Genomic DNA, 288,358 nt, shown 5'->3' with positions numbered 1-288,358 from the left:
TAACACTGAAGTGTGTAGCCTACTTGAACAACAAGGGCTGTTGTATATCTTCTTGTAAAGGATGGGAAAAATTAACATATAATAATTTCTTGGTTCATAATCCAGCAGGCAAAGATAAGAAAGTATGGAAAGTGTGGGGTGAGTGGGAACAGCTGATCATCACATGCCAATTAAAAAAATGGGGGATGTCAGTAGCACTGAACTGGCTGCATTTGCACAGTAAGAATCATTTAATAGAAGTGAGTTGAACTGCAGTGATCAAGCTGTAACCCCTGGGCTGGTGGCAGCCCTCCTGCCAATGCAGGGCGTCATGGGCTGACACCATCAGGCCCTGACGAGTTTTGGAAGGGTAAAGTCAGTGCTACCACACACTGTGGGCTCTACAAGTGCTTTTGGAGAATAGTGAGACCAATGTGGCAAATGCTGGAACTTGATCACTTAAATGGAGTTTAGAGAGTTCAGTGCTTCAGCATGAGATGGTAAGGTCTGGCTGGGTGTGGCTGACACACAAGGAGCTCAGATACAGACTCAGACTTACCAGATTAGATGTTGAAGGCAAACGTTTCATGATTCCTCCTATTTAGCTAGGACACTGAATTTTTGTGAAATTCATTATGCTAGTAGGATGTGGGCTTAAAATAAAAACAAACTCCGTGGTGAGTGGTTGGACATAGGTAGAAAAACACCTAACTGACATCTGCTATATTTATTTTGGAGAGTGGTTCAAGAGCACCCTGCCAGATACTGGTGCTGGCTGGCACTCCACAGCAACAGTGCCAAAATGAATGGGGCCATTTTTTTCTTTCCTTTTCCTTTTCTTTTTAGTATTTGTTTTAATGTGAAGGAATCTTGGCAGTAATTGGAGAAAGACACCACAATAAATTGCCTTTTGAATTCAAATGATCAATCCCACTGATTGCTTTGTTGAACAATGATACACTTAGTATTTTGACCAGGTAATATGATGAGAGGAACTAATAGTGCTGTTGGGAATAAAAAATTATGGCTGTCTGCACTGAAACAGGTGGTATAAATATGTTTCCAGTAATTCCATGGCTGTATAAATTGTAATGTAATTACAGAGTTCTTTAGATGTCACAGCTCTATGAACTATCGCCTGTGGATTCATTTAAAACAATTGCCTCCCTCTAGTAAGGGCAAAATTTTCTGAAATAAGCAGCAAGAACATATGTCTGCTGGAATCTGCAGCAAATTAAGAGATTAGTAGGTTATGATTTCATAGGTGACCATTTTGACATAGCCATCAAGCTAAAGTTTTGACATTTCGTACCTGATAGCAGATTCTTTTGTCTCCTCATTGCCATGAAAAGCTGATGAGTGGTGACAACTCAAAGTTACCCCTGTGTCTTCTAAAGAAGTGGAAAAGGAGATGAGGCATCACTGGCAACTACTGTGTGGATACCAGAGCTTCCCCCTGCTTTTCATGGGGCTTTTGTCTCCACAAGCCGTATCTACATAATAATTACTTAAAACCCTTTCTCTTATGCAGTTATATTGTGAGAGCTGTACGAGTTGGACACATGCTAGTGGAGTGCACAAATGAGAGGAGTAGTAATTTAACTTAAATTAGGACCAAGGCTTCAGGGTCATGCTACGTGGCTGTAGCATACCTACACTTTATGCAGGAAAGTGTAGGTATGCTACACTTTTCCTCTCACTTTATGCAGGAAAAACTTGATTTTGCTAGGTTGTGCTGTGCTATCCTGGTATCATTGCCCCTCTGCCCTACACACAGCTGTAGAATCCCTCTTCATAGCTGCTCGTACAGCTGCTCTTCAGGATAGATTTTTATTTAAAAGAAGAAGTTGACCTCATGCTAACTCCTTGTACCACTGTGAACATGAAGTTTCTCCATCTCTGAAGTAACTATGAGTGCTGAGGGCTTTGTCAAGAGCCGATAAAATTAAAAGTGAGAGTTGTTCAGGAAAAGGAAATTGCATATTGTCTCAGGAAAGAGCCTTTGGTGGCCTGTGGGATCGTGTCTCCAATGTTATCTGCTTTTGTCAGAAAAGGTAAAATAAGGTCATCTCTCCCTGCTACTCTCGCATTCCTCTCTTCCCTCCCTTACTCCCTAACAGAGGAGCTTTTCTCAGCCTTAACACACTTTATTCAGTAAAATGGAAAGCTTCATCTGGGAAACAGACAAGTGACTTTGACCTCTTGTTCTCTTAAATGCTAAAATTAACCTTGAGTATCTCATTTAGTTTTCTAAACTATGTTTGCTTTATATTGATTTTGCAGTTTGGCTTGGGGGTTCTTTACACACGTAGATGTCATTAACTGCTTGACCGATATGGAAAGAGAGGGAAACACTCGCTGCTTTTGTGGTAGCCCTCCGACAGGTACACACAAGTTGCTGAACCCATCGATAAGGACACCAGAGCCAGGCTGGTCATCAGTGTTTGGCTTGTTTGTGTGGGATACCTTTCAATGATTCCAGGAGAAGAGGCTTTTATTATGCTGTCCCTTCTAAGATAATAAAGCAATGGGTATATTTTGCTAGGAGGAACTCATGCAACAGGAAGTGAAAAGCAGAGCAAGCATGATGCAACACTAGGGTCACCCATCCTCTCACCACGCCTTGCCTTGGGCAGCAAGTCCATTGGTTCAGTAACCCAAATGCTGTCAGCAGAGTCCTAACAAATGCTGCAATATGGATTTCACTGGATTACCAACTCAATAGCAAACCACTAATTACCAAGCGTTTGTTTTCACAGACATGAAGTACATGGGTGTATACTGCCTACGCTGCCCTACATATCTCAAAGCCACAAAGACAAATATCTAATGGATAGGCCAGAAAAGAGGTCAGAGAACAGGAGGTTACTGTAAAATTACCTTGAACCACACTGTGAGCCAAAGATTATGACAAATGCATATATTTGTCATTAGTAGAGTTTAAAGACCTGGACAAAGGACTAGAATGGGTAAAAGAGGCAAACTTTAAAAAAAATTACGGAGGGGGCAGCTAGTACCAGTTCTTGGTTTGGGCTAAGAGCCAGTATTTCTCCTCCATGGAATAGTAACTCTAGGGAGAAACTTACAGGCAACAAGAAGACTCCTGTAGGAACTGTGAGTCATGGGAGACTGAGGAAGGAGTTTGTCACACCAGTCAGATGGAAATGCCTGGCTGGAGCCATATATAACTTGTGATTTGCTTAGACACAAGTTATTGGGCTTAAAACAGGGTAACTAGGGAAAGTTAATGGCCTGTGACATACAGGAGATGAATCTAGATGATCTAATGGTCCCCTTTGGCCCCCAAGCACTATGAAAGAAAAAAGTGGAAAATTTTACATTTCTGTATAAACTTTTTATCTTGGAAGGATATCAGATTTTTTTATTAATCATAGGAACCATCATATTTAGCACTTATGGTGTTCTACGTGTTTTTAAAGAAGCACTGAAATGCGAGCTCTAAAGGCATCAGTGCATGTGTGTGCTTGCCTCTGGAAGGACCAGAGGTATGAGTTAACTGGCACATTGATTTTAATGCCCAGCACTTGGTTCTCTTTCAAAGATGGACCCTCAGTTACCCCCAGAGAAGACCAGAACTCAGTGTCGCACCTTATCCAGATGAGATCTGGTGCTTCCAGAGCACAATTGCAATGAGTGCTATAAGACATCACTGACACAGCTTCTCAAATCAAACATGAACAGCCCTATATGATACAGACTTGTATTTCATCACAGTTCCCATAGGCTAAGGGTGGGAATTTATCTTTTCCTTCAGGTGCAAATTGCACCCTGAGGTGGCAATTAGAGATATGAACTTGTGTGCAAAACTGAGAATTAGGACTGGAATGGAAATCTGTTTACTTGTTTTCATAAGGAAGTATACAAAAAAAATCTATGACCGAAAACTGAAAGATCAAATTATGTTGCTTGGGATTTCTCCTTTGTCTGAAGACAACACAAACCTCCATGTTTTGTTCAGTTCTGAATCCTCGGTATTAACAAAACAGGTGTTGAAGAACATTTGTAATCAGACCAATGTTCTATGTGCAGTTTCTGTAAAAGAGTGAAAAACACCTGCCTTTCCCTCATGACGTCAACAATACCCCACGGGCCATGAGCTGAAATACATATGTCAACCTGCACCTCTGTAATTGTGACATAAGATACCCAGCCACTTGAAATATAAGAAAAATCTCTGCGTTTCTGAATGTGAAGTTTAAAAGGTCTGCATCTAGGAACAAAGTCCTGGGATATTTTATCTATTATGCAGAAGCATGATGGAAAACCTTAAAGTTACCACAAGAAACTCTTAAAAAATGATTTTTTAGAAAAAGCTTTTACGTGTCTTCTTTATTGTGCCAAGCCTAATGCTGCAATTATTGGCTTGCTCTGAGTAGGGTGGAAATTCTGCTACTTTTAGCTAGTTGCACACAGTAAAGTATTCCTATACATAGCTCTTACACAATTCTACAAGTATGAGGAGAAAAGAAGCTGATCCAATCTATTACAATATTGTCCTGCATGTTTCTAGAAACCCTATGAAGAAACTTGGCCAAAGGACTCCACCATCATGTTAATTAATGGATATGAAAATGGGTATTTTATTTAAATAATTACTTAGAAGGTAATTTTTCTTGTATGTTATGTGTTCGAAAAGCAAAATATGTGTCATACAAAACAGATGTATGTCTCTGATAGACAGCAATCAGAAGTGACTGTTGAATATTTGTCTATTAGTTCCTAAGTCTGCTTGTACTGTTCATTTTACTGAAGTATACTAACCGGGTCCATACTAGGTATTTCCACTCCTAAGTTGTTATTTTCAGTTTAAAAGTTTATGAAGCATCTCTCTCTCTCTCTCTTTTTCTAATCTGTCTGGCCAAAACTGTTCAGTGCACTTGTAAGGGTAAGTATGTTAACCACTGAGCAAAGTGGTTCCGAGGTGATTCCTGACACGATTGATCATTTTATTTAGAGCACTCATTCTGAGATCAGGGGCAATGCATGCAGCTTACTGGGGACTTGAGGAAGGCTGCAGCTGCCCACAGCTGCAGTGTTTGTGGTCATGGAGGGAGGCACACAGGCTGTGGAAAGATTACCAAAAAGGACCTGCAGCTGGAACTGCTTCACAGATCTGCGGAGCTCAGGGCAGTCAGAGACCAGCACCAGCAAGACAAACGTACAGGAAGAATGCCTGGGGCTGGTCCATTTCCAGCTCACTCCTGTCTGCCCAGAAAAAAAAGGCTGGGTTTGGATGAGGACAGTTCATTCATGTCAAGGTTTTGTAATGTTCTGAGTGCAAGTGATTAGTGGTGTTCTTAATTAAGACTAAAGTAAATTAAAGTAATTAAATTAAGTAGTGAAAACCATTAAATATCAGACAAGTCTTACTGATCTTGTGTTGGTGCATTAAATTGAGCAGGATGCAGACTCATTTGGGAAGAGACCTCTTCCAAGGGCAGGCAATGGCTCAACATAAATTCAATTCTGAACTGTCTAGCATTCCCAGCTCATCAAGAACCTACTCCAGCTGTTCAGGACCTCCAAGTTTAAGCCACCCAGAATGTAATCCTGTGTCTATGCAGGTGACTGGACACAAATTACATAAATAGTTAATTAGGATGTTGGAAGGAAGAAAGGCATTACTATCCCATCACAACATGGTGGAAAAAAATGGCCTGTGGTGGAGGAGTAAAATCTACAGCATTGCCAAGAACAAGTTAACTCAGGTACAGACAATGCAGTACAAAGTTTAACTCAAATTAGCAGTAAATCGCTCTGTTATTGACTAATGAAGAGACAAAGTCAGGAGTGCTCAGAACTAATGGAGTGCTGATGGACAAACTTAAAAAGTCAAAATTTATTTAAAGAGACCCATGGCATAATTAGAGCTCTAAGGGATAGAAAACACAATAATGTCATTCATTCTGATCTTTCTGCTCTTCAGAGTGGACCATTTTGAAAGCAAAATTTTCCTATCATTTTGTGGAACAAAATCAAATGTTAGCAAATTGTGAGGGTCACCAGTCTTTACTTAGATGGCAACAGAGTGATTTTCAGTATTTTAGATAGAGCTTAAGAGTATCTGAGAGGAAAACGTATGGATGCATTTTACTTTTTCAAATAACATAATTCTTAGCTTACTTCTAATGTTTCAAAGATACTTGCACTAAAGTTCAGCACCTGCTTTGATGTGTGTGGCCTCCCACACTATTTCTTTGGATGTATTATGTTGCCCAATGTCTGCATCAATAACATCTTTCCAATTTGTCTTGGCAAACACTACCTTATTTATTATTATTAAGAAGAATTATTTTACTGTTTTTTAGGTCAAGTCCTCATGATTTTCTATCTTAAATACACCACCAGATTCCATCTTTATCATGTTTCTAAAGCACCTAGCATTGGATCTAGTCCAGTGCTTCACTGAAATAATATATTGGTTTCTACAGACTTCAGCAGAATATTGATTGTACCTAAAGGATGCAACAAATGATGATTTTTCTTTCACAACATGTGGAAAATTAAAGCAACATTTATTTCAGCTGGTATACCCATATTCTCTTAATATTCTGAGGCAACACCAAATCTATCAGATGTAGTGTGATGCACAATTTGCAGATGATATTTTAGGATTTTCACCTTCTATAAATATAAGCATAACATAGTTATTTTTCTTGTCACTTCATAATTATTATTCACTTGGTTTCATGTCGCACACAAAATTCTCTTGAGGAAAACCACTTTGGTGTTGTTATTTTTTTGTTCACAAGTAGTAGGAATGAAGGGATAGATTATTGGTAAGATAAAAATAACATTGCATTATTTTTGTTCAGAAAATTTCTTTTAGACCAAAATTGTTACTGTCTGGATGGCAGCATGCATCACTCCTCTGTTGTGGGGTTGTAGCAGAAATTGAGAAGTCACAGGAAAACTTGGTTATAAAATGCTGCATGCATTCATGCAGGAGATTAGGATTGTCTACATTCTGCCTGAATATAGGACAAAATTTGTTGTAGGACTGTTGTCCTCCATTTGAACAGATACTCCAAAAAAGGTTATATCTGGGCTTCTTCCTCCTAATTGCTATGGACTCAGATCTTAAATCCTTCTTTTCTTCCTTTAAAATGTAATTTGATATTGTGAAAATAACCTCAGAAGTAGTACCCAACACACATGCTGGAGAAAGGAAAGAGAGGGAAAAAGCTATTAAATGGACAACTTTGGCCAAAAAAACAGATGTGGCATCAAATAAATTTCAATAAACTACAGAAGAGAGTTTAAAAATTTTGTAATTCCTGTAATTTCTGTGTGCAAGTATGGTACTCCTCTCTAGCCTGTATTTAAAGTCTGTTCATTCTAACCTGAGATGATTTTTTTCTTTGCCTGGCCCTAGTAAAAAAGGCTATTTATGATTGAAACACAAAATAACTGCACAGCATTTGGGGTACATACTTTATAGTGGTGCTTACAGACCAAATTCAGTGCTAATGAGATCAAGGGCAACTCATTTCAAAGAGTTGTGTCTCCTTGGCTGCAATGAAAGCTTTTAAAATTACTTTCTCTTGCATAATTTTCATTCCATGTCTGAAATGAAATAGCAGAATACTTATTTTAACTCTTCTAAGGACATTATTATTGTATAAAGTTATATCAGAAGTTGCATGGACTTCATATAATGAATTCTGTTGCAGTTCTTGCCTTAATTGTGAATAGGATATTATTTATTGTAGGTAGCTCCAGCAGCATAATTGTATTTGTTGGGCTTGTTTTCTACTGAATAGAGCATTTCAATGTTTTTTAAAGCATTTATATAGTCGATATGATTTTTCTGGCTGTCATAGGTTTAAAAAATTTTGTTTCCTTTATAATAACTAATACTGGCAATTGTCTTTTCCTTGGCTCAACATGCTGACAGTGCAGTAATAGATCTATTGTGAAGTTCTAACACCCCTATTTTTTTCTAAGTTTTTATGCCTGAAACCAACAAATTCTAAAGAAAAAACCCCATCCAACTAGGATAACATATAACTTTATTTAAATTATTCAAAATAATTCTTTGGAAAGCTTCACCCCAGACATTCTTCATTTAAGCAGACAACTAGGAGAAAAAGGAAAAGAAAAAAAAAAAAAAGAAGCCTCTACATAAGGCTCTCCTGTTCTTAATTTTGGTTGAAACCATGCATTCCCCTTTGAAGTATTGGCTGTAGTAATACACACCTTATTCCTCTCTGTGCCAGCCATATGAACCTATTTACATTGTAAGATTCAGCCAGAGGCCAGGAAAGAGATATGTACAGTAATTCCAAACACAGTCTATAAGGAAGTGCCTCAAAGATTTTCATAAAAGTCAGTGACACCTATCAAATGGCATTAAAAACATGTAAGCAGGCATGGCCATGATTACCTCAAACTGACATGATAGTACCTGTCTCAAAGAAATTGCACTTTATTGAATTGTCTTTAAACATTTATATTAAGTAACAAAGCCAGCAAAGTAGTTTAAACTTCCACCAAAACAGATGTCTAAGAGTGACTGTGCTTTGAAATATAAATGAAGTCAAGGGTCTTCTGTTGCTTTTGAGTAAGACAAGCTGACTGAAAAGCAAAACAATTTAAATGAAAAACATTGTTTTTCTGTTTTGGTAGTTTTAGCCATAACTATCTGTCTGTATGTCTGTCTGCCTATGTAATAAAAGTAATCTGTGCTCTTAAAGGTAGAGAAAAAAGATTGAAAATGCACTGCAAAGACAGCCTTTAGTACTTTGGAATTACAGGAGTTATTATTTTCCATGTCTGTGTCCCTCTGTAGTACCAGGAACCACATACCCTTATAAGGAATTACATAAATTTCAGTAAAATTCATTTAGTACCATCAACACACATTCCAGGTATGATGCTAAATATTTTGCAGATTACTTCAGCTGCCTACCTAGGAAGAATGACAGTCTGGTGTATGTCATGAATCTACAGTAAATCATAAATCTGACACAAATTATCATAGTAGAAGGGGAACTGAGATAAAGCCATACACTTTCAGTGGTAACAGCTTTGGATCACCACAGAACATATGTGTATGCTTGACTTTGAGTACTGAAGCCATCTACATTCTTCAAGGGAAATATGTGCTTGAAGGACTTTTTGCTTATATCATCAAACCTTTGGAAGATCTGTGTTTTTCAGAATTTTCCAGGACAGAATTTTCCGGGACAGAATTTTCTGGTAGGATTTTTTTTTTCCCACATTATACAATATTGACAGCATTTGTCATTCTGTCATTGTCAACAACGGATAGGGCGTAGATCCCTGGATACTCACTCTGCAGCACTTTTTTATTGTGATCTCAGTCTGTGTACAAGCATGTGTTGAACACATTAAAATGAATCATCAAAAGGCACCAGGTGCATGGACTGAACAGAGACATATATAAAAGCACGAAAGTCATAAGTAAGTGCAATCATGTCTTGTTCTCCATGAAACAAACAAGGGAATGCTGCACCATTCCATATTTATTATGGTTAAGGGTTTATTTAGCTCCCATAGTAATCCAGACCATCCATAGGCCAAAGAGTTTCATGTACTTAGGTGGGGGAGATGATGGAATTAACTTCAAAAGTGCTAAATATCCGTCAAATAGTTTTGCTGTGGGCTATGTCCTCATGCACTTTGTAACACTTTTCCAAATGCCAGAATTATTTAATAGTGTTTTTGCTTTCACTATAATGCCTCGAACTGAGATGACAATTTTTCCTCTGAAGTTTGATCTCTGGTGTTTGGAGATATTTGTTTTCTCCAAGGTTGATGCCGCTACCCAAATTCTGGCATTCATGCACATTTATATGGAAATAAATTTGCTAGACTTCAAATTCCAACCAGAGCATCACTTGCTTTTGCTCTGTGTACTTTGCTGTATCACAGAGCAGTATACAGGACTCTTGGGTCCTTCTCTGGGTCCCCATCCTTGTCTGTTCAGCCTCACCTTTGAATTTAATCTGGGAAGTGATTGTGGTGAGAGTATGCTTTGTGGATTCTCTACAGTCCTGGCCAAACCTCTCTGCTTTCACAGAGGGAGATGACCTCCCTCTGGTACCTCACCTTGTCTAATGCTGGTGTCCCACATAGAAGTCAAAAAAATTCAGCATCTAAGATCATGGGAAAAAGCTGTTACACCATGCTCTGTGCTGGGACATAAGTTCCACTCTTTATGCCAGAAGCTCTGGAACTGGTTTTCAAATGGTTTCTTAATAATTTCCCTGTTTACTACTTCCAGCATTACTAAGAGGTCTCAAATGTCTAATCAAATGTCTGGAAGTGCAAGGTTAGTTGCTTTCTGAACTTGTGTGTAAATAGTAAAGCATCTGGGAGTGAACACAAATTGACCTTTCATTTGCATTATGTTGATATGCAAATCTGTTAAAGCAACCAAAGAAAATGTTCTAGCATTACTGCCAGAAGATTAGGTCATACCCTATTCACTTTGTTGAATTCTCTTTATCTTCACACTGAGCAGTGGTTCTGAGAATTCTGCCGGAAGAAATACTGTTCCTTAGTATATTACCACAAATTATTCCTATTGCCATCATTACTGTTCATGCAAGACGCTGTCATTGACAGCTGATACCATGGGCCTACCATCCAAGCTCAGAATATCAATTCCAGAATACAGAAATGGCCAACACACTTCTGGAAATTCCCTCAAATTTCTCTGTGGTATGTATGTGTCCCCTTTTCACATACACACCACAGAGAAACTTGTATTGGTGGTCTCCAGCCTGAAGTGAGCTGGATGATGTGCCACCCTTGCTGGAGAGTTGGGCAGCAAATACCAGATGGAAAATTCACGTCACCCACTCCTAGCAAGAGCTTTTCTGGAGAGTCTTGTCTACATCATTCCTTCCTTTCTTTCCAGCTTTATGCTGCCAGGTTATGCTGTTACTGAAATGTTGTCAGTGTGGTGGATTTGCTGGGGAGCGCTTTAAAAAAGTTAATCAAGTCATGCTCTCATAAAGTGGTACCTGAAATCCCAGAAGTTAGAAGTCTTGCCTTTCTGCTGGCAGGCAAGCGAAGATCCCAGCCCTGGGGCAGGAAGGGCAGCGACCATCATCCTAGTGTTGTGGTAGCACAGCCAGCTTCTTGCCAAGCTCCTTGCCAGCCTGTCAAGCTTTGTGTGCCTCATGCAATGGAGGGATTTGGCAGCCCTGTCTCATCTATCCACTCCTCCAGTGCCACATTGAGAGGATAACAAATAGCCTTGGGAATGAGGCACTAGCTGAAAATACAAGGTTTCTGTTTACCACTGCAAAGGGCTGACAACAATCCTGTGTGCATCACTAACCATATTTTTGACACTTCAATTTTTTTTATGTCCCTGCTGGCAGAAATCTATTGTTCTGACCCTTCTCCTTTGCTATGGATTGCACAAGACCATCCCACCCACTGTGGGGAGCAGGTCCCAAGTGTGACATATCTAGTCCTTAGTCCCATTGCTTCTCATAAGGAATCAGCCAAATTCAGAGCTCTGCTTGCTTCATGCACATTGGCAGACGGGGTCCAAATGGAAACATCCGGATAGAGATGTGACTGTGTCACAAACAGCTCTACAAACTAGCAGTATATTCTGGGTCCAAAACCTGAAAGTGGGAGGATGCTAAGGGAAAAAGCTTTCTTTCGCTGTCCTCTGTAGGGCTTATTGTATTCCGTGTGATGCATCTTCATATCTGGGATTTGAGGGAACAACATTTGTAATCTGATGAAAGAATAATAATAATAGACTGTGATTGTAATGGACCACTGTTGCACAGCAGTCTTTCCCCAGATCTGAACCAATTTTCTTAAAGCTTAAGCAAGTCAGCAATCATAAAAATTAGCTCATTAAAAAATGGCTTCAAAATCAGACAGGGAACAGCACAAATCTGTGGCCACTAGACACTATCTCTGCATGATCCCATCAGTTGTCAGGCAAGGCTGAAGCAAGCTTGCTACAGCCCAATATTGAACAAAAAAAGAATCAGTCTTGTTGCACTGGGGTGCACTTTGGAAAGAGAGAATGTGAAAAAGGAGTATTATTTGACATATTTCATTTAAACAGGCTTCAGTGGAAATTTAAAGAATTCCTTGCATGTCGGTGGCAGAAATATATGAGTGGTGTATTCAGTCATATACCTCTCATTACGTTTCTATTTCTGTTTCTATTCCTATCACTTCATTGTTTCTCAGACAAAGCATTAGCATTTCTTTCATTTGTGTAATAGGAAAATATGATATTTATTATTAAGAAGTAGAGACTAGAGACAGAAGGTGGGGAGCTTTCATCCAGGGAGACAAGTGCTCTGTATGAGTATTACTTAATGTGGAGCCATGACTCACACACAATGTCATTTTAACAACTTTCTGTGTTTAATTTCCTTTTCTTTAACCAGTAGCCTAACAGAACAGCATTCCAACTGTGGTCTGTGCACCACCAGTGGTTTGTAGGGCTCTCCCAGGTGGTCTCGGAAGTGCAACGTTTTGGGAACTACACTACACCCAACAGATCTCAGGGTTAAAGAACCAAGTGGTCCAAAAGGTGATTTCTTTCTTGCTGTGTGAATGGTCTCCAGAGGGGGAAAAAAAACTGGACAGCCATTGGAGGAGAGACCTCTTCAATTTTTTGGCGAAAATTGCTAACAGTTGAATTTTGGACACTGTTTTACATTGTTAGCGTCTATATCAGTCAGAAAGTTTTAGACCTCTGCAAGTGGAGACAAAACAGCTGCAGATGATGCAGAACAACATGACCAAATTGCTGCAGAGAGTCCTGAAAGCCAGGAAAGTTTAATGCACCTGACATTTCAGGGAGATTTTGAACAGTTGAGTCTCATTGCTTATGCACAATTTAACTTGGCTTGTATTTCCCAGGTCCTGCTGGGTCCCAGCGTCCTCAGGCGAGAACCACCCTGGGTTTCTTCTCCCCCAGTCCTTAAGAGGTTTGTTTGGCAGGTGGCAGGTAGGAGGTGATGGAGCAGTTGGTATTGTCATTTCCAAGGCCATGTGGTGTGTCTCTCCCAGAGGGATTGCATGGTATCATGTGTCAGGGAGGGCTGTCCTGGGGCTCAGCAGACATAAATGCTGACCTGTGAAATGCAGGGGACACTTGGCACTCTGCTCGTGACCTTCATGGACCTGTGGGGTGACTTGAACTTGGGTTGCACTTGTGGATCCATCCAGCCCATGGCAGTGTTATTTTGGGGTGAACTCCAAAGGAAAGGATGCCACCTGCTGAAATGCCACTCATGATTCCTGCACCACCCAACCTCTGCGTGGAGAACCTCTGCAGTACTCGCTGACCTAGACTAACCCTGCCACAGCTTATGAGATCCAGTGAGCTCATTGCCTGAGGGGGGAGGCTGCAGGCCAGATGGGAGAAATGTAATACTGCAGAGTGTGTGTGCTTCAGTGCTCAAAAATGCAACAATTTCCAGAGGGTAGAGAGAATGGGGGAAAACTGAAAAGCTCTTTGCATGTCCCAAATTAGACCTTGCACTGGAAGAAAGGGACAATATAACTAGTGTAGAGGGAAAGAACACTTCCAGTAAGTGTCATTTAGCCTATTTCTAGCAATGAAGTGGGTCTTGGGAAATTTCCATTGCATTATAATGGGCTTAATTAGAATTGTTATAATCAAATAACTACGTTTTGCAGAGGAGTGGGAAAGGAGAATGCTACCATTGCAAGGCTAACTGTGTTGCCTGTCATTTGCTCATTTTATCGAATGGTACCTGCTCAGATGCTAGGCTTCAATTTTCCTCAGGTACAATTGCAGTGGTTTCCCAGGCTCAGAATCAATTGGGGATGCTCAGTTCTAAGCATTAGTCCCGAATGGCCAACAATTCCAGGTAGACCTGGGGCACACAGGTGTTATATAGACTCATTAGAAAAGAAATATTAAATACAGAAATACATTCTGGTTAAATTATTAGGTTGTGGAAGCCTGTTATGTACAGTCTAAATATTTTTGCTGTCCCTAAATGCTAGATTGAATTCCATTAGTTTGGACCTTTAAGACTTTAGTGGGATTAAATTTAAACTTCATGCAGCAATTTCAAGTCTTGCAGTACTCATGGGAGTCTCATAACTGCTCAAAATTGCTAGATTAGATCCTGGTGAGATCCTGTCTGGCATCCTCACTCTTGGTTTCTCTCTTGCTTCAGAGATATTTGGGGAATGTTGGAGATCAGAGGGAAGATGTAATGGGAGCTGCAGGAGGATGCCATAAAAGGGTTTAGTATTTTTGAAAAGAAACCTTCATGCAACTATTATATAATACTATTTTGTCCTTCTATGTTATGTGAGGTTTGACAGGAGAACTAAGGCTTCTTTTGACTCTTAGTCAAGTCTTCACTCAGAAAATTATTTTAGAGCCACAGATCCTATCTATATTACTGGCATGTCTTACCTGGAAAAATGTAGTGAAATATTAACTCTGCTTTCACAAAACATTTTTTTGGTAACATCTAAGAAATTATTCAGAAATTATTCAGAATAATTTTCTGCTTCAAAGTGACTAAAGAATTGCACTCTGTGGGACATGAAAAGACCCCAAGGGCAAGAACCAAGGGCCAACATTAGAAAATATAAAAATAATAATGTATCAAAACAATCAGTTCTAAAAACCTCCCTAAAAATTATATTTTGATATTTCTTGTAACTTGGCACAGAAAAGTTCCAAAACTTAAGATAATTTTAGAGCAAAATTGGGCTAAAAAAAGACAGTTAGGAACACAATATACCCCAGGGACTAAGGAAGTTCCAGTTTACTTTCTATACAGTATTTCCATACTTGCACTCATACCAATGCCTTCAGAACTTCAGTCGTTAGCAGTAAACCATTTAAATACAGAAATTGCTTTAAAAAAGCTGTAACACAACATGAAAGCAAATTCATTCTTCTCTACAGTCAGGAGATTAGAAGATAACTAGCCAAGGAAACATAGATGTATATCACATTTGGCTTCTAGGCTGAGAACTAATACTTTTTTTGCCAAATTTTAAACAATTTTATTGTAGTTACTAAAACAATACACCAGTAAGCCACCAAAATGATATTTTTGGAATGAAATGAACATTCAGTAGAAATTTGATACTTCCAAAGTACTGTTTGTAATCACTTGAGAGAGAAAATTTTGCCTTTTTTTTTTTTAAATCTCCCTGTGAAGTGAAAGGAATGTGCAAACCAGTATGGGCTAGTAAAGCATATGACACAAAGCTTGGCTGTACTGAAGTCATAATTGGATGAGACTATGATCCACCCACAGAAATAATACAAATCCTTTAACAAGAGACTTAAGAACTGTTAACTAAATCCAACATAGCAACAAGCTTCCCCTGAAAACACACCTTGTCTCAGGAAGTGAAAACTATTCACTGCCTAAATGTTAATTAATTTGGTCATGCTTTTCAGAACCACAGCAGTTCAAGCTTGATTCACGTTATGATGACTGCTAATTGCTTTTACAGGTCTGATTTGGTGGAACTGTGGAAAATGTCTGCCAAGCTGTATTACATGGGTGAAAAGCATTAAATAGACAGCTAACATGTCTCATATCTTCCTCCACTCTTCTCTCTTTTTCTTCCCTATATTTTGTAACCTCCCATAGAGGTTTATATGTGTGCATCTGTGTGTGTCTTTGTGCCTGTGTCAGTAAAAGCCCAAACATTAGATCACAAGTTCTTGTTTATATAAGCTTCAATTTACCCTTCAGGCAGAAATTTAGAGATTTCCAAACACACAGATGCTTGCCACTATCCAAATTCAATTTGAAATGCTCTGCACAACATCTCCTTTAACTTAACTAACCTTGTATTGTTCAAATACTTCATAATGGGTTTTGATTGCCAAACATCATTACTAACTTTGCCATTGTTAACAAAGTTAATTGAAACACAAATAAATAGAATTCCATAAAATGTCAAATCATCTGAAAAAAATTGTATTCATTTTATTAAACACACAAATCTGATTTTACAAGTAATTTGTGTCCTAAGTTATTATGAAAAAAAATATCAAAAAAACCTCAAAAGAAATGTTTCTACCTAGTATGATCTAGACCCTAGAAAAGACCCTAGAGGACTTGAAGGAATGGGCCATTATCTGTCAAGAGTCTCAGGAGTATAACTCATACATATAAAGCAAAACCTAAGAAAGGGAGGCTGAAACACCAGGAAACAAAACAAGGTTTGTAGAGAATAGCTGAAGAATGCTCCCCTTAGGGGAAGATTTGGAAGTCTCTGGAAGACAGAGGGAGAAGGGCCAAACCTAGCATGCTCTGGTAAAGTTTTCAGACCACAACATACTGCAGTTTCTTTTGATGAGCATGCTGTGGAGGAAGCAGTTCTGCACTCTAGAAATTATAGAAATAGGAGAGATTCAGGAAGAGAGAATCAGTGTCACTAACCTCCAAAAAAGCTCATGCTGCAAATAACACACAGAAGTCTTCAAGTTCTCACTCTTTATGGATTAATTTCAAGAGAAAACACAAAATAATACACAAAGAAAATGTATCTTAGTTACAGATATCATTAATCTCCTCTTTGCCCATGTTGCTGGGAAGCAAGGCTACTTTTAACTGCACAGGTTTTTTTTCCCCAGACAAAACATGAATTAGAAAGTGGATGCATATAACTCCTAAATATCATGAAAATCCAGGTCTATAGCAATGTCACTGTCTGCTAGATTCATCCTATGTTGAATCAGGAAGTGGTACCCTCTGCTTCGGGAGGTTCTCCAGCTCCTGCTTCTCCCTAGTTGTCCTGTGTCTCCCAGAAAAGCAGTGAGGGATCCAAGTCTGCCATTTCCATCCTATGAAACAGACATAGATGAACTCTTAATGACAATTAACTGACCCAGTTTTACTGTTTGTACTTTTTCTCTAACGAGTGGGTTACTGCAGAGTAAATCTGAGGCAGAAGTGAGAGTGGCCTGTGACTCTGCAGTGTCTCCTCCCAGAGATATGATGCTGATTACATCTCAATGAAAGGGCAGACAGGATGCACTGGGCACAGGGCAAGGTACAGCAGGTAATAGTGTGTGCACGGGATGATGTCTCAAACGGCTGAAATGCTGAAAGTTAACTTCCCAATTCAGCCAATAGTTACTTGCTCATCTACCTATATGCATTTGATGTGCATTGAAAATATATTGCTCTTGCCCACAGGATATCCAAATACTGTCCTTTTCTGGCACAGAATGAATTTATTCCTGAAATTGTTGGACAGTTTGAAAAATGTAAGCACAGCATGTTCTCCAAGATTCATAGCAGCATATGTCTGTGCATCTTGTTCAGAGTTATGCCTGAAAAATGTTAATGTTCATGTATAAGTAACGGCATGTAAAAGGGTTTTTGTTTTAGGCATGTTTTACCCCTGGATTTATATGGGCATGAGGTAACACCTCCTTTTTTTTTTTTTCCTTCAAAGAGCTAATCCACATGCATAATTGAAACAAGTCCTTATTTTGCTCACTATAAATATGTACCATATGTATCTCCTATAAATGTTATATTTTGTAGCATGGTGGGATTTGCTAGTACCTGTGAGTTATGTCAACCTTCATCCAAAGGGAAATAAAAAATTAAGAACATTGCATTGTGTGATATTATGTGTCCTAGACATAGTCACAGGCAAGTCTATAAGCACAGTAAACAGCTACATTATCACCCTATTGATTTACTTTGTGTAATATGATGGTTTGATTGCTGTAAACAGGAATCATGCCACTAAAACAACAAACAAAATTGATTGTGCTGAAGCGCACACACATTGTAATTTCCACTGACTTTTAGGCTTGCTCTGCTGCGCACTCACTGATCACGAGGTTATGATTAGCTGTTCTTCATAATCTAAGAAAAGAGTAAAGATGTGAAAATGCTGGGAATCCACTGCATTGCACCCTTAAGAATTACCTTTATGTATTGGGCTATTCACAGTTTGAAGGCTGTGAGTTTCAAAGAACTAATCACATGACAGAGCCTTGGCTTTAGCTGAATAAACACTCTGGAACTTCCTTCAGAACCTTTCTGATACAATACAAGTCAACACTTTTAAAAACAGAGGTGAACCACAGAAGAAGGTGCTACTACTTTGGGTGCATTCTTATATCTTTGAAAAATTGCAATTACAGGATGCCATATATGGACCCCCTACTCACTGGGTCCAAGAGACCAAATAAAAAGCCTTTCACCCATGTTCACTAGCAGAAAACCCTGTGTGTAGCCCTAGAGATATAAAACAAACTAGAAAAAAAAAAAAAAACACAGCTTCAAAGCATTCTGAGATGTTTATCCTCTCATTTGTACATCTGCTTAAAGTCTCTGTTTTCACTTAATATATTAAAAAATACAACAAAAAAATAGAAATGCAGCTTGTGAACCAATTACTAATGAGTAAAAGTGTAACAGATGCAAACAAAGAACGGCAGTATTTTTCACCATATGTTTCAAATCAATCTTACTCCTTCATCAGTTGAAAACAAAGCATAATGTTGTGGTTCTAACAGTAACTAACCTTGATCTATCAAACCATAGAAAAACTAGCAGTACTTTGACAAACCACTTGTTCTATTTATTGCAAATAGTTAACAGGATTAACTAAGATTCACTATTCATTTAGAATTATGTTATCGAATTATTCCCATTTCAACTCCTTTTCTAATTGCCCTCTTTTGTTCAGATTCCTTTATTGCTCATTTACTAGTTTCTGCTCTATTCAGTTGGCATTTTGTTTAACAACCTCAAGTCTGGAATTTCAGGTACAGAGGTCTGGAGGCAAATGGGGTGGTGATGGAGAGGAGGACCTGGGGAAAGGGCTCTGCAGGACTGCAGCTGCTTCCCCCTCACACGCCACAGACGGTGCAGAGCACTGGGGAGCACCAATGCTGTGGCTACAGTCCCTGACATCCTCCTGAGAAATCCACCCACACATAGAGGCACCTGCACAACATGGTGGTTTTACTGTCTTTAAAACAAGCCATTCGTCTTGAGGTTAATGGCAAAAAAGCTCCACACATTCCAGTTGCAGCGGGACTACCCATGGACTTCGACATGTGTTGTAAAACTAGAGGCTCTTTCCTGACTTCTCTTCTCTCCTTCCCCCCCCAACCCCCGCCTTTTTTTTTCATTTAGGCTTTTATTTGATTTTTGCACTATAGAGCCCGAAATGCACTCCACATCTTTGAATCTGTCAGCACGCAAGGGGCCTGAGAAGACAGTGAGGCACTGAAAAGAACCCCACAGTTTCAAGCTTCAGGTGGGAGGCATGACTGAATAATCTCTAGAGATCCCTTCCCACTGCTGTTTCTGTCATTCTCACTTGCAACTTCCCTGTAAATGCACGGAGATATGTTAGTAAGGACTGCAGAACTGCAGATGCATTTTTGTGACCTGTCTCCAATGTGTGCTGCAGTGGCCAATATTGTGCAAAGGTGCTTTCAGCGTGGATGTCAGGTTCTCTTTTACCACCTGTAAGCAATCAGCCACAGTGCCAGGATATTACATGCTGTGCTCACAAACAACTTGCAGGCTTGTTAAGTGCAGCTCCCTGCGCTCCCTGTGCTTTAAGCAGTGCTAGCAGGGGGATCTCCACAATGTTACAGCACTTACAGGCACAATGGCACCAGATCAGACTCTCTGCTCTCTCCCAGCCTGCTGCACTGAGCTCTAGTGAGGCTGGTGCTTGGGAGGGTAAATTTAATCTCTCTTGCTCTGAGGATGCATGAACTGTAGAATCTGAGGGCTGTAGGTCTGCCAGATTCCCAGCTCTCTGAAGCACCTTTTCTTGTGTTTGCCAAACTTTCAAGATCACTGGCTTATATTCATGAACTCAGTGAACTTTGCACCTGAAAGTAAGGTGAGAAAGCAGTGATTTTTAATGTAAATGCTGTATTCAGATCCAAACAGGGCTTTGGGCCAGGTTCAAAAGAGGATTTAAGCACTTTATTTGGGATCTAGAAGTCCAAAACATTATCCTGAAAATGCCTGCCTATCCCTGAAGACGCCTGGGTTTAATAGGCAGTTGGCCTTTTTAGCTTAAATTTTCCTCCAGAGTTGTTTAATTTGTGTACCTAAATTTATCCACCTTGGCATAGTCAACCAAATTTAGTTCCCTCTTGTTTATGAGATGATTCAGAGTTATATGTCCTCCCTTTGAGAGACATGCCCTGCCACCAGACTAAACCAATTTGAGTAAACGTACAGTCCACTGACAAGGCTTCAAAGTTCATGGAGTGAAACACAGTTCAGTAGTTTAAGTGGGTAAGTAGCTTAGCTTGGTAGGAGTTCTGGTTTTTGCTCCCATGACAGTATCTGTATTTTAGGTGATATAGTTAAAATACAGGAATGACCATGGAAACTGGCTCCCAAACTGTGGCTCTCAGCTCTAAGCCACCACTAGACCAGGGATCCATGCTCTGCCTCCATCACTCAGTCTTTCAAATTTTGTGTGTAACAGCCCCATTTTCCCAAAGGGGTGAAAAGAATCCTCTTCTACTTCCCAAAAAGTCTAAGAGGAATAGGGGACCTCCTGGTGACCTCCATCTTCTGAAAAGCAGGAAAAGGGGGATTAAAATATTCTGAGATGAGGAAAGAGTTGAGCCTGTTTCCTCTTGAATGTTCTCACTACTTTTGAAGGGGGTGGAACAAGTGCTAACAATACTTTTAAAGAAACAAATGAGCTCTGCCAGCTCTTTAGAAATGTATACCTACCAGAAAGAGTCCTGGCTGTACATACCATGGGTGCAATTTTCTGCAGCCTGTAGCAAAGGCTAAGGTCTAAGACACATGATGTCCTTAGAATTTTTTTTTTCTAGCTCCTGGCAGCTGTGTGCTCACTGACATAGGGTAGCTCCTGGCTTAGCTTGCTCTTAGGTTTTAGATTTGAGCATTCTATTGTACATAACTATTCACTTGCCATTTATAGACAAGTAATTTTGGGGTCTAATTTTCATGTGGAGGTATCAGATTTCTGAATAGGTTTGAAAACTAGACTAGGTATGTATAATGAATTAAATCTATAGGATGGGAGTAGTAAAATTTCATGTGTTTTCAGCCTTTCCTGTCCCTCCCCTGCCACGAGGCAATGAGAGAGATACATAGGCAAGGCCATGGCTCCCGAACAAGTCCCTTGATCTCTGTCCCATTACTTTAGCCTTCATTTTCATGTTCATGCCCATGTAGGGCAGCTGGGATCACATCATCTGAGGAAAACCCCCTTTCTCTTCTCCTCATTTACCCTTCCCACTGATTAAAATACAGTGGTGCTGCAGTGATGTCACCCAGACGAGGTCTGACCCAGCCTCACTGGGTGCATGCATGGGCTGGTGCAGAGTCAGAGCCTTTGTTATATTAAAGATTCACAGACAGATGGATTTGCTGTGCCTGCCCTTGCAGGCAGCAGCAGCACCCATGCCTTGATTCTTGAGGCCAAGACTCACTAGAAAAGCCCTTTGCTCCTGTTCAGCTGAGTAGTGAAGGGGCAGAATCACAGATAGAGGGACACAATGTCCTGAACTGAAATGAAACTGGTCAATACATGTGTGGAGAGACTTTAAAAAATCCCTTTCTTTTCTGTTTGGTGTCAAGACAGTATTAGCTAAGCAAAGGTCCAGCAAGAGTGCCATAACTATCTAATTACTGATTATGAAATGGGGTTACAGAGCTTTTCTGACTCTATCTATTGGTATACTCCCTGAACTGAGGGCCAACATAATGTTTTACATAAAACAAATCCAGTAGCAGTAGTGTCTATGTCTGAGTTTCTTTTCTTATGAAAACATAAAGGAGAGGACATTACAATAATCCCACTGGTGACTGTAAATTACTGCTTGCTTAAGTTGAAAATGGGCACATGTTTATAATTTTTGCTCCTGCTAAATGCATGGACATTTTCTCCAAGAAGAGAATGCTGGAGCTTAACCCCATATGCTTACAGCCATGCTGCTCTTATCCAGTAGACTTATTACTTCAAATTCTCTTCTGATTCAGCAAGATGTAACCAGGTGTCCAATACTTTGTTTCCTTCATGGCTTTGGTTTTCCTGAAATAAAAATCCCAAATGTAATAATATGACTGGAGTTATTATCTCTTACACTAATTTTGACAGACAGTGTTATGGATAGCTGTCATGGTTTAACCCCATGACAGCTAAGCCCCACTCAGCCACTCACTCACTCCCCCCACGGTGGACTAAAACTAGGCTTTGATACAAGGAATTCATTCACTGCTTCCCATGGGCAGCCAGGTGTTCAGTCACCCACAGGAAAGCAGAGCTCCACCATGTGTAACAGTGGCTTGGGAAGACAAATGCCATTATCCATAAAAATTCTCCCCATTCCTCTTTCTTCCCCCAGCTTTACATGCTGGGCTTGATGCCATGTGGGATGGAATATCACTGTGGTCAGCTGAGGCCAGCTGTCCTGGCTGTGTCCCCTCACAACTCCTTGTGCCCTCACAGCTTCCTTGCTGTTGGGGTTCAGTGAGGAGCACGAGAGATGCCTTGATGCTGTGTGAGTGTTGCTCAGTGATAGCTAAAACATCCCCATGTTATCAGTATTGTTTCCAGCAAAAATTCAAAACCCATCCCCATATCATTTGCTATGAAGAAAACTTACTCTACCCCAGCTAAAACCAGTGCAACAGTTCACAGGGTAGTGTCACTACCTTTGAATGTCTAGTCTGCCTTGATTCTCCCACTGATTACTAATTACAGGCTGTGACACTGTTTTTAAGAAACAGAGATCTCCACAGTCAAAAGAAAGACAGTGCCAGGTCGAAAAGGTTCACTTTTCTCCCACATGAAATGATCTTACACACACAGAGGTTGTCCATCCTCAAAGCACTTCACTAGATTTTCTCTCTGATTTGATATTCCCATGTTTAGCAAAATTCCTGTGGTACAAAAAAGAGCATATGTGCTACAGTGTATTCAGACAAAAAGCATCCCAAGTGGCCTGCACCCCACCTCTGAGTGGCCAAATCCCGCAGAGAACGCTGGGAGTTGACCCTGGCTAGATGCCAGACATCCACAAAAGCATGTTTATCAGTCCACTCCACAGCTAGGCAAGGGAGAAAGAAGGATTCATGGGTTGAAATAAGGCCCAGGAGAAATCACTACCCAAGTACCAACTTGAATTAGAGATATTAATTGAATTCATTATCAACAAAATCAGAGCAGGATAATGACAAATAAAATAACACCATAAAAACCCCTTCCCCACCATCCTCCACCTTCCCAGCTCTACCTCATCCCCCACAGCAGTGCAGGGAGACAGGGAATGGGGATTACAGTCAGTTCATCACACGTTGCTCCTACCACTGCTCAGGGACAGTAGTTGCTCTCCCTGCTCCAGCACAGGCTCTCTCACACAGGAGAAAATTCTCTACGAACTTCTGCAATGTGAGTCTATCCCATGGACAACAGTTCTGCACAAACTGCTGCAAGGTAGAACACTTTTCCATGGGGTGCACTCCTTCAGGCACAGTGCGCTCCAGCGTGGGTCCCTCCAGGAAACCTGCTCCAGGCATGGGCTCCTCTTTGCACAGGTCTGCAGGTCCCTGCCTGGAGCCTGCTCCAGGTCAGACCTCCCATGGGTTTACAATCTTCTTTCAGGTAACCCCCTACTCCAGTGTGGGCTCCTCCCTGGGCTGCAGGTGGATCTCTGCATCCCTGTGGTCCTCCATGGGCCGCAGGGGCATTGCTGCCTCACCATGGACTCACCACAGGTTGTAGGAGAACCTGAGCTCCAGCCCCTGAAGCACCTCCTGCCCCTCACTCTCCATCGACCTTTGTGTCTGCAGAGCTGTTCCTGCGTCATATTCCCACCCCACTCTTCTGTGGCCACAACTGTGCAATAATTTTCTTCTTGAATATATTATCACAGAGGGGTTACCACTAATTCTGACTGGCCCTGCCTGGACCAGCAGCACATCCATCTTGGAGCCATCTGGAATTGGCTCTGTTCGACATGGGGGAGCTTCTGGCAGCCTCTCAAAGAAACCATCCCTGTAGCCCCATGGCTACCAAAGCTTGGTCGTGGAAACTGCAAATATACAAAGATCAGGGTGATGGCTCCAGGCAAAAATTTTATATAGATGAAGTAGTCATTTTCAAAAATGGGTTTGGAGTAAAATTAGTCTAATCTATCACCTTGCTATAGCATAGTAAAAGCCAGGCTATTGCTTTAATGGAAAAAGGAATAATTTTTGAACATAAATGACGTTGAAGGTACAAAATCATACAGTGTCCCAGAGTAATAGATAAGCAATTTCTCACTTAATTTAGAAGATATGCATTTGTATTGCTCTTTCTTTGTAGCCATACAGGGTATATTGTACTCATTAAATATGCTGCTCTCCTGACACCATACTGCCAGGAAGTTGTAGCTGTTGAGTACTGGTAAAGCCCACAAAAAGTGATCATAACACATCTTCCATGAAGCAACATAGCCACATATTAAAGCAACATGATACGGATGGTTTAAAGCAGAAATGGCTGTAGCCAATGCATGGTTTCACTTCTAGAACTTCACTTTTAGTGGTGGGAATTGATATTTTAGTGGTGGGAAGTGCCATTTTCAAATATTACCTACAAACAGCATGGCTCACAATGTCTGAAATCTTGCTTGTTGAATCTCATTTCCTTCTATAAAAAGGTAACCCACCCAGTTGATCAAGAGAAGCCAGTTGGTGTGATCTTTTTGGATTTCAGTAAAGCTTCTATTGCTCTCTCTCACTGTATTCTTCTGTACAAAATCAGCTCACAGCTGGACAAAAACAACATGGGATGCGTGAGACCAGGCTCATGGGCAGGTTTCTGTGAAGGGGGTGACATCAGACTGGTGACCTGTCACTAGCGGGGTTCCATAGAGCTCCATCCTTGGTCCGGTGCCCTTCAACACCTTCATTAACCACTTCAATGCAAACCCTAAGGAATGCTAAGTTCATTTGCCAACGACACTGAACTGGAAAGAGCTCTTGACTCCCCTGAAGACAGGAAGGCTCTGCAGAAAAACCTTAACAAATTAGAGGGCTGCAATCAACAACAGTATAAAGTTTAACATGGGCAAGTGCTGGATCCTGCACCTGGCATGGGGCAGCCCTGGATGTACAGACAGACTGGGGAATGAGAGGCTGGGCAGCAGTGCCATGGAAAGGGCCCTGGGGCTCTGGTCCATGGCAAGCTGAACATGAGCCAGCAGTGCCCTGGCAGCCAGGAGGGCCAAGCGTGTCCTGGGGGCATCAGGGACAGCATCAGCAGCCAGGCAAGGGAGGGGATTGTCCTGCTCTGCTCTGCCCTGGGGCGGCCTCACCTCCAGTGCTGGGGGCACTTTTAGGTGCCCCAGTATAAAAAAGGCATTTAACTCTAAGAGTCTGTCCAAAGGAAGGCCATGAGTGTGGTGAAAGTTCTGAAGGAAAGGCCTTATAAGGAGTAGCTGAGGTCACTTGGTCTGTCCAGCCTGGAGAACAGGAGCCTGAGGCGAGACCTCCTTCTGGCCTTCAACATCCTCATGAGGGGAAGACCAGCAACAGGACCCAAGAGAATGACCTAAACCTGTGTCAGGGAGGGTGTAGATCAGATATCAGAGGTTTTCACCCAGAGGTTGGTTGGGCAAAGTGGTCACAGCAGCAGACCTGACAGAGCTTGGACTGAGCTTGGACAACATTCCCAGACACATGGTGTGATTATTAGGGATGTCCTGTGCAGGGCCAGGAGTTGGACTTGATGATCCTGACTGGTTCCTCCCACTCAGCATATTTTATAATTCTATTATAGAAATCTCAAAATTACAAGGAAAAGTAAAGTACAAGAACAAGCCCAGATTTTCCCACTGCAGATGAGAAGACATTCATTTCCTGAAAACATAAAAATATTTTTCTTACTGTGTTTCCTTCTAGGTAAGGGTCTGTAGCTTTTGTATGCTTTGGACAAATCATGCTCCTTGGAGATACTTGTGCCTCAACTCAGCAAACAGTAGATGCACACTGGAATGACTATTCTTATTAGTAAACTCATTAATTTGAAAAACTGTGGAGGTTTAGGCATTAAAAAAAATTGCCCTAAGTTAATTTTCTCCATTTCAGCAGTCTAAGAAAAGTCTACCACTGCAAAGGTATGAAACAGTTAAATGGTGCTTCTCTATTATGAAAATTGATTTGTTAACTGTTAACACTACCACAATACAAAAATTTTAGTGAAGAAAAGGCAGATTATAGTTTTCACACATTTTGGGAGGCATGGCAGATAGGAGGAAAATGTGAAGCCATAAGTAAGCTACCTCACACTAGGAACAGAAGCAAAACTGTCTTCAGCAGGATTTTACCCCATGTTTTTCCCAGTTCTTGGCAGAGGAGCAAGTCACTGCAGGCATGGCATAGACATAGGACTGCTTGTGATAGCTATCCTGGTGTCTTTTTTTCATGGAATTGACTCCTTCATGGCAGCAGGAGTAGGATAGTTTGTACTTGCTACAGAATATGATTTGCAAGGAACAAATACAGAGCAACCAAGTTAATGCATGGCCATGTGGTAAAAAATTAATACAACAAAGTTCTAGCATAGCTGAACTCAGTGAATTTGTATCCTTCCTAATGAAGACAAAATAACTGCCTAAGTGCGCAGCAGGTCTATCCATTTTCCAGGATGACTTTCCTGCCACAAATCACTCCTGTGACTAAAGGACACGCCCACTAAGAAATCAGACACCACCTTTTACAAACAGTATCTCATTATGCCAATGCCTGCCATATGGCTTATCTTCCTTTTAACTGTTGAAACTGTAAACTTAAACTGTCCTTAGCCAGTGAAGTCTTCTTATTTTAGGAGATGTAGGAGAGCTCCTTTACAGCTGCTGAGGGTGAGGAGAAGGCGGCAGCTCCACCTCTTCTGCTATTGAGGTGTTCACTGAAATCCCACAAGCCTTACCTGATTTAGAGAAACTTGGATATTTCCCAGTGGCAGGAATAAGTACTTGCAGGTAACACTCAAACACTGTGACTACTGCTAATAATGTTTTTCCGAAATCTCTTCAGAAAATATCAGTCAATTTTCAAGTATACTTCCTGCTCCATAGTTCAATTTGTGTTGTTACTTGGAAAAGCTATGCTTTAAATTAATGTTTAAATTCTAAACTGAATCCAGTGGTGTTCTCAGTGTAATGTATTAATTGAATGCCAAAGCAAGAAGGATATTAACAATATGACTCAGAAACTACTAAGCCCTCTACCCCAAAGGAATGCTGCTTCTATGTTTCTGACCATGGTATGACATTGCAATATTTTAAATAGTTTGGTTCTTTCATTTCCAGAACCCAAAACTCAGGTGTAGTGACACTTGTCTCCTGCAGACAGGTGTTTTGAGGTTTTATAAATGTCCCATACTGAAAAAATATAAAGACTATAAAATGTAGGAAGATGAATTGTCAAACAGAGAAGATCAAATCAAACTGCCTGTTCTCTATTTGAGAATTAGGGATGCCAACAGCTACTGCAAACTAGAGTGCACCTGTAGCTCTTGTTGAAAATTAAGGGACTTCCAAAGTTAAGGCTGTTAACTCAGATTACAGTTTTCAAATTCATAGAGACTTGAAAATACAGAGGTTATATTCTCATTTTTTTATATAGATACACATTGTTATGCATAAATATTTAGATATAATCGTGATCCACAATTTGTGCATTTTGCACCTCCATGTCCATATTTCAAAAATTCTTTTTCATCCAGGAATACTTTGCAGGTGGATGCAGCCTGCTTGAGAGCACACAGTAACATTAATGCAAGCTCACTGCATGGTGGTTAGCTTGAAGCTGGACTGCTGTCCAGCCCTGAAGCTCAGTGTCCTTCTGCCCTTCCATCCTGTCATTACTTTTACAGGTCCCCTCCCTGGGCCCTTTCTAGGATCCTTTCCTGGTTTCAGCTTGTGCTAATGAGCTTTTTTATACAAAAGTTTACTTTACCACAGATGTTATTTGTCCACAGCCAGAAACACTTCCCAAGAAGTATCGCAGCTCAATAAATAAGTTCAAAAAACATCTTAGTGAAAATAAACAGTCCAATGAAATGTTGCTCATATCAAAACAGTGATTAGCAAGTATCAACCCCTATGAGCAACACAGATGATTCCTTTTCACGTCCCTCCTCTTAGTTTTAATAGTCCAATCTAGTACACTAGTATTGGAAATAGAAATTATATATATATATGTATTTATGATAGTATTAGTATTTTTATCTGCCAGCACCTGCACTGCATTAAAAACAAGATATTGTGTGCTTCTCTGAACCGTACCAGACAGAACTCTTCATTCAGAGTGTAGCATACTTTGCACTGCAGGAGTGTGGTAACCTTTTACCACAGAAAGTCCTGGACATGTTTTTTATCATATAGCTGGAATTTATTCTTTCTGTGCAGGCCATTAATTTTGTTTATTCTGTCTTCATTTTAATTTCCATGTAAAGAAAAAAGCAATCCTGACATACTGTTTATATTTCATTGTAAGCATAATTTCTGAGTGAAATGTCACACTTAAAAGAAACAATGGTAGGAAGAAAAAGGAACAGTTTTGTCATAGGTGAAAACTTACTATGAAACGTTAACGAACACTATTTTCTTCATATCAATACCTGTTTCTCTTAGTAAGATTTAAGATCGGGCATTTACCCCTTAGCATTGCAGACTTTATATAAAGATTTGGCTTCTGCACTTGACACATTTGAGAGGAGCAAATTTGAGATACAACCATAATGAATAACACATTATCATCCAAAAAGTGAGGCTAACGTGTGCTGCCACCAAATGGTCAACTAAATGAAAAGCACATTGCATTTATACACCAGGCGAAATTACTTTATAAATATACTCCAGAAATTACTTATGTTGTCTATTGAAAAAACATGGTTTTATTTATAAAATAATAAAATTGATACAGTACTTAGTATTTCAAGAACAGAAAATAGAAAGATAGATGTTTCAGATCTAAAGGGAAATTATTATTGTATCAAATAAAAGTACCTAACTTCTTGAAATCCCTTTAGTCTTCTTCATTCTCTCAGTTCCAGCCTTCATTACACCATTTCCTCACTGAGATCTGACCATCACCCATCTGTACTGAGATTTGTCCCTTCACTGCTGCATGAGGGAGGCTTTTTTCCCCTTCAGCACTTTTCTACAGCTTTTGTTCCACAAGCCTACCCAGCATTATCTTGTCAGGGATTTGCTGTCCCCTCATCGGGACAATAAAGAAAGAAAACCTAACCAAGACATATGCTCCCCCATCAGACTGCATGGTTTTGTCTACTAAATTCGTCTTATTGGCTTCACGTTCTGTTTCAGGACTTGCTCCTGACACCATCTGATGGCTGATGACAGAGCCACAGTGGGTCAGTGACCAGTGCTGTCCAGCACCGTAGAAGTGCCAGGGCATGATGTAAGACTGTTCTTTGGTGACCAGTACCAGCCTACAGCAACTAGTCACCCTGATGCCTATCTCACCTTGTTTACAATACTACATTTGTTTCCTAAATTAAATTTTATGTTTTCCAGAGAAAAGCCTGTTTCTTCTTATATGTTTCTATGGTGTTGAACACAGCAGGACCCTGATTGGGACATCTGGCTACTATTATAAAACAAAAAATGAATCATGCCAATAGTAGCTAGGATTTGAAGAAAAGGCAGCAAAACTTACGGTCAGATTTTGGTGTTTGCAGCACAGGAATGTAAAACAGGCATCTCCTTTCTCATGGTCTCATGCACAGACTGTCCTAATATTGGCACTTTGGATAAAAAAAATTAAAATCCACAAAAACCCAAGACTGACATATTTGGGGTGAGGACTACTCCAGTGCAGTACTCAGTGCATGGGAACTCAGGGGGACTTTCAGATATTGTCCTGGTATGCAAGTGCTACCCCAGCTTTAACTCCGTGATGAGATGGAAAGGTCAATCCTCATCCAAGACACCATTTTGCAACAGATGTTGAGGTGGGTGCTGAGCAGTGTGGAAGAGCAGCATGACCCAGCTAGAAAAAGAGCCAAAGCCTTTAGTCAGTGTAGTCCTTGGGGCAGCCCTGTGCCTTCCATCTGCCTAAGAGGTTTTATTTATTTACCAGCACCCACATTTGTGCTTGAGATAGAGCTGAGGGAGAAAGCTGCCTCTGGCATGAACCTCTCCCTCTGGCATGAACCTCTCCCTCTCCGAGTTTGGATGGGATGAGACAAAAAAGGGGAAGTAGAAGCTGTGAATTAATAAAATATGAAGGACAAGATAAAGTGCTGAAACCGGCGGTAGTTAGAGAAGGCACATGAGCAGCTTGGGATAAAATATTTTTTTATTTCCCAGCCCAAGTCTTTACAGAAATAAAGTTGTTTCTCTGGTCCAAGTTTCTTGGAGCCTGAGGGACCCAATGGTGAGGACAAACCAAGGCATAGCGGAGGAAAAGGTGCAGATGAATCTGAGACAGTGTGGAAAAGTGCATTTGTGAGATGAATGGGGCATTGAAGCTGTCACTGCAAGAATGATAGAGAGAAATAGAAATGCCAAAAGAGTAAATTTAAGTGCTCAACAGATTATTAAAATGGCAAGAATAGAAGAAAGTATCTATAAATCCCATTAGTCATTATGCACAAAATAATTTGTAAATATTAAGTTAATTTTTTCATTAAAGAGGTGCTGGAATATAAGCACCTGCAGCCAGGGGACATGCGCCAGTACACCAAACCAAGCTCTGGTATGCTTTTCTAGACAGTACAATCACAAAACTAGTCTGGGTTAACACAATGTTAATGCTTGCATTTAGGCATCTCAGCACACCTTATATTTTGTAGACTTATAAAAAAAAGTTAATTCAATTCAATTAAAGATAGTTAGGAAAAATTATATCCTGGAAGGCAAGACATAACAAATACTGAGATCTTATCCTATGCTTGTCTGTGGCAACGGCTTGGGCTCAAAAAAGAAATCAAGTAAAGGGAAGACATTAAAAAACCATGGAAAAATCAGTCTCAGTTCGCATATCCTCTGGAAAATGTGTCACTGTGATGGTTCAGGATTAATTAGAGCTCTGACTCTGCTTTAAGGATAGAAAGCCAAGTATCAGCCACAATAAAACAATACGCATTGTATATAATGTGATTACCTCAAATACTCACAACTACTGTAATGTTCTGAGAGGACTCTTCCAAACTTTTGGTAACTATCCTACTACACATATAATCCTTCTACAACTATAGCTAGAAACAGAGGCTTGAGCACCAGGACCTCCTCCATATTGATTTATGGGACAAAGAAGTGTTGCCTAAAAAGCTCGGGAAATAAAGCCTCCCAGAGAGGACAATAGGTTTTCTTTACAAAACATATGTGCTGAATTTCCATGTTTTTACTCTTCTCTGTGGGTCTACTCAAGATGTATTGAAAGTTAATCACTTTATCATTTTTCAGATATGAATATCAACTATCCTGGAAAATAATATCTTCTAGATTTCTTGGAATAACAATGTGCTTTTGCCCTAATTGAAAGGGAGGAGACAGGGGGTGGGGATGAGGAGAATAAAAAAAGAAGCCTGAAAATGAAAGACTTGTGCCAGACATGCTGGATCCGTATTTGCAATACCCTTGCTTCAGGGTATTTGGATGTATCCTGAATTTTGATTCAGACCATTAGAGAGACAGAATCCAACTGTAAAAGTCTGAGATCTGAGCTTAGGGTGTATTTGGATGTAGAGTTTTGGCTGACCTGTTTAAAGGACGATGTTGTGCAACACACAGATTACTCCATAATCTAGGCAAGTGCCAAGACATATTTAATAGTAAAAAAGTAGCCAAGACCTAAGAGTTTATTCCTTTTTATTTTTTAGAATGAAAACTGAAAAAAAGGAACTTTATATCATATTGTAGAGTTTCATAGATATTTTCCTGTAGAAGAAGTCAACATTCCTCCTAGAAGAAAACAGCATTCAAATTAAAAAGGGGCAATTTAGTCTTATTTCTGTAAAATAAGACAGATTTGCTGGGATTATGAAACAACTGTGAAGCTTCTTTTCCAGTAATCTGGAAGAGGTTAGTTAACCACCACCCAGTACCATCTGTTTGGGCAGCCTCACCTAACAAAGGTACAAAACCAAGCCCCATTCCCAGAGCTCTACTTTATTTCAGTTCTTCTCCTGGACTCTGCACAAAACCCAAGAGGGTTCAGGCACTATTACTGTCATTTCTATGTTCTTCTGAAACACTGGATCAAAATGTGAGTGTTCTAAGAAGCACTGTGTTGAGTTAGTGTGCTGAACAGCAGGGTAATTTAGCAAGGAAAAGGCATCATCTAAATAATGGACAAGGAGTCAGGATTATAATCTGTTTTCTGCTAATGATTTCTTTGTGGCCTGGAGGAATATTGTGTATTCCATCTGCCTTTGCTTCCACATGTGAGCAGCCCAGTAAAGGGATAATGATCTAAAAGCTTGCTTTAAGAATTAGTTAATAAGGGTGTTGACAATGTCAGCTAGCAGTTTTGTGTAACAAGAATGTGATCTTGAGCCTGAATGAGTCTTTTCCTGATGAAAAGCTAGTGTACAAAACCCAGATTTAATCAAGAAAAAAAAAAGTCATTTTGTTCAACCTGCGTGTTGAAAACATAGAAAGTCTACCATTGAAAAAACTATCTCCAGGTTAGAAATGCAGCCAGCAGAGTATTCACAGCTAAAAGGCAAGGCCTTGTTTGTAAATATTTGTAAATATTTACACCATACCCCAAATTTACTCAAATACAGATGCTGTATGGTCATAGAAAATAGGTCAAGTTTATAGATGTAGAAGCTAACATACAAATAAGCATGACCACACACAGAGTATTACTGATAAAATACATTAAGTGGGCTGGCTGATGCTGAGATTCTTCTTGTTGGGTGATGACATATTCACTAAAGTCCATCCATACTTCTGACAGCTTGATGGTAAAGGGCTCACTTTGGTTTCTCTTCTGAGAAAAACATCCCATCACTTCTGTTGGGGTATTCAACTCTCTGGTGAGCCTCAAAGCATACCTCAAAACATCAAAAAATTAAAAAAAAAAAAAAAAAAAGTGGAGGGTAAAACAATCAACTGAACAACACCTATCAAAACCCACTAACTGTGGAAGTCAGAGTTACACATATGGTAGAGACTTGGGAGGCTGGTCCTGGGGGAGGCTGTGTGCTACTCGCCCTGCTGCAGTGCCACAATGCCCGCCGTCTATTAAACTCTCGTCCTGATGGAGTGGGAATTCTTATGTTCCTAAACCACTTATGGACAATTCATAGGAATATTGGAAATTTAATTAATGGAATAAAATATGTGCTGTAAGTTAGGCAATTGTGTCTAGCACGTTCTCTGAAAGCTTTTTGCACTCAATTTCAAATTACTTCAAAGTCAGATACAAGGATAAAATTTTTGATTTCCTCTGGCTTTCAGGATTTTAATGTCCAAGTACTTTACCATCTCTGGCATATTTACTCTCACAAGACTCCTGTGATATATAGAGGGACTATTAAATCCATTTTAAGAATGCGAAATGAGAGCCAGAACAACTCTGGGATCAAACTGGTGACTCAGGCCTCAGTAGGGTATGAATTGAAGCCTTCCTTATCATCAACTAAAGCCTTAATTACTGCATACTTCACCCTCCTTATCTTTGCTGTGAGGTTTTTCAAGCTGGGGAATTCTGTAGAGTTGGCAAACATTGGATGAAAATAATTTATTTCCCTTTTATAAAATCTGGAATGATTTTCCTAGAATGGAGGATATTGGCATGAGAACGAAACCTGAGATAAGGGATATAGATTTACAATCATAACTTGAAGGTAAGTTTTGTGATATCAGTGAGATAGATATTCAAGTGAGGCCTGGAGGAGGGAGGGAATGGAAGAATTTCCTTGTTGAAGTGAGGAAAAAAAATACATAAAAGCAGTACCTTACAATTTCTAGAAGGGTACAAATCTTAAGAGCCCTACATGGCACTTTCCTAGTAGTGTTGGTCCACTTGTCAGAGCTGCAGATAAGTTTAGTTTTCCAAGCTGACTTCTAACTCCACCCCTGCTGCCCCTTACTGCCTTCTCCTATGTGTGTCGAGCCCTGAAACATACTTTTTATGCACTAGATGATGTTACAGATGTCTAAACCACTGTCCATCATTATTACCTTTCATTTTTGCTGATATCCATAAATTCTAGATTCTTTAGTTACATTAGGTTTCTTTTTTTCATACTGAATCACAGTATAATACTTCCAATTCATATTCCTTACCTTTAAGTGTGGACTTTTTTATTACTTCTGGCCTTCTTCATGTTTATTTCAGTTTCCAAACCTCATTACTGTAGTTTTGATATCCTTTTCCATTGAATCAATAATTACATGCAATGAGACTAATCCTTATGATACTGTATGGATAATTCATCACCAGCTTAACCTACTGTCATGAACTGTTATTTTCATTTTAACCCTTCAGCTCATTCTGTTCCAGTGAATTTATAATAATTTTTAAGCTTTTGAGAAGCATCAAACAAATTCCTCTCTCATATTTGGCTAGATTTCCTATATATACAATGTGATAAATGTCACTGATGCTGATTTACAGGCTGCAATGAGTATCAAGGATAAGAGGATGCTATATGATCCTTCTATCTCTCCCTATCTTGATATGATAATTTCCATTTTTCAGTAACTGTTTGTTGCAAAAACAATGATCAGGCTGCAAAATGCGCATGCAGCACATTAACTGAGCCCATTGATGGGGAGTGCTGTCAGCCTACAGCAAATAGACTTAATCTTCAAAGGAAAATGTTTGTTCTTTTCCATGACTTTTTAAATAGTAAAGGCTAAAAACCCCACGCAACTGCCACACATTGAATAACTTATGACACTTTTATTGCATTTTTAAATCAAGAGTCATAAATCTGCATTGTAAGTGCTTATGGTTTACAGTTACATTTCCTCTGATATTCCCAGTATCAATATACTCATGTTGTATCATGAACCATTGAGAGCAAACACAGCACCAGTATTGCCACTGCCAGTATTGTATTGCAGTGAATGGCACTGGAACTCAGAGTCACACCCTCTGGTGTGACAGGATTCTAGCTGGACATACCTGTGAGAGAGTGAATGGTTAAACGGTAACAACTCAAAGTATTTCCCTGATTTGTGGAGATGCCAGGTGCTTTGCTGAGGTGGAGGAGGTGAGCTTTTGGGTGGGCAGTGGCTAAACCTCTGATCTGAAAAGACAGAGGGTGAAGGATACTGGAGTCAGGCAGGTGCCTGTTGCCATGCTCAGTTGTCCTGCCTTCAACAAACCACTGCCATGGGGCTCCCTCCCCACCCCAGGGATGTACTGGGACATTGACTGTGGCCTGAGAGTGTTCATCTCTGTTAGCAGCCCTAATGGGCCATAATTGACTCAACTGTGCCGGTGTGATGGGCAGCTCTGCTGTCTTAGAAGGTGTCAGGGACTCCCAAAGTGTCCCCACCTCTGGGGAGGTACCTGGGCATTCCCACCTGAACCAGAGTGGATATACACCCAGTAGGTTTTGTGTTTCATGGATTTTCCTGTGGTTTTCTGCCCACCACTTCTTCGGGACTTCACCCATGATCAGATTCAGTTTGTGACCACACTTTGACCAAGACTGTGAAGCACCCAAGTCTTGTTGTGGAGCCTACAAGTGGTGAGATCTTCATTCTCTTGTCCTTTCTTTCTCTATCTGGGGAGATGTTGTACTTTCATATTGTGATGCTTTCAGATTGTTGTATTACCGATAGGAAAGATGGATGTCTAATGTCTTTACAAACAACTCAGCGGGTGAGGAGCTTTAGGAGAAGTGGGTATTAATGTCTTTGAAATGGGTCTTAATGTCTCTATCAACCTCAAGCCACACAAGGTTTTACAGAAACCAGGCAGTTTGACTACAGTTTGAACCACTGAACTTTAGGGCAATAGACAACCTGGTGTGCACTAAGTCTATTGCAGGACCCAGATAGCCCGGATTTCTGAATTTTGGAGGAAAATTATGTGTTCAAGGGGGAAATATGTGGTAGGTGGTTTGGGAAGGTTGTACCTTTCTAGAACCTCAGCCAATGGGGAAAGGAAGAGGGCAACGGGTGGCCAGGAGTTTAGGATTAAAGGAGGCTGTGTCCTCCAAAACATTGAGAAACTGCATGAGTGTATGTCCCAGTGGATGCTCCTTTTATTCAAATAAAGTTGCAGGACTCCTCTGTCTCCTTCATGGACACTGGCTTTTCATAGCGTGATTTTGTGCACATAACTATATGCAATAATAAACAAAATGCTGACATACCTGTTTTTCTTTGCAGCAAAATTTTTCCATAATAAACCCTACATGTGTATATTTACAAACAACAATTGTTCCGTGTTGCTCACTTTAATCTGCCCCAAGAGATCTATTAAAAAAACCTGGGTTACCCTTATGGTCTGCAGCAGCTCACAACAATATCCAAAATGGGTCTCTGTTGAATTACATCTCATGGAAGAGATTAGAACTGTCCAGTATTTGGTCCAAAAATATGAACATTTTAGAGCCAACTTTTCATGACTAATAGCCATTTCCTTCTAGAGTAAATTTTGAAACAATTCTTAAATATATGTGGCTTTTTCTTCTTTTTCTGCTGCTTAAGGTGTTGTTTCTAAGAAAAGACAAAATAAAGTCACAAGAATGTGTGGCAAATTAAATATTTATGGATACCCCTATTCCTATTACTGATTCATGTATTTACAAGAAGTCCTTTAAACACGTTGACCAAATGCAAATGCTAGTAATTAGATCCAGCGTCCCTAAGCATTCCCATTATTGTTTCATATGAAGACATTTTTCTTAATTTCCCTTACTCAAAAAAGCTGTTATTCCTGGCATGGTATGGTTACCCTATTCTTCTGTAACAGTAACTGCATTTCAGTGGTGGGTGAAGAATGATTTTTATATGTACAGTCTAAGTAAAACTCTTTGCGATCTGTCATGATGAAAGGTGCTCTGTGTACAGCACTATTATTAACTTATTGTATTTCATCAGGTTATTCTATTTCACATCATGCCACTCTACTGAAAAAGCCTTGACAAAAATAAATGTTGTGCAATGTCATCAACTGAGAAAACAGACTACTTCAAGAGGCAATGTAGCATGGAGATAGCAGGCATCCCCACCAGCTGAGACTGCCATTGCTGGAACATGCAGGGATGCCTGTGTTTTCAGTGTGTTTTAGATGTAAGATGTGGTGTTTTAAATGTGAAATGAGATGTAAAATAGGAATAGAATTAGATTTTGAAGAACGATTACTACATCAGCTTTTGAAGTAATACCTTTTCAGAGCTACTGAAAACAAATATTTTATTAGTTAATGCAGTTGGATGTAATTTGACAAATTATGCAACGGTTTTTAAAGCATTTTAGCAGTCCTAATAAAAAACATCTGAGTTCTAAAATAGAAGACTTCCATTAAATTATTAATTACTTCAAGAGATAAAGTAAAACTTGCAATACTTCCATTTATTTTACTGGAAAGTCAGTGCCTATTTCCTTGAATAATCCTCCTTTTTTTTTTTCCTAGGTAGCTCTTTGTAATATACAAATTTTATCATGGAGTTTTTATAAAATTTATAGATTACTATTGTAGCTAAAGAAGAAATATAACAAAGATTAAACTTAGGATCTGATGATTTTCAACTTGTGACTTTAACTCCTGAAATCCTAATCATATTCAACCAGCTCATGACTCCTATATGTATTCTAGAACAGCTCATTTTAATGAAAACTAGACTCAGAATAATATCTAATGGATTTTGAAGTAAAAAAAAAAAATCACATAAACACTTCATTACTTGTTTTGCAAACCTTTATAAAAAACAAACAAGCACTACTGTGATTAATTCATTGTATTCCCAAGGCCTCATAAATCTACAGGCATTCTGTGACAATATAATAACAAGTTTTGTTTTGAAGGTTGTAGCTAATATTCTAGTTAACAAACTTGCCTTTCCTTAAGGTTGAATAGCAGATTTGTTCCAGGCCTGGAGCAAGAGGCAGAGCATTATGCTCTGCCAAAAGCAAAGACCAGGGCTGTGCTCCAGTTTTGGGAGCCGCTCTCTGCTTTGGCCACCTCAGTGAGGTGAGGAGGCAGTGATTACACCAGGTCTCTGCCCTTTAAAGGCTGTGTTTCAAGAGAGACCAGCCAGCGCAGCATGCTTTGCACTTCTACACTTCCAAGATATCAGGTAACTCTAAATTATTTTTTCTTATTTTTTTGAAAAGAAAAACTGCCAAAGACAGATCAGGTTCTCTAGTAAACAACACTATTCTTAAAACAGGAGAGTTAAAAATGAACAAAGATGATTTTTCTCTTCACCTTTCTAATTCTGCACTATGCCTGAAAGTCTTTCCTTAGCACAAATTAAAACAGCTTGAACATTGCTCAGAATTAGACTAGACTGAAATAGATCTTCATAAGCTGCATTATGGTAAAAGAACTAACTGGTAAATGAACCATAGCAATGACTTCTGCAGCCAGGGACTCCATGGCCCCTCATCATCTGCACTGGAATAAGTGGTATGCAGGTTACAACCAACTTTGCAGTATGCTAAGGAATAGCCTGCACTACATTCACAGCCCTTCTTTGAATGAACAATGATGCAGTGTCAACACAGAAATAAAAACCTATGTCCAAATAGGTAGTATAGGTTAAAGTAAAAACTAAGGTTTCACATTTCAGAAAGACAGGCAGCTATACCAGAATATTTTTACCATACTTCTGGTAAAATCTCATAGGGTACTATTCTCAGCCCCCTGTGGCTGTAAGCACAATGGGTGGACTAAGCATTCGCCCTGCATATGCTGCTTGGCATTAAGTCAGACTTCTTAACAGTATCTCAGTGGCATTTTCCCCAGGCCAGTTTCCTTTGTTGGGGTTTATTTTCTTTTTTTTTTTTTTTCTTTTTAATAGGAAAAATTATATGTCACTGAAGAACCACATGAGAAACAGTCTTAAAATTCTGACATATCCTTCATCTCAATGGAAATGCCCCCAATGTTTCATCTTAATGAAATTATTGTAGGGTTGCATAAAAATGTAACTTCTTAATAGTAAATGCAAGCAAAACATAAAAAAAATATACTTGCTACCCTAGAGTGGAGTATATTAAACTCCATTGCATCACTTTGTTAGAAATGACTGATGAAAGAGAAGACTATCAGCCATGTAAAACATCAAGGATGAAGATGAGGAAGTTTCAGCAGTAGGGAGAAGGAAGTGCTGGCAGAGGTTGCTGAACAGCTGCCTGCCCAAAGGCCTTGGAATTAAAGGCTTTGGAATTAAATAAAGGTGGATTTAAGGTGTCTGTCTATTCAAGTCCAGTGAAAGAAAAATCATGTATGATACAATTCAGCAGCCTTATCTCTAACCCAAAAATGCGTGTTAAGCTAACACACCACAAGCTTTTGCAAATTGCCTTGACTGGGATTGTTTTGGCAAAAATTTGGGTTCCACAACATTGCAGAACTGCCATAAAAGTTAACAAACACTTTATCTTCAAATCAAATGAATCTGCAAGTAACTGTTACTTAGTAAATATAACTGGTTGGCTAAGAGAATGTGTATTGCAATAAATACCAAAGAAATTCCATACATTTCATATATATTCCATCTAAAGAGCCTTTCTCAGGCCTTGAATATACTCTTGGCTTAAGACTTTCATACTCCATCCACTTCCTACAACACTCTAATCTTCCATTAATGGTCAAAAGTTTATTTTTTGTTTATTACAATTACATGGTTTTTATGGGTCAAGCACGAGGCCTTAGGAAAAATGCTGGGATAGAAAGCAGTTCGAAGGCTGATGAAGAATTAATTTAGTTCTTCCAGGCTTTTAAGGATGTTTTCTTTCTGGAACGACATTAGAAGTATCTAATTCATGTGACCTCTATGTCATTTAGGACAATGCTTTGATTTTTTTTTTTTACTATGGTTTCTGTTTTATCTTTTATATTTTTTTAATTTAGAGGTCTTTCTTACTTATCAGATGTGATGTTTAAACTCTGCTGTAATTACTGGCTTTTCTTCTTTCTCACATTTAGTTTATTAATGTTCTTACTTAGAGCAGATTGTTAAAATATTTTGAGAACCCTTCAGGGATTGATAAAGGGCAATTAATATCAACTGTTGATATTGTCTTTTCTTTTTCCCGTGCTCCCTAGATCTTATCTTCAATTTAGATTAAAGGGGTGAGAGAAGGAAAGGAATTCTATTCATTTGGACCAGGATTTAGAATGCAAATGTCTTCAAAGTTGTGCTCAGCTGTTTTGGCTTAGCCTTCTGCAATGACAGGGACCATCTGAGGACTTTGGACTTGAATCCAGGTTTGGATTCCTTGGAAATGAACCTCATACACAGAGGCAAAGATAAACACACAAACATACACACAAATGTTCAGGCTGAACTGAGCCCACCTCTAATTGCATATTTATAAAATTATTCTGGTATCATAGCAAGGTTTGTAGTAGAATAATCATACATAAAGACAGATGGTCAGAGAAAAATTGGGAAACCCCTAAGACAAAAACTGAAACACTATGTGCTAGACACCCTTCCCTCTTCTGTTTGCCAGTCTGGCATATAAATCAGGATATTAATTCCTTGCATATTATGAAAGAAGTAAAATATTTTTTAGAAAACACTGAAATTTTAAATGCTAAAATACTCTATGTGTCTAATGAGATACAAAATGGCTCCAAATGTTGGCTCAGCATTGAAAAGGAGTGCACCAGATCAACTGCTCTTATTCATGCATACAAGCTTCAGTGAGAGAGAAGGAGTCCCAAACCACTGCAGGACATGCTTTGCAGCAGACAGAAGTCTTTTCCCAGAAAAAAAAATGTGGGTAACAACTGAGAAAACTGAGAGGAGGTAGAGAAAACTCTCAGATCCCAGAAGTGTGGGAGGCTAGCACCTGGTATTGACTAGTGGACAATTATTGGATATTTACAAAATGACAACTAGATATACAAACTGAAAATACTTAACCAATAGAGGAAAAAGAAATTCCTAAAGAATCTAAGCATATCAGCCGTAATTCACCTTTCTGATTTTAGCCCGCTTTGCATTTCTCCCTTAAGTTCTCATATTTTACTTTTTCTGTACTTCCAACCTACTTTATCACTTCATATTTGCAGGGCAGAATAAAATCCAAATCAGACTCTCAATCTCTTGGATGATTTTTGAGCTACAGCTGGATTCCATTCTGTAACAGGGTGGAAGGGCTGGAGTACAGGGTGATATGGAGATCACTTACTTGCAGCAAGGCAGACTTCACACAGCTCTGGACTTTGCCTGGAATAAGGGGCTCTACATCATTTCTCACAAAAACTCAGATGTATATTCTTGAAACTGAAGACTTTCTATCAGCCCTCATCTTCCTCTCTTCTTGCTGTCTTTCACCTCCTCAGTTCAGCATCTCTTTTTTTCTCTTCTCCGCCTGTTTGTTGTTCTGCCTCCAAAAACTGTTCCATGCATGTGCTCTTCTGTGGTCTGTGGTTCCTGCCTGTGGGCAGGTTTGGACCTTGAGACATGCCAGGTAGCTTGCTATTGGTAACTTCTCCACAAAAGAAAAATTAATTAGTATGGAGGAGGAACCCACATATTGCTAGTGAGGACAATGTCATTGACATATGAAAACTGAAGGACAGCACAGAAAAAAGGTTAAACAGGCTGGGTCTTTGTGACTCCTAGGAAAATTACATTGTGGATTCAGACTATTTGGATTAGGGCTGGCCTTGTTAGCATTTGTGCTCTGATTTCATCTCACCTAACTGGGTAGCTAGCCAGGAACCTTAATCAGGAATGTATTCATTGTTAACTCCCTCTTGAAAGAGAAGGGGATGCCTCTTATTCAGCTCAACCCTAACACTTGCTAAAAAAGCCTGTTTCCTAACAGACTACTAAGAGAGCCTAGTGCAAATACGATCTTAATTTCAGTCCCTCAAACCAAGAGAATTAGATGTTTGCATTCAGTTGTGCCCCACAAACTTTAACTCTGAATGCATCAAATTGAGGAAGAATGAAAATGTAGACCTGCAGGCAAGAAAGTGGTGCAGCTGAATCCTGTGTGACACTTCTATTCAGCCAGTAGCATGGTGCATGTCATTGCATCATCTGGCACCCCACAGTTGCTTTTTGGGACATACGGTAACCAGAGAAGCCACAGTGCCGTTCAGCGTTAAAGGCATAAAAACGTGCCGGTCCTTGTTTCTTACATCCCCAGAGACTCAGCCAGCAAGAAACAAATGTTGAGAGGTCTGAGAGAAACCCACAAAAATGAGTCAAATAATGGAACCAGGTCTCCTACTCTCCAAGGAATACACACAAACAATGACATTTTCTGCAATTTAGCAGTTTACAACCTTATGGGTTGAGAAAAAAATCTAGATGGGAAGAGTCCCACAGGTTGGGCTAGTTCTATCTGTGGATCAGCATTTTGTGGTCCAAACCACCACCTGGACAAAAAGAAAAATCCAGACCATGCTTCAACTAAAGAAAAAACATGAACTTGTTTGGGTGTTTTTCCGTATCAGGGCTGATTTCAAATTTCTGATACCTCTGACCATGTGAAACTGTAGTCAGAACAGTGAGTACACAAAAGTATTTTGGCATCCAAGCTATTAAGAGAAAATGTCCAGCTTTTCTTCTCATGAATATATAGATCAGAGCTAATCCCTTTCAAGAAACTTGTGTTAGGCTGCCATAAAAGTAGTTTTTGTAAAAATAAACTAATTTTTATTATTCATAACTAAGATTATTCAGTACTTACCTAAGGTCAAAAGAAAATTGCCGCACTTTTAAAATCACAATTATTTCATAAAAATCCTCATTTTCTCCTTCTCAGTCAGTTATTTTATTTTACTAATTAATAAAGGCCCAAGTCTGAGAAGACAATAAACATCCCTGAGCACAGGTATCTGCTGTCAACTGAAGTGCAAGAGTTGAAGAAGTTAGCACTTTCTGTGTAAGTCCTTGAAATAACAGGCTAAGAGAAGAACTGATTTTAGAATGGAGCATGGGATATCACCCAATCCAAGAACCTGCTCAGAGCAGGACTACCTGCAACATCAGCTCAGGCTACTTAATGCCTTGCTCAGACGAGCTGAATGGAGGCCACACATCCCTTTTGGCAACCTGTTCTAGTGTCTGCCTGATCCCACTTGGAAAATATTTTCCTTAGCATCTTGAAGGTGTAATTCCCAGAGTCACAGCAGGTATCCAATTATCTTGAACTGATTAAAAGGTAGAATGTTTGCATTACAAAAAACATTTCCTGGAAGGGATAAAAAAAGTACTTTCCCTCTGGAAACTTTGAAAATTCATGTTACAGATATATTGTTCATCCATTTATCTCCTAAGAAAATTGTTCTTGGAAGAATAGCCCCTGCAGAAACTGTTATAGCTGGAAACCCTGGAGATGCCGTAGAAAAATGAAAATAAATGGGGCAGATAATAGAGTTACTAAGATTTTTGTTTTCTTTTCATAAATCTCTCACAGAGGAACCTATACTTTTCTGTCTTATACGCAGCGGAATTAGAAAAACATTGAAAGAGATGTCATTGACATCTACAAATACACTCCTGGCAGTTCATTCTATTTCAATGCTGACAAAATTTCAGTGTCTCAAAAGCATCCAGGAAAACACCCGATTACTTTAATGGGCCCTGGCTGCAGAGCACTGTAATGAGACCACTTCATTGTCAGGGTCAGTTTAAATTAATTATGCCCTTGATCCCTGTTTTGAGAGACTGTTTACCACAATTTCTTTCTCCATGACTAAATGTAACACTGATGTAATGGCCATACTGTTGATAAACGCCAAGAGCTAAAGGCAAGTCATATGAGAATTATCTAATCACAAATTTTCCTTCAGGAAAGGTACTGAACATAGAAAAGTTGCAAAGTTTATAATATGTATAACTGCATATTATCAATATCTAACAGTTTCCTGTCACATACTCTGTAAATTTGTCTGTCCCACCAGAAGTATTCTAGCTGCCTGGGATTGCATGTGAAATAAAACTGAGGAGCTCCATAGTTGTGCCCCACTCTGGGGATGTGTACTGAATTCCCAGCACATCATTGACCCATCCTCCCTTACACAAACTGCCTCAGCTGTAAAATCTCCCACCCCAGGAAGGTCACATCCATGAGACATGCACATGAGGGGCACTGAGGAGGTGTCATAATCCATCAAAGACCCACAAAGCTCTCCCCAGCCTCATTGCTGAGGCCCTGCAGCAGAGCACTGCATGTCATACAAAGTGATCCAACAGATTCAGAGAGATCTGCAAGAGACCGTGTCAAAGTTATCCCCCTCCCCTGGGGAGGTACCTCGGCTTTCATACCCAGCCCAAGTGTATATCAATCCACTGAATTCAATGTTTCCTTTCACCACCAAGAAGCCCTCATGGAGACCATCAACAGGACACCATTGGGATCAACAGAGTGGTGATATTTTCTACTTAATCTGTTTCTAGCACTCTCTTTCTTGCCCTCATCTCTATTCTATTTCTTTGCCTTTCTTTATTTCTCTTTCTCTCTCTGTCTCCCTCTTGCTTACTGTTAAGTAAAACCCATCCTATTCACTTTGGCATATGGTGTCATTTGCACCTTAATTCAGGCACAGGCATTTCTGAAAACAGTAATAGCTGGAATTTTAATACTTATGAGGGGGCTAGAAACCCACAGTTCCAGCAAGTTTGGCCGTCAAAGAGGTGCTGGGTGTGGCTCTTTGTGACACAGGACACAGGTGTGTTGTGTCAGGACCCTCGGTGACACTGTGATGCCCAGAGGCTCTTGTGCCGTGGCAGAGCCCTGCCATGCCAGGGGGGTACTTAAGGGGCACAGAGCCAATCCCGTGCTGACTGATCCCATGAGAACCTCCATCTCAGGAGAAAGCAGCTCCCAGGATCCCCCTGCATCAAAGGACATCTGAGATGGAAGAGACCAAGGTAAACCCAGGCTCCCAGCCCCCCAGTCCCTTGACCAGGCTGGGAGCAGAGGGCAGCTCAGTCCTGCTCCCGTCAGAGACTGAGAAGGAGAGGGCCTTTGTCAACGTGGATGAAGAGCGGAAAGATGATGCAGGTCAAGAATGTTCCCCAAAGGGAAGTATTTGTGGCCGAGAGCTTTGCCTGTGGCAAGAAATGAGACTCCAAGACTTTTACCAATTTTTTCAAGAAGAAATGACATTGCCGTGTGAGGTAGGTGTGAGAGTCCAGTGGGGAGGTGGAACACAGCAAGAGCTGTGGCACTGTGAAGAAAACATGACAGTGCAGTACCCATGGCATGACAATGATGACAGATGCCAAAAGGGCTCCCAGTGGGAAGAAGATCCAATATACCAAGAGCTGTCCCAGTGGGAAGGGGAGGGATACCAGGATCTATCTCTTTTGCAAGATGTGGAAGGCCATCCACACATGCACCAGTTGGAAGTGGAGAAGAGAGACTCAGAGTTATCCCAAGTAGGAGACAAGAGCGACAAGGAGTTATCCCAAGGAAAAGGCAACTGTGTCAAAGAGCTGCCCCAATGGGAAAAAAACAAGAGTGACCAAAGGCAGTCCCAACAGGAAGAAAGTGTGAGCAACCAGAGGCTGTCCCAATGGGGAGAAGGAGTCAGCTACAAGACTTCGGACAAACCCTTGCACACAGAGAATGATGAGGATGCCCAAACTTCTGCCCAGCAGAGGCCAAGCTCTTCTGGCAGCATAGGCACCAAAGTATCAAGAGAGGCAGCCTGTGAGCTGCCCAACACCTCTCCTGGCTTGGGAAGTCCCATAGAGGCTGAGCCAGCAGCTGTTGCTGCAGTGGCTAGAGCTGCTAAGGAGAAGCCTCCTGAGACTCTGGCTCCCAAGGAGGAAAAAGCACCAGATTCTCCTGTACTCAGTGATGAGATGCCATTGCCAGGGACAAAGAGACCAGAGACAGAGACAGACAGCCCAGAGAGCCCAGACAGCCCAGGGACAGAGAGCCCTGCCTCACACACCTCAGGCTGCAGCCAGGCTCTGCTGGACTTATCAGGGCACATCAGCTCTGAGGTGATGTGCAAGGCTGAGCTTGAGCTCAAGGCATCTGGCCAGCAGCCAGAGGAACAGAGGGACCGGGACCAAAGCATGGCTGCAGAACCGGAAGCAGCAGCTCCAGCCGAAAGGAAAGAGAGACTAATCTCTGCCCCGCTCAGCCCCTCACCCAGCCCCTCAGCCAGATTGATGGGAGCCCAGACACTCAGTAAGCAGGAAGAGGAGACAGACAGGGAGTCACCCCAGTCAGGACAGGGATTGCACGGTGGAGAGGAGAGAGAGAAGGGCACCTTGGCTGGTGAGCTTGAGCCTGTCCAGTATGGTGATGAACAAGACCCAGAGCTCTCTCATCAAAAAGTGAACAAATACCAAGAAGTGTCCCAAGGGGAAGCCTGCACAGAGCAAGAGCTGTCCCCAGGAGAAGCTGGTAGCTACCAGGGATTGTCCCCAGAGGAAGCCTGCACAGAGCAAGAGCTGTCCCCAGGAGAAGCTGGTAGCTACCAGGAATTGTCCCCAGAGGAAGCCTGCACAGAGCAAGAGCTGTCCCCAGGAGAAGCTGGTAGCTACCAAGGATTGTCCCCAGGGGAAGCCTGCACAGACAAAGAGCTGTCCCCAGGAGAAGCTGGTAGCTACCAGGAATTGTGCCCAGGTGAAGCTTGCATAGAGCTAGAGCTGTCCCCAGGAGAAGCTGGTAGCTACCAGGAATTGTGCCCAGGGGAAGACTTCACAGAACAAGAGTTGTACCAAGAAGAATCCAGGAGCTATGTAGAATTTTCTGACTGGGAAGAATGTATGGAGAAAAGGCTTCCCCAAGAAGTCAGTAGCTCCCAAAAGCTGTCTAACTGGGAAGAATACAGCGAGCAAGAGCCGTCCCCCCAAGTCAGTAGCTACCAAGAACTCTCTGATAGGGAAGAGTCCATTGGCCAAGAACTTTCTGATAGGGAAGAGTCCATTGGCCAAGAACTTTCTGAAGAGGGAGATTCCATTGGCCAGAAGGTGTCCAAAGGGAATATTTACAGACCTTCCATGCAGTCTAGCTGGGAAAATCACAGTGATAAAGAGCTCATGCAGGACAGATGGGAACACATGGGTGTTCACCACACTGAGGTCAAGCCCTTGCTGCAGAACAAGGATGAGTGGGACAATCTGAGCGTCCTTGAGCTGTCTGAAGAAGAAGACAGAGACAAAAGACTGGCACACTTTGCAGAGGATGAGCTCCCAGCTCCTGTCCCTCAGGAGGCTTTGGTTGAGCCTCCCCATGTGAAAGTCCAAGTACCCAGAGGACCTGCGGTTTCTCCTGCCTTCAAGAAGCAGGTGCCAGAAGCAGGCCCTGCCCCGTGCAGCATCCCCAGCTGCTTAGGTCCCCAGCTGGGACTCCAAGCCTCCAGGTGGCAGCCAGCTCCCCACAAGACACCTCCCTCCTATATCAGACCAGCGCTGCGGGCGCTGTGCAGACAGTTGTGCTGCCCCTGCCCCTGCCTGGGGCCGGAGCCTGAGGATTAGGGCCCACTGCTGATGCCAGCCTGAGCCCTGAAGATGGTGGCTGGCATGCAACCTGCCCCACATCCTGAAGGAGCCACACGGGCTGCTGCTGCATCCCAAGATATAGAAGGGAGGCAGGGATGCCCTGGGAAGAGACAGCCCTTTAAGTTGGGGTGACACAAAGAAATGCTCTCCCATAGTTCTTTATGCCTTTATGTTAATAAGCCAAGTTACCTCATCTAGTTCCCCCCCCACATTTCTAGACTGTTCCTCGCTTCTGCTTTGCCTATTGGTCCTCATTCCTTACAGCTCCTCCCCAGAACCCCTATTGGTTGTTACCCTCTAACCCCGCCTCTGTACTGCCCCTATTCCCTCAACCCATTGACCCTCAGACCTGATGCTCCACCTCCCTTATCCCATATATGACCCTGGACCCTCCTTTGTTCTTGGTTCTTTGGCCCTGGTTCTCTTTAGTGTGCTGCTAATAAAGGCCCTTGGAATACCGTACAAAAAATCCCTCCCTTGTGCTTTTCTCTCTGTCGACCTTCTAGTAACAACGAGTAACAATGAGTAACAACGAGTAACAACATGTGGTGCGAGCACCTGGTGCAGAGAGATATCCCTTCTCGACGAGGACGCTCTTGGGCAGGTGGTAGTTTTGGCAGCTCCTGCCGCACTGCCGCAGGTGGCAGCCAGCTCCCCACGAGAAGCATCTCTCCTATCTCAGAGTGGCACTGTGGGCGCTGTGCAGACAGTTCTGCTAACCCTGCCTGGCACCGCAGCACGAGGATTAGGGCCCAGCCCGGGCCCCACAGGTGGTGGCTGGCGTGCAGCCTGCCCACGTCCTGAGGGAGCCACATGGGCTGCCTTTGCCTGGACATGGCCCTGCAGCCTCAGCACTGCCCGGCTGCTTTGGAGCATCCCAGGTGAGTGTTTTCAAGACCAAATATTACTCATATTACCCAAACCAGCATTCCTGGGGGACATTTGGTGGCAGGTGGCTCAGTGGTGAATAGCAGATAATCATCAAGACGGAAGAGATCTTGAAAGTCACTCAATCCCACCATCACCCTGGCACCACCATCATCACCCTGAAACCATGTCCCCAAGTGCCACATCTGGACAACCCTTGAACGCTTCCAGAAATAGTGACGCTACCATCTCCCTGAGAAAATTCTTCCAATGCCTGACAACTCTGTCAGGGAAAAATTGTTTCTGATATTTAATCTGAACCTTCCCTGGTGGAAAGGCCATTTCCTCTCATCTTGAAAGGATTACCAGCTGATCCTTTGGGATTTTATCCATGAAGAATGGGCACAGACAGGAGGTATTGCTCCTAGGGTCTCACTGCACACTGCAAGATTGCAATACACACAGTTCCTTCAAAACAAATGAAAGGTGGGTTTAAGAAATCATTGTAGTAAGAAAGGAAAACCCCCACAAAAAAACCCCACATGAAAAAAACACAGAGAAATAATAGCAATAGGAATAATGATAAAATAAGATGAAGAAGATGAAGAATTACTTGTAATAAATAGTAATAATAGTAATAATAATAATAATAATAATAATAATAATAATAATAAAACAAGAAGAAGAATAGGATGACGGAAAAGAAGAAATAGTAGTAGTAGTAAATAATAAGCAAAAGAAGAAAAATAATAAGAATGATAAAATTAAGAAATAGTAGAAGTAAATAATAACAATAATAATTATCATTGATGATAATATTATATTTATGATAACAATTATATTTATTATAATAATAATATTAAGTTAAAGTACAAATACACACATATTCTAGAATTACAGAATTCTTTCGATTGGGAAGGACCTTAAAGGTCCTTGAGTTCCATTCTTTCTCTTTCTGAGATCTCTTTCCTATTTCTTTCTATCTCTCTACTTCGCATTTCTATTTAAATAAAATCTGCATGTTGTTATCATCATATGGTCTCATTTGTATGCCTTGGTTCGGGCACAGGCATCTCTCCCTAACTGGATTGGAACATATTCTCTGCTTTGCCTGTCATTATAGCAGCAGTCCTCTAGCTCTCTGAGGACCTCCATCACTCTCCTCTGAACTCCTATTCTATTCTATTCTATTCTATTCTATTCTATTCTATTCTATTCTATTCTATTCTATTCTATTCTATTCTATTCTATTCTATTCTATTCTATTCTATTCTATTCTATTCTATTCTATTCTACATCCTTCTTATGCTTGGGCCCCGTGTTCTGGGTAGGGTCTCACAAAAATGGACTAGAGAACCACAATTACCTCCCTGGACCTGCTGCTCTTCACTCCTTTCCACGCACCCCAGCTGGCTTTCTGGGCTGTGAGCACAGACTGCTGAGCTTCTCCTCCATCTGCAACCCTAAGTTGTCCTCCTCAGCCTCTGCCCTGCTCAGCTGTCTGTCCCCTCCAAACCCTGTGCTAAGGGTAAGATCCATACAATCTCTGTGTCATTGGCAAAACTCTTGTGCCAAGGCAGAGCCCTGAGGGACACCTCTCATTCCTGGTCTCCACCTGGACATGGAGTCACTGACTAAAATTCCCTGGCTGCATCCATCTGCCCAACTTTTCATGCCCTGTATAGTCCACCCTGCAAAGCCAGGCCTCTGCACTGTGGGGCTGGGGGTGTCATGTGGCACTGTGTCCAAAGCCTCACAGGGGCTCTGGGCATACCAGCAATGTCAGAGACTGAAATGTTATGGGTAATGGCTTAAGCATTGCTATGAAGCAAGCCTTTTCCCATTATGGCAAAATTGTATAAAGAAGCTGTGACTAGCGAGGGCTGCCCATCCTTGATGTTTGTACTGGACCTTTGGACTGTGATTTAAGCTGCTCAACAGAACTTGAGATACATTAGTGACACTACTGTTTAATTACCTCAGGTTGAGGGAGGTAAACAAGACTTGAGGGAGAAGAATGCATCCACAAGAAAGCCAAATCCTGCACCTGTCCTGAAAATTAGCTCTGGCTGGGTTTGGCCAGGAGGAGGCCAGAGTCCACAGGGTCATCTGCTGAGGCCAAGTTTGCACACACTCCCTGTCAGAACTCAGGACATCCCTCTGGCTGTCCTGAGCAGCCAAGACCCCTGCCAGGGGGCTCAGAGACCCTGGCACAGAGCCCAAGATGCCCCTGTGCGTTTGATTATGACCCATGGAGCAAATTACCATCCTTAGATGAAGATCTGCAGGCCACAACAGTTAAGTAGAAAAATAGTGAATTTATCACTGGGAGAAAAAGTAGATTTTGGGGTTTTCTAGAATGGGGGTTCAGGGGGCAAGATGGAGGGATCTGGGCGCATCCAGCCTTTCTTCTTCTTCTTGGCCTCCATCATCTGCTGTGATGTTGGCCCTTTTAGATTGGTTTAGAGTAGAAGTTCACTGTCTAATATAGGTGATAGGTATTGGAAACATTGTATATATAATTTTTAGTATAAAAACATAACACCACCCCGGGGGCAGGCAGAATGCCTCGGACTGTCTTGCTGAGCGGACCTTGGCAGGACAGTAGAAAGAATTTTATAGATGAGATACAATAAACAACATTGAGACCAAGAAATGAAGAGCTCTGACTCCTTCTTCAACCACTGGGCTGAGAAAAGAGATTTTCTAACATTTCTCAGGGTCACAGTGACTACCGAGAGACCCCCACACCTGCCAACTAAAAAGGAAGGAGAAAAGTTTTGGGGGTGTGGCATAACCTCGGGTCTGAGGGAGTAACCAAGATGCACCACTTCTTGGAAACATACATGACAAGCATACATCAGTGAATATACATTCATATTTCTCATCTAGACGGAAAGCGGTGTTATGTTTCTCCCGTAAATATAATATGTATGTACGCATATGTAGTATCCCTTAGTATCACACCCTCCATGAATGGTAACAGATTCTGTTAGGATCTTTGTGCTGTTGTGCTCTCTTTCCATCTTGACATGTGTTTAAGATTATGGTGATCTAGGCTGCTCTAATCTGCATGACAGTGAAATTAAATAAACTGGTCTTAAAGAGGATACTGAGTTGCATCATTTTACTTGATGATATTTAAATTTTCCTGTTGGGGTAGCACCACTGTGAAAACCCCTGTAGCTTGAGAAATATCACAGTTTTAAAGGCTGTTACTGTACTTTAGTTCCTAAAGAATTATATACGATGTGTACTTCATAATTTACAATATTTTATCCCTATATATGCTTATAATTAAAGCAGTGACATTTTCCTCTGCATTTACTAAACTTTAGCAAAATCTCTGAAGCACCAGTAGTCTGATTTTAACAATAGCATGTCTTAGACAGTGGTCAAGCTAGAACTGAAGAACCTCCAAGATCAAAATGTAGAAACAGTCGTAATGTAAAGTAATGTAAAGTCTTTGAAAGAAAGATATTTTACTTTTCCTTTCCAGCACTTCTTGACAGTGTTGCTCTGTCTCATTCAGAGCTCTGAGATGGAAATATATGGCTCATCTATATACAGTCCTTTCAAATATTGGCCTTTGAATGTGGGGACATTAATTTTCCTTCATAGCTGCCAAAACCAACGTGCTATAATTTGCCTTATCCACATGAAAGAGCTGAAAAAAAAGGAAAAAAAGAAAGAAAAGAAAGATAAGAGGGGGGAAAAGTTAAAAAGAAAAAAAAGGAAAAGAAAGAAAATAAAAATAAGGAAAAAAAGTTTTAAAAAAAGAAAGAAAAGAAAATGAAGGAAAAAAGTTAAAAAGAAAAAAAAAAGAAAATACATCCTTTGTTGGAAGAGACAGAAGACAAATCTCAATCTGAAACATACAAATACAATACCAAGGTGAATATTTTTCACAGTTTTCCTGTGTATCTCAAGTGGTGCTGTGCTCTGCATAAAGTGTTACATTTTCTTTATCTGTGCTGTTATTTCTTTTTATTTCTTTTAAAGGGAATTGTGACAGGCTGAAACAGGTGCAGAAGGTATAAATAATATTGAGACTGATCAAAAATAACTTGAATTTAATTAATGCCCTGTTACTTTCGGTTTCTCAGTCTCTGACATGGCAAGAGAGTTTACAAGTCAGGATTATCACATATCAACAGAGTGAAAAATAGACAACACAGTAGAAGTGATTCACAAACCACCGCTGCTCATGTACACTATATGACTTGTCACATGTATGCTGGATTATAAACTCAAGTCTTTTAACTAACTACTCCTGCTTATCTTACTGCAAAGAAAAAGCATCACTAAACTGCGTAACAACTTTTTGAAAAAGAAAAACCAAACATCTCCATTCTATATGTATTTGAATGCAAAAGAAAGATCTACAGTAAAAAACATAGGCTTTAAGATACAGGTTTCCACTAAACATTTTTATTTATGTGTGCATAACTGTGCATTATTCAGTGTTAGTAATAAAGAGGCTACAACTGCTCATCACCAGTTTTAAATTGGTCTAATGCCAGTGCTGTGTGCAAATAAGATGGGAGCTAAGAAGGTGCTGTCTAAAAAGAGACATTTTACCCTCAGTCCTGAGAAGCATTCTCAAGATGTAGCAACAGAAGCACTGAGGAAAAGAATAATTACTTTGGGGTCTCTGGAGGAGGCTGCGTAGTATTTGAGCTCCTATTAGGTTTTCTACAGACCACATTTATTTCCCAGGTCTGACATCTGAGTACTTAGCCCAAAGGAAATTCCATATCATTTTCTACTTTGGAGAGTTTAATTTTACAGAGAAAGCTTTATTCCAGATTAGTTGAGTAATCCATAGGCCCTGGTGTAATGCTAGGAGCTTACTTAATACTCTAGCAATTTCTCATTGTAACTTCAAATAAAATATTTTTTAGTTTAGATAACCACTTGTGAGTCTTTAATTTGACAAACCAATCACAGAATCTAGATTTATTCTCAAAATATAGGGGCATTTTACTTTTCAGGAACCACTCCTAGGTCTGCACAAAACTATGTGTGTCTTGGAGCTACCAGCAGCCTGATTCCCGCTCACAGGGCAGCTGATGATGTGCATGGACAGCAAAATGAAAGGCATTCGACTTCATTAATTTAAACCTTCATTTCTTTGACAATAGCATGTCCATCTTCATGCACAAGTTTCTGACTGGTTTCTTCTTTGAATTTAATTTTGAAAGAATGATTACATTCTGGTATCAGACATCTAGAGTTCTTTTTAAATTTGGGTTCAGTTTTCTATTCGTAAATTTATGGATGACTAACATAAGACTGTATCAGTAGTGAGTTTCTACTTACATATCATTGTTATTTGGCAACCCTTAGTTAGCAGACCCATCAGCAGTTTATTTTGGCATATGCTGATGAAATAAATGATTCCACTTTCCAACTGCTAGTTCCTACCCATACCTTCTGTCCAGAGCTGGCATCAATGTTCATGCAGCTGCATGGTGAACTGATACACTTTCTCTGCAAAGTTTCTTTTGGCTAAACCTAGACATCTTTCAGCAGTTACCACATTTGATCATGACGCTGGCCGCTAACCAGAAGTACTCCCAAAATTAAAAATGCTACATGTGAAACAAATGCATTTGTTAGTCTTTTAATACAAGGCCAGCAACCATTAGCATCACGTTGAATGAATAGTATCAGTACATTATCAAAAAAAGGGGGTAATTACTAGCAGGTTATCTACAATACTTTCAGGGTATTATGAATTTTGAAAAGACTTGTAAGTGAAAATTCTTCAAAAGAGACATTAAATGTCCTCATTGCAGAAAGCATACAAAGGTGTGTGAAACTCAAGCCCACATATACCATTCTGCATACAACAAGCTGTATGTATGTTCTTGCTGTTTAGATGTGTAGGCTTAAGAGGAAGTGACAAAATTATTCTTAAGATTAGCTGTAAATTGTGGCCAGCCAGGAAAAAAATGAAATTCAGTAGTAGTTTTACCCTTGGACAGGCAGAGAGATATTCTTTTAATTTAATCAATATTTACTTGCCATTGCTGCTAGTCCTGCAGAATTTGACTGAGGGTCACCAGGTCTCTATAAAAGAGCAGGTTTTGCAGTTCCCAGAGCCCTGTAAAGCTGCTGTACATGAGTACAGAGTAAGCTTCTCTCAAGATGCTACAGGTACCATTTTTGGCACATTCTGGAAACATTCTGTAGCAGACCTACACTCACTGCAAAAGTGGGGGAAAAGGGCTACTGCCAGCTGTCCTTCAACAAAAACACCAGCCAAAGCAAGTATGTTCAGCTCCCACTGCTGCCTGGAAAAAGCGGTTGTAGGTCCCTGTCAGTGTATATGTAAAAATTTTGAGGTATCCAGGAGAAGTCTAGACTGAGGAAGTGGAGGCCAAAAGCCTGCCTTGAGGCTGTGCTAGGGAAAAAATGTGGGACATTCCCCTAACTGGGGAAAAAAAAAGAAAAAAGAAAAAAAAAAAAAAAAAAAAAAAAAAAAAAAAAAAAAAAGTTCACTGCAGTAGCTTTACCAATCATACCAGTACCTGATTTCCATGGTAGAGCTATCTGCATGGTAGAGCTATCTGGTAAATCAATCAGAGTTAACCCATGGAAAACATGTTAGTGCTTTTGCTCATGGAAAGATTACTCTTTTAATAAATGTATTTTGAGTTTGGGGATTTTCCTATTAATTTTAATACTAATAATTATTTCAAATATGACACTGGAAAATCAGGAGCCTTTTAGGAAACTTTAGGTCCTGTATCACAGAATCTTCATGTTGTTAGCACAGTTGGATTTAGTTTGGGAAATGATTCATTTGAACCCATTTACTGTTATTTGGGTATCAATATGCCAAGGAAGAGGTGGTCTTAAGTACACAGAAAGATCCATGCTCTCATTGAATACTTACTAGCAAAAGAGAAGAGTCGAGGAAAACACCACACATACTTCTAATTTTTTTCCAGAGTTGCCACTTCCCAGTACAAGGATGCTTGTGTCTTCAAAGCCTGCATGCATCTGAACTCCTGTCTACATCACTGCTTTCTCCTGTGCCACACTGGTGTCATTATTTGTGTGTTACTTTTAGCACCTGGGTCTTCACGTACCAAATATGAGACAGGTCAACTATTGTAAGTTTCTCATATAGAATTACAAGCCATGTAGCAGGCAGGTTCTGCTTGACTGACCTCTACAGCCTTCCCCTCATCCACAAGTGGGTCACCTTGTCAGAGAAGGAGATCAGGTTAACCATCCAATGTCTAGATATGGCACCTGGGGACATGGTTCAGTGCTGAAAATGTCACTATTATGTTGACAGTTGGACTCAATGTTTTGAGAGGTATCTTCCAATCTTAATGATTCCATGGTTCTGTGCAGAAGACACCATCACTCAGATGCTACTTATAAATGCACACCACCACTTAGAAATCAATGAGACTATTTCACTTTGGCTGTCTAAAAGTTTTGTGTCTAATCTCGTCTCAGATGATCCTTCTACAGTCAGTGAAACTGTACAGCTGCCTCTAGACAGCAGATATCTTACTCAGGATAAGTAAGTATTAGATTGGTATAAAAAACCTGAACCACTATCTGAAGATGTCTCTATCTCTTCATCAACTATAAGAAAAACCTAGGCAACAAATTAAGGTTCATTATACTGGACAGCTAAAAGTATATCACACTACTCCTATCCTTTCTGACAGATCCCCGCTCCGAAGCTTCCTACAGAAATCACTGCTACTCTAGCCAGAGTTGCTACAGTTTCAGTTTACAGTCTTTTGTTTTTCATCCTTTTCTTAGTTCTTCTTGTTCCTGCAATGACTTTGAAACTTTCTCCAAGTTGTTTGTACTACTTAGATGCTGTGAGTCACATGTGCCAAAAATCCTGGCACACAGAGTGTTACCAGCTTTACAATTCCCCTCAGGTATGAGCACTCCCATAGTGCTACTGACCCTCTCAGTGTTTTACTCAGCAACAAAGCTACATTTTCTGCCTTATTCCTGTTGGCTCAGTGTGCATGTTGAAATATCAGGTCCTCTCTTATGCATCATTAGATTTGTCTTCTTCTCTAGGGACATAGAATTTTTCTCCTGTATTATCAGCTACATTGAAATAAATTGAGGTCAGACTTCTGCTAAAAGTGGTCTAGAATCTTAAAAATCCTCTGGTGTTTCCAAGGCATCAGGCTTTCCAGATAGTGAATATATATTCAGCTAATCCAGACTTCTAGGTAGCGGATCAAATCTTTTATGGATCAAGCAGAACCTCTTCTATTGTAACATTTGAAACTCTTACTGGCTATTTTTTCCTTTTTGTTTTTTAGGAAAAAATGGAGTATTAAGTCAACATTTTGCATCAGGATTTTCAGTAGATTCAGATTTTGTCAATTTTTTAGTACCCGTTCCCATGCTCGGGTTACTTCTCATGCTACAAAACATGCTTGTGTCTGTATCTGTGCTTCAATAAAGACTGAGAGTAATTTAACACCTTTTCTGATTTTTCCAGCTCTATGGGCTTTCTACTGAGAAGAAATTTTCCTAGGCTTTTTCCACTCCACTCAGAGAGCTCTGTTCTACCATGATAACTTTAATATATAAAAAATGGCATTTTGTTTTTCTGGGGAGTATATGTATCAGGGGAGTATATTCCCCAAGACCAAGATCAGCCCCAGAATCCCCATTTCTCCAGTTCACACCAAAAGTCAATGGAGAAACAGGTTTGGGCAGGGGAAACCAAGAGAAATTAAAATCATTCTTTGGAAAAACTGTAGGTTTCCACTTCTTAGAGTCTAGAAAGATTAGCTTCATTGAGCTAAAACATTTAGTGAATGTACTCTGAAGCATTTTTGAAGTCCCTGACTTCAAAAGAAAAAGGAAATTTTTGTTAAAAAAGCTATCAAATTGTTTCCAAAGAAGCATAACCTTTACATCTCTTCATGTTGTGTGCACTTGTCTCTGTCAAATAACAGTGCAGTCTGCTTGGGTACCCTTCCCTAACTGATACCTCCTCCTTACAGCATGCAGTCTGCTGGTCCCTAAAGAAAGCATCAGGCCTTTGCAGTTTCGATTGCCTGAAACTTTAGGAGATAGAAGGGGAAATGAGATTGTTCCTGTAGTGCACATTGGTCAATGTTCTTAATATTCAGCAGGGAAAGGAAATGGACAAGCTTGGTCTTGAATCCTCAGCCTAACCCAGAGTACAGTCATTAGTACTCTGTACATGTACAGAGTACATCAATTACCCTTTGCATTTTTTAAAGATTGTATAACTTTTATTATATATAAAAGTAAAATAGTAAAAATAACCTGATTGTATGCTTGTCTACAAATGGAATGGGTGTTGACTGCATATTGTTGTGGGTTTAATAAGAACGAAACTAAAACCTCAGTATATTTGTTCTGTTTCCAAAGCTAAGAAATACTAAAGTTTACCAATTTAAATGAATGTCCCCTCAGATTCTATTATATAGCCAAATTAAAAAATAATTTTGATTTTATTTATTTTAAAAACTTAACATCCCCACATCTCTATGTGATTGAAGTATTTTTCAAGATTTCTATTGCATGTAGAATTTAGAGAAAGTGAAAATATTGCTGCCCTAAGAATTGAGAAAAATACCCTAAAATAGGAGAGCTCTAACATTTAACAGTTTAATCTTTACTCCAGCTCTGTAAAGATGGAAGAGCCATTGATAAACATGATCATTTCAGAAACAGGTTTCACACCGGTCTGAGAATAAGATGTCAGCTGGTGCCCTCATGTGGATAAGTGTGCCATTATATATAATAGAAAATGAAACTTTTGGTCAAAACAAAGCCATAGAAACTTTAACATCTCAGATTTGCACACAGAATTTGGACAGATGGTTTAAGAGTCTTTCATTATCCTCTTGCACTACAGGCAATGCCATTTACTTAGTTGTAAGCAGAATTTGCTACCTGGATGCCAGTATATAGCATAGCTCTTAATGTAAATTTTAAATATGAAAATGAACTCATTATCTGCAGAACCACAATATCTCTCGCTCAAAAAAGTATGGATTCATACTAAAATGTAAAAGTATCAAGTGACTGGCTTTCAGAACTAATCACACAATGTTTTTCCAGGGTTTGGAAAAAATTCAACAGACTATAACCTTTTTAAAGAAACACCTTTCCTATTTACAAAGGAAGCATTCCAGTTGTCAGCCATCACAGAGAGGAGCTGAATATGACCAGGGCATATGGGCTGGTGGAAATAATGCCTTTATGATCAGCCTCATTGGAAGACAGCATCAAGATCTAGGCGTGATTTTCTGGAAGTGTGCAAAACAGGTGAGTGAAAAGCATAGACTCCTTTCAATAAGAATATTCCTTTTCAATACTAATTCAGTTTAATACATACACCATGTGGTGATGAACATCTGCAGGGATCAGCAGGGATCCTGTGGATAGCAAGCAGGCAGGTATGAGGTAGGCAGGATGAGTAGGCAGGATGCAAGCTGCAGCCCACCCCCTGCAGCTGAGCAGAGCGGGTACACTTCTACTGTACAACTGTTCCTTTGGAGCGCTTATTAAAGTGTATGCATTTTTAACTCTATTACTTTAAAATATTAAACTCGAAGTGTAGAATTAATCAAGTTGTGCAACATTTTAGAGAACCAGCTATATAATATTTACATCTTAAATGTAAGGAAAAGATTGAAGGCAAACCTTCTACAATACGTTAACAGATATCAAAAGGATCACCATGTCGTATAGCCAGAATCTAAACCTAAGACAGACTGCCATTTGCAGAACATTCTATTACAATTGTGCTGTATGTGCCCCCAGTGGCAGCTGTTATGAAGATACTAAACCGAAATACTGATCTCAAATAATAGTAATTAAAAACTTCAGCAAAATTTCCCCATTCAAGCCGAGTAAAGCAGCTATAATGACTAGAAATAATGGAAAGGCAAGGTAACTGCAATCTGTAATTTGACATTACATATTATGAACTAGCAGAAGTTTTGTTCATTTTCATCTGTCACCTACAGATCTGACTAGTTCCTGGGAATTTCCACTGGCTCCAGAAAAACTGATATTCTGAAATGCTTCTTACTTTGTACAGTATTTCAAATTCTTACACATTATGATAATTAGAGTGCCAACAATCTGGGAATGCAAAGCAACAACTACTATCTATCTGCCAGCCTTTCATGTCTCCCTGTTTTAGGTGCTTTACAAAAGGACAGAATGGCATACAAACCTACTGAAATACAAGACCAATTTTATCTTTCTAAACATTATTTCAGATATCTAATTTGATAGCATTCCAACTTCCTTGCCCTATAACAACTTTTTTACAGAAATTCAAGACCTTTGCAGGAAGCAGTGCATTTTTGACAACACTTTTTTTTCCCCAAGACAAATGACACATTTAGTATTTTAAATATTTAGACAATCCAGATCAAATATTAGCCAGGCAGTTTAGTACAGGACAGTTTCAAATATGCAGTTCTATGGGTTAAAACCTGCACTTTCCTTTGGCATTGAAGTTTGCAGAAATAGTTTTTTATGCTAGCATCAATCCTGAATGCCCTAATACCCTTTCCCATCATTCTTCAGAGCATGTGTTGTATGACTTAATAATCATCAAAAACTCCATAACTGGTTTTACTCGAATGATGATGGTGTGCATTCTAGTTTAATACAACCTCGAGCTACCTTTTTGGGCAAGGACAGTATAAAAGGAAAGAAGTAATCTCTCTAAGAATACTGCAGTTACCAACAAAAAAGAAAAATACTTTATACAAACCCTGAAAATTTGTGGATTTTTAAAATCTCATTGAAGAAGTTACACATTTCACTTACAGTTGTTGCTCAATAAAAATAAATTCTTGTAGAAAAACTTTCCCATAAATGAGACAGTTGAACAGAAAGACTTATGTCCCTATGAATTATAGTTCCGGACTGCTTATACTCTGCCTTAAAGCTGTGTATTCTTTCTCTGTACTTGTGCAATGCAATTATATTAGAAGGCCCTCTTAAAACTGGGTGATCTATTGGTTTAGGGAGCTAAAGATTGATTCCAGATGTAGTCCTGCTCTTCTAGCCCTTCAAAAAGTAACTACTGCGCCATCTGTTTTGTAATAGACAATTTCAAAGAGTGCCAAGGGAAATGTTAAATACATTGGTCAAACGGCCACATATACCTCACACACAGGAATCCTAGAGGTCACAGTGTCTCAGACAGATTCATATTTTCAAGTTTTTCCCTCAAATGTTCCACTGTGGAAACTCAAGAAACAGCTCTCCTTCCTTCCAAAACAGGAAGATATTTTCCAGATTATTACCAGTGTTGACACGTATGATGCCAAATTCAGACCTGAATTCAGTGGAATTACTGGAATTCACAGTGACATCTCTTCTGTACCTGCTTGACTTCTGGATCCTTGTAGATTATTCCAAATTACTTTCAGGGTTGTTCGGGTTTGGGGTTTTTTTGGAGGGGTTGGGGTGTTTGTTTTTCCCTTCTTTTCCTTTGGTTTTGTTTTGGGGGGTTTGTTTTTTTGTTTTTCTCAAATGAACTCAGTAGCAAAAATGTAATACTAAAATGGTTTCAGATTTGGCTGGTTGTCCAAGGAATATGGAGGGTGTGTGAGGTAATGAAGGGTTATTCCATGTCATGAGCGATAATTTTTCTTTTCCCTAGTTATTTCAGGAAGCTTGAAGTAAAGGAATTTTCTTTGTTCTTCTAAATAACGTCTTATGCATCAACATCTCAAAAAAAAAGCACTCAAGTCTGACATCAACATGGCCTAAATTCTTCGCAACAACAAAACTGGAGTAAAAAATATTCTCTGAAGAATTCCCAAGTATAAATCTGAACTTCAGAGCAGCAACTCATGATTTATACCAAACAGTCCTGAGAAAATGTTTAAAATGAAAACAAAAGGAAACAGAAAATCTGCTAGAAATTAGAGAATCACAGTCTTGTGCAGTCCTAGAGAGACTTTTTTTTCCTGCAGCAACATTAGGTAAATCATTGGTGAAAAGAATTAAAGATTAACAACATGTCTCCAGTTCAATCCTCTTTGGTTTTCCCAGTGCATCCAGTCATATTTTATATCAATTCTTGTACTAAGTTGTTACAAAATTAACTTAGGACTAGCAGACAGAGTAGTGCACTTATTTAAGTATTGCTGACTTTGCTGTGGCTCTCTCTATTCAACATCACATGCAGAATTAGTGATTTAGACTGTAAGCAGAGTGTCTGGGCGTACCCTAGCCACATCTAAAAGTTCAAAGTTTCCTGATGGTAAGTAAAAAAGAAATTAGTAGGTAAAACATCCCTATCTAGAATATTCCTTAGAACTGAAGTTCTTTAAGCTGCTATTTGGGAAGTGTAAGGATATCCCACATATAGAGGAAAATTTGAATTTTCAGTATTAAACATTATTAAAACAAAGAAAGGTTATGAAGTGGAATAAGAAACACCTGTTTTGGAGGACATCATAACATAACTTTTTTGAAATTGAAGACATCTCAAAGAAATAAATTCTGAAAATGTACATACACTACATTCTGGCTAATGTACATATTGGCATGAGAGAATACATGCACACCTTTCTGCTACAGCAAAGGCCCCTTTACTTAGAACAAGATTTAATTGAAAATAATAGACTCAAGAAGTAACAGAACAAGATATTATAAATTGCAGATACTCATATTCCAACCCAAAAGGTCCAAGAAGAAAATGGTGCCTGAAAAAAGGACACAGAACAGGAAATATTTTAAGGGAATATGATATAGACCTAGTCTATATAATAATGGATAGTTTTGAATCCTGGTCTCTACAGAGCTAGCATATCTCCTGCAGAGCTATAAAATTATCTCTTATTTGATTTTAGGTACGTATCTATACTCTCCCCCCCAAAACACCAAACAAGCCAAAGGACCAAACAATCAAACAAGATCAATCTGGATAAAACTCATTCTTGCAAACCAAGCAGTGTAGTTGTCCCACCTCTTTCTGAGGCTGATGTTCCTGGAAGATAAGACTTCCAGAATAAAGAGGTATTTAGGGAGAAATTTGTTTTAGCCACTAATACTACAACTCATCTTAATTCCTGGTTTTGATTAAGAATTTTTAACTGTTTCTTAGCTGCTCCAGAACATAGATAAGGGACCATAAGAGTCACAAATCATACACTATTCCTCTGCTTCCTAGGCACATAATCTGGCTTTAACTAAATCATTACAATGCAGTGCTGAAGACTGATCCATCCTTTGAAAAATACTCAAGAATTGGTTTAGGTGAGTTATTTCTTCAACATCAAAGAAAAAAAATCCAGAAATTCACTGTCAGTAACCCATCTCTCCTTATTCCATAGTTGTCTTAACCCTAAATGTACAGATAAATCCTTCAAAGCTCACTGTTTTCTGGGCTGAGAGGCTAATTTTCTCCAGCTGAGGCCAGTACTCCTCCACTTCACTCTAAGAACACCTATTATGGTACACCTTTTGCTTGGGAAAAATGTGCCAGCCACTTGCTAGCTACTGGCTGGGTCACACACACCATGTCAAAGTGATCTATTCCATCTAAGACATATAGATCCAAAATTACTCAGCCCAGAGAAAAAAAGAAAGCAATTATTTTGTTCACTTGACACATGCTGTGTTTAGGAGAGTTCAATTTGTAACACTAGTTAATCATTCACAAAAGAACAGAGTTTTAAAAAGTAACTTATTTGTTCCTCGCAGCAGAGGATTAAGACACAATGTACTGAGTAACTGGTGCAATACAATTGCTCTGCAGAAATGATTGTATTTCTATCACACACTTTTTGGAAAACGTAATCACTTTAACTTTCATTGTTTTTGTAACTCAGAGGCAAGAATTATTACGCAGAAAAGTCTGCTTCCTTTCTTAGCCATCTTTTTAGTTCTTTGAGTTTCTTAGTTTTTTTGGTGGTGGTGGTTTCTTGGGGGTTTTGGTTTGTTTGTTAGGTTGGGAGGTTTTTGGGTTTTTTTGGTGTTTTTTTTTTGTTGTTTTTTTGTTTTGTTTTTTTGGTTTTTTTTTGTTTTTTTTTGTTTTTTTGTTTTTTTGTTTTTTTTTTTTTTTTTGTTTTGTTTTTTGTTTTTTGTTTTTTGCCTTTTTTTTACTAACAGTGTTGCATCCAGGAAGGACTGATGTTCTTGTCCAGAGAAGGGCAACAGAGCTGGTGATGAGTCTGGAGCACAAGTGCTGTGAGGAGCAGCTGAGGGAGCTGGGGGTGTTTATCCTGGAGAAAAGGAGGCTCAGAGGGGACCTTATCACTCTCCACCACTACCTGGAAGGAAGCTGTGGTCAGGTGGGGTCAGTCTATTCTCCCAAGTAACAAGCAACAGAACAAGAGCAGACGGCCTCAAGTTGCACCAGGGGAGATTTACTTTTCATATGAAGAGCAATTCATGAAAGGGTGATCAGGCATTGGAACAGGCTGCTTAGGAAAGTGGTAGAATCACTGGCCCCAGAAGGGTTAAAAAAACTTGTGGATATGGCACTCAGGGATATGGACTAGTGGTGAACACAGTGGTGCTGGGGTAACAACTGGACTCAATGATCTTAGAGGTCTTTTCCAGCCTTAAAAATTTAATGATCACCAGCACAAATCACAATTACTGCCCATAAACTCTATGGCACTGATGGTAGGAGAAATGGGTGTCCATGCCTTTACAAACAACTAGATAACATGAAAGAACCAATCAGGTTCTGGAAGAATGGGTGTGGGGGTACATGCTGGAGGGGAGATATGTAGAGTATGCGGATCTCTTAAAGGTTGTATCTTCCTAGTACCTCACCCTCCAAAAGCAGGAGTGTGCTTAGAATAAATGGAGGCTGTGTCTGCTAAAAACTGGAGAGATCCTAGATGGTTATGCCCCAGTGGGATCTCCCTAGTTTTCAGCAGAGTTTGTTACTGCAGGACTTCTCTGTCTCATGGTGGACCCTGGGCGTTGGCAGAATGATTTCCTCCACACTGCTAATGGCTGTGGACTTACCCCTCGTTTGTCTGCCTGGAGGAGGTCCTCCATTACTGCTGTGAGGTTACGAGTGTCACCAGACAAACACTACAGAAATAACCCTGGCCATCCACAAGGAGAACTTTTGGCACACAGTTATGCCGTGTGGAACAACTGCTGTGGGTCTCTCGGCAGCACTTTCTACACACCCCGTGTCACACTCCCCTCCCCGGTGAGAGCCAGCGCTCTCCCACCCTGCTCAGTTACTGCAGGTAGAGGTGAAACAGGCCCTAACCCTGAAATCCTGTGTCAGCCCTGAAACGGATCCGTGGCTTTTACACGCCAATTCTACCTGTCCTGCGCATTTAAGACATGTTTAACACGTCAGGCTGCGGACGCGTAATGTTTGCGAACATCTGCAATCCCGGTGCGCGCGGGGCTGCGAGTCCCCTTGAAAATCCGGCTTGTAAAGTGCCGTCCTCAACACTGTACTCTCAGGTGTTGGGCAAAGCCCCGGCATCTCCCGCCTTCGCCACCACCCGTGAGGTGAAGGAACCTGCGGTGCCCGGCCCGACAGGGGGAGCGGGCCCGCGGCGCTGCCGGCCAGGCCGCAGGGGGCGGTCCGGGCCCGGCGCCTCTCGCCCCGGCGCAGGCGCCGCCGTGGGCCCGCGGCGGAGGGCAGCTCGCCCCGGGACGGCGGCTCCATGCGCTGCCAGGTAGGTGCCACGAGCCGGCGACCCCGGGGCCGGTCCGGCCGGAGGCTCGGCCGGTGCCTGGCAGGGCGGCAGGGCTCCCGCTGCCCCTGGCCCCGATGGGCAGCGGGAGCGGCCTGGGCGGCGGACGCGGATCCGCGGTCACTCACCGCCCGCCGCCCTCTCCTCCTTCCCCACCCTGTCCTGACAGCCGGGGCAGGAGGGACGCGGCTGAGCCGATCGGCATCGAGATCTTGGCGCTCTGGTTCCGGTCGTGTGCTGGTATTTTGGGAGCGGTGTTCTGGGTAGGCCCCGCGGCCCTGAGCGCTGTCTGTTCCCCGGCCAGGTCTCGGTGCTGTATTTCGCCAGGAGCGCGGAGCTGGCGGGGCTGCGCTGCGAGACCCTCTCGGTGCCACGGGAGATCACCTCTCTGCAGCTCTGGGAGGAGATCGTCAAGGTCCACCCCAGGTATGCAGCAAGTTACCCTTGCGGTACACTTGAGGCACAAAGAAACGTGGATTTGTAAAATTTTTTTTGTAATGCAAATTCGGTATTTAGCATTGGACTGGAACACATAGCAGTACTTCAACAGCACAAAACCAGTGGTCTTACCTTCTTTTGGTAACCCTAAACACTAAATGTTTTGTACAGCTGGAAGTGCTGTAGCTTTTTGTATACACAAGGAAGGCCCAGGTGCAGGAGATGTACCCAAATCTGGGCCTGAGAGTACCCATGGTCCATTGTCCGGGAGGGCTGTGGTATGGTAACCTGAAAACTACCATGTTATTGGTCTGTGGAGAAGGTGAGATGTTGCAAGGAGAGATCATGCAGAGCCAGGACAATAAATAAGAAATAAATTATAATATGTGAATATTTCCAATTGCTTAGGTTAGACATTAGGAAGAAATTCTTCATTGAAAGGATGCAAAGATATTGGAATGAACTACCCAGGGACACGGTGGAGTCACTGTCCTTGAAGTTTTTTAAGGGAAGATTGGACTTTGTGCCATGGTCACAGAGTGCTTTTCAAACTTAATTGATTCTGTGATTAACTGTGCTGTGAGCCATTGGTCTGAGCCTATGGCACACTCTGCAAGGCAGGTCAGGAAGGGAACTGAAGCCCCCAGAGGCTTCCAGCCACTCAGCCTGACACAGCAATTATGGTCAGCCACTTCAATGCTCTGAAACACTGCTGTTTGCATTTCATAAGGAGTCTGGTCCTGAGAAAGTACTGTGTATGCTGTAAGGGTCTCAGCAGCATTGGTGCTCTTGGGGGTGTTAATAGAAATGTCCCCTGTGTTTAAAGCTGAGGGAAGGTGCTCAGTCCTGTCAAGAATGAGTCTGATGGACAAAGGTGGGACACCATTTTGGAGAGAGAGAAGGGGATAAAAAAAAGAGTAAATTATAAAAGAGGTTGTGGTCCTCAGGATTTAGTGCTTAGTACTCTGGACTTACCATAACTTTGGACTTAGATGTCCAAGTCTTTCTTTAGTAAAATGCTCTCAAACACTGTGAAAAAAAATGAACTGTTTAACATTGGTATCTGTTTCCAAGTGAGAAACTCTTCACAAAACACTGGACCAGGGACCTTTTCCTCAGAGAGAATTGAAATAAAGTGTGTTTGGGTGCTAGAGGCAGTAGGGAATGCATATATTTTACTTTGCAGCCTTTTTGTCTATGTCAGAAGCAGCAGCAGCACCGTTGGTCATTTTGCTGTAATTTGTCAACTTTGTCCTTTTATGAATGATGACTTGGGGCAGTAGAATTTTCTGGAAAAACTCAATGTAATTGTAGGGCATTGACCACAGACTTCTATTCACATTGCTAATGGATATTCAAATTACAGTTTGAGCGTACTTGACTGTGCTTGTCTGTTCGACACATTTTCCCTAACTAATTAGCTTGCAAGGGACTTTAATTAGAGCCTGCCCTTCTAATGGGCACTTCAGTTTCATGGTAGTGCAGAGTCCTTTAGTGGCTTGCTTTGCTTTCATACAGTCCCTCCCTTCAGTCTGTTCTCTGTGCTACTGTATTTTGCTCAGCCTGTGCCTTGACTACTTTTGTCTATCTAGCTGGTATGAAACAAGATGATTTTTACTTGTACTCTTTTGGTCTGCTTACTTGTTTCTAGGCAATACAGCTGAGCTGGTTATGCCAGATTTTGTAGTCTCAAAGAAGAACTGTTATCATGCCTGTGAAGCAAAGTGAAAATTTTCCAAGATAGAAATCCACTTTAATTTAAGTGAAATGCACATTTTTAAGTTAAGTCTGTAGTTAGAAAGCATAGTTATTTAGCCAGACTGCAAAGCCTAAGCTCAGTGAAGTTACTTCAGTGAAAGACAGAAATAAAGAGAAAGAGACAAAAGATGGTGGAAGGAGTCAGAGCCTGCTGTAAAGGCAAGTCAACCTGACCTCAAATTTTTTTCTGATAAAAAAGGACTAGTAGTAAAAGTCAAACGAAACCCATAAAAATGAATATGTATGAACCTATTATGAAACTGTATGCATATGTGTTTAAGAAAGAGATAAAAAGAGACCTGAAGTTCTCAAAAGTACGCATGCCTTTTTTGAAAAGAGCAATCTCCACATGCATCCAGCGCTATAATAAACATACCAACTTTACAACTTTGACAAAGTTGTAAAGTTCTCTTCTTTTTGCCGCAAAACATCTGAAGTAAAATGCAATTCTTTTTTCTCCTGTCTTACTGCTATGGCCCTCATGCTTGCTATCTAATTGTACTTAGTCATAGAAATGATTCCCTGCCTCATGATATCCAGAGCTATGGACTCTCACAGCAATATCTCACATAAAAAATATGTAGAAGATCTGCCAGAAGACACATCACATTTGCTCTCTTAGTTCTGTGGCCATTCCTTATCAATAGCAGGTTTCAGACCTGTAAGTACAAAAGACCCAAAGTCTCACAAAGTCTGAGCACGCACAAGAGCAACTCTCTGACTACTAAATCTTCATGAGATCTTATGAACACATACCACAATGCTTCTTGATGCATAAGAAAATTGCTCCAGTCCTGCCAGACTGCATCAAGACAGTATTTCCTTCTAAATCCAAATTGGATAGTTGCTGCCTCTTGAGTTACCAACTTTTTTATTGTAAGCTTCTGAAGTAGGTCTGGTATGGATTGGTTTTGTTCTAACATAGGCCTATGACAAATCCAATTCCTGATTTCTGAAAATTATACTGATCTAATTTCTTTTTAGCCATTACAAGAAAATCCAAGATTAGGAGGTGTGTGTTTGTTGTATTTTTGACAGTGTCTTGGAAGTGAAGTTGTGTAAGTCTCAGTGGTTTTTACCTCAGCTGCCCAATACTGGGCACCAGTTTGCTGTTTAATGAAATCTCATGGTTAGATGCAGACATTGTCTGGAAACGTATTTGTGCTCTTTCCAATCCCCCTCAGGCTTGCTCTCATCCGGGATCAAGTGGTGTTTGCTGTTCGGCAGGAGTACGTGCTTCTTGGAGACCAGCTCCTGGTCCTGCAGCCTGGAGACGAGGTTGCCATCATCCCACCAATTAGTGGAGGCTGAACCTGCCCAGGTTCTGTTAGGTAGGTGTCACTTACTGCCTAGTTTTCTGTGGAGTGTAATCTTGTGCTAAAATACCTCATGAATTCTGTGTGATGTTACAGGAACCTTTCCTTGTTTAGGTCTGAAGATGTGATTGCAATTCTCTCCCTCCACCCCAGTACTCTTTTGAGAAAACCCAACTTGTGTTTCCGTCTGGTGAGTGCAGTGGTGCTGAGCAGAAACTATAAGCCAGTGTACCAGTAAATGATTAACTTGTATGCAGTAAATGGAAGACATTTGCCAGAGAGGTCAGGCATTGCTTTGAATCTGGGTTTTAGGTCTTGTTACTCTTTCCTGGTTGTTTCTTCCTACCAGTGGAAACGTAGCTTGCTTAAACAAGATAATAATGAAAAATTTCCTGCTGCTTTTAAACAGAAAAGATAATAAAGTAAAAATAATTGACTGCTGCTTAGAAATTTTGTTAGTTTGTGGCTGTTAAAAAGGTGTCCTTAGAATAGCTTCATTTCTTTGCCCACTTTGAAGTGTCAGTCCATCTATTCACTGCAGCTTGTTCCATTGCTGCTGATCAAATTACTTCTCATTTCTAGGTGATCTAATGACTGGCTTCTACTCAGATAAGTTAGAAGTGTCTTCTGTGTGGCTGTAACAGACTCATAGTATGAGGACCTGAATGTCCTGGAGAGCATACTCAACTTTAGGATTAGAACTCTAATCCATGTTTATCAGAAATCTTTGTTTTAAACTGTTTGATTTGATGAGATAAATAGGAGGGACTGACAATATCACCACAGATTTACCAGCACTACACAGTGGTCTGTGCTGGTTGAATATACTGTTGAACCGGGGCCTTGGACTAATTATAGTTTTATCCCACTGTACTAGACTTTCCTATCAGAAAGAAATATGTATGCAATAAAACCAAGTAATTGCTTGTTATTTGCAGTTAATATTCTCTCAGTGAGGCTGCTGAGAAGTGAATTTCACATGTAGACTTGGGCAAACAGATAGTGCCTTGTGTTGTGCATAAATTGAGGCATGAGCACTGGATAAAAAGCAGTTCACTGATGCTAGTATCTTCAGAAACAACAACAGAGTCTGTTTGGTTTCAGTTTTTCTATTGTGATATGGAAGAAAACGAAGATGTGCCAAAAGATTTTATCAAGCTCAAGTCTGAAAAGCTCTCTGTAGATGAAGTGTCAGAGCTGGTTGTTTCACCATACTGTGGGGCAGTGTCTCTGTTCATTGGTGAGTTTAATATCTGTGAGCTAAGTCACTAGTTATGTTACTAGTCTAATAAATGTAACTTAGGTTGTCCACATCCCAGACTTGTAGTTCTCAAATAAATCAGTTCCGGGTCTGAGTCCATTATGTTTAGAAAACAGGTTCTGAATTAGTAGAGCAAGACCATGGCAGCTCTTAAACAGCTGCCATGGGCTAAAGTGGTGTGGAGCTTTCTGGCTGATATGGCTATCATAGGACTAAACAGAACAGTAGCTCTGGAGTAGAGAACTGCCTGGGAGTTGTTCCCCTGTCCCTTGGGATACAACTTGTTCAGGGTGGGAAATGGAGTACTGTGGCTCTGACAACCACATGTCCACACCTGTATGTGAGGTTCTGTAACTCAGGTCTTAGTTGAAAGTGGAGTACTATTCTACCAGTGAGCTGGTGAAGGTCAGGCTGATAGCTCTGTATAGGGCTTAATGTACGTGGCACACATGTGAAACTGCTTTGTGTTTAAACCTTAGTGCTACTAGGTTCCTAAATGGGAATTTAAAAATTATATGGGCAAATGCCATAATAACCTTATATAACCTTACCAGTTACCACAGAAGATGTCCCAGCCTTGGGTATTGTGGGCTGAAGATCTGTGTAATGTGTAAACTAAATTCTCCCTTTTATAGTAAAGATTTATCTTGTTCAAATAATCTCATTATGCAGCCATGATTAGGGAAGTTGTTTTTATTTGCACAGTGCTGACCTTGACCATAGCAAGAGATCCTGGACTTTTACTCTGTATTAATGTAGTATATAATGTGTATTATAAAGATACAATATGTATTCATTTGCCCACTGCTTTTAGCTGATAAATCATTTTTGTTTAGGTACTACAAGAAATAATTTTGAAGGAAAAAAAGTGATTCACTTAGAATATGAAGCATATACTTCAATGGCAGAGACTGAAATAAGGAAAATCTGCAGAGATGTTAGACAGAAATGGCCTTCAGTCAAACATATTGCAGTGCACCACAGGCTTGGGTACGTATGTCCAGACCCCATTCTTCTGCAACTGGAATATCAGTTCTTGTCTGTTGCATGGCTGTGCTTACATAGTTGCAGAACCTGCAAGAGTGTTTAGAAACCATAGTGCAGCAAAGCTGGCTGCAGGATCAAGCTCTTGCTCTGGAGCTAAGTTTCAAAAATTTTGTTTTCAAAAATGTGTTTATTGGTAGGGTTTACTGGAGTCCACACTTAGCCTGGAAGGATCTTTCATGCTGATGTGATATTTTGAAAGTGGGGAGATATTTCACTCCAGGGAAGGGGAGGCTGTTAGTTTATTTTGTTCTTTATTTTTTAAAGGTGTGAAGTTGGCAGCATTTTCTTTTTCTCTTCTCTCTCCTGTTGAGGGGCTGCAGAATGTTCTTATTGTCAGATTTTAGTCTATTTATGCTACAAAAAGTCTGGAAGCTAAGGCTGTGGGGCATGGTAATTGCCAGCCATGCTTGTGAGAGAGCCTCCTGTTGTTCCTTGAGTCTTGGATAAGCATTTTCCTTTTGATTCAAAATGTGTAATACTAGTGTCTGACATACTCTTAGGCCCTCCCAGTTCAGAGAAGATTTCTTGCTAAAACTAGCAGGATTTGCAGAAATCCTGAAGGAATTTGGAATGTGATTGTAAAGGGTAACTAAGATAAAAGGCCTGAGGGGTGGTTTCCCTAGATTTCCTCTATAGTCAGCAGAGGGGGTGGCTGTCATGAGGGCAGGTCAAAGCATTTAGGCTGAGATTTCTTCCTATAGACTGGGCTGAAGGAGTCTGACTGTAGAGGGAAGATTGGGGGGCAGATTTTGGGAGTGCTACAACTGCAAGGAGAAACACAGAACCTTGTGCTTCTCTTAAGTTTAACACAGCACACGAAGTAGGAAACTTGAGAATCTAAAATCAGAATTCATCAAAAATTTGGTTTCATTACAAAATCTGTATAGTGTGAGGCAATTAATTTCTTCTTTCACAAATTCTTATGCAAACTGAGATGATTTCTTAAGTTTTTAGGTAAGAACTGGCTGTTCTAATTTGTTATTGTTCATTATTAAGCCAGCTTCCAATGAGTTTCCTATGCATTGTTACAAGTTACCAATTTCCCCCTCTTAATTCCATAGGCTTAATTTTAAAAAAAGAAAGAATAGAAGAAAAAAGCCTCTGTCTGGTGGGTTTATTTATTCTAGAGTGTGGAATTCTAACATCTGGTACTGATTTTGGTTATGGTTTTCTTTCTTTTAAAAAGTGCATAATCTTTTGGATGTGGTTTGACACTTGCTCAGTATGAATGAGTCAGGAGAGCATGTGGCCAGAATACTGACGTGACATGGCTACAACTTTTGGGTGCTCTTGATGTTAAGTGTTAGCTAAAGCTGCTGTTGTTCCTCTTCTCTCCCTAGTGTGGTTCCAATAACTGAAGCAAGTGTAATTATTGCAGTCTCCTCTCCGCACAGAGCAGAATCCCTTGAAGCAGTGATGTACTGCATCAATACCTTAAAAGCATCTGTTCCTATATGGAAAAAGGTATGTTTAGGGACAAAATCAAATTTAGGCCTGTGCTAGTCTTAGACATCTGGGCTGCCTTAGCAGTGTTCCAGGCTGTAGCAGCTGCTCCTGATGGGTTGTCAGTGTCTAGCACCAGTGAGTTTCTTCTGCTGCAGCCAGGCCCATTTGTGGCAGGTAGAGCATCTGGAAGGTTCTCCTGGACCTGTACCATCTAGCTCCTCTTTATTTTGAAACCGTCCTAGGGTGAAAGCGAAGGAGACCTGAGCTGTCCTCTTTTGAGTAGCAAAACTCAGTTCTGCACAGACTTATGGAAGAATTTGAGTCAGCTTTGCTTTGGACAGCATTGCAGTTTGGAAGTAACAGGAGCATTTCTTGCCTGTCTGTTTGCCCCTCGTTGCTGTGGCCATGAGAAAGCACAAAGCACTAAGCAACAACACACAATGAGCAGAAGTCCCAAAGCTTTATAGGCACACAACAGTGTGTGGAGAAGCCCAGGTCTAGAAAGGGCCTCATTGTATAAATTCAGTGTTGCATGTGAGTAATGAGCATTATCTCTGCCTCCTCTCCCTGGCAGAACTTGGTATGTGGTTAACAGTGGTATTCCACACATTACTTCACTTTTTTGATACCTCCTGAGGAGATGGAAGTTCTCTCAGAATAAATAAGCAGGGACTCAGAATTTACTGCTTAGGACTGGACTGCTGCTGGTAATCCAGTCTGTCCTTAAGATCTATTAGTAGTGTATTTAGTGTATTAATGTAATTTATATTTTAATATTGACATTTTGTTACATCTAAATTTTTGTCTTAAAACAACGGTACAGTAGGTTAATATAGCAGCATGAATGCTGTGTACTCTACAGCTATTATATAATTTCTTCTAGATTTCTTTGTTGAATTGACTTCAGCTTAGGTGGGCTCTTTTAAATTCAGTGGGGATCAGCCTGGGGTTCAGCCATATGTTCTAAGGGTGCTGCCCTCTCTTCTGCTTGCCAGCCAAGTGCTGTGCAGTCCTGATGTGATCAGTAAATGATAGTGGGATGGCTATTCAGTTTGGCCTGGCTTGTAGCTGGATATAGCAGACTCACAACATTTCCCATTCTTTGTTTATATTTCAGGAGATTTATGAGGATGAATATTCTTGGAAAGAAAACAAGGAATGCTTTTGGGCAAATTCAGAAAAATAATTGTACTTCTTTGAAAATAAAGTGTTACTCTTCCTAATGAGCATATTTACCTTTGAGTTTTTACAGAGATTCTCTGTTTCTAAATGGTTCTAACAGATGTTTCAATTTCAATAATTTAGTTTGGACTGAGTGAAATGAATGAGGATTAATTAGGGGTTTTACTGTCCTTTGGAATTGCCTTTGTGTGCATTTTTAACATGGAGTCAGTTTTAAAAAGAATCTTCCCTAAAATTCTTTGTGGCAAGGTTTAGACTACTCTGTGATAAATACTGTTCTAATTCTTTTACCTTGGTAGTCTGTGTTCTCTGTCTGCATGACAGGTCACCACAGGACAATTGCATTTTTTTCAATCTTAAAATTCAGAGAGGTTTAATTTTATATGACTGCAGACAAATTTTGCAAACTTTATGCTATTTTGACATTCTTCTAACATGAAAGCTACTTGAAGTAGATAAACTATTTTAGTGCAGACAGAGGAGAAAATACAAACTATACCCCAGAGTTATTAAATTTTTAGTAGTGCTTATTTTCCAGTAGCTCTGTCTCACAGATTTTTACTGTGCAGCTGATACTTTGAGTCCATTGAATTAAACAGTATGGATAGGGATTGATACAAAGTTAAAGCTAGTACTCTACCAGCAAAAAGAATTGCATTAGCAATAACATGCCAATCTGTTACTACTTAATGATGTCTGGACAAAATTTTGAAGTGACTTTTTGGTTGTGTAGTTGTGTGGTGCTACAGGAGGAAAAACCCAAGCCAGCTATTACTACAAATACACAACTATAGTGTAATTATGTTCAGTAATTTGACTTAATATGTGTGGGGATTAAAAGTCATCAAATGGAATAGTTTTTCAAAGAAAAGGGAGTTTTTTGAACTTACTGCAATTCATATATGTATTAATATTCACATTTCAGATTTAATCTTATTACAGTTTTTCTCTTGTTACTGTTTCGAAAACTAGTTAAATGAACTGACATAATATGCCTGGGTTTCTCTGGAAATATTGGGTTATGTGTCTGAGCATGGTCATTTGATTTGTTATTCTACTGTGCCATGGTAGTATTTAGATGCTAATAGTTCAAACTCCCATTGTGTATGGCACTTCTGCTAATGCTGGGAGGCAGTGTTATCTAGTTGTCTTTATCAGTGTAGACAAGGTAGAAACAAGTGAAGGAAAATAAGGTAATGCAAAATTATTTGCTCAGTTGCTCATATATATGTTCCTATATCATATATAGTTATTTATAATTCAGGTGCAAGGTCGTACTCCTGAGTCAGGGCAATCCCAATCACAAGTACAAGCTGGAGGGAGAGTGGATCAAGACTAGCACTGTGGAGAAACACTTGAGGGTATTTGTGAACAAAAAGCTCAGTATGAGCTGGCAATGTGCACTTGCAGCCGAGATATCTGGCCCTGTCCTGGGCTGCACTGAAAGCAGCAGGGCCAGCAGGTCAAAGGGTTTGATTCTGCTCCTCTGCTGTGCCCTCAAGGGACCCTGCTGGAACACTGCATCTGGTTCTGGAGCCCCCAGTGCAAGAAGTTTTGTTGGAATGAGTCCAGAGGAGGACCACTAAGTTTATCAGAGGACTAGAACACCACTTCTATGAAGACAGGCTGAGAGCTGGGGTTTTTCAGCTTGCAGAAAGCTCCAGAGAAACCTTACATCACCTTTCAGTACCTAAACAGGGCTTACAATAAGTTTGGAGGGGGAATTTTCACAAGGACAAGGGGGAATGGCTTTAAGCTGAACTGAGGGTAGGCTTGGATCAGATAATAGGAATAAATTCTTTACTCTGAGGGTGGTGAGGCACTGGCACAGGTTGCCCAGATAAGCTGTGGATGCCCCATTCTTGGGAAGGTTCAAGGTCAGGCTGGACGGGGTTCTGAGTAACCTGGTCTAGTGGAAGGTGTCCCAGCCTATATCAGGATGGTTGCAACTTGATGATCTGTAAGGTCCCTTCCAACACAAACCAGTCTTTGATTCTGTAATCATTACATCACATACTAGTGAAGCTTCAGCTGTATATTGTATTTTATTGTGTCTGCAAAAATCTACTAACAACTTCTAACTGCACAAAGTAAAATGGGGAAAGTAGGTCATGATAGTTTTTTTTCCCCCGGGGATTTTAATCACTTTTAATACTTAGTTACTGTATCTGAATTAAGCAAATTTTAAGGAAACATACAGCTTCAGGCAGAAACATTGTTAAACTGTGCTTATTAAATTATTGGTGTACTTTCCTCAGTGGAAGTCAGGCCTTCATCTGCAGGACAGCAGCTGCTCTTTGCATGTTTACAGATAACACACTCTACAAACCATGTGGGCCCTATTATCTAGGCAGAGGTGGTCAAGTACAAGACTGAGTTTCCGGTTTTTTTGGAGATTGGAGAGAAGCCCTCTGCTGTTTGAATGTCATTTTTCCTGGGAATTGTACAGAATACTGAGCACAATCACTTGCCTTGTGAAAGAATTATTTTTCACTTTAGAAGAGAAAGAAATACATGAACTTTTTCATACTTGGTGTTCATTTTTCCAAGTTTATGTTTGCTGTTACCATGCAACTAATTAGTGTATTAATTTCACAAAAATAAATGTTAGCTTGTTTTTCAGTGGATATTTTATGAATTAAGTAAAACTTATGCAGTGGTTCCATACTAGTGTTGTGCTCTGATACAGAAAATCAATAGTATATCTTTGTTACCATTGTTAAATTCTATTTGGGACCCCATGATCAGGGGCAATTCCTGAGTTGCAGTAGTGTCTCTTTAGTGCCTTTCTAGCACTGCAGTCTCCTGGAAGATTTTTCCAGGGTGACCTTAAGTGCACCTTCCCCATCAGCAATGCAGCTGGGAAGGAGGGTGCAGAAGAGAGAATAATTGTGTACTTCCCCACAGTGACCAGGAACAATGAATGGAAGAGATGTTGTACTGAGTCACAGCTGAGTGTTACAATGTGTGTATGCTGCCATGGTAAAGACAATGAAATGTCATTTTTTGTCCCTAGCTGTGCATGAGGCAAGTACTGCTTTGTTCTGGAACAATGATATATCAGTCTTGTGTAACTTTGGGTTCTTCAGCTGGCATGTAAAAGCGAAATGGAAATGTTTCTGGGAGGGATGGTGTGCTAATTAGAGGTAAAATGTATCTCACTGAAATTTAAGTTCATGCTCTGAACTCAGTGTTCTGCCTCCCTCTGTAGGGCTACCCTCTCTGCTAGGGCAGTATTATCATAAGAGGGCAGATTACTGTATTCTAAGATAAATGCTTAAGCTGTGTCTGAAGTGTCCCAGAAGCATTTACAAATTGCCAGGCCAAGGGATGAATCCCAGCAGCGTCTCCATGTGTGTTAAGAAAAGATGTTGTTGCAATTCTTGCTGTCCACATGTGCAGAACTACAGTGCTGGATGAGGGCTACTCTGTGTTATGGTGAGGTCCATTGAGTGGGAGGATAGACAGCTGCAGATCTGTCTACAAGGAAGACCCAGCTTTCTGGGATGAGTCCAGCTGTTTCTCTTCCTTGTCCAGAGTAACGGCTAATCCCACCTCTTCATGAACCAGCTGTGTTGGGTTGGTGGCTCTGGTGCATAGAGCAATGTTCCCAGACACAAATGCTACAGACCCAGAGGGTCACCATGTGATTCCTGTAGATATCTGCCAGATGAGGGCTGTCTGTGGAAGTGCCTGTCTTCAGAGCGATAATTTGTCCTTCTGAAAAGATGCTTTAGTCTTGGCTGGCAAAATTTGAATACACTGATCCACCCCTTTGTCTGGCTGAACATCCATGTACCAGCACTGATTGATTTTAAGAGTTTCCTTTCCTGATTTTGAGCATTGTGCTCTGTTCTCAAGAGAAGCTCAGCCTGATGCATACGATGAAAACAGCAGCTGATGGATTGTCATGGAATAGTGGGGTGGGGGAGGAAGGGGTTGTTTTATAAGGGGCCTCCCCAGGAGATGGTAGCCAAGAGATGGCTGAGCTCAGGTGCTGCCCACGCTGGCAAATACAGGCCCTCACTTTGGCTGTTGCTCATGAAAGTGGCACTGCTGCACTCAGGAATGAAGCCTTTAGATGCTCAACTTTGAACTAGATTTTTGGCCTTTCTCTCTGCTCACTTTATGCACAGCTGTTCCAACTAAGTTGTAGTTTTATAGAGTAGCACATTCATTTGTTGCTTCAGAAGCATTAAAAGGAAGAACTGGTAAATCTAATTATTAACAAATTAGATGTTAAAGCAGACAGTGCTGCCCTTTCACTTTTAAAATGCTGTGAAAAACAGCCTTGAGCATTAAATGCCATTAAATACAATTAACTGTCCTGTGGAGGTGATTGAAAAGAGTTCAGAATAGACTGATGACTATAAATTACCAGTTTCTTTGAGCACCTTAGGCCAGTTTTTTGAAAAACAAACACACCATAAAGTTTGATTGTATCAACTTACCATAAATTAGCACCCTGATCTATCTTTGTAGCAGTTCTTTCTATAAAAGTTCCATTTTGACTATTTTAAGGGGCAAGTACATTTTAAAAACTGCTAGCATACTAAAACCTGTGATTGCATACAAATAATTGACTGATTAACTGAGAACAAAAAGGTTCACTTAAAATGTAGGACACTTTTTTAAAGCTATGAAAATGTACACTTCATTTACTTTCACAGGCAATAAAAAATTGAGGTAATTAGCTATAGATTTTGAGATGCATTTTCATACCTTAATTCTTTTAGTCTTTAATTTGCAATCTTTTGTTGTAGTTCTGTTTTGGATGGGCTTTAACCCCAGTCAGCAACTCAGCCCTACCCAGTCATTCACTCACACTGCCACTAGTGGAATGGGGGAGAGAATAGGAAGAGTAAAAGTGTGAAGTCACATGGGTTGAGATAGAACTTTAATAGGGAAAGTAAAAACTGCTCATGCAAGCAAAGCAAAACAAAAGAATGCATTCACCACTTCCCATTGGCAGGCAGGTTGAGTCAAACTCAGAAAAGCAGAGTTCCATTGCATGTGACAGTGGCTTGGGAAGACAAACACCAAACACTCCGACTGCCTGTGGTCAGCTGTGGGCAGTTGTCACATCTCTGTCCTTTTCCCACTTTCCTATGCACCCCCAGCCTCCTCGCTGGTGAGGTGGGGTGAAGAGCAGCAAAGGCCTTGAACCTGTGAGCACTGCTTACTGACAGATGAAACATCCCTGAGTTATCAACAGTTTCCAGCAGAAATCCAAAACACAGCCCCATACTAGCTACTGCACCTCTGCCCCAATCAAAACCAGCACATACATAAGTCAGTATATAAGGAATCTAGCTCATAATTCTGCAAACAGTTAAGACTTACTGAAAGACGGAACTTTGTGCCTTAAGATTTGGTTTATCTGATATTCTATGATGGAAGTGTCAAAATTGGTAGCCTGAAACCTAAGTGTTTATGTACCACTGGTAAAAGTATGGAGTAATTGGAAGTGGAAATTAAAAGCTATGTAAAAATGTGTACTTTTCAGGTGGTACTTTTTGACAATATTGTCTTCCTGTCATCTTTCTATTCATAGCCAAGTTCCTCCCTCTCTTCTTTTGCCACATTGTTCCTGCTGAAAAGTTGAATTCAGCTTTTCCAACATATGGTGGGGTATAGCCAGAGCCAGAGTTGTGAAAAGCTACTGCTGACCAATTCTGTAAATAGATAAAGTGCAGAGACTGGCAGAATGGGATGTGATTTTAGATAGCAGTGATAATAAGCCCATGTTTATAGGAAGGCCTGGCCATGGTAATGGTTTAACACCATCTACTCAGCTAGAGCTTTACAAATATTTTGCGCTTATGTGAGCTGGGTTACAGTACAGTACAGCTTACTGGTTATGTTTCACTCTGGACTGTGATCTGCAAGACTTCAGGTGCAGTGTCTTTGTCTACCTAGCAGAGTCAAACCCTCAGGTTCTCACTGTGTGCTACTGGGACAAAGCCATATCTGGCCCCATTTTATGCAGTGCTTTTTCAGTAGCATTGGTTCTCTTCAGGGTGCTGTCTAAAAATAAATGAGTCTGTGTTCAGCAGTAGTCTTGGGTTTTATTGCAGTAATGCTGTTAGGCCCTCAGACAGGCCACCACAGTGATACAGTCCCTGCTCCCACAGAGCTTACATGCTAGCTTTTAGAAGTCAACTTTATTATAAACTCTCTCGTATATTCCAATTTTATACATAGGCTCACGTGAAACCTACTCAGATTTTGGACTTGATTCTAGTACTTCAGGAAATCAGCAGCTAGATTTCAAGACCAGAATCAGATATAACTTGAGTTTGCTGAAGGTATTGCTGACTTTTTTTGCTGCAAGCACAAAGAGAAGTACATGCTGAAGCTGAAAATTTCAGGGTATTTAAAACATGCTGCTTTAAAAAAGTAAACTTAAAAGGAAAAAACAAACCAAACCCTTGCACACAATACAAAATATACATAATATTTCCAGTATTATTTGTGGTTGTGCCAACTTAAAAGTGCAATAGACTTAGCCATTACAAAAACTGAATATCCATTTAAGTATTAATTGTAAAAGAAAAATAAACTAGTAACTTGGAGTGGTTAGGTTAGAATACAAAAACCTTACCCATTGCTATGTCTCCCCTTTATTTTGGAAAAGCAGTATTGTGTCCAGGCTGGGAAGGAGAATTATATTGTCCATGTCAAAATATAACCCAATGAAGGCTAGTGAATTGAATCATTGCTACCTGACTGATAAACTGTTAAATCCCCAAAGAAGATGCATATTTGATATTGACCTGTACTTCCCACTGAATGCAGAAGAAGGAAATCTGGGTCAAGGCCTGAATTGCCTGGTAGGCAGCACCAGAAATTGAAAATTCTACCATCTGGTGTATTGTGAAATTCCCTCTCTGCTCTGGAGTGCATGACCCTGATTATGTAGGAACTTCCCACATACATGGCTGTAGGGGTTATTTTTTTCTGCACAAGTTTATATAAGAATTGAGGCAGACAAATTTTTTCTTTCTACTCTCAGAGCATTTGCCCTCAAAGTTTATAATTACAAGTCAGGAGCTTATTCTTTAGATTTATGCAATTGATATTTTTTCCCCGCTTTTTAAATATCTGTGTTGGTCGCAGACTTAGCTGATGGCAATAATCTTGCTTGATAATTGATATAAGAATCTGAATTGTTTTTCAGAATGTTAGAAAAACCGCAACAAAATGTCCCAAAACATAACATTTCATAGATACAAAATAAATTCAAAACACATATAAAACTACACTGAGCATAATCCAGCTGTTGCTGCAAATGAAGCTGTTATTTGCCAAGGAGATGGTTGGCTTTTGACTGATTAGCTATTAAAAAAGACTGAGTAAAACTTTCAAACGTGCTTAAGCCTAGTCCCTCAAAAAATAATGGAAAAGTGCCTAAGCATAATTACAAGCCAGCTTTGGGGGGAAGAAACCATGACTTCGTGTTCTCAATCAGGCACATTTGCATGTTTTACTCTTCAAGTAAATCACCTCAAGTTGCAGACAATCTCACTTGCATGGCAGCATGCATACAAAAAACACACACATCTTCTCTCACAATCAGTTTTAAGTGTAGCTGACAGGCATGAGAGAGAAAGGCAAGCAAAAGGCCAATTCCCCTGACTGTTACCAGTCTTACAGCATGGGCCTTGTATAAGACTGAGCTTTCATTATAACCAGGCAGCGTAACAGCATGTGATAAACTTGAGGTGTGTAACCAACACAAAGTCACTCAAGTGTTGTGCTCAGAGCTCATTCCAGAGCACTACAGTACTTCACTGTATAAAACATAAGTTAACTTCATCAAGACATGAACAGGTAGGACCAAAAAAAATGTGGTAGGTAAGGAGGTTGTACTGAACTTTGGTCTCCTGGAGGGCACTGAGATGCTAAAGAAGTAAGTGCAGTAAACATTTTACAGAGCTTAGATCTTCACTATCCCCTTTTGTAACGTGCATAAGTCCTCAGTCAGCTATCCCCTTTAGTTCACTCTATGCTCTTAGTCTTGCAAAATCTTTCAGTACAGAATTAAAGGCAAGATCTTGACTGTCTTTTCTATTTATGTCAAAGACCAAACTGATATCAGAGGGACCGAGAGTATAAAGGCCAGCATAACAGTAGTAGTGCTTCTCAAGATGAAAATGAGTAATAACATTGCAGAGAACATGCTGTAAGTGATTATGAAATTCGTATTTTCTTCTCAGGAAGAAAGTATGCAGAAGACAGTTATACATACTATTTGACAATACTTCCCCAAAACAATATCCTTCAGTAATTTAGTTGTGACCTTAGTGCAAGAAATAAGAACTTTTGGAAGACTTTGCCCAACCAGTTGTCCTGTAGCATCCAGACAGACATCTTCATACACAGTTCCCAGTTTATAGATTAGTTAAAGCAAAGGTTTGCTGGTGGAAATTATTTTTCTAAAACAATAAGGATGGAGCTAGTCAATGAAAAAATGACTTTTCTTCTCCCAGTCTGGAAGCAGTATTCACCACACATTCATCATCAGCTTAATAGAAAATGTCCATTAACACATGTGGTACTTGTCAACTGAATTACCAAGTGATGCTGTTCCACAATAATCTGAAATAAATTCTTCTGTTTCACTCTGCAGTGGATCAAGAGAAGGGCTGCTGGAACAGTATGTTACTGTATACTCCGGACCTGCCAGTTCTAAGGGTTAAGTTTGTTTGAAAGGCAAAAATTTACAAGAAAAGGCATTATAAATCATTTTTGAAAAAACCAAACTGTCCTGCAGTTACTCTTACAATAGAGTAGAATCTGTAAAATATTTCATCTATAAAGACACTTTCATTAAAAATGTTTAAATGTTACTAAGCTTTAAGGCACTCCAGCTGAAGAACTGACTGATCACAACTACTATTGGTTGCTCAGATCTCCTTTATCCATGTAACTCATCTTCAGTCTTTGTCCTTTGTGAGTTCTGCAATTTCATCGACATCTTCTATATCCTGTGTCATTTTCTCGTACTGTCTCTTGAAGAAGCCAAGCTGTGAGAAGTATTAAAATAACACCACATTGCAGTCAGTCATTGATAATTGCAGTCAGTCATTGATAATTCATTGCTCAGCAAAACTAAATACTGTGATGGTAAAAATGTACCTGTGTGCACGCATACAATATAGAGTTTGATTTGTAGACAATTCCTGCCTCTAAAATGAAAGGAGGTGGGCCCTAAACTCCTACCTGGTGCAACTGAATGCTAGAGCAGCAGTGCTGATTAGCCAGTTTTCTCCCTGCTGAGATATGGACATTTCCATGATGCCTTGGTGTGCCAAGAAGCACTTCAAACACCAATGCCCTGGCATGCAGAAAAACTTTCCCCTTTTTCTATGTAACCTTTGTAATTTACTTTTTGCCCCTGCCCTTTCTTTCCCTTTCTTTTGTCTGTTCTTTTGTCCAAAATATGTCCTCTCTCACCTTGTTCATAATCCCCACCCTTGTCCACTGGGAATATCATGGGTGTTCAGAGCCCAGATAGGATATTATGGAAGGAGGCAGACAGTGTTGAAAGGAAAAAAAGTAAATGTCACAGCCCCTGTTTTGAATGATTGGCAGGTGATTTAACATCTTCATCTTACCGCTTTCTATAAGGACTCATTTCATAAACCCTTCTAAAATATGTCAAGGGTGTAATGTCAACACAGTATTATTCATACCACCAAACTGCTGATGTGGTTTTGTTTCACACTAGAGAAGAGAGATTCCACAGAAAATAGCCCAAATATATTTATCCTTTTCCGGTTTTAAGATATAAGTACCAACTTACTTTCCACAAAACAGCAACCAGTACCAACAGCAAGAGGAGTCCAGCCAATATGCTGCCAATCACAACACCTACTGGTACCTCAGCTTTCTCATCCGGCTTCATTATTGTAACTGGGATCTGAAAGAGAGATTGTGTCTTAGGGGCTCATGTGAACTGCAAATAAGGTAGGATTTGTAAACCAATGATCAAGAATGCCTGGACTGCACCTATTCCAGGATCAGTGACTGGAATGCACCAAGCAATTGCAGCCCTTTCACTGGTGCCCATGGGTGTCTGGTTGCACTGTGGCACACGGCAATGCCAGCTAGGGACTAGAGGCCCTCATCACTCCTGGCCATGCTTAACAGGCCAATCTCTCTTGCCAGCTGCCTCTCCATTAACAGCAGGCCTTTCAAAGGCTCCACACACCATTGCTGTGTAAACCAGCCATGTTTACACAGCCCTAAAATCAGACTGCTGGAGGAGCACTCCTTTTCACCAAGCGTTGTCAGAGCCCGTTATCTGTGCTCAGCAGCTGTAGGAGGCAGCACTAATCACTGAGGCCAGACACCAGCACATCTGCTGAAATTCCAATCCTCCTGCTGGGCAGGTGCCTCAGTCTCCTTTGCCTGCTCTTCCTACCTTCTATGAAACCACTAATGACTTGACAGATCTCATGGTGATCTGTGTTCTCCTGGGTCAACTGCAGGGATTTGCTGCAAGATGTATAGGTCAAACAGGAGCACCTCTGGAACACCTACATCTCCTGAACCACAAGCAATACCAGAGAGCTCCCAGAGGAGCATAGAGTGTCTGGAAGCTAGTTTTCAGGTGATACCCTATCTAGCTGGATTAGGTATAGCCAAATATATAATTACATATAACAGAGTTTCTTGGAGAGACATTGCTGTAATATTTATGAACTGTCAAATTTTTGGAGTTAATGTTGGAACAACATGCAGTTAGCTGAAAGTTTTTTTTCCTTTCTGAAACATGATAAAACAAGTCACATTGGTTTATTTTCTCAGGCTGGTTGTTCAGTGCATTTGTCTGGAGTAATTTAATCTTAAGCTTTCTGGGAAACTTGCACTGGACTGACATTTCAGTGATTTAAGTAATTTCTGTTGGAAGGCTCCAGTGTTGTGCTAGGTGTGGTTATGTGTATTCATTTCACCAAGGCAGAATGGCTTTGTGTATTTTCTAACTGAATGGCCATAGCGATGATTCTAGCAGGTTAACATTCTGGCCTCCAGCTGGCAGTCCTTTCCAAATTGGAAAAAATGTGAAAGCTTTTACGTAAAAATACCTAAGCAGCTTCCCCATGTAGCATCAAAAGGCAATATTCATTTATTTGGCTAAACAACAACCCAGTTCATCCAATGTAAGAAGCCAATTTCATATATGCAGTTTGCCTAGTAATGCTTTCTGCATTAGATTAACAGTGAAGTGGCACTATTGGAAAGGAAAATTGATGCCTAACAACAAATTATCTTTCCTGCAGTTAAACTGTGGTCAGTAAGACACCATGAGACTGGGATTCAACTCATCTGGTGTTTATCTACAGCATGGTTCCTTGACTCCCAAAGGAGGACAGACTTTTTTAAGAGCCTAATTCACCCTAGTTATTTTCAAGATCAAATGTAGGATGAGATGAACTGCATTTCAGAAATACCTGTTCTTTCCAGGGACTAGGTATATAGAATATGGATGAGTAAGGCAGATATTAAATTGGATGTATCCTACTACATCCATTTAAATTAACAGGGTAAGAAGGGAAATAAGCTCTGTTTGCTTCTGTACTGCCTGTTCCCAAGGAAGTGTGAAGGGCAGACTGGGTATCCCTGTTGGCCTGACAAGAAGTACCGTGCTGGGTACTGACTACAAGTGTCAAAGTGTCTGCTCTAGGGAGAATGTACCTTCACAACCTGGCACATTTACCAAGACTTCTCACAGGGCACTAGATTGTTGAGTAAAGGTCAGGCTGGAAGTCCCCGAAAGCCACTTGGTTTCCAAGGAACCCTGTGGAAAACTTTCAGGGTCTGTTCCGCTATTGCCTCAAAGGTGTAGAAGTCCCAGTTGCACATGTTTCAATGGCTGGGGGAGGAACTGACTTTCATTTTTCAACTGTCATTTGAATAATTAAATTCTGGTTCTCCTGAAACTGCCAACAGAACTTCTGGTAATGTAGATTTGGCAGTACCATGCTTCAAATGTGGAAAAATACTTATTCATGAGTTACCTAAAAAACCTGTGCAATTACCTGGAATATTTGCATTGTATAGTAATGAGCTTCATCTCATAATAGAAATAATACCATGCCAAACTGAAGCACTCAGAACACTTCAAATACTGGCATGTAATTTTTCTGTGAAAACATACTTCCTTTGCTCTTCAGGCACTGGAGCTTTTACTGATTACAAAATGGCTTATTTAGAGGTTCTTCACAAAAAATAGAGTGACCCATGAGGAACCAGTGATTAAAAATGGTATTGGATGACGATCATACCACACAGTGAGAGAGACGAATCTGTAACTGCTTTGTGCACATTTAGTTGAATTCTCTATTGCCTGTGAATGAGCTATGCTGCACATTCTTACATATATTTGACTCATTTACTAATTTGCATTTTGCTTTTTAATAGCCTTGGTTATTTTATGGGTAAAATAGGCTATTAAGTCCTGTAAAAATAAATCTGAAATTAGTACTGCAAATGGAAGAGTGTTCCTCTCAAGACAGACTAAGAGAATAAGGCGTCCTCTTTTATTACAACAGTAATTACCACAGTACTACTATATTCTTCCAGAGTTTTTTATGTTTGTGTATAGAAAGCTTGGAAGAAGAATTCAGTACTAATAAAGCAGTGGTATGGAGACTTCTCTTGAGATTAACTGTGTCCACATAGTCCATATGACAGCTATTCCAAACGCTAAAAATATTCCACATTCCTTTACAAATGAGATTATTTTCTGGAGAACTTTGCCAAACATTTGTGTAGAAACCTCAAACCATACTCTTATAGAAGTAAGTAAAACTATAAGTCAGATTTGTGAGCAGGTTTCCCAGAGCTCATTTATCTATAAAAATTAATTCCATTGCAGCAAGAAAGCCAAATCTTGATCTTTTCATGAACAGAAAGCTCTCTGAATTTCAGAAGTTCCTAGCTGACTTTTTCTCAGAGTTCTACAATTTAAGACCTACAGGTTTTAACTATATCTGGTTTTTATAGCAGTGGGCTGAAATGAAAACATTTTAATAGCTTAAGGGATTTGTATATAGTCAAATGATACATTATTTCAAAATAATCAAGTTACTGTGTACTCCTAAAGGACGCTGAAAATGAAATACTATCACTTTAATACAGTCAAACATAGAGAAGTTGAAAAAATATACTTAACTATCACTTACAGTTAGGGTATTCTCTCCAATGATAAATAACTCAGGGTTATTTGTATCAATTTTTGCTTCTGCAGAGAGTTGTAATGTCTGGAAAATTAACTGAAAGGGAAGATTAAAACAGCTGTAAAGTTCTGTAATAGGGCAACTCAATTAAAATGAGGAGAGCACGCATGCACATTATTCTGAAAGTCCTTGAAGTCTGATGTCCTTGAAATGAGGACTTCACAGCCAGAAAAGAAAATCACAGTATTAAGAAAATTATTTTAATATTTTTCCCCAGCAAACATGTCAATCAAAGTAATAATATATCGGTAATCCACTTAGCAGTGACATTGAGGAACTGGTTTTTCTTTTTCTTTAATGTACAGTTCAAGCAAAACAGAAGGAAATATTTACGTAACCCTTTTTATAGTTATTTCAAAGCTGTCAGGCAAGAGATGGAGGGAAATAGCAGTGAGAAAAGGAGACACAGCAACAAAAGACAGATGGGAATATATCTCTGGCCTTTGAAAGAAATGGAAACTGGATGTTCTTTTACTTCTCCCCACCCTCACTTCTATCCAGAGCTTCTGTTTTTCCCCATTTATTTTTTCCTTTCACTATGTGTTCCTCTCCACGTCTCAAATTCTGACATAGCTCTCTCAGCTAAAACAGAGATGATGACAAAAATCCTAAGCCAATTCCTATTTGAAAAGGGACCTTGTGCCAGATCCCACTTCCCTCTGTGGATGTACTGGAGGAGAGGTGAATGGCTGTGCAGACACTGTGAGTTCACTGCTGCAGTTCCACAGCACCACAAGGAATGGCCTCAGCTCCGTGGGAGCACAGGACCACTCTCTCCAGCTGACCCAAAGGCAATGCCTGCTCTGCCATTTTGCCTCCTCAGCCATTCCTCTGTGGCAGGGCCAGGTACTGTGGGCAGCTGTGGGTCTGCAGTGGCCAACAGACCAAACTGACTGGCTCTGCAGTGAGTTATTGCATCCCTGCACTGTGGCCATCTGCCCAAGCAGTGTGTCCTGCACACCTAAAAGTTTAGAAAAACACCTGAGCACTTTTCAAAGCACCTCAATTCCTAAACATATCTTTCCTTTGCTTAGCAGGTACTGGCAAGCCTGCCATGTCCTTCTTGGACAATGGCCGATTGCCACTAAATAAAAAGGTTGATAATGTGCATGATTGAGAGAGTGCTTGCAAGACTATTTGTGCTGAATTTTTTACAACCAAATAGAAAATTACAAAATGGGAGATGTGAGGAGAACTGTCACAAATGAACTTTCCTTCCCATCAGCCAGTGATGGTAAACAAACCATTCCCACTCACTTGTTAGTGAGGGTAATAACCTTTTGTTCAGGTCTCCACCTTCTGCATACCTAACAGCACTAACAAATGGTCTTTACCCAGCTGATTAAGAAAATACAAACACTAAAGACAGACAGATGCTTTTTGTCGCACACTGCCATAACACATTTAACAATATCAACCTGACCTTTTCCTTTTAACAGTTGAATGCTGGAGCTGACAACAGCCCTGCTGTTAAATGTCAATACCTGCCACAACAATCACCAGACACACTAAGGAGACTGTGTCATGTTCCTGACGCATTAGGCAAACCCAGGGCTCCAAGATCATTTGGTTGGTTGCCCAGCTAAGAAGCAAACATAGTCTAACTTCAAAAGTCTGGTAACTCATGATGAGTTATATCCTGGAGGACACATGGTGATTGAAAATAGGCTGAGATATTGATGATTTTTTGAAGCATCCCGTAGGTCTCTAAGCAAGTACTGTTTCTTTAACACCCACTCTAATAAACACAAAAAATCAATTAAAGATGGTTTCCACACTTTCTCTATCAAATAGAGCAAATAGAACTGGCAGCACTAACAGGGCTTTGGTATTTTGATGTGATCTAAAATGACCACGATGTGTGCTGTGATGTTCAAAAGCTAAAAAGCATGATTATTTTACAGACTATGATGGTACTGTGCTCTGCTGTCCTATGATGAGTTTTGTGGAAACTGTAGTTCCCCAAGAATGATTCTAACAGATGTAGGAAACTTTTTTTTCAGCAGTGGAGGTTGCACTATCATAGCATTTTCTTAGATTCTGTGCTGGACTGAAGTTTTATCACCTCCGTTATGCAGCCTCACTACTTTCACGTTCAAGTTTTCAATCGGGAAAAAAAACACCAATACAAAGTAAAGGAAGGTCTTTCTAGACTGAGGTCTCTGTACTCCGTAAGTACTCTGAGAGTACTCTGTACTCTCTTAGTAAGGTCTCTGTACTGGACTTTGAAAAATATCAGGAGTTTGAAAATACTTGAATATTGTATTCTCTATAAAGATGCAGCTGATACTCACGGCAGCAAAAGTTCCATTCCAGATTTGGGTGGACACGTTCACAAAGTACTCTCCCTTCAGTGCAATGTGTTCCAGTTTGCATATGATGGTACTGCACTTCACGTTCTTACAGTTCTTCCAGGGGAAACAGCAAGAAGAAGCAACAGCATGCATTAAAAATACACTTTAAAAAATATACTTGCAACATCTAGAATTTTTGCCCTTGCCGTTCTGTGCATACAAATCAAGTGCTCACAGGATGTGCTAAAGCAGATGCAGTATCTGAAATAATGTCCATAGGCTGAGCTCCTGCTCTGTACATGAGGAATGCCACCCCATCACAGCCTTCATCACAAGCACAGCAGTGGGCTCAGAAGGTCAGCTCTGCTTCCCTCAGCTCAGAAGGTCCTGCTTACTGCAGCCCTGGGTTTTACTCACCAGTTCTTTGGAAGCTCTGAAGTTCTCTTTCATGAAAGATGGAGAATAAGGTCTTTTCCCTATTTGCAGTGGATTTATCTGAGCATCACAAGTAACACCTCTGACCTAGGAAAGATGGCAGGAATGAGAGTGGATGACATGCTACTTGGGAGTTTATACTTATTGTAGTAATATATATTTCCAGGCTTAGATGGTGGCTGTTAAAAGCTGAAGTGTGAACACTGAATTCTTTAGAAAACTAAAAGTATGTGGTTTTGGTCAGGAGTAAGTAATTCTTATGACACATATTTTTTGTTCCTAGATTGACCTGAAGGGCTTTTCCTCATCTAATAATTTCTTTTTTACAATAAATTTCTCAGGAACTTGGAGAAGGACCTAATTGAAGAGATCCAGATACTCCACATCTGCAAAGTAATAACCTAGTGTACTGCTGGCATTGTGGTTCCCTCTTTATGAGGAAGGGACAAGGAGAAAGAGTATGGATTCCCTTAAATTAAGCCATAATATTGGCAGATAATTAATGTTTGTAGTACTGATAAACTCCCAAAACAGAATTCAGTTCTATACCTCATCTGTGGTGACTGCAGTTAGGTACATCAGCGGGTTGCCTTTGCTGGTCATTTCGGGAAGATTGATTGTTACAGATGCCATCTTTACTGGAATACTTCCTGTTGTTACCTGCAAAGCAAGAAACGCAAGAGTTAATTCAGGTAGCTACACGTAAATTATTTGATACACCAAGAAAATTAGAAATAATGGATGAGTATGGAAGAACTGGACTCCTTTTATATAAGTTTTTTTTTACTAAGACACTGGAGTAGTAATTTTGTGAATAGTAAAGCAGAAAGTATATTGTATAGCTCCAGTTTCCTGTCTGTTTTCTTAGCAGAGTTCATATTAACTGCATGAAATATGTTTTGAAAAGCAAATCTTCTGCCACGGCCAATAGGCCTGTTTAGTCCTTTGGAGTAGCAGTTACAGGAATGGAAATGGAACATAATTTAACTTTCTTCCACGTTGCATATTTGGATCTATGTTTTTTTTTCTGTGTTATGTAATAAGCACTGTGATTTGGCAAGTTCTTGCATCAGGTTTGAGCTCTTAACCCTCGCCAAACTTCAAGTTTCAAAGTCCAAGCCTGCAAACACTTGTTTTTCTTTATCAAGTTGTCAGGAGACTCTGTGAAAAAACAGTCGAAGCTGGCCTAAAGTTAAGCATTAACCATCTTCTAAATATGTACACAGTGCAGGACCAATCCCTCCCCCATTCTACTGGTGCAAATGTCATCCTTAACCTTATGAAGACTCCAAGAACTTATGCTATTTGCAGTTTTTTTTTTTCTTATTTGACTTATTCAAAAGCTTCAAAATCAGACAATGAAAGCAGGAGTGTTTTTTTAAACAAGGTTTTGGGAGCAGACTACAGAGGGAGCTAAGGCAACTTCTTGAACCAGAACAAAACAGACTTACTAACCTTAACTGAGAAGTTGAACGTGGGGCCAATATCTTCAAAATTATTCACAGTGGAAGGAATTTTATGACCAGAGTATACTTCATAAAAGTTGATATTGGCAAGCCTGGTTAACAACCATAAAACAATACATTTCAATTTGGCAGCTGCTTTGAAAACATATGTTACTGGATATGCCTTTGTGAAACAGGTCAGAAGTACAGAGAGAGAAGTCAGTCACTTAGATTGTTGTTTGAATTTTACGAAGTTGGTTAAGAAAATGGTGTGCTGAAGCCCAGAGCTGGAACAAACATGTGAAATTAAGACAAGAGAATTGTACAGGATACAGGCTCTCTCAGGCTTCTAGACCCTGCATTGTTTCAGGGCCATAGTGCAAACTTCTTCTCTGTGCACAAACTGCAACATTCACCCTTGCAGTCACCTTTTCACTCAGGAAGGGCCTTCCTGACTGTCTCCCTTGGTACATGTGTAACTGGCTGGGGGTGGAAACACAGGCATCACCCTGTTTATGTAGGTGGCACATATCACATAGCCCTCACAGTCCTCTTTGGGTCATATTGTTCAGTAATTATGAGGTTTAAAATCCAGAATTTCCGAAGTAACACAAGGGTGGTTTCAGCTCACTGCAGCATGGAATCGCAGGTGTGTGATGGAAGGGAACGGTGCAAGGAACTGTGGGTGCTTGAGGAGCTCAGTTAGTCGGAACCATGCTCAAAGGCAAGGAAAACACCCCTGTGCAGTGCATCACACCCACTGCTTGCTACCTGTGAGCAGCTCCTCTGCTAAATCATGCCAGAACTGTATCTGCTCTTCATCATTATCTTTCATTAGAAGGCTAATTTGAGCAGTCAAAAAGCAAACTGGTGAGTTAACAATAAATAGAGGCTATTACAACTCCTACATCAGCTCTTCCTGTTCCACAAGGAATCTATCATCTTTATTGTTCTCTCCCTGTTTAATCTGGGTAACGTCCATGAGTACCATCCTAATTAAATGTGTGTACAGTCTCACAGATGTGCTTCCTGATCAATGGTGGTCCTCCATACTGCACTGTGGATCCTTTCTGAACCTCCTCTTTCTCCCACGGGCCCTTTCCTTGAAGGACTTGCTTACAAGGAGACTCCAGTGAAAACACACATGACATATTTTCTGCTTTCTCACTGCTGAAGACTCCAGTCCTTCCAAGATGCTTCCTAGTCCTTTCAGAAGTCTCTGGAAAGACATATTGCTACATCTTCTCCTAGAAACTCCAGAAATTATCCCTAGAAAGACTTAACTTCAGCAAAACAATACTTTTTTCTCAACTCTTGTATTTCAAGGGATTACTTCTTGGCTGCATCACCTGCCTCAGAATGAACTAATTCCAGGTAATTTCTAAGACAACTTATGCCATGGCTTAATATGCATTTTATTTAATTCTTTAAAATTTGTTGTCTGCAAAAATAACTAACTATTTTCTGGCAGTAGGTATTCCTTCATTCTTTGATGTGCATATGAAATTGAATTTTTTCATATTCAGGAGATGTAGCTGAATTCAAACTCTTGTTTTCCCTTGATTAACTTTTATAGATTCCATTAATCCTCACTTCTTCTGAAGCATTTCATTTCAATCCATATTTCTCAGCTAAGTAAACCCACTGATTCAAGTTTGCAGCACCTGAATTTACTAAGAAGCTAGCCCTCTGCACAGATGCTCCTGCAGTCTCTGCTGCTGCTGGACTCATGCAACCTTCTCAAGAAGCTGAAAGAACTTGAACCACTGACTTAAATGCTTTTCTGCATTTAAAATAATCTCAAAAATTCTGCATGACTCCAAGACTAGTGCACCTATTCATGATGCATGTCTCAAATATTTTGAAACTGCTTCTGCAAAGAAGGTTGTAACATAATCTTCTGTACTGTGGTCCCTATTCCAGCTCATCCTACACAGCAGCCAACAGTACTTGTAGCTATGGTAATCTCTGAATATTAATTTCCTGGATCCATAGTTGCTGTGCATTTTGAAGCAGCTCCCTCTTTTAAAAATTTTTGTTATTCTCTAAATAAAAGAGAATATCTACTGGGATTTTTAGATCTATTTATATTTACTAATATTTTAACACTTTGGGATGAAAAAGCATTTTTGATCAAGAATTGGTGACCAAGTGCATTAAGTGTAATTACATGTTGATCCTAGAAATTCAGTATTTGGGAGAGATAAATAAATCTATTCTTTGATGAAAATTCAAACATCCTACCTTGATCCAAGAGTGATACCCATGTATTTTTGTTTCAGTTGCAATCTATGTTAAACTGTAACTGAAATAATTCTTGTTTGGAACAGCAACAGACTAATTACTGTTTGAGTGCATCCCAAATCACCAAGTGTTTCCAGGGCTCAAGATAAGGACTATCAAGAGCACTACATGAAGATAAAAGGGCTTAAAAGGCTTCTTGTTGGTCTCTCTCCCCCTGCCTGCTCAGCTGCGTCTCCTTACCTTTCCAGGGTAAAGGATCTCTCTTGCAGCAGCCCTGACTTGCCTTCTACATGGGCTGGCACCAGGCAGAGGGGGTAGGTTTGAGCCAGAATCTGGATAGGTGCATGGGAAAGCAGGATGTCTGCTTCCAGTGCCAGTGCAGCTGCAGCAAGGGAGAATCTGCCAGGTGTACCTCAGGTTTTAGTTCAAACCATTATCTCAAACTGCTAAAAAATTTATATTCTTGCTCTAGGTTCAGCAGATACATCCATAATTTTTTTCATTTTTTTCTTTCCCTCCTTTACTGAGGGGAGCATAGTTTTCCTTTTGATATTCCTTTGTTTAGTTTTGATCACTGTAACTCCAGTTTTGATCCAATGTCATTACATTTGAGCCAAGAAGCCCAGTGTTATTATACAGTATATACTATTTATGTTATCAAAACCACATGCACTGTTTGACCTTTTTATCAATTCTGCTCACAGGAGCATCTGTAACAAGTGTTTGGAGGTAAATACGGGTCCACAACTTTCCTAATTTTTCACATCTAAATTTGGTTGGAAGGATGGACAAATCTGCAACTACTGGTGAAGAGGGAATTTCTTATGACTTCCAAAACAAAAGCAAAGCTTCATTATATTTTAGTGGCCTTTCAAGGCTGTTACTTCAAGTAGCTTGTCAAAATGCCCTTGTCTGTTTACATAAATCAGCATACCTTGTGAAGTGAATTTCTGCATCATATCGCAAAGGAATTGATAAGGCGACCTGGTTGTCCGAGTCTTGCTGTTCCTTACTTTCACTGTTCATCAAAACACATTTGAGTCAGGTGTAAAAATATTGTTTTATACAAATAAACTTTTAATACCTAACTTGCTTTCAGATCATTATGTACTTTACCTCCATGCACGAAAACTTAGAACTGCCACATTCTGAAGATTTTTAAGGTTGAAATCAAAGCTAATATCAAATGATACCTACAGAAGAGACAAGTGACACACAGTAAACAAGTTGGTACAACATCCCAAAAGACATTATTCATGTGTGTAACAATCTAGAACTGCCCTCTATATGTGAATTCTCTACAGATTTCCATGTAATATTTCAGTAATGTCTTAATAGTCAGAATTAATTTGTTCTTACATTCCCCTACAAGTTGGCATTCTTACATAAACATGAGTCATTTGCATTTTAAAATTGTGTACAACTAGCTGTAAGCTGCAACAAAAGGTGTTCACAATTTCTTCATTTTAAACTCTAGCATTGACACAAGCTTTGTATTCACTCTTTTCTTCCATTTGTTTCAGCAGGTCCACTTTGAGCAATTCCATTAACATTCAGAACAGGCTGAACTTTCTATATATGATTTTTTTTTCATTATTCCACATGTCCCACCACAGGACATCATGCTTCTGTTCTTTCAAGCAAGTTTCCTATTGCTCTAGCTGATTATGTTAGAGGCTAGAACCCAGTTTCTGCTCTGCCCTTGAGGAATAAGAGATTTCATGAAACTGTGGATATCCTGAGGTTTATGGTATATATGAAAAAAAAGATATGCACTTCATCTTAGGGCTGTGTGGGCCTCCCATCTCCTCCCAAAACAATACTGCTTTCTTGAAGAGATGAGTTTCACTGAGCAGGTGAGGGAATTACTCCAGGTTCACACTGCAGGGGGGAATTGATGGGAATTGTGCTCAGTTCTCAGGAGCCTGCACATGATGCTCTGTGCTTCTCTGTCCCCAGCTTTCACTCTCCAAAAGTTACATAACTGCAGCAGCATTTGGAAGCTGTGGGTTTTGACAAATGAGTTTTGAGAATCCTTTGTCCTTTAATCTGACAGGGAGTCACATATTTTAAGCCCTAGTCTGCTTATTATAATACCTCTGTTGTAAAATCTAAGAAACATTTATCAGCAATAAATGCAGACTTAGGAAAAAACAACAGCAGAGAAGGTTTTGGGTATCATTCAAGGTTATTTAAACATGCTAGCTGTACCTGTTGTCCTGTTCTGAAAACAGGATAGCTTATTTGGCAAATGACTGTACTTTGTGCTGTTCCTGTTTGACACGAGACTTCAGTCCCATCACTCTGCAGAGAAAACAGACAGAAACACCATCTTATGTCAGGTTTTGATAAGGCAGAGAGGTGTGTACCTTCAACAGCATATGTATTATGGTAAGGAGGAGTGAAAATAGGTGTTATGGCAGTAAATCCTAGAGATGCAGCAGATAGGTGGGGCATAGGCAGGGCCAGGAGGAAGTCACAAGGAAGGTGACAAGGACCATTCCCACTCAATTTCTTGTAGGTTGCAATCATCTTACTAGAACTTTGTGCTGAGCTTGGAAGGAGGAATACAGGCCAGAGAGTACAGGTCACCTCTACCACTAACTTCTGTAAGTCTTTTTTTTACAGAATTTTTACAGAACTTTTGCAGATATATTAACACAGTCTTAAAGCTGGAAGAAATGAAACTTTCTGTAAGAAAATCTGCCACACATAATAGTTTGTTTACTACTTTCCAGAATATTGGCTTGTCATCATCCTTGATTCAAAGACAAATTCACAGACCAGAGCCAATTATCAATCCTTAGAGAAGAATTTATTAAAAAGTACTGTCTTTTGTAAAAAAACATTCCTACTAGACATTTACCATTCATGAATTGTGCTACCAAAAAAAAAAAACCACAACAAACCCTCAAAACAAGACCTCCAAAAAGACCCATATATACTCAGTTTATGTTTTTCTTCCTGCCTTGAAGCAGGCACATTTTTGGTCCAAACTTCACTTGCAGGCTGAAGTGCTTCTAAGCAAAAGAGCTTCTAAAGCAAAAGAAAATTCTAGCTCCAGTGTGGTCTTTTGGCAGGACTGAAATGAACAATCTTGCTGCACAACAGGATGGGGAGGTAGAGGGGCACCCCCAGTGCTGTGTGCAGTACTTTTGCCAATTCATTGTTCAGAATAATGCTGTTGTTGGGCAGGAATGAATGCTATCCCTCCTCTCCCTTCAGTACAGGGATTGCTCTGGATTTCACCCCCAGGATTATCACGCACCTCTCCAGCAGGAGCCTGACCATATAAGCCAAGCACTGAAATCTGCATTTCATCCTTTGTGAATTGGGAGCAACAATTTGAATTATAGGTATACTGCATTCCCCAAAATAGTATGCATATTTCCTCTCTTTTGCTTTCTCTAAGATAAAATTTGTTGGAAGAAGAGCTTTTGGTATAGCCATCATGTCAATCTGATTAACTGTGTAGCTGGAACACATGGCCTTGGCAGTAACACTATTTCTAGATCCAAAGTCTGTGTTTTAAGGATTCATCATCAATACTGCACATCTGATTTATCAAATACAAATTCCCTGTGGCACAGCAACTGCTTCAGGCATGCTGCTGGGAGTTAAGCAGATGTAGGTGCCAAGGCCTAAAGTGAGGAAAAGATGTCTGAGGTGAGGTCAAACTCGAAAAGTTGCCAATTTTTATGCTGAGTTGGAAATATCTCTCCTTGACCTAAATAAACTGATCTGCTGGGGGAATAATTCTGGTATCCAAGAAAACAAATTGTGAGAGAGTTTTGTATGCACATTCTTTTCTGGAATAGGCACTGCTAGAAAGGAAAAAAGAAAATTCCTCTGAGAAGTTCAAAAATCAGGGGCAATTACAGAAACAGTGAAGCTGGGTATCACGCACCGGTAAAGAAGATGAAGCAAAAAACAAGTTGTCTGAAAATGTAGCCTGGATTCTGGTGTTATATGCATTTTCCTTTTTATTTCTCAATTTCACGTTGAATGTTAGTCTTCTGTTTTTGCTGCTGACAATAAACTGTTGTTTGCTGTTGGAAAATAAAGTCCATTGTTGTAAACAGAGGTACTAGAACAGCTGTGGATCAGGAAAATGTGTTGCCTGAAGCCAACAACAAATAACAAGCACAGCAAGACATTTCCTACATTGTACACACTTAAACACTCTGCTTTCTAAACCCTTTGGCATAAGAAATTCTGTGATGGTGTTTCCTGAAACCAGACAGATTTACTGTATTCTGTGCAGGACATTGATTATGTGTTGTCAAAGTGACTGCTGACTTTTCAAGGGGTCTTCCCTGGTGGGAAGGTGGACAGAGTGGGCAGCCCACATGGGCATATATATGCATATACATCTGACATGGACTTAGAATATGTGCTGCCCAGATAGCTGATCACAACTCCCCACTGGCACAGCTACTGCAGGATCCTCGCTGCTCCCTGTAGGAGGGATGAAAGCAGCTGCTGCAGCTGCTGCTGCTCTCCCATTGTGCTCCCTTTCCCAACAGCGGCCAGTCACATACAATTTGTCCAAATACTCACCATGTCCTCATCTCTAAGGTACCAAAACTTGGATTGGTCTAAGCTGACAAGAGTCCTAGAGTCCTACTTCTGTGTTTGTATCCCTATCCTACCTGTTTTTCCTTGATTAAATTTAGATTAAAATGCCATTGCTTTTTTTATCCATGCTGTTTCTAACTAGATGTTGAACTGGAAAGGCATTCCCCTCTAGAAATTAATCTAAAGCCCACAGACAAACCAACTGTTGAAAACACTGGACACTGAACCTTAACAGTTCCACTGATTCAGCTCTTACCCATCATCTGCCTTCTGCTGAACATTCAGAACAAGATCACAGACACAAAGTTCATCTTCACCACAGTCTTTAATAAAAGGAATCTAGGAAAAACAAAAACATTTCCTGAATGACAGGGCTCAACTTTTAACACGATCTGAAGACACTAGAGTGCAAGCACCTTCAAGTTGAAGCACATTCTTGTTTGCAGATAAGAAAATCCCTCTGAAGGACATTAAAAATCTTGACAAGTGAACGAGTTAACTGAATAATGTGTTGCAACATGTCAACTGATCCAAGAACGGTACAGACAGGTTACTCTTCAATGACAACAAAGGTGATGTAGTCAAATTAATTCCATCTCTCTTCTCTCTACCCCTTTACTGAAGAATAAACTGAAAGAATTCATCTTTGTCATCAACTAGAAGTTCACATCAACGGTGACATGGCTGAACTGACACGCTTGTTATGTGCTACGGTGGCTGACGTGTGTGTGTGTGTGTGTGTGTGTGTGTGTGTGTGTGTGTGTGTGTGTGTGTGCATGTGAGCAAGCTCACGTAACACAGGCAAAGGTATGAAAGGAACCAGGGGACACCCCTCCATGTGACTTACACAGAGCACCAGTTTTCACTTGCATGTGTTTCCCTTTGGTGTTTGTGGGGGCCACACATTATGGATGTGTATGGCCATGCAATTCTGAACAGTAAATCTGCCTACTTACACTATAGGCCACAGATGCTGGAGAAGATATGTCCAGGACAGGGCTGGAGCCAGGATTTGCAAGGCCAATGTCAATGCGCAAACTAAGTGAATTCACAGCATCTGAAGGCTCCTGTAAAACACAAAAGGTTCAGATGATGGCTGCCAGCACAGAAAACTGCATAAAATTGGTAATTTCTCTTGTGAATTGAGAGTGCGCAGTAAAATAATACTTGCTCTAAACAAGGAGAAGCAACAGTTCAAAGCTTCATTTCTTAAAGAAAATAATTTTGTGCGATTGACCAGTGTGGGCTCCTCTAGATTGACAGTTTTCAGTGCGATTTCCATGATAAAACTGATTTTTCTAGGATTCCTGGAGTCTGTGCACATCACAGCAACTACTAGGGCTACGGAACATGCAGATTGTCTGCAGCTGTAGGAGCTGGTCATCAAAGCCATCACCAGATAGCTTTCATTCTCATCTAACTGCAGAAGTCAAATTCCTATTCCACTCTGTATTACCATCACAAAGAGCATCTGGGCCTGAGTGACACTAAAACACAGTAAATGCCATGTTTCCTCTTTTTTTCAGTCCTGGATGAATCACCATCTAGCCCTGTGGCTCACTGCTCCACATGGCACTAAATGTGATCAATAGGTCACTGCAAACCACAGCAGGGACAGAAGTCCTCTACCTGACCTAGCATCATGCAACAGAGCTTAAGGCAAGCCTCAGGGCTCTGTTCAGTCTTTGGTTCTGGAGAAAAATGGAGACCTGCTTATTTCTATTTAATTCCTTGTTGTGTACCACGGGTTAGGATGCATGCAAGTTCTGCCTAAATGTTAGTCTGAAGAAAACATCTGCATGTATGTTTTAGTAGTTCTTACAAAACAGTCTACTCAGAGGGAAATTAAAATCTATTGAAACTATAGACCATGGGCTCTGTTTTACACCAAAGCTGAATAACACAATTAAGAACCCTCTTTCCTATCCTAAAAATCTGTACTGAATGTGACAGTTATTAGTTTCTATGAAATCATAATCTTATTAAGTATTTTTCAGCTCGGGGGATTTGGGAAATATAAATAATTCAGTATACCATCCATGAAATTCACATTACAGACAAAAATTCATCCACGCCTTCCTCTGATCTTTTGTTATGCAAGAGTACTTGCAATTGCACTTACTTGTACACTGAAGACATCATGAACACAATTCTCTTCATTATGCACCACAAGATCCCTCTGCATGTACCTTTCATTATTTTCTTTGAAAAATCCTCTAGAAGTCACTCTGGAGGACTGAAGATCTGCATCCAATGTTGCATTGTACTTTATAGCTACAAGAAGAATAACAGTACATTTTTGACTGAGCATGGTTGCTGTGATCTCATTACTATGCTCAGTATTACAGGGACCAGGCTTTCCTGACCACACTAAGTATTTAATGTTTTTCATAGCTAAACACAGAACAGTTTCAAAATGAAAATACTTTCTCTGGTGTTTTCCAAGAGAGTCAAACGGGTTTAGGTCCTGATTTGCAAGGGGCACATCAAATGGCAATCAATCCAGCCTCCACTGCAGATGTCTGAGCCTGCAGGTCAGGCAGGAAGCCAGTCAGCAGGGCCAGGGTTACCCTAGGTAAAGGGGCCTTGCAACAATGTCACTGAACTCAGAGGTGACTTTAAACAATCTGCATCTTCTCTTCAATCACATAATAATTTCTGCCACCTCCTCTTTGTTTTATGACTATTCTATTGTGAAAGTTCATTGTTATTTTATAGCTTAAAATCATGAGCTCCTAAAGGCACTTTATGTAGCACTGAAGCAGTCCAACTGGTGTTGTCTGTGAGACTGAACTTAAAAACTTCATGGGAGCCCACTGCTGGTCACAGAAATACTCACTATGCTCTGAAAAGAAGAGCTTCCTCCCACTGAAAACTGCTGTGACCCTCTGAAAAATATTTAATTTTCTTTTTATGAAGAGGAAAAGTATGCAGTCTGTTGTTGAAAAAGGGAAGGCTGGATGAACCTATCTCCTCATTAATTACATTTTTGGGGATTATTGAACAACAAGGACACAGCTGGCCTCTATTCTGTTAATTCCCCACTTTTCAAAGAGTATGGAGCCAGTGATGAACTAGGCCTAAAAACACTTTCTCAAGCACTTAAGTTTTACATTGATTTTGTGATTCTTGATATTCAATCTAATACATATTTAGACTTTCCCTTAAACAATGGACTTTTGCAGAAATTAATATAAGACAAATCATTGAAATATTCTTACCCACTTGATTATTTTTCTTAGCAGGTCTAAATGAAGCCTGAAAGCATATTTTGACAGTTATATCTGTATTCTTGTTCAGCAGACTGATTTTTTCAGGCTTAAATGAAGCAGTTATGGACACATTTGCAATGCCTCTTGACCTGAAAAATATATTTCAAAAGTTACATGGTGTTTTGAAGAACACTAGGTAATACAGAGGCTGTTATCCAATACTATCTGTAAATGTTAGTATTGATTTTTTTAGGTTCCCAATGTAAACTTCCTTTAATGGCACTGGTAAAATTATTTTTCCTTAGGTATACATGAATTTGTTGATATCATTGCTCACAGCAATAACAATACATATTTTCATGTCAAATTAATGGCTGCTTGATGGCTTGAGCCTGTGCCCCGATCAATCCCTCAAGGTATCAGAGAATAAAGCTCTTGGCCTATTTTCCAAACAGGTAACCTTCTGCTCCTTTAGAGCTCTTCTGGGAAGGTGACGATGGGTAATTCTTCATTTTATTTAATAATTTAACTTTTCTGAAAAACAACTTTAATGTAATTGAACAAGATTTTTTTAGAAGAGTTTCAAAGGAACCCTGCATGTAAAAACAAACACTTTAATCAAAATTAAATGCATTAATCAGCCCAAACGTCAGAGTGAAAGAAGAACAAGCATCTTCATTAATCAAATCTACATAAAGGCTGGTACTTCAAGGAGCATAATTTTCTTTAATGAAATTCCCAGCAGCAGCAGCAGTCAAAGGTCCAAACTGACCATTCATTTTTAATTATCTTGTTTCATTATGAAAGAAGTAGCAATTCACTGATATTTTTCTTACAATGGGGAGCCTCAGGCATGAAGACAGGCAAAGGAAAGGAAACAGCATTTGAATTTAGCTCCTCAAGCAAGGAGTGGAAATCACAGCCTACTTAGGCAGGCAGATGATTTGGGTTCTGTGAAACCTTTTTATATATTGTGAAAGTACTCTGACTTCTGTGGCAAAGGCAATTTGTCATTACAAATGTGTTTCTTGCCAAAACTACTGGTCAGCTCTCTATTACTGCTCTCTGTCCTTACCCTGCAGGACAAGGCTGCCCCCATACCAGCCTATCAGCCAGTAAAGGTCACACAGGTTGTGTGAGATGTGGTTTCACCTGGCTCAGGCTCAGCTATCAAAATTATACTCTGGCTACTGAGGTACACAGCCTGCTGTTACAAACACCCTCCATCAAGCCCCATTCCCTGCTGCTGCCCCTTCCCTCTGGACCATGTGACTGCACAGCAGGAGCAGGAAGATGTCTCCCGGCCCTCTTATTCCTGGTCAGGTCCTGCCCAGCAGGCTCTGCCACCTGGCTTCCTCCCACATACCCTGGCTCTGCCCTGTGTACTGCCTTGGCTTTCAGTGGTTTAATGATAAATGCTTGAAAGAGAGTCAGTCTAATGCTCTTTTTTTAGCTAGTTTTGATAGCAGTGATGAGGCAGTAAGTGTGCTAGCACTGAACACGTGGAACAAAAGAGCTTTTAAATTTGCTTATTTTTCGTGTTTAATTAACTTCATGTTCAACTGCTGCATCTGAAGCACTAACTGCTTCCTTTCTAAGAAAGAGTACACTAACCATAGCACGACCACATTTCCATCAGCACCAACTGATACGTCAGTAATGCCATCGTCATCTAAGTCTCTATGGCCATCTACTGATCTTCCAAAGAACTGGAGCTTTTGTCCAAAAGCAGGATCCGATCCTAAAATTTTCTGGGAAAGAGAGTTTGGTTACTGAGTATGCCAAAGCATGCTTAAGTCCGTAGATAGTAGCCTGGTTAATAGATTTTCACTGACACTCCTGTACATGCAATGTACAGTTTAAACAAAATGCATTTGTGGGTGTTTTCTCAGATGCTTTTGTAGCACCTCTTTCTCCTCTGCTGGAGTGGACAAAGGACTAGATTTTTCTGTCTTGGGAGCAGATCAACTCACTGACTGCTGTATGCCAGATACAGCTGGAAACTTTTTCCATCTCACATTGAGCAACCCAAAAAATACGAAGCTTAATAGGAGTTCTAACAAATACTTGCTGCAACCAGAAAATCTGCATAGAAAATGACAATAAGATTACCACTATAGTATATATGAAGGCCAGAGAAAGACCTTTAATATTAATGTATTTTTAATTTGCAGTGCTGGGATTTATCTAATCTTCATTGCTGTACATAAACACTAAAAACCTGAAAATAATAGGTGTCAGTTTTAGGATAGTAGTTGACTTCACACTCAGGCATCAAAAATGGCTCACAATGAGCATCTTGCACATGCTTTTCCTCTATATGGTTCATTTATAAACACCACAACATCAGTCTGGATATACTGACAGCTGAAAGGAGGAGAGGCACAAAATGTGAAATAAACCACGAGAATAACAGCATTCCTTTAAGAGGTTGAAACAATAGCTAATTAAAGCACAGAAAGCCTTCTGTTTTCCTCTAGCAGATTTAAAGGCATCGAGTACAGCATTACACAACACAGTTATTTACCTGAGAATATTTGGTACGAATAGTCTTTTGAAATCCATTATAAATGTAAATTGCTCCCGAGTTTTGGTTTTCCAGTGGTGCACCTATTACAACATCATTAGAACCATCCAAATCAATGTCTGCAAGTGCTGCAATTGCTGATCCAAAGCGTGCATTTTCTGACCCCTGTGGACCTTCCAAGAGTTCTTGTTGATCCAAGATTCTCTTAAAAAAATGACAAATAAGAAAAAGCAGAAATTCAGCTATCATTGCACCAGATTAGACCTACGAGCAAGTATCTATGTGCATTGTTTTTTGTTTCTGTTTTCCAGTACATTCCCCTCAGATAGCTCAACATTGAATTCCTTCCCCATTGTATTGCCCATTCAGTTTGCATTATGTCTCAAAGTCTTGGCAAGAATTACACAGCAAAATCAAAGCATGCTACGCAAAGTACTAACAGCAAATATAACCATATGTATGAAGCTTAAATGCCCCCTCTGTCCTCATCTGACTGTTCTGAAGTTTCACAATACATTGAAAAATACAGTTTCCAGTTTTGGATTACTGGTTTTTATGCAGAGGGAATGGAAATTATGTAACTGGACATAATTCTTTGAAACAGAAATGGAATTTCCTTACTAAACTAATGCAAAAAACATGTGTCCAAATGGTAAACTCCTGACCTCTCCAATGCCAATGAAGAATGAAAGATTGGAGATCTTCATAGTTAAATAATCCCATTTACACTAGATAAAATGCAGCTCTGGCAAATAGCATTCTCACCTTTAACTTCAGTTACCATATTGTGCTTAAAATTTTAGAAATAACAGCCAAGTTATTTATTAAAAATGACTAGAAAAGTATTACTTGCGCAACAGGACAACTTGCACAAATCCAGATAATTTTTAAAAAACACTAAAAGTACCTTTTGTTATTCTTTCTTATTTAAAATTTAAACCCAACGTTTGACAACTAAAAATTGTAAGATAGTCTTCCAATTTATTTGGTTTTCAAAAGCAAAGAAAAAAATTTTTTCATTTTTTTTCTTTCATATCTTATGTCTGATAGCATAGGCAAAAAGACCAATGTCATCTGCCAACTTTCAGCTCCTCCATCTATGTTGAAATTGTTTTAGGTTAGTTTCCTGTTGCATCAGGATACTCTGACTGAGGTCCTGCTGAAGGGACCTCTCTATTTATTTCATTGCCAATTTACCTAGTAAAGAGACCATTTTCTGTTTTCTCTGATGGATGTCATAAATTAATTTGCTTTGCAGACATCCAGTGAATGAAAGACTGTTCAAAAATGCCAGAGGGCTCAGTATGGTTAGTATATACATTCTGAAAACAACTACTATGGGTCTGAATAAAAAGCACTGTCAGTCAAGCATCAGACAAAGGATACTAATCTTTACTGAACAGAGGGGACAACAAGAGTTATGGTAACAATCCAGTATTAGAGTCTATGTAACAATGCAGAAAGCTCATAGAAGAGAATTTCTCAGAACTGCTTTGGGAATACTGTCAGGCATTGAATACATTCACCAAAAACAAATGGCAAATTACTTAGCAAAAGCCTTGAGCTAGGTTTTTCAGAGATACAGCCAACCCATGCTATATTAGCATGAATTACATTGCCTGACACCAGGACCAGGGAGACACAGAGAGCACCAGGCCCCTGGCCACTAACAGTGCTTATCTACTGCCTTGCTCATTGGCTCCATTTTGGTCTGTTCCAGCTGCCTAATTCCCAGATTACATGCACAAGCAGTTCTGGGGCAAGTTTGCAGCTGCTACTGAAAAGCAGAACATGTAAGGCAGCATTGGAAAGGCCTCCATAGGAAGGCCCTCTAACCAGGAAGGCTTGGCACCATTCATCCCTGCCCTTATGCCACATCCCAGGATAAGCACATGCTCTGTTTCTTGTAAAAAAGTCACTTTAAATATTAATAACACTTTGAAAAGATTCACTTCATAGTGACTTTGAGGATCTGGAGAAGCCAAAGGTCTTTCAGCATGCATGTGGCCAATCTGATTTGTAAGAAATTAGCCCTAAGCAGCGCTGGCTTGAGCCATTTTTACCTTTGTGATGGAAAACATGTACACTCTCCCTTCTTCCTTCTTCAGGTCATTCATAAACATTGGTGCACCCACAAGCAGCACATCTGTCACAGAATCCCTGTCGACATCCACTGAACACACCACACTGCCGAAGTAGGAGCCAATCTGAAATCATAATCAAATGGGTTGTTGCTGTATGTGGCTTTTGTAAATCATGTTTTAGCCCCTGATTCAGAAAACTTATATCCACCAATACTCTAATGCTACTGAATGCTGATGAGTTAAATTACTCTGTAGCATGCTCCATTGTTGGAAGAATCATATCCTTACAGATATTTCACTATTTCTGTCCCGTAGTCGCTGCTATGGCTTTACCACTCAGCAATACAAATGCCAACAGAAAGTAAGATACGGGAAGTATGTATTTTTTATAACTGCACAGGAAACTACCCTGCCTCTGATCTACTCTCAGATTTTTCTTACAGATGATACCAAAAACAGCTAAAACCATTCCTCTTTTCCAAAAGAGAAAATGAAATTGAGCTTCCATATCTGTCTTCTGATGTCATCTACTTCATAACTTGTCAGACAGAGCAGAATTTACTGAGTGTCTCCCGATTTGAATTGTTGACAGAAGGATACATTAGATTTGTATATTATCTTTTGCCACTAAGTGGATGACTTCCTAAAATACAGTTTAAGAGCAACAGCTAACCTCATTGAAATAGTCTAGCGACAGAGAAAAGTTCAACTGGATTCCAAATGCTTTGAGACAAAGAGGAATTTTCAAAACAAATTGCAATTTACTGCTGGGTCAATAAAAAAAGATTCCTGAAAGTCTGTATTCATGACCAAAATATACTTGCCTGCTCGCCTCTCCGTGACTGCACAATTGCAACATTACCATCACTGTCAACATTATAAACCACCACTCTGCCAGTGTAGTTGGATCTTGGTGCGCCAGCAACAAAATAGACAGAGCTCACAGTTGAGAGAACAGCAACAGAGTAACCTGGGTATAGAAGTTAACATTTAACATACATGAGAGATCTTTAATTACAATTTATCGGTTTGTTATCCATAAAAGCACAGAGGATGAGTCAATCCAGTATGTTAATTGAACAGAGTGACGATTCCAGATGGGAAGTTATGCTGTGACATATGCATAAAATTTGCAATATTCTCCTGGAGAGAACAATGACACACAGATCAAGCTGAAGCAGGTTTACAGACTAACACAATAGCTTGCCTATTCAGTAAAATGTAGACCACAAAAATGTGATGTTTGTGAAGGGGACGCTTGTGAAGGGAAAAAAACATGCAAAGAGTATCCTTGGAAAGAAAAATAAAGAGAAATATGAGATGAGCGTTTAAACCAGTTTTCAAACTAGGGAGGAACACCTAGCTTCTGCAAAGTTTGCAGTGCATTTTCCCACAGCTCACTAAACAACAGACCAGTGATTAGTCTGAATAACAGAGGCTACATGAACAGCTTGTCAGCTGGAAGGCTGATTGAACTTCTCTGAACATTTTAATCGTCATTACCATTATTCTAGCATTTATTTGCTTTCAGGAAATGTCATTTAATACCTGTAAAAATGTAAACATGTATTAGCAGTATAAATCTAGCATTAGTACATACTTTAGATTTCTGTGGTTTAGTTCCAGCAAATTTATTTTAAGCAAAGAAAACAAAGTAATCCTTTATAAAGTCTATAGTTAAACTCAATAACAAAATGCCAGTGATGGGACAGAATATGCAGACCTTTAGCAAGCTGCAGAACAATATGAGGAGCGCAGTCTAAAAGGATTATGCCTTGATCTTTGCATCACACCAGCCTAATTTTTGTTCAGACACAGGGTGAGAACAACTTTTTTGACTGCAGCTTCAGTGAGCAACAAGATTTTTTGTTCAGACACAGGGTGAGAACAACTTTTTTGACTGCAACTTCAATGAGCAACAAAACGAGATTTTGTTCTACAAGTACACACCTTCCTAATCAATACAGAATACAATCACTTGAAGTGAGTGGGTGCCATGCAGAGCAGGGTTGCAGAGCAATTGAGCAGCCTGTGATGTTCTAGCAGCTCTTTAACTTATGCTCTCCCAAGCTGGTGAGAGAGAGCTGGTATGGAGAGCTCCTACTGGAGGACAGAAAGTGGAAGGGAAATAAAGGGACAGAAAAGGCAACATTGTTTGCTCCAGAAAGATAAAAGTACCTACACTGAAACTGCCTTGCAGAGAAAGGGAACTATCTGAGCTTTTAAAAATTATTAAGAAAATTAAGTAAGAGAAAGTCTGAAGAGATCATACACGCAAAAGAGCTACTTCTCATTTGCTTGGGTTTAGATTTATTAATTTTGTTGGATGCAAGTACTGCTGAGCCATAAGGAAAAAAAGAGTATCTTAGTTGCAAAGAGAGCATATTGTTAAATACCTTTAAGAATGAGAAAGTCATAGATGCTTAATGTAGTAGCATTTTTCAAGGATGAAACAGCAGAGCAGGCATGTTGAAGATTTACAGAAAGCAGTTCAATGAACGGAGAATACAGACTGGCTTTATTGGGTCACAAAAGCATGTAAAAATACATATGGAGATTATAAGTAGCATCTCTATTAAGTAGTAGTAATATTCAAAATCTATAGACTGAACTGGAAAAGGCTAAGAAAACAGTGAGCACATATGAAACAACAGAAAGTCAATCAGCTTCTTATCCACATCGAAGTGGGGAAGGACACTCAAATGCTGTAACAGAAGCAACTCATAATGATCAGCATGATTCACTAAGCAGCCTTTTCAAATCACATGATTTATTATGTCTCTGTGACTGTGCTGGTTTTGGCTGGAATACAGTTAATTTTCTTCACAGCAGCTGGTGTGGAGCTGTGATTTGGATTTATGCTGGAAACAGTGTTGATAACACAGGGATGTTTTAGTTACTACTGAGCAGTGCTCACCCAGTGTCAAGGCCTTGTCTGCTCCTCAGTGTGTCCCACCAGCGAGGAGCCTGGGAGGGGTCACAGCTGGCAGGGGACACAGCCAGGGCAGCTGCCCACCAGTGACACAAACGACTATCCCATTCCATATGCTCAGTGTATAAAGGTGCAGGGGGAACGAGGAAGGAGGAAGGAGAAAGGAGGGGACATTCAGAAAGATGGCATTTGTCTACCTATGTCACAGCTGTGTCTGTTAGAGCCCTGCTGTCCTGGGGATGGCTGAACACACCTGTTTGCCCATGGAAAGGGATGAATAAATCCCCTGATTTGCTTTTCTTCCATGCTTGACTTTCATTTTGTCTGTATCTCAGCCCAGGAGTTCACTCACTTGAACTCTCCTGCATTCTCACTCCCCTTCAGGGACTGACTGAGTGGCTGCTTTGCTGCTAGGTCAGGTTAAACCACAGCAGTGACAAAGACTGATTTTTTTTTTCAGCTTACCACTTTGATATTAGTAGGATTTAAAAAAAATTCAAGTTTTTATTCAATGAACTATTGACTAGCACAAAATAATCTTTTTGACCAAAAATTTTTTTCACATTCTCAAATAATTTCTTAACACCATTTTGGGTAGGGGGGAACTTTCTAACTTCCTTAGTATCTTAATCAAGGTTTCATAGATTTCCAGATTTGCATTTCAGCCCCTTACCTAGATATGAGCTATGATTTCTGTCCTGTAGAATCTTCTCAAACACATGGCTTGGAAAGGTGGTGGCTCTGTCTGAAGACTCCTGAACTACTGTTCCACTCCAGTCATACGCCCCAACTGCACCCAGCAGCAGAACATCCTTTAAAAAATAAAAGTCTGCATTTTAGAGCTATCTGATTTAGGAGAAGTGCGAGCAAAGCTGACGGTCCCATGCATAATTTCACATCACTGGGTTTAAGGCCCTGACAAGGCTGAAGATCACAAAAATGCAGCTGTACAAGAAAACTAAAGCCCCTTTTATCAACAACAAAAGTGTCAATGAGAGCACAAAAAAGCTGATGTGAATAAATACAGTTTAATTCTTTACATAAGGAGATGCTCTTGAGAGAAGAGTTAAAACTAAAATCCAAATCAGCATGGCTCATTCTGCAGAATACTTCATACAGAAACACTTAATCTTATTCTTGCAAAGAGAAAACAAACACAGTTTAGTTTATTCAAGTTATTAAAATTCTTCACTAAACTGACATACTGTTACAGAAAATTGCAATAAAATTAAATGTGTAATTTTCCTCAAAAAATGCCCATATGTTTCTCTTTTTTTTTGCCATTTCTTAGCATCAACTGCTTCATAATTTAAAACTTCAAATTGTGAAAATAAATGGGATTTATAAAATATTATTTAATTCATCTTTAGGGTTATGAGAAAGAAACAACCTTCTTGTACTTTCAGTTGAAAGCTGATTGAACCACATTTGGATTTTGCAAGGAGAACTTACTTGATAATCTTAAAGTTGATTAGCACTGAAATATATCTGATTTTTGGTTCTAATTTTTAAGTGAAATATGCCTTAAACAAATATAATTAATTTTACAATTTATAGAGAAATTCTTTTCAGATTTGATTTATTTATATTTTGGTAGCTGTCTACCAGCTTTACAATATAGCTAGTCACAAACAAGTAGGAATTAATTTTTTCCAGCTACATGAACTCAGAAATCACTGAAAGCATTGTATTAACACATCTCAAAATTAGTACATGAAAAAAACTATAATACAATTATACTTATTAATACATATTTAAGTAAAAAAATTAAAAGGATAATTTGATATTCTGCTTGTAAAAAGTTCTTAAAATTGGACATTGTGTTTTTATTTCTCTTTTCTTACATTCATGTGTACATATGTATATCTATTTGTATCATTAAATAATTAGAGTGACATACCTTTTTTTGTGAGTAATATGCACTGAAGCCCACCTGTGACATTTCCATTTGGAAGGTATCACCTTGATCAGTACCTGGTAAAACAGATATGAATATATGGTTATCCCTATGTAACCACACAAAATCCAGTCTTGTTGCCTCTGAGTTTAGCTATAGAGGGACTGTGTATATCCATCAATTTGGCCAAAGCATTTACAAGAAATGAAAATCAGAGCCGGTAAAATGTAGAAAATTTGGAGGATTCAATTGAGGCAAATTATAAGACGGAGCCAAGAGCCATGTTATAAGTCTCTTCCAAAAAAAGGGCAGAAGATGATGGTCAAGATGGCTTGAATCAGTTTGCACAGTGTTGCTATTGTGGCTGGTCTCTTTTTGTGTTTCCTAGTAAGCATTAATACCCTGAAATTAACAACTTTAATGACTGCATATTCGTAACTTCCAAACAGAAATTTATATTTTCATATAGGACTCCTAAAAACTGTTGCAATTGTCTTGAAAAATACTGTGAGATCCATTTCCTAAGCTAGATGGATAGGAATTCAGTGGGATTGCTCAGTAAAAAGACCTATTCCCTTGCTTTGAGTAGCCGTATGGGCCTGGCAAAGATTAAATGAAGGAGAAAGAAACGGGAAGATTTCTTCCTGAGCACAGGAAAGGGGCAGACAGGCTTCTGAGGGAGCTGAGTGCAGGCTACACATCTCCAAGGCCAAGGTCTCAATTTAACTTAAATTTGAAAGCTGGCTTTTGGGACAGCCAAAGTATCTCAGTGCCACCTCTGCAACACCTTCCTCTGAGCAATACACAGGAGTGTCGGTGGTGCTGGGGAGGAGGCCCGCTAGGCACCACACAAATTGCATTCAGTTCTGTCATCAGTAACCCAGTCTTCTGGTTTGTCTTGTGGGTCTGGTTTTTTTGTTGGGTTTTTTGTTTGGTTTTGGGGGTTTTTTGGTGGTGTGTGTTGTTTTAGTTTGTTTTTGTTTTAATTTAAAAATAGCTTGGGTTTCACACAAGTGAAGCTCACAAGCATAAAGAGACCCTTATTTTTCTGGTGTTAACAAATACATTTGGTTGCAAATGGAAAAGCCCCCGTATCTGAGGCCTGTGACATGATAGACATTTTCATTAGCTGGAGAATGTTTTCCCCAAACTGCACAAATTAACTTAAACCTCAGGCTAATTAGGGGTGGAGTAGCTGGGGGCACACCTGTGAAAACCAGAGCCCACCTGAGCAGAGTGAAGCAGGGAGAAGCCTGCAGCTCCAGCTACCCCTCATTATCACAATACTGCACCAAACTGAAGCTGAACAAAATCCTAAGCTCATCAGCTGGGAGAATCTGATGTATTTTTTTTAAACGCATTGAGTATTTTACCTTCTATACTAAAAATGCGTTCTCCAAGTGTTCCTGCTTCTTCCAGTAGTGCAGCCTCAGATGACACATTGAAGAAATACTTCTCTGTTGGGTGACTTGCAATTCCCTTGATTTCTTTAATTAAGTTTTTAGTATCCAGTTCATGCCTTATTAAGTATCCCAAAACCTTGTGTAAAGAAACAAACAAACAGCAAAATAAGAAGAGAGAGAGATCATGCTGCTACTCCATTTCTTCCTGTATTATTTTAGCAAATATTCTACATAGTTTAAAAAAAGTTACCTTTGTTCATACTACTGAATTGCTTATTAGAGTTCTTTTCCTATGCAAGGGACCATTCATAGAGGAAAAGAACATAAGGCCTGGCAAGGGAGAAAACCACTGAAGTTGCTCAGGCAATTCTAGTCCTGCTTTTTCAGCCAGTGAAAAGACCAGTATTTCCCTCAGCTCAGAGGATTAATTTAGCTTTGCTTCAGTCTCAGCAGTTAACAATGTGCGCATTACATACCACTTTTGTATAGAACATGTATTTTGATACACACATAACAAAACAATCTTTCAAACATGCAGTAATGTATAATTTCAGTATTACTTACAGCAATGCCAAATCTGGTTATATTGTCTTCATTGCATTTACCTATCACTGTTTTCAGGTTGGAGCCATCATGTGATTCGCCGTCTGTCACAACAACCATGACTTTTGTGGCTGTCGGGCGTCCTCCCGACTCAGCTGAGAAGGCATACTGTCTGTGATAAAACATTGGTTTTATCACTCATCAATCCATCATGGATGGAACCAGAACACACACTGTGATGGATATGCCCATCACTGAATTAGAGCAAGTTGCTTCTGTAGTGCATAACGAATGTAACTAAAGAAGCAGGAAAAAAAATATGTAGGGCTGGAAGGACTGGATGGTGTTTCTGATAAAAATGTAAACTCCAGGAAAAACAATTTTTTTTGTACAAATATTTCTAAATGAAAAGAGGGTTGTATCAGAACTGTTAAAGTTTTATGACACCAGGAATTGGCATCATCAAGCTCATACAAAAATGGAACAGAATTAATAACAGACTTCTCAATACTTCTGCAAATATTGATTCCATTGATAGCTGAGCCTGTTCCTAAACCAAATTCTACAGTTCATTTGATTCAGCATGTACTTTGGCCTAGAGTTCTGTACTTGATAAAACTTCAAAACAGCATCTTCTTGCTGAGATGGACCTGGTTTATACATGTGTTCAGAGTCATAAAGCATTGTTTTAAATTTTCCCTATTTTTTCACACTCATGCTGCTGCAGTGGTAAACTGATAACAGACAAGAGGTTTTTATTTTCTCTGCAACCTACCAAAGCCTGATCTGCAAACACAAATGTTACTGAGCCCACTGAATCCCTGGATAAACTTTGCTTCTTTCAGTGGTTTTGCATGTTTCCTAAAACCTCGTCCACTCTGTTTGATGCACTGTCATGTTTAGAGATCTGTGACATAACAACTCTGCTGGGTGCCAGAATTCCTTTAGAGTAGACTTCAACCCAATAGTTAACAACATGCTTTTCAGCAATTCTAGTCTACCTATTCCTGTGCCAGTCTGCATGAGACACTGTAAATGTACCTGATGGATTCTGCCTAGTGCTGGGAACCTACTCCAGAGGCCCTGGGCACATGGACTTCCCAGCAGGAATGAAGCTCAAGATGTTCTCATTGCCATGTGAGAACTGTAAGTTACAACAGTTGCACGGTAGATCATCAATGCATCTCACCTTGCATAGTCAATGGCTTTGAAAGTATTAGTGAGATCTCCTCCCTTCTGAGATGTTTTCTCCATTGCTTTAACAACCTCATCCTTGGTTTGATATGTATTCAAGTTGAAGACTACTCGGGGATCATTAGCATACTGAATTAAACCCACCTATGCAATAAAGAAAAATGGTGTTAGATTATGATGCTTTACAATTAGTTACATAGAGTCATGATGCTTACTTATACGTCAGGTTGGTGTAAAAGGTCTGTAAATGCACAGCTCTCTTTCAACACATATAAAACCAATTAATATTAACACATTTGAAAAGCAAAGAAAGCTAAAATGCTCTTGCACTTTGCATCATTTGTTATGGACTACAGTATGTTACTGCAAATGATCTGAAACAGACATTAAATGTTTGCTTGGTTACTTCTGGAAGGGCTGATGGATAGCAATTATACTAGGAGCTCTGTGAAAAAAGAGAAAATAGCAATAGTTCTACACAAGCTGACAGCACCTCAGTCTGATCTCTTCTAAGGAAGTCCTAAAGGTTAGTTACTTCAGAGCACTTCAAACCCGCACTTCAAACCCTACTTGTTTTTAATACAAGCTAAAGATGTAAGATAAGATGTGCATTAAAAACAAAGGCAAAAAAAAAAAGATGCTAAAGGTGAGGTTCAGAAAGAGCTGAGCAGGAAGCCTAGCTTTTAAGCACCTCACTTCCAAAGTAGCCCAAGGAAGAAGGCAGCCTTTGGGAGAGATTTGCAGTACCCCAGTCTTTGTTCTCAGAACTGTTTAGGGAAAGTGGACAACTGTAAAGACAGAAGATGTTTAAAACAAAAAAAAAGGCAATAAAATTTTCCTTACCATCATTAAATCAAAAGGAAAAAAAAAAGAACCCTCAAAGATCAGTGAGTAAAATAGCAGGAAAAGTTCCTGTTTTAAAGATGCAGCAGTTGCAAAGTAAGAGGTGTATGAAAAGTCCATTAAAATCTGTTCTACTTTTATCACATCCCCAAATTTTCAACTACTTTTATGTCTAATGTGTGAAAGAGATCTGACTCTCCTAGATACAACATTGACTTCTATTTTAGTTAATTTATATTTTGGATCAAATTACTAATCCCTTTTGAAATATGATAACCATGAGATAAAATTCTCAACACTGAGTAGGATAACTGTGTAATCTGTGGCTTTGAGGTACTGTAGTTACACAGAATCAGACTTGGTTTTCTTAAAATTGGTTGGTTTAGGTTTTGTTTGGGTTTTTTTGGTCTTTCTCAAAATTGTCTTTGACTTACCTGGGTCTTGTTAAGGCCTATGTCTAAGCCTTGTACAAATTTTTTCAAAAATGCCCGCACTGCATCCCAGGGATAAATGCTGTTTGACTCATCACAAACCACTACAACATCTATAACAGAGGAACACTCTAAAAAGAAAATAAGAAGTGGACATTAAATGCATTTGCAGTCTCAATACACACCTCAGGTAAATACAGAGGTGTATATTTAGGTCTCACACAGGCAACACTTCAGCTCAGGAGGCTTTGCCAGTATGAGAACTCAATAAAAGCGTATGCAGGTTTTAAACCTGCACTGGCGCAATGCCTCTGAATACAGAGGATTAAGGCCATATTTACATCAGCATTAGATCACAATTTGTCAGCCTTTACATATAAGTCCCAGGACTTTCGTTTTGGCACATACTATTTTTTTTTTTTTTTTAAGAAATCAAAATTAACAGTCCCCCACCCAGTACCTCTTGATTTTTTTTTTTATATGTTTGGTTTTGTCGTTTTGGTTTTTTTTTAATTGAATGTGTTTTGTACACGTTGCCTTACTTTGGACAGCTGGAGAAAAGCTTCTTAAGATCTCAAAACTTGGACTGATTTCAGAACAAACTCCTGTTGCATAGTATTGTCTTCCACACTGCTGCGCCCACAAGGGACCACAAGTCTTTAAAAAATAACAACAAAAAGAAACGATAAAAATAACCAACACTTGTCTCACCACATCTACACACAAAACCACCACAAGCAGGACGACAGCAAAGCTCCCGGGGGTCATGGGGCCAGCCAGCGCCGCCCCTCTCACAGAGTTCCTCAGGGAGCGGAAGGAATTCCCGCCGCTGCGGCCCCCGCCCATCCCGCGCTGCAGCGCCAGCGCCGGCCGCCAGGTGGCGGCAGCGCCCCGCGCAGGCGGGCCCGGGGGACGCGCGGCATCGCCGTGAGGGGCGGGCGGGGAGCCGCGACCCGAGCCGGGAACCGGGACCCGAGCGGGGGACCGACAGCTGGGAGGCCTCCGAAAGGCTCGTCCCAACGGGAATTCACCTGGCATCTACAGGGTGCACTGCAGCAGCTCGCGGTGAGCGCTGTCTCACTGGGCTGCACCAGCCCCTGGCCGCGCATCCCCCCCGGGTTTCGTTGGCTTTGGGGGAAAATGACCCTGCTTCGCTGCTGGAAACAACCTCTGTAAACAGCAGTGTTTTCATCATCCTGCTATCATTTACATCTTCCAACATCTTTATATGTACCGATATCAACCATATATTAAGGCAGTATCTTGCCGTGAGAGTATAGGGGGAGTAGTGTGTGTGGGTTGAGGTGGCGAGTCGGTGGGTGTATTTCCTTCTTAAAAGAAAACATTATAAACTCGAGGAAATAAATGTAACCTCTACATAACCTCTCTCCAACTATTCTGTGAGAAATTGTAGTTTCCTTATATATACACTCTGGTTGCACCCACATTTATTTAGGAAAAGAGGGACTTTTCTCAAGAATAGTAGAGGGTAGAAAAAAGTAATTAAATTCAAAAGTTGAAAATGAGCTAAATCGCCCACTTGGTTTCCCACTGAGAGACAACATCAAACTATCCTAAGATATTTGACCAGATGGCGGATTTTGCAGATGAGAAAGGAAGTATATCCACATTATCTGATCTTGAGATAAGTGCTTTTTTTAGCTGCTACACGAAGCATGGTGCATGGTTAGTTCTTACTGAAAAGACAGATTTTTAGCAAGGTGAAAGGTACAAAATAAATCATCTATATGGAGCTGGAGGAGGGTTACTGGCCTTTAAAATTAATTTAAAGTTCTTTTTAGATTGTTCTTATTTGCCCATTTTCTAACTTTTTTTTCTGTATTGTTGGTAGTTGAAAACTGTGATGTTAACCTTGGAGCAAAAAGCAAAAGTGTTCTAATAATCTTTGTTGATCTTCAGAGGAATAAAAACGGGGAAATTAAAGTTCTAGCACTGCTTAAGTCAGAAATTTAAAATGCATCATTACTGAAGGGGAGATCACATATCAAGGACGGGGGGGGACACACATAATCAAGGATGAACTTGAAAGGCAGAAAGTTATAAAGGGGCAGAGACTTTTCCTTCAGGACTAACATTAAGAGATGTGGACATAAACTGGAAGGGAGAAAAGCAGATGGATTGGGCACTGGATGACTGCAGAGTGTCTGGAAGCATGCAGCCAGCATACAAAGCAAATATGGCTTAAAGATGCATGACGAGAACCTGCTGAGTTGGGGAAATACCAAGTACACTGTATAGTGCTTGGAAAAGACTCACAGCAGAGACCTGGTCAATGATGTTTGAGAGAGACTTATTTTAAAATAACATTTCAGCCAAAAAACTGTATTTGTTTAGCAAGGCAAAGGAGAAGGGTGGTTTGGGCTGTCAAATAGAGAAGGGAGATTTTACCTGCAGGGAGATGAGAGCTGCTTCTTTCAACTAAAGGCACAGCACTGCCCAGTAAACAAATTGATAAAAATTTACATGGGAAATCCAGAAAAACCTTGTTAACCATCAGTGAAATTCTTCAGCACCTCTCCAACAGGACTAAGCATGCCTCAGAAAAGTGTAATGAGCGTGTGGGAAATTACTGCCGTGCACTTGGAATACCTGTGGGAAGCAATGCCCTGGCATCAAACAGCATCCCAACAGGACTGGGAGCTGCAGCACAGATGTCCCAGCCTGGGTCACACTCCCAAGCCAAAGAGCCCAGGGATGGGGCATGCAGCACAGACTGGGACAGGCAGAGGGAGGCTGGGAGAGGCCTCAGGAGGAAGGGTAACAGTGAGCTGGGAGGAGGAAGGCCTGAAATAACCCACAGAGCCCATCACAGAGGCCAGCTGCCACAGACAGAGTCTTGGAGCAAAGTCCCAGCTGGAAGCAGCTTGCAAATAGGAGCAGGCTGTCCACGCACTCACTGGGTTCAATACCTGCCACAATTAAACCACGGGGCTTTTGGTATTTGTTGAGGCTGAGTCACCGATAAGCACCTGTCTCCAGAACCTCACTCTCCTTATGTTAAAAAAGAACTTCTGTTGGATGAAAACGTGACTGTTTATGTCTTAGAATTCAATCTGGCTTTTTGTGTTTTGTTTTTTTTTGGTTTTTTTTGTTTTTTTTTTTTTTTTTTTGTTTTTTTTTTTTTTTTTGTTGTTGTTGTTGTTTTTTGTTGTTGTTGTTGTTGTTGTTTTTATTTTAGGAGACTCAATCAATAACATGTGGATCAGGAAATACTTTTTAACTGAGAGTTCAAATATTATTAGAAAATTCAAATTTCCCTGCATTAGATATTTTAAAACACTCTAGTTACTCATACTGACTAAAAGTGGGTATGCATAGGACATTAAAGGTAATTGAAAGTATTATTCACGAGAGAGAGTAAGATATTTTAATCAAGGCCTTCTTCAAGTCAAGAAAATACTGTTCCTGTATTTTGAAGTTATGAATAACTTTACTAATTCCATGAGGACTGCTGAAAAGGTTGGAATCAGACATACTTCTAAGTACTTCATGTATTACATGTAACTACATGTTAGTGAATATAATAAATACTTGAATACTTTTGTGATTACTAGGAAGATGCAACAAAAAATACAAAGCTTAAGGACAGCCTAGAGCTCTTCTCTCTGTATTTTGTTGTTTTACTAATGCACTGCACAAGGCTACATCAAACTGAAATACACCTACACACTAAGAGTTTTCGTGCTTATGATTAGGATCATAAAAAAGCTTGTTAAACAGGCATGCACTTCCTTTCAAGTAAGAATTCTATTTTGCAGGCTCCAAGGACAGTGGTTTGTGAAATATACACAGAGAAAATGCCTCCTGTTCCAACCTCACTGACCAAATAAAAGGGGCTAGAAATACTGATATCTCAGGAGAACAGTGCCTGTGCAAGTGTGAATGATAGAGGAGAGGTTATATAAAGCCCATTGAAAGCACAATCAGAACTATACAAGATCACCTTAAATAATTTAATGGTGGAAATATTCTTGCCTATATTGTCTGACAGGAATCACTGAGACATTAAGTAGGATGTTTAGATAAACAACAAAGGAGAGACTTCACAATTTTTCCTGCATTAATGATACATTTTACAATTGATTTTGGACTCTAGGTAAGTGCAGTGGGATGTACTAATCCATGCTGCATAATAAAATACATTTAGCCTGCACTTATGAAAATATGTGGATAATTCTGGTTTCTTGATTCTCTTTTGAAGATTCTGTGTGCACTGCATATGATCTTGATACATACCAGAAATCCTCCAGTTTTTGAGTTCTGTATCAGAGTCAAGCCAAGGTTCATGTCCTTTTTAATTTCAGTCACATTTGGAATATTTATTAAAGCTGAAATAAAATTAAATTAAGTAATGACAGAATAATAGAAAAGGTGTAGAATCAATTTACTAAGTTAGAAGTAATTTCAAAAACTTGATTTTTCATAATCTAAGGTGCCTTTTCCAAATTTCTACATGCAATTCTGAGATAAACTGCATGTAGAAATTTGCAATTTGTAAAAGAATAAAAGAAACAAAAGCCAATCTTTGGGGAAAAAAAATTGCTAACTATCAAATATAGACATCAATTAAGTATGGCCATTTAGAGTACCTGCCCTGAAGACAGCTGAAGGCAAAAGAGAGGAAGAAAAAATCTACATATTGCATGTTTTTGGCTGGCTGAATAGATGCAGCTGAGTAGCTACAGTTACATTCCTGAGGACACCAGACTCCTCTGATCCAGTATCAGGCTTTAGACAAAAAACTGGAAGGGCCAGTGGAGGGCAGAAATTATCTGCACCACAAATAAACACAAAGGAGCAATCTCAACACACCCTGCTGCCTCATATTTTCACTGTATCCCAACCTGAGCTCCATTTTATAGCTAGTTTGCAAGCACAAACACACACCCCTACCTGGCTTAGGGAGGACAGGGGCAAGCACCTGCCAGCATGGAGCCCTGTGCCCACTAGCCACTGGCTCTGGGACCCACAGTGTTCCTGCCCCTTGGCTGGAGGGTAAGGACCCCAGGTGCTCCAGGGGGTGACACTGAGACCCCAGTGTCTCCAGCAGCTGGCACCACCTGGCCTGGGTCCAGTGGCAGGCACCAATTTTTGCTCAGACAGACACATGTCTCATCAGCACTGAGGCCTTGCAGCACACACACACCTTCACAGAGTCTGAGATTGCTAGCAGTCTAGATGCAGACTGCTAGTTAAGAGAAGTTTTAATAAGGTAGACTGGCCTCATAAGGGGAAAACTTAACAAGTGTAGCAAGACACCGTTAGTTAGAACATACCTTGTAAATTCAATTTTTTGCATGTGGTTTTGGAGACACCAACAGGACATGCATATATATCTCCAGTTCTGTTCGCAGGATAGCCACTCCAGGGTGAACCAACCAACAACCTAAAGGAAAAAGAACTTGATTATGTCCTAAATGATACTGAGAAAGTTCAGCAGCATTGCATAGCACACTATAGGTAACAGGTAGAGAGGCTCTCATGAGCACCCAAGGCATTCATATGTGGGAGTCCTCTCCAGAACTGTTCAGAAGCTTTACTTGCATGTCAATACACTGCACTGGATTCACTAGGGACAGCTTTGGTGGAGAAGAAGAATGGGAGAGCCTTTGGGGATTCATCTGCCTCCAACACGTGTAGCATTTTTAATGTGACATTATGTCATAGGTCAGAAGAAATACAGTGAAGGTTCTAATATATATAGACACATAAAAATGCAGAAATATATGTGTTGGGGATCGAGATACATATTACTTATTGTTCTATCAGTTAATGGTTAACTGATTCCTTTTGGGTTATTCTTTTAACTGATAAGAAGCATTTTCTACAGGATCTGCTTAGCAACAATAAAACACTTATGTCTGATCTTGAGCACTACCACACCTTGATAACACTAAGTCAGAAAGAAAGTACTGCAGGTGGTAACAATCTGCTGCATAAAGTCTGTAATCCTGTACAAGAAAGTTAATACTTATGATAATTCTGCCTGCAACACAAAGTGATTCATGTTCTCTGACTCATTTGTTCATATGCCATAAGATTTCCCCCCAACATCTGCCCCTCAAGACTCTTAATTTTTATTTGCAAGCCTTCACAAAACTACTTAGTTCACCTTCTTGGAATACTGCTTAAGAACACCTCTCTTTTATCAAAAGTCTCTAAATGATGAACTCAAGAGTTATTAAAAATAAAGCAGATTATTGAAAAGCAGGGACTATGGGTATTTGCTCCAGCAGCAACATGACTTTATTTTCAAACAGAACAATCCATGGTAGTAAGTAATGCATTTTGGAGACTGTAGGAAGACAAGCAATGGAGCCCCAATACAGAATATTGAATTCAATTAGAAATCATCTTTTTTTAGTCCATCAGTAGGTTGTTCAGAGAAAAATTGCTATTCTCTAAAATTTTATAGGTATCTAACCTATACCTTTATACCTGGTGCTATTAAAAAAAATTGTGAAATTTTTATATTTTAAATTTTTATATTTTAAAAATTTCTATATATATCGTTAACTTCCTAGGGATCATCTGATTTTACTGCTGTGATGTTAGTTAGAATAAAATGGTTATGACAAAAAAGAGTTTTAGATACACGAGTTTTTCTCTAGTTTGCTCAGAGAAAATACTGCTAAACTGCAGTTTCTTTTTAAGTTTATTTCACTTTCATCAAACACAAATAACATTATTTTGTCAGTTCAGCTGAGGGTTTGATTTCAGATTCTCTTTCTTGTGCGTCTGGATATTTTAACAATGCCTAACTCTTTCTCAATTACCTTGGTGGAAAAGGGTGATCATGCAGGCAGCAAGAACAGGACTTTGTGTACTTCTAGCATCTCTAAATATGCAACTTAGCTTCATACAAACACCTCTCTAAAATGAAAATATTGCACTAGCTGTGAGGAGGCCTCTGATTTTCTTGTTTTTTTAATGCGTGTGTTTCTGAGCCTTTTCAGCACAGTGGAAACCAGAACTGCTACAGCTCAGGACCAAACAAATAGACCTCATAAGCAGCTACTGCACTGGTCATGTGCCAACAGATAACATAATCTGCAAATACTTGCAGTGACACAGAGGGCTGGAGCTGGTCAATGGTGGGAGGAAGAAGGAGGAGGAAGACATGGTGTTAGCTTGCTAGGTACTACTGAGTTAGGTACAGCAATATAAAATGCTAACTGGGCTGAAGGGAGAGAAGTGTTAGGACTTTTTGTGGAAAGAGGAAACAGCTTTAAAATGGATGGCAACACTGTGTGTGCAATATCTGAAACGGGAACAGCTTTCCAGTATTAACTGTCAGGCTGAACATTGCACTGTGTACATTTATAAACACTTGCACTTTTTTTTTCTAAGTTTCCCAGAAGATAAACATATTTTGGAGTCCTTGCAGGATGACAGCTACTGTTCAGAGAATGGCCTTGTATCTTGGAAATACCCACTGAAACTACTCCCATCTAGTATGAAACTCACTGTGAATCTCTGTGTTGGGCTGGCACAGCTCTGCAGCCACAGGTTTTCCTGAGAGCCCAGAGCACACAGTTTCACTCACAAGAAAAGTGAGTGAGAGGGAGAAGAGGAACAGAAGCTTGAGCACTAGCTGACCCCAAATCCAAGCCTAAATCCAAGCTCACTCCAAGTTCCACCCCTGCTACTGGCATCGAGACAAACATCATCCCTGCTCTGGTGTTTACTAAAAGCTGTTCTCTGCTTTTCAAAGGCATGCATACTTTTGCTCATTCCATGGGCATTATTTGCCTCCCATTTTCTCTGCCCTCAACATTAACTGCAATCCAGACATGCACTTATACCAAGGAACTATCACTTCTAAAACTTGATATTCACAAGATAATTTTGCTATTGGTACCCCTGAAACCAACCTTGGCGTTGCTGCATGGTACAAACAGGAAAATGTAAGACAAAACAAGAAGAACTTTTCTCATTTTAAATCCAGATTTAAATCTATGCCAAATAAAGAAATTTAATTTTGTCTTTTATTTGCCTTGCACTCCTCACAGTTTAGTGAGACTTATTTTATTAATTAATTTTTCTGTATTCCTTGTAGATTTGCATAGTCTGTGAATCTCAATGACATACCTATATTGTAGGCCAAAAAATGCCACTACATACACAGAATTCACACTTAGAACTGACTGTTACTGATGGTGATTTTCAGAAGTGAACAGAGCTATTAAACCCATTGCATTATTTGACTTAACTAGTCTAACCTGTTGTCAATGCATGCCTGAGAAGAAATTATTAACTGACTTATGCCAAGCTTAGCCCCCTACTTTTGCCAGCCCCAAAGGCTCTAGGAAATAACAAAATTTCAATTTCTTTTGTATTCTTTGCCTTACTTAATATTTAATACCAGCCCTAATCTACGTAAGAAATCAGAAGTCCTACTTGACTTTCAAAATTAACATAAACCATTGCAGTAGGGAGTTACACAACACTGCTCTGGGAAAATGCATGTGTATCTTTCTGAAACATCAGAAGTGAAGACAGCAAGGGAGTATCTGGCTAGCATCCTGCTAACTACATTTTTTTTACTGTAATTAGACAGGATACATGAGACAAAGCGAAACAGAATATATCAAGAAAGAATGCAAGAAAGCAGTACTAAAATACTTGAAAATGCTTGTTTCCAAATAAACTGTATCATGTATAATGTATTAATTAAGGCTCTTTTTCAGCCATGAGTCAAATATTTATTTTTACAAAACCTCTTTATATGTCCTTGCAGACCATCTTTACAAAATACTATAGTGAGTATAATGTAATATTGCTACTGATGTTATTATTCATCTCCCTAATAATTCTCCAACACTGTATACAAAGCAATGGCACTAGGAAGTGATATGAAGTTCAGCAGCAAGGCCTTACCACACAAGCTGCAGGAGTGGCAGATCAAAGTGCAACAGGAATTATTTCTGGGAAATTACACCATGACAAAGTTAGTAATCAGCAAACTGTGATGTAGCAGAAAGCAAAATCCAAATTCATAGTAAAGGGCTGAATTCCCAGCTGTTGTCAGAGCATGTTTTGTATTTTCTGTTTTTTTTTAAATTTTTTTTCTCTCTTCTCATATATTTGCTTTTTATTGTGTTGCATTGTGTTTTGTTTTCTAAACATGAAGATGGTTAATAGGAAAATAAGAATAGAAAGAACCTCTTAGATCGTCTGGCATTTTCCTACAATTACAGGAAATGGTGAGTAGATATGGAGACCAGAAAACTCTTCATGCTCATAGGCGCTTCTCTGCGCATACTAAAGCACTTTCACCATCTAAAATTTTTGATCCTTTCAACAAGAATCAGAAGTTCAAAAACTACAGTGAGAATTTGAGTGACAAACTCAGAAGTCCTAGAAAAAAGAAGGCAGAGCTTTTCCAAGCAGGAAAAGGGCAAACTGTGGTGCATGCAGTCAGGGAAAACAAAACTGCGTAAAGAACTCAGCATTATCAGTGGTTCTGGCACTGAAAAGACAGAGCTGCAACAATGGCAGCTTCTGTTAGGAGGAAAAAAAAATCAAAAAATTACCATCCTCAAAAGAAATGGCCTTCCTCATTAAAATCAGAAAGCTTTGAAAATGTACTGATTTCAACAGAAGTTCATACAGAAATGTGTCTTTCTGGCAAAATATCTTATTGGTCTGAAAAGGCCGCACAGATCATCAGGAGAAAGGCCACTATATTTGGTGACCAGTGAGAATTAGGCAATGATTTTTAAAACTATATTTGGTAGTGCAATATTTATGACATACATCAGTAAGTGCACTGTATATTGTGTCATTACTGACATGTGAGATGAAACAAAATATTTTAATACAAAAATACCACAATATAAAGTCAAAACCAAAATAATTTTTAAAATTGCAAATTCTAAGCACGCAGACGCAGCTGAGCATGTGTCTGAAGACACATGGGTGTAAGAAAAAGCATTTCACAGCTATCTACAACTGCTTCAATCTTCCTCACCTGAGACAGCTATAAAACCAACTCTCAACATGGAGTAAATATGGTTATCTCTGAAGACTGTACTGTAAGCTGCTGTTAAGGGAATGCACATTCAAGATGAACTTTATAGGGTACAATCTGGCTTTCTAAAAGATTATAAAATAACAGAAATTTTAGTTTAAATTTAAGATTCAGATGCAGATGATCTCTTGACAGGGAGAACCACAGTATAAACTAAATTATGTTTCTGTGGTGGCTAATTACTTGTGTGGCCAACTGCTTTTCTAATTGATGAATTTCATTGGTATTCACAATTTTCCTCGAATTCATTAAAGAGTTCCTGTTTTAAAATTCCCATCAGAAACTGTGAAAAGCCTGAGCTGTGCTTGACTTGCAAGTTTGTGCTTATTTATGAGCATCACACACCATCAAGGCTCATCAATGCACAGTGAATTAGTGCCCAATTATCCTGGATCGTCTGCTCTAACACAAAGTCTTCCTTGGTGGTTTGTGCCACAGTGTCCCAACATGTGCCAGACTCCAATAGTCCTGCATTCCCTTTTGGACTGTCTTCCCTTTTCTCTCTGAACTCATCTCCAAGAAAAAGTGTAAGCCAGTAACAATTTGCAAAAATTCTCTCTTTATCATTTCTTTAGTTCTTACTGCCTCAGGAGATGCACCTCCCAGAAATACTGCTGAATAACATAACTGGCATATGCTATATTTCTGTAGCTCTCCTTTCTACTCTTTGAATACAGGAGGTTTTTTAAAGCTGTATTTCATATAGCACCCTGTGAACTTATTAAGCAAAATCTAGGAAGTGACAGAATTTCGGGTGGAGATCAGATTCTGGATAATCTCTTCTGGGGAGAGATGGCAACCCAGTAAGCACATGGTGTGGTGAGCAGCCCCATTCTCTGTGCCTGGACAGAGTTTTCTGATACATCACATTCTTGCTGCACAGTGACGATCTCTCCACAAAAGCATATGATGATAAATGCTCCCCTCAGACAGAAAAATCACCCTGATCTTATCTCAGACTGTTTATCTTGTTCCCAGTTCAGCCATGTCAACAAGAACTCTGCGCATGGATCGCAGCCTCCGCATGGCTCATAGGAGAAAACAACTCTACTGAACAACTTGAAAGAGATTGAATGTTCTGTTTGGGTTGGGGTTTATTTTTTGTCTGCTTGGTTGGGTTTTTTGTTTTGGGTTTTAATTTTTTTTGTTTGTTTGTTTTTTAATAATGCATACAAGATAAAGCTCTCTTGTCCCCAGAAAAATAAAATAGCCTAGAAATTAAGAGAACAAGACATTCGAACATGACTCACTCTTTTTTTTAAGCTTGCCTAATGATTTTTTGAGTGGAAGACTGAAAAGGGCTTTTCTTCACTGAAGAGTGTCTAACAAGTCCTTGTTACTTGAACACAAACTGATAAAATTTCCCTGATTTTTGGAGATACATCAGACACCATGCCGGGAAAGAACTAATGGTGAAGTGCCTACATACAGAAAAATTTACGATATTCAATATATTCGTATACTTAGGAGAAGATTTGTTGAACTCCACGGTCATAAGAGTGTTTTCCAACCTAACTGATTCCATGATTCTGTAAGGTAGGAAAAGTTAAAGCAAAGTTACTTTTTTTTTCCTTCTATCCAGCACACATTATCCGAGAAGAGGGTAGTGGAGGAGTTTTTATATTAGAAGCAAAACTAAAAGAGGGAAATATAAAACATAAATAGCTTGAATGGATCACGCAGCTATTGCTTCTTCTGCAGGCTTTCAGAAAAACTCGCTAGAAGTATAAAACACAACAACTTCTCCATGTATGAAACCAAGATGTTCAGTTCAGTACAGGAACACGTTCTCCTGTAAATGGCTTTATACAGAACTTGGGTGGGGAGGGGGGTTTGGTTGCCTTTTTTTTTTTTTTAAGAGATCTCTGATCTATGGGTGACTAAACATGTAATTAAAGCAGGCAGAAATGCAGCGAGAAGCCACCACAGCATCAGATGAAGAGTGGGGGTAGGTTGGAAGCCTACTCAGATGAGGGAGAGAAAATGCCAAGGTATTAATTCAGAGGCTACAGCTCCGCTCTGCTCTGGCTGTGTCTCCTGGTCCCTGGAAGCCAACACCTCTGGGAAGTCGGGGTTGTATGTGTGTGCGTGCAGCCGATGGCAGCGGCGCGGTCACAAACCTCTCAGCTGCCTCCGTCACTCTGTGCCACTTTTCCAAATTTTAATGGCAAAATACACTTTCTTGTGTGACACCTTTCTTTCTCTTTACTGAAAAAAAGTGCAGTTCCTGAGGGTGTTGTCACAAAAGCAGAACTTCCAGTTTGTGGCTATTTGGGTTCTGACACAGTTCCTGTCCATGGAGGATGACCGGTCCGAAGTGTCTCAGCATACCATAATATGTACAATCTGGTGGGCCTTTCTGCTCCAGACTTAAACCCATGTACACACAAACAGCCACTGAAGAGTTCAGTAGTTCTCAACACCTTTCTAAGACTTACAGTCCTTACACTTAAAGACACCTGAAGATTTGTGCCTGCTGAGGCTGCAGAAGAGGAAACACTATGTTTTCTACTAAATGCACTTACTCCCAATAATACGTTAAAGTTCTTCTTGAAACCAACATTACTAGAAAAAATATTTTACTAATTGCTCATCAAGCCCAATGTTGTGGCAACAGAGGACTTCAGGTCAAATTTTGTAGCTGAAGAGATGTTGCAAACAATACTTTGCTATGGTTGTGTTATAAACATCTAAATACACCATCCCTTGTGAGGCAAACAGTTAATACTGTATCAGACACAAAATTATATCCATTTAGTTTAATTTTAATACTAATAATTAGAACTCACTAGGCCTAATAATTTGTTTTGATCTTAAAAATGTTAAAATGGGGAAACACCCACATAGTAAAATAAAGAGTATAAAAGAGCAGAAAGAGCAACAGAGATGCTCTGGGTACACAAAGGAATGAAATGCAAGTTAAAATTCTAGAGAAACTGTAAGCCTAAGGAAATTAGAGTATTGGAGATGAAGAAAAAAATTACCATAAGAATGACCTCAGGTTAAGGAAAGACATGGTGTTAAGTAAAAAAGCATGAACCATCACATGCACGTACTTTTAGAATATCTCAACTTTTGGTTTAATAACATTAAGTATTTCTTTGTAAAAAGATAGCTGAAATATAAAGACAAATTAGCCAGAATCCCTTCAAATGAGATGTGGAATTATAAAAGAAATATTAAGAGTTGCAACATTTTTTTACTTAACCTTTTAGTTGGACCTAAACAAACCCATTCAAAATGCTTACCATTTGCCTTGTTCATTTATAAACTGTTGAACTGCATATCCAAACTGCTCTCTTGGTGGACCAGAAAATATTTTTGCTTCCAGGAGCCCAACATTGTAGGCTTCACAGCAGTTATGAAGAATGCCTGCTAACAGAAAGATTATGATTATAACCGAAGCAATTAAAGAAGAATTTTGATCCCTGTGAAAAAGGCTCTTCATCTGCGACAGCTCCCCCAACAGAAGAAAATAAACACAGTCTTTGACACATGCTTGAAAAAACAGTGATTTTGCCACAGTACCCTGGCCATGCCAAATGCCTCTTCTAGCACTCTTTATGTGTGTTGTATTACTGTGGGCAGAGATCAGTGATTCATTCACTGTTTGTCTTGACAAAAGTTGCAGCATTACTAATGGGAATGTTTTAGCTGAACAAAAAAAAAAAAAAAAAAGAGTGATTCATTTACCTTCAGGCATAAGTTAGGCTTATGGCACAGCAAACACATCAACAGCCTGCTGAGGTACACTAGAATTACAGGGTTGAAAGAACCTTACTCAACCACCAAATAAACCATGTCCCAAAGCCAAATCCACCAATAAACCATGTCCCTAAGGGCTACAACTACACATGTTTTGGAAAGTTCTAGGGATGGTGATTCCAGCACTTCCATGGGAAGAATGCTTCAATACTTGACAACCTTTTCCAGGACGAAATTTTTCCTAATGTTCAGTTTAAAACTTCCTGGTGCAACTTGATCTCATTTCTGCTTGCGCTATTGGTTGTTACCTGGGAAAAGACGCTGACCCCCACCTGGCCACAGCCTCCTTTCAGGCAGCTGTAGAGAGTGATAAGGTCCCCCCTGAGCCTCCTTTTCTCCAGGACAAACACCCCCAGCTCCCTCAGCTGCTCCTCACAGCACTTGTGCCTCAGACCCAGCTCCACTGCCCTTCTCTGGGCTCTCTCCAGCCCCTCAGGGCCTTTCCTGCAGTGAGGGCCCAGCCCTGGACACAGCACTGGAGGTGTGGCCTCAGCAGGGCCCAGCACAGGGGGACAATCCCTGCCCTGGCCCTGCTGGCCACAGCATTGCTGATCCAGGCCAGGATGCCATTGGCTTTCTTGGCCCCCTGGGCACAGCCTGGCTCATGTCCAGCTGCTGCCACCAGCACCCCCAGCTCCTTTCCAGCCACTCTGCCCCAGCCTGTGGAGCTGCCTGGGGCTGTTGTGACCCAAGGGCAGGACCTGGCACTGGGCCTTGTTGAACCTCACACCATTGGCCTCAGCCATGATCCAGCCTGCCCAGATCCCTCTGCAGAGCCTTCTTGCCCTCCAGCAGATGAACACTCTCACCATCCAACTTAATGTCACCCAAAATCTGACTGAGTGTGCACTGGATCCCCTCATCCAGGCAATGGAGATATCAAAGCAAAACTGAACCTTGGTACAGCACTTGTGACCATCTACCAGCTGGATGCAACTCCATTCACCTCAATTTTCTTGCTCAAACAAAATGGCCTCACTGTACCTGCTAACACTGTTTATAATTGAGTTTGTGGCACTGGAATAAAAATGAGATTATCTGCTGCATCAGAAAACCTAAATTTTTGAGTCATTTCATTATCATGCCAGAAGCCTTTGTTTTCAGTCCAAACAGTCTGAACAGTTGTCCAAACAGGAAAGCTTAGAGCTATAAACATGCAAGGTAGAACAGCATTAATAAATCGCGACATTTAACACTGCAATTCTACTTAGCTATGGTTTTGTTCTTAATTGCTTTTTCTTGGGCACTTACGTGCCTGGGAATAATGGCATGCCATTCCATGCCATTTTGGAAGGAGCCAGCTATGTGGACTAGGGACGAAGTCGATTTTGTGGGACAGGGGGGCCCACTCTTCATCCATAAAGGGCCTGTTTATTTTTCAAGATCAAGAACTGTAGGAGGATACCTAGGAGAATATGCACTGGGAGAGCTGCAGGAAAAAGACCAGACTCCCCTGAGGGACTCTGCTGGGAGTAGGTAACTGCTTCCCCAGAGTGGAGGTGGAAGGACTGAGACAGCAGTGGGATTCCAGGAACAAGCTACAGCCCACCTGAGAAACACCTTAGAGCTCCTGAAAAGCCTCCAAAAAGGGCAATGATGGAAGAAATCATGACCTCAGCTACTCCCTGAGGTTTCCAGATGAGGCAGGTTCACAGAGCTGCTCCTGGGTTAAACAATGTCCCTCATGTTTCCCCTCCCTTCCTGTGTGCCCAGACAGAATGAGTTTTATCTGCTTTACACACAAATATGCCTCACCACAATAATTTAGTATGAGTCACTGTGTAGTAAAGAAGCTTTTTCAATAATCCCTTACAACAAGGATACTTTTAAGGAGAGATGGCATCTTAAAAATATGATCTCAAATTCTAACCATTTCTCTAGTTTTGATGGGCAGAGAGCTTACTGTTGGTATCACCTTCTCCTAGGTCCCAGGAGCAGCTTTGGAAGAGAGGTTAGCAGGATTTATATCAGCATGAAACAGCCCATCACAGTAGCTGAATTGTAATAGTAATAATGATAATAAAATAATAGTGAAAATATTAAAATCACACAGGTTTGCAGAAAAAGTTCATGACCTGTAGAAAGTCTCAATGTATTTTGTATCCTTGCCCACAGAATTCAAAACAGGAATATCACTAGCAGAAGACTAAATACAACAGTAAAAGAGTTACTACTTTTTTTTTTTACCACAAATTCAAACAGGAAGTCATACATTAGTTATCTCAAACAACCACATCTACAGTCAGCCTCTGGAAAGCCAGAAGTCACCCACTGCTAGAAGTATAGCTTCTTGAGAAACATCCTTAGAGAGCAATATATTTCTTGAGTCAAGCTGTTTAAGACTGGAGAAGAGAATGTGTACAGACTCATTGCCCTGTATTTTGCAAGCCTTTTGACACTAAACACAACCTCATATAATCACAGTTTATGTCTGGGTTTTGAGGACAAGGAACGGTGTATTGAGATAGTAGTCGTCAATTGCCAGTAATTCCTTTGTCATCTAATATACTTATATTTTATATAAACATTTTTGCATGTCCTATCCTGAGGGGGTTTTTTTGTGTCTGTTGCTAAATTGTATTATTCTCAGTCAGAAATCAAGCATGATTTAGCAGTTTCCCTTTCTCAAGAGGCCAAAGGAGACTATAACACAGCAACATCCTACATGAAAATACTGAAGAAGAACTCTCCACATTATATGTTGCACATGAAAATAAACGCTGGCTTTCCAACAGATGAAAGCAATATAGAATGATGAACAGTTCCAGTCTGACCCAAAATCCAGTGACATTTAGAGAAAAACTCTTGACTGTCTGGACTGTTACTTATTAGCAAATCATACTGCAAGCCAAATGGTTACATTGCTGAGTGCATTGGACAACTTTGATGCAAATACATGGAAGATGTTTCTAATTTATGTCCAAGGTGAGTTTTGTTAAATGCTACAGGCAGGGCAAAAGTTTCCTCCAGAACTGGGTGAAAATACAGGGAGCAGGTATGACAGCCAGCAGCCTGAAGGAAAGTCCCCATGGTTCAAATTCCCCTGGGGTGCTGTGACAAGACAGGCGGGGTCAGCAAAATGTGTGGTAGGTTATGTGTTGCCTGTTCATCTCTTCCCTTGTCCTCAAAAACTCCCACCAGTGTGTAACATCCATCCCTGAACCTTCCAGGGCCACCCTCTGTGGTCCTATTTTCTCCAAGATGGGGGCTTATTCCAAGGAGCAAGGAATAATGCACCTGTCCATGCACTGGGAAGCTTCAACTCCTTGTAGCTTCCCTGGGCTTCACCCCAGCTTACAGAAGCAATGTGCTTTTTCTCTTCCCACGGCCTTCTTCTCACTGAACCATTTCACCCATCCTTCCCATTTACCACTGGGGCTTGATTTTCTTCTTTTAAATAATTTGCACTAGTGCAGCATCAGAGTGCTGCTCTTTGAGAGCAAAAATGCACAGCTGGAACAATGGAGAGGTGTCTGCCAGATCACAGGTCTCTTCAAATCTGACTCTATCATGTTCACTTTCTGGACAGGCAGCCAGTCAAGGACAGTGAAAAGAGAAGAACAAAAAAAAGCAATCATAAAACCCGCCTCTGAAGATACACTGTTGTCTGCAGTGCTCTTACAGATCAGCCTAGTTTCAGCATATTTCAGTCACATTTTAAATTCCACATTTTTATAATCATCAGCAGATTATTTTAGATCTACTCCAAACAAATCTTAGTTGGCTGGGCCTAGCAAGTATATACTGGCAATAATATAGTAGGCATTTTTCCTGTCATTTTCCTCCATCTGATATAATGCTTACACTATAAGGACAGCTTTTATACATTTTGTACATCTATCTTTATATAGTATCCATAAAAAGAAACTCAAGCATTTGCAGCCAAAAAAAGAGAAAATTCTAAGTTTCCTTTAGACCTATTTTAAGCCTGTGCAAAATAAGAGGGTCTCTCATAGATTAAAAGGGTGCCAATCATTGAAGCATCTAGGTTCAAAGTACTGTATATTCCAGGCTGGAACGATTCTGTATCTGTTGCTGCCTTCAGGCAATGAACTTTGATAATTTAAGAGTCTTGAAATAAAGAAAACTAATTCACTATCTGGATTTTAATAGCTTTTGGTGACAGACTTCTACTTTGTGACCTAATGATCATGATGAGAGATTGGTCGGGCAAGTAAAAATCCACTTCCTAACTTCTGTCTGTAAATGGCACTTTATTTACAGTCAAGTAAACAGACTCTGTGGAACAAAGGAAGCTAGATATGAGGCTAAAGCTTCTGAAAGCCCCTCTGCAGACTTCAAAAGCAGCAGTTCCTCTCCACTGGGAAAGTTGCTTGGGCAGTTCAGTTGAAAGGGAACACCTTCACTAAGTACAGTAGTCCCAACATCTAACTTGAGAAAGGAAGTGCAAGAAAAGAAATCCTAAAGGGATAAAAGAAACCCTAAGCTTTCTAATAAGCTTGAGTATCTCTCTGCATGGTATTTTTTTCCCCTAGGAATTCCCATATTTAAGCAACTGCATTATTGCAGTTTGAGCCATGGGAGCTGCAGTGTAGTTATATAGCTGGTTTTATAATTTAACACCAGGATTTATTTTTTTCTCCTAGCAGGATGAAAAATAATGCATGTTATGACTGGGCACCTTTAAGCCTCAACGTGTGGAAATTCCTTTGTAACTATAAATGACATATCTAATGATAGCTCTAATGCCTTGTTTGCTTCATTCTGTTTGCACTACAAGCTGAAGCAAGTTTTAATGAACTAAAAGCTCGTATTAGGTACACCCAGTTCATAATTGTTTTGATTTTGTAAGCAAAGTTCACAGCTTAAAGTGATCAAGCAAAAAATGTCTGTTTGATGCTGAGATTATAATAGCTGTTTTATTGAAGCCCCTTATTCAGATTAACATCAAGCATAAAAAAATCAACAGGATAAAAAATTATCTGATTTTTATATTTGATTATTTCATTTGGTGGAACAACTTTGTAAAACTCTAATAGAATGTATCCTAGGTATCATAATAAATGTGTCATTTTGTTTTCACTCTAAATAGTAAGGATTGACTTTTCAATCACATTTTACTACATTGCAAAGGTGATGTACCAAATTTAGATGGCAATAAATTACAAAATACCATAAGTAGAGTCTGTTATGCCAAGTCTCATCTCTTATTAAAATATCCAGTCAGAGGCATTCTCTGCTGTTGTTATTTATCTCTCTCCATCAAACAGATCTAGCAAAGACAGCATCAAGAAAAAAAAAGACAACGGACTTTGACCACTGAGTCTGTAAGGATCCACCACACACTAAGTTTTAAATTTATCTAATATTAACCTTGCCAGTAGGAAAGTTTGCCTTTTTAACTTAATGTCATAGTGTTCCGTTCCTTGAACAACTACTAGCTATAAACCAGAAAAAGTTTGTTATATAACCCAGCTAAGTGACCCTTTGTCTTTGTGAGGGAGCATTTGTGTCAGTCAGTGCCAGGAGAGCATCCTTGGCAGCTCCCCTCCGCTAGGGAGCCCAGCCACAGCTATAACCACTGCCCCCTCTGCCAGCTCCAGCAGGATAGCTGACCCCGCAAAACCCAAACTCAAGGTCAGCAGCATGCTGAGGGATTTGGGGCTGGAAGGGGTAAGCGTGTAGTCACCAAGGAAAAGCAAGGCCATGGCCTGGCATTATGCTAAAACCATGCACTACGGTTTTTCATTTATAAATTATTTTGTGTGGAAAAATGAATCAAGAATACCCCACTGGATTATTGGTTGCTTCCTGAATTAGTTTCTTAGATTGGCAGCCACTAAGATGTGTGCTGCTGACATCGCCTTAATTGCTCAGTCTGGCCTTTTAAAAAATATCTATTCATTACAGAAGAGGGCTTTGCTTTGCCCTGTTATGTTATACTGCTCGAAGAGAGCTGCTACAAATTCCACAAAGAAAATTTTTCTGTTGGTCTCAAAGATTTCTACCTCCAAAGAGCATGCATCAGCAGGGCCCTGAAGCCTGTCAGACCCTGCTGAGGACAGAGAAAAGAAAGGGATGGGAGGGATGAGAGAACTTGTAGCTGTTGTTTTCCACTGACTTCATCTCACAGTGGATGCACACTCTGGTTCAAGCTTTCTCCATGACTGAAATATTTCTAAGGGCTCTCTTTGGGGTAGATTTTCAGCTATTTTCTATTGTGCAAAGTCACACTGGATCTCCTTAGTTGTCAGGGAACTTTAAAAAGAGCTTTTGTTTCTGTCTGATACCCAGCTGGTTGATTTTTTCATCCCTCTGCAAAGGTTTGCTGAAATTGGCTCACAGATTCCAGAGTTAGAGAGGGAGTACAGGCACCTACAGACCACCTTCACACTATAATCACCTACTGTCCTTGCAATGTTAGCCAGAAGGTGGAATGAAGGCAGGAAGGGGAAGCAATAAAGTTATGAAAGAGGGTAGTCAAGTAGTATTTGCTTTATATTAAATATATTTAGTCTTACTTCACTATTTGAACAACATTTTGGTTTCAGAGTAATGTTACTCCCTTGTTATTCAGAACATATATTACCAGAGCAATAATCCAACTGGAATTAGTCAAGTATTCTTACAGAAAGAACTTACCCAGCTTTCATAATATGTTGTGCTTTGAATACTTTATTGACAAGACTGTGGAAACATTAAGGAAACAACAACAAGCTTGTAGTTACTTTAGTCTATTGAATTGCAATATGGATGTTCTTCACTGTGGCTTTCAGAAGCCACTAAGCAATCCTCACTGCAATGAGCAAAATCCTCACAAAAAAAGTAAATTTTTTCCTTTTGTAATGTACTATTCCAGGTATACTGGTTTCACTGTTTGGGACTTTCCTACAAATGAACATAAATATTAAATAACTTTTTTATCTGTCTTTAGAATACTCACAAATGGCTACACAGAATCCAATCCAACATGCCAACATGCAAGAAAAATAAAGGACTACTTATAATTCAATCTGGAAAGGTGTAGCCTTTACCTAGTATGGTCAACGTAACTGAAAAAAAAATCTCATTAGTTTTCTCTTTTATATTTACTTTTCTACTTTCTGTAATAATTTTTTCTTCAATATGCACACTCTCAGCAGTAGAGTGTCATATTCTCATATACTAAAAGAGCAGTTTTATAATCACATTAATCTGGTTTTATTTAAAACTGAACACACTTCTTATAGAGAACAACCTCCTAAATAGAGACAATGTGAACCTCTACAGGAATCAAAAAGGATAAAGAAAGTGATTGGCAAGACACTGTTTATACTGGCAGTTGAAATATTGTATAATCCTCACTTCAGTTTCTTTGTCACTATGTCATGCGTTTACAGAAGCTTGAAAAAGGCAAGTCTTCATTTTACTACTTCATCTAACTGTTTTACTTTCTGTTGTCTTGAGACCAACTTTTTCATCACAACAGCCACAATATTTCAGGCTTCTTAATAATTAATCGAAGTCAAAACATTTAGAGTAGAAATAAGTTATAGGCAAAAAAGCCTCCCCCAAATCCACCACTCGGAACAAAAGAGAAACAATGCCTCATTTAGTAACAATCCTCCCACCCTTCTTCCTCCCCTTCTTTTCAGCAAGTTTTCTTGGCTTAGTTGGCTGACTGCTTCTTCCTGGAAATAGGTCAGCTTCCAGCCTGAGAGCCTCTGTGTGTGTGAAAGCCTGAGACACTGCCTTTCCCTTGCAATGGTTCACAATGCAAAAGCTGCACTGAGGAGTTATCAATAGCCTCCTATAAAAGTAGCCCAAACCTCATAGGACACAAATTGTGGCTGTAAAGTTGGAGAGAGTGTGCTAACACGACTAGGAGCTATCTATTTTGCTGTTCTGACACTGCTGCAGAGTAAGAGATCTAATTAAATTTATCCACAATTTCATTAGTTAGTCCACATGACTTGTCTTTCTCCTGGTAACTCCCTACTTGTGGCCCAGATACTGCCCTCCTGGTTTCCAGAGCAGACAAATCAACTACTCTTCATCTGTAGTTAAGAAATCCAGACAACCGACTATACACACAAGGACTGATTCCAAATAAGTGTTTAGGAGAAGCTCCTGCAGGACTGACAACTTCCTATGAGTTTTTAATAAAGACAGCAAGTTTTCAAGCCTACTCAAATTTATTATCTTGGCATGTTTGCGTCCATTTTTGCAGTGGGGAAAAGCTTTATTTTGCAGAAAATTCACTTAAATTCTATCATTTTGTTATGACATGCAGTTTTTTTTTATCTTGGTACTAACAGGATTTTTCAACTTTGTTCTTAGAATACCAAATTTTTTTTCAACACCACAATGAGATTAAAAGTACGTGAGGGTAACAAGCTGTACCCATACATATGTTATTTAAGCAGTTGTCACTGGCCTTCACAAGTAATGATGATAAACACAAAAAACCTTGCATGCTTCCCTATGATAAAAACTGACTTTCCAAGTGGCATTTCACTCCAGCAGTTTCTCTTCCCTTGTGTCCACATTATCAGTGGTGTGTTTTCTCTTGTTTAAACCAGGAATATTTCCAAATATAGTCAGAGAACCATGAGCCACACTACAACTGTAAGAGAGGAAATGCATGTCACCATACTGAAAGCAATGTGACTGCCATCTATACACCCTGTATGTCACATTTGCTCATCTCAGCTGCTATGAAAACATGACTGTACAAAGCAAAAATGCAGGTTTTCACACAAGTATCAAGAAGGGAAAGCAAGCACAGGTATCTGTACTTCCCTACCCATATCACACTCTAGCCTATATGAAAATTACAGTGTATTGTAACATAGTATACTGTGTGTTATATCATATTATATCACTGTTAAATGTGACCTGAAAGGCTAGACTAGAAAAAAGCTGAGGTACTTGCCATCACCATCCATCCCTCTGCCACCCCGGTGTCACAGCCTAAAGCATGAGGACTGCAGTGGGTCCAGTGACCATTCCATCATACCATTTTTAGGGCAGCACGTTTAAGACCCCATTCCTCCCTCACAGCTTCTGAAGCTAACTGGAAGCTTAGCTCTGTACCCTGTACACAGACAGCCACAGAAATAAGAGCAGCTTCAGCTGCAAAAAGTTTGCTACATCAGCTTCCTGCAAGAAGAAAAACTCCAAAGCAGGATATATAACACAATACTTGGAAGAGCTATAATTATCAGAACATTTGTTCTCCTATGCCAGAAGTAATGACTACTTCTCGCTTTTGATTTTAATGGGAGCTCATGGCTGGGTATCCTGAAGGGTAGGCAGGTGGTCCCAATCACTCACCTGAAATTGCACCTTAATGCACCTTGAAATGATCAATTCTGGCACCAGATAGTGTCTAGGCAGGATTTAGGCACATTAAAATCAGGAAAACAATCCAGGAAGCCCAGACTTCAGCAGCTGGCTAGCCCACAATGAACCTAAAATTACCTGTCACTTAGGTGTCATTACACAAAGTTGCACAAAAGTTTAGAATATGAATCAGGTTTAGAAGCAGCGCTGTCTAAGAGCAAAGTATTCTACCCTACTGTTAACCCACTCTGATACAACAGTAAGAGGCAATGAAGGATTTTCAACTTAATTATTTTGACTTGTAATAATTAAATTATTTAACTGAATAGCTATGTAACTTTCTGTGCACAAATAAATTACCAGTTGTGAATTATATGAGTAGTTGGTCCCAAAAAGCCAACTCAGAACTCCTTCCAGCTAAGTGCCCAGACATTAGGCCACAGGCAAGATGTATCTTTGCCTGTCTGGAAACATGAATATACATCCTGGGAGGAGCTGAGACCTCGTTTCAATATATGGGGTAGAGACTGCTTGTCTGACTGCTTTGTTGCCAGGTAGCAAGGATGCTTCTGGAAAACACTGAGGGGTGAATCTACACCATGAAGCTCAAGGGGGAACTAGGTAACTATTTCCCATATTTCCTGGATGACTATTACCATTACTTCTGAAGCAGCTACCTCTCGAAAGAAAGCTGAATTGGATACTTGTCTCCCAGAATTCTTCCCCATCCTTGACCTCAGTAGCAGGAAGCACCTATGATGGTGCCTGAGAAGGATGGAGTTCAAACGCTCTTGATCCACCTGTTAGCTGCAGGAGTCTTCCTGCTTTGCAAGAAGCTGGTTTTTTGTGCATTTTAAAGTGCTGAGTCCAAGGCACTGAACCCTGCACTCTGGGGCAGGGGGACCATGTTTTAGGTGAACTGGGGCTGCAGAAGGCACTCCTCCAGCCCTCAGCCGACACACCACACAGGGTTTACCCAGATGCCAGGGCTCAGGTTGGTGACAGGTACTGTGGTTAGAGTTAAGAAGGAAGTTATCTTTTTCTCTTTTTTTTTTTTTTTTTTTTTTTTTAGTAAAATGAAGCCATTGTACATTTTGGGGTCAGAGAGAAGGGCCCATGTACATTTAAGAAGAGTTTTCTGGAGATAATTCTTGCTTCCACAAAAGCAGAACAGTTGCTTTTTTGTCTTCACAGAACCAAAGACTGTTGTAGCTCTCAGCTTCTCAGAAGGACAACTCCAGAGACTCAAGTACTTTTTTCTGTTCAATATGATCAACTGGCTTTTGGCAGCTTGGAAGGGAAAACAAAAAAGAAAAAAAAAATACGTACCAACCCTGACTCCCACCACCCAAAAAAAAAGCGAAAAAATAAAGAATGAGAGTAGATATAGTGAAACAAAAGGATATTTGGCTAGAGTTAAATGGATAACTATTATTAGCAGAAGAACTATGTGAATAGCACTGCTGGATTTTTTTCTCAGTTTATATTTGCCCATCTTACTAAGAGTTCCTTCTTCATAATTTCTGCTGTTTTATATATGACCTAAATATATGTTTAAATGGGAACTTTCTTTGGTGAACATGATTAAAGAAAGTGTTATGTCACTTAAATTTTTTCTATGCAGAAAAGGTTAGCTAAATTATCATTTGAGGAATTTCAATGAAAACTGAATTTAATATTTTAAATTAAATCTGTTCTATGTGCATCTAAAATACTGCATATAAAGACAACTGAATTTTATACTACACAATAGGAATACTGGATAAAATAGTTTTAAAATTCATTATTATAGACTGCTGTCATTGTCTTATTAGAATTTATTGGTAAGAAAATTGAATCACTGAAAAATTATTTCATAAAATGTTTTGGTATTGTTTAGGTAGCAATTAATATTCTCTTCAAACAGAAAATTCAAATAAGAATACAGGCACAGAGACATTTGAGTCACACACTCTCCTCTGCAGTGATATTTGGTAACTATCTAGGATGTACTAGTGGCCTTAGGACATAATAGTTCACTTGCTGCTGCTTTGAACAGGTCCCTCAAGGAGATTCTTTTGTGTCTTACTCTCCTTATTTAGCATGTTGCTATAAAGAAACCAGGACACAAATTCATTACTTGAGTTGCTCCGATTTGACACGTACGCAGACATCTACTCAGCTAAGAGAATAGGACCAGCCAAGAATAAATTTAGGCCTGAACTGCAGCAGTTTACTGAGGTTTACTGTTTACTGTTTACTGTTTTGTTCTTTAAGCTGAATATATAATGAAGTAGAATTTCTCAGCCAGTGTGCTCTCCTAGCTGAAAGGAAACTTGAACACAACAGTCACAGAAACTGAGGAATTATGAGAAGTGACTGCTGTGCATGTGGAAATTTAGACACACTGATAGCTAATGGTTTACCTCACTGCAGGCAGCACAGAGCATGGCACAGGCACATCCCCCAGGAAGTGCTGGTAACACTGACAGCTTCTAGTAACAGCATCCTTAGCTGCACTAGCACACAGACCTAGCGCAAGGCAGCTACTCCTCAGTCAGGTAAGAACACCAATCTTGCAGCTGGCGGAGGTAGTTGTTCACCAGGTAATCCAGTGGGTGAAGCAGCCTGGTCATCTGCACTCTTATCACACACAGCTTTGTATTGCAGTCCTAACAGAGCATCAACCACTGCCAGCTTTCCCTGCTTAAGGTCCCTTATGTTTGAGACAGATAGCTAGACAGGCAGATAGATTAGCTGTCATATAGATAAAAGGTAAAAATTTAGTTCAATCCTTCACACCTATCCACAGCCCCCCCTCCACCCTCAAACTCCACTACTTCCTTAGGTATTTCTACTGTGCACTAAGCTTCCTCCCTGAAGCCTGCTGTTGACAGTAATTTCCCCCAAGATTTCTTTATTGCCTGTCCTTTAGAAATAACCAACCTGTTATGCAAGAAGATTTGTGTGATTAAGAAAAAAATAAAGGGCATGCAAGCGTATGATATCAGGGAAGAATGATAAACTTGGAAGAAGGTAGCAAAGGGCAAAATAAATCAGGAATAAGGCAAGAGTTCCATCAGGGCTGTGCATAACTTCCAATCCCTTCACCCTGTCTAACAGCAACTTAAAAGGGACAAAAGAATCCGTGACATTCATCATGTGTGACATTCAACCATGCACATGCCATTCAGTTGCACACAAAATGTCTTTGCTCATCCTCCATTCAAAGAGTCTGTGTTGATCCTTCTTCTTTGCCTGCTCTTTTAAGTCCTGAATAATATGCAAGTCTTAATATATTTTTTATAGCATGTGCATCTCCAGGAGAAAATAAAAACTTCTCCTCTGAGGACCCTGAAATGCTACTCAGGGAATAATTCAAAATAATGATTACCAACACTCAGAATATTGGGTTTATTTGGCAATTCAGAAATCACAGCCTTATTTGGAAGTGATGGAAATGCTTATGTTGACACCACTTAATGCCTTTAGTACTTACCACCTCAGAAAACGATTACAATATGAGCAGGAAGAAGATTATTGCATATTGCTTAACAAAGACACATACTCACACTCGACCAATACAGACAGAAGACATAATTTATCCTGTGTAATTCACACTCACTTGCTTTTATTATCCTTTTATCAGTGCCTTAAGAAGGCGTATGTTCCCATAACTATTTAGCACACGTATATGTCAGTCTTCCACCTAAGGGTTTATAAATAAACATCCTTCTGTGTTATCACTTTTAAGAGAAAAGAAAACTAAGGCTCAGACAGTTCTCTATGTCCTTGAGTAATTTAAATTGGAATAGTAGAGCCAAAATATTTACACAAAAAAATAAGCTTATCAACTTGTTCTGTCTTGCTGCACAGGGTCTGAAATCCCAACACCGTGTAGTATCCAGACCACTATGTGGTCTAAAAGCTCCAGAGAAAAGAAGCTCTAAACATTAGAACTGCTAATGGAAATGTCCTAAGCCAAGCAGATAACATGTGTTGGTATGCAAGTGCATGGCTATACCGATGAGAAACCAGTCTGTGTCCTGTCTGCATTTCAGCACGGTCACCATGGAAATGGGAACCAGCCTGCACAGAGCCTAACAAAGGAAACCTTTAAATGAAAATAACAACACTGGATAGAGGCTGCACAAGATTTCTGCTGGGGAAAATGACTTGCTTTACTCATCTGGAGATGCAGAAATTCCCTTTTACCTGCATTAATCCTAAAGGAAAGTACTTTATTCACATTCAGCTGTTTTGACATTAAGACATTACACTGGTAGTTCCAGTTATTAGCCCTCATGAAAATACATCACAAGAAGGACATACAAACCCCACTTTCATTCATTCAAAATTACAATAGTGAAGAAAGACCACAATGAATAATATTTATATAGTGGCAAGGAAGCACAATGAAAAAAAGGAGTAGCTGTACTTTTACTTCTTTAACTTCTTAAACTAAAGTGCTGTGATACTGAATCAAAAAAAAGCAAAGAACAATTCACATGTTGTTCCAGAGAGAGGCAGCACACAGTTAAAACTTTTTGGTAGGATCTCATGTTGACTTTGACCAAATTATGCACAAATAAATATTAACTGTTAATGTGTTTAGGTGTCTGATGGCAATAGCCTGTATGCTTTCTAAAATAAACATAATACAAAATACAAGTCCTGTAATACAGTATGAATGAAGCCTTACTTCAATCTGCAACGCTGTGAGAGGCAAAACTCCAAAAATAATACATAGTAGTGCTGCTACTTCTTGCTATCTCAGAAAGAAGGAAAAACTAGAAACAGGTTTACTTTAAGAAGAGTTCATGTTTAGGTCCTTCTTTCAAGCCATCTCCAGATTACAGAATAATTTTAAACATTAACATTACTCACTAATATGATAATAAAACATCAAGGTATCAACAGATGATCACAAAGAGGGAGAAAGGCAGAAATCAAAATAGGCTGTACAGATTTAACATGGTGTTCATGATTGCACATTGGAAATATTTTCACCCCAATTTTTAGCTTCATTTATAGCACCAAATGTTTTGTTTCCATTTGTTATTCAGTTATCAGTTTAGTTCATTCTGCTTTGTACATTGCCATGTCCTTTAATGTATATGATATTAGTCTTAGCAGCTTCCTTGTTGATTATTGCCTACATACATTGAAAATAAACATTTAAGTATTTGCATGTGACAGAGGATTTATTTTTCAACACTCAAGTGAAATGAGAGAGCATCCTTACCTCCATAAAAAAAAAGGACTTACAACTTTTGGATATCTAGTGATACAGCTAAACCCTTATATTTTTTCTTATTTAAAATACAATTTCCATTTACTTCAGTCACAGCAGTGAATACAGAGCAGTTTTGCACATCAAGATGCACTTGCACAACTAGCTCAAGCCAGTGGAAGTGACAGCTACAAGTGAAAGAGACTTTTCCAGCTTTCCTCCCGCCTCTAGCCACGAGTTCTGACTCTACCCTATGCCAGCACTAACAAATAAATTGCTCAAGTGAGCAGGATCAATTTAGCTCATCTCCAAAACTAACCTGGCTCAAAAGGGGGAAAAAATTATTTAAGCAAATGGGTCCCTGACCTGTTCCCAAGACTAAGCCATAGTGATAGCACAGAGAAACCGGTGGAAACATGCAAACAGGAGTGGATGAAATGTCCTTGCAGCGTCAGCTCCACATTCAGGTCAGCTTAACCAGATCGTGAAAACGCAGCTTCAGTTTTGAGAACCCCTGGCTGAGCAAAGAGAAAGAGAAGAACACAAAAGCTCCAACCACATGTCAAAGATTTGATTTAAATGACTCGTCTGAAATTGTACTCAGCTTTTGCGGGGGAAAAAAAAGAGAGTGAGAAAGAATACACTTCTGTAAGGAAAAAAGCGAAATTTATTTCTTTTAATCCTACATGTAATTCTCATTCATTAGACCACTTTCTAATTTCAAAACTAAGCAAGACAGGAGTTCCAGCTCATTATCTGATCACACCCTCTTTCTCTGTTCATAGGTGGTGACAGCATGGTGTACTGACGTGCAAAAGAGACAAATCCAGGTGACCAACTTACTCGGGGCACTTTCCAGCTCTTGCATGTTAAATGCCATTATCACAACTTCCATCCCCATTTAAACAAAAGCATACTGAAGAAAAAGAGTCTGTAAGTAGGGTCTCCTATTCCTCTATAGGGCTTTACAGCCTATTACAAGAATTTCCATCACTGGAAGCTCTCTGTTCTACACAGACAGCCCAATTTCAAGTAGACATGTTTCCTCCTTTGGTCTGCCTGGGTCCCACAGAGAGACTTGAGAATCCATGGCACTCATGTGGTAGACCCATAGCCCAAAAGACAAAACCCTTGTGTCGCTGCAAGTTTTCATTTCAGAATTAAAGAGTTCAAGGGATGTGTACTTCACAGAGTGGAGATTTTATGAATGTGCTAAGAGTTGTATCGTTCACATCCTGGGTTGCTGGAGGAAGGTGCATGTTAGGCTTCAATATGAAGGCTTGCTGACAAAGTACAGGCGAGGTCACCTCAAATTTTACTTCCTCCCCTATGTATGGTCCTCCAACACTATCACATGATAATTCACTCCGAAGTTAATTATTCTTATAAAAAGGAAAACAAGTTCATTCATCTGAAGCCCAGGAAGCAGTTAAGAGTATGCAGTACAGACAGTCAGGAGACCACCATAGAAAAGCAAACTGGAAAGCAGTGTGATTTAAACAACAATGGATATTACTTTAAAAATAACAAGTAACATAAGATATCAAGAGAGAAATTTTTTATATTTGCAGGTGTACATCTAAGACCTCACACAGAAACATCTGACCAAGGTACACAACAATGTGGACATAAATTAACTTCGAATGTAGCCGATAAAAATGCATGTCTTTCCAGAGGAATACAGTTTTGCAGACTTGTTACTTGGCCAAATTTAGGTAGACAATGCAAATAGTGCCTTCCTGCCAAATTTCAAATATCTCCTCTGAAGCATGAGGGCACTAGAGCTTTCCAAAGAAAATGTTACCAGAATTGAGCCCAGGAAAGCTACTGTATTTTCCTCTGGCTTCACTCTCAGAGAGAGCTGGGCTGTTTTGGCTCTGACTTTTAAGAACAGGATAAGGAAAAAAATGCATACTTAAAATGTAAATTTAAAGAACTGGATGTGGCAAATATATCAGCAGCATGTAGCAACATAAAAGCTTCCGACTTTGTTGCATAGGTTGCCCTGTTAATGCCTCATTTATTATACATCATTATGTCCTCTTGACATAATCTACTTCGCTATGCTATACACTTTTTGGTCAACAATTAACCAGGTTGGTAGCAAATGCTATCAAAATGATAGTTCTGTTTCAGATCTCTTCTTCTTGTAGCATCTACAAAGTCTTAATTACTTTCCAGACACAAAAGTACACATCAGCAAAGAGTAACCCACTACTTCACTGTTGCAGTATTTTTAGTTGAATTTAGAGACACAGAAAAGCACCTCATGTGACCCATTTAATACAGCTGATAATTCAGAAGTTAATATACTGACATAAAATCAAGTTTTATGGAATAACTTGGAATATTTTCCGGAAGCAAAGACTAATTCAGCCAAGCTATCCCAATTAAATTTAAGAATATCACCTTTGAAAGTAAACCAGTTCACTAGGATTCAAACAACTTGAAAATTATTGTGGGAGGTGGTACAAGAGTACCACCACAGCAGAACTCTAAAAACACTTGAAAATTCTCCTGTCCTGAAACTTTTGTTGCTACTCCAATAAGATCAAAAAGGCCTTAGCAAGTATTAACCCAGTAATTGTATGCACTAACATCAAATGTCATGACACATCTGAAATCAAAATTATGACAGCTTTCAGATGTATAAATTGAGATAAATCATGGCTAGTGCCTGAACGAAGCAGACCTATCCCACTTCTGTCACTCAAAATGCCAGGGGAATTCTCCTCTCACAATCAGCCTTATCTGCTTTCAGCACTGCTCTACAACCTTTGCAAGTCTTAAGGCCCCATGAATTACAGTGAATGCTAAGGGTAGTTTTCAGTAGCTGTAACTAGGAGAATAAACGATAGATTAGGCAAAAGTACACGGTAAAATGTTTTGTGCACTAGTACTTTTCAGAATTGTTTCTTTAAAAAAAAAATTTGTCAGGTTGGTTTTGTTCTATATATCACATCACAGGTTAATATTTTTGTATTTTATTTCATACCCTGCAGCCACACATTCCTCTGTAGTGTTCGCTATAGTTACTGAAAGAACAAGTTAGAACAGCTCATCAGTGAAAACTCATTTTCATGCTGCCTCTTTGGTGACTTGCTAATTAAGGGGTTTTGAGAGTATACAGTAATATTAAAACTCTGAAACTGCCTGGGAATTTGCTCATGGCAAGTGAATATGACTGCTTATAGTTCCCAGGAAAATAGATGTAATGGTAATTAAGTTAGCCAAGAGAAGGAGGAGATGGTTCAAGTTTCCCTATCCTTGTCCAAGGAGCGACATCTGCCCAACAGTGTAGTAACAGACCTAGAGGACTCCTGCAAATAGGAGCAGCATTCACAAAGAGAACATCATCTTCGCGCCTAAAAAGGTAGAATCATCATATAATCCTAAATTCACACATCAGCCTGTCCCCGTTGCCTCCGCTCCAGCGCGCACACACACAGTCCATTCACGGCAAAGTGAAATCCACGCCACTTCAGGAGTTTAACCTGCTTTAAAATCGCCGCCGATGCAGGGCGCCCGTCCGCGCCCGCAGCCGCGCACCCTCCGCGCGTCTCCGCCCGGCCCGCTCCCGCTCCGCACCTCGCGCCCGCCGCTGGATCTCCCCTCCCTCCTTCCCTCCTTCCTCTCTTGCTTCCCGGAGCGGCGGGACGGACAGACAGACGTACCCAGCACCAGGAGCAGGGGAGGCAGCGCCGCGCCCGCAGAGCCCATGGCCGGCGCGCTGCGGGGTCGGGCCGGGGCCGCTCCGAGCTGGCCGCTTCCCAGGGCGACACTGAGCGCCACCTGCTCCGAGCCGCCCCCAAATACTCTTCCTCCTCCTCCTTCTTTTCCTCCTCCTCGTCCACGCCCCCTGCGATCCACGGCCGCAGAGGGGCCGGAGGCAGCTCCTCCCGTCCCCCGCCCCTCGCTCCGCGCCCGCGGCGCAGCCGGCGGTGCCGGCCCCTGCCAGGCTGTGCTGCCGGGTTGCCCCACTCTGCTCCCTCCTGGTTTGACTCCCTGGAGGAGAGACCCCCGCGCTCGGCCCGCCCGGCGCTGCCCAAGGCTGCGTGCCCAAGGGGGGCTCCGGGATCGGGACACCACCACCCCCGCCCTGGGTACCCCGGGCAACAGCGGTTTGGAGGGCTGGGGATGCCTCTTTTTCTTTTAAAATGCTCGTTTGATGACACTGAGTCTATATCTTCTTCTTTAAATGAAATTTTTGCAGAATACGCCCCCAGCTATGCAGGAGTGAAACAGGATCCAGAAGTCTTGCCACACAACTGTCTCGGACTTGGCAATGATGGTGAGGTATTGTCTAGGCAAAATAGCTGCCTCTGTTTCCTTAGATGCCAGGCCAATATCCAGGTAGACAAAGAGAATCAAAGCCAGCAAAAATAGGGAGATGAGGATTTTGACTTCCTAAGCAATCAGAAAGAGTTCTTATGCAAGGTGCTGTTAAGCTTTCAGTCTACCTAGCCTTGTCAGCACTGTTGGAATACTGCATGTGCAGAGTATTTGAGAAACATGCATTTTCTCCATCCCACAGTTCCAGTAAATACCAAAATTTATGGCACTACCTTTTCATATGGAATGTATTTCATTTTGTGCAATGAATTCTGCTGAATAATTTGAACTTCTTGGCATTAACATTGTGTAATGAAAAAGACAGTTGGCCTGGAAAATTGAAATAAAAAAGCTTCCTTCCTTCACCCTCCTTGCCATCTAGGTCATGGCCATGTAGGTGTGACACACTGTAGCTATTATTTAAGGAGTGCATGTATTCTCTCAGCTTATTTGTTTTTAACCTTTGGAAACTGAACTGTAAATTAAAATGAAGAAGTTTCTCAGCATTTGTCAGCAGGTAGTTTTCAACAGGATTTTTTGGACATGGGTTTTATGTGGACATCATGCGGTTAAAGAAATCTCCACCAGGATGTTAAAATCCACTTGATGGAAGTGCAGCAGGGACCTGTCTTTGTACAATTTACATTGGATTCTTTCATTGTATTAACTTTATAGGACACACAGGAGTATTACCCAACCTAATGAAAGAGCTTGTACATGGACTCACTGTGAACACTTCCCAAGACATCGAACTCCAACGCCCTTTTGAAGGCCCTTGGTCAGTCATCACCAGGGACACCTTTGCAGGTCTCTGGGAGCACTCTGTTTCCCTTGCACAGTGTCACAGGAGACCTGCAGACATCTCAGGCAGCAAAAGTGCAGATAATTGAAGCAGTAACATCAGCTTCAACACCCAGACTGGTCCAGGGACAAGTGAGAAAATTGTGATGGGAAGAGCAGCCATGGGAGCTTTTTTTTTCATCTGGGGAGTGTATACATGTATGTGCCACTCCAGGACAAAGGAAAGGAAAATCTATACTTCCACAAGGAATAAGAAGAACATAATTAGTAAATACTGATGAAAGGACAATAAAAAACAACAACAACAAAAAAATCCACATCATAGAGAAAAATGGTTTCTTAATAATGGAATAAACCTAGACTTGCCCTCTGCCCCACCCTAAAATAACCTCCGCAGACTAATGTCTCAGTTTCCTAAGAAACAATGTCTTTGATTCAGTTACATCATTCTAATTATAAATATATCCTTAGGATATGAAACTTTCTTTCTCATCCAGATGCAATGTTGAAGAATAATTTCTCACACACAAAGGCTGTCTCCCTGGGTGCTGCTTCCATGACCAGCATTCTTCAGTGTTTACAAAGAATAGACTGTAGATGAATAAATACTGTGACAATTACTGTATTCTTCAACAATACTCCCTTAAATTAATGCTTTTGTTTTAAATTATTATAAACCATTTGATAATAACCTCATATAATCCTGAACTGTACTTTGCATACATATTATAGGAAACAAGAGTTTTTCTATTGTGCGATATTTCACCTTTTTTGACTCACTTCAGAAATTTTATACATATATTACACATATTCAGGGAAATTATTATTTACTATTGTTCACCTACACTGATAATCAAATTACTCAGAGAACAGTTTGGTTAGTGCTCCTTATCTCTGCACTATAAAATGGGGTCTGATACACACCCTTTGCTGTACACGTGTTTGTTGTTTAATGATGTTTTATAGCGCCTTGTCATGTCTGCTAGTCACTGATCATAGGGACACTTGCCAAAACTACCATATCTGCCTGACCTTATTTGCAAAGTTTCAGGCTTGGTTCTATGCAAATACAGTGTGCACATTAGAATAAATGATTTTGTTATCAAGGGCCAAACAAACTTTCTTTTTCACGGTAAGGACTGTGTGAAGCAGGTTACTTGATCACTATGAAAAGATCACTACAGGTTTTACATTTTCAAGAAAAAAATAGAAGTTGCAGAGTGAAGATAATGAAGAAATCTTGCTTTTAAAAGTTATTCTGGTGAGCACATATTTAATGATCAATTTGACAATTTATGCATGTTATTCTAGCTTTTTAATGTGATGAAAAATGTTCAAATTAAAGCCAACCTTCTCAGAGAAATATGCAGGTATCTCCAATTTTTGTCATTTGCAAGGGCTGACCAGAGAATAAGAGTTTCTGTGGTATTCAAAACTTAGCAGTTATCTGTTAAGGTGTTTTGTGAAGGAAATCTTGGAAAAGTGATCAATTTACACACAGAAAGCCAAGATGAATTGCTCCAGGTCACTCTTTGATTTGTCTGGAGATGCTAGAGGAAAGGGCTACAAATATTAGTTATTGTTTGTAGCACAAAAAACCGTGTCTATAACAGAAATGTTACATTAAGGGCTCCACTGAAGGAAAAAGAACAAACTTCTTAAAAAAAGAAAACCCAAATCTATAAAGGAAATGTTAAAATTATACATGGGAGGATGTAGTTTAGACATTAGTAATAGTTCAGTTTTGAAATAAAACTGGAAAAGGTCAAAAATACACTAATGGCATTTTAGGTATCATGTAGGGAATAAGCAGAGGACAAACCAGCACTTTGCTATGCTAATGTGCAAACCACACATTTTTAATGCTTTTCGCACCTTTGGTTCAATCATTTCAAAGTGCTACACAGGAACTTTCCAGTCTTGGTCTTGCTGTACAGCACCACTCTGGAATTCCTGCTCTGGAACACCAGCATACACTTACCTGTCTCTTGCTGTATTGACTGAACTGTGTATTACCAGCACAGAATATATATGTATATAAAAAAAATACATAGTTTTACCAATTCTTTTTTCAGGTAAGAAAAGCTTAAATCTGTCACGGGGAAATAATATGAATGGGATGTAGTGAAGCCAGTGGAGAAGTGTTCCATTCACCTGTGATCTCAAAAGTGAAGTCCTGCAGCACAGCCCACTAACACAAGCTATGTAATTTCAGGGTCTCTGGAGCAGTTGTTGTGCTACTCCAATTACCAAAGCATTTAATCTTGATACAGCTCCAATAACCACATAAACTCTTACAAATAGTGTTTATCTTTAAAATATTTATCAGTCAGATTTAGAAGTACTGGATGAAAAGACAGGGGCCTCTCTTTCCTTAGAATATGCCTTTGTTTGTTTCTGATCATTTTCGTTTTGAAAAGTTCATAATTGTTTGGATTTTTTCCGAATTAAGATCTATAAATTATTCCTTTTTATTTGCCTGCCATCAAAGTTGCTCAAGAATTTGGTAGATAATTTTTAGTAGATAATTTTTAGCAAACCTGACTCCCTTAATTTCCACTGAATCCCTCTGAATTTTAACTAATTATGTGGGAAATATTTTAGTCTTACTGCATTATTTTGTGATGGATTTGTTTTCCCTCTTTTTTCCTTCTAAGATTGTTTGCAATTTGGGTGTGTCAAGCTAATGTAAAGTAATATTGAATATAAAAGAAACTGTTTAGTATATCTGTAACTGCTGAACTGGACCTATTCTTTCCTAGTTATTTGCTACATTTTGTAGGATTAGATACAGTTAAAGATGAAAACATCACAAAGGGGGTGGAAAATGTGGTAATGTGATTTAGTAGACTCTAAAAAAGCATTCACATTATCACAGAATTAATTAAATTGGAAAAGAATTCTGAGATCACCAAGCCTATTCCAATGTCTAATCACCCTTTCTGTGACAAAATACCTCCTGATGTCCAATTTCAACCTCTCCTGGTGCAGCTTGAGCTTATGTCCTCTCATCCTCTCACTGCTTGAATGGCAGAGGAGGTCAACGCCCTTCCAGCCACAGCCTCCTTGCAGGGAGTGATGAGGTCCCCCCTGAGCCTCCTTTTCTCCAGGACAAACACCCCCAGCTCCCTCAGCTGCTCCTCACAGCACTTGTGCCCCAGAGCCTGCCCCAGCTCCATTGCCCTTCTCTGGGCTCTCTCCAGCCCCTCAGGGCCTTTCCTGCAGTGAGGGCCCAGCCCTGGACACAGCACTGGAGGTGTGGCCTCAGCAGGGCCCAGCACAGGGGGACAATCCCTGCCCTGGCCCTGCTGGCCACAGCATTGCTGATCCAGGCCAGGATGCCATTGGCCTTCTTGGCCACCTGGGCACAGCCTGGCTCATGTCCAGCTGCTGCCACCAGCACCCCCAGCTCCTTTCCAGCCACTCTGCCCCAGCCTGTGGAGCTGCCTGGGGCTGTTGTGACCCAAGGGCAGGACCTGGCACTGGGCTTTGTTGAACCTCACACCACTGGCCTCAGCCATGATCCAGCCTGCCCAGATCCCTCTGCAGGGACTTCCTGCCCTCCAGCAGATCAACAATCCCACCCAAACTGGTGTCACCTGCAAACTGAGTGAGTGCCCCTGGTCACTTATCAAGGTCATTGATCAAGCAGAACTTGCCCCAGTATTGAGAGCTGGGGAATAGCACTAGTGACCAAATAAAATCTACAGAACATGCACACCTTTGCACATGGCTGATGGCACCATTTCAGTCATGTGCCACCAAACCTCAGAAGTGCATGTCCTGTCTTAGCACATGGCATCTCTTCCATGACCATCCCACCAGCCCTTCATGCAAAGAACTTTTCAGATTTTATTCCAGTTTTTGAGGGCTGTCCTGGTTCCTCCCAGGACAAATTTTCTTTGAAAATTAATAAGATTTTTGCAAGCTGGTAAGGAATACATTATAAAAACATTAATAATAAAAGGAAGACGAAGGAAAAACTTCATTCATTATTGAACTCAATGGGGGAAATGTTGTTTCAAAGATGAGGAAAAGGTTGATGCCCTTAATGCTTTCTTTGCTTCAGTCTTTAACTGTAAGACCAGTAATCATCAGGGCAAGCAGCCCCCTGAGCTGCTTGACAGGGATGGGGAGCAGAACAGACGCCTGCAATCCAGGAGGAAGTAGTCAGTGACCTGCTGTGCCACTCAGACAACGGGACCAGAAGGGACCCACCCAAGGGTACTGAGGGAACTGTCAGACATCACAGGTTTAGGAAAGGCAAACCCTGCCTGATCTTCTTTGATGGCCTGGTGACACACCTGATGGATGAGGGAAAGGCTGTTGATGTTGTCTACCTGGAGTTCAGTAGAGCCTTTGACAGTGTCTCCCACAGCATTGCCCCGGAAAAGGGGCTTGGACAGGAGCATCTTTGCTGGGTTAGGAACTGGCTGGATGGGCCCAGAGAGTGGTGGTGAATGGTGCTGCATCCAGCTGGTGGCCAGTTATTTTTGGGCTTCCACAAGTCTCGCTGTTAGGCAAGTGCTGTTCAATATGTTTATTATCCTGATCAATATCTTAAAGATTTGAACGAGGAGATTGACTATACCCTTACTAAATCCAGAGTCTATGCCAAGTTGGGCAGAAGTGCTGATCTGCTGGAGGGCAGGAAGTCCCTGCAGAGGGATCTGGGCAGGCTGGATCATGGCTGAGGCCAGTGGAGTGAGGTTCAACAAGGCCCAGTGCCAGGTCCTGCCCTTGGGTCACAACAGCCCCAGGCAGCTCCACCTCCACAGGCTGGGGCAGAGTGGCTGGAAAGGAGCTGGGGGTGCTGGTGACAGCAGCTGGACATGAGCCAGGCTGTGCCCAGGGGGCCAAGAAGGCCAATGGCATCCTGGCCTGGATCAGCAATGCTGTGGCCAGCAGGGCCAGGGCAGGGATTGTCCCCCTGTGCTGGGCCCTGCTGAGGCCACACCTCCAGTGCTGTGTCCAGGGCTGGGCCCTCACTGCAGGAAAGGCCCTGAGGGGCTGGAGAGAGCCCAGAGAAGGGCAATGGAGCTGGGGCAGGCTCTGGGGCACAAGTGCTGTGAGGAGCAGCTGAGGGAGCTGGGGGTGTTTGTCCTGGAGAAAAGGAGGCTCAGGGGGGACCTTATCACTCTCTACAGCTGCCTGAAAGGAGGCTGTGGCCGGGTGGGGTCAGTCTCTTTTCCCAGGAAACCAGCGAGAGGATTAGAGGATGTAAGTCCAAGCTTCTCCAGAGGAGACTTAGATTAGAAATCAGGGACAATTTTTTCACAAAATGGGTGGTTAAGCATTGCAGTGGGCTACCCAGGTAATAGCAGAATCACTGTCCCTGGTGGTGCTCAAGAAATGACTGGACATGGCAATTTGTGCTGTCGCTTGCTTGAATACTGTATTGTCAAAGGGTGAACTTGATGATTTTGAGGGCTTTTCCAAACTTAACAATTCTATGATTGTTAACTATGTTGTAGCAGAATGTTATGAAGCATATGTTATTCTCTAATATTTGTTGGCTGGGTTCTATAGGCAATTTTCCAAATACTGGGAATTCATGACACATGGGAGCCAGGACACTGAGTTAACTTTGGTACTTGCTCCAAATTAACAGCAAAAACCAATTCAGTAGTTTCTGAGATTCCTAAGATTTTCAAAACCTTCCTCACCAGAGCTCTTTTTTTTTTTTTTTTTTTTTTTTTTTTTTTTTTCTGGCTAACAGGGTCACTGGAAGTTTTACCTGAACCCTAAAGGTTTTGAGATGCAACAGCATCTATTCTGGCACAGTGAAAAATGGCTGAGGTTGGAGTCATAGGCTTCTGTCACTGGAATTTTATGAGCTGACATCTAAGAAAGTGAGCTATTAGTGGCTATTAGTTTAGACCATGAGAAAAGAAAAATGACAAAGATTTCTTGGTCTGTTTTCCAAAATGATAGAAAGTAATTTACATTTCTCAGACTATGTCTACTGTCACAGAATTGCTGTACTTTGAACACTCTTCAGGGAAAACTGAGGACATCCTCTTTTTCATCTTAATGATTCTGATCAAGTGAAAATATGTTGTAATGGAAAAATAATGTGAAGAAACTTTCACTAGAGAAAGAGATTCTATTCCTTTATCCCAGGAAGAATAACAATACCCAGAACATGAATAAATCTTAAGGACCATAGGTAATACTGAACTAGATAGGCGAAGCTTTGCAATAAGTATTAACTTCCAATATCAAATCAAACTGAACCATAACCAAGAAGTGTGATTTCACTACCACTGAAAAGCGAAAGAGTGGATGAAGGGGATGGACAGTGTGCCAAGACAGCTGGCTTGCTGGATCTGTAAGTCAATCTACTTTGAATACTTCTGCTCCCTATCTCATGTCTTTGAAAATCCCCAGGAGATGCAACATTCAGTGAGCCCTTGAGGAATGTCTGTCCTTTCTGAGAATGCTCAGAAACTGAGAAAAGAAGAAGGGCAGAAGGGTAAGAGCAAGCAGGGAAAAGCAGTAAGTAGCTCTATTACACCATTGTGCTAGAGTCAGAATCAAAATCTGCCTTTTAAGGTCTTTCACTCAATTTTTTTTTTTAAACTGAATGAACAAAATCAAGTATCTCTGAAGTGTCAGCCCTCAGTCTTTCTAACTAAAGCATGATTTCACAGATGATAGCTCATTTTATCTCCCACTTTTTAAAGCAGAATCCAATTGTGCTGTCTAAATTGTGGTATCAGCCATTTGTTACTAAAACTTCATCAGCACTTTAATCTGTACGACTCTCTATTGTTACAGGGCTCAAACCACACCCACTGCATGAAATTATATTATCTCTGAACTGTGAAGTGCTAAGTCCTGCTTCTGATAAACACAATGAATTATAATCCAATTCTGTGAAAATCACACATCACATTACAGTTCTTGCTGTGAGGAAGTAATTCTGGTGAATTCCACTGAAAAGTAATTTAGACCGACCAACCAACCAACCAACCAACCAACCAAAACTAGAAATGGATTCCCCCCCCCCCCCCCCCCCCCGATTTTCATTGAAATGCTCCCATTGGGCAAGGTCCAGCAAACTCTTAATGATCAGATACATACAGAGTAGTTAATTTGGTAAGCACTCCCCCATGACTAGACAGGATGTTGCTGTTAGAGAACTGTGATTCAGCATCAAAGCAGTCTTCTATGAGAGAACAGTTATTACATATTTTCCAATGTTTTCTAAAAGTTAATGGTGATATAAAATGTATAATCTTTGTCTTCTAGGAAGTTTTGATACAAACATTTTCTAGGTCTAAGGACATTAATGAGAATCATATATAATTATGCAAGACCATAAACTATTTGGGTTACAGGAATAAATTGTAAGAGGAATCTCTGGACAGGAAGAATGGTTAGATGAACAAATGAATGTGTCTCTCAACTTTTATTTAGTGTCATGGAAACAACTCTATGCCAGGAAGTCATATGATCTTCTAAAAAGGTTTCAAACATGGATATAAGCACAAAGTCCATGGAACTAATGACAATGTATTTCTGACAGCTTGACCGCATCAAGCTTTCCTGGATGTTATGCTGTACAAGAATGCTTGTTTCTGCAATGCCTTTCTATTGACAGGCAGATGAATCTGTTTTTAGGTGCTGAGATGAGTTAATAGTATTCTTATATCAATAACAAGTAAACAAACTACACAGGAGACTTTTTAAACTCTTAATTTCTTTTTTAATCAATAAAGCACATGGAATACTTATACAGGAAAAAGAAAATGCTGTGCAGAATGTTGTGGTTTTCTTAAAAAGTATGTAAATCCCCGTTTATTCCTGTTAAGTGGTATAGTTAAGAGCAGTAGATTCTGATTATCTTATCTGCCTCTATTTTTGAATGGGTCATCATCTATACAACAGGCAATTGAAGAAATTAACCAATTAGGTTATGCAGAATTCATTAGATGAATATGACCCTAACTCCAGCCTTTTGGTGTCAGGTGAGATGAAAACCCTTGGATTCAGTTTAGGGTGGATTCCCCTGACTCAAGCTCTGAAGAAGAGGAACACAATACTCAAAATGATTCAGCACAGGATATGTACTAAAGGGCTCAGGTAAGGGGTCAGGGTATGTGGGTTGTGTCTGTAGTAATGGCTCATAGTAATGACTTAGAGTGAAACCAGACAAGGAAAGGAACTGCCCACAGAGCACAAACAGCTGCTCAAGATTGCTCCAATGGAGATGCTGTTTCCTAAGACTTCTAAAATCATGTATGGGATCAGCAACCTCTAGAACAACCTGATATTGAGGCAGGAGAGTGCAGAGAATCCCAACCCTATAGAAAAGTAACTTGTCCATTTCCATTAAGTTACCTACTTCAGTGCTGAAGTTAGGAACTGAGCTGGGTGGGCCAGAATCCTTTAGTTGCCTAATTTCTATTTACACACCAAATTTATTATTAATTTTTACAGAAATTTGTTTCAATAAAAGATATTTATCTTCATAGTTATTAGAATCACATTACAACCCTATTGTGTCTATTTTTAGGAATAAAACTGGTTACATGCTGTAAAATTAGGTTCTGGTACCTTTAGTACCTGCCAAATTTAAGTGAGATGTTCCTGATGCTTGCAATATTGCTTTCAGTAGGTTTTTCTGTTGTATATCATGAAAAGCAGTAAAATACTGCTCTTCCAGTGCTGTGTGGAAAGGCTAGTATGGATAAAAATAACAAGTTTACTAATGGCTAAGAATAGTGTAAGAATAATGTGCTATAGTGCTATCCCCTTGACATACTTGTACGTATGTATGTATACTTATCTTTTAAATAGATATTATACATGATAATAGGACAAATGTGCAAAAAAGAGAAAGCATCATGAAAGAGAAAAGCGGTGTGATTATACAAAGCTTATTACTGTTTTTACAGTGCAAAGAAAGTCTAAAATGAAACACTGATCTTGATCTTAAACATACTCTACATTGATAAATACTATTGATTTATTTTTGCATAGTCTTCATCTAGGGAAATAGACTGTTCTTGACATGTATTTTTCAGTTAGGCTGATGCTTTAAAGTAAGATATGAAATGTCACGGGAAAAATGAAAAGCTCTGGTTATCAGCTTATCATAACTAAATAGTGAAAGACTTAAAAGTACGCTGCCTAAGAATTACGTGTGTCTTACACAACTTGTGAGTAATTTCATGAAGCCAGGAAAAATGACCTCATTGTTAACAAACGGAATGAATAATAATAAATACAAGTATTTCCTCATCTACCATAGATTTCCTATGTGTGCATAGGTGAGTCACAATTCCTTCAAAATTCTGTTCCTTTACAAACTTATTAGAGCTTGACAACACTGCTATGCCTTTTCAGAGATACTGTGAGAAAAAAAAAATTACAATGCCAACATGTTCAAATGCTATGACGACAGGTGCTATTTAATTCTTTCAAACAAATGGGCAAAATAATACATTTTCCTAAAGTAAAACCTACATCTTACATGGAACTGAAATCACTGCTGTATTAATTTGTCTTCACAGTTCAACTAGATTTTTGGTTTCTTTCACAATGAAAGAAGCAGGGTTTCTATCTACAATTCCCCTATGTCACTTTTTTGCTTCCATTCATGTGTTCTGTGCTCAGAGCCCTTTCAGGCAGGGGGCCCTTCCAGCTGTCCAGATGAGCACAGCAGCCACGTCCCACTGCCTCAGCAGATCTCCCAGGCTCTGCAAAGCACAACCACCCACAGTGTTCCCACGGAGGGCTCTGCCCTCTCCTCTGACTCATTCTGCTACCTTCAGCAGACTGCTGCTCTGAAATAACCACCTTTCCCACAGACTCATGAGAAACTGCCAGCACTTTCAAACTCAATCCCACTTGTTGTGTTCACATAAGCTAGCCTTTCCCAATAACTACTTTCTCTAACTTAGGAACTAAATAAAAGGCACTGAAAAGAGACAACACCTTTCAAGCAATGAAACACCTTCTGGCACACTGTGAGAGTTTTACTTGTCAGCATGTTCACCCCAATCTATATTCTCTTCTTGAAAAATAAGTGTTTGTAAAATTTTTTGCTCTTTTTTAAGCTATTACTATAAAGACAGTGATAAGCAAAAACCTTTTAGAAAACTGCCTTTTTTTTTTTTTTTTTTTTTTTTTTTCCCCCTCAGTGCTATTTGTCCCAAGAGGAGGAACAAATTTTCCTGGCTTCCTTAGCAAGGCAAAGCTTTTCTGCCAACAAATATGTCTTACAGAACTTAGAACACCTCCTCAGCATTTTCTGATCTACTGGCAATCAATACTGAGTCATGCTGAGGCAGCATTACAGTTTGCCAGCATGCATCCTTTTTCTCCTGTTAATTTCATGTGGCTCCAAGAAACACAGGAAGCGCTCAAGGTCATGGCACAGCCATGAGCCTCAAGGAGAGATCCTCATGGGAGGAAGACAAGTGCATGAAAGAAAGGAAGAAACTGAATGATCTAAATAGAAAGAAAAAAAATTCTTAAAGAAACCTTTTGCTATCTACATTTCAGTGTATTCTCATATAAACTTTTAATCTTTGACACAAAATAAACATCATTTTTAAGTGCTTATTCAGTATGCAAATTCTTCATCACTTCTTAAATTCCTAAGTAATAAAGATGAGCTGTGACTTATAATACTAGAAGAAGCTTGCCAGTGCTGAATTTCCTATCTGTGCTCTTTTGATAATTTTAATTTTGTACACTTTAAATTCATTGGATTAAATAGCTACACAAGAAATTTACAGTGACAGTTTATGAAGCACCCTGCTGGCTACTCCAAGATATACAGCAAGAGTCAAACTTTCAGGGTGCCTCTAAACATTTTCTGCATAAATATGGGCATTTCAATTTGCAGATAAAATTATGCCCCTGCTTATTTGAGTACAGTGTGCAATCAGATGGGCTTGAATGATTTGCATGTTTTTAGGCCTGCCAAAAATATATTTCAAGTTTAAACAGTTATGTGGTTTAATGGATCAACCCTTTATGGTGCTTGACCATAAAAGTCTCTTTCTTGGAGTATCCTTCATTCAGCTGGACGTGCTAAAATGAGCAGAAAGAGAAATCCATGGTATTTCAGTAATTTTCACCCAATATTTTGGAGGTGTTTCTGTCTTCTGAGTTGCCATTGCATCAGCTATCACAGAGGATTTGGTGCATTGTCAAAGTTCACATGTTCTGCCTTGTGAATTGAGAATCTGCTTCCACAGAACCGACATTAGGAGGGAATTTTGAAAAGTATGCATTTTCCTTTTGAAAATCATAAGGTGATAAAAAAGACCGGGATTGCTACATACGAGCTGACCTGTTGTGTAATTTGGAATGAAAAATGATTCAACATACATAGGTATATAAAAATATGATTACAAACTTGCCATATTCAAAAATCATTAGAATCTTTCAACTCAGTTATTCTCCAAAAATGAGCAATGCTTAAAGGCATATTCTGGAAGATCAAAAAATGCTGCAAGGTTGTTAATTCTTTTTTTGCATAATTTCTTTGCATGTGTTCTTGATTTTCTTCTTGTTTTTCTGCTTCTTGGTTTTTTTTCATGCACCAGCATTTGGAAAGCATTGTAACGACCGCATATAAGTTCATAATTTTACAGTAACATTTTGGAGGCAGACCTGAGCAAAATTTTCTCTGTTTTTTTAATTTTATTTTTTTTTTTTTTTTTTTTATTTCTCCATTTTCTTCTTTAATGGCCTTTTGAAAAATCCAGCCTGCAAAAAAGAAAAAAAGTTACTAAGAATTGCTCAAACCATATAAACCATAATGTCTACATTCATGTGTTGGTTCTTATTACTATTTTAATACTTGCCCTGCTATACAAAGTTAATGAATACTTTATCACATCACTGTTTTTCCTGGAATAGAAAAACTAAGTACCATTAATATATAGTAGAGTGCTGAATCATTGCTTTGCTCACATATTGTCAAGGATTAAAGTGCTTAATAGTAATCAGTTAATCAGTTGAATAAATAATATTTTATTTTATAATGTAAAAATTTTCAAGAGAATATGCATGTTGAAATTTTTTAAGCTGTAACCTTCTAACTTAATTTTGAGCAAAATATTTAGCCTGGAGAAGAGTGCCCACTTGTGGCAAGACATACACCACAGGGCCTAGCATCTCTTGCACAACAGAAAAAAACCTAGCTGACGGAGGTCACAGCCAAAGCTGATAGAAAAATTCCTTAAGAAACCCTTACTCATACTAAAATATATTCTTTTTTTTCTTTCCCTAACATAATGGCAATATAGGTTTGAATCAGGAAGCACCACTCACTCCACATTAGAAAAAGACAGTGTTATTTTGTAATTTTTTCAAGATTTCACAATACTACTTTATCTACAACTAGATAGAATTATTGTCTGTGAGGTTCTAGTTATGAGAAAGAAATGATGGAGAATTTGAGCATGTTTGTTCAGGCTCCTGAAGACAAGGAGGTGCAGCTTACCTTCCACAGAGCAAATATAAGCAATGCAAGAATCAAGAGTCCGGCGAAGATACTCAGGAGGATAACCCATAAGGGGACTGTACCCGGTGGGTGTTCTTTGGAAATCTTGATCATGGTCTGCAAAGTGTTTAGAACATAAGCAATAAATAATGTGTCCTTCCAAAATATCAAAACAGCAGCAGTGATTAATCCATTTGCAGTGATTTCCCAGGGTACCACTTCATTTTACCAACAGGAATTAGTAGGAGGGAATTAAGAAAATAATCTCCAGCATGAAAGGCTGGAGATTATTTACGCAATACTTTGCACTTTTGTAAGTGCACTCATTTATGAGAGTGGCACTGCTACAAGTCAATGATCATTGTGCTAAAGGATGCAGGACTGAAATAATGAGCAGTGGAAGAATAAGCTAAGGAGTTTCTTCAGTACACTCTTCCTCACTCAGTGCCAGCCTCCCTGAAAGATGGAGGTAAGCCTAAGTGCAAAAGTCTGTGTAGAAACTAACTTGATTTTAAACATGGCATATCTGGTGTAAACCCAACAGAAACAAGTAATCAGTTTTTAATAAATGTGACCATGCAGGAGTTTGAATTGACTAAAGAATTTATTAGAGACCAACTTTGTAGTTAAAAAGAACATTGAAGAACTGAACACTAAGCATGAAATTATGTCCCTGAAAAAGTTAAATCTGAAATTCCTTGTTTCTCATTATCTGCAAGCCTCTCAGCTGTGTTTTTACTCCTGGACTGAATTTTTATCTGTCACTTAAAAGAAATTTCTAGACACAAAACCAGCTAACAATGGACCACTGATTTTTGCATTTTCAAAAATATTTTGTGCAAGATGTATTTCACATTGAATATTACTTTTCTAAATGTTGGAATATTAACAATAAAAACTCATAATAAGATTTCTGCTTAAAAAATGGACACTGTAGTAAATAAGCTCCTCCATGTAAAAGTTATCATAAAAGACAATTGTTTAAGCACTATAAATGTTTGAAATTGAGAGTAGTTAAAGGATGAATAATACCTCTAACAAAATTTTAGACATTTCTCTTTATATCTGAAGCCACTATTATCATGTTATATATTTCCTTATCTACAAAAATCATAACAAAGTTCTGAAAAATAAAAGATCCTGTTTCAAATCTATATCCTGGGTTACAAAGTAAAAGGAAACAATAAATAAGGAAATAGTAAAGAAAATACCACGTATGATCAGTTTGAATTGACTCACAACAATTTCAATTGTTCAATTGTTCAATTGAATTGACTCAGAACAATTCAAATACTATTGATTCCTGAAAAGAATTTTAATTATATTTTTAATTTACATAGCTGCAGTAAGTATTTATATTATAGCAAGCAGAAAAAATTCAGATAGTACTTATCCTTGCCTAACTACATTGGAGGGTACTGGGCTTTTGGTATTATTTTCTGACTAATTCTCACATTTCTACTGCAATACAAAATCACTTCTGCTTAGAGTAGGATAATGCATTACTAAAAGTAGCGATCAGTTCATGAGTATTGGATGAAAATGAATGATTCCATAGCACAAAAAGTTCTATGAAGAACAAATACATCAATGATCCCATTCTTACCTCCAGTTTTTGATGGTCATTTCTCAAAATCAGTGATGAGTTCTCACTCCTAAGTAATGCTTTCACAACAAGGGTTAAGCTGTGAATACTGGCCTGAAAGAAGAGAGTAGTTCCTTTGGTTTACAGTTAGGTATTTTTAGTAGAAAGCTTTGTAGCAATGAGAGGAGTGAAGGAAAAACCTAATGCTTTGGGGGATGCTGAAAAACATAAAAGTCAGTGAAACTGCTCATGTATGTCACCTCCAGCACACATTATTGCTTGAAAGACAGCAATATTACTTTTAAAGGGTAGATAGCAGAGATTTCAAAAAAATATTAATTAATTCTGGAATACTAATGACTCTCTTCTGTTTTTTTTAAATCAAAAATATTCTTTCTAGAGTTGAGAAATCTTCATAGAGTAAGGCTTACTTAAAAATATGTGCTCCTTCTTCTATCTGCTGGATTAGATGTGGATGCATAAGTAGCAATTAGAAAAGGACCATCAATACAGAATAAGTAAGGGGTGCCCTCTCACCATGATTCTAAACTCAGGCTAAATTATAAGTACTTACTTTAGGGATAAGAAAGTGCATGAGACCCAGTTTTAAGAAAATTTTAAAATAGCAAAAGAAACTACTTCAAATACTAGAGGAGACATTTAAGAAATTGAAAGACACAATTTTAATAGACATTAGAAATATTGGCTTAAGTTTCTCAAACCCAAAAGTTTTCTGAATACAAACAGGATTTACTTACTTTTATGATGGTAGGTTTCCATACTCTCAAAGAAACATTCACTTGATATATGTCAGATGGGACCAGGGCACAATTAATAGAGGCACAGCTGTATGTATCACAGTCCTATTTAAAAGGGACCACCATGAGGAAATAGGAAGAGACTTTTCACATCATTAAAATGAAGCCATGTAAACTACTATATATACAGACCACTTGCTTTGACACCAATAATAAACTGGTATTAATTACTGTAGCTTTTTTTTGTAAAAATGACACTGCAATATATAAAAAAAGTTGAGATATTTGTGCTGTGCTAGAATAGACTCAGTTTTTGTAGGATGGCAAGCCCTGAGGAATCTCTCTTGCTGTAGCTATGGAGCGAAAGTCATCACAGAACTCCTAAGGGATGCACAGCTTGTGAAAGCAAGTGTTTTTCTACCAATACTGTTATGGCTCTTCTGAAGTGCTTTTCAAATCTTGCGACACCTGAATCTCTCAAGCAGGGAAATATATGTGTGTGAAAATTTGAGTAGCTTTACTTCCTAGCTGTAAGTATAGCAGGATTATGTTGCAAAAAGTTGGAAACCGTCACTTAGGCTAGACTTTTTTCACCTCTGTGAAGGACAATGATAAGCATGGCAAGATACTCTTCTCATGGTTTCATTGGCACCAGAAACTCCACTTGCATCTCTGTGCTGAGGACACCTTCCCCCCGACCTGCTAACATAACTACAGCATCAAAATCCCTTTGTAGCTCTTTCATCTAAATGTGAAGGGCTAGTCCTTTCCACTTGAAATCATCAATTACAGTTGCATGGAAAATCTGCCAGGTCTACTGGATGTCTAAAGAAGCTGAAAGGGACATAAGAAGCATTTAAAATATTCCTATTTATTAATTACAATGGAAAAATGGACAGTAATGATTTACTAAGCTGTCAAATGTGCTACTGCTATTTACATATTTTTTAAATTAAACCACAAATTACCTAAATTTAGTTCCACATTGAGTTTTGCTCTAGTTGACATAGAAAAGGTTTTCTAAGTTATTAAAACAAAGTCAGTTTCCAAATGATACAGTTTCAGAGCAGTTTTTACACATCTTTTTAAGAAGTACTCAGCTCCAAGACCTGGATTCATGTCTGCAGTGAATGTATATATGAATAGGCTTACCATAATTGTATCCCTTGTAGGTTCCTTTATTTTTGACAGCACAAATGGTTTCCCAGTGCCAATCTTTAAGGGATCTACAGGGTAACTACTTTGGCAGATGGCATTCTGTAAGCAGAAATACAAACAATATTCCTATTGTCTGGATATGCAATCTATTACAAAAAATGATCTGAAAGCAAGTCAACATTGATAATATTTAATTTAATAACATTTATAATGTTTAGTAGCCACTAAAATAAAATAGCATATTGCAAGAGTGCAGAATAGGAAATTCAGATGTCTATGTATTGAAGTATTATTATTCAAACAGCACATGAAATATTTATGAGATAATTTAACCTAAACTCTATGCAGCTACTTAAACATCTGTACAAGCAAACAAGAGCTTCCTGCAAGATGACCATTATGTGAACCAGCAAGAGTTGGCTATTAAATGAGCTAAACAGCTTTTGCATGGGAAACCACAGAGGTTCTGCCCTAGCAAGCAGACAGGCAGGTTAAGTGCAGGATGCAGAATCCTCACTGGCAATATCCAGGGAGGGGGAGTGGATGCTGGAGCACTGAGGGATCTCTGTGACTGCTAGGAAAGCCTTTGGTGTCTTCAGTGTTGGGGAATTGATTTTTTTCAGTCAGGTCGTTGACTTTCACACTGCTAGCATGAAAAGAATACAAATCCTCTGTAATGCACTTTGTCACTTTACTATCACTAGGTGTAGCTAGCAGGACATGAAATTTGTGTCTTAGAAAAAACAAGATTTACTGAGTTTATGTGCAAATGTGTCAAATGGGGTGATTGACTAGGAATGACAATAATGGGGAAAGGAAATCAAGGACAGACAGAACTTCATTTGTATTCCAAATATGGGAGTTTTTTGCTCATTTGATATTTGTTTTGTTTTAAAGTGAATCTCATTCATATATTTTGGTTTATTTTTCAGTTCGGCAACACCAGAAAACTAAGTGAAATTATTAGCAGGGAGGTTCATGCCTATATGTCTCTGGGTGAAAGAATAAAGAAAAGGTTTAGGTCACTACTTAGTGAAAGTTGGGTTTTTCAGCCATGTAGTTATTGATACAGCTCTAGCTATAATATCTACAGCTCTAGCATAATGGAATTTGTTGGAATTGTGATCTCTGCCAGTTGCACTGGAGAACTGAAATGGAAAAAATCAAATGAGGGCCGCAGTGAAGAGCATTTGAAACATATGACCTACCATCCCCTTCAAGAAGTCTCAGTGCCCCAGAGAAGGAAGAAGCCAGAGGACTGCTAGTGCTGGAGAGCAGACATGCATGAAAGTTAATTTCAGTTCCCGAAAGAAGAGAAGTGTCAGGAGGTTGGGCTCTAGATGGACACAGCAGAATTCGAGCATTTGCAATAAGCACTTCCAACAGCGAAGAGAATATGAGGCTCACGTCTGAGTCTGGACATCTCAGCACTTGCAATATAACAAACTAGCCTTGTAACAGTGCAGCTATTGTTCAACACCATATTAAATCTGCTTGTTTCCTTTTATGAACATTTGTCCCTCTGTCTTATGCACCTCTGCACATACTTTAAAAAAAACCAGTATCTTGTTATTTAGAGTAAAAGCAATGCGTAATCCCAAATGCCTGCAATTTGCAGTTCCTTAAACATAAATTTCAAATTTAAATTTATCATAAAAATAGAAATTCCTATCTTACCTGAGAATGTGACAATGCAGTAAGGTAGAGAAGAGTGTTTTTGGCAGCTGTTACATTGGGAAATAAGATCTGCAGTGTGAGGTTTGGCATTGGAAAGTGTTCACCTTTTTCAATCTATAAAAAAAGAAAAATATTTTGACTAGTACTTTCCTCATTTTGCTGGAATTTGCTTGTGAGTTTTTTTCCTTTCCTGTGTTTTTATTTTCTTCTGTTCATTTTTACATTTCCACAGTTAGTTATGCAAAAAGTGCTTTATAGGGGAGAGAAGCCACTGTATCAGTGGTGGCTCCTGCTGGTTCCTCCTCAGGTGTGCTTAGGTAATTGCTCTTGTGCTCACCTCTCTCCTGTTCCTCTCTCCTGTTCTCTCTGAGAGAACACATCTGTAAGCAGCAGCTTTTTCTGGAAAGACCTGCTATGGTGGAGGATTGGGTAACCACCTAGGTGGAATTGCTGGCAGGGGAATTGGTGATATCATCTCTGAAGTGGACAAACTTAATAAATGCTCAAGAACCTTTTAAACTTTTGCCATCCTGGCTACTTATTTGTGATTAGCTGCTTGCAAAGAGGAGTTTTACTTTACAAGATCATAAATGGTATGCTCTGCAATCCAGCAGCTTTTTGACTCAGAAAACATAGATTGGCAAATTAGATGAATAATGCCTTAGATGTCCACAATAGACAAAGAGAAAAGGTAGCTGGGAAAAAATACTGTAGTGGCTTAAAAGAAAAGGAAAAAAAACCCTTTGTCATTGCTATTTAGTGAGAACAAGAATTTTATCATATCCCATTTTTTACAGACGGAAGTTGATTTAGAGACTTCTATGCTTCTATATGGGACCCTTGATCAGTTTTGTATTTGATAGTGGGAAACAGGATGCTCTCAAGATAACACAATTCAGTTTTGCTGCAACTTTAGGTTGGACTTTTTGTCACAGAATCATAGCATTGTGGACTGGTTTAGGTTGGAAGAGACCTTAAAGATCATCTGAAGTTCCAAGCCCCTGCCATGGGTAGGTATACCTTCCTTCCACTAGAAGATGTTGCTCAAATATGGCCTTGAACACTTCTAGGGATGGGACATCCACAACTTCCCCAGTGCCTCACCCCATAATATCCAATCTTAACCTATCTCTCATTCAGTTAAAAGCCATTCCCTGTTGTCTTATAATTACCTGTCCTTGTCAAAACAACTTCTCCTGCACTCTTGAAGCCTCCCGTTAGGTACTGGAAGGCCCCAGTGAAGTCTCCACAGAGGCTTCTCTTCTACAAGTGGAATAGCCCTGACTGTTCCAGACTGTCCTCACAGGAGTGGTGCTCCAGCCCTGTGATCATCTTTAAGGGCCTCCTCTGGACCCACTTCAGAAGGTCCATGTCCTTACTTTGGACATGGATGAGCTGGATGTAGTAGTCCATCAGGGATCTCACAAGAGTGGAGTCCATTGGATATCTTTCCCATGTGATTTTAATTTGCAGTATCCATTCAACCAGGAAGACCACATTCTTGGAGCATGGCATTTACCTATTATAAACCTGACAGGATTTTGGAAATGGCTGCTCTAACTTGCAGCAGGGGTAGTCCAAGTTCTCATTTACCCAGGCATGGTCTCTTTTTCCAGCTGAGGATATAGGGTCTAAAACCCTCCTACTGTGCAGGAGACAGACCATCCGAGACCTTCTAACTCACGGTGTTCCAAAGGAAGGAAGGAAAAAAAGGGTTGTAAGCACAAAATATGCATGTAGAGGGTTTAATGTATTGTATACCTGCTATTTAAATGGAAAAAAAATAAGACAGTACCTATGTCATACATTTTTAATTGTTTCTTACCCTATAATGTAGAGTAACTTCATCCCCGATCTGCTCTGTTGTGTTAATAGCAGTAGGGACAGTATCATTTGCTGCAATTATAACATGGTGCTCTTTGAAAACACTGTGGGTTAAAAAAACACACATAAAAGTAAGCACACAAACATCATAAAAACCCCTAGGAGTCAATAATATAGGTTTTTTTATTATTTAATGGATTTTAGGACTGGTATTGCAATTTAGAGTGCACTGCTGCATCCACTGAAATTCAACTGCTCTGCTCCCTGACTAGGCCCCACTTTTTACCATGTATATTTAGAATGCTTTGTTCAGATTTAACTACTAAAAAAGAAAATACTATTCCCAAAATTAATACATTAGGGTCTGATTTTGCTGTCCTTATTCTAGGTTGCAGTCCCTTATCCTGGGCATTGACATGTGAAACAGGCAGGATCCTGTAAAAGACAGAATCAAGCAAAACCAGAACAAAGCCAGCATATTCTAAATTCAGCCTTATTCCCTATAGGACAAACAAAGTCTGAAAATACTTGCAAAATAAATTTGGCTTAATTATTTACATCTGCACACCACAAAATGTTGTTACCCAATAATATACAGGATACTTTTCAGGGATGGAATCTAACTGAATTCTGTCTGTTTCTGAAAACAAAAGATCTGCATTATAGTACAAGACCTGCATTAAAGTATACATCTGAACTCAGAAAAACCAAACTACCAAGAATCTATAATGAAGGCTAATTTTTGAAGATGGAAATCAAACACCACATCATGCAATACTATAGTGACACAAATCCATGGCCATCAGGAAGCTGGAAGTATTTGCTTTCTTTTCTATGTCATGCTTTCTTATGCTTCCTTCATTCCTGAAATGCTTTTGAATGAATATAACAAAGTACAGGAACCAAGCAAAACCTGCTGTTGTACTTGCAAACTGCGGATCAAATTTAAATGGATAAAATGGAATTTCATCAAGTTAGGGACAGTAACTGCTCCACTAATTCATGACTTATCTTTTCAGAGAAGCCTGTGCTTCCGCTTTATGAGCTTTGAAGCTGTGGCCCGTAGATACTGGGCAGATCAAAATCAAAACAACACAATGTTCTTTGAATACCTGCAATTTACTACACCAGGAAGTAAAGTTCAGAGAAGTGTCAATACCTTACAAATATTAATCCTACTTCATATTTTACTGGTATTGTAATGTGTCCTCTGTTGTCACTCAGGGTCTCAGGTGGTTCTTCACTGTCACTGAAACAAAACAACATACATCACTCAGATCAGACTGCTGAGTGGAAAGGGATCTCAGAAAACAAAATACCTACAGCTCTGGGTATGAAAGCATACTACTCATTTCCAGTTAAGTACTGTCTTCTAAAAATAAATTAAAATACCTTTTCCAAGAACAAATGATTTAAGTCCTGCACCAGCCCCAGCTCACAGACGTGTCTTTGTTAAAATTACAGATGTCAGGTGACTGAATGAAAACAGATCAGCTAGAAGCCACATCATCTCTGGGTTTTGTAGGGACAGCAAACACTGAGATCAAGTGCATTCCTTTACCCTATCAGGGACAACTTCTGCAATGCTCTTACTCTTTGAAGGCCAAGCTTTTTGTTAACTGTGATTCATGCTAAAGTGTGCAGTAATTCTCTAGGAGACTAAACCTTTGCTGAAGGTGAAATAACCGGAAATTATGACTCAGTTGTAACTCTAAGGCTGTAGAGAGTATCAACTATTTATTTAGTCCACTTAATCCACTTCTGGACTGAATGCCGTAAGGGTTCCAGCTCTACAGAAAATTTAACGGTACTTATACAGAAAATGTAACTGCTTGTGAGTTCAGAAGCCGCTCGTGTTTTACTACTGAACACAAAACTGTGGTGCTTTCAAAAAAAAAAAAAAAAAATCAGAAGGCAGAGACTACAACTAACCTTGTTGCATATACATGAATAGTAGCATTTTCCAGGAGATAGGATGCGTTGAATTGGAAGGATATTTTGAAGGAAATCTGTGTAGAGAAATACATTACACATTTTGAAAGGAAAAAGAAAAAGCCCACCCTAACAGGTGTGGTATAATGATTGATATAATGAAAAATGTACCAACTTTTGATTTTATCTAGGGAATCCTTATTAATATTTTAGCAGCTTTCTATGAATCTGAATGAATCTACTATTTGGAACTTGCCCCAACCAAGAAGGAAATCCAATAGTTTTCACTTATTAAACAGAAGCCTCAAATTTTCACAAGTCTCAAGAAAAAACATTATGTAGTACATTAGAAACACATGGCTAAATAATTCTTAACTGAAAGCAACTGGACTTACAAGCAATTTATCAAAATCTCTTTTTTCCTTCTAATGAGAAGGAAAAAAAGCTTCAAAGCCTGGCTATTGCAGTGGAGATAAGCTGCCTGTAGAAGGCTGCTAGATTATCACTTAATATACAGTAGAACCCCTAGAATGTCAAAATAAATGTTTACAATGTAAATAAAGGAGAGACCACTAGGTATCAAAAACATCTCATTTTTATAATAATCAGGACAAATCTATCACAACTTGGAATTACAAAAAATTTAGGAACACTGTCCTAAATATTCTTTCTCATATCTGACACTTAAGTAATTTTATAAGAAACAAAAGTTTTCTTATTTGTTACTGTATGGAATTTTCAGCTCAGATTTTTATCTTTCCTTTTATGTGTACAAAACTTTTTTTTTGTATTTACAAATTAATCCACAGGAAGTTGTCCTATATATAATATTTAAAAAAAAAAGCAGCTTTAGAAAAGAATACTAAAGGGGATGAAAAGAATATATTAGGGATGCATCAGTGAAATCAGTGAAACAGAGATGAATTGATTTCTGAATGCAAAGAAAAGTGTGAAATTTCTAAATTTAGGGCTTTACAGCTACAGACAAACTAACAAGCAAAACATGAAAGGAAAATATGAAAAATCTAGTGAAGCTGTGAATGGAACACTGTGGGCAGAGGCATTGGTCAATATACTTGTTTGGCTTCAAGAAGGTAACAGCTGACTTTATCCCTACAAATCCAAGTCCAAGTCCAAGCTGGAGTGTTTGTGTGGGAGGCAGTGTAAGAAGACATCGGTACTCCTGGAGCATGACAGAGGGACAAACAAGAAACTGCCAGGAAAGGTTGTCTTATTTGCATGAGAATTGGTATTTCCCAATTCAAGACCAAGACCTAAGCATGGCTTTTCGAAGCCTTAGTTTAACTAAAGCTCCCTCTCCATCCCAACAAGAGATACAGATATCACTGGAACTGCTCAAGATGGGAGCTTGATTTTAAGCTGACTACTTGCTGGAAAGGCCTCTCATTCTCCACTGAGCAGAGGTGAAGCCTTGATGCCTGATTTTGGCAGACCTGGGATTGCATTTTATTCTGTCTTCAATCAAGGGACTACATTTTATATACAAAATAACTAAACTCATAGGCTCCCAGCTGTGGAAAGCCTCGAGACAGACACTTCTGGCCAGGTGAGCCACTTGCGTGTCACTTGCATTCTGACAGTGTCAAGGATGGCAATATGCATCCTTTACACCCTCATATACCACATCTGACTGCCCAGCTACTGAAAATCTGATGGTTTTCCCGTCTGCCTTTGTGCAGCTGACGTGAAGGATAGCTTAGGAAACATGCATGGAAAGTTTCTGGGATGAACACAAGAGAAAAGAACTTCAGAGGTGATATGGACTGCCCTGCCTTTAGAATAACATGGGGCAAGCAGAACTTGCGTGCAGGGGACTTTTTACCTCTTCTTCAGGTTTTAGAAATGGATATCCCACTTTACAGGTGATGTTGTGATTAGATTCACAGCTATCTTTCTGTATATCCTGAAGGAAAAAAGACAGTGAAAGCATGGCTTTGTACAAACTCCTTTAAAATTTTGACTGACCATCACAGACCTGTTGAACACATATACCACTGCCACTTTTCACTGTCATTATATTGTGAGAGTCAAAGCCTTAGTCAAACTTAAACAAAAATATGAAGATACAAATTCTGCAAGACAATTTTCATCTATGGACACTTATACCAATTACTTGCCATTATGCCTTTCCAATGACAGTGTTTGGAACAGTCACAATTATATGCCTACCGGACATCATGCAAATTAGTCATGGGGTCTAGCAATCAACATATGGGTAATTACACAGTTTTCAAATTTTGTAAATATGTTCTTAAGGCAGCAATAAAAGTCACATTCACACTCCATCAATTATTGCCATAGGATCAGAAACAGTGCTATGGATCCCTGACTTCTCCTAATGTGTAGTATTGGGACTGCTGACAGAAAAGAAACTGCCCTAAATGCTTCCCATCTGAACTGAGGTGTACTTGTACCATATCTGCTGAGGCAGGAAGGAAAACAGCCACTTTTGGAAATGCTGTCTGAGTTAGGCTAGACACAGGCACTGATATATCCTGTCCTGCCATGACAGTGGTTTTTCTCCACATGTGCAAAAGGAGACTTTTAGAGGCTCAGGAGTTCTACTGATAAAAAACAAGGCATTTCTGGCTCTACAGATCTACATCTGATGTTTGTCTAAGAGGCAGGCACTTTTCCTAAGTGCCATTGTGAAATTTACATCTGTATTTTAGGAACAGGGCTAGGCAAGAGTCCACTCATGTAAAAAAAAAATACACTCCTTGAGAGGCATAAGCAAGAACAACAGCCCTGGGAAATCTCTTTCAAACAACTGAAATGATGCCAGAGCAGACAAATTAAGGTTTAATAAAAAGACTTCCTCATATCTCTCTAGCATTATATGTTATGATAATTGTGATAATGTAAGAAGAAATCCTACCTCAATGCCAGCAAAAATAATATTTGGAGAGTACTGAACCAAAACTCTGGTATTATAGGCGCTATCTTTTTTGTTCTTCACAGAGAGCTGGATGGTGAACTTATCATTGCGTGACTTTACAATGAATGGAGAAGAGCTGCAAAATAAAGTAAGAATGCTGAACATCTTAACTATTGAATCTGTTTTTAACATAAAGAGAAACTTTTTTCAGCCTCCAGACTATCTTGTTTCTTAATTAGAAAGGAAGCCCTGGCAGAATTTATAATTCATATAGAAACTTTGTACAGATATCAAGGAATGCATTAAACCCAGTGCAGTTACCTGTCTCCAGCTATGCTTGCTTTTACAATCAGAACAAGATCTGAAATGCATCTATTTTTGGCTCCACAATCTTTTGTGAAAGGAATCTGCAAAAATAATATGTTTATTTTTAATTTTATTACATCTATTATCAAATACTTGTATTTTAGTGCACTATCTAATTTTATGTAAGACCTTCTGTTAAATGATCAAAGAAGTCTTCCCTTATATTAACCAGTTAAACATGCTAAAATCTTGTAAAATGCATGGGTGAAATATAAGCTTTCTCATCACTCCCTTCTAAATGACGGCCCTGGATTCTGAAAAGAAGCATTAATAGAAATATGAATGATGGCAACCACCACAGAAGTAAACAGATAACACTCTGCTTCCCCTAGCTAAAACCCGACAATAAAATTCTTGGTAACTCTCTTCTATCTTCAGTCAGATATGGACAGTTTTGAAACCCCAGCATGGTTCACAAGCACATAGAATCAAACTTCTCATTCCAAAATACTCATTTGGAGGAAACATCTCCTGGACAGGCTCAATGACCTCCCCCCTCCAGCCAATTTGTGGGCAATAGTTTCAGCTCTTGTGTGGGCTATGATTTTAACCTTAAATACATTGGTTATTGATACAAAATCTTTCTGACTTACATATTCTGCTATTGAATTTGGCAGGTTGCTATCAAGAACAGGTCCACTCTCTGGATCAGAAAAATTGAATTCCAGCAAAACCTTTACAGAGTCCTGAAAATCAGGCTTATCCTAGAACATAAGGAAAACAAAACTGCTGTTATGGAAATTCACTTTAGTATCTAAGGAGGTTAAAAAGACCCAAAAAATGCTGAGGTAAAAAAAATTTTCCTGTCACACTGCTGCCATTCTCCTAGAGAAGCATCTGAATGCTTGCAGTTAATGATGAAACATTCAATGTGCCAGGCATTCTTTATAAATATTTACTAAGGTTTTCGTGTATCTTATCACCAATTTCAAATAGCCTGAGCATATCCCACAGACTTTCATTAAAGAATATCTCAACTATTGACTCACAGACTTTTCTCTTCTAGTTGTGCTCAAAGGATCAGTAAGATAAGCATCAGCAGCATCACCTTTTGTGAAGTCAAACTTACGCCTGCTGTTTGGTGAAGAAAATTCTAGGTATCATTTACCATTAGTTTTACAGTAAGATACAACTATGTCACAAAACATTTTAAATGTGGTTACAGTATGCAACTCCATTCACTCCACACACTAGCTACAATTTCAGCAAATTCATACTCACAGTTGCTAATTATGCTTCTGTTTTGCAGTGAATAAATATTCTCTATTCCAAATCTTAAAGTTTATTTACTGTATTTTATTAGGAGGAATTGCACCAAAATGCAAACTGAAATTCTCTCACATGCTCCTGCTGAGTTTTGAGTGCACCTGAACTGCTAACCATGACAGCTGCTTGGTTCCACCAAGTGAGGTATGTTCTTTCTTAAGACAGACACAGAGACATAGCTAAAAAGACTGCATATAAAAGTAAATTGTTAATACATGTATGAATAAATAGTTTTAAACAAATTTTATGTACACTTCTTAAGATAAATTCTGAGCACAGACTTTGTTGTCCAATTTGCAATTAATGGAAGACATACTTGGGTTACACTAGTGTGAACATGAGAAAAATACTTTAAATGATTTACTTGCCAACATGTAGAAGTTATGTTTCGTACATTCTGACCCTTTGACTGTTATATTTTTTTGCATTTTCCTCTCATGGCTTTCTGTGAACAAGCTTCGAGATATCTGTCTTTGTGCATCAAGGGTAATCCAATACTGCAGACCTGCAAAGGAGGTTGAGATCAATATTATGAAGCACTTTGCCTCTATGCATTATTTTTTCCCAAAATATCTTTGATGTGCTTTGAACACTGAATTTGGAAGAGCTGAATTCCATTTTTTAATTAATAAATACATGCAAGAATAGATGTTTTATAGTTTAAAGCTTCCATAGCTTAGTGCTTATCTACTTACTGGATTCAAATATATCTTCTTTTGACTTTAGTCTGGTCTTAAAACAAATTGTGGCGTCTATGCATATTGTTTTTCTTATATTTATCTGACAATTTTGTTGCTGAATATTGATGCTTTTAGGTATAAATTGCATGGAAACATTCACTTCAGCCACATCACGAGACCTTAGGAAAAAACACAAAGAAAACACTTGGAAATAAGATTAGCAACTTTTTAAAATTTAAGAATGAACTCACAAAATATGCAGCATTCAGCATTCAGATACAGACATAGAATCACATAGGAATCATTAAGGTTGGAAAAGGCTTTAAAATCATTTGAGTCCAACTGTCAAAAATTTTATAGATAAAAAGAAAAAATTCCTCAATGTTCTTTGGAAAATAACAGAAGCATAAAATCCATAATTGAAGTGAGATTCCTGTGGCACATGTTGATGGCACCATGCTGCGGTACAGTAGCTGACACAACGTTGGCCATGTTGTGCCAATTAAGAGGCCATCTATTATTTCATGTTTTCTGTCTTGGCTGTGTGATGCTATAAAAACAACTGGCAGTTGCAATTCACTTCTCTGGCACCTTTTCAGTCTGCATTTGCCTTTCTCCATTTAGGCAGATTATTGCATGCCTATTAACTGCCATTACAGAAAGAACTCATCATACAGAAAACCAAAAAGCAAGCAACAAAAAGAGGAGGCAAAGACATGTCCTCAGCAGCAAAAACCTATAAAGCACTACAGCATTTTTTAAAGCTCAACTACCACTCAGGAGGGAAAGTCTCTGAAGAGTTGGGCACAAGAACAACACGATGGTCTAGAAAAGTAATCAACAATAAATCCTCTACCTAAAACTGGTAAAAGAGGCATTATGGAGGAATGGAGGACAGTCACAGGATTTCTCCACAGAGCTGTGGAGAAAAGGATACCATGTGAAATACTTCAGAAAAGATACCATGTGAAATATTTCCAGAAGCATTTAAGCAACTCTACAGAGCCAGATCCATTTTAAGAAAGATTGAACTCTTATCTTTGAGAGTATCACAACATACTCTCAAGGATAAGATACTTGTACAAGAACAAGACTTATCCTTGAGAGCATCACAGATGAAAATAATATACATAAGTTGGAGGACAGCAAACCGTCTCTTAGGTTGTGGGTAGACAAACAGGCTAATATTTGTCCCCAGTTTGTTTCACTTTAAATGTCCTTTGTTCTTGCAATGCATTCCTGTCTCATCCCTTGGTCCGATTCAGCTCCCTTTTGGCCATGAGATGCAGCACATCAGTGCACTAAATCATCGAAAAATTTAGTTGGCAAAGTTATTATCTTTCTTAAGAATTGTGGTCTCAACAATGCAGTGAAGGACATCACACTGTGTTTACACATGGAACATTTAGAAAGAAACTACGAGGTGAAGTTCAGAAGAAGCTGGGAGCTTGAGGATGGTAGCAAGCCTCGACAAACTTGATCACCTACCAGGTGAGTTAGGTGAAACAGCAGGAAAGAGAAAGCAAGGGACTGGGTTAGCAATTTCCTTACCAGAAAAAGAAATAGTTTTAGTTGTGGCTTAGAAATGAGGGATTTAATGTCATACTGTTTATTTGTCATCTCCCTTAAAAATTATATTGCTCACTACTAGATCTGAATCATATTCATATAAAGGAAATGAACTGACTGTTAAGCAGAAGGCTGAGTTTAATTTTACAGATTTTCTGTAGGGCCTCAAACTGCAGTTTTCCTACTAAGAAATAAAGCCAGTTTTCTTTGTGATCCCTTAACATTTGAACCTGTTCTTGATATTGTTAATAAAATAATACGCAATATACTGTGAAAAAGAGAGAAATTCAGGTTTTTTCCTATTTTACTTTGTGCCACAAGTGGAATCAGTTTCTATTTTGAAGGTGGTCTAGGAGGACAAGTTCTTCTAGGCTAGCAAGAGTTCTATAGTATCCCTGTATTTATTACAGTATACATTAAGTTTAATGCTCATTCCTCTAGAGAGATGTAAAGAGATGAATATTTGCAGTCATCTGGGATAAAACATGGCATGGAACATGGGATGAAACCAGTAACCTTACAAAGTCCAAACAATCATGCATGCAAGTTACACTGGTATCCAAGCAGAAGTTTTTTTCCCTGTCCTGACAGTTGCTGTGATTCTCCGTACCAGAAGAGGGCAGCCCCGCCAAGGCCTCCGATGGTAACATCAATCAGCCCGTCATCGTTTAAATCCATTTCTCCGTGCACGGACTGGCCAAAAAATTTCACTTTTTCCCCATCTCCACCTGATGCAATACGCTGTAAAATGCATAAATAAGTTAATGCAGTGCACTTTGAAGGGTTTTTTAACAGTCAAGATGCATTTGACGGCAGTCAGATGGGGTTTAGGCTCTTTAACTACGTTAAATTTTCATTACAATACCCCTAAAATAGTTACCATGGTGATGAACCACTATAAATTTTTCGATTGCAAAATATCTGCTTTTCTGGCTGTCCAGAGCATGTCAGAAGGTTTCTAATAAACCCATGTGAGTATATTCTTTAACAATATTAAGACTCATATTCAGTTAAATCAGTATGAGTATAAAAGCATAGAGCAATTTAAAAAAAGCTGTTACAAGTGGCCAAGTCACAGCCTCATTCTGTGTTGGGAAGACAGGATTATAAACACTATATACATTAGAGCAGCTGTCAACCTGTGGAGTCTTACTTCATACCTGCGAATATTTTTTACTGATTGCTTTGCCACGGCCATGGTAAATATAAACAGCCCCCCGGTGGTCATCTTCCAAGGGAGAGCCTATCACAATGTCATTGTACCCGTCCAGGTTGAGGTCCTTCACGGCAGCGATCGCGGTCCCAAAGCGTGCCCCGCAAGGCTCGTTCTTAAGAACTTTGCAGGTATCCTGCTTTAATGCTGAGCAGCACGTTTGCTTTACGGGTTCAAGACTCATCTGATATTCAAACTTTGTCTGTGGAAGAACAGATTTAGAGTTTGTGAATTTGCGCCAACATCTCAGCCATGCAGACTTTTAAGAGCTCTGGTCCAGAAGACAAATGGATGAATTAAACAGAACAATTACAAACTATTCCCAGTCATTACGTGGACTGCAGAAACTGTGCTTCTACAACTATGATTCAAGTGTTCTTTCTGAGCAGAATGGGGCAATAACATTCTTGCTTCCTCTCCTTCTGCCTCTAGATGTTTCTGCATATTTCTTGAAATTAGAGGTTCACAGGAAAGCACAGTATCATAGCAATATTTGAATGCTATTGTAAGTAAACCACTTCATTCTTTAGGGGGTGTAAAGAGCTTTTCTAAAAGCATTCTCTTAATCTGAGAAGTTAGCCAAGTTTCTAATGAAACACAGATGGCAATACTGTTATTGCAGAACAAAAGATAGTATTTCTTTTACAAAGACTGAATTTTGCCCCCAGTAGACACTTACACTGTGGCCTAACACACGCATTCTGATCCAGTGTGTATACTGGACCAAAAACACACAGACACTAGGGCATGAAACCAATCTTTCCCATGAATTCCATGTCAGAAATAAGCAGTAGCAAGCAGTTACTGCATCTTCTTTATTTGGAGCTGGGTAACAGTAAACACAGGAAAAACAAATTTCAAACCCCACATTATTGGAGGACATGGAATTATTGTTTTCTCACCAATCCTATTCACCAGCAAGTTGTTGTTGGCAACATGCATGTAGAGACTGTAAGAATTCCTTGTCAAAAATATCCAGTCTCTTGAGGTCCTTTCCTTGAAATAGGATTTTAGGAAATCATCATCGCTAAGACATATTTTGATAATATGAGGAGAGGGAGAGGGAGAGGGAGTATGCACAGACAGTGAAAGAAAAGACTTAGCAAATTAATAAAGTGAAGAGTGTGTGGTATCACCCTCAATCTAGTCAGACATTTAAAAGCTGCTGGATGTATGGGGTTTAGCTCTAGGTTGCTCAGCAAATCACAAGGATACTGGAGATTACACTTTTAGGATGAATGAGCTTTCCCTAATCCATGCAAGTAAAAAAAAATGATGAAAAAGTAGTCCTATAAATTTGTATCATTACCAAACTTCAGTTTATAAGATATAGTATTTATATATTACTTATCTATAGTACGTAACTCTTAAGAAGAGTTTGAGAATGGAGTTTAAAATGAAGTCACATTATAATCTCATTTGCCAAAACTATTTTCCCCTATTTTCAACAAGTCATCTTCCCTAGTTCAAATTACTGTGTTTCTTTAAAATAAGGATAACAAGGCAATAAAGAGCTTGCTCTATTCCTGTTCAATAAAAATCATCATCTTACCTTGTTCAGACTGTAAACATACACTTTCCCTTGCTCCTCTTTCTCAGTTCCCATGTACATGGGAGCTCCAACAAGAAGAAGGTCTGTAAATGAGTCCCTATCGATGTCAACAGTGGTAATAACACCCCCAAAGTATGACCCAATCTGTAGGAAAACACAAAGTATACATCAGAGACAGAGTTAGCAACATCATGCTGCTTTTCCTTTTCAGAGACCTACTTCTTGCTTGCAACATATTAACCACTAGGTATAAATTTTCTTTGCTAGCTAGATTTTTTTTGGTCTGTCTTCGAAGCTTGTTTTCTGTTTTAGCATTTGTTGTCTGATTTTTTTATTAACAAGTAGGCCATTCAACTTTCAACTCTTCTGAGTTTGAAAGAATAAAAGGGTGCTTTCTACCTGTTATGGGGAGTATGACCTCTTAAAACAGCACTGGAATAAGAGTATCTTGGGGATGCTAGTTTTCTCTTCAATAAACAAGTAAAAAAGCTTGGGCAAAAGTTCTGAGATAGCTCAGTGTAGACAGCCACTCAAGTTATTATTTTCAGAGGAAAAAAAATTACATGAAGAGATAGATACATTCGTAGATCAGGAGCAAGCCATAAGATTCATCTGATTATATTCACAGATAAGCAAAATACCCTGCACTTCATTTACACTTAACAGGAGATACAGCCTCCTCTTGTCCAAGATACATCTCTCACAGAGATGCTTCGAGTTGTCCAGATGTCTCAAACCTTAAAAATCACAGAATGGGTCAGGCTGGAAGGGACCACAGTGAGACATCTGGTCCAACCTCCCCAGAGCACACAGCACAGGATTGTGTCAAGATGATTCTTGAATATCTCCAGAAAGGGAGACTCAAAATCTCTCTGGACAATCCATTCCAGTGGTCACCCACGAAGTAAAGCATTTCTTCCTTATGTTCAGGTGGAATTTCCTGTGCATCACCCTGTTGCCTCTTGTCCTTTTGCTCAAGAGCACTGAGCAGGGCCCGGTCCCAGCTCTGACCCCTCCCTGCAGACACTGGCAGACACTGATGGGGTCCCCTCTCAGCTGTCTCTTCTCAAGGCTGAACAGGCCCATACCTACTTTAGTTCATTGACTCTAAAATGTTTGTTTGATTGAGTGATTGATTAGCTGAGTTGCCAATATCAGCTATAGATGAAAATTAGGTAATCTGAATGCTCCTGAGAGAAGGTGATTCTGCAGCCTGGGGAGATGAGAATAGGCAGGTCTCTTAATTCTCATAAGCATAATATTATCTTAATAATACCATCCTTTATTATGCAATCACATGGGGATTTTTCCTCCTACAGCAACAGGTCTCAGTGAGCTGCTACCCAGTGTAACCAGCAGCCATTCAATACTTCAGTATATCCAAGAAGATATCCTTGAACAGAACTGTGCTTGTCAAAACTCTTTCCTGCCAGTGACATGCTCTTCCATTCAGCATACAGAAAAAATTGCACTACAGTGATAGCAACAACCACTTTGACACTAGTGAAGATTCAACCCTCAAAGACAAAATTCCCAAGTATCTACTGTACAATCCAATTTGCATTGCTAATTATGCCAGAGGATCTGCCTAACTTTTCCTTCTCTTCTTGCTTACAACTCTCATTTTCATGTGTTCTTCTAATGTGTTCTCATTTGCAATACTTACTGTTTCTTCTGCTTACTTCTTTGTGTGCTAATTGTGAATGTGTACTTACTTGTTCTCCATTTAATCTCTGAATCACTTGCACCTCTTTTCCTTCCATCTTATAAATGATAACTTGGCCAGTGTGATTGTATCGTGGCTGTCCTGCTATGTACAGCACACCTCCAGGTGTCAGTGCTGAATTCACAGTATATCCTAGGGAGCAAAAAGAAATCAAGATACAATACACACAGAAGGCATCAGAAATACTTGCTGTGATTCAGAGCCTTTTTAAGGTTTATTCCACAACAAGATATTTACCTCTATTCATGATAGAGAGCAGCAGATAATGAAAAGGCCTTTTTTTTTTGTTTACAGTCTCAGAGTGAGGAGCACCCTTGGGTTATTAAACCTGTTCCCAGGCTGGTGATCCATGTTCACTTTGCCATTCTCACACAGTGTAAGAAATAAGTCATGAATAGCTGGTTGAAAAGCTGCTTTCAAAGAACAGTTGTCACTGGCCCACTGGCAAACTCATGGAGTCTTCAAAAAGGGATTCTGGGGGCATTTTGAATCTACCTCTGCTCTGTTTATTCTTAACAACATTTTAACAACTTTGGTGAAGGAAGACCTGAAAAATTTGCAGTGAAATTAAAACTGAAAGAGTTTCAAGTTTCATGGGAGTTTACAATCTTAATTTGAAGATTACATCACCATATTGGAGTTGTAATAAAAGGCATTTGGCAATAAAGAAAGTACTTAGGGAAAAACATTAAAGTATTGTAGCATTGATTCTTTGTCAATGGAAGTATGGCTTCAATGAGATAACAGAGCAAACAGAAACATGAGGTACAGAGGTATAGAAAGCAAGATCTAGGGGAGAGAGCACTGAAGCTTTTTGGTAGAAAAATAACCTGCCAATATGCAAAATATTATTATAGAAAAAAATATGTTGGTCTTGCTGGTTTTGTCCATTGATTGACAATTTGCTTAATTTTAAGCAAATATTTGGACTTAATATTGTATAAGACTTTTTAACTATCAAGGCATAGAAAAACTTGATAACAATACTAGAGGAATCTGTGAAATCTTTGAACAGATTAAACATTTCTGTTGAGAAAGTCTAGATATACTTAGGTCTGTGTTTGGACTTGTTTTCTAGTTGTAGGAGTTGTTATTTAGTTTTTTTTAAAGAACATGAAAATCAGAGAGTAGACATGCTCCCTGGCTCCTGGCAGATAAAATATTCTGTATCATAATCCTTTTGAATGAGCTTTGAGAGACGTTTTGTAGCATTTGTTGAAAGGTGTTGCAAGGTGGGCTATTTCTCTTACCTAGGTAGGCTGCAAGAGGTTCGTTTCTCTCGGAACGCCTGTCACGGAAGGTGTCATTAGTTGGCATGGAAATACCAGTGTCTTTCACCATCAGCACTGTGCCATTCCAGTCATAGGCTCCAACTGCTCCAAGCATGATCCAATCCTTAAGGAGAGCAAAACAAAAAGCCTGTTCTCTACGTGAATCATCTTTTCTCTATGTGAATCATCTTTAGACATCCATGGTTCAGGATGCTCACATTTGGGTAATGCTTCCTGCGTGCTTACAAAGTTAGCTTTGCTTTTCCTATTATGGTATGGATCCTAAGATTATAGGGTCATAGAAAGGCTTGGGTAGAAATGTCCTGAAATGCTTGGGTAGAAATGCCCAGTTCCATCCATCCATTGCCATGGCAGGGATGCCGTCAGCTAGACCAGTTTGTTCAGAGCCCCATTCATCCTGTCTTTGAACACCTCCAGGGGTGGGGCATCCACAACTGCTCTGCACAATCTGTTCCAGTGACTTTGCTCCAAGTAAAGAATTTCTTTCTAACACCTAATCTAAACTCTGCTCCTTTAGTTTAAAACTGTTCCCCCTTGTCCTATTGCCAGCTACCCATGTAGCTGTACCCATGTGCCCTTTCTCCCTCCTTTTTATAAGCCCCTTTTAAATACTAGAATGCTGCTCTAAGGTGTCCCTGAAGCCTTCTCCTCTCCAAGATAAATAACCCTGTCTTTCTCAGCCTGTTTTAACAGGATATGTGCATCAGCCCTCTGGTCATCTTTGTGGCCCTGCTCTGGAACTGTCTTTCAAGTTAAAACATTGCCCCTTTTTCTGTCACTAAGGGCTCTAGTAAAAAGTTTTTACCCAATCTTCTTAACATATTTTTAGGCTATTTTCCTGATAGAAAGTGCCATGGGAACACTAAGTTTAGAGTTCATATGAAGTATATACGTACTCTCTCATGCTTTTGCTTTTCATAAATGTTTTTTGTGTACATTTCACAAAAAAGGTAACTGGATTACAGGACACTACAAAACTTCCAACAGCAAACAGGACTATACAAAGAAATCCGAAACACTTATTCCAAATTCATAGAACCACCAGCAAAAATCTACTTTGTAAAATAACTTCCATTTTCAAACAGTCTGTTTACCTGAGAATAATGAGCACTGAAACCAGCTTGAGACATTTCCATTTCAAAAGAGGAAGCCTGCTGGTCTGTTGTTGCTATTAAACAGAAAAAAATAAGTTTAAAAAATAAATTTGTTCCAATCTGAAAAAGTAACTGAGGAGTGTTATGAAAATGATCATATGATTTTAAAGGATAGCATAATTAATGAATCTATCCAGTGACTATAGTTTACCGTACAGTTTTACAATAAACACAGAAATAAAGACCCATGTTGAATGCTACTATTAAGTACGGGAATTTCCATTTTAAGATCATGTCTCAGAACTTGTCCAACAAAGTTTCTGGGCTAAAACTGACCAGATTTGAACTCAGACTGATGGCAAGTATGTTTGGAATGTTTGATTAATATGGTTAAGCCATTTTCCACTTGAGCTAAGTGAACAATAAAACATCAGCCATGTAACCCTGGCCTTGTATTCAAGCAACTCAAGTTTTGTAGGCAGCTGGAGGAACTTTAAATGAAAAACACTTGATGTTTGTATGAACCTTTGCAAAAACAACATAGGAAAATCTCTGCTGTCCAAGATTCATAAGTCTTAGTGAAGTGCTCGGGAATGATAACCCTGCCCAGACAATTACATGAAGATCTGATTCTCTTAAATTACTTTGGATAAAAAAGTTATCAGGTGATTTTGTACTAGATTCAGTATCTTGACAAGTTGCTAATTATTAAACTTTGATGGGATGTTTTTCTTCCAGGTAAACTTGAAATATCATCAGAGAAGAAAAAGTTCTGCCTTTTCCTCTACTTAAAAGAAAGATAAGCAGCCCTTAATAGTCAAGGACTATTTTGCCACTATAAGTGTCCAAGTAAGGGAACTATATTCTGCATGTTGATTCTTCCTTGAGAGCAAGACATGCTAACAAGCAGTGGAGGTAAGCTATGAAATCTGCTCTGGTACTGGTCCAGGAAGTGTTCACAGTTTGCTACCAGCCGAGTGTTGCAGCAAGCCTTCAACTGTGGGAATGAAACGGAGCCATAGCAAGCCATGGTTGCATGAATTTCAGGCATCTGGACTATTAAATAATACTGAACTTTTCCTACTCAGCAACTAAACCCCAGCAGTTGCTCCCAGGGACATGATGGCTTTCCTAATTTTTGCAATTTACAGCCAGTCGTAGGAAGGAGACATGATCTCAAGTACAAAGTGTTTGACATACAAATGAAGACTATCATGTTTCACAAGATGTAGATGCTTTGCTAAGTCTGAACAAGTCATTTTTAGGCAAAAAACTCTTAAGCTGCACATCTGCTGATAAACAATATTTTCATGCAGTAAAGGATGCTCCTTAATGAGCTGAGAAAGACGGGATTCTCACAGCCTGAGACAGAGGACAAAGCTGGTACTGTTGGAGTGTGCAGCTCAAAATACTACTTAGATAATGGCCCTTAGCCTAACTTTCCATTCAGTTTTAAACTGCCAAGCATCTTACAAAGGATATTTTGTGAAAAAACATTTGTGCCTGCCTACGGGTTGGATAAAACATAAAACTGCTGTTAAAAGCAATGTCCATGCCATGAGACACAGAGGGATATGAAAAAGATTATGTGTAAAAACTCTCTGGCTGTCAAGCAGGGGTTTTTGTTGGATTTGATTTTTCAAATCTCTCTCAATTTTTCTTTGTATTTAAAGAACCAAAATGAAGTTAAGAAATCCAAGAAAAAAATATCAAATATACTACTATACTAGCAAGAAGCAATTTAGATTGAGAATTTAAACAGATTCAGATATCAAATTTCAACAAACAAGGTTCTTGTGATGCACAGAAGCTACTATGTACAGAGCTGATTAATCTCCAATTAAACACATGCAATAAACTGGCTTGTCAAAAGCTGCAGGGCACAGAATTAACCTGCTTGCTTCCACCACCAGAAAAAATGCATGCATGGACATGGTTGTGAATCCAGAAAACTGAAAGGTTTTGGGATAGGACAGGAAACTATGCCTCAAGAATCAGGATAAATTGATTTAGTCAGTATTATCTAATTAGCAGTATTAACTAACAGCTGGAGCAGCTTGACCTTGCTATGCTTTGACAAAAAGCTAAAATCCCATTTTCATTTGTATTCTGATTCTCTTGCAGACAGATTGCATGACTTCTGGGACTTAGGTTGAGGAGGAGACATTTCATGTCTTATATTGCAGGTGTCTTGTGTAGAAATCTTAGCACATCTCTGAGTTCCTAGAGAAAATCTGCAAACCAAGATGCCTTTAGGCAATAATGAAATTAATTAGATTTTCAAAAACTCAGTCATGCTAGGTCTTACATCCTTCATCTGTTGTAACATTATTTAACTTCTTATTCTATATTCATTATAGCTAATAGATGCAAATAACATTTTATTCTGACAATGAAACACAAATGTTTTTCTCACTTTTTTAAAAGTACAAAGGACAACTTGAAGACCAAGTTTTCAACTCCTGTTTTAACAACTATATTCTCATTTAAAGTGCATAATTCTTAGTACACACTGACTTACAAAAAGAGCACCCTATTTAATTAACTTTGAAGTACTCATTGGTCCTAAGCAGGCTAAACTTTGAGCTTTAGCAAATCAGATTCTTCTCAAATTAATCTGTTGCAAAGCTGAGGAAACCAAATTTTCCAGAAGGTAAAAAAGAACGTATAAATAATATTCTAACAAACTTTTTATTGCTGAAAATTTTAGTAATAGCTGAAATCATTAACATTTGACCAAACTTAATAATACACTAGAAGAATATAAATATGTCTGAGAACTACAACTCTAATGTAAAAAAATTGAAAATACTCTCTCAATTTTGTACTTTCAAGTCAATATCTTCTTTTGTTCCAGCTATAAACTACACTATTCTAGCTACTTGGAAAGTTGAAGTGTTGAAAAAAGTAGTCCAAATAGATGGATGTTTTCTTTGTACTACATGAATCCCTTCAGAGTTGGCAGGTATAATTTATAACTAATAAACTCTGTCTCCTGTTACCAGCAGTCCTTGAAACAAACAGTGGTTTGGGCAGTGTTGTCTCATTTGGATGGAGAATGTAAGCAGACATTATGAGAGAATGACTTTCCTGTGCTGCACTCTGAATACTGTGAACCTTCCCAAAGGAAAATCATATCTTGTCAACTCTATGCAGTAAGTCCATGCTAATTTGTGTAGCAAACTAATACAGTATAATTAATAATTAACTAAAAAGAGACCCTAAACATTTAGGCAGAAAACCAGATGATCACGGGGTAACTGGGGTACGATCTGGCAATGTTTTTTACCTAAAAGAGGGCAACTTTCTAAATATGGCATTACACCAGTTCTGGTTACTTACCCTTTTAGGCTATTGTCTCCACATGCTCTAACTCCTATGCATATAGTCACATCTATATCTACTATTTTGATGCCTTTTATAAATTATTTTTAAAACTAGCGCAGAAGAAATAATTGCATAATAAATTTCACACAGCAGAATGCATTTCAAAGGAAGGTAAAAACAGGTGTTCTTCTATTTGTTTCAGTTGTAATGCAGGCATAAAGTAAAATTTTAAATAATGTCATACCTTCCAGGGCAAATATTCTCTCTCCAAGTGCTTCAACAATGGTTAAAAGAGCTAATTCATCTGAGACATTGAAAAAATGCTTTTCAGTAGGCTTACTGGCAATTGATTTTATTTCCTCTACAAATTTCTCAGTACTTAAATTTCCTCTGCTGTAGCTGCCAAGAATCTAAAGAAAAAAAAAAACCCAAAGAAACACACAAAAAAAGGTCAAACATATATTTTATAAGCTGTTTAAAAAGATATCATTGAGGTAAGTTGTCAGAGAATGGTGGAAAATCATATCTAACCTTAATTAGTGTTGTTAAAATCTCTCTCAAACTGATTTGAAGCCATTCTTTCTCAAGTAGAAGAGAACTCTATGATGGCTCAGTTGATTTTTTGAAAATATAATTTGACAGGAAACAAAGCAACAGTGTGGTGTGATGTCTGCTATCCTCAACTGTACTTTTCACCCCTTCTTAACAAAATTCATGTAATAATTCATTCTCTGATTTTTGAAGCAGGCCATAACTTAGGGAAAAACCAACAAAACACTTCCCAACCGAGAGTACAATTACTCTGGTTTCTGCATAACCACCGGTTCTTATCACAACATGCTATACATGCAATTTATGACAAGTGGATTAGGCATAGAATAGTTCTTTATTCTGTGAAGATTTGCCCTACAAATACACATAAGAACAACACTTCTATTCAGTGCTAACAACTTCAACACAATACAAGACTTTAGATTTGGGTTGCAGTTTTAACAACACTGTGGTAACAATTCAGGATACCTCAGAAAAAAACACCTCACTTCTCTTAATTCCCAGACAAACAGACATTTTTCATATGAAAAAGGGCACCATAGACTAAACTTGATTCGAGTGGGAGACATAAACCAAATTCCTATGCTCTAGCATCTCAGCCCACTGGAGAAATTCATATTTGGTTCTAGACAGGAATTTTATTGCTAAAATTGTTGCAGTGTCAAGGACAACTTTTTCTTTAGTTATCTCTAATTTTATGAAGAAAACCACTGAAAATCTGTGTGCTGCTGGACTCAACTTTGTTTTATTTCTTTCCTTAAAAAAAGTATAACATCTTTCTTTAAATTTCATGGTTTCATACCACCTTATTTTACCAAAAAATAAGATAGCAAAACAAAGAAAGATAGCAATGGAGAGGCAACAATCCAATGTCCCTTCAAAATTAACACCAGAAAACAGAAGATTCGTGTATAAAATACACGTGTATATATATACACATATATATATATACACATATATATATATACATATATATATATATATAAAGATTCGTGTATAAAATAAAATATGGTGCAGTATTAATACCAAATCCATAACTAATACTTTCATATTTCTTTGTATGGGTTAACTACTATTCTCATTCAGCTACTGTTTGGCATGCTTGGCATGAAAATGACAGCTTTAGAGTGCAAGCATACAACACAGACATAATGAACAAGTATTTTTTGATGGCTTACATTTGCTTTTTTTAAAAATAGGTATTGTTTCTGTAGAAGTTGCCTAGAATTGTATTACTCCCTTTGCTCAGTGTTGCTTTTACAAAAAGAATTTGACTTAACACTGTCCCTCAAACTCTTCCTCCTTTTTCCTCACACAGACACACACATCATCACAAGGAAGACAGCCAAATTGCTTTTCTTATATGCTATAAAATCAGAAAGCAAATTTTTAATGTTTTTTTTAGCTTTTTCCCCTCTGAAATAATTATATTTCCATAAAGATTCTGTGAAATGAACTTCTAAAACTGAAATTACATTTAGAAGATGAAACATGCTTTTAACATTTTGAATTTTCCCATTAAATTTCACTTACAGCAATAGCAAATCTCTGAATGTTTTCATCTTCACAATCATCAATCACTTTTTGTAATCTGTAGTTGTCATGTGATTCCCCATCAGTCACAATAACCATTACTTTTTGTACTCCTCTTCGTGCACCGTGAGCCTCAGTAAAAGCTTCTTCCCTAAAGGGACCATAAAGTGTTTTGGAGAAAGGCAATGTCAGCATTTAGCACATGCATCATATTTGCATAGCCAACCATAAACTACAAGATTTTATATTAACTAGGAAGCAGGAAATGGAGATTAATGCTAACCATGAACAAATACAAACAACTGCAATTGGAACTTACATGACAGTTCACAGCCAAAGTTTCACAAGCATTCATTCATCATGCACTCACTTGAGAGCAATAGCAGAAAATACAAATCTGGATAGTGAAAAATTCTTCCCCTTTACAAATAAACTTCTGGCACTTGAAAACAGCTTTTGGCATCTTAAAAAAAGACTCAGCAAACACCCTACCTTTCCAAAACCCATGCAGAAAAACCCCCACCTAATTCCACCCTACAGCAGCACTTCAAGTGGTCAAACTATTTACTTAGCTATCAGCACATGTCTGCGCAAGTATGTTAATTAACACTGTGTGTTGGGGACGTGGCAGAAATAGGTTGGAGGTAAATGGAGGCAGATTGGGGCCCAATCTGGTTGCAGATGGGCAAACAGGCTCTGAGGTTTTGGGCAGCTGTTCCCACAGACTCTAGACCTAACAAGGCAAGGCTGGATTAGGGTTTGGGAGGAGAAGGAAGGAAGCAGGGCTTCCTCTTTTCAGAAAAATACCACAGAATTCTAGGAGTGGCCACATGAGTGAAAGCTGAAATTTACCACTGAAAATGGCCAAGGGGGGATGACTGTGAGAACAGAGGAAGCTTTTCATGACAGTTTCTGTATATACAAGCTTGCTGTAGTTTGTGGTACACAGGGGCTTTCTGAACTAGATGTGGTTTCTGAAAACTTGGCAATTCTCAACCGGCTCTGCTTTCGTGAACTTGTTTGGACACCTCAAGCTTCTACTCATATCTCAGGAAAGCCTTAATATAGAGGAATTCAATTGTACACCACATCAAGAAAACTTTGGTTAGATAATGCAATTGTTCATCAGAAATATGCTGCATATTTCATTAAATGGTTGTTTGTAAAGAGTGAATGCAATCTTCTGTAGAATAAAAGCAGGCTTTTGTGATGGAAGAAACAGACCCAGAGAAGGAAAAAGTTACCAGGACAACATTGTACAGTTTGGAATTTTCTGAGAGATTTATATTTACTGTCTCTTCTATGAAAGTCAGATTTCATTTTTCTCATAAAAGAAGCATTTCCAAATATTGCTATTACTACAACAGGTATTTAATCTCCCAGTGATTGAGAAACTTTACAGACTTAGGATAGAAGATTTTTAGGCCTTCTGACAAGAGTGGGCCCAAACATTGTAATATTCAACAATATTCAGAATGAAAACAAATTAACATTAAAAATTCTAATTTTTTTTTCCTCTGAAAAACTTGATTTTCTTCATCCCTCTACATACACAGTTCCTATCTGCTCTATGTGGACATCAGATATTGTCAGCCCTTTGCTTAGGCCTACAATATTGCTCCACATCTATTATATTTTCCTAATTCCCCTGCTCAGGGGACAGCTCCCTTTGACACTCAATTGATTTATGTGCTGGATAGAGTCTGCTTATTCACCTTCCTCACAAATGATGCTTGCTTAGCTGAAATGAAGTCAGACATTAGCTGCGCCATGTTTTTAGCACATGAAATCAGAAGCACCACCCTGCCCTGTTTGTTTGTCCCCGCCAGGTGCAGGCAGCGCCCTGTGTGCATACCTGGCTGTGTCTATTCCCAAGGCTGTCATGGTTTGCGTGCCGCCCCGCTGGCGGATTCTCAAGGCTGCAGCCATCACATCTTCTGTTGTTGAGTATGTATTCAGGTAAAACTCATGGACTACTGTCTGTCCATACTGAACAATTCCAACCTAAAACACAGAGTTCATGTTTAAAATCAATGGCCCTTAAAGAAAACATCCCTGCCTCTTGCAGTAGGGTCAATGTCTGTTTGTACTTACAGCCAGGAGAAGGATTGAACTCTTCTTGTTTCCCTCAGGATGAAACACCTATATGAGTTTGAGCAAGACTAGCTAGATGACAGTCTCATGAAACATTTTGAAGTTTCTAAATTGCTTTTATTTAAAACTGGAATAAAGCCAAAAGCTGTCTCTAGTCCTTGGTTTTCCTGGCTTGAGGCCATCTGGATGGGAGCTCTGCTTTCCTCTAGGCCAAGCAGACCAATGCCCAACCACCAGTCACAACTCCTCAAAAGTGTTTTCCTTATGGCATACAAAGTCATGGCTCACTCACAACTCTCTGAATTCCACTCAAATATAATGTTTCTATATCCAATAGTTTATTTACTCTAAATTTAGCCTGGAAACAGGAAGACCCAACTATTCTTATCTTGATGAAGACAGCAGGGACATCCATGACATGCATGTTCTCCCAGCAGAAGGTAAGTCAAAGTACCACCTGACAAGTACCAGAGGGTAAAACATGAAGGAAATGGTGATTTTGGGACGAGGGAGGGTAACGTAAAGCCTGTAGATGACCCCAGCAGAATACATCTTTGTCTGGAAGATTAACACATGGGATTGTGCAATAACCACAAAATGTTTGAGGAAACCTGCTGCAAAACCAAGAATGGAATAAAAAGATGAGCTATATTCTTAAATATTAATTATTTTCTCCCATTCATCTCTGTCAGTTTTAATATTTTGGCAGGTTCCTGACAGCTTTTACTGGGAAGAAGCCCCACAATGTTCCATTAGCATATTTCAATTTTATGTTACACATGGCAATTTATAGGTGTTATTTAGAAAAATGCAGTATTGTGTGGCATTTATATCTCACTCATCTATTATTAAAAGCACTCTAGCATTAAGTTATTGAAGATCAATAAGACCTCTAGGATGTTTCTGCCATCATTATTTTAGAAGTGGCATAGTATGTATTTTACAATTGCTTTACAGGGTTTTTTTAAGGTATTTTCATAGCCTCTCAGCTTCTGCAAAGCATTTGCTTGCTTGTAGCAGAAGGGTTAGAATTGGATAAATATTTCACAGTAAACATCAGTAACATGATCATTATAAAATGCTAGTTGCAAATGATTATGGGACTATAATTATATTGGCATGTGATAGCAAAATCTATTCCACTGACTTTCCGTATCCTTTTGGAAACACAGTCAAATCTGTAAGAATTAATGTAGGCTCAAACTTATTACAAGTTGCTGCCTTTGAGATATTTGTCTCTTGGAGGTATGCCCTCTTCCACCGGCAGCAGAGGGAATGCAGAGGCTGCAGTGTTCCTGTGAGCAGAGGGCTATTAACCCTGCCCAGTGTTTACAGAACCAGCCAGGGCACACTCTGTCTCATCACTCAGAACACTCATGTGGCACTGAATAAACTACAACCTGAAGATCAAATTTTTAACCCCTTCCCTCCAACGCAACTACTCTGTGGCATGCACCTAAAGTGACACGCCACATTATGTGAATAGGATATTGTTAATCTTTTAAAAAGACATCTGTGAACTGGTGATGAACAAGAGATTTGCATCATGCTTGATTTTCTGGAGGAGGAGCAATGGCCTAAAAATTCCAGTGTCATGCACCAATTGGAGCCAGAGACCACAGTATGCTGGGAAGCTGTTTGGTATGGATTCATGGCTCCTTCTCTGCAGCTTTTTAGGTACCAATAATGAAATAATCTATTGACTACTGCCAGTGTGAAAAGCATCTGCCAGTCCTTCATGATTCTAGAGACCCATGCTGGTGTTGTCATTTTCCTAAAATAAGATTACAGGCTGACATTGGGTAGTATCATTTCCTGTTTGAAAGGAAACGTCCATGATCACAGCAAGTACACATTTTGAGCATTTCCTTCTCAGGAAGTGAATGGGAAGAACATCTGAGTCTGAAAACTGCACTGTGCAGCATAGCTTGTAAATCAGGAAGGAAGGGGGGCTTATCTTATGGGATACAACTGTCATGTGCGACCCTTCCTTAGCACTAGCTTTGAAAACACTGATCACCATCTTCTACATATTCCATGGTATCAAAGATGAACCATTCCTCAATAAAAGGTAACAAAAAGCCTCTGAGAAAATGCTGCTAGGCTTCATGTTCTAGTCTCCTACAGGATCATAGGATGATCACCTTGCAAAATTAGAGTTATATTTTATTAGACACCAATGAAGGTTTGAACTTATATAGCCTTTTCATCTTATGAAAAACTGAAAGTGACACATCTACATGATGCATATGTGCCTTTATGGGACTCCAGCAAGGCCCTAGGATTGATGCTTACGGGCATTGTATGTTTTGATTTGCTTATTTAATTTACATTTGGAAAATGCAATAGTGCTACACAGAAAGACATAATTCTGCTCTACTCCAGAGAACCTATTATTTTTCCCAGCATTACTGACCATAATCTATTGAACATTCCTGTAATTCTTAACTTTATGTTCCCTTCCCTAGCATTCCATGGCTTTTACATTACACAAGGGAATAATTCTTTAATTGTCCCCAGTTCCTGTGAAAAGTGCTGTACAAGAGAACAGGCAAGTGATGGACTGTTCTACTTTGGAACAAAGCAGTTCTCAGGGCTATGATTTATTGTTGTCCTATAAATGAATACAGACCCTTATTTGGAAAGCACATTCTGGCTTTCCCAATAAATTATTAAGCTAATCAATTTGGCAAAAACCAACAACTAAAAAAACAAAATGAAAGGAAAACCATTTGGTACATGAAAGCATATGTCAGCGTTTTCAGCATTGGGATGTGGAGAGAAATCAGGAATATTTTTGGATGTACTGATACTTAAGGTAAGAGAAAAGCAGAGATGCCTTGGGAAGCATTAATGGATAATATCTTTTTTTCATAAGGAGATCTTTTTAAAGGCATCTGAACAACAACAATAAATTAATTCTCCTACATTTTGTTTACTTCAAGACACAAGTTACTTGTAAACTCTCATAAGACCTTTCCTCATCCTTAAGCTTTGTAATATCTCTTAAATACAGTTCCGTTCTTGTGAAGACAAAACTAATCATAAGATATGACTTATTAGTGTACTGATACAGTCCCTTTGGAGACACAGTAAAGCACAGGCCAAAGATATATAACAGCCTATGCCATATAATAATGTAAAAATAGAAATGGTCTAAAGATTTCTGAAGGCCTTTCCAACATAGCTTTAAAGCTAGAAGTGAACTTATTCAAGTATTCTGCTTGCTTTTTTGAAAGAAAGAAAAGAAAGAAAGAAAATTGAAAGAAAAAAAATTACTTTTGAAAGAAAGAAAATTACTCATATGTAAATGGTTAAAAAACCTACCCCTCCATAGTAAAAAGATAATTATCTCCAAAACAGTTAAAAATGAGGCAAAAAAAGGCCAAGAGAAATATCTTGATTTTGTTCCTACTTCTATTATTTCTACACAGTTCCTCCTTTTTCTACTTTTTTATCATTGCTTTCCATTTGCTTTTTTTATCCCAAAACTCAAGATATGCATTTTAATCATCAGAAGGGAGCTTTAGATTATCTGGAGAAGAGAAAGAGGAAGAGAAGGAAAAAAAATACCATAAACTTTGACTTTCTGCATGTGAAAATTCAGACTTTAATTTTTAAATTTGCCAAACATGGGACACTGAGCAATTTCTCTCAACTTGCTACAAGAGTAATGACCATTCTTCATTAAGGAGGTACTGGGGGAAAAAAATCTCAAAAGCCTCTAATCAAAACACAGTTTTGAACAAGTCACACCCAATCTGCTAAGGAGGTATTCTGTAATCACCTCATTCCTTTCCTGTGCAAAACAATCTTAAGTCAGTGAAAGTCCACTGATTTCTACATACAAAGTAATAAAAAAATTAAATTGGAAAAGTCAATTTGAAAAGACAAAAAGCAAATTATTCTTCCTATGCTTGTCTTCTGGGCTCCCAGAGGAGAGGGAATAAATAAGTCTGCTCTGTTGTTTCTCCTGTTCCCTATTGTATAGTTATTTAAACATTTTTTCTGAAAAAGCAGACCGAGTGGGTGGGGGACAGAGTATAAACTCATTACTAACTTCAGATGCAGCCGGTCCCTGAGCAGGGGGCTCAGAGGAGAGGAGAGAGATGAGATGTGTTCTGGGGAAGGAGGAAGATAAGAGGGATTGAGAAAACTCCGCCAAGCTTCTGTCGTCCATTTCCAGTCCTTCAGCCTCTCTCCTCCTTATCCCATTCTTATCTCCCTCTCAAATGTTTCTGCTCTGTAGCAGCCAGATGCCAAAGCTGACGTCCTCAAGTGAATATGTGTACGTGTGAGAAGAGGGGTAGCTATGCCAAGCTGTGGGCACAAGGGATTTTGTAGGTGGAGATGGGAGGCTGCAGGAGTGCAGGCCAGAGCGGGACCTATTGTGCGCCAGCTGAGCCACACAGAGGAGGCAGTATTCCAAAAGTGAACATAACAGAGGTGTGGCATTGTAAAAATTTAGGAGTTGCTGGGTAAGGAAGAGGAGTGAGGGTGCAGTGGAGTTGATTGCCCTGCTTACCACTCCCATGAAGACCTTTGGGCAGGAGAAAGTGATGATTTCCATGCAGCCAATGCCCCATACAGGGAAGTTCAGATTTAAGTATTTCAAAATGATACATGTTTGAGTAATCATCTGTTTAAGGGAACAGAAAGAATTTTGTCCTTTCTGCTGAATTTGACGAAGGGTTTTTCCTTCTTCCTCACAATATTTGAAGAAGAATGCGTTTAAAATAACAGGATATGATTGCAACATTGAGAGTTTATAAGTTATTTTATCGGCCAGTGTTAGGCATAGACAGCAGAGGACCTGGGTGGTAACTTGAAAACCTCAATTAACATGGAAAATTATGGATAACTCTCTGCAGACAGAGATATCCTTTATATCTTCTCACAGTCTCCTTTGTGAAGGCAGGACCTGAATGTTAGCAGCTAACCCAAAGTTGCAAAACTGCCTGTAGCTTATAATTTATTACAGGAGGCCCTGGAAAACCCTTGATTTTGGGAGGCGGAAAATAGAGAAAGGGAAGGAAGAAACAGTTTCTTCTGTTTCTGTCAATAAAGCTTTTTGTGTTAATATGTATCCCAGACTCAATTGTTTCCCCCTTCCCAGAGTTCTTTTAGAACTGATATTTACATAATCTGTTAAGCAGCGTGTGGGACAAATGCCAGATCCTCAGGGGGTAATTGGTCATAGCTCCATTAATTCTGATGGAACCGCATTGATTTATAGCAGCTGGGAATTTGGCCCTCTCCACTTATTATATAAATGCAGCTTCTGCCATTAATAACATGCAACTAAACAGCCACTCGTTAATTAGGATCTCAAGGTTTAAAAGCTGCATGCCCAATGTTCCACAGTACCAAGACCGCTGCTCCAAAAAGCTTACAATCAAAAGCTGTCCAAACCACGCATGTGTGCCTCAGAAGAGCAGAAATGACCTTTGTGCAATGAAGTACAAAGGAAGACAAGAAGGGGCTGTGGAGAGGAAGGAAGTGGAAAAGGACAGTGTTCAAGCAGCCTTACTTAATGCACTTAACTTTTGTCTCTAGGTTAGAAAGTTGGTTTCTCCAGACTGCCTGAGCACTGGGGGGAGGGATAGTCTTCCTGACATTGCTGCTTGATGGCTGAGTACTGACTTATTTGTGGTTTCAGCTATTTTGCTTTAGTATCCTGCTGCTCTAAGTTCTTGGAATTGAAGAGGTCCATAGATGAAACTATTACACCATTTCCTGTAAATTGTTTTTTCTTCTCAAAATTAACCATAGAATATCTACCAAGTTACCTGTGTTTGCTGAGGACCTATATCCATGTTTCTCAGGAGGCTGTTCAGAAAGCCTGTGACGCTCTCCCACGGATAGATGCTGTTGGACCCATCAAGGACTATGACAATGTCCAACTGGGTTTTACACTCTGCAATACAAATTGCCACGTAAGAATTTACAGTAACAAGGATCAGATTTATCTCATAGCTCCAGCTGTGACTTCTGTCATTAGTAACAAATGTATATGGTTCTGCAGTGTGGCTGAACAGACATGCTTGATGACAACTATCATTCTTCAACTTCTGCATTGTATTTCACATGGCTTGTGTTCCCTTTGTGAGGAAGGAGTTTTCTTGTAAGCAGAAATTTAAGAAAGGAAGAAGATCATATCACCGGAGCATTTACCAGTGACCCCCTACTTTAGCCAATGTCAATCTATTCCTCTACAATTTTTTCAAAGGACCAGTTCTTTAAGATTTTTATGTATATTACTAAATTGTCTCAGTATGCTGTCATTATTTAAAAGGAGTCTTTTGGCCATAAGTTAAAAACATAAGCAACTATTTTTAGCAATTGTGTTTGGATGTTACATAGCACTGTAATGATTGTTTATACTGAGACAAATTCCAAAAGTGGGAAGAATTTAGGTTATATACAGACAATGAAAACATTTACTTAACTTGGTAATGCTGGTAGCTAAGTTAAGCAATTCATTTTTTTCAGTATGCCTATGTGTATACATTTGTCTTGTTTGGCACTCTTTATTTTTGGACACACGGGAAAATTCCTGCAGCATGCATACCTTGCACAGACGGAGCAATGGCCCCAACGGTTTCAAAAGTGGAGCTGACATTAGAACAAACTCCAGTTGTGTAATGCAGACGTCCACATTTATAAGCATAAAGTGGTCCACATGCCTTTAAAAAATGAAAAAGGGTGAAATGTTTTTGTTACGCTATCCGAGAAAAAAACAGACTTTCAAAATTAGCAAAAAGTCCTTTCTTACCAGAAACCCTCCTTTTGGGTTAGTCACTAAGGTTGTTCCAAGAGTCATGTTTTCTTTTACTTCCACGACATTAGGAACTGAAGTAGAAGCTATAAATAGATTAAAATGTTAAGTATTTGGGAACATGAAAACAAAATGCTAAATTATATATCCCCTAGTATGGAGCTTCCAGCTTCTAAAATAAAACCCAGACTGACACTGGTTTCATCAAATATTTTAGCACCCTTCCCCCTCCTACTTCAACTGCAACAATCAAGAAAAATTTCTGAGACTGGCTTTTATCCCAGAAAATTTGTCTGGGTTGCTGTCTCAAATAGTTTTCTTGAACCGCAAGAAAAGGAAAAAAAGTAAAAATAACAGCACAATGAAAACAAGATACTACTACGCACAGAGTTTTGTCAAATAGGAAAAAAGAAATTAATTTTTTACCTTGTCTTGCTATGACTGAGTTAATAGCTTTTCTATTTGTTACTATTACGTAACTATTTGTTACTATTATGTTGCATTACTGACATTTAGGTTTTCCAGGAACACAAGGAGATAAAAAAATATCACTACAGATACATTTAGTGAAGTTCATATTAAACAGGAATTTTCTTCCAGTCTACATCAGGTATCTCTTGACTTGACCAAGAAAATTATTAATATTTACCTTTGGCATATTAAGCTGCGTCAGCCTAGTTACATTTTCATCAAAAGCTTACTGATGGCATTATAAAGGCTCTTGGCTTCAAAGAGCTTTGGAAAGGGTAATCCATGAAATTATGATCCAAGACCTTCCTGGCTCAATGGCCAGGCCTGCCAACCACAGTCAATTAATGTCAGTCATAACAAAGTTTTGATAACACAACCACAAACCTATTCTAAAAGTATGAGCATGTTTTCCACAGGACAGTGAGAAGTCTTAAAATAGAATTATTTTTAATGCTACAAACACAACTTCCTTCACATTTAGCTCTGGAGCTCCAAGCAAATTTTCACTAGGAAGGCTGTGACACAGCTTTATTTCCTTTCATACCTGGTAAGTTCAGTTTTGTGCAGGGTGATGGGCTGTCCCTTCCTACAGGGCATTTGTAGACATCGCCTGTTCTTTTCTCAGGTTGGCCAACTAGTGGTGAACCAATAAGTACCCTGCAAATTAAATAAGTTACCTGAATGTCTTCTTTCTAACAAGGCACAAAAGTGAGCAAATAAAATTTACAGACAGAGGACAGCTGCAGCAAGCTCTACACTAGCAGTATAGGATGGAGAAAAAGAAAAGTATCTATTTTTACCAGTCCAGATGCCAGAGAAATAAAAAGGACATGAAATGTGTCTATAAACCAAATTACAGCATAGAATAACACTTTTAAAAATTCCAGAGGAAAATAAAAGCAATAAAGGTGGGTAGACAACAAGTCTTAGAAGTAATACAGAAGGAAAGATACGCTTTATTTAATATGTCCTAGATCTTCACAAGATCTTTGATGAAAAATTTTTGCCATGCTCAGAGGCCAAATGCCAGAGGAGAGTCTCACAAGCACTCAGAGGAAGAATTTAGTCTTATGTAATGTGGAGCAGCACTGTAAAAGAGATGTTCTTCCCTATCACTAATAAAGCAAAGGGTTATAAAAAGAAATTTCAAAATTGTAAAATGCAGAGAAGCTGAGTGTGCCTGACATCCCCTGGGAGATGATCAATGGTCATCAAGTTCATGCTCGTGTGCTGTTCCTTTCTCAGAAAGAAAGAGCCCCATGAAGACTGTTAAGTGGTCTGAAAGGCTATTTCATTTTGTCTTTTTGCATGAGAGAATCCACAGGTTATTGAGAAAAAGCTGCAGTCAGGTTCAGAGACCATTTGCTGCTGGAAAGCTCTATCGGTGCCCTACAGGTTGCAGCAGAAAAATCCTCAAGGCTGGTTTGTATATTTTTAACTATTAGCTAACATATTTTCTGCTCTAAATACTGATGTGCTGAAAGCTTGACAATTTACAGGAGCTCTGAATTTCAATTTAAGAGATGTCCAGATCTAGCACACTACTTTATATTGCTGTCTGGCTACTGGGAGATCCCGTATTTCCAGTTCATATTATTGTTTGCTTTTGAAAGGTTTCAGGACTGCTTACAACAATACAACTTACTTTGCAAAATCCCAGCTCCTCAAATGGATTCCATTTCCTGAAGGTCTAAACTAGCTCACAGAAGGTCATTATTCTTATTCTCTCACGACCCTCATACAAATGTCTATTTAAATGTCCTACAATTGCAGCAGTCAAGAACTAGCACATTCAAAAGCAGGCTCTTTGGTTTTATTTCTCTGAGCACTGTGTTGCAGTGGTGATCAGACTTTCAGAGTCTGGCAGACCCAGCACTTGCAGTGGTGATTGCTCACCGCAGAACAGTCTGGTCCATCTGTCACACAGTCTCATGCTGCCTGTCATTCCTGCATGCCTGCAGAAGTCCCTGCATTTACCAAGAATTGTCAAAAAAGCTCTGGAAAAACCAGAGCCAGCTGCAAAGAATGATAGAGATCTCTACCCCAAACCTTTTACCACGCAATTGTTATTTCAGTCCTCCTGCCCAGTCATCAGCCTCTGGGGTTTAACAAGGGAAAAGCATAGGCAGGTGTTTATCAAATGACCAAGAAGCAATGATACGAGTGAGCATGCCAAAATACAGCCTCTACTTAGAACAAGAGGAAGGAAAAGAGAGGTTAAGATAAAGGCTCCAGGTCCCCAGTGCAAATATATACCAGTTGCAAGACATACTTAGCTCTCCAAAAGGGAAGGCAGAGGGAGTACTGTACTAATTAATATTTTGACAGGTAAATCTTCCGACCAACAGAGTTAAAAAATTCAGTTTAGACAACCCCTGACAGAAAACTTCAGAAAAAAAACCCCAAAACTTAATACAGAAGTAATTTCATTTTAAATACATTAACAGACGGAAAAGGTAAAGATTTCGTTTGGTGAATGGAAAAAACAGAGCTCAGGCAAAACACAGTGCTTTCTCAGTTCCATCAATGAGGGAATCTACCCATATTTGTGAAGTCATTTATGTCTCTGAGGAGAAAATTGGAGGTATACATGTGGATCTTCTTCTCTCCCAATCTTTCCAGATTTCCTAAGGGCTGTGCATAAGTTTAAGAAATATGTCTGACCCTAACTTGATAGTAAAAGTACAGCACCTGAGTCACTGCATACCTGATATTTTGGAGTGTTCAGTTAAAAAAAAAAAAAAAAAAAAGAGAAAGAGCTTACCATTTCCCTTCCTCGTTTTCATACTGTTGGACTGTGTACCCAAACATGTCTTCCAGAGGCCCACTGAAGGTCAGTGCATTTTTCACATCAACATTTGAAGTGCAAACAAGATGAAAGAAAGCTTTAAAAAAAAGGTATTTAAAAAAAAATTAGTATGTAGCAGTACAAATAAACCCAAATACTTCTAAGAAACAAACATTCAATTATGACTTAATGAAAGGCACAAGACGTTGAAAGTGGCATTTGGGGCACACATATCTCAGCTTGTAAGAGACTTAAAACATATTTCTTCATACATAGGTACATAAGTAAATTCAGAGTTGTTAGCAACTGGACTTCTGTAGTTCAAACATATCTTTCAAACTCCCACCACTCATTTTAAAATCAATTCCAGCTGCAGGAAGTAAAACATTATCACCTTTAAGAATAAATAACTTTTTAGTTATTGATTTAGTTCAGTTTAGTTATTCTTTTACCTCCATTTATTTCTAAAGCAAGAATTTAATACAAAATGTTCCCTATTCAAGTAATTAGTTCTAAAGGTTACTTAAATAGAGAAATAACTAATTTTTAACAGAAAATTTTTGAAGAAAAACCACATAGGAAAAGAATGAGGAAAAGTTTTCAGATGTATTTAATTTTAATCTATATTAGAGAAAAAGAAGTATATGGTTTTCTCTTAATTCCTGTAAACCATTTATATTTGGAAAAGAATAAAATTAATTTTCTATGCAATCTTTTGCTGATCTCCATAGTATCTATATGTGATTATTGGCAGAACTCTGATAATCGTGCATTTAAGAAAAGTTGCTATACAATGGTGATCTTGTACTACGAGGAGATCAATCAAAAGAGTGAATGCTTCTTCTGACTGATTTCCCATACCCTAAGGTTCAATGATCATCACCAAGGAATATACTGCAAAAGTTTGACTGTATAGCAAGTTTCAGGAAAATTTGAGATATAGGGTAAAAATCCAGCTTGAAGGGATACCTATAACTGCAAGGCCCATTAAGAAGTAAAACCCACTATTGTATATAAAAATAAGGCTATTTATCTCTTCTGTGTTTACTATTTCTTATAGTGCTCTCTTCCGTCTTTGTCCTGTAAATCAGTTTCAAAAGTAATCACTGACTCTGCTGCTGCAGAGCTGCATATTTAATTCACAAGAGTCAAAAATTAGGTGAATTTGTAGAACATTAAAACTGCTTAACCACAAATATACAAAAATTTCATTTAATTTTCAAGAAGCATTTCATGAGCATTTGCTCACACTTAACCGTTACATAAAAAAACCCAAATACCCAATACTTGCTACAAGTCAAAACATCTAAATAATTTCCAGTTGCTAAATCACATCTGTGTTATTTACTATTGAGCTGACAAAATTCTCATGGAAGGCTTGTTTCTATAATTAAGCTCCCAAGTGGTCAATGCTAATCTGTCTCTCTCAGCATCTTATTTCCTGCTTAATGCAGTACAATTATCACAGTAGACCATTTGTCATTTGGTAAGTATTTCCAGTTTCACTGGACAGCAAAAAAAGGAAAAGTTTAATTTGTGTTATTTTAGTTTCTCTTCCTCCAGTCAGAGTCAGGAAATATAAAGAAGTGGAAAAAAAACTAAAACAGAGATTAGTTCTTCAGAAAATATTCACTGCAAATGATAAGAAAAAATTAATCATTGACAGCCTGATGGGAAATAATTAGTTGGAAAAGAATTTTGTCTCCCTTAAACATTTATGCTTAAGAAATTCTGCTATGCCTGTCCATGTGCAATAGGCATTTTCCTCCCATATTCTCAGTCATTTCAGTATAATTAAAATGAACAAACCAAATTTTTAGGAATTCAGTCAAGTTATTGTTAGTTCAAGTCTTCTTTTGTTAAGTTTCAGTAAGAACTGAGATTTACTACTAAAAGAGTAATACTAATTGCCATTATTACTTTCACAGCATATGAGGGATTGGAACTGTGTCATTTACACCCACAATCTACCTCCTAGACAATGAAACAGTACTAATGAGTCACCTGCTAAAGTAACTACGTTCATCATTTACTTCAAGAAGAAATGTAGAAGCAAAATATACCCATGTCAACTGCTCTCTCAATGATCTCCAGATCACTTTAAGATCACTTTAAGATCACTTTAAGAAGGACAGAACATCCTTCTAGAGGTCCTTAGAAGCATGCTTTTCCCCTTTCTCACCTTATGATGATGTTCAACATATATCATGATATAAAATAACCCAGTCCTTTGGAATTTGATTTCTCCTGAAGCAGCCCAAGGTTACAAGGGCACCCTATAATCTGTTCACTTCACCATGATATCCTCCACCATCATTTTATCATCTGCTGATAGATGAGGAGTTTCATCACAGTGATGTAGTATTGACAACTATGGATTTTTACTCTGTGTAGTCACTACAGGAATTTTTGGTTTTGAAGTTTCCTGAATTGGTTATGTAACATTCACAAATGTCTTAATTTTAATGCAAGTGTTTCTAATCCTCATGACAGCTGAAAATACGACATGCTAGTAAGTAAATGAGTAAAAAATGCCAGCTATTTACTACCAACCACCCAAATCCTCATGCTTAGTAGTAAGGCCAAATTATAACCAACAATAATAATGCTTTCTTTTAAAAAAATAAAGCTATATGAACTAAAAGAAGCTAGATGGGCCAGACTGGTCAGAAATAAAACTGAGGTGGTGACTCCACACAGCAGAACAAACCTGTAGACCTTGTTGGCAGCCTTGTTTAGCCTTGGAGGCTAAATGTAATGAGCTTAATGGAGATCTGAATAACTCAATGGAAAACAAAACCATTGCAGCTTACAACCCACACAGAATGCACATCTGGTTCAGGAAATCCCTTTAGCTGAAGATACTTGGAAACTGGAAGAGGAACATAACATTTGACTACGTGGTTACTTTTTGTCTGTAGCTATCTGCTTACATGTACTCCTGCAGACACGACACTGGACCAAACACGACCTTGATGGCTGCGCCCTTACTCTCTCATATTTCCCTTCTATCTTAGCCAGAAACCAGATGCTTTGAAGTTTGACTTCACTCACAAACTTTTTGGCATATTTTAATATCCAAATGTACTGCATGGCCTTCTTTGTGCTCTATGTGCTTTGAAACATTACAAGCATAATGTTTTTGCATTAAAGTAATGGTCATGATAAACAGTATAAAATCAGCTTACAAATAATTAATGTATTTAAAGGTAGCTTGCTGCATTTTCCAAAGATCCTGCAAAAGAAATCTTACAAGTCAAAGAGATGTTCAAATCTGCAGATGGTAAATGGAGAAGTGGAGTTTACGGTGACCTACATAGCTAACAATTATCTACTGATTTATGGCAACTTGGCTTTCATGCTTTACTTGATTTTTTAGTAGAGAAAACACTGTATACAGGAGCTAATGATTCAGAACATATAAAAATATTACTGATTGTGACTGTGAAAATTATATTATTAATAATATCTAGCTTGAACTCTTTCAAACTTCCAGTTTCTGTCTAAGATGGCATGCATTCTCTACTGTTTCTGGCTAACTTGTATATGTATTAAGAAGAGTATTGGCAGAGGCACTGGAAAAAGGAGAACTACAGGGAAGCTGGAGAGGATTCTCTTCAGAACTGTGGGAATTAAGGGGTAAAAAAAAATTCATAAGGTACATAGTATTTGACTTAATCACAAATAATGTAGGTAAATTAAGATTTTGAACTATTCCATGTTGTGTCAACAGAATGACTGCGAACAGACCAAAATCGACTGACACAGTTCAGAAACGCAAAGTATAAAAGTTTCTTAAATGTTAAAACTGAAGTTCCAGTTTCATCTTCATGTTCTGCAAGAAATGAGGCATTGCAGAAAAACCCGGGACAATGTCCCTCTCACTGCTGACTTACACCGAGCGGAACATGAGCTGATGCGTGTGCCATTCTTTGCCTAGCACAGCTTGTACCTATACGTGAAAAGTTAACACTCAGTCACCAAGACGACAACACAAATATTATTTCTATTACAAACCTGGAGTAGTAGCTCATACTTGTCCAGTAGCCACTAATAAATTCTTTTCTGTTTTACTTAATGAGTTCTTTTAACTAAACGTTTGTGCTGTCTGGATAGTTACTCTGCTTCCAAACCATGCAAAACCAGATTTTTCTGGGACTTGTTCACAAGCATATTGCCTGGCTGGCCACTCTAACCTTACAAACACAGAATTGGCACCCTTATTTTCCTAAAAAGATGGATATAAACATAAGCCAAAATGTAGAACAAAGCCTAACACCTGGTTCTTTACTGATGAAAAATAGATCACCACAAATCATCCCCAATAAATGGCACCATAAAGACCAACTTAGACAAGAGAAGTGAATAAATTGAGTTAGGATACTTTAACGGTGTATGGTCTGTAGCAAATAACAACTGCATCCTCTATAAATAGAGACAACACCAAGAAATACAAATGTTTTCTTTCAAAAACAGGAAAGGATGAATTTACACTTAGCATTGGACAAGCCTACCACATTGGCTGTGCACTACTTCTCCCTGCCAGCATGTGGTTAAAAAGTTATTTTTTGCTTCACTTCACACTTACTGCTATAGCACTTGTTTTTATCAATTCATCTGCATTTTGCAGGAGACTGAAACAAAGCAGCTCTAGGTGCACCAAGGAACACACCAAAACAAGTAGAAATGTTTTTTATAAGCATGTGCTATTGGAAAACATTGGGAAATTAAAAAAAAGAAAGTTAAAAGATAAGACTGTCGCCATCTTTTGATATATCAGAGAGAATGCAGAAATTTAAGCTGAAGACTAAAATAAGATTAAAGTGTCCTATGGAGTTCTCATATCCTTAGATATCTTGGAAAATAAATTAAAAGAAAAATTGCCTTAATGCTTGCACAGCATATTACAATCAGCGGTGTTGTAAAGATACTTTAAAAACTTGCAAACAGAACAGGTGCACAATATAGCAACAGGGAACTGTGCATGTGATCACAGTGTACTGAAAACTAGGTGTTATTAGGGAAGATATCCTAATTGTAAGATAGTAACTGACTGCCTTCAACAGTGTTTTACATTGATGTTGCAAAGACTACCTGCCTCATCCTCTTAGAAAACCTCTGAAACAAATGAGCATAAAAGGATGCAGGTGGGATGCTGGTAAGTGTGACTCACTGAGGGAAGCATTATTGTGGCCTCCCACAAAAATGTGTTTTCAAAATGGTGACAGACAGCATCATGCCCTGCAATTTGAAAACTCTTACACTTGAGGAAATTGATCCCACTGTGTGCTGGCACCTGCAAGCCTGAGCTGCAGCTCTCAGCTAGCTGCAATCAAGCCAGCTGCAGAGAACACTCTGTGTCCTCCAGTGCACACTGAGCCTCGGGAAACAAAACCTCCTCAAAGCTGGATCCCTTAGCTGCACCAACACAACCCCGTGCACTTGGGTCAGGCCTGGCCTGCACCTGGCTGGTAGCAAGGAAGATTAAACGCGTTTCTGCTTGCAAAGTGATAACTACAGATTTCTCTAAAATCATGGCTCAAACACGTGAAAGTGGATTATTTGCTGGACCAGGAAATTTATACACTCTATTTTTTGCTTCACTCGTGATAATGTCACTGCGGAATTACACAGCCTTTTCCTATGAGAAAGAGATTTAGCCACTGACATGCCAAGTGGAAGAAAATACGACAGCGTCATACAATTGCTGTCTGTGAGTTCGGGGGCCACAGTGCTCTGGTCTTACTGCGGAAGGCCAAGAAGGTTGAGGCAGGAGCTCTTGTTGCATTCAATTCTGCCTGGCTAAATATCAACATATTTCAAATAAAGCTGTATATATATTAAAAAAAGAATCAACTTCAGACACTTTTTTAGGAGTGCTTAAATTGAGCCTTTTATTTTTCAGGGCTACAAAAGAACTTTTGTATGATTTTGCCTCTGGCATTTTTTCTTTAATCTTTAACCTTTGAAGAGCAAAAGACTGACTTTCTGGAAAGAGACTGAATAATTAATAAAACACTTCTTATTAAAAGTAGATAAATACCACAGAAGACCAAGAAATATATATTTGAAAGTAATTCCAGATGCAGTAGCCAAATGGTTTTCAAAACCAATTAAATGCTTTGTTCAACCCATTAAATAAAGCTCTCTTTACTGGTTTTGTACTAAGTATTTTGTGCTGGAAAATAGCTTTATAATGCAGTATCAAGTCTTAAAATATACTGAATCAATGCTTTGTAATGCAGTACCAAATGAATAACACAATGCAACAGGCAAAACTTTAGGAAATATAATGGCAGAGACCAAGAATATGTCCCCTACTCAGTTAGCAGTAATCACAATAAAACTATTTTGTGCAAAATTTGGAAAGTGGCCCTCTCATCATCACAATGCTTAGCACTTTGCAGTTTCTCACAAAAGAAAGAAAAAAAACCTTAGAAACATGCAGTCACATACAAAGAACTTTATGAGGTCTGCTTCTCAATTTGTGCAGATGTACAAAGTCTTTGCAAATTTATCAGCTTGATGGAAGTGAAACAACTCCTACAAAATGTTTTATCTTGTTTCCGATCATTTCCAGTCCATCTTTTGGATGTAGTTCTTCCATCAACACTTAACTCCACACAAGTTTCTACATTTTTTGTATTCCCACGATGTCCATCCTCCTTTGCTGACAAAGACCATTCCTCATGAGCCCCCCACTGGAACTTTCAATTCCTACCATACAGCTTTATGTGCAAGCCCCATATTCCAGGCAGAAACCGTAGCTAAAATGAACATGTATGTTGTTTTCTGAAATAAAACACAGCAGTAAGAGTCAAATAGGACATTTAGTTTGGTTTTCTACAACCACTTGTTCAGTTACGATGAATCCTAGCTTTTCTGGCAGATGTTCTGTAAGCTTTCCATTATGCAGCCTTCTTGAAACGAGCATGTAGGTCAAGTACACCTTGTGCTGCAGGAAACACAAGATAGCAAGTCCCAAAGCCACTTCTTCCACAGTCATTTTTCATTTGACTTCACACTGCTAGTTAGGCTGTTTTTCCACACAAGCATAATTTATGTATTACAGGTCAATTTTGTTGCTCTTAGCCTAAAAAAACCCCACCTAAGTAGATCCAGTATGAACCTTACTGCTTCTTTTGAACAAGTATGATGGTAACTGAGCATCAAGAGTGCTATTTTTCATATAATGTGAAATAGTTAATGAATATTTCTAAGTTTTCATTTCATGTTTCCTACAAAATTAAATTCTGTGACACTTGCTAATGAGGGGAAGCAAAACTAATTTTTTTTTTCATTCTTAAGCAAATACCTGCCATACCTTTTCTACCTTACCAAATCATATATATAATGTCACTTTGAACAACAGTTCCTCTAACTTTCTGTCTATGATTAAATTCAAAGATATACTGGCTTGTGCAATAGGTAGCACAAACGATTGAGAAGGTCAACCTATCACTGTCAGGTTAAAAAAAATGATACGACCATCCTTACGTAATGCCACTTTATTATGTTAGGAATTGGTTATAATTGTTGTAAATGTATTTTGAATCACAGGTGCATTTTTCAACACAGAGTTTTCAAAACTGAATTTACTTCAGAGTTGTAAAACAACACATGCAAGGCTATAGAATTATTTCAAGAAATTTCAAGGCAGAAAATGAAATACGTGTCCAACAGTACGAGTCATTCCGTGATTCAATGGAGGTTTATTTTGAGAAGATGCAGACTGGCGACTTTGAACATCATGCAACATGGCCTACATCTTTCACAATTTTGGTATGCTAATATAGGAACTAAGGAAAAAGAAAGTCCTGAATACTCATGACACTGGTGAATGCTTTGATTCAAGGAAATCACTACTTGTCAGTGTTCAAATTTGAATTGAAAATTACATTGACTACATATTTTTAAGTTTCTTTTGCATGCCTTGTACTTGTTTCTTTTTTCCTTAGCGACTTGCACGTTATCTTTGAAAAAAACACCTGCCAAAACAGAGAAAAAATTGCTAAACACTGGAGGCAAATCAATGCACTTCTGAAGGTAGATAAATTCCCTCCATGCTGTTACTTATGTATAAAAAAATCTAAATAGGCTTTAAGAGAATGTGAACCATTGCACCAGAAAGGGCTCCCAAAAAAGTTACTCTGTTTGATAAATCCACACTTCACCAGTCTACTCCATCAAATTTAAAACCAGCTATCTATAAAATGCCCCGGGACAGAAATTCCATTCAAACTTTGTGGGAAATATGATAATCTGAGAACTGATGCAAAAAATAATGCCTAACTGAAAACTCATGCAACTATCTCCCTGCCAGGACTGCTCCTTTCTCTCCCTGAGAAGGGACCTCTCAAGATTACTCCTTGAGGAATTGAAAGACTCCTTGCAGCAGCATATTCTCAGCAAGTGATTAACAGCATGCTAAACTCTGACATCTTAGCTAAGTGCTACAGAGGATTGATTGTGCACGTACAATCCTCTGGACATAAGCATTGACCAAGTCTAGAACCAGGAGAGGATCTTGCTGGACCTGGATTGATTCCTCTCTGAGAGGAGTTCAGAAAGCAAGGGAGACCTTTCTGATCCTGATGACAGAACAGCAAAGTCTCCCTAACAGATTTATCTGTCTCTGCCCTCTACGCTGTTAGTCTAGTGTACTTTGCCATCAAACCTTGCTAAATCACCATCACATTTAACACTGAATTTTGTCAATTCACTGTTTTATATCAATAATATATTTTGGAGTTTCACTCCTATAAGTCTATCACTCCATTTGTGACATGGATGGAGAAAAATTATTTTTTTACCTACCTGACTTGATTCTTCTACCCTTTCATTTCCTCCCCCAATTGTTTTCAGAGATTTTCAGGTAATTTTTCTCAAAGTCTTAAGCGAGTAAAATTTTTTCCCTTCCTTTACTTCACAATGACTACTAACTCCTGTCTTTCATCGCCTTAGGCTCAGCATAATCATTGACTTGCTCCCAATCAAATCACTCAAAGCTTCAGGAGGAGAAGAAATCCTCCAAAAGGAAGTGCAAATACCCTGATATGACCCTTTCACATTCAGCTACCTAGAGCATCAAATCTAAGCCAGTTTTTACATAGTACAACAAAAACAGACTATCTCTATATAATGCATCAATATCAATTTCACAGTGATCTGTGAACTTTCTTTTGGAGTGCAATGGAAGGGAAAAGATGGAAGCTTATAAATACCTAGTTTTTCCTTTAGTCTTAAACAATTTTGATATACAGTGATGTGGGGGGGAAATCCAAATGCAAGAAGAAAGCTTGACCAAACAAAAATGACAGAGACAAATAGGGCAGACACAAACTTCAGAATTAAATCTCAGATATGTATATTAGAATAAAAAATCAACTTGCAAAGTACAGTCAAGATGTATAGAGGCAACTTACCTATTCTTTCCCGTAATAAAACAGCTATCATAATTTTCATTGTAACACAACAGTTCATTTTTAGCTGAACCACATCTAGTACAGAGATACCTGAACACTCCTAAACTTTAAAGTGCTTCTTAGCACTAAGACTTTATTATTCAGACAAACTTGTTACATAAAGCTAACAGGTTCCAGAAAAAAACATAAATCAAAATAATATTCACTAAACTGAATTCCATTTAAAAGTCACAGGGAAATACTACAACAGTCTTACACAAAAAACTCCTTTACTTATGTTAAGTACCGTAGTAAAGTTGAAAGAATTAAAAAGATAATTAAATAATTGTATACACAGCTTTTTGAGAGAAGAACTGGAAAGTAAGAGATAAACATACTGCTGCTAAAGGAAAATTTTGAAGTATAAAAATGCTTGACATGGAGCTTGGACTGAAAATATGAACCATCATCTGAATAATTCCTTTTTTCTATTGCTTATGTTAATAGTTTGTGATGCATCAAACGCACTATAGATAAAATTGCTCAAGATTTATTTTTTTAAAAACTTTTTCTCCTGTTGGTAACCAAAAAATTGCTACAGTGAGAATGTAGTTGATAAGAGATTGCTACAGGCAATAATGGAAAATAAGTCACATATTTGTTGAAATGCTGGAATTTCTCCATGAATGGTCCCCAGATGGTAGTGCTCTCACACAAGGTCAGATGGAAATGCCTCTCCAACTGCACAGAACTGAAATGCCCACAGGGAGAACCAGCCTGTCCTGCATAAGCATGAGGGAGCAGGCACTGTCTGTTCGCACAAATCTGGTCTGACCTGGTCATTGCAAAATCCTGAGCCTGTTCCAAGCATGTGCCAGCACGAGTGATCATAGTAGCAACTTTCTACTACAACATACAGAGCACTCCTTGTTTGAAATCTATGATTTTTCACTGCTAAAAGAGAAGATAATCCTTAGCCAGTTTGTTTCCTTAGTCGTTCCTACCTATGAATTAACTCTGACGAGAAATCTTTTATTGTACTGGACAATTTAAAGAACATTGCTCTGTGATAACACAAAGTTTACACTTGGAATCGAGAAGTCCAAGCAGATAAGAATGTGAAACTGCAAATTACCACAGTGATCATTAAATCAAATTTTCCATGTACTTAACCATAAAAATAGCTGCCTAATCTAGTAAAGGCTACAACAAACCACATGCATATAATGAAAAACACTGCACCCTAAGGAAAAAAGTTTACTCATTTGGTCAAAGAAGACCAAAAGAACACCTGGTATTGCATTAGTCAGTTCATAAGGCTGCTGCAGAAGGTATTTTGCAGGTTAGCTTATCTTATGATCCAAGATAATCACAAGGACTTTCACATCTTGATGTGTCTTATGCTAGTATTTCATCTTTGGTCTACCTGTGAGGTGAGCATAATTTACAGGCAACAGATACAACTGAACTTTCTGTAAATGGATTCCTATACCATACAGTGTTCATCTGTGACCATGAGAAAAAAAGACAAAACCAAAATGCCAACTTTCCATCAGTATCACTCTTGAAATAAGAAGATGCACATCTAACAAGAAACTTATTCCCTGCAATAATTCTGGGAGATATGTGTGGAATGGAATATGGTCAAGATTGGTGACTATTTCATTGTCATTTCACAGTGCAGTTGGAAAACAAAACAATTTTTAAAACTGCAGCAAAATTGTACGGGCTTTTAATCTCATCTATTATGTGGTACATTTTTATGGTCAAGATAATTTTTCTTGAATTCTCCAAAAGTCACTCAATCATATATTATCGATACCGACTGGCAACGTACTGACAACTTTAGCATAATATGCATCACCAACAATATCTACTTATTTTTAAAGACTCTGGCACTCAAGTATCAGTAACAGCATGAACATCTCTTTTGTTGTATCATTGCTGTAGGGATAAACCAGTTGAAAGCACTGCAAAATTAATCTAAGGTCTTTTTACTGCAAATGTTCATTTTTATTCGCCAATAAACAATTCAGGGAAATTTGGAACTAGCCATGAAGAGATTATAAAAGGAAGGTTTGTTTCCCCCCCAAAAATTAGAGCTGGATTCTAGAGGTAGAAAAACATCCTGTTTTTTAGATGCAGTTCAAGATAGAGTTTTCTACATGAATTACTGGCACTAATAACTTTCATTTCCCACCCACAGGACTGAAGTACACCCATGATTTTAATGATATCTATCTGGACCAGGCCTATTCAGAAAGTATCCTCGTGACACCAGGAGTTCCATAAAGAACCTGCTACTCTTTGTTTCAAACATCTGCATCACCCTCACAGAACTACTATGCAAGTTTAATAGTGAGGAAATTGTCCAAGCTGTATCCAAGTTTGCAAAACTAGGATCAGTTTTGGGGTCATTTAAAAGTGACTCAGTCTTCCTAAAGTGAATGGGATCTGCAAGTATTAAAAAAAGGAACTCCTAAAAAGGTACAAATGAAACTTGTGCCACCAACTTAAATCCCACAACACTACTGTTGCATGACCTTAGCATAGATTTAACATCAGTCTTATGCAAGTAGCACCTCAGCTATAGTTTCAGCAGCAGAGTCTGGCAGATCACTTCCAGCTTTTCCTTCCTGCCCAGCCATGAGGCAGCACAGCAGTTCTGACGCTGAGGTCTTTTTGTTCTTTTTGGTCTACAGCCCTTTGGATACCACAGTTGCCTTTGTAAGAAACAGACTTTACCAAGCTGTGCTGATAGATACAGAGGACCAACGCATAGCTGCTCTCTTAAAAATTACTGGAGAAAACATGCTTTCAAAAGAAAACACACTTAATGATCGCTGATTTCAGTCTAATGCCTGTTTACAAATAAAACTCCCAAAAAATATTTTTAATGGCCTTTACAGCTCCTGGCAGACATCTAGCTGGCAGAGATGGAAAGGAAAGTACTCATTAAGCATTCATCAGGTACATAATCTAAGCATTTTTGCATCATTAGCTCAAACAGCTAATGCCTGTCTCACAGGAGGTCAGTGTTGTGGTGAAATCTGGTGCGATTGCTGAGATGCAGTGTGAACATATGTGCTAAGAATTGAACAGATATAAACAGGGCAACACAACGCTCTGATCAAATAAAACCAGCAAGTGCTCTGCTTCTGTTCCAAGCATGGGTGCAGGACTGATGAATTGATTCCTATCTGTTACTGTTAACTATATCACATTTCTCAGGGTAAACAAATTCCATAAAAAAGTGACCTTTTGCTCTGATTTTTTCTGACTGGAAGGCTGTTCCAATTTCTCATTTTTCAGTAGTAGGAACGTTCTGATCTCTAACATACATTTATTTCTTGCCAGTCCTTATGTCAAAATAAAAGTGCTTAAAGTAGGGAAACAAAATAGTTTTAAAAATGTTCTAGAAATAAGCAAAAAAGCTCAAGTTCAAATTACGTCTGCCTAAAGCCCTAAGCATTTTTTCAGTGACAATTTCCACACTTTTTCCAAAAACACCCCACATCACTTATAAATTTCTATTACATATTTAGAAAAGAAAGACCAGTCTTCAAAATTATGAAAGGCTGGACTCACAGTTGTCAGCATTAATTTTGTTTTTTCTAAACACTCATCTTTGTTCATAACAAAATACTTTATCCCATAAGAGCAATAAACAGGACCATGGAAATCTACACTTGGATAAAACAAATGCAGACAGCTTGAAACAGTTTAGGCGGTCATAATTTACTAAGAACACAACACTTAACTCTGTACTAATAGAGTTTTAACAACTGGTTTCTGGGGTTTTCTTGAGAAAAGGTTTAAAAGCCTGTCATTTGACTGATTTGACTTACCAGTCTTTTTATCTCAGCTGAAATGACCTGAAAACTGTTAAAAAACACCAACAAACCTTGTTACATGTGGTTTCATCGTTCTTTCTCTTTTTCTTCTCACAAGGTACACTCTCAAAAAGCCTTTAAGATTTATTTCAATCAGCTTCTCTTGGTTTGAGTATTTTTTAATGTCTGACTAGAAATTTTTCCTTTGCTTAGCATACAGACTGCCAACACAACACAGTGAGGCGTTTGTTTCACAAAGCAGTATTTTTGAAAACGAAGGTGGTTTTCAGACAGGTATGAAAGGAAAACAAAGCCAGTCTTTCACAAGCCTCAGATACAGCAATAGCAGGGTGGCCGGAAATTACTCCATAGTGAGAGGATTAGCAAGGTCTCAATATCTCTAGAGTATGTCTCAGGCTCAAAGCTCCTCTCCCTCAGACACACAGCAGAGCTTAATCACATCAGCTGGCATCTTACTCTCAGCCTAGCATGAGTTGTTAGAACTGAGTTCAGACATTTCAAACATTCACTGCGTCTCCCTTTGGGGAAGAAGTCACATACCCAAAACAGCATCTCATGTTTTCCATTAAGCCACAGCTTTTCATCTTTCCTCACAGCTCTGGAACTTGGAACAGCTCTCTCAGGAGACAGCTGCTCTTTTTCTGCCTCTCACCACTGCTGTCCCAGTAGCTCCTACATAGAGCTTTTCAGCGAGGGCAGCCAGTGTCCCAGGAGACTTGACTGTCCTGGCAGAGCGCCAGTGTTCACCCAGCACTGTTTCTGCAAAGTCCATTTCAGCTTCTCTTAGACAACCTATTTCAGAACAAGAATTTCCACACAGGGGAGGAATAAATTATATGGGATACACCAGTTCTCTTTACCAAATGGAAGTGGTCTTATGGTACCTGTTTGGGCAAGATAAACAAATGCAATGAATTAACATCTCTCACACCTTAACTAAACTATTTATCTAAAACACTTGAACAATGCAGGTCAAAGAAAAGGCAATTTTCTTCAGCAAAACCTGCTGTAGCTTTCAGGGCTTCAGAAACCGTTAAAGGAAATGTCCATGAGCATTTAAAAACTGTCAGACTTCCTGAATTTATCACTTGCTACCAAGTTCCTTCTACAGTAAACAAATCTTCCAGTCTTGAAGATAATTATCAACCGCGCATCCTGAGCCAATCCTGCAGCTATCAAAGCAACAAGTCGAGAGTCAAGTTAGCTGTTTCTGTTACTGAACACACACATCTTCACATACAAAATTCAGTAAAACACGTGCTAAAAGTATTTGTTCTAATCAAACAAAAGTACTGCATGGGAAAGAATCTGCCCATCTTCAAAAGCAGATTTGCTGGTAGACATCAGGTCCAAAATCTTTTTGAAACATGGAACACTATTCAGGGTTTTTTTTTCTGAAAAACTACAGATAGAAATGTTTTTGGTAGGAACGGTTCTAGTTTTCAATTATTTTCGTTTCACATTCAGACCAGAAATCTGAAAATTGCCTCCCTCATCCCTTCAGACATCATGCCTGAGCCAGCTGTAATTTAGATATCTCAAACAAGATATAACATAATCTATTTGCTCAATGTGGAAGTTGTACTTATTAATGACAGTGACAGCAAAGGGATCACCTTTAGCTAGTGTTAGCTAGCACCTTAGCCTTGTGTTTACTATAAGAGAAAATGGCTTTAAGCTTTGTATCTTCTGTTCCATTTGACTTCTTAAACCCCTTACACTCTTTCTTTGCTATTCCAGGCTTGGCTTTGACTAGAAATTCCATTTTGGACCAGAGAAAACACTTCCCATCATGTCTGGTATGTACATTCCTAAAAAGGAGGACTTGTTTCAACTAATTAACATTCTTTAATGGAATAGCTGCTTTGCCAGAGGATTCATGATCAGCTCTGATTTGACTTCTAAGTAATTATTAGAGTAGCATGACAGCAATTACATTAGCTGTAAATGTGGCATTTCCCAAAAAGAGGGCAATAAATTAAAGACTGATACAGCAAAAAACTGACAAGACCTGGCAGGGCTTGAAAGTTGCTGCTTCATGTTGCATTTCCCAGAAGACACTGACTTGGAAAGAAGGGCCACTCTGATACCACTCCCCTCTCTGTTTCTTATACAGCTCTCAAGTGGGACAAAAGGAAGAGTTATTTTCAGACAACAGAAAAAACAACCATGATTTCAGAAACCTTTTCCTCACACTTTATTGCAGATTAAGACACCTTAGGAGTCATTTTTTTTTCCCACAGGAAAGCTACAGAGCATATCTAAAACAGTCAAGTTTACAAGTTGACAGGGGATACGCAGTTTGGCTGTTAGACTGAAGACAGAATCTTTCCTTTAGATTCTGTATCATGCAAGCAGTTACCCTCAAATCCAAGTCAATGCCCTATTTGAGTCAAGTGTGAAATATGTGGCAGGACTAAACATTACACTTATTCAGCAAGTCTTTGGGCAACTGTCACACAAGAGGCTTCACAGCCTGTGTTTACTCTTTCCACTGCTGAAAAAGCCCAGGCTCAATCCCTGTCAGAGCCTGAATTAAGAATCATAATTATCACAAGACCAAATGGTTAGGCATTTGCTTAACCCTAAATTTGCAGAATAATGAAACATCAAAATACTTCTTTTCCACACAAAATCTGAATGAACCCTAAAAGCAATTTGTGGCCATTACAAAAGAAAGACAGATACTGGAAAATTATCTAAATTATCTACCACCACTCTCTCCCCACTATCTGCTGAATCAAGTCAGAACTGAGAAATCTTCAGATTAAAGCAACCAATGCAAGGAAAAAAAATCAAGTCTTAAATTCTGCCTATCTAAAAAGTACATAAGTACTTTTCTGAAGTCATTCCTTCTTTTTCTTTTTTTTTTTTTTTTTTTTTTTTTTTTTTTTTTTTTGTGGTTGTTGTTGTTTTTATTATGTCTCCTGTAGGGATTCTGATTTTAGGTTATAAAAAAGAATTCCTAATTGCAGACTTTCTAATTGCTGCTTCATATTTTAAAAATTGCTTTCTTAGGTCTTTTGTAGAATCAATAGACTACTTGCTGTAGAAATATGGCTTCAAGTAACACATTCTGACATTATGGGGTTTTTTTCCTGCAAAACAGTGTCTATTTATTTATGAAACAGGGTTTTTTTCCTTAAAAAGAGAGCTATGAAAGTCTCAGAGAAAAGTGGACCGGGTGATCTAAAATATGCATGCCTATGAGTACAGTTTTCTAGACCTATAATGCAGCTTCCAGAAAGAAATTTGAGAGGCTCAAGTGATCTATCAGTCCAATAAGAACTGAGCTATAATATACCTTCACTGAACAAGGCAAACCAAGGTCAGCAGCTCAGAAGTTGTAAGAAATCTTCAGAGGATAAGTTAGTTTTAAAATTCAGCGCTACTTAACTTGTGAGAGAACAGTTGCAAATGAAAATTTACACAGCTTTAAAAACATAATGTCTAATCTCATCACAAATTAAACTGAAGAGCTTTGGGCTCTTGTTACATTGGTGGTCCAAGATCATTTATTACTAGCATTTTACTTATATAAGGGTAAAGACAGGAGGAGGAAGATGAGGAATTCCCTAGTCAAATAATATTGTTAAATACTTTATAATTTTACTGAAGGATTTATCTTTTATTTTGACTTGTAATTAGTAGGATTATCTTGGTCTCTAGCTGGTGGTGACCTTGCATTTTGCACCAAGCTTTAGCTGATTAACAACCACAAAAAGCATATATGCTAAGTGGTTTTAAATGCCAAAGGTGACAAAACTAACAGACTGGGGCCTGTTCCAAAATATAAATTTGCAAGAGAGGCAAAAGAATAACTGAATAAATTTATTTGAATCACTGTCTAGCACAGCAGGGTTCATGATCAATCTAATTTCATGATTTTTAAAGCTTTCTTCCTACCAAATGTAACAAGCTTCAGGAAGTCCTACAATGTGCCTTCATTCACTTTGAACACAGAAAAACTGGAAGCTAAACTACACTACTCACAGAATCGTGCCAGAATATAATCCTAAACTGGAGATAGTTCAAAACAGAGACACTTCAAAACGCAGTTTTTAGTTTAGTTCCAAACAATAGACACAAAAAATATTTTCCAATGGCTCTAGCACTCACTCATTTGATATGCTGATAGCATGCCTCTTCTGCAAGTCTTTTCTATACCCACAACCTAAGGTCTGCACTGAGCAAGCAACTTTGTCCGTATGGACTTTTCAACTATTCAAAATTCCTTGACACATGGAAGATACTAGCAACCCTGGAAATTGGCCAGGTCAAGCACTGAACACAGCCCACTTTCAATACCAGCCCTTAAGCTGTTTCCTGAAACAGGATGCATTTGTATACATAGTGATTGTATATTTATTTTACAACAAAAATGCTTACCAAAAAAAGAAAAACCCCAAAAAAACAAACAAAAAAATCCCACCCTTCCATACTTCTTTGGGCAATTCCATGAGTATTTCTTTCAGAGACATAACAACATGATAGCAATAGGTAAAAAAAAAAGAAAATGACACAAAATATAGTCAAGGCAGAATTTTAATTCTGAGTGTAAATAATTCAAAGAATCACTATCGTCACATTTGCTTATCAGATGAAAAAAAAAAATGCAACAAAATGGCCACTTCTTTTCCTTGATGGTAACTACAGGCACAAAACACAAAATCGCCATTGTAATCATGCAGTACTCAGCAAACACTCTTCACAACTTCTGGTTTACAATGGAATAATTGGAACTAATCTGGTCTGATAAAATAGCAATCCATCCCACAACCAAAGAACAGTGATTTGTCTCTCAGGGAGTTTGTTGAGAAAAACTAAGAATTTCTGATGCACTACAAATTAGAATATGTCATTTGTGTACAGCTGCAACAAACTGGCATTACTTAGAAAAAGGGAATAGGGAATATACTACTAAACCATCCTAGGCTATAAAAGCTTGGAGAAATGAATGACTTGTTTTGATACAAGTTTATTTAAGGCCTGAATTGGCTGCCTATAATTAATATTTTCTGGTCAATTTCTTCTGCTCCCTGTTTTTAACATCAAACCAGATATAACAGGAACCAAAGTGCTTTCTTGCTAAAAAGTGTACAATAAACTTAGGCAAATTAAAAAAAAAAAAATTACACAGTTTGGCCATTGCCAAACAAAGCCCACCCGAGCATCCTATGACTGGTGGCACCCAACACCATTCAAGACAAAAATGTAAAGCTCAAACAACATAATTCATGTGCAAGCTGACTTTAAACAAGTGTCTCAATGGGCTTGTTCGTCTTCAACAAAAGAAGAATTGAGGTGTTACAGCCTCTTATACAAGTTGTTTTCAAGAATTTCTTAGACTGTGTGCATGATGTAGAAGAGGGGAGATGGCTTTAATTCAAAAGTACTTCTCTATCAAGAAGTTTAGAATGGTGCTTCAGCTACCAATAGACAGTATTAAATTTAGAGGATTAGCACCTTTGGACATAGGGGACTATACTTAAAAATTATTTTCCTAAAACTATTCTACCCAGACTAGAAGTTTTGGTGGTTTTATTTTTTAATCTTCCACTCTTACAACACTTTCCATATCACAGAATTCTTCTGTGGTTCCTGTTCTCACCTTCCATCACATTTTTCTCACCTTCCATCACATTTAAATAAGGAATGCCTATTTATACACACAAGCCATATCATCAAACCTGGGTTTGAAACAATACAACTACTGGTTATGTCTGAATCTGAACGCAGTTTTTGCTTCCTCAACCTAAGATTTACGGCCCAGTGAAGAAAGAAAACTCCTTCGGGCTCTCAGTACTTTCAGCTGATCAAATAATTGAAAAGGCAATTTTCACTTTTACAGTTTCCACTATCTTAAGCTGAAATTTGATTTATACTTTTGTCATCTGTATTTCTGTATCACCATTTATAAAAGTTTTTAAAGAGATACGCAAATAGAATACCAGATTATGAAGTCCCCTAAACTATTTGCTATCAAAAGATTCCTTGTGGAAACTGAAGTCCTGATTTTCTAAGTTTTTTCTTATGCTTTCTCAGAACTGGGTGCTAAATAATGCCAATTTAGCAGAATACAGCCAATGACATCTTATTAGTCTTCAATTTCCCAAGATAATAGCATTCTAAAAGATAACTAAATGGTTACACTGAGAGTCACCATTTGTCCTGCATCTACTATTGTGTTAGCAAAGAAATGGTTAACTTAAAGGGTCTCATTGCTGAAAGACTGCTTCAAGCGTTTCACAGAAAAATTGAAGTAGTTAGACTTACATCACCCCACAAAGCCCAAAGAGCTGATATTGACCCAATTCCTATGACACACCTTAGGAAGAACAGGGAGCTCCTGTGAAGATCAAGCACAGTTTTGACAGTTTTTCCAAGAAGTTTACCTTTGTTTCATAATACTCTTTCCAAGCATTTGAACAGAAATAGTCTAACGTGAATTTTCCTCTGTTAGTTTACTATTTTTTCCTACATATTTCACTAAGTTGGCAGTCTGCCTTAACATGCGGACTAAGCAGCACTGGGGAGCCAAATTAGTTTCTTGTACTGCTGGTGGTCAGGAACTGCAAAAACAGTCAGCTCAGCACAACATACCAATAATTATTACCATACATCGGATATGTATGGTAGGGTGCATCAGTAGTGTGCTGAGTAAAGCTACATATATGCGTGTATATGTTCACTATTAAAACTTTTTAATTACATGTCATTGTACATCTGCACGCTGTATTCAGGTCAGGAGGACCTTAAATGTCATTTTAGCGTGACGCAGAAAAGAAACTGAAATGAAGTCACTGTTATCAATCGTCTTCAGAGCTAGATTCATCTTCCTGGTCAGAGAGCTCAGCCACAGGAAAGCGCAGGATAGCTGCCACCCCCGTCAGCTGGCCCAGCTGCTCTCCAGACACATGGAGGCTGGAGAAAATGCGAACTGTGCCCATGTTCTCCCGCACGCTATCTACCAACTTAACATATCGGGCACGGGTAGCCACGTCCTGGTGCCGAAAAAGCTCATCACTGATCAGCAGGGTGTCAATGGCCATGGCTTCGTTGGCCTTCTCCACATGCTTCAGACCATAAAAAGCTCGGTCAGGCTCATGCTGCAGCATTTTATAGAAGTCATCTAAGGCTTTGACCTCACCAGCTGCCTTAGTGTCAGAAAGACGGCTAGCTACAGCTGGGTCGCAGAGGGCTTCCTTCAGTGCGTACTTATGTCCCGAGGAAGAGTGGACCTGGAGTGCAAACAAAGTCAAAGATTTGGTGTTTTTGAAGAAAAAGGACCATCTTCTTGATTAACCAATCACAAATATTCTCTATGATATGCAGTATTAATCTTGATGATTATTTGGGGAACTTATCTCCTTCTTGAAAAATACATGATTTTTTTCTGAATCTCTCCTGCAACCCAAAGCCTATACCAAATCCCTTAAACTGCCTTTCAAGCAGCACAAGAAAACAGCCTCTCTTATTCAAAGGCTGGATTAAATACATGAGCTCCTAAAATAAGGCTACTTGAAACTACCAAGAAACTGAAATCTAAGCCTAAGCCTCTTTTATACAGCATTCAAGATAAGGAAAGACCCTCAACACTGCAGGCATATGGTGTAAAAGCACCAAATCTGTGCAATTATTATGGCTGCAAAGCCGTGAATTACATCAAAACTTCTTTCTGTTATCACTTTGCTACACATGGAAAAGGAGGGTTCTTGGTGCACTGGGTCTCCCAAGTACTAGGACCATTAAGCACCGGGACTCACTTCACTATCCCTGCTCCCAGATCACCCCAGGTCTACTCCAACTGAAAAATAATATAAGCATCCTTATGAAAACCACTTTTAGGCTTTGAATATGACTATTTCAGTATAAGACTAAAGCCCCACCCACTCAACCAGACATGACTAAGAAACAAGCAAAAAACAACAGCCTGTAACTATGTAGTACAAAACTAACAACAAAATTCTAGTTAATTTTGGTAACATAAAATTAACTAACCTATACCGCGTCCAGGTACTTTTAAAAAAACATCTTTAGAAAGTTGTTATTAAACATGCATGCTATACAGGGTGACAAAGGAACAGTGCAAAGTATTTTCCAACTTGCACTTCACACTTAATGGAAGAGTAAACATGCCTTTATAGGGAGTTTGAAATTTTTCTACTCCACGTTAAGGTATGCTAGGTGGGAAGCATCCCTGTATTATGTGTAACTCCTTTACGCTTTGGAAGGCATGAGAACAATTTCCTCATGATGCTCAGTCAGAAATTTATTTTTTAATAACTTATTTCCCATGTAACTACCTTTTATTATCACACACAACTCTCAAGCCTCTTTTTACCCACTCTGGAAACTGCACAGATCCTTACCTGTAGGAACTTGGACCTGTTCTCCAGCAGAAGCTTGTTGTCAGTCTTGACTGCCTGCTGGAACATGTAGTCACAAAACTGCTCCCGCACGAAGCCTGGGCTCGCCACCAGTACACACTTCACCACCTCAAAGTTGATATGCCTCTGGATGGCTTGCACCACCTGCTCGTAAAACCTCTCTAGGGCCCGGTCGTGCTGACTGCAGTTCCCTTTCCGCTTGCGGGGGATGTTCACCTCCACCTTGGCACGAGTTAGCGTCATGCTCGGGGTGACCAGGCAGACGTGGGCCAAGCCCTCCTGCATGACCACAGCCGCCACATCGGCGCTCCAGGCCGGGTCGCAGGCCTGCTCGATGCGCTCCAGCACCACGCTGTCCCACTGCTTCTTGGCCAGCGTGAACTGGCGGTTGGGCTCCAGCTCGATAGTGTGGTAGGCGCCCATCTTCACATACTCGTTCTCCTGGATGTTCGTGCCCTTGACCCGCAGCTGGCAGGCCTGTGAGTCGAAGTCGATGGTCTCCACGCAGAGGGTCAGCGTGGTGCGGATGCGGTTGCTGCCCACGCTGCCCGTGGACGACTCGGTCTGAACCTTGCGGATGGTGGAGGCGCGCAGGCTGTCACCCACCTGCAGCAGGTTGTAGGTGTGCCACATGTCCTCAGGCTCCTCGGGGATCAGCGTCACCTGCCCCGCATTATCCTTCTCCAGGTCCTTCCTCACCAGCTTCATCCTGGCGGCTCCTCGCGTCCCTCGCCCTGTGCCGCGGCGGCAGCGGGCGTCAGGCGTGCCGCGGCAGGGAAGGCCGAGGGCCGGAGCCGGCGGGACCGCGCACTCCCGGACGGACTGACGGACACACGGGCGGCCTTCCCGGAGCCCCCTCTACCCGCGCTCCTCCGCGCGCCCGTCGCCGACCCCAACGCGCACGCGCAGCGCCCCCGGCGCACGCGCACAGAGCCCTCTCCCTCCCGAGGCGCCGCCGGGGCGCGCCCCGCCCCGCCCGATTACCGCAAGCACGGCGCATGCGCGGGGCGCCGCGCGCGGGTAACCTGGCGGCGCGTCCCGAGGCTCCCTCGTCCTGCGGAAGGAAAAGTGCCGGGGCAGTGTGAGGAGGGAGGGGGAACGGGAGCAGTCGCGCTGCTGTGAGCGCTGGAACTCGGCTACTGCCTCGCCGGGAGGGGGGCGCCCCCGCGTTCGTCATTCCCCTCCAGCGCTTCACAGCGGCGGTCCAAACTCCTGAAGTCTCTTCACAGCGTGCCGCGCGTTTCAAAACACGAGAGGAAAAAGCCAAACCAAAACCGAGCGGCCAAAGCTAAGCGGTTGTAGAAACTCAGGGGCACAGATAGCAGAAGAGGCGAGAGGTGCAGTCCCGTGCTTCAGCGAGCGCCAAGGAGCCCCGGGACCGCGGTGCCGCCCCCAGCCGCCGCCGCCTGCCTGAGGAGGGGCGAGGCGGCCCCCACCCATGGAAAGGGAAACCTGACCTGTTGCTTGCACGCTGCTCTTAAACTGAATTCCGGTTTAAAAGGGTTTGGTTAAATTTGCAAGTTGCACTTCAGCCAGTACTGAACCTTGACCGGCTTCCTTCCAGATCTGACGCAGATAAGCGCTTTTCAAACGAAGCTGGATGTTCGCATGGGGAAATAAGATGCCTTGCTAAAACACATGATATTGCAAAGAAAATGGACCTGAACCATCACTACACAGCTGAATTTGCAGCCCAAACGAATTTAGCAAGCCAGAAATAATGAAAAATTGTATCACTATACAAGAAGGGAGGAATATTGGAGAAGAAGAGAAGGTTATGTGAGACCTCATAGCAACCTTCCAGTATCTGACAGGGAAGAGGGGAGCCGGAGAGGGATTCTTCATCAGGAACTGAAGTGACAGGACAATAAGTAATGGGTACAAATTGAAAGAGGGGAAATTTAAGTTACATAACAGGAAGAAATTTTTCTTTGAGAGTGGTTACACACTAGAATAGTGCCTAACCTCTGGTTGCCCAGCGAGGTTGTGGTTTCCCAATGCTGGTACTCATTGGACAAGGCCTTGAGAAAGCGGGAAGATGTCTAGTGGGAATTGTCCCTGTCCATGGCAAGGTGGGTTGGGACTAGATGATTTTTAATATCCATTCCAACCACTTAAAACTCTATAATTCTATGATTCTGAGTTCTGGAGCTTATTTTTGAAACAGCATACAACGCTAAAAGCTCTATTTAAGAATGAATGTTGCAAATTTAGAACAAGGGAAAGAATGAAGAGTAGAAAAAAAAATGCTTGCATGAGAAATGATTAAATAAAAATAGGTTGAGAAGATGGGCACACTAATGTGCCATGCTAAGTGTGTCAAGGCAATTGCGACAGATAAGTTTGGAGTGATTACACACTTGATCTAGTAACAGAAAAGTGTGAAGGCATCTTCTTACAGATGAGAAGGTGGTCACAAGAAAGTTTCTGGTTTCTATTAGCCATTTTTTTAAATGAAAAAACAACTCACTGTGATTATGGAATTTGCTGACTTGGAAAGGATTTGGAGTCAAGAATTTGATGAGATACAAGGCTACTGTGAGCAAAAATAATCCCATATCTCCCGTTGTGGTATAAATTTCTCTGAAGCATCTAGCTGTAGTCAGTTGTGACAGGACAGTGAACTCAGATCTGGCCAGTAATGTGCGTTCCTTTTCCCTAAGCTTGATACTGGTGTAAAAACAACTTTATCAGATATTACATAATAGGATTTATTTTTCAGACCTCAGACTCTCTTCCTGTGAGTACACATGCTTAACTCTGTTAGCATGAATAGTTTCACAGGATCAAGCAGGACCACCCAAGGGAATATAACATAAGCACATGTGTAAGTAACTGTTTAACTTGTACATACTAATAATTTTGCATTACCATTTTAATGCAAAAGCAGAGGCAGAGAACTTCTGCATTCAGGTTTTCTTTAGGAGAGAGTGTGCATTCAGCTTTACTTTCAGTTCCTTTCACTTATCTATATAAATGGTAAATGGTGAACTGATGGCAAATTTTCTTCTTTTTGTTCTTTGCAACTATGAAATTCCAAAGGTTGACCTCATGCTATTCTTTCAAGAAAAAATAGCTGTGGTGCATATTTAACTTCCACATTAAATGTATTTTACTTTTTATTCTTTTACAGTGGTGTATTTACAAACTTTTCTGTGCTTATTCATTCCTGTCAACTTTTTACAAGCAGCCTCACATCTCTGGTATTCTAGATAAAGGTTGCAAGTTGGCATCCAGTATTATCCAGTAGAAAAGAAACATTCAATTCAGGAAAATAACTTACTGCATTAAAATAACCCCACAAAAATGCACATGCATGCATACATACACACCCCACCTAACACACCCCAAAAGCAAAACTCACAACAAACAAACAAACCCAACCAAAGAAGAAAAACCAACTTTGAAACAAAGTTGCCACTCAAAATACTCAACTGACTGTTGTAGAAAGAGACATTTTGATATGGGCCTTTTCTCAAACAGCAAGGTGTAAGATTTATAGAGTTGTGAATAGTGATCCACAAATATTTAGTGGCAAATGTAAACTTCAATGGATTTACCCACTATCATCAGGACTATTGTCAACATATAAAGGAAAGTACCTACTAGAGATGATGTTTTGTCTACTCTGGTAAAAAAGTAAATATAGGATATTATTATTTGTTTGAGTATGTCAAAGTATGAGCAGTAGAAGCAAAACATCTCAAAAAAATTAAGAACCATAGAAGTTTCTAAGTTCATTCTAATTTTGCTAATGACAGGGAGAGAGATGACTTTGATCATGGTAGAGCCAAAACAAGTGTGTACTTTTAACTCTTCATACAGTTTTAACATAAGAGTTCAAAATTGCATAGCCTGTTCCTGCCTTGGAAAGATTGAGACTCTATGTAAGACCTAAGAGTTCTTGTAACAAATCACTCTGTAAATGCAATTTTATTGGTATTAATAATTGTAGCAATTTGACATCCATTTTTGGACCTTTTTAAGTACAATGCAAGATAAAAGGAAAATGGTGATAGCATATATTCTTAGGGATTTTAGAGCTGTGCTGGTTATCTAAGGTTATTACTCTGCAAATGTTTGAGACATACTTCCTTATACCTTCAATTCTTGGTCAGCTACTTTATGAAGGTGGGTTATGTACAGATTCTAGACAAGAAGAGGTCGTTTTCATAGGAAATCCCATCCCCTCCATATTATAGCCACTTCAGCTAGAATTCATGCAAACATGCTTACATTCTGGATAAGAAAAACTAATGGGAAAGAATCTCTGATGCAGGGGGGGAAAGTCTGCTAAGAAATGTTGGGCGTTATTGTTGCAAGAGCAGAGGAAGATAAAAGAGAGAGATGGAGAGGGAAACTTGGGAAAACATGTCTTTTCATGCTTTGCCTTTGTCCTGTGGCTGTCCTGCCTCTACAGAACAAAGACCATTTCATTTGCTGCATACAGTTCTGTCTTCATCTATTTACCTTTATCTTTTCTGTTACAAAGCTGAGTACAGCAAGACCATTATCAATAAAGACACAAGTCCAGGAGGGAACAGGCTTTGCCTAACACTGTTAAGTGAAGAAGTTTTCAAAAGTAATGGAAGCCTTTAAACTAACTTCTTCGTTCCTTCCTGTTGAAATGTAGGGCTGGAGAAAACTTCAGCAGATCCCTAGTCAAACCACTTCCATAGAGGCCAGCTGAAGTAAACTCAGCCATCCCTTATAGCTGTTCATCCAACTTCATCGAAAGTCCTGGTGAAAGAGAAAGGGGTGGGCTTCTTTTGGTAGCCTAGCAATTCTTTACCCAAAGAGTAAGAATATTCTTCTGAATATTCCCTAAGATTTATGCATAGCCAGTTACATTTATTTTCTTTTGTCATTTGTTGGATTTGGAGAACCAAGTATTCAATATCTTTGGAAACCAGCATATGTGATCTGGAAAGTCATGACTGAGTGCTCTCACAAAACAAAGAAACATTGAAATCTGGAATAATATCCTCAGCAATAATATTTGGATAAACAGATATATCTGAAATGTTCAACATTTGCCCAAAATGTTCAACATTTTGCCATTTTTTTTTCTGGTAGATAGACAAGCCTAACTAATTCAGTGTTTTGCCATAGATCATTTTACTCAGACCCTTATCAGGCTTCTCAATTATCTATGCACTTCAGTCTGTTTGCATGTCAGACTTTCTGTGGTCAAGATTCTCAGAGGTCTCATCAAAACAAGCCAAAATTTCCCTTATTTACCAGAGACAACTTGAATCCTTTACCTGGTAATGCCTTCTCTTATTTCTAAGTCTATTCTTTTTCCCACCAATCTTTTAAAAAATAAACCCCCATGACACCACCACCAAAAAATTAATCACCTGGAAAATCCAGATGAGACTTGAAATGTTTTCCTATCTGACAGTAAACATTTTTTTTTATTACTGATAAGTTCATTATCTGTCAGCATTACCAGTGGTAACTCTGCAGCTCTGAAAGGAGGTTGTGGCACACTAAACTTTTGCTGTTTTACAAAGTGTCCTTCTTTGAAGGTACACAGAAGCATGTTTTGGAATATGTCACTAATAATAATGAAGACAGTTAAGAACAACAACTAAATATGGCATGCCAAAATACTATATTCAGATTTTCACAGTTTCCAGTATCTGTTCTGTCTTGCACAATAAGCACAGAGGGAAGAGGGGAAAACTCTACTTTTACCTTTCCCCCACTTGCTGCTGCCTGCATTTGGACAATTCTTATGAAATTGATTTATTCCCCTGTTTCAGGGGGGAACTGCTTCAGGTTCACTGTGTGCTTCTTGCCTGCGCAAGAGCTGCTGTGCAGTTCAATGTCCACATTTCCAAGCACATGAATCCCAGCATTGCCTTAGCTTCTTTCCCACTTCTAGGAATCCCCTGATTTCAGATCCAGAATGTGACTACAGATTGACTAGCTAGGGACATTGTTACTTGCTGCATTCTATTTTCTAGGAAAGCAAGTAAGTCACTAACAATCAATGAACCCCTAAAAGGAAATATTACATATTCCATCTCCGGATGAACTCATCTTTATGAAGTGAGTGAGTGCTTCCTCACTTCCCTTTTACCAGTCAGAAGTCTGAAAGCCAAACAGAGGAAAGCAAAAAATCTACCCTAATTAAAAAAAGCCTCCAAAACCAACCAAAAACCAAACCAACAAAAATCAAATAAATTTGTTTCTTCCAAGCCAGCTTCAATTTCAGTATGCCTTCTTAGCCATTCATCCTCATCTAGCAGTCACCCCTTCCTTGCCAGCAGATTCTAAAATCGGTTTAGGAATTAAAGTTCCCAGAGACAAGCAAACCGAGGAGGTTCCTCACCGCCTGCGGCCGGAGGGCAGCTTCGGGAAGGGCAATCCCGGGGCAGGGATCTGGGCGGGAGGGCGCCGTCCCTTGGGTGCCAGACCCTGCCAGCCTCACCTTCCTCCCACCGGGAGCAGGGCTGCTTTAGGGACCCGAATCTTCGAAGCAAGGCAGAAACAAGGCTTTACTCACCTGTCAGCATCCAGCAGGAGGCAGCCATGCCTGGGCTCCTGCGAGCCGGGGCCGGGAGCCCGGGCGGAGGGCAGCGGTGGCGGGAGCGGTTCTGCCGCCGGCGCGCCCGGCTGAGCTGCGCTGCCGGTGGAGCTCAGCGCTCTGCACCGCCCGTCCGCCTCGCAGCCGAGTTAGGCATTTCCTGTTTGTTATCCAGTCTTTACGTTGCTTCTTCGCGTTTAAGAAGAGTTTAGCTTCCTCCCACCCGCACACAGTTTCCCCCCCCACCCACCGCCTAAAGGTCTCTGAGTTTTGGAAACCTCCCCGTTGAATTAGCCCAGCGTTAGGATGTACAAATAAAGCCAAATCTCCCCCACTAAACACTCTCGGAGAGCGCAGCAGACCTTAAAGGGACATCTCCCGGTTCATAATTAATAAGTGTCTGCCGCCGGCCAGCCCCTGTCCCAGTAGGGCAGGAGTGAGCTGGGTGTGCTACACAGCCACCTCTCTCGCCTTAAGAACAGAAGAAACACGTCGTTGAGGTAGGGGGGTGTGTTGGACTGCTCGAGTTTAATTTCTCTGACATCACCCCTGAAAAACGCACTCTTACGGCCGGTCATTTGCCCGCAAGAGGAAGCCAGCCACCCCCTCCCCATTCTCGGCGGCTCTGGAGACACAGTAACTCTTCAGACAGTGGGCGATTCTCTCGAGTCTCTGCGTCCTCCTGTGCTTCGCTGCATAAATACCAGACAGCTGCCTTTGCCCTCCTCTATCGAACGTTTGCATGGCATGCCTTCCCACTCTCCCTGCCCCCAAAACGACTTCCCTAGTAAATAACTGAATAAATAGCAAAGGTAATAATCAGCCAGATTCAAGCCCTTGAGCGGAGATTTTCAGGGTTTGTTGCACACTCAGGAAAGGAGTAGTTTTGCAGGACTTTTTGAGTTTTTGCAGGACTTTTGAGCACCAGACTGATGCTCAAGTGAAGTCACACCCCTTCAGCAGTGTATGAGATGCCACACTGGACCTGGTGAAAAATCATTTTATTGTTTATAAAACAAGGGAATTCACAGTCCCTCAAGAAAGAAAAAGAAAAACCAAATACAAGGATTTGGAAAATTGGTGCTTCTAGAAAAATCCTGTATCATTTCCTTGACTTGGAGCAAAGGATTTGGTGAGTTAGTGGAAGTTAGTGGAATTTTGGTAAGTTCCTTTGAGACTAATAAACTGCAGCTTTTAATAAGCACTATAATAGCTTATTTCATCTTCCACCTTCTGTCTTAATTTCATGAGAACACTTAGGGTGCACCTTGTAGATCGGTGGAAATTTTAGAAAACTGCACAATTGTAAAGCTGGTTTAAGAGCAAAGATGCTCAATGGGTCTACTCAAAGTTGATGAAATTACGTACATGTGTAACTTCTGCTGAATGAGAATTTTAGCTTGGTTGGTGTCAGTTTAAAAGACAAGACACATTTTTTTCCAGTCAAAGGTTTTATGCATAAAATTGAAGGAAATGGCATCCAAACGAAAAGAAGACTGAGTTTATGGAAAAACTGTCATTTCATTTTTGCCAGTCAGTTGTGTTACTACTACTGTTATTCCAAAACAGAGTTCGTAACCCGGTGTACTGGAGCCAACAGCACACAGAGTTGATGTTGCGGTTTATTACAGAATTACAAGTCTGGGTGCTGGGTGGTAATCCACAGAAGTCAGCGCCCTCTGGGTTATAAAGCTGGGAGTTTTTTTATACCCTTTTTTAGTATATATTCCACCTACCAAATATAGATGGACTGCTGTATTTTCTTAAAAAAAAAATCTAAACCAAACAACCAGACCAAACAACCAAACCTTTGTATTCCCTATGTCAGTATACTTCAGCTAAATGAAGGAATTGAGCTTGCCTTCAAATCATAATGAAGGACTATTTATTTATTTATTTATTCAGATTAAATGTATTACATCAGAGGAAGAAGCAGGGAAACTAAGGACCTTCTCTTGGACTAAAATTAATTCAAGCCCATATGAAATTTATTTACTTTTGGTAAATATGTGGAGACTGTATATCATGTTGGAGAATAGCACTTCTTGAGAGTAAAAATGATGAAGAATTATTCCTAATATTTACCAAATTATTCTTAATATTATGATTCATTAATTTGTTTTTCTGGTGGTGTCATATGTCTTGCATAGGCAATGTCAAAAGGAAAACATTAGAAATGATTAATTGCTGGGCTGAGCTAGTATTTCTTATTTATTTGAACACATTCAAGTAACTAAAATACACTACAGACTTATAGGCAGCTATCTGTTTTGGAGTGTCAGACCAGAAAAAACCTCAAACCCACTGTTTCACAGTTCATGTTGCTGTATGTACAGTAGTTCAAGCTAAGTTAGTAACATGTTGTCAAATTCTCAGAGTTCAGAGCTTCATATATTAGTAGTAAGGAGCAAATCTATTTTAAGCAGGAATCCCTAGATGAAGCTCACTGAGGCCCACAAGTAGATAAGATACTATGTTATTTTAATGTGAGAAAAACAAGTATTACTAGCTTCAGTGGATTGTAATAGTATACAAAATCATTACCCGTAGTTATGGATAAAAGAAAAAGGTCAATTTAGTTAAAAGAATATAGTTGGCTTGCATAATTTATGTCTTTCTTAGATGTCACCAAATGCTGAGGAAGGATTTTTTCCTTAGTGCTATAAATTAAACATAATTGGTAACTTTTGAACTGTGCCTCCTAACTCAGTTTCAGCAATTGTTGTTGTTTTTAGAATATGAGATCTAGAATAAGTCCACCAGTAGTTCCATAGAATCTGATTAAGTATTTGTGATTAAAGATTAACGACTTTGACAAACTGGACTTTGAAAAAGTAGCAAAACCTAAAAACATCAGAGCGACACAATTCTTCTCCCCTCTAGGAGGTGTTATTCCTGCAGAAAAAAACCCAACCTGTGGAAATGCTTTTTGTCCCAAAGGTCAGGGCTGAAGAAAGAGGAACCAAAGTTTTTCAAATAGTTTCAAAGTCAGGCAGTCTTATATGGTGTCACTGCAATTTACGTAGAACTCGTTTTTTCATGGATTTTTTTCTTCCTCTCTTAAAGAAGGTATGAGCAATTTTAATTTATTTTACTTGTTGGGTGAGAAAGATCTCTAATCTGTAACACAAGAGAGGAATGCATAATGCAAGACTGACTTCAAATAGCCAGAAGCGTTTCTAATTTTCTTCTATTAAAGGAATAGTATGACAGCGCTGATATTGTAAGAGAGATGTTACACGCTTCTGCAGTGTTCACTGTTGTTATAACACATCGCTGTGCACTGCATGTGTTCATATAGGTTCTAAGTGAATATTTATCATTGACATCACAGATTATAATCTTGGATAGTTTACATTGCACTGTGGATTAATGGTAATTTACGTTTATGTTTTTTTTCTTACACTTGCTTATCCTCGGTCTCCAGCATGTCTTTCACCTTGATGACTTTGTTGTTCATTTTCATAATCTCCATTTTTTCCTATCTGATTCTAGGACTGTACTAGAATTCACCACGCATGACTTGGGGGTCTGTAGTCTGATTTTTATTATGTCTGAAATACTTGAGGGTTTCTTCTTCAAGTACCAGAACTAAGATTTGGCATAAAGTACTCTATGCATAAATCTTTTCATGTTTTACAGCTCAGCTTTTAACTGATACTTGATATTCTTGGAGAATGCTCATGCTTCAGCTCCATCTGTATTAACCAGAGGTACATATGTGCCAAAAATCCTTTTTGCTATACAATAGGATCTTTATAAAATTTTTGTTTTGCAGATTGTGTCAGTTTAAATAATGTTGGTAGGAAATGTTATGGAAAATGCCCTTTGTGTTCTGTGTTACATCTATTCCCTATAATATCTTTTATTTCTTGTTATTTTTTGGATTATGTATCAAATATCATGTGTAACTGTGAATCAAATAATATACAAATGAATATAATCAAATTAATATACAAATTAATATAATATATGTGTTCTTACTGAAATTTCTGATTTTCCTCCTTAACAGTTCTCCAGTGTCTCACACCCTCAGTCATGCTGCTTTTCTTTATGCATTTTCTCCAGGTGCAAGTTTTTAAATATTCGTTTTAAATTTGTAGAGATCAAAATTAGGCATACCACAAAAATACAGGAAGATCAGAAAGAGATGAGTTTGCACAGTATCATTTACTGCTATACATCTTCCACCAATCTCTTTAATTTTTGGGAGATTTCTGCTTGCTTATTTACTTACCTATGTATCTGTTTGTAAGTTATCTTTGAGCTCCATAGTACACTGCCAAACTTTAACATGAATATATAGTTCTTCAGACTATGCACTACAGAATGCAGTCTATTCCATGTGAATGAGGTACTGACTTCTCTGGCCTGTCAATTTTTTTTTTTGTGTTGGAGTGCTGTTTCTGCAGCACTGAAGTCACTGCAGCTATGGCATTGAGTCTGAGGGGAATGGAACTGGTATTTTCAAGTGTGGGGGGTTGAAAACCAGAAATTAATATTGTGTTATACAAAACCAAGAATCTAGAAATTGCAATGTGTTTATAGTTTTTTTGACTAAAGGTAGGTATAATAACTCAGTTATTAACATCAGTGCACTAATTCTACTGCAATATACAAAGAATCACAGATTCACAGAATCACAGAAGTTCAAGGCTGGAAGAGACCTATAAGATCATCAAGTCCAGCTCATGTTCTAACTGTTCAACTAGATCATGGCAGCAAGTGCCACATCCAGTCTTTTTTTGAATTCTTCAAGGGATGATGACTCCACCACCTCACTGGGTAAATGATTCCAGTATCTGACCACTCTTTCTGTGAAATATTTCCTTCTTAATTCTAACTTACATCTCGCTTGACGCAGCTTGAGACTGTGTCCTCTTGTTCTATCTGTTGTCACCCGGAGAAAGAGACCGACCCTCAGCTCACCACAGCCACCCTTCAGGAAGTTGAAGAGAGAGATAAGGTCACCCCTGAGTCTCCTTTTCTCCAGGCTAAACAACCCCAGCTCCCTCAGTCGTTCTTCATATGGCTTGTGCTCCAAGCCCCTTACTAGTCTCGTTGCCCTCCTCTGGACACGCTCAAGCATCTCAACGTCCCTCCTAAAGTGAGGGGCCCAGAACTGGACGCAATACTCCAGGTGAGGCCTCACCAGTGCTGAGTACAGGGGAAGAATGACCTCCCTGCTCCTGCTGGCCACTCCATTCCTGATACTGGCCAGGATGGCATTGGCCCTCTTGGCCACCTGGGCACACTGCTGGCTCATGCTCAGCCGACTGTCAGCCAGCACCCCCAGGTCCCTTTCCACCTGAGCACTGTCCAGCCACACCGTCCCCAGCTTATATCGGTGCAGGGGGTTATTGTGGCCAAAGTGCAGGGCTCGGCACTTGGACTTCTTGAACTTCATCCCATTAGATTCTGCCCATCCATCCAACCGTTCCAAGTCCCTCTGCAAAGCCCTCTGTCCCTCTAACAGATCAACACACGTTCCCAGCTTAGTGTCATCAGCAAATTTACTAATAAAAGACTCTAAGCCCTCATCCATGTCATCAATAAAAATATTGAACAGAACTGGCCCCAACACAGACCCCTGAGGGACACCACTGGTGACTGGTCGCCAGCTGGATGCAGCACCATTCACCACCACTCTCTGGGCCCGGCCATGCAGCCAGTTCTAAACCCAGCGAAGGGTATTCCTGTCCAGACCACGGCCGGCGAGTTTGTCTAGGAGTAAGCTATGGGAGACAGTGTCAAAGGCCTTGCTGAAATCCAGAAAAACAACATCTACAGCCTTCCCTGCATCCACTAGCCGGGTTACCTGGTCATAAAAGGTGACCAGGTTAGTCAGACATGATCTACCCCTCCTAAATCCATGCTGGCTGGGTCTGATACCCTGGCCATCCTGCAAATTTTGCATGATGGCGCGTAATATAAACTGTTCCATTATTTTGCCAGGTACTGAGGTCAGGCTGACTGGTCTATAATTACCAGGATCTTCCTTTGCACCTTTTTTGTAAATGGGTATCACACTGGCCAGCTTCCAGTCATCCGGAACCTCACCAGTGAGCCATGACTGTTGGTAAATGATGGAGAGTGGCTTTGCAAACTCATTTGCCAGCTCTCTCATTACCCTGGGGTGGATCCCGTCTGGTCCCATAGATTTATGAATATCCAAGCATTTCAATAGTTCTATGACTGCCTCCTCTTGGATAATGTGGGGACCATTCTGCTCCCTGTCACCATCAACCAGCCCAGACGGACGGGAGTCTTGAGAGCAAGTCATCTTCCCATTAAAAACTGAGGCAAAATAGGCATTAAACACTTCTGCCTTCTCCTCGTCTGCAAATACTAACTTCCCACCTTTGTCCAGTAAAGAACAAAGGCTGGTCCTACCTTTCTTCCTACCATTAATATATTTATAAAAACATTTTTTATTATCCTTAACAGTAGTTGCCATCCTGAGTTCAAACTGAGCTTTGGCCTCCTTAATTTTTTTCCTGCATACTCTAGCAGCCTTCTTGAATACTTCCTTGGAGACCTGACCCTTCTTCCAACTCTGGTACGTCCTCTTTTTATTCTTAAGTTCCTCCAAGATCTCCTTTCCCAGCCAGGCTGGACGTTTACCCCGTTGACTGATCTTTCGGGATACAGGGATGGTCTGTTCCTGCACCCTCAAGATCTCTGCCTTGAAGTAAGCCCACCCTTCCTGAACTCCTTTATTTTTAAGGGCTGCTTCCCAAGGGACGCTCTGAATTAATCTCTTAAACAGGCCAGATTTACAATGAGGCCAGAATTTAGGTGTAGAGGGTTAATTATTTTCATTAATGCCTTGGGCTTTCTGCAGTTCTGCACACAAATTTCCTTTTTTCTTTATTACTGCTTCTTAACAATTAAGTTTTGTTTTGTTTTGTTTTTAACATGATGCTTGTGGTATGTTGTATAACCAATATTATTTATTGTTCAGATAGATTTCATTTATGAAGCTGTATAAAAGAATAATTTACTGAGAGCATGCTGTGAAGGGAGGCTAATTGATGTCACTAATTTCTCAAAATAATTACATAGTCTGTAGAGTCTTACATTGTATTGCATTGCACAGTATTCATTACCTTCACAGCTGGTCTGCATAATATAATTACTTATTACTGTTTGGTCTGTTTGGTTACAGAAAAAAGGTAGCTATGATTATAATAACACTGTGAAAACTAATTATATTATTTTTTTCCTTTCCTAATAGATAGGAACATTGTCTCTCTCCTTTTTCCTTGATGCACACATTCTTCTTCCATGTCTATTGTATTGCTTTTACTGCAAAAGCAATGTTTAAGTTTAGATCACTGCCCAAGCTTTCCTTTAATCTTCTTAATCATGAAGAAAAAAATCTTGCTTTTTTTAAAGGAACACAAACGTGGTCATGATGATAGCCTATGTTTTACGGCCTGCATTAAAATAGCAAAATAAAACAACAAAAATCTAGCAACCAACTAAAATGCCCCCAGTTTTTAGTGAAACTGAAAAGAAGAGCTTCTGATCTGGAGGTTTAATCCAGACACCAAAGTGCTTTGGAAGCAGAGTCCTAGCCATGCAAAAACCAAAATGCTACCCAGAGAACCCCATGGATAGACCAGCATCCAAACAGAGTAATTAAGTTTGGAGAAGAGGTGAAAGCAGAATTTTTAGATCAAATTTTTGAATTTAAAGATGCAATTTAAGTTACTAATTGCTTTACAATATCAGTAGATCTATATCATGAGGCAATCATAGCTTTGGGTTTATTTTTTAACTTAAAAAGAGAGATTTCTTAGACTATTTTAATCAAATGGTGGTAATATTTGCTAATTAAAAACCCCAAGAAGGAAAACCTCATTTCCCATTTCTGCAAAATGATCCTTGAGTGTAACAAATATAACTTTAACAATTCAAATTGCATAAATTGTGTAGTCATAATGAAAGAGGAAGTTTTGTTGTCATATAAGATGTTTATGATTAGTAGCTGATGTTTATGATTAGTAGCTTTTGGTTAGTTTGAAAATTCATTCTCTGTTGAGAATGAAAAAAAACTGTTGCTCATACTGTATTATTCTCCTTTTCAGCTGCTTAGCTACTGAGTTAGAAATCAATAGAAATGATACTGAAGTTCTGTCATAATGATGCCATTTTGCATGTCTAAATATTTGCATATCTAAAGATTTTCAATATGTTGTAGAAGTATAATCTGAAAAAATAAACATATACATGTTTCCTCCAGCTCATACGATATTCTGAAATTTCAGGGACCAGAATGAACTCAAAATTCAAGGGGCAAGTTGTTTGTTACAGAGAAATTTTCAGAATTCATGTTTAACACTGCATAAACCAAGAATCCCAATGACAGATGTGCAGTGTTTTACTATGTGTTCTATTGTGGAATAGCATTTATTCAGAGGCTAGTGATTCATTAATAGTGGAAGAATCAGAGTGACCTGAGAGTGGATTTATATCCAGATAGAGGAAAAAAAAAATTCATAAATGTCTTATTTCATAGCATCTAAAGGAAGAAATTTTCTTCATCTTCAAGATATTTTTCAGTGTAATAAGCATGAACAATTTAATGTGTTTTTGTGGTCTATATAACTTTTATGTTTTCTCTCTAAAGAAATTGTGTTTCCTTCATCAGAGTTGTTTTATTGCAGTATATCAGTGTCCAAGTACCCAGTGACCACATTGGAGTTATTAAAATAAACAACATATAAGCCAGAGGCAGAGTTAAATTTATTAATAGTCTGCTTATTGATGAAGCAGTGGATGTGAATGTTGTGCCTGGATTAATTTGAATTCACTGCTATGGAAATCTTATTTCTTCAATAGGACCTGGCTCAGAGGCAAGACCTCGGTTCAGGTCAGCACATTTTGCAGAGGCTTTAAAGTTAGGTCAGCAATCCAAATAACTTCCTGTGGAGCAATTCAGGACAATATTTTCCCCAGATTCTGCAGCCAAACTAGCCTTTTTGACCTTTTCTAGAACCCATAGGTTGCACCTTCTCAATAAAGTCATTCTGGCACCATTATCAAATACCTACCAAATACCTGTCAAAATACCTACCAAATACCTGTGCACCTAACATATGTTTAGCTGCCCGACATCTTGAACCTCTTTAGAAGTTTTCCAGGCTCTGCTGGAAGGTCTTGTGTCACCAGGAGAGAACTGGAAGGTCTTGTGTCACTAGGACAGTTTTGACTGCTTAAAGAACCAGACTTTTTGCTTTCAAGAGTGCTCTTTGAGTGCTCTTTTGAAAATAAAATGAATGGTCATATAACTGACCATGTTTTTCTCAGAACTATTTCATCTGATTTTAGAGTCTTTTCTGAAAAGTCTTTTCTTACGAGCTTTTCTAAAAGTATCTTACTCAGTCAAGGAGGAATACATATCTCAGATATCAAAATGTAATGTCTTCTATTAATCTCTTTCTTCAGTACTCAGCTAAGTCATTATCACTCCTTTAAAGCTGCTAAAAAAATAGAATATTTTCCTCAAAAATATTTTTGAGGGTTTTCCCTGAGATTTTGAAGTATTCTTCAGACTACTTTTGTTCAGGAACCATCTGAAGTTGGTATCTCACCAGCTGGTCCATTTGACATTTGTTGCCCATTCTATAAGCTGATTTGGGGGCAGTAATCACAAACCTCCAGGAACAGTATTTTGTAGATTAGCAGCACCTTATTGAATGTATTTCCTAGGCCCCTGAATTAAGGGTCTGGCAGGGAGCTAATGATTTCAATCCCAGTTTCCATGTTTAAAATTACTTGGATGACATGAATGCTGGTGTTTGTGGATGCATGGAGGCTGCTAGATACAGTATAACAATTAAGAAAACAAGAACCTGTAGTGGTGTGATGGTAGGAGCTGGTCTCCCTGAAGTATTCCTCTTGTTTTGGAGAGAATAAGAATTGGGTGGTGAACTGGAACAGGAAGAAATTGTACTTCACATCCATCTGAGAAGATTCCACTGTTAACATTTACCTCACAAGAGAGCTCCTAGCAAGGAGTAGACAAGAAATGTACATCAAATCCTTCAGGCACTGCCAGGCTGACAATGAAACATGCTTCCATATAATTGAAAACTGCCCAATCATACAGAATGCAGGCATGATTACATCTGTGAAATGTTATCAGAGGAAGCTAAAAAGAAAGATTGGGCAATGCTTCAGGAACCAAATAGAAGAGATGACAGCAATGAGTTATAGAAACTGGACGTAAGTTTTGTGGAGAACCAAGCATTCATGGTGGCTGTGACTGTGTGACATGAGTATCCTGACACATCTTTAGAAGTGATTGTGATGGAAAAAGTGGAAAAATACTGACATCTTCACAAACTCATTCAGGAACTAACAAATATGGTAGGCCTTGAATTTATGGGCTTTTCCCTTGAAACATGGGGAAAGAGTTACCATAGGAATTGTGAACTTTTGAGGACCTTGAGTCTCTGCAGATCAAGGCAAGGGAAAACAGCCTGGGCGTCCAGAAATCTCCTTGTTTCTGTAGATTTTTTACATATGTTTGCAAGTAAAGAATGTACTGTTGTATCACTTTAATTCAAAAAAATTGCCAGTGAATGCTGTGAGTGCAGGGCAGCCAAAATCCAGCTAACATCAGGCCAGGATAATATGTGGGGACACCAATGGACTCATATCATGACATGTCACGTACCATCAATCTGAGACAAAATTCTCTTGGTTGTAACCAGGGTTGATGGGCCATCTGTACTTAACCCAGAAAAGGAACATGTATCAATTATATGTGTTAGATAAATAGCTATTCCAATAAGTCATGTAAAAACATTTGGAATTATTTTATAGCTAGTTTTATACTTACATTTATACTAGTTCTAATTGTGTGTTTGGGTCATGTAGCCAGCTGGTGGTATATAGAGCAGCATGAAGACCTTTCTAACTAGCAAGATAAGCAAAGGGCTACAGAAATAGGGAAGTTTAGACCACAGTCATAAGTGTCTTATAGTCAAAATATCTAATTTAAGATAAGCAGCAATCTTGGCTACAGCACTGACAGCAAGATTTCCAGTAGTGATTACAATGCTGAATCAGAATTGAGTATTTCACATGGGAAATAGCAAGACTGGGGAGAAGTGAGCTTTGAAAAGTCACAGGATTTCTGCTTTTCAAAACAGTCACTCAGGTTAATACAGAAAGAAGCTGTGACATCCAGTTTTTTACTGTGTTTAGTCATGTTTAGAATGCAAAAGGAATTTATGGAGGAAATTATGTAGCAGTGTAGGTACACATTATAATTTTCTACAAAGCATGAGCATTCAAGACAGTGAAACCCAATTTACTATTTGAGATTTTGCACATGGCATCAGTGTGTGATATTTTGTAAACAAAGGAAATCTATGAATGTATGTCAAGAATACTCTGAACTTGATCTTTTTTAAGGTATTGTCATTTCTGAAATTTGTCTGCATAGACAGTTTGATTGACAGATTTGCAAGGGATTGTTTTGTGAATGAGATTGCTTGTAAATAAAATTAGAGTAATTAGAATACTGATGTAAGAAATATAATGATACAAGCATTGTGATGAAAATCTTACAGAACTGACTTCTTATAACTTAATTTATCTCTTCTTGATAAATTATATTAGAATAATTGTTTTACATTGTTTTAGCATCATTTGGACTATTTTGGAGGGGCAAAGAAACTAACAAATTCAGATAATTATTCAGCTTTGTATTTTCTTTAATCAATTCACAGTAAAAAATAGTATCATTTTAAAATAGCCCAAGCTGTTAAATCAATCAGTTTGATTAAATACTTTGCATATAATGTTGTCCTTGGTCCTCACATTTTATATTAAAAAAGGTAAGTTTCTTCATGTGTTTCAAGATATATTCTACTGACTTTCTTCAAGTCTTTCGGCCTGCAAAATATAGAAGGTGGCCTGTCATAGCGAAGGAATTTCCTGAGCTATGGCCATAAATTTGTTTTACAATGAACAGACATTAAGGTCAAGGGAATTATTATGGTTATTATGTTTGTTTAGTCCAACATACTGTAGCATGCAAAGTTCTCAACTTCTCAAAGTTCTCTTTAGGTCAGATAAAAACATATACACTTATATAATATTCAAAATATACCATTCCACCAGTTTTAGAAAGAAATTTTAATTCTGTTAATCTATCTAAGCTATCAATTACTGCATTTTTTAAACAGTATTTAAAATCTTCAGATGGGTCTTCAAGTCAGTAAGGTTGAGGGAGAAGTTAAACAAGAAAAGGAATGGCATTAGAACTGATACCCTTTTATGGTAAATCAAAGATTTTCCTTACTTTAAACAGTGGCAATACCTTTTGTGTAAGCAGACAGTAGGTCTGTTTTTCAGCTTTTTAAAGGATTTAATTAGACAAGCATCAGCTACTTTATGAGAGAGAATAAGTGCTTAAAAGTATAAAAAACCATAGTATGTCATTAATGAAATGCAGATTCTTGCAAGAAAATATTGCAACCTGACCTTAAACTAGTTCAGCATGATTCATGCTATTAAAAACTGAGTTCTGTCATGGATGTATTTTGACTAAGTTTAGGAGATGTGATGCAAAAGCAGATTTTATATTTATATTTATATTTATATTTATATTTATATTTATATTTATATTTATATTTATATTTATATTTATATTTATATTTATATTTATATTTATATTTATATTTATATTTATATTTATATTTACACACACAAATAGAATGCCCACATTATATTTTGGTTTAAAAATGAAAATTGATTTGATTTGAGTAGATCTTCGGAATTTCAAGGGGGAAAGTGAGAGGGGTTTAGAAGATAAGTTTTATAATCTCTTCCAAAGATGAGGAATGTTGTGAATAAAAGGAGAAAGGAGTGCAGCCTTTCACAGCAGGAGGTAAAGTATTAAGCTGTAAGTCTGTCTATTATGAACTCAAACTAGTTTCCTGTTAACAAACTGTTTTCCACTCTCCAGTATATTTAAAAAAAAACAAAAACAAAAGAAACCAAAACCACCTACCATATCTATAATCATTAACTTAAGCTCTGTTACTGTTTGTCAGAATTCCACATGTAAATGAGTAATATTAAAGCAGTTGAGGCCGTAGCGTAGCAGACATACATAGGACAGTATATAATTTTGACATTTTTTCCTGTCATGACCACACAAAATGGGTTCCTAAACATTGGAATCTGAGCATTTACATAGTCATAGCAACCAACAGAAAGGATTCTTCTCAATACCTGTGAATTAGAATTCTATTTATTTATTGGTTTATTGGTTTGTTTGCATGATGAATTTTTCTTGGGAATAACAGTTAAAATTTCAAGCAGAAAACTGACCATTTTTTCTGAATAAGGGAAAGCCATAGTATACACTTAACATTGAAAGATGCTACTTGTAATTCACAAGAAACTCAGTACTGGCTGTCTTTACCTCCAGATGTACTAAGTTCCGGTAGTAAAATTTATTGAAATAATTGGTGGTATCTTTACATGAGCTGGTTAGTATGGGCTTTTCTAAAAACCAGTGAAGAAAATCAGGCTTTTCCAGTGTCTTAAAGATATCATATTGTAAGAGGTCTGAAAAAATATAGATAACTCATGACCTAAAGTAGTCCTTTCTTCTCTATTGTCCATAAGGCATTCTGGTGGATAGCTGAAAGGTAGAAGTCTAAACTGTAGATGTATAAATGTAAGAGTTGAATCCATACTGGAAATGAAATTCTTAATTGGGAAAAACCCATGACTCATCTTTTCATAGCTTCATTAGGGACAAAATGTCAACACATGTTCTGGAGGAAATGCACACATATAGGAGGTAGCTAGGATTGCAAAGACTGTTTTTCCAATTTTCCACCTGTATGATTGATGTAACTGCTGATTATGGAACCATTGGTAGGGACGACATCTTATATTGCATCGTGGCCCATAGAAAAATAAGAAGTGGAGATTCCCTTGTTCAGAGAATCATGAAGAGAGAAAACTGCTTCTGACCTGATACATTCAAAGACTGTCACTGGGCATTTTCAGGGAGATAACTGTGCTCAATGTATCTATATAGAAGTCACCAATCTCCTCTGCATCTGTTGACAAAGGAAGATTTATCGGTATAATTAGGAAGGGAGAAAAACCTTCACTTTCTCTTAGGCAAACTAAAACCCCCACTGTTTTCACATATCTTTGTGATGACTGATAGTATCAGAGTTCATTGTTTGGATTACATGGGTATTGCTCAAACATTATTTTTAAGTGAGATGTCCTGTCACAGAAAGAGAAGGAAAAGAATGAATAATGGAGAGGAATAAAGGATGTCATGATATGGAAAAGGTGCTGGAAATCCACTAAATAGATTTTCCTTTCAAATTTTCTTACATGCTTATTTGTCTATTGATAGACTGGAACACACGACACATGGAGAATTCACAGTCACAGTGCCGAGTCCTTTGTTATATTCCTTAAAGGAAGTGTTTTTCTATTTTCTTCTTTTGTCTTTGTAAGGGCCTTGCTAAAATGCAAGAGAAAAATTTTGAGTAACTGTGCTGACCCTGTCTGGTCAAGGAAATAGTATTTTCAAAAGATAACAAACATATTCCCTATTCAGCTTCTAATTTGCTGATTTTAATCACCCTTCTGGAGTTGAAGATTATGCAATTATGCTGTCAGCTTATCAGTTCTATCACATATGTGCCATTTTCCCAAGTAATCTTTGAACCTAGCAGTCAGTTTCAGATGATTCCATTTGAGGGAGAAGCAGAGGGCTGGGTATGGTCTCACAAGTCTCGGGAAGAGTGGTCAAATTGTGTTAAATTAGATAGTCATCTTTTGCACCAGTTCCCATGGGGGATGATGTTAGTCTCAATGAAGCAGCATACATAATACAAGACAGATAATTATCATGCTTAGAAGTTCAGCATAGCAACAGCATTGTTGTCATGGCATGGGGGAAGGTTTTTGATAAAAGATGTGGGTGAAGGGAGGAAAGTCATAGTAGGTGAGGAGCTGTCTTTGCTCTCAGAAAAATAGTTCCTCTCCTCTCCTCTCCTCTCCTCTCCTCTCCTCTCCTCTCCTCTCCTCTCCTCTCCTCTCCTCTCCTCTCCTCTCCTCTCCTCTCCTCTCCTCTCCTCTCCTCTCCTCTCCTCTCCTCTCCTCTCCTCTCCTCTCCTCTCCTCTCCTCTCCTCTCCTCTCCTCTCCTCTCCTCTCCTCTCCTCTCCTCTCCTCTCCTCTCCTCTCCTCTCCTCTCCTCTCCTCTCCTCTCCTCTCCTCTCCTCTCCTCTCCTCTCCTCTCCTCTCCTCTCCTCTCCTCTCCTTACAATACTTGATTATATCAAAAAATATTTTAATATAATTTTAAAATTACAGTCATTAATTGATGAATAATACTTGATTTTGTCTCTGCTGATATTTTTTCACCTTGAGATAGGGAATGAAGTGCTGTGACTCAAGTAAGATAAGAGAGTATCTATGATAACTTGAACAGTATGATTATGGTATGATTTTTTTTTTAAGTAGATGAACAATTTAAATTCACAATACTTTTACTATTGAAATACAACACTTATAATTAGGGTTATAAGCCTAATATGTATTTTCAATGACTCAAATACATAGTTACATATGCTGAGAGGAATTGCATTTTATTTCTATACAATATGTAGTATTGTGTACTATTTGCTTATAAGAATAAGCTGGTGAAGTAGTTTTTAAAGCTAGTTTTTATATGCAGCTTAGCAGCTTCCTTTTCCAGCAACTTGCCTAAAACCACAGTTTTTCTCCAATGTCTTTCCGCAGCATGATGTTGTGAGTTATATTGTGATACAGGACGTCCAGAAATGCAGAATAGCCAGCACAATAGCAAGTAGGCAAGAAGTTATTTATATTTTTTATCACCAGTTTATTGGGTCATTTGTGCTCTATTTCCTGTTACAGAGGTCAGTGTAAAAGCAGATGCTATAATAATTAAGGGGTTGTATTTTCCCACCTATGAAAAGCCATGGAAATTTTCATACCAGCTTAACTTCTATCTAGAAGAGAAATTCTTGAGGGAAAACCATATACCATATTTTGTTGTAGGAATTAAAAATATTGTGAGATGTATATTCTCAACAGAACAGTGTTTAGTATGAAGTGGAAAGGCTTTAAACGCTTTATAACAAAGCAAATTCCTTGTAAACATAGTTTTCAGGAAATTTCGTATGCAAGCTATCCACGCCTTTTCCTGACAATGCATTGTATGATATCTCTGAAACCACAGTTCTTTATCCCAGGTCTAACACTTACAAGGATTATAGTTATCTTAGACAAATGGAGAGTCAAGGTTTAGTCTTTTTTGTTTAAATAAAAGTGACTGAGGAGTATTACTTAAAAGATGGCTGGATTTAAAACAATGTGTAGAAGTCAGCTCAAAGTGTAGGAGTTGGCTTAGAGCGTGCCTTGAAGTGTGATGGAATTTGCTTTCTCAAACAGACAACTGAGCACTCACGTTTGCATCTCATGCTCCTTATATACTGAACTGTGCACATTTTTTGAACTTCTTGGAATATAAAAATGATTTTCCTGAATTAAGTTAATATAATACCTCCTGTAAGAGATAAAATCAGTTCAATGAAATTTCCCTGGCTTTGTTTTTTATTGAGACAGATTTTTTTTTTTTGCTTATTTCCCCATATAATAAAACATGTTAAGGTTTTTAAAGCCCTTGATCTATTAAATAGTTTAGGTAGTTCTTTACCTTTTAAGAAACAATATGTCTAAAATGTGCATTATTTGATTGCTATAAAATCCCATTGAGATTAATTTTTAACTGACATCATAAAATTATCTGACAACAGGTTTCTGATATGCAACCAAGTGAAATAGAAATACATTCTTTTGAAGACTGTAAAGGGGCATAAGATCTAAAAGGCAGACAAAAATAAATTAGATTAATCCTTGAATGAAATCTAGTGCCTATGCATCACATAGTAGACAAAGAATGTTTAATCTTCATTTCTCTCACATTTCTATACAGACCCCCACTCCAGACCCCCAAATTCAGTAGTGGAGAAGATTCCTTAATAAATCTTGAAATTGCATTTTTTGCTAAAATATGTCTTCTGCATTTAAATGTGTCTGTCTAATCTAAGCCATGTGTCAAGCCTCATTGGACAGTCAGTGAAATGAAGCTCCCCCATAGCTATATCCAGTCTATTTTTCTTAGATCACCTACAGCAGCTCTCTTGCACCTTCTTTTTTTTCCACCAACTCTAGAGGAAGCCTAACTGCCAACTTATGCTATGAGTACAACATTTAAATAGTTAAAAGTAGGGGCAGTGAGGTTTACCTTCTGTTAACTTTCTGTGTTTATGAACTATGTGGAAGTATTACCATTGTTATTGTTAAGAAGATATCATTTATTATCAGCTAGATCATAATTTGATATGGACGGGCATTTTTCTTTATTGGTTGCTTCCTTCATCTCTAGTTCCATATATTTTGAGCACCTTTTTTTTTCTCATCAAATCTTTTTTAGTATCAAAATTTACCAAAACTTTATTGGAAATTTTTCAATGGCTTGGGTGTGTTTCTTTTTGTTCAAGTTAATTAACTTGGAAGTGAAAGTAGCTAAACAATACCAGACCTTGAATAAACCAACATGATTTTAACACAATGTGAGTAAAATTCTTATCCAAAATAAACAATGTGGCAAGTTCTTGAAATGCTACAACAAAGTCTGTTAACCATTAAAAAAGCTCTGTATGATTAACTCCATATTTGAACACTCAGGATAAAAATAATTTGCACCTTTCCCCAGGTGCTCCATCTCTCAGGGGCAGAAAAACACATTTCATTGCCTGTCCTCCAGTAGGAGACCGACAATGATTTCTTAAATAAAAACTGGTCTCACCTGATGCTATGTTTCTAGCTGGGCAAATGTATGGAAGATGAAATAAGATAAAATTTTACCTACCGAGGTTTTGCCTGGAACTATAATTTAATCTGTGGGTAGCTAGAATGATGCGCTGTAGGACAGCTCGAGAGGTTTTCAAGCTAAGCAGGAAATCGGAACTAAAATTGCAGGAGTTTCTTTATTTAAGATGAAGAATTTGCAATACTGGCTATTCTGTTTCAATGCTTGCATAGATCTGAAGACTATTTTCTGACATTGATTTGATAAAACACTACATTCTTTAATCCTCAGGTTTGTTTGTCCTCAAACTGGGTCAAAGCTCTATGTTATATCAGGGACATGTTTTAAGTGGTGCACTTGACAGTGCTAGGTTAATGGTTACACTCAATGACCTTAGAAGTGTTTTTCAACTGAAATGATTCTGTGATTCTATGATTCTATGTATATCTGCCAAACATGGCCTTGACTTTATCCAGTTTTTGGCATCTGAGAATGTGGGGAAAGCTGTTTTTAAAGCCTCCTTTATTGCTAAAAAAGAAAGAGAGTTTCTTTAGGAACTGATTCTTCCCACCTTACAGCAGTAGTTAGGAGAACCTACGTTGTCAAGTAGTTCTCTCTTGGAAGTGTATGTAGAAGGAGCTAAAACAGTGGATTTTAGAAGTCACCTGGCATATAGATGGCTGCACATGGTAAGATTACTTGTACCCGAAAGTTCTAGGTGCTAATAACTTCACAGAGAGAATCTTCCTCTTGCATTCAGAAACAAGTCTGTTTCATATGTTAATACTGTCCCCATACTAATTTAGAGGAATTGTACTCAGACCTGCTTGACTCTTATTGGAGACACCCATGTCCTTTCTGTTCCTTGAAAACTGTCAATAACTTTGGTACAATATTATTTTTAGATTGGTAAATCCTTTCTTATATGTCAATAGTTTCACAGAGAACTTAATGATAAAAATGTGCTGCTTGTGTATGTATTACATAACTCTGGCTGGAGTAGTGATCATTGGCAGGTCATGCATTGTTAGAGTCTCTGAAAAATTGCTAGTAATTTTTGTGAATATTTGGAAAAAAATGCACATTTCGTAGATGAAACATCCATCTGTGAGAACTATTCTCCCTGAACACCAATTTCAGGGAAACCTCTGTCTCCTTCTTTATATGAGTAGGGATTCATAACTGGTGTCACAGACAGTATTTCTTTCAGGAAATCATTATTTGCTTCCACTGTGAAAACCAAGTGTGGTCTGCACTCAGCTTCAGAAGCTGTGTCAGTTTCTGTTGTAATGCTGCTGCAAATTCGTGCTTTAGGTTTTATTGCCATAACTTGCATTCGCTGCTACAGTTTTAGACTTCTTTAAAAATCAACTGTATCTGTTACAAATTGGCTGATCATTCCTAAATAAACATGACAATTTCTTCTGGTGCTTGATAGAAAATTCTAGTGGTTTTTAGGACAGCTAAAATACAAAATTATAGGGACTTTTCTACCTGTTCAATTCCCTTTTTTTGTGTGCATTTTAAAATTTTTGACTGAAAAAAACCCATAAACCCATACAAATCCCCAAACCCATCACAAATTAGTCCTGTTATTTTTGTCAGTTGCTAGAACTTCAAACATTAAAACATGGAACCCCTAGCCTTCACTCCTCCTGTTAAGTCACATCCGTAGAAACATGGGTATGCTAATAAGAAGAGATCTTGTTTCAGCCCTAAATGGACTTTTATTTTAGAGTATTGTAATGGTAATTCAATATTGTCTTTTGACAACCTTGAAAATACTGACCTTCTTGAAAAAACAATATAGTTTGAAATAGCTTATGAACTTTAAAAGCAACAAGACAATTTTAGCTGATTGCTGACTGCAGCATGGGAATTGCTGAGTCAAGTAATGACCTCTAGTTTCCTTTTACAAGAAAGTTCATTAGAGATGAAACTAGTTTTGCAATGTTACTGTGGAAAAGCCATTTGACCTTCAAGCTTGCAGCAGAAATATACTTCCTTGTCTTTCTGTTGCGTAATTAATAAATATTTGTTTTCACAGCATTTATATTTGGAAGAATTACTTCTTGCTTATGCAAGTAGTTTTTTCAGACCAGTGAAATTTGTTCACTAAAATAAATACTATTTTAGTAATCAAATACTGCATGACTGAACTCCAAATATCAAATCCTTTTCTTAGTTTGGATTTACATACAATATAAATAAATTATTACTTTATGATAATTGAAACAACCCAACATTTTAAAATTCCAGATTTTAAACTAGATTTTCTCAGATTTCTGCACTGATTTTTGTGTTTGCTACAAAGAATTTTATATGTTGTTGTTTTCATTCAAAAGAAAAAAAACAATTTACAATGTGACTTGCTTGTTATTAATTTCAATCCAACAAGATTATATCCCTACTTAAGGCAGAGAGCAAAATTATAGGTGATGGGATATGTCTAAAATATTTCTTAGTTGGCTTTAGAGATTATGAAATTCTCTTGTGATCAGTGAAAATTAAATTTATGTGGTGGCTAGGCATAAGCACAAAATTAATTTTGTTGTCTCTAAATTCCATTTTGTAGCTTATGAAGGATGACAGAGCAAAGCTGTAGGCAAGTACTCTATAAATCTCTTTTTAGGGTATCACACCTTCATAGATGGCTTGGATTAATTTCTTGTTTCGTGCTTTGAGTGTATATGAATTTTCCATGCGCCATGACAATTTTTATGATCTGTTACCAGAAAGCACCACTTCTGTTCCAGGCACTTTTCCCTAAATTTTCACTAGGGTATGCATGTGGAATAGCCTTTCATTCATTTAATTCTGACTGTTGTCTGTCCCACTCACTAACAGCTGTTAACATGTAAGGCCCCAAAAACCTTTCTAAAAATGGCTCATTGTTTTTCATGTACTCTGAGTTAGACACATGGGAGAAACACCAACAAGATATCCTGAAGAGGTCAACACAACAACAACAAAAATATACTGGCAACTTTAGAAAAGTAAAGAACTTTGGCAAAAGGTTTAGAGCAAGAGAAAGACAGATGAGATATAGAAAAGAAAAAAACATAACTACCTGGTTCCAGCAGTGTTCAGCTGACAGAAATTCCAAGAGGAAGTAGGGTCAAGACACATGCTTGCCTTGTGTTTCATGTTAAATACCCTTTGGCTTTCCTTTCCCACCTTCCCGAGGTGAGTTTTCTGGTCTGGTGGCCACTTAGGAGCTGGACGAGAGGTTTCAGAGGTGGGATATGGAATATTGTCTTCAAGTGTGCCAGTGGCTGGTGGGGCTGGGATACACTCCTGGGCTGGGGTGGGGTGTTTGAGCAGTTCACTGCCTTACCAGAGCAAGGCTGACCTGCCCCTGCCTGCACACCTGAAATATCTCAAGCCAGCAATTCTTCCAGTCTCTCACACTGGAACACTTGGATTCAATGATGCTGGCGAAAATCATTGCTGCTTATTTGGACCTGAAGTCTGACACTGCAAAATCATAAGCTGCATTTCCCAAGGGTTTTAAGTCTAACACTGCAAAATCATAAGTTGCATTTCCCATCCCAGCTGGGGACTATAGATATATTTCAATATGGACATAAATATCTAGATGGAAAGTTATTTTTAGGAACATGTGACATTTTGTGGTCTGAGTGCAAAAGTGTCTTTTGGAGTTATTAGTTATCCAATTCATTTCAGGCCTTATGCTGAGAGGAAAACTGAGGGCTAAAATAAACAATCAGAAGTCAAAAGACAGCCCATCTGCCACAACAGGGTGTGTGAGTGGAGTACACCAGTGCTTGTGTGAGGGAGATTGTTGGATGATCTCTGATATCAGTGTTCCTCTCCTGGAAGTACTGAGGAAAACCAGAATAAGAAGTATCTCTAGTAGATGAGACAAAAGGAATGAAAACCAGAAAAGAGGCGTGAGATTAATTTCTGGGAGCCAGGACTCTTAAAACAGATATCAGATGTCTAGAACACATGCTCTAACAGCATATTCTCCTCTCTCTCTCTTTTTTTTTGTCTTGGTGGGTAGGTTTGTCTTCATGGTAGATTTTTTCTTTGTTTGTTTTTAATTTTGTTTTTATTTTTATTTATTTTTATTATTTAAATTGTGTGTGTACTTTTAGCCTTGGAAAATCTTGGAAGCTGAACTTTGTCAGTCATTGTTTGCATTATGCTTCCTGGAACCCCCTAGCCACCTCTGCTATAATGTCAAGGTCACAGAATAGCAAGCTGAAAGGAGCAATTAGAACCAGAAATGATTTTGGATGACAAAAGGCAGAATTTCTCTGTCAGGGAAGCACCAGCCATAGTTGTCCTGAATTAAAAACTATCCAAATAGCAGAGGTTATTTTTTAACTGTGAATCTCTCTGTCAATGATTTGACCCCCAAATTAGCTTGTAATAAAGCTTGGGATGAATATGGGTTGCCAAATCCTGAGTGACAAATCAGCTTTTCAATGCCCATTGATATCTTGGTTTTGTGCCACTCCAAGTAGAGAGTGTTTAGGAACACATCTCCTCTACCTCAGTTTTTCCTACTCTGGTGGTCGCAGCAGTTTTGTAGCCTTTGCTCTTCTGATTGCTTCACTCAGCTTTGGTCTTAAGATTAGACTTGATAGCTAATGGCAGAAAAATAGCATACTGACATATACAGGATCTTGAGATCTATGTTGAGGTCTTGAGAGCTATTAAGACTAATTATTTTCTTTACAGAGACTTTATACACAGATGCTCCCAAAATAAGATTTCTCCTCCTGTCAACCTAGAAGCTAATGGCAGAAAAATAGCATACTGACATATACAGGATCTTGAGATCTATGTTGAGGTCTTGAGAGCTATTAAGACTAATTATTTTCTTTACAGAGACTTTATACACAGATGCTCCCAAAATAAGATTTCTCCTCCTGTCAACCTAGAAGCTAATGGCAGAAAAATAGCATACTGACATATACAGGATCTTGAGATCTATCTTGAGGTCTTGAGAGCTATTAAGACTAATTATTTTCTTTACAGAGACTTTATACACAGATGCTCCCAAAATAAGATTTCTCCTCCTGTCAACCTAGAAGCTGAAAGAACCAAGGAGTACCAGAGCCCGTAATGTGGAGAACCCTTTCTGAGACACATGGAGAGAGAGGAGGGGGAGCTTGTGGACATGGAGGGAGACTGGGCCTTCCACGGTAACAGACTGCTCCAAATCCACCAAGACCCTGCCAGGTACAATACTTAAGCAAGACAATACTACTCCTGATGCAGGTGCACTGAGAAGGTAGAGTGAGGAAAAAGATAATGGAAATGGAATTTTCATTTGGGATGTCTTCAATCCTGAAGTTCCAGCTTCACTTCTTGCTGTAGGCACTGCCAATAAGAAGCAGCCTGAGTACTAGGAGAAATGGCAACTCCTCCAAGGATCAGAACTGATTGCTTTTGCTATCTGTTAAATTCTGACTAAATTTGTATTGATATGTGATCTAGTAAGGGACAGAACTGATCCAACAACTACCTGAGTGTTTCCTGAACCAATAGTCACTGTGAGCTGCCTGGGAGAAATGTACACAAATTTCCTATTTGCATTTAAAAACTGGTTGCTGGAAGAACAGAGAAAGTAAGCTTGCTGGAGTTGTCTGTGTGCAATAACCTTGTAGTGCAGGATTCTGATTCCTCTTTGTTATTTCTGAGAGTAATGTACTTGCTAGGTTGTTTTTTTATTTGTGTTGCTGTTTTCACACTCAATTTCATTTCTGACAGGACACTGACAGAAATAACACAGCATCAGTTGGAATGATGGAAGGTGTAGTTAAATGTGTTTTTGGAATTACCTGTAAGGGCTGGAAGTATCATATTAGTGTAAGAATACAAGTATTAAATGAAGGAATATGCCATGTACTATTTATATTTGCCTCTGTAGTTTGTGAAATAAGGAAGCAATCTCTGTTTTTGCAAACCCCTTCTCATAACATTGTAAAACTTTTCAGTCTTGATACATAGCTCCACATATTGCTGATAAAAACCAGAGGGCAATTTTAATGAGAAGAAATCATAAATCTAGGATTTAGCTACCAAGAAAACAGATCAGAAGCTAGAGGACAGCCAGGCTGTTTCTAGTTTAGCTAGATTTAAAAGAAAATAAAAACACAAAGCACTCTGTCCTTTGCCAGACATCTTTGTCATGAAAATACCATTCTGAATAAAGGAGAATTTTTAATAAAGGAGACAAATGTTTTATCTCCCATGAGAAATTGTGCAGGTACCAAGCCTGAGGACAGACATAGTGGCAATGATGCTTGTGCCCAGTTCCATTCCTTTGGATTGAGTCTGTTGCAAAATTTTTACTGCATTTCTGGGTATGGGTGTTATGTGACCTCTCTTTGTCTCTCCCTCAGCTCAGAGATGAATAGAGTTCCATCCTTTTCCTTTAACTTAAAGTAACCTGTTATAGGTTAAGAACTATGTCAGGAGTTTCTAATTGATGTTATGACAGAAATCTTACAAAGTGCTTCAATGTCCAAATCTACTATGAACTAACAAGACTGTTATTTGTGCCTACAAATACGAATCATAAAACCAGATAATCAGAAAAAGATGGGAGCATTATATTATGTAACAGTGCAGAAGTTCCTCCAGTGACAGATAGAGTCTTAAGGAATAACAGACTGGGGAGTGTGTGGGGCATGTGAGGAGTCAGGAGAGAGGCAGAGAGAAACAGGGAGAGAGAGGTGAGACACAGCATTTTGGGGAGAGAACATGGGCATTGTGCCCTCCTGGCCACCACAATTCAGTCCTCTGGGATTTCTTATGCTTCCCTCCCCTCCCCACACGCCCCCACCAGTATTTCTTTTTAATATGGTAGAGCAAGAAAGCAGAGAAATAGGTTACCATGAGAGTTTTTTAAAATGTAAATGTAAATTAATGTGAAATTAAATTTGTTTTAGAAGCCTAAATGTAGTGTGCTATATAGCTACTTTATGGCCCTGTTTATTAAATTCTAAGTGCAAATTCTAAGTGCTGATATTGTGGACTGTATGAAAAGGGGCATGTTCCAGTGAGGAGGCAGTCACTTAGGGGGGTGGAGTCCCCATGTCCCCATTCTGTGAAGGCAGATGTGCAAGTCTGCTGGGAGAAACAGCAATACTTTCTTTCTGGGCCCAAGGAATCTTCAGAGCCCATATGCCCTGTAAATCACAAAACCCCCAACCAAATAAACAAGACCAATCAGAAAATGCCCAGGATGAGGAGTGCCTAGGATACAGCAGCAGTGCTTTCATCTGTCAGAAGGACAACATCTTTTAACCTGAGCAGGAACATTTTTGCTAATAAAAGTAATGACAGGTCATGTGGACTGGATTGCAAGACTTAGTAGTGAATGCTGGTTAGCTGTTTTTTGGTTTTACTTTTTTAAATGGTAGTAGAATTTATTTTTAGCTGTTTCAAAAAATAGGTACAGTACTTGAGATACAATAATACATAATGGGATTTAAAATATAGATGCCAATGAAGCTGAGAATTAGGGAACAGCAATCCACTAAATAAACTGAGGAAAATTACTATTATCATTAGTATTAGAATGCAAGCAGTGTCCTTAATTAGTTGAAATTTTTTGTCACTTCTGGGTGGTCTCAGGCCAGTTTCTTAGACAACTTTAATAATCAGTGATGTTGGTGGGAACTATATTGATTGATGAATTCCGTGGATTTGTTTCTTTCCAGTTCTGCTATGAAAATCTGAATACATCTCCAGTTAAATCAACAGAGTAACAAAACTTTTTTTTTTATTATTTCTTCTTCACTCTCTGCTGACAGTGAATTCCGAGAAAAATAACACAATATAGTAGGCCTGAAACCAATATTGTTAGCATCTAGGGAATCTGTTCCAGTCCTTCCCCATTGGCAAAACTGTCTATTGGATCAAGCTTGTAACTTAGAGGAATATAATGTAACTGTGAATGCCTGCTGAGTTGTACTAACTCTTGTTTTGGTTGCTAGCAGGAGGGTTGGCTTTTATAAACAAAGATATTTTTCATTACTTCATTGTCTTCATTTTTGCATACGGATTCATTTTCCTTCAGCCTCAGTTATAAAATCTGGGAGATCTGACTCACTTGCCAGTTGATGTTCACTTCCGTTATGAACAACAAATAAATTAGGAAAACAAATTTGGAAATGCCTTAAACACCAACATTATTGTTTTCTGCATTATTGCTCATGCTTATGTCTTACCTAATTTCTTTAAACTCAAGTAATACCTAGAGACAGGCTTAGGCACAGGAGAGTGATGCTCAACACTGAGTGATGTGTGTAGTGTTCTCTGACACACCTAACAAAGCCCACTTCTTTCTGAAATTCTAATGCAATCTTTTCTGCTCTTCCCCATCCTCCTAGGGAGACATTCTGATATTGTGCTGTCTCTTATCCCCATCTTGAGCCTTCAAGCTTTCCCAGCTCTTTTTTTTACCCTGACTTCTACTGGACTATTCCAACTGTGCTACTGAGCAGGAGAGTAGTTCTGCTAAGGTATCAGAGTTTAAAGAGTAATTTCATTTACTGGAATGTATAAACTTGGATCGAATAACAGTTTGAAGACGGCAGGACATGCTAAATTTTTTACAAGTACTTCCTGGCTTTTATTAATTGGAAAGCATGAGACAAGGGAATTCTGCTTGGAGTTACAATAGCCATTGCAATACCAAAAAACTAGAAAATAGAAATTGTTTTAGTGCCCAATAGAACATATATTATAGAATTGAATAGAATAGAATATACGTATATATATATATGTATATTATATTCTATTCTATTCTAACATAGATGTTATATGTATATATGTCCAATAGAATATACATACATACATACATACATACATATATATATATATATATATATATACATATATATATATATGTATATATCACTCTGAGGAACAGAAGTCAATACCCAGCTAATTTTCAAATGGTCTTGTGATGTGATAAGACCAGTTATTTTCACTCTGCTGAGGCCTCACAATGCTAAGCAAGAGAAACATATAAATTATTTGTGTGGTATATTGTGCATTTGTTTTATGCAATGGTCTGTCCACACTTTCATGTTCTTGGTACCTGTTTTTAAACCTGTACTGGTTTAAAATAACTGGTAATTCATGGGATTTTTAAATGTTTTTCTCACTGAAGCCACGTGAAAGTTTGTCTCATTCAGGAATGAGTTAAATTGTAACATAAAAATGGAGACCTAAATTCTAAACAGCAAAGCCCCATTACTACTTTTCATTTGAATTCCTCTGCAAATTATATCAGAAAAAGAGATTTTAGAAGAATGCCTGCTTTTAAAGTGGATTTCTTCCATGCTTTACATGAGAGAAGCTGTAGTTACAATATTTTTTCCTTACTCTATACCTGTTGCAAGAAAATTTCTGAGTTGTAGACTTAAAACTCAAACCAAACAAAGAGGCAGAATGGCACTTCAACAGCATTGTATTACCCTGGAACGACAGTGAAGGCACTGATGTGTCTACCCAAAACTGCAGTTGAGTGTGTTTCAGAAAGTATGTCAGTTTTTTACTCAGTATTCTGCCCGTATTTTTAAAACCCTGCAGTACACCAGGTGTAGCCACATCATGCTGGAAAGTACTTGGATATGAATTTGAGTTTCATTTCTGGGGAATGCAAACAAACTACCGGTATGAAACTTCTCAAAGGAATAGTATGACGTATTCATCTTTTGCCTTTAGATATCTTTATATTGATAAGGATTTCCTCAGTGTCTGTGAGGGGACAGTCTTGGCTTTTGAAGAAAATATAGCTTAGATATCTCCCTCCTAAACCTATTGTTATACACCAAGCTGCTGCTGCAAACCATGGGCAGCAGCAGACTTTTCTGTGGAAAATCCAGGAGTCAAATTGTTGTAAGATTTTCAGATACTGTTTTTAACCATTGGTAAGATTTGATTTGATCTTAATTTGTGCTTTGTTCACAGAAAGAATATGTTCAGGAATTCTGTTAATCATTGCATGAAAGTGTCAACACAGGAGATGACATAGGACACAAATATCTATTGGTCTTGAATCAACTCTGCTTGATTGACTAGTAACTTGCAGCTTTGAATATGGACTAGAATAAAGAACACTTGGAATAGGAGTGCTTTGAGTGTAGGTTTCATACTGATATGCATGGTATATGTAAGACTTAATATAATGGAAGTATTATTACTGATTCTACAGTGCTCAAACTGACATCAATTTCAGTGTGAATCTTTAACAAAAAATGACTCTTGCCAATTCAGTGCCCATGTTAGGCCATTGCTATGACTCTATTGATTTTTTTATATTTTTTTTGTCTTTGTTTTAGTTTTGGATTTTTGGGATTTTTTTGTTCTTTTCTAAAGTAAACTTATCTCTTTCACTCCGCACAGGAACCCTATTTTGTAAGAAAAAATTACTCTAAAGCAATTATTTTTTAAGTGTTAGAAGGGGCCCTGATTTTTCATGTCATGCATAATTTTGTTTGTTTTTACACAGATCCACAGGAACTATTACAATTTTTACTCTCAGTCTTACAGTAAGCCAGAAAAATGAATGTGGGAACCATCACACTAAATCAGACCAGTGTTCCACTGAGTCCATGTCACTGTCCAATCTCTAATTAAAACCAACTGGTTGAAACTGGGACACATAAAACTACAGAAGATTGTGTTTAACGTCCACATCTTCTTGACTATTTGTCTCTGATCACATCTTAAAATCATAGTTAATATTAGTCTCTGCTTTACAGCTGACAGCTGTAATTTAAACACTCCCTATGCAGCATTGTTTTCTTTTTTTAGCTTTTCCATTAAAAATAGTGTGAGAATAGATGTGGCAAAGAATCAAAATGGTATTAAGCTTATTGTGTTTTTCCTAGACTTAGGAAACTATTATTTACCACATTCAGGTGCTCTCAGAGCACTAAAATATTCTAGACCTGCTGTCAGACAAGCAAACAGTAAAACACTGCTGAGTTTCTGATTAGACATGTTTGTCCAATCTGATTAGACTCTTACAGAGCTAGATATGTAATTGATATCATTCAGGTTTTAGTCAGTTGACATGGTGCACAGAAATTCCAAAAATGTGCACAAGATTGTGAGTGGGACTTCTAGAGTTCATTAGAGCCTGTCCAAATGGCAGTGGAACAGCTCTAATGTCTCTGTGCATGGTGTGCCTGGTTCTGTACACCGCTGCAGTACAAAACAGCTTGTCCAGGAGAACTGCAAATGACATTTCTGATCACCCTGAAGTGCCATGCCAGCTCCTGCTGCACCAGAAGGCAATTCATCTATCTCCAAGGAATTAAGAGGAAAAACAAATGAAGATTGTTTATATCTTCAGGTGCAAGGGTCCATGTAATACCTTTACACACAAAGATACTGATACCACAGATGCCTATTTTGCCATCTAATGGTCCTACTTTTACTTATAAAGAATAATATTTTCTCTGTAGATATTATGTGCAGTAACTTGCAGAAGTTGTAACTAGAAAAACAGTTATCATTTTCATTATATCTCTAATTTATAGCTACAAATTATTTTTAATCCAGGGTAACAAGATTCTGCAACATTTTATTTTTAGTCATGCCATTATTGGTAAGTATCATGGTGCACTGATAAGTGATCAAATATTAACGTCAGCCTTTATATTTATACACTGCCTCTACATCCTAGATATCTTTATAAGATTGTGAGTTTGAAAAGTTTGCTATACTCTCAATAGAAAAAGGATCAACAATTTCCTTATATAATGTAGTAGGTAACCTGCTTTCTGACCTGGCTGAAAAGATAATTTATGCAGTCTTCTAACTGTCTCAGTAGGCCTGAAAAGAGAGGGAAAAAAAGAGGAGAGGGAGGGAAAGAGAATCCAAAGGCTGTTTCAAACATCAAATGCTAATTGCAGCTAAAGAAAAGCACCTGAATTTCTGCCACAAAGGGAGAAGAGTGTTGCTAGGAGCATTGCACTGACCATTTGACATTTCAGCTGTCGGCCCTGCAGGATATAATCATAGGGTGTATTTAAGTTCTCCAGCAATTGCAAGCCTACTAAAAATGTAGTATTCTGACAGCCATCAAGCTGAAGGAATGACAGGTAAAAAACACATATGAATATAAATTGCATGGTGCTTTTTGTTATAAAAAGTGATTGAGCTTGCATTTGAGTAAGTTTTTTTTCATTCTTCTTCTTTGAAAACCTTGAAGCCACCACTTGGTAGCAATAACATAGTGGAATTGTTTTATGAAGCTATTGAGTATTTAGCTTCATAATGACTACCTGTGCACTAAGTAGACAGAAATTTTTTCACTGTTGCAGGATAAGAGTCTTTGTGCCTTTGACAAGCACATGCCTTTTCCCTCATGTCACACAGTTTCAGGGATGGTTGTGAGAGATTTGGAAATCCATAGGCCTCTTTCTTGCCTACTCCACTGGAAGCTATCTCTGCTAACACCAATAACCTCAGCTTGATGATAACAATCCCAGAAGAAATGTCTTTTACACAATGGCTTCCACATCAAAATCACTGAGTGATCTGTGAGGCAAAGCCTAAAGGAATGGAATAAAATGCCAGCTTGGTGCCATAGGGTAGAATCCCATGTCACAGGCAAATAGCAGTTGCTTACCTCTATGCTTGTGGAGTTCTGTTTGAAAGCTTATCTTCAAGTGCTAGGGTGCTTAGGTGGGTCCCTACCCAACACAACATTGATACATAGGTATAACATGAGGTTTAATTTTACTAAGACAACAACAGTCATCACATATACAAGATTTTTAAGGTCAAAAGTCTCAAGTAGACAATGCTATACAGGTAGAATCTTGGAAAATTGACTGGAAAACATTTTTAAGCCACTAAATCAGGAACAACATTTCCATTGTAGTCTGAATCATATATTTTCTTTCTCTTTAGTAAATACGTTGCTTGAACAAGTTTTCTTCAGCTTCATCTCACCAACAGCAAAGGGATGTGTTTGAACATAAGACATTAAGAAGATCGTTTATTTCAACACTTGCAAAGATATAGCATAAAACAAAGCTGTGATGCAAGCCAGTGTCAAATTTGGAGGACTGCGGACACAGGTAAATAAGATTACTGAATGAAGCCTAAAATAATGGGTGTATTTATTCTTTCCAACTGAAAAGGCATTGATTACCTCGTATAATAGCTTGATTTTTGCTTTGGGCCACTTTATTGGGTCTTGGAGGTGTAGTTTACACGGCTAAATCTTAATTTCTGATTCATTTTGTTGGAAGCTGTGTCTAAATAATGACACAGAAATTAAAGTTGTGTGTGTGGCTTTTGTATCCATTTGGAAAAGCACAAAAACCCTTTCTTGCAAACCTGTTTTTGTAGTAGACGCATGTACCTGAGTTGACATCAAAATAGTATATAGTTTACAGCTAAAATAGTGTCTCCATAACAAATTACTACTGCAAGATTTATGAGAAGATCAGCCTCAAGGCATGCCAAAATGATGACTCAGGACCACCTACTGCAGCATTTTTCTTGAATAGTAAGAGGGTAATGAAACTCACCCACCCTTCAAGGCATGCCTAATGCCAGGAGCACTGAAAGGCTCAAGAAATTATAGAATTAAGTACAATACGAATGTAAGAAGACACATCTTGTGTTCTGATATGAATAGGATCTTGAGAGCATTCACAGCAACCACAGACCCAGACGGAGGACAGATTCTGGGCTTGACTGTGGTATGAGATGTGTTCATTCTGTGTCGTGGCCACAAAGCTTCTACAAACAGGGTTGAAATGGAGATATCAAAGGAATTTAAAGTTGCTTTTCTGATTAAAAAAAAAAAAAGACAGAAAGATGATATTAAATGCAGGGCAAGAGGCCACATACAATCCCACAGCTGAATATTCCTGAGGGGAAAAAGAGAAAGAAAAACAGGCTGACATGAAGAGGTTCCCCTATACTAATCTTAAAGTAAAAATCTGTGGTGACTACTGATCTGAGATGGTTTATTCCCCATCCTAGCTGTTAAGTTTACAGATCTCAGCTGGGCCCATTTGGTATTTATCCTTTCTCTAGGGAGAGAAGGGAAAAAACAGAGTACAGACTTCCCAGTCTTTGAAAGCCCAAAATAATAGCTGTTACACTTCACATTGGCTGACCTTTGTGAGTGAGGACATGCCTCCAACTGGCTCAGATATTTTCTCAGTAGAGATGTCAGTGTGCTGCACATACTCCACGTTACTGAAGGAAGCTTTAGGCAATTCTTAGTAATCAGGAAGCAGCTTCCATTTTCATGAGAAGATTCCCTCCAAACTGCACCTGGTGAATTCACTGTTTTAAACTGTGTGACACTGCTAAACCTAACAAACTGTATTACTTCATAAACTAAACATATTCTTTATTGCCATAGTGCATCGAGAAATGATGCCTTAAGACAGTTCTTCAGATAACTCTGTGAACACTATAAAATGATTACTTCGAAATATGAAAGCACAAGAAAGACTGCTCCTCATGGCCTCTGCTATACACTTTATGACCAAGACTTTAACTGGATCTGGTCTAGCCATTTTCATTCAACTTCAGAAATATGACAACGAATGTAGCTTAAAAACAAAGATTGATTTTTATCATGAGAGTATGTCTGCCTAAAACCACTTTTCTCCATAACAGTGTATCAACCACTATTTTAAGGGCTGGGATCAAGTTTAATAAGGTTGTATCATAGACAGAAGAAGAGAAAAAACATGATAAAGATTAAATCAGCTTCAAAATAAAATTAAATTGCTTCATGCTCCAAAATGTTCTACTTATTGGGCCATATAAATACATCAAGGAAAAATGAGGGCAAATATTGAGGAAAGAAATATTATTTATAATCCCTCTTTGAATGATACTGAAGACTTACTTTTTAGGTAGCAACAAGAAAACAATGTTCTATGGCCATGTAAAGCACCTAAATTAGTATATGGATTGCAAAGTGTGGAAAGTAGTGGAAAACATATTCCAAGTATTCGCATAGTAGTAGGCTATATCTTAGATCCCAGTCCACAAGATGTTAAGAGAGGCTTGGAAGATCCACTTACATTTGCCTGGGATGGTATGGGTGAAGTTTAGAGAAAAGTAGTGGGAGTTAAATGAACTGGAATCTCTTGAGGATGGTGTGTGGAATATCTTCTTTTTACAGTTACTGGTCAGATGATTATGTTCTATTTTGCAGCTGCTATATGGCCACCTCGTATCCATTTCCAAGTTCTGACAGCCAAGGGTGTGTGGTTCAAAATTATTTTTGTTCAAGACCTCTTCTACTGCAGTATTGATTTTAGTGAGCAGAGTTAAAGGGTGCAGAATTCTTTCATCTCCATCCAAACACAGCAGAAGTTGAAAGCATGCAGACTGGGCCTTTTGAAGACACCAATACCAGCTGAACATCTTGTGGGAAAAATCTTTGTGCTTACATGACTGTGCTGCTCTGTGTTACGTATCTTGGAAACACAAGATTAATGTTGTGCAGGAAATACTATAACAGGCCAGAAAACTAAACAAACAGCAGTCATTCCCCACTCTCAGCAATTTCATCAGCTTTCTGCTATTGTTACAGATGGCTCGACTAAAACCAGAAAGAAGTGAGTCTGAGGACCCCGCCCACAGCAAAACCTGCAGAGCAGCATAATGAGTAAGGAAATCTCTGCAAAGTCTATTAGAGAGTTCTCACCGAGAAGAGAAGGCAATATTCCCTTTTCTGTACAGAGACACAGCAAATTCCTGTGCATATCAGCTACAGACTGATGTCAAAGTGATCCCAGGCAATCAGCTGCAGAGCAAACCATTCAGACACGGAGATATCTAACAAACTTGCACAAAAAATTATCCCTCGGGAGAAGCCTCAGGAATAATCACATACATTCTTATTATGAAAGAAGTTCGTTGCAGGATTTTAAGGTTAAATAACATCAAGGCCCTCCCAAAATAAAAACAAAACAGATCATCAGGGAAATTGTTTCTGATTGTTAGAATATCAGAAAACTGTTGCTGGTTCAAACACTCTAAAGGAGATTTGTCTGAGAAACCATGTGATAATTTATTGGACAATGACCTGTGCACACAACAAGCTGCCATCTAGTTGCTAATACTGGGGTCAGGAGGAGGGGAAGAAAAAATTGCTATGATAGAGTGACCATAGTATTGCAAGCAGAAAGTTTAGCAAATGAACTTAAATTTCATGAAAACGTCATTCACAAAAAGAAATTTTCTTTTCTGAATTACAGACCAGGAGAGGTATGTATTCCTAAAACTTTACTTAAGAGTTTCAGGTACATATAAAGTTTCTGTATGGAGAATACTTCACAGTTTGCTCAGCATGAAGAATAGTGATGATGATAATCCTAAGCAGTCATGGTTTGGTGTGCATATTGGATTTGTGTGTAAAGGACTTGATAGCAGGAAGGCTACAGGTGTGGCTTCTGTGAGCAGCTGCTAGAAGTTCCCCCTATGCCTGATGAAGCAAATGCCAGCTGGCTCCAAGACCAGGGCACGGGTCAAGGCTCAGCCATCAGCAATGGGGTAGCATCTCTGGGATCCTTAGGAAGGGGGAAGGACCCTGATCCAATTTCAGCAGGAGCAGTCAGAAGTGATGAATGGGAATGAGTGGAACAACTCTGCAGATAAGGTCAGTGCAGAGGGAGGGAGAGGAAGGGCCGTAGGTGCAGGAGCAGAGATTGCCCTGCAGCCTGTGGTGAAGGCCATGGTGCGGCAGCTGTACCCCTGCAGCCCAAGGAAGTTCATAATCGAGCACAGACCCACTTGCGGCCCATGAAGACCCTGTGGGAAGGCCATGCTAGGGCAGGCTCCTGGAAGTACCTGCGCACCCTTGGAGAGAGTAACTTTGTGAAGCTGGTTTTTTAGCATTACTGATTACCCCATAGGGGACTCATGCCGTTCCTGACGGACTGCAGTCTGTTGAAGGGACCCATGCTAGGGTAGCTCATGAAGCATTGCAGCCCATGGGAAGAATTCACATTAGAGGAATTACTAGAGAGCTCCTGTGGGAGGAGCACCAAGCTGGAGCAGAGTGAGCGTGAGGAGGAGGAAGGAGCAGCAGAGATATGTCTGACTGCAACTGACTGCAGCCCCCACTCCCCATAGCCCTGCACTGCTATGGAGGGAGGAGTTAGGAAAATCAGAGCAAAGCTGAACCTTGGAAGAGGGAAGGGAAGGTGTTTTAAGATTTAGTTTTCTCATGATCCTGCTCTGAGCATATTGGTAGTAAATTAAATTAATTTTCCCCAAGCGGAATCTGTTTTCTCTCTTTTGGTAATTGTTGAGTGTCTCCCTGTCCTTATCTTGACCCATGGACTTCAGTTATATTTTCTCCTCTCTATCTTGCTGAGGAGTGGAACAATACAGTGGCTGTAGAGGGCACCTGATATCCAGGCAATGTCAGCCCACCACAGGGTGTTTTAAGCAGGGTGAAATTGTATGTCTTGGTTTAAACTGAAATTTAAAAAATGCTATAAGCAATTCACGAAGAAGGAGAGAACAAAATAATGCTTATTGGAAAAGGATGGACAAGAAAAACATGTAAATATTGTGTGAAACACATGAGAGCAAATCCATTCTGAAAGTAAACACTGGTGGCAGTGTGAAGACTTGTCCCCGGGATGTGATGAACCCAGTGTCAATTGTTAGTGTTATTTCTGCCTTTATTATGTATATATTAAATTTATGTACAATTGAATTCTTCAAGAACTAATAAGCCACAACTGCATGTGAAGTGTCAATAGTATATCTAATTATTACCTTATAAAACTAGGACTTACAACCTCTAGAAGAAAAGCAGAATGATATAAGTTTTTCATCAGGAATTTGAGTTTCAGTTGATAGAATGGCAGACTAGTAAACCTGCACCCCCATATATCAGTTTATCTGTTATTTTATCTCTTCTAGAGTTGAGGCTTTTCTCCCCACCTTTACACACTCCATTAGCTGCCATTGTCCCATTGCTGGCTTTTCAAACACAGTTAGATCTTTTTCTATCCTGTTTCTTGCATATGGAAGGAGATCCCCAAGGTTGCAGTGTTTCTCTCTCCAGCTAAATGCATTTACTTTTTTCATCAGTGATGCTTCCAAAAATCTGCAATAGTTATATTACTGATGAGCTGAGTATCAAGATGATAACACAGTATCTTTATTGCCTGAACTGCTTCATCTGGCTTGTTCCATCTGTTGGTTCCTGTAGACTGCAAGACATTTTCAGACAGGATTGTAATTTTTTTCTGTGTTTGTAAACAACATAGATCTGGGATTCCAGCAGGGCTCTTAAGAGCTGGTAAACAGCAACAGCACCAAGCAGCAACAAAATAATGCATGCACTAGAAATAGTTTTGTTGGTGACTCTATCTTAAACGGAGAAAATGGTAAATATTTTTCCTAATTTTTTTTGCGCCTCTTTTTTTATAATCAAGTGAATGGTATCAGCATGAGTAAGCTAAAAGTGCTATCAGCATGAATAAGTTAAAAGTGCTGGACTGAAGGGATTTGTGGTTAACATGTGGTTTAGAAGTTGCTTGAATTATTTTGAGAGAAACAGATAAATGAAAATCATAGGGATTTGAGAGAACTTAAATGGTAGCTGTAATCTGTGCAGGTAGTCTTTAATGAATGGGAAAGGAAGTGAAGGTAGAAGGGGTAATATATACAGTGGTAAAACACAGGAAAGAAGCATTGTCTAAAGTAAACAGATGGTTGTCAGAAAATGTAGTGAGACAGATCTAAGACACAATAAAAAATAGAAAGAAGAGTTTTGAGGGAAGTAGAATCACAAAGTGGAAATGGGTATGGGGCAGTTAAGACCATAAGAATTTGAAAACATTTAAGATACCTGACTTCCGAAGAAAATGTGGGAAATTAAATAAATCAAGTACAGACTACTTCAGGAGTCAATTAAAAGGCAGAATAAAAAAATTAATAAAGGATTGTTTTGTTTTTTAGAAATAAAACAAAGGAGTCTGCAAAGAAAAAATTAAAAGAACCAAAACTTTAAGTCATTATTAGTGTAGTTTGATATAAAAAATAAAGAAAACAAATGAATCATGTTTTACATCATTGTAATCTAGAAAACCATGTTCCACATCTAAATGTAAAAGGTGAAAAGATGATAAACTATTGTTGAGAGTTGAAGCCCACTACTCAGGTATTAACTTTGTTACACATATTACTGTTTTTGCCTGATTTGGATGCACACTTATGTTATAGGTAAAAGGATATAGGGATATAGTTTATAGTTTAAATTAGGATATAGTTCAATTGTATTGTATTAATTATGTCACATGAATTGCATTATGTTAAGAGTGGGGAGAATTATTACAATGCGCTAGGAGAAGGGTTTGGTGGAAGGGCGGTCTGGCGGGGCAAGGCGAGGTCGAAGCGGGATTGGATGGAAGATCTGACCAATCATTTGAAGCCCTGCAGAAACGATTGGTCCAGAATGAACGGTGGTAAAGACCAATGAGAAGCCAGAAAAGGGATCAATCACCATGCGGATCCAAAATGGACCAGTCCTGGACTCGAACTGGGCTATAAATGGGGGAAGTTCGGTTAGATTGAGGTTCTTGTTTTTGGAAACTTGTTTTCTGGGGAGAGCCCAGTGCACCTTTGGGTAGCGCACTGTTCTGTTTTTGGCTCGCTGTGTGGGTTCTTGGGCTTATCCTGGGTACTCCGTTCCTTGCAGCTGTTTTAATAAATGAGAACCTCTTTCTCCAGAGAAAGTTTGGCCTTGTTCATATTCATAACACTTACGTTAACATGCAGATACTCTCACATACTGCTCTGGATACGTTTTTCCAGTAGGTGTTTCAGAATTTCTGGGAGGCATCTTAGTATGTAAGAGGACAGTAATAACAGATCATTTGCATCAGGTACATGGTCTATTTAAGACATGTATGTCAAGAGTAGTAGAACTAAAGGAAGCACTTTTGTATGTCACTACAGTATTAATTTATTATTCATACAGTACTCATTTATTCTTAACTTTATGTTAAGGTTATTTTCTAACTCTGTATTTGTTTGTTTTTATTTTATGACCAATTTTTTTTAAGCACTTTATGTGTCAGCCAATCACGGAATAGGCTTTTTTTTAGATAATTTAGACTAGTACTTTTTTTCAGACCAGTAAAAGCTGACTTAAATTTGGCAAATTGGGTAAAGAAGCAGTTGCTCATATGCATCTCACCAGTCAAAGAAAGATCAACTGACATTATAGGACAGAAGCTTTGTGTGACCACCAATGACCAGTGAAGCCTCCCCAGATAAGCCTCCATGTGTACCTCAAACCTGACTGTAGGATAAGCCCCCACAGTGGGAACCTGAGATAATACAAAGGAGGTACTATTGTCTGCCCGCTATCTCAGACCTATGAAGAGGCCAGCAAAGCTGGGGGAGAAGAATATATCTCTGGTAATGGACACGAAGAGCACAGAATTCATGGGTTACCAACTCACAACCCACAGACCCAAAGAAGTGAAAAACTAAGCATGTGGACTAATTAGGATTAAGGGAGAAAAGTTATTTAACTGGTAAAATAAGAGAACTCTATAGCAAATGATGATTAATTCCTTTGTTTACTGAACATATTGTGAAAAGTTTTGGACGGTCTCAGGTTCCCCACCACTGATAGGGCCTGAGTAAAGAAGGATCAATAGGACACTGCTGAATCCAGAATCATATGGAACTGTGTCTCTCTCACTCTCTCTCCCCCGTCTCTTCTCTATTTCTCTCTATTTCTCTACCTTTCATTTTATTGTTAAACAAAATCTGTACTTTTGAGTTTGGCCTATGGTCTCCTTTCACCTTAATTCAGGCAGAGGCAGCTCTCTCTAATCAGATCTTAATAATCACCGTGGTGAGACTATGGCAAGGAATACATAGTTTGTGAACTCTCCCTGTGATCTACCATTTAGTACCTATCCTTGCTTTCTTGGTGAAGAAAGAATTTGGGGTTGATATTTCAAAAGGTTTTCTCCCTTACCTTTAGTTTTGCAACTATAAAAGTCAACTGAAATATCACCTAAACCTTCTCTCTCTTTGTTTGAAGCCATTCCCGTTGTCCTGTCACTACAGGTCCTTGTAAAACGTCACTCTCCAGCTCTCTTGCAGGTCCCCTTTAGGTACTGAGAGGCGCTATAAAGTCTCTCCAGAGCCTCCTCCAGGCTGAAGAGTCCCCATTCTCTCAGCCTCCCTTCACAGGCCCCTTGCTCCAGCCCTGTGATCATATTCACGGGCTCCTCTGGACTTGTACTAATAGGTCTGCTTCGTTGTTGCATGCAGTCCCAGAGCTGATGCAGCACTCCAGGTGGGATCTCACCAGGGCAGAGCAGAGGGGCAGAACTGGCTCCCTCACCCTGCTGGCCACGCTGCTTTGACTGCAGCCCAGAATGTGTTTGTCTTTCTGGGCTGTGAGTACACATTCCTGGGTCATGTTGAAGTTCTTGTCCACTCACAACCCCAAGTTCTTCTCAGGACTGCTCTCAATCCATTCTTCAACCAGCCTCTATTTGTGCCTGGGATTGCCCTGACCCAGGTGCAGGATCTTTCACTTCATCGTGTTGAATTTTCAGAAGTTTGTGTGTGTGAACCTCACATATACATAAATCTCAGAGTAATTTGTACGTTTAAAAAGGGACATGCTCTGCTCTCTTTCTTCTCTGAAATAACTTTGCCCAAGGCCTTAGTCTGAGGTGACCCATTGTGTTTTTTCTAATAACCTGTATTTTGAGTCATAGCAGTAAGCTTGTCTTAAAGCAGAGGTTAATAATCTAATTGTGCTTTTATATTTCAGGCTAATAAAACTAGAGACTCTGAGTGTGATGCAAGTTTGAAGAAAACAGAAAATACTACATGAAGTGTTTAAGGACAGATAGTAAAGACAAAGATTTTGCAATTAGTAAGTAATATTGAGGTTACACATGGTAGCTTATGATTAGTTTTCTGAGGAGCAAACTGGGACTACTACAGTCAATAAGAAAGAAAAATAATGACATAAAAAGAGCATGCTGGCTATAAAAACATACAATAGTGAATATAAATTGTAAGATGGTTTATAAAAAATTGCTGTGGTAGATTTAAGGATCAGAGGTGTGACAGAGAACACTTACAATTCATATTGAAATTCAGGGTTTCTGGATAGAACTCATAATTTCTGCTAACAAATGGAGGGTTTACTTCTGTTTATGAAAGAAATAGGAGCATTGTGGAAATGCGTGCTGCTGGTTCAGTGGCTTCACATTAATTATTTTTACAGGAACAGGTTTAAAGATTGCACAATACAATAATGTAATAAACAAACTGAAATTCTTCCCCAAGACGTCAGAGAATATTATCTATACATCTGAATAATTAAGAATAGAGTAATATTTTGTAGTAGAAATGATATTGAAAAGTGAAATGGAAATTTTAGAGACAACTCAGCTATTTGTTTCATTGGCTTTAATGGGTTTGGGATAGATCAAGACAAAAATCTCCGTGTGAAGGCAGCTATGAGCAAATGAAAAATAGCATAAGCAATTGATAGAAATATAAAAGGTTTTTAATGACAGTAATCCTGTCTTAGAATTTAGATATTTCCAAGACTATTGAGAATTTTCTGCTTCTGTCTGTGGGGAGAATTTGGTCAGATTTCCGCATCAGAGACATTCTTCTCATCATGAAGTCCATATTTAGGCACAAATTCAAAAGCCAATGATTTGCTTGACAGAAAAATTTATCTCTCTGCAGCTGACGCAATTTGAGTTTCCCATTGGTTCCAAACAGGAGCTGGAAGAAGCTATGTGTGAGCTGTTGATCTCTCTAGCAGACTAATTCATTTTTTGCTGATTTTTAAATTAATTTTCCATCACTGCCAGATCAAGCAGTTTCAGTTGCTTACCATGCAACTATCAGGCCAAGAATTTTTTTAGCTAGATGTGCTAGAAGAAGGCAATTTGGTTGAGATAGTCTAGGCAAAATCTATGGATTTTGTAAAATGGAAACAAAACCATACAAAGTAAAATAAGCCAAAAATGAAATTAGCCTCAAATCCAGTCTTGGTATTATTGAAAGTATCGCTTAGCCAGGTACTAGTCAAAGTAAATTTGTGTTTGCATAGGTAAGTAATTTTAATATGGTCAGACAGGAAAGAGCATTTTACTCACAGTGTGGCAAGCTATTTCCTTCTGTGCTTTCTCCATCCCCACTTTCTTCAGTCCTTGTGTATAATGCTATCCTTTCCCCACTTACACTGTTAATATTTTTTTCTGGAATAGAAAATGTCTCCCAGTTTTGTTGGCTTGAAAAATATTGGAGAATTTACAGACATTAGGAAAATTGTATGCTAAATAAACATAATTTGGATCTAAAATGTCCTCAGAACATTTATTTCTGATGCAACAATGATGTAAAAATCTTGACGCAAATACAAACGTTAAGTTTGGGGGAAACAAACCTAATCATCATAGATTTTTTTGGCTGAAGTATCAGTTTGAAGAATAAAGCATTTGGCTTAGTGTCTTACTGTTGGCAGGATCCAACTTCTTCAGCGTTTATCAGGCTCTGCAATTTTGGTTTTGGAGATTTTCCCACTTCATCATACAAATTAATTTCTCTCCATCTTCTGTTTAATACTTTGCTAGTCCTATAAATTATTAAGGTAGAGGAGTAAGGTCATCATTCGCTGAATTGCTACACTTTTGCAGAACGAACTCTATTTATATAGTACTTTCGTTTATATTTCTGTTGAAATAAGTGAAAAGAAGTCAGAAGTTTTCCTGACAAAGGGGATATTCCATTTAATTTTTACAGATACTACAAAATGGTATATAATAATAGATTATGAAGCAGCCAGTTTTAGGGGTAGTTAGAATGCTCAGATTGTACACTGGCAAAGTATTAAGTTATCTTGATTTCTGCCTCCAAAAGGTGAGAGCAATCATTCCTTTAGAACTGATGTGAAATAAGATGTTGTGCTGCATAGATCTTATGTATTGTTAATTCAGTTTTGATAATGCTGTAGACTGTTGATAATGATGATGAAGTAGATAAACTGTAGGATATAGGGTGGGCAGTGGAAGGAGAGAGAGGAAATAAAGGGAAACCAATTGGACTCAGTTTCAAACAAGTTAAAGAGAGAATTCTTCATGCAATATCTGATGAGAGCAACTCCCTGCCAAAGGACATTTTGAATAATAAAAAATCTACATGGATTCAAGAGCAAAATGGAAAACTTGATGGAATGTAAATTCATTGAAGATTACCAACTGTGTAGAAACCACTTCTGTGTCATGAAGAGCTGAAAAGACTCTCATGTTTTAAGGAGGGCCATGCTTGTTCTTGTCATGCTCTCACCTCTACTCAGGTATTTGCCTGTCAGCCAGCCCTACTGGAGACCAGACTGTGGGCTCAACAGGCTTTTGCTGTTATACAGCACATAATGTTCCTATATTTTAGGAATTGAATTTTAATATCTACTAATACAATAAATAATTTTCATGTACCATATGTGTATATATATATATATAACATTCCATAGCTGAAAAATAAATATATACCACAAATATGTATAGTTCCTAATTTTTTAAAAAATTAATATTCCATTTAAAAATATTGATGTCACTGTATCACTGTGTGTCTCCACATGAACAATAATTGAACTAGGACTAGGAAAGTTAAAGGTGCTAGGAAGATTTTCATATAGGAATCTCTATGCTATAGAAATCTCTATGCTTTGTAATGGCTTCACTTGTCCAGCGTGAGCAATCAGACTTCTCTGAATACCAGATATCTTCATTGGGACATTTAAAATAGAAGCATTAGAGAATTTTGTTGGCATTACAAATGCTTATTTTAAAGAAAAACATTTTTCGAGCCAGAACAGAAATACACATGGATAAGTTCCTTTACAGTGAAAATCAGTGCAGACAGAAGGATACATCCATACAGATTAAATTGTGGGACTGCATTCCAGATATATTTGGCAGTAAGATATCTATCATCCTTCTATCTATCTATCTATCTATCTATCTATCTATCTATCTATCTATCTATCTATCTATCTATCTATCTATCTATCTATCTATCTATCTATCTATCTATCTATCTATTCATCTACCTATCTTCTGTCTCTCTAAATGTACTCCAAATATTCCCTGCCAGCTCCATGAACAACACACTGAAGGTTTTCCAAACAGAAAACATGTGGCCAGTGATATATCATTTTGGATGTCTTTCTGATAGCATCCAATAAACCCTTTAGCAACTTTTCTGTCTTGGTCTGAAAAACAGTGCCATGCATTATGGAGTGAGAACTCATTGATTTATGAGCATTTCAAAGGGCCAATTAATTTGGTTCATCTGGTATATGCAGGAACAAATTCTAGAAAAGCTCATGTGTCTTTTACACTTTTTTCCCCTGAAACTTTGAAAAATTGAGTTTTAATATTTGAAATTTACAAGAAAATTTATGTTGACTTTAATTGTTTTCTGAAACCTGGTCCAAACATCTTGAAATCAATGAGAACTCTGGTTTGATCTTGGTTGGTCCTGGATCAGCCTTTTAGTAATCATAAAGTAAATTTAGACTCTATTCCAATCAGGCCATGTTACCTCAAAAATTTATATTTAACTTTATACTTTAATATTAGGTTGATCTCTTTTAATATAAATTTTATTTTAATGCTTATTCTGCATTCTGCATGTTTAAATTGATTTCTTTTATTGTCTTTTCAATTATTAATATCTAATGTCTATCAGAGTTCTGCTGTTTCATGACCTTAATTCCTCTATTTGTGATTTATTCTCTTCTTATAAATAGGCAACTCTATTTTGTCCTTGTAATACCCTGTTGATGTGTAGAAACATTTGTGGAACACTTAAGTAATTTCACTGTAGTATTTATGTGTGAGGAATCACGTGGCAGTAAAGTAAATGATGAGTGAGTGGAGGTCATGTCTTTTTTCTTTTGTAAAGCAGTATTCAGTGGGTATGATTAGCTGTGATGTTTGTTCAGCATCTGCATTTAATCAGCAGTTATTTCCCTATTTCCTAGACTGGTTAGTATAATCCTTCACCAATTTATCTCTCTTCTCTGCCAACCAGTCAATAAAAGGAGGTTTTCTAACTTTCTCCTCTATTTTTCTCCTCTAACTTTCTCCTCCTTGATAAAATGAGTGTCTGATTTTCTGTAAAGAAATGATTACTTAAGTAAAGTACATGACTGAACAAAACTTTTCAACTCTTTCTGTAAGTTTTGTGAAGCAAGTCACAGTAGTGACTCAGCAACACAGAGTGGGCTGAAAACATTTTAAAAATACCTACATTTAAGTTCATTTCAAAAATACCTAAATTAAGTTAATTTAAGTTTACTCTAATTATAATTGAAAAAGAGCCGTTTTCATGGTTTTTGGCATATTGATGACATTACCATGTATCAAGATTTTTCAATTTGTCTTAAGGTATTCCTAGTCCTGAATGTCCCCCTCCTTACCTGAGACAAAAGTGCTTAATCTCATCCTCCTTGTAAGCAGTGGATCAAAACTGATACATATATCCATGGGAAATCACATGAAGAAACAGCAATATATCTTTTAAAATTATCTCCAGATTAATTTGACAATTAATAAATAATTAAAATTTAATTCCCTGTTACTTTCCTCTGAAATAATCTTACGTGAGTTTTTTAATTATATTCTGTTGCCCATTTGCTCCCCATGCTCTCTGCTTGCCTTCATATCCAAATAATATGGAAGGATTTTTATCCTATGTTTAATGCATATAAAACATCATCACCACAAGGATCAGGTTGGATTGGCCCATTTGGCTATGCCCAAAGACTGCACATGAGAAATAATCAGTAAAATAATCTCAGCAACTTTTTCTTCCTGTAGGTGAGAGGTCCATGAGACTCCGTGGAGATTGATAACACAATAAAACTAATGGCCTGTTCACTCCAGGTCATGGGAACTGGGGAAGATGCCAAGAAATTAGTAAAATATGGAAAAAATGTTTAACAAGTTTATAAGTTAAGAGTTTGGAATCCTGTATCAAATGTCATGATTTTAATATGTTGAAGAACTGTCTTCTGTCCATGAAAGTGAAGGATTTTAAAACGTTCTCTAAAGGGGCTGAAATCTGTCTCTAAATGCTAAGGATCTGAATTGCCTCAGCATTTAAACCCTTGAGGGAGCCTACTCTTCAAGTGCAGTGGCAACATAAGGTAAACCATAAACTAAAATGGAGAAAAAATAATTTGAATGAAAGTATTTTTTCACTCTGCAATATCTTGCACAAGCACGGAGAGTAACGTAGCTGTCATCCCTTAGAACTCTGCAACAAAATTGCTTGATAGTGATATTCAACTCCAAAATCTTTGCTTCTCTCATAAGAGTTTAAAGCAAGGAGAACTGCTGTTCCTGGGTTGTGAAATAAATTTTAAGTCTTTATCTTTAATGAGATTGTGTTACACATTACCCCAATTTTCCTTTCACTGAACTTCAAGGCACAGCTGAATGTTATCATTAAGGAATGTCTGGGGGCTGTTTTTTAACAGTGGGAGGACAGGGCTATGTGTGGTGGTTTCTTTTTTTTTAATATATGCTTTTCTTATCTGTTTGGACAACCATTACATCATAAAAGTGGCTCAAATTAAAGTTATTCTGCTACCTTGTGGCTGTAGCTTGAAATATCATGTGTTCAGTGGTTTGATTTATAAAATTCTCCATGATAATGATATAATTTGCTAAACTGCATCTGGAATACTGTACTTGATTTTAGACCTCTCCCCAGAACAGGGGGTTTGTCTCTTCTGATAAAGACTGAGTGTCAGGCATGGTAAATTCTTCCTTTTCCTTACCCTTCTTCAATCTCACATAGCGTAGAAACAGAGCATGGAGGGGAAATTTGGACTGCAGCAGTTCTTTTGGCTGCACATATTTCAAAACTGGTAAGACCAGTCCAAGGTCAATGGAAAATGTCATACATAATCCTGGAGAACTTAGATCTGTGACAGGTGTAATATTTAAATAAGAAAGAACTCTGTTATTTCAGGATCAGAACTTTATGCACCTGAGTGTTGCAGAGATCCAACCTTAGATAAACTTTTTAAACTCTTCACACCTATCCTACTTTTGAATATTTTTTATTCTTGAAATAAAAAAAGCATTTATTTCAGAGGAATAATCTACTAGGCACTTGCAGTGACTATGTGTGTCATATTTCTTTATCAGTACAGGACAATATGCAATATAAAGCATTTTTCTAGTCTATGTGAATAATTGATTCATAGGGCTCTTCAAGGCACTTCTGGAAAGTTCTTTATGTGCTGCTTTAGACAAGAGGAAAAATGTGATTTTTGGAAAGTTGAACTCATCCATTTGTCTGTTCTCCCTTTTCCTGTGGGCTTTTTAGTGTGACGTCCATCCTATGTCCAGATAAATATTTTTCTGGTAGTAGATAGGGAATGTATAACTCATTTTAGCTGAACATTTTCCTATTCTGATTTAATTAAAATGAGTTTAAATTGCTTATCATAAAAATTGCAATGTCAAGATTTTGAATCTCTAGACATTTCTAATTTCCTGATTCTGAACAGATTATGCAAATTTTATTTAAATTCCTAGGCGTTTAGAATACCCTGTTTGTGATGCCTGACTGTAGCTGTGCTAACATTTAAGCACTGCTGGCCTAATGCTTATGTAGTGTAGAAAGAGTGAGATGAGCCTCTTAACCATAATAATTACAGTAAGATTATTCCAACATCCAGGGTCCCCTTCTGCTCTAAGTATTTTGGAAAATACCTTATATAACTCTAAGTGTCACTCTATCTTCAGATGACCTCCAAACGTCTACTCTCATTGAAACCAGTTTTAGATCCATGCTGGTATTTGTAACTATTCTTAGTAGGAACTGTTTTAGTAACTTCCTTAGTTTGTAAAATAGTGTAAAGTAGTGACTGAATAGCATCCTAATTGCATCATCTTTCAAGCTACATTCTACAGCAAGAATTTATTTGTGGTGATGATAATAAATTACTGCAATGAGTCACTGTTGCTTATGATATTAGTTATGCTTATTGCTTATGATATGTGAAAAACAGTCTTTCCATCATAATCTTCAAATTACATTGCATTGAATCAGATTCATCTTGTATTTTATGTAGAAATCCATTAGCAAAACTTCTCAACATTGTTCTCCTGCGAGAGTTTTTAATTATATTTAGAGATATCTTGGATCCTGCTGGATAGAGTCCACTATAGAGAGAGCTGTTTAACATAAGAAAAAAGCCTCGATTTTGAGTTATTGATTCAAAATTCCATCAGAGGCCCTAAGAACTAATTTTAGTACTATTTTGTATTTTAAACATTTAAAAAAGCTTTTGCTTTTGAAACTGAAGGGCAAAGTCTCATTCTGTATCAGCAAAAGAACATCTAAGGGATGTAAGTATAAATCAGTGTCATACACTGAGAAAATAAAGAAACATTGTGCAGCAGAAATTGTTTCAGAAAGCATTTTCATCTGTGGAAGCTTCTGATAAAAGAGGAAGAAAGTTCCATTCATGTTACAAATAAGGTATTTTGGTATAGAGTAACTCTACCATGTGAAACAGAAGACACACAATTTTAGATTTGTATGGGGAGATACTAAGCACCATATTTGTTCACGAATATATCTGTAAACATTTTTTAATATCATTACACATAGGAGATATTTGACTGGCATACAACAGATAGTTTCATCTTATTGTAGGAAACTCATGGTATAGATTTTACCTTACTGTGGAACCTCATTCACAATATGTCTCACTGCTTAGTTTTGGTGGCAAGATAGCTCTGTAATGTAGAAAAGAAATTTTAGAAATGAGGGATGTGTACATTATTTAGTATGACTGTATCCATAATGTCCGGGTAACAGAAATAATCGGGAATGATACCAAAGCAAATCCATGAATCCCAAATTGCTGTTTCCAAACTTTTAAAACAAATGTTTTTCTTACAATATGTCTGCTGTGTGGCTTTGGTTTAGAAGTGTTAAGTATGTTAAAGTATGTTAATCCCATTCAGATTGATATGTTAGTACAGATATTTATGAGTCTGACTGATTTTTGATAGCATTTTAAATTTTATTTGTCTAGAGCAAGAGTTCCGTAGCAGGAAGACAGAATATTACTTTTGTGTGGATAGCATTGAATGAGAAATATGATGAAGTTAAAGTGTGTGAATTAGATATGAAAGTTATGTATTCCAAAAGAGCAAAATAAATGGCTTTTCCTTGGATGCATATTTTAAGATTAAAATTTTGCCATCATGAAAGAAAGAACTAAAGAATGCTCTCATCCAGACCTTCCCATACATCATATTTTAAGCAGATGAACAGCAATTGCATTCAGCTGTTTCTTCATGCAGAGAATCATCTTTACATGGCTAAGTGAAAACTATTTTCTTTTTATGTCCCATTATTTTAATTACTCATGTAGTCTCCCATGAAAACTGTGTTTATTTATTATAACATCTTTGTGACTGACTTGTGTGTGGAGAATTCTCTTTGTTTTTTTTTTAAATATTCATCAGTGTAAGCTAAAGTCAATCTAGATCAGAAGTTTTCCACATGGAGAGGTTTTGGTTGTAATTATAGTTTGATGCAACTGGTGCATTCATTTCAGACTTCTTACTCTATAGGCCATACACCTTAGGGTTTGAAATTACTACCCAATTTCAACCACATTTAGAAGCTGAAGAAAGCCTTAACAAGAAGAATGTTTCTATGGATTTTACATGTACAGCAGCTGAGTGAGGGAGTGGAACCCAAGTATTTTGTTCCCAGAACAAAGTGGAAGCAGAACTCAATTTCTACACATTTTATCTGGCAGCAGATGGCTGTTAGCCAGTCCTGCAGGCAGCCACAACACTGCTGATCCTTTTCCTGGTGAGGATAGGAAAGACATATTTTGAATTATACAAGTGAAAAAATAAATAAAAATTTTTCTGAAGCAAAGCTTCGCTGACTCTGTTTACCATAAAACCACTTTAATTGTTAAGGTTTCATTCTTAACCTATAGTCAGTGAGTAAATGATTAGCTACAGTTTATTTTTGACATCTATCACCTTGGACTAATGTTATCATGTTGGGTTGTGATACAGTTGGTATTATTTCTGCTGATCTTACATATGACTAGAGCAGGCTGGCAGCTGTGCAAATTGCATTTGAGGATGCTGTACCTATATTGTAGCCCAATTTCCCTGGTATGACTTAAATTCTATCCTGTTTCCAACATTTCTTACCACACTGAACCTCAGCTCTTAAAATACGCAGTTGTAGAAAAATTTAGGTGAAAGGGACCTCTGTGGGTCTTCTAGTGCAGCCTCTTAGGGCACAACTCATCAAACCTCAGTGTACGATTCAATGTCCAACTGAGTTTCATAATCCCTAAGAAAGGAAATTCCACACTGCCTGCAAGCAATCTCTTCCAGTCCTTCAGCACTACCACAGAGAACCATTTAAAAAAATATTTAATTACAATTTCCTCTGTTGAACCTTCTGACCCTTATATTTCCCCCTAATGCATCTGTCTAATGAGGAAGCTAGAATGCACTTTCCAGTAGGGGAATCTGCAATCAGATCCCCTCTTCTTCAGGCATGCATGCACAGAGTCCCCTCTGATGCTCTTTTCAGCAGGTTCTCCAGTCCTTGACAAGAGGCTTGTCCTCTTCCAGATTCTATCACTTTTTAAAAATCATAGTAATAGATTTGAGTTTGGGTTGGAAGGGTCCTTAAAGAGCATCTAGTTCCAGCCTCCTTGTTGTGAGCCTGGGGCATAGACTTGGTTGCTCAGAGCCCCATCCCACCCAGCCTTAAACACTTCCAGGGATGGGGCAGACACAACTTCTCTGTTCCAATGCATCACCACCCTCACAAGAAACTTTTTTTCCCCTAATATCTTGTATAAACCAATTCCCTTTCAGTCTGAAGCCATTAAAGGTTAGCTGTATAAAACTAAACCCACTATTCCACTTGCAGCATTACAAGTTTCTAGTACTGCAGTGTCATCATTTGCATCAGTTTTTCGGTCACAATGCTGTTAATACAGCCCAAAATATGTTTCATTTTCATATTGCAGGGGTACACTCCTCACTCACTTTTCATCACGGCGAACACCCCTCATTCACAGTCTAATTGTTATGAGGCACATTTTAGTAAGCACTGAACTGCTTCTTCCTCTTGGAGAGGAATGGAGAATCCTCTTTATTTTTTCTCCTCAAACCAAAGCAAAAAAACCAAATTGAAACACTAACCTAAGCTGCTAATCACTTCCAGGTATTTTGACCAGTGTAATTTCAGGGTAGTGTAGAGTGGGAGATGCTACTGCTCTCCTTGTGTCTTGTCTCCATTTTAAGTCTGCATACCAAAGTCACAGCATTTATTCACCTGAGGCTGACAGGCCCTGACTTAAGTCTTGTGCTCCCTCGTAGTTTAACCCTGCTTTGGAGGTTTGGTTTACAAGCAGACTTGCAGAGAACTGCATTCACCTGAGGGGTAGCAATTCCTGTAATAGAAACCTCTGGTGAGAAGTTCTGTTGAGACATTTTACCTGCAGGCTTGTTAGTGAGCAGAGTCCTTCTGACTGGTTATCTTTGAAATGCACTTTGTGCATCTTCTGGTTTGAAATGTTATGTCTGTTAATCAATCAGCTTGCTCTCAGGCCAATTTCTCTTGCTGTAAAACACTGGGGCACTGCAGGAGGGTTCACCATGTTTTTTCCTTTCTACTTTGGTAACACATAGCCCCTTGCTATGTGCATGGATTAAGTAATTCCTAGAAATCCCATTTGTAGTTCAGTATGCTGAGCCTTGGTCTCATTTCAGTGACACGGATCTAAAAGGTGAGAAAACCCCACAGTTTTTATGAGTTTGAGCCTTAACATCCCTTAAATCTTCTCAGTCTATATATTTAGGTTTTTTATGTGAATATTTAAGAGGTGTTCCAACTTCTTAGGAAAGCTTTTTCTTGCATTTTTGATTCTTATTAAGGTGATACCTCATTCATAATCTCTGTAACTGTTACCTTTTTCAACTTTACAATCCTGTTTCCAGATGAGTTTCCACTGAGAACTTTATTTTCTGAAACTGGATGTTTGGTGTTTTTCAGGAATTGCTTATGGCCAAATGTTAAAGCAAATGGCTCAGTGTCAGTGTCTTCCAAACAGCACAGAAGTACTCTGATGTTGTTGTTGGCATTAGCACACATCATAAATTAGGTTTACTCTGAGATTCTAATCAAGGATCAGGATGCATACTATCTTAGGATTTGTATGGATGCAGGGAAATGATAGAGGAAACAAGTTTATTCAGCAATGATTTGTGTAAGGAAGCAGGTACCTAATGCAAGAATCCTATAGGACCTCTATTGAGGCATATCAGTCACATGATCTTCATTTCAGCTTTATGTAGGTAACTAATAAATCAAGAAGAAAAATCTCTTGGAAGACCTAGGAGAAGTGAGACTTGCCCCTTCTTTTGAGGTTCATAGAGTTAGAGAGAGGAGAGTTGTGTCTCTTGCATCCAGATGTTGTGAATTAACTGTTTGTTAGTCCTCCATCATGTATCCTTAAATTCTGGCACTACCTACTGCCCACTAGCCTGTGGGCTTCAATCACATCTCTGCCTTCATTCAGGATATTTTGAATCCAGATACCACAAAAGTGGATTTCATGCTTTTAACTTCCTGCAATTGGGAATTTGCTACATTTATTACCTTGTTGCAGCTGAATGAAAAAATTTCCACATCCTTCCTTCTCTGAATATAATGCTGGTAATTCAAAGATACAAATTTGATTAAAACATACAAGAAAATGCCTTTTCAAGTAAATTAATATTTATAAACTCTCTACATGGAACTATTTTTCCATTTTTACTTAGACATATGCATTTTCTTCAGCTGCCACAAGATGGGAGTGTTGACACTCAAAGCTCTCATTTTGTTTGGTTTTTTTCTTTACTCTCGTGCTGTGCCAGGCAGAGACTTGGAGAATATATTTTGTTCCTTCCTGAATAAGTTCTCTGCAATGAACTAAACTGGACAGAATTTCTGGGATGTTTAGGGAATTTTAGTCTGCCTTATTCCCAGTATTAATCAAGGAGGTAAAGATCACATTTACATCAAAAGAATTTATTGCAACTAAACATCACCTTCCTCTGATACAAATTTCAGGGTGGTTCTTTGTCAGTTCTGCACTGATCTGCCACCTTTGGAGATGATGGGTTCCCTTTAGTACTCTCAGAATGCTGTAAGAATAAGTGGAGCAACAGATCAAAATGCTTCGTGCTGCATTTACAGGTCACCATCTGCAAGTTGGAAAGAACACAGTTTATGTGATAAAATTAGTGACTGAATAATGTTGGGAAAGAGACCTTAAGAAAACATTAAGGTCAAGAAAATTCCAGTTAAATGTTAGTATATGAGTAAACGGACAACTATTTGTTCTGCCTTTAAGCTTATTTCTGAAAGGTTTGAGCATGCAGAGGTGTCTTCCTATTTGTCCTATTGTGGCCCTATATGGCACCTGTGAAGGCACTAAAAGAAAATGGACCAATTCAAAAGTTTCTGAGCTTTGAGGAACATTCAGATATGAATGTTCTTGGCCTGTGCTTAAAGCATTCAAAACTTTATCTGCACATAATGTGACCCATATCCCTCTTACATCTGAAACACAGAATCATCCAAGATGTCTTTTATTGGTTTTTCAATTTTTCATTGTTAGACCAGTCCTCCCCTTCTCTTTCAGTTAAAGAGTGAAGTATTTTATAAAAGAGTGTGTAGGAGGTACTTGGATAGCTTGTTACCTGTTAGAGGAGTTTTTACATGTATTCAGAAATCTTTGAACAGCCTTGAAAAAATGTCCTTATCCACCTGGTACAAAGAAGAGAGAAAATGGCTTAACTATTACATATTGTGTGTGGGTATTAAAACAAATGTAATCAGGCAAAATATAATTTCCAGTTTTGTTAATTAGATGTGTGCTATAAACGAGAAATATTCTAATATATTTTCCAAAAAATTTTACTCCTATTGAAATAATTAAAAGAAAAATCAGGTTTTTTGAGAAGCCATTGCAAAATTTTAAATCTGCTGTAGGGTTTGGTGTTTTGTTTGTTTATTTGTTTGGGTTTTTTGAAGTAATTTGCTGAAGTTTCTTTCTGTTTTATTTTTTTTCCATTAAAAACTCTTTGAATTTATGCTGGGTTTAAACTAGTTTATTAATATTAGGAAAGAAGACACTTTGTTAATTTGCTTGGGGTTTTTTCTTTGTATAGATGATGTGAGTAAAAAACAGTTTAGCCATTACACTTTGCCTTGGTAAATGCCGTCTTTTCAGGGTTTGACATCTTATCTACCGACAAATAATTAGCCAGCTTTGGTCTGCATTTTAACAAGATGAAAACTTGAATCTTCTTGCTCCTACACTGTGGACACACTGAGAACTTTAGTCCTAATGCTCCTTCTTGTGTACACAATAACAAAAACAGCTGACTTGTGGCAAGCAGTGACAAAATTGCAGCAGATATAGTCGTGCTCTCCCCACATGCCTGGGCCTCCTGCTAAATCTGAAACCTTGTCTTCCCTCACTGTGATCCTTCTAGAAACTTGATATTTTGGCCTCTACAAGGATAAAAGAAACTGGTCTTACACATGCTACAAAAATAGCTGAAGAAATATGCCTTAGACTTAGGCCCACATTTAAGGAATTAAAAAAGAAATCTCCCTAAGAGAGGAGGAAAGGACGTGCAGCATTTTCATGGTAAATAGCATGATTTCTGTTTGGCAGAAGTGACCTTGGAACAGTGTGCTTTCTGCCCTCCTTCGCTCGCTGCCTGTTTTTTCCCTGGATGTGTAGTACTATGATAAATGGCTGACAGTAGGTTTCACAAAAGACTACTTCAGTGCCTCCTGAGTCTGACACTACAGCTCTTCTGTGGAGTGCCCTTTCAGGCCTTCCCAAGGCCCTCCTCAGCCATCTGGTGCATATTTATGGAGGGCAGGGATTAATTCCCAGGTGAGAAGCAGATGTAGCTCAAGGAGTACAGAAAATTTAAAGCTCAGTGTTAGTTTGATTAAATTTTGGGAATCCCTCTGGAAAAAATAGAGCTGGTTTTTCTTTCTTCATGACTACATTTTAATAAAGATTTTAAGATCCTGGCTGTTAAACTCCTTGGTAGGAATATTCATATATATGAATACTTTTGCTTAAATGAAAACACTTTGGATGTGCATGTAGAAAGAGTTAATCAGAAAACATAACACTGGAGATGCGACTTTATTTAAAAATGTTACCTGATTAAAGGAGCCCCTTATAGTACCAGGCTGTGTTATCTCTGTAGCAGCTTCAAGTGGGGTCAATGGTTTATTCATACAGTAAAAGTGAAGGTAATCATGAAAATCATGTATCCCCAGGCCTGGAAGACTGAATTCAAGTCTGTTTCCACACTCTGATAAGATTGGGTCCAAAGGAGAATCACAATTTGGTGAGACAGGAGGTGCAAGTTGACAGGCAGTGTCACGTGTGGGGCCACGAGAGGCTTCAATGTGCACCTCATTTTTGGGGGAATTTAATAAGGTGTTTCTAACTGTCTCCCATAGGGGATTTTCTACTGGTCTTTTGTGGATTTTATTATAAGCAAAACAATTCCATGCCTGCCTCAGAGCTGATGGGACAATTCAGTAAGGTATTAAATGACTTCTATCTTATACCTCATTTACTAATTCAGTGATTTCAAATGCATGGGCAGTCCTAAAGAAACCAATGATCCTTGTTAGATATTGAGTCTGAAAATGTATTCTGCATATTTTGAGATGTCATCCAAAAGTAAGAGATCATGCTATTGTAAGGACATTATTGATGAGATATACAACTCCTTACTGTAGTTGGATTTATCTGGTTTTGTTTAGTTATCTTACCATAATGAACTTTGAGTAGTGTTTGGTCATGGTTTTTTTTTTCAGTATGGTGAAGAATATGTTAGCAAAGCAGCATCACAGAAGTATGAAAGAGAGAGGCATAACACTGTGAAAAACTTTAGAGTAATTCAGTTTTTCATCACCAGTAGTGACTAAAATGTAGCAAAAGAGAATTTTCTCTAAAGGTCTAAAGGCAAGTGCATTAAAATGCTGAAGGCATTTTGAATTCACTGAAGGCTGTAGACAAACAAAAATATTTCCCATACTTTGTACAAGTTCAGAAAGTGTTGTGGAAGAAATCTATAATACAAACCTTGTAGAGGTGGAACAGCAACATAAAGCATTTCTGATCTCTCTATTTTTTTCTTTCTGTCATCGGGTTGCAATCTGATGTAGCTGTACTGCACAAGGAGCCTGTCTGGTGAATAGAGATCATGTGGGCCATGTGCAGCATGGCCTGTTGTCTTTCCACAATCCTTGGAACAGCCAAGGCAGAACAAGGAAGGGACAAGGCAGGTTGGGGCTCCAGTGGGACTGAAATTCAATTACATGCCTCCCGTAGACCTAACCTCACTGTAAAAATTGGCTTGACAATTTTACCTTTAATCGTGCCTATGTGAACTCTCTTTGATGTTAAAGATGAGCTACCCTCATCCACCTTTCTTGTCATACTGTGAGCAAGCCTCACTAAATTGGTTAGCAAGATGCAGACCTTTCAGGAAACCCAGACATGAACAGCTTTCTCCAGCCCTTGAAAGTACATGGGATTGATCTGTTTGCTGTACAATCCCCAAGCCCCAGGCTATGGATAAAATTTCTTAGAAGAGAGGCAAAGTAAATCAATTCTATTCTGTTGCTGGGGTAAAGTTGGTCAATAGATGATATTTTAAAGCACCTCCATCAACAATTTATGAGATTTATTCAGTTTATGCGAAAGAGCACTCCATAATCATCACTACACAGTGATGGCCCAACAGGGTGTTGCTAACTGGATATCATTTAATAAAAGTTTTTCAAGTGCTCAGCATGCTTTCATCAGAGGGTGATTTTTGTTTTTATCCTTGTTTTGTATGAACGTTAGGAGGTAATCAAGAAGTTATAAAAGTTGATGATTTATGAAGCTTTTGAAGTAGTGGGTGAAATTGTAGGCTAGATATAATGCTTATATTGATCACACTGTTGGTAAAAGCATGATAAGACTGTTGACTAAAAGTACTATTAAAATAAATTTCATGACAGGCTGTTTAAATAGAGATCTAGTATTATTTAAATAACTTGATTTTGGTTAATAGTGGTCATGGTTAACACTGGGCAGTATTGTGTTGATAGGCATATAAACCTCACAAATATTACCATATTGACACTGTATTTTTCAGAATTGGAAAATTAGTTGCATAGTTACCAGTCCCTTCCACACCAGCCCTTTATTTTCCTACATTTCCAGCAGTATTCTTGTCTCTTACACTAGCAAACATTTGAAATTTCTGTGCCATGCCTATGGCTTCATCCTAGTCTTCTTTTTCAGTAACTTTGCTGATAAGTTTGTTTGGGTTTCTTTATACAATTCTACTTTTATTTCCTTTTGCTTCTCTCATATTCTGAAATAACTTTGATTTATGATCTTGCTTGTTCCAGTTTCAAAAGCCCAGGTGAGAACAAAGTCATAATTTTTCTTTTTACATATGAAATCCCATATCTGTTAGTTCCTATTACATATTATCTAAAATTGAAAAATAATTTCAAGAGCTTATTTTTAGTTTTTTTCAATAACTCTAGTTAAGTAATTTAAACATTTTTTTCTGTGACTGTGCTTTTATTTCCATTTCTAGCTGTTTCCATTCTGAAGAGACTGTCAGAATTGACAATTCTCTTCATGAAAAACCACCAACCCCCACAGAGAAACAAAGAAACAAACAAAGCATTCCCCTCCCCCCCCCCCAAAAAAAAAACAAACAAAAAACAACAAACAAAAATAAACACAGCAGAAAATTTTGACCAATTTTTTTTGGTTCTCATTTTGATTTTACTTTTAGATGTCCCTCCTTTAATTTATTTGCAGTTCATTTCACTGCAACTAGTTGAAGAGCTGGTATGTTCATAGAATGCCTTTTCAATTTACTAGTTATTATTTAAGTTAATATATGCAGAGAGCCCCAAAGTTTGGAAAACAATCCAGTGCTATCCATTAGGGCTGCTCAGCTTCCCTCTCTGTCTTTTTAATGTGCAGAATTTGATTTCTTTATTTTTCCCATATGGGTGCTGGTTGACATTTTTCAGATAAAAATACTGGTTTGTATCCTTTTGGAATGAGATCTCTGTTTTTTTTCTGCTTTATTTCTCACACATCTGATGTACACATCACGACCTGGTCATGACATGAGAAAGTCCAATCTTTTTAAGAAAAAACTGCAAAATCTGTTTTAGACTGTGGAATCGTTTTTCAAAGCAAACAAATGTGTCCCATGAAAAACACTTTTCAAGGACCTCACCTGAGAGTCCGGCTGCCCTGGTCTCTATTTGTGGATGATCATCTGAGGCATGATACAGATGTCCACAGGCTATGTTGTACTTGTCTTGAACAGCAATTCCCCTTCAATCTAATCTACACAAGCTGTTTCTGTTTATGTTGTCACCTTTTCTTTTCATATATATAAGTAAATCAAGTAAAATCACTAGAATAAAATTATTGGTATCATAAAACCAACGTGAAAAGAATTCATTTACTCTTTTAATGTCAGACTTGGTATTTAGCTGTTCTTCTACAATCTTCTTTTGACAATGATTTTAGATTTTTTTTTTCAGAAGCATTTCAGGAACTCACTCACTGATATGAATAAAGCAACGTTCACTGGTGTTAGTTATTGTCCTCATTGTATAACTGAACAAATATCTTAAGACATTTGAAATTGATGAAAAGGCATCTGCTGGAAGTTTTTTTCCAAATTAATTTAGAAAATGTTGCTGCCAATAGCATTTTCTTCATTATTCATACAAACCACATCAAGATTAATATGGCAAAATTGTACCATGTCAAGAAATGCTGTCAAATCTCTGTGTATCTTTCAAATCTCTTGAAATTATGATGGGTTATCTCTGGAGTACTTCTGAAGTTGGGAAAATCTAGGTCATATTGGGAGGATTTTTCAAAGAAAGTGTTAGTATGTCTTTATCGAAATGTTTGATTCCAAAAACCATAGGAAAGCAGACTGGAGCTCTGTGTTACATGTCCAGAAATTATATCATATACTATAACTAGAACTAAATTTGTGACTAAAGAGTAAGAATAATATGTCTGCTGCTGATATGCTTTAAATATAGTCTTTCCTGTAGTACATAGAGTAGTATACAGAACATAAAAAATAATATCAATAAAGACTAGATTTCCCAGAAAACTTGGTAAATATCACTCCAATAATAAAAAAACCCTTGCTTTTTCAATAATTTATGCTCTTTTAAAATTCTTATTGTACCTATGCTTGCTGAAATTTGATACAGTAATATAGCCGTTCCTCTTTTGATAGTGAAGAAGTAATAGTGAAGAGGAATTAAGCTTATAAAGACAGTAGGTATTCTAGGGTTTGTTAGGCACATTTATGCAATGTCAATTTGAAAATATGAGAGTTGGGACTTTAAAAAGGAAAAAATGTTTAAATCCTTTAGTTTCCATAAGACATGCAATGAAAGATTAACAACAGTGAGAAAAAAATTTCTGTAGCCAATAAACATTAGAAAAAATTGTGAAACAGAACACAAAGGAGTGGGGATTGGCTAGCATAAGAATGACCTTACTTATGAATGATCATATCCACTTATGTGAACTTGAAATGTATGTCTGTATTTATGGAAATCAGATAAGTATGTAATCATTTCAAAACTCATTTGGCAGTATGACAGTTCTCCGTGTTTTTGTTCATGATGACATAAATGATAACAACATTGATAAGTCTAAATAAAAAAAAAAGAAGGGAGGGAAGATTATATCATAGTTGACTTTTGTTCCCCCTTGCTATAACATTTAACTGAACCATCCTGTGCAAATTCACTAAGCTACTGGATCTCCTGGCTTGAACTTTACAGGTTCAAGCTAGGGAATTGCACCATTTTCTCTTCATAAAGGTCTTTATTCTCCCCTGAACAGATGTGAAAATAATCTTTTGAGGTGTGTTAGAAAATTGGCAATAACTTTTCTATATTTTTCACTGGACACTGATCTTTTTTAGCATGGATTCCCACATGATATAAACCAGAACAGCTCTGCTGAAGTCACTGGAGCAAATCAATCAATACTGGCTAAGAATTTTGTCCCCAGTCAGTGTTTTGATGGGAAGGCAGAAAAGAGACTCT

At 38.8% G+C, this 288,358-nt stretch overlaps 5 protein-coding genes and 2 long non-coding RNA genes across 14 annotated transcripts; 4 read left to right on the top strand and 3 right to left on the bottom strand.

Annotated features, from left to right (window-relative positions):
* The first annotated feature begins 65,068 nt into the window (after positions 1-65,068).
* On the top strand, positions 65,069-98,502 carry LOC134432471 (molybdopterin synthase sulfur carrier subunit-like). Of its 4 annotated transcripts, none has more exons than XM_063181250.1 (8): positions 65,069-65,150; positions 65,473-65,594; positions 68,549-68,695; positions 68,795-68,870; positions 70,778-70,931; positions 92,050-92,411; positions 95,803-95,890; positions 96,507-98,502. In XM_063181250.1, exons 1-3 carry the CDS (start codon positions 65,139-65,141, stop codon positions 68,673-68,675), a joined length of 261 nt encoding a protein of 86 aa, XP_063037320.1. In that variant the 5' UTR covers positions 65,069-65,138; the 3' UTR covers positions 68,676-68,695; positions 68,795-68,870; positions 70,778-70,931; positions 92,050-92,411; positions 95,803-95,890; positions 96,507-98,502. The 4 variants fall into 4 exon arrangements, with proteins under 4 accessions (XP_063037320.1, XP_063037321.1, XP_063037318.1 ...); XM_063181251.1 differs by having other exon boundaries at positions 68,777-68,870; XM_063181248.1 differs by lacking the exons at positions 70,778-70,931; positions 92,050-92,411; positions 95,803-95,890; positions 96,507-98,502 and adding an exon at positions 69,785-69,848.
* On the top strand, positions 69,791-73,657 carry LOC134432470 (molybdopterin synthase catalytic subunit). The gene is made up of 4 exons (XM_063181247.1): positions 69,791-69,920; positions 70,778-70,931; positions 72,329-72,452; positions 73,552-73,657. Exons 1-4 carry the CDS (start codon positions 69,800-69,802, stop codon positions 73,618-73,620), a joined length of 468 nt encoding a protein of 155 aa, XP_063037317.1. The 5' UTR covers positions 69,791-69,799; the 3' UTR covers positions 73,621-73,657.
* Positions 79,665-146,994, bottom strand: ITGA2 (integrin subunit alpha 2). Of its 2 annotated transcripts, XM_063181246.1 has the most exons (30): positions 146,916-146,994; positions 128,228-128,351; positions 120,223-120,332; positions 119,183-119,274; positions 115,468-115,582; positions 114,929-115,056; positions 113,647-113,795; positions 112,479-112,629; positions 111,885-112,050; positions 110,515-110,588; positions 109,288-109,426; positions 106,507-106,652; positions 105,662-105,805; positions 103,599-103,802; positions 102,686-102,822; positions 101,081-101,220; positions 99,982-100,133; positions 98,816-98,926; positions 98,116-98,198; positions 97,189-97,330; positions 95,493-95,585; positions 94,398-94,474; positions 94,216-94,299; positions 91,048-91,150; positions 90,142-90,252; positions 89,575-89,679; positions 89,158-89,271; positions 86,810-86,899; positions 83,425-83,541; positions 79,665-82,645 (listed from the first exon to the last, which is right to left on the bottom strand). In XM_063181246.1, the coding sequence occupies exons 1-30, from the start codon at positions 146,959-146,961 to the stop codon at positions 82,556-82,558; spliced, it is 3,537 nt and encodes a 1,178-aa protein (XP_063037316.1). In that variant the 5' UTR covers positions 146,962-146,994; the 3' UTR covers positions 79,665-82,555. The 2 variants fall into 2 exon arrangements, with proteins under 2 accessions (XP_063037316.1, XP_063037315.1); XM_063181245.1 differs by lacking the exon at positions 146,916-146,994 and having other exon boundaries at positions 128,228-128,427.
* A 9,068-nt stretch (positions 146,995-156,062) lies between these two features.
* On the bottom strand, positions 156,063-229,252 carry ITGA1 (integrin subunit alpha 1). Its single transcript, XM_063180278.1, has 30 exons — positions 229,140-229,252; positions 200,954-201,074; positions 198,734-198,846; positions 197,716-197,804; positions 197,512-197,626; positions 196,730-196,857; positions 190,702-190,850; positions 188,847-188,997; positions 187,006-187,171; positions 183,435-183,508; positions 182,299-182,443; positions 181,038-181,180; positions 179,323-179,466; positions 177,718-177,972; positions 177,168-177,298; positions 175,004-175,167; positions 174,677-174,813; positions 173,636-173,746; positions 172,998-173,083; positions 172,677-172,812; positions 171,621-171,701; positions 169,778-169,854; positions 169,005-169,094; positions 167,847-167,949; positions 166,022-166,135; positions 164,339-164,443; positions 163,187-163,291; positions 162,450-162,542; positions 160,844-160,960; positions 156,063-160,104 (listed from the first exon to the last, which is right to left on the bottom strand). The coding sequence occupies exons 1-30, from the start codon at positions 229,165-229,167 to the stop codon at positions 160,060-160,062; spliced, it is 3,516 nt and encodes a 1,171-aa protein (XP_063036348.1). The 5' UTR covers positions 229,168-229,252; the 3' UTR covers positions 156,063-160,059.
* On the top strand, positions 173,716-176,475 carry LOC134431972 (uncharacterized). Its single transcript, XR_010031168.1, has 4 exons — positions 173,716-173,830; positions 174,049-174,139; positions 174,346-174,452; positions 176,337-176,475. It is a non-coding gene; the product is annotated as an uncharacterized LOC134431972 (long non-coding RNA).
* Positions 218,763-223,462, bottom strand: PELO (pelota mRNA surveillance and ribosome rescue factor). Its single transcript, XM_063181277.1, has 2 exons — positions 222,608-223,462; positions 218,763-221,476 (listed from the first exon to the last, which is right to left on the bottom strand). Exons 1-2 carry the CDS (start codon positions 223,331-223,333, stop codon positions 221,045-221,047), a joined length of 1,158 nt encoding a protein of 385 aa, XP_063037347.1. The 5' UTR covers positions 223,334-223,462; the 3' UTR covers positions 218,763-221,044.
* Positions 229,253-229,491: 239 nt separating the features above from the next.
* LOC134431971 (uncharacterized) lies at positions 229,492-267,094 on the top strand. 4 transcript variants are annotated; one of them, XR_010031165.1, is made up of 4 exons: positions 229,492-230,321; positions 252,074-252,277; positions 259,982-260,151; positions 262,263-267,094. It is a non-coding gene; the product is annotated as an uncharacterized LOC134431971 (long non-coding RNA). The 4 variants fall into 4 exon arrangements; XR_010031166.1 differs by having other exon boundaries at positions 229,493-230,321; positions 252,127-252,277; XR_010031167.1 differs by lacking the exon at positions 229,492-230,321 and adding an exon at positions 232,019-232,229 and having other exon boundaries at positions 252,127-252,277.
* Positions 267,095-288,358: the final 21,264 nt, after the last annotated feature.

The sequence above is a fragment of the Melospiza melodia genome, chromosome Z, assembly GCF_035770615.1.
Source record: "Melospiza melodia melodia isolate bMelMel2 chromosome Z, bMelMel2.pri, whole genome shotgun sequence".
Classification (NCBI taxonomy): Eukaryota; Metazoa; Chordata; class Aves; order Passeriformes; family Passerellidae; genus Melospiza; species Melospiza melodia.
This window is presented reverse-complemented; position numbering and strand designations above follow the sequence as displayed.

Coding starts and splice junctions, on each gene's coding strand:
- LOC134432471 (XM_063181250.1), top strand. Junction 65,595..68,548: donor ATCGTCAAGGTCCACCCCAG/GTATGCAGCAAG, acceptor AATCCCCCTCAG/GCTTGCTCTCATCCGGGATC.
- LOC134432470 (XM_063181247.1), top strand. CDS start 69,800: ATGGAAGAAAACGAAGATGTGCCAAAAGATTTTATCAAGCTCAAGTCT. Junction 69,921..70,777: donor GGCAGTGTCTCTGTTCATTG/GTGAGTTTAATA, acceptor ATTTTTGTTTAG/GTACTACAAGAAATAATTTT. Junction 72,453..73,551: donor CTGTTCCTATATGGAAAAAG/GTATGTTTAGGG, acceptor TTTATATTTCAG/GAGATTTATGAGGATGAATA.
- ITGA2 (XM_063181245.1), bottom strand. CDS start 128,427: ATGAAGAGCCTTTTTCACAGGGATCAAAATTCTTCTTTAATTGCTTCG. Junction 91,151..94,215: donor GCAGAAATTCACTTCACAAG/GTATGCTGATTT, acceptor GTTGTTAACCAG/GCTTGCCAATATCAACTTTT. Junction 82,646..83,424: donor TGGTTGCTGTTTTGTGGAAA/GTAAGTTGGTAC, acceptor TACTTCTCACAG/CTTGGCTTCTTCAAGAGACA.
- PELO (XM_063181277.1), bottom strand. CDS start 223,333: ATGAAGCTGGTGAGGAAGGACCTGGAGAAGGATAATGCGGGGCAGGTG. Junction 221,477..222,607: donor ACAGGTCCAAGTTCCTACAG/GTAAGGATCTGT, acceptor TTTGCACTCCAG/GTCCACTCTTCCTCGGGACA.
- ITGA1 (XM_063180278.1), bottom strand. CDS start 229,167: ATGGCTGCCTCCTGCTGGATGCTGACAG. Junction 190,851..196,729: donor TAGGTCCTCAGCAAACACAG/GTAACTTGGTAG, acceptor TCTGTGTTTTAG/GTTGGAATTGTTCAGTATGG. Junction 177,299..177,717: donor TCAGTAAAAAATATTCGCAG/GTATGAAGTAAG, acceptor TGCATTTTACAG/CGTATTGCATCAGGTGGAGA.